This window comes from Kogia breviceps, chromosome 3, assembly GCF_026419965.1.
Source record: "Kogia breviceps isolate mKogBre1 chromosome 3, mKogBre1 haplotype 1, whole genome shotgun sequence".
NCBI lineage: Eukaryota > Metazoa > Chordata > Mammalia > Artiodactyla > Physeteridae > Kogia > Kogia breviceps.
Genome location: NC_081312.1, coordinates 48,837,362 through 49,091,196, shown reverse-complemented (window position 1 = coordinate 49,091,196; position 253,835 = coordinate 48,837,362). Strand labels below are relative to the sequence as shown.

The window sequence follows — 253,835 nt, the reverse complement described above, 5'->3', positions numbered from 1 at the left end:
CTGTCACTAGTAGTGATAGAGCAGAGTTTTCAACATAAATTCATCTCCAAAAGTTTTGCTTTTTCTACTACATACACCATGTTACCCAGTGTTCTCAGAGAAAGCTCAGTACCTAATAGGAAAGACAAACTACAATTTTGATACTGTGATAAATGGAGTTTATTAGTTCACACACTATTTGTTTTGGAGCACCCACTATCTGCCAGACACAAGGTGTAATCAGATGTTGCTTTGACATAGGCGGTGTAGACCTAGGATCTGGGAGTGGGAGGTGGCAAGATCAGAGAAGGTTTTATTCAGAAGAGCCTTGAATGGGGACTTCTGGCAGGATGGGTGAGGTACAAGCTGTCCAGGCAGGGGCTTAGAAGCTGGGGACAGCAGTGTTCATTCAGGACCTGCGAGGGACCCTTTGGTTCAAGTAATGATCCCCCCAGCCTACTCACGAGAGGCTTTGGATGCCCAGGTGAAGACACTGAGTGTCTGGACAGCAGGGAGCCATTGAAGAGGGTTATAAGAAGAAAGATGTGTTTGGAGTTTGAGAGAAGTAATGGGAACAGTGCAGGTAGGGGTGGGGAGGGAGCAGCAAGACTAGAGAGATGACGATTTGAACTAAGGATGTGGCAGCAGGGAGGAAATGGAAAAGATGCAAAAGCTATGTAGGAAGCAGAATAGCAGGATTGTCTCACAGACATACACACACACCGGAGAAACAGGCAATTTTGCCATACTTGGCAATAATCTTGAGAGAACTAAAGAGTTCATTACTGCTTTATATTATGAATTAAAATATACTCTGCATGAATACTTTGAAAATTGGCACAATGGCTTCAACTACTGTAGTCTCCAGCAGTGGTTCTGAACCTTGGCTGCACATTAGAATGACCTAGAGAACAATGCCTGGGGCCCAGACCAGAGCTGCTGATCTTGTTTTGTCTGCAGTGGGCATGGTGCTAGTAAAAGTTCTGCAAGTGATGCTTACATTCATCATGGTTATAACCTAGTGGTCTATAGGTGAGCCCAAGCAATATGGACCAACCAGTTATCTGCTCCTGAACTAGAGTGATCCACACATGGGATGGGTTTGGTCTCCAGAGTGTCCAGGTGCATTGCATTTTGTGAGAGTGGCATTGTTTTCTTTTCGCCAACATAGCTGTCAGTGAGGCACTGAACCCACTGTTTCAGAAAGTCTGAATGCACCCACATACTAGAGACCTGGGTGTTACATAAATATGACCAAGTCTGGCTAAGTATGAGGGTGGCGGTTATGTGAGTACCAGTAAAATATTTTAAAATCTCCTCCCTGTCGCTGTTTGATTTGCCTCATTATTTCTCTGATGCTTTATACAAGTTGATCCCCACACAGAGGTGTAATGAAAATAGTAAGCTAAATTCCACCCAACCCTTTGATTCTTAAGACATACATTTTGACTTAATGGAGGAGCCTGAGCTCTGAAAAGTCCTGCTTAGATGCTATGAGCCATTGTAGGTGATGGAGTCATATACTCTCAAGAGATTAATCGAAGGTCTATGAACATGGCACTGGTATAATTAACCAACTCATTACTTAGGATGGGTGTTTACCCATCTGGTGACAACTGTAGTTAGTTAAGGTCTCTTCAATTTATTACTGTCATTATGGCAAGAGGTGGATTTCTCCCAGCTTAGGAAGGAATTATGTTCCAAGTCTGCTCCTAAATCGGTTGTTTAATATTTAGAATACACATCCCAAACTTCCCTAACTAGCCCACAAATGCATGTTTATCCCAGAGAGATTATTGGAGATGACTTTTTTTTTCTGTGCATTAGTAATTATCTATCAAAGAAGAGGCCCAGTGTATAAATAAGGTAGGTGGAGTGACCCCACAAACACATGGAGATGATAGCGCCCCCCAGTAGACCAATAGTTCAGTCTTCAGGTTCTTCTCAAGAATACATTCATACCCAGCTATACATAAATGTGGAAACAAAGCTTCAGGAAAACCATGCCAAAATGAAGGAGCTCTAAGCCAGTTTCTATCTTGGGGTTCCATGAAGGGTGCTTCTAGTGTTTTCTCATGCACACCCCAGGCCCTAGTTCAGAGCTGCTCAACCCTGCTCTGCCATCATGAAAGAGTCAGCTGGAATGAAGCTAACACCTAAGATCAAGTCAGAGGCCCTCTCCTTCTGATCTACAGGGATGGGAGGAAGTGGATCGGTGTAAGAGCTTCCCGGCAAAGCAGAAGCCCCAGGGTCTTAGATTCTATCCCTGATTTGCTACAGGGTATAAATAAGTTGCTATAAGAGAGAATATAAGGAGCCTATACTGGGGCCTTTAAATGCAACATCAATATAAATGTGGAAGACCATAAAATCCACTGGAGAAATTAAAAGAAGGCCTAAATAAATATACCATGTTCCTAAAAGGAAAGGCTCAATAATGTGTCAATTTTTCCATCAGTTCCAACCAAAATCCCAAATGAAACATTTTAACCATGAGGGGGTAATCAGAACCAGTTTTACCCTCTCACCTTAAACAGCTAAAACCCAAAAATATGCATGAAAATGTTTTTTATACATTCAACAACAGGTAATGCAGTAGTGTAAGCCTCAAAAGGAGAGAAATAGATGAGCCTTATCACTGCCCCAGCTTACTGCCTGGAGAGCGTTTCCAAGCCAAAAGGAGGGAGGAGTGGTCTCCCTGAGAGGCAGAGTGGAGAATTTGGGGTTGCCAAGGTAACTAGAGTTCAAGGGACAGAGTACCAGAGAAGAGAGAGCTGCACAGAGCAGGGGGCAGGGAGAAGGAAAGAGCATTCTCTGGAGATCTGCAGAAGGTTCCCCTCAAATTTTCAGCTGAGCACTTAATCAGCATGTACATCTGACGAAAGCGCCTGGGGTTGGGAAGAGAACCACGAGAAAGGGGTGAAACCATCCCCGGAGCTTACATAGGGCCAGAAATAGTTTGTGTTCCCACCAGTGAGAGTGAAAAAACCTTGTGATACATGGGGCATCTCGTAAAGTACTCAGAAGGGTATTTTCCAAGACTAAAGGTTGTTCTGGTCCTGCCTAACAAAGTGTAAAAAGTAAACCTTTTTCAATTTTGAAAGAAAAGTATTGTCAAGTTAGAATTCTGTACCCAGCAAAAGTCTCTTTCAAAAACAAAGATGAAATTAAAATTTTTTCAGGCTTACAGAAACTGAAAGAATTCAACACCAGCAGATCTGCACAAGAAATGTTAACAGAAGTCTTTCAGGTGCTGAAGTGCCCCCAAAATGGTAAATATATGGGTAAATATAAAACACAATTTTTTTTCATATTTTAGATCTAAAAAGATAATTGAAAATAATTGCTAATTGAAAATTTTAAAAAATAATTGACCATTTAAGGCAAAACTAAAAACAATGTGTTTTGAGGTTTATAACATATGTAAAAGGTAAATTGTATGACCATAATAGCAAAAAGACCAGGAAAGAAGAATGAAAGTATACTGTTGTAAGTTTCTTATACTATATTTGAAATGGTATAATATTATTTAAAGATGGATTATGATAGCCTAAAGGCATATCCTATAAACTCTAAAGCAACCACTAAAATAAAAGCATGAGGGATAAAATAGAATAATAAAAATTACTAAACCCAAAAGAAGGCAGACAAATAGGAAAAAAGGGACAAAGAAGTACTAGGACAAGTAAAAAACAAATAGAAAGCTGGTACATTTAAACCCAACCATATCAAAAATCAATTAAATGTAAAATTCACCCAAAGACATTTACAAGGAATAGTGAAGAGTTTTTTGAAATATAGACCCAGCAAGAACATATTTACTTTTCCAGCTGCAAAACACACTATAGAAGTCCTGTTATTGATAATGCTGATGTAAGGATTGGCAACTTTTTTCTGTAAAGAGCCAAATAAATACTTTAGGCTTTGTGGGCCATATGGTCTGTGTTGCAACTTCTCAACTCTGCCATTGTAGCGAGAAAGCAGCCACGGACAATATGTAAACAAATGACCATGGCTGTGTTCCAGTAAAACTTTATTTACAAAACAGGCCAGGCTGGATTTAGCCCACAGGCTGTGGTTTGCCAGTCCTGATCTAGAACAGTATAATAGACAAAGAGGCCAGAAGTGGACCAACATATAAAAAGGAACATAGTATATGAAATAGGTAGCATTTCAAATCACAGGGGGAAGAGTGGATTATTCAGCAGTTAGTGCAAGAAAAATTAGCTTGTTTCTTTTGAAAAATAAAATTAGAATCAACTTTGTATCATTCACAAAAATAAGTTAATTAAAGAGCTAAACATTAAAAAATTTAACTATAAACGTAGAGGGCAGTGGAGAAAAATGTATTTATAAACTTGGGGTCGGGGGAAGCATTTCCTAAAGTAAACACTATAGTCACAAGTCACAAAAAAAAGTTGATAAATTTGAGTACAAAAAATTTTTTTAAACTTTCCTGTATACTGTCTAAAAGTAGATGTCACCTAAAGGTAGGAGACACAAAGGGAGAAAATATCTGCAACTTTTAAAACAAACAAATAATTGGTATCTATAGTATATAAGAGCTTTATAAATCAATAAGAAAAATACAAACAACACAGTAGAAATATGGGGGAAAATATTATTGGGCAATTCACAGAAGGAGAAATTTTTAAAAAGCAGATAATAAGTACATGAAAAGCTGTTCAACTTCACCAGTAACAAAGTAAACCAACATTAATATACCATTAAGATTTTTTTTTTTTTTGCCTATTGGCAAATTGGCCAACCAAATCGGCAAAAAATAAAACAATTGATAATATCCAGTGTTTGTACAACTGTGAAGAGATAGATTCATAATTTTTTACAGGAGTATAAACTAGCATTAGAGGACAATTTTGAATAAAGCTGACTTACAACCCAGCCCTTTGTTTCTAGATGCTTATCCTACAGAAATAAAAACATATTTTAAAATAAGACTTGGGCTTCCCTGGTGGCGCAGTTGTTGAGAGTCCACCTGCCAATGCAGGGGACATGGGTTCGTGCCCCAGTCCGGGAAGATCCCACATGCCGTGGAGCGGCTGGGCCCGTGAGCCATGGCCACTGGGCCTGCACGTCCAGAGCCTCTGCTCCGCAACGGGAGAGACCACAACAGTGAGAGGCCTGCGTACCACAAAAAAAACCAAAAAACAAAAAAACAAAATAAGACTTGAGTATTGATTTGAAAAGAGAAACATGTAATATGATCTAAATGTCAAGTAAATACTGGCACAGTCTTATTTTGACATAGTATGCAGCAGGTTAAAATAATAAGTTGTTTAGATGTACAGACATTAAAAGATCTTCAGCATATGCTGTTAAGTATGAAAACAAAGGCACAATGGAGCACATTAGTTTAGCACAAAAAAAGCAAGGTATGTAATTATATGTGTATGTTTAAATCTAAGTAAGTGTATGAAAAATGACCTTGAAGGACATCTAACAAACTAAACTATGGGTAACTCTGAAGAGGAGAGTGATTAAAGGCAAGGTAGGAAAGGGGACTTACCTTCTTTTGTTTGTTTGTTTTAAGTCCATATTCTTCTTAGAAAAAACAAACAGAGATATAGCAGGGAGTAAAAAAAAAAAACTTTGGAAAAAACAACCTATTGTTAATATTCTCAGAGAGATAGAAAATAGTGCACTCAGACAGTTGGAGAAGACTGCTATATGGATTGAGATGTAGAGAGTTACAAGAGCTCTTCAAAATATGGTAGCCAAAATAAATGTTCCAGTGGGGAAGTTGGAAGTTAAAGTAAATTTCTCAGAATGCAGAACAAAAACAGCAACGGTAGATGTTAACATACATGCATACATACCAATAGATAGCTTATGTACATACATGAAATGAAGGGAAAATCTTATAAGTAAAATTTTCAGAACTGAAAAATATGCATTTCCAAACTGGAAAAAATGGAAAGAATGCCCATAAAATAAGTAATAAAGACCAATCCAGGAACATATCATCATAACATTTTGAAAACTAGGGATAAAGAAAAGATCCTAAAAGAGTCCATATATTCCCTCCCTAACCCCTGGTTGAGTTTTTTTAAGACTTTATTGGGAGTGGGGAGGGGCAGTTTTAGGTTAACAGAAAAATTACAGGGAAGGTACAGAGATTTCCCATATACCCTCTGCCCCCACACATTATAGATTTTTTTAGAAAAAGGACGGAAAGAAAGATGGATGGAAGGAAGGAAGGGAGGGAGGGAGAAAGGGGGAAGGAGAGAACAAGAGAGGGAAAAAGAAAATAGTCATATATAAGAATCAGGGCACAGAATGGAATTAGTGTTTTCAACAGTAACAGAAAACTGGAAGACAATGAACAATACTTTAAAAATTGAGGGAAATGTTATTCAACCTAGAATTGTAGAGTAAATTAATCAAGTATGAAAGTACAATAAAGACATTAAAGTATTTTAAAGATTATCTCCCATATCTTCATACTCGGAAAGCTACTGAAGGATGTGCTCCCACAGGATGTGGGAGTGAGTCAATTAAGAGGAAGATAGATGTGAGATCCAGGAAACATGGGACCCAACACAGGAGAGAAGCAAAGGGAAGGCATAGGTTGCAGCCATACAGCAGACTCAGGGAGCAGCCAGTCCATGTAGAAACAGGAAAATGGAGGGTTCTAGGAGAGGCGTCTCCAGAGGGAAAATAAAACTGATGGCTCGCTCAATGTATTTGACCAAGTAGAACAAGATACTGAGAGGGGCTTCATAGTTCTGTGAGGAATGTGGGAAAATTTGATACACATATAGAATAACTGAGCAAACAAAAAGAGGAAATTAACTCTGAGAAAAAAATATTGAAGAAAAATATATCATCATAATATTCTACAACTGGCTTAACAATTAACACTTGCATAAGCATAAAGTAAACATTGTATAATATTGATTTAACCAAAAATGTGACATAACTATTGGGAGGAGAGGGAGATTCTAGGTGGGGTGGTGGGACAGAGTGAATGTGTGTAAAAGTGCTTTCTCCTATCTTCCATGATAGGAAGTTGACAGATAATATGCCCAATTGGAAAAGCAGCATACATGTATTATAAGAATGTTACTTAGAAATATGAAGGTAAATATTTTTCTTCTAAAACCACCTCAAGAGTTGAAAGTATTAGCATTTAGGGAGCGAAGGAGGGGCTGTTTTTTTGTTAGAGGCTTTATAGTACATTGGACTGTCAAATTATGTAAATGTATTACTTTAAAATTCCTTTTTAATTCTTTTTAAGGAGATAAAACTAATTTCAGTCACTAGCATAGAACCCTGGGTTCCCAGAGACCCTAAGGAGTACAGGACTGGCAAATGGACACCAGTGGGGTGGAGGTCAATCTTTGTTTTGAGGACTGGGCTATAAGTTTGTCTGGAGTGAACAGAGACCCGGGTGCCAAGCCCAGGAGGCGGAATGGGAGAGGGGACCGTTGTTCTCAGACATGGGTTCTTCCTGACAACGCATGCAGGCTATTCCTGGAGGTGTTGAGATGTAAATGAAAATGGCTTGGGGGAGTCACATGGGAGCTGTTTGTAGTGAAGGCACCAGAAGGTGGGTGGGTCTCCCTTCCTCCTTGCAGACTGGGAGGCGTGGAGTTGATGCTCAGTGAAAGTGATCTGGCTCCCCTTTCCTTAGTGAGAACAGCCAGCAGATGGGTGTCTGGTAACCCAAAGCCTCTACTGAACAGGCCCAAGTCAATTGCTCCCCCTGGCTGGGGGCTAGGGCTGACTCAGGTTTCAGCCACAGGCCCCTGGGGGCTAATGTCCGAAAGCGGGGCAGAAGATTGAACCTGAGGCCTGGTTTTGAGGGAGGCGGGGAGACACAGAGGATATCAGGATGAGAGGAGAGCTAATGAGGAGACTGTTGATCTGTCTGTTCCCTAGTTCAAGGGTTCACGAACCTCAGTGATACTCAGAAAGACTCAAAGAGGCATTTTTGAAAGATATATTTCCAGGCCTCACATCACACCTGCTGAACAGAACCTCCAGGGGTAAGGCCCAGGATTTTGATGCACACATGCATTCTTCTCCCCACCCCTGGGAGCCCACGTGCAAGCTGGTTCCAGACCACTCCTGCCCATGACTCCAAGGCAGTCCTCCCTCTATTTGAGCTGTTTCTCTTCTTTCTTCTTTACTAGCTGTTCAGATGCAAAAGAAACTCTCCCAAACCCAGGGGGGTGGGGGGAAATCTGCTTTTTGCAGGGGTTTGACAGCATCTGTCAGTTATGAATTTGTGCTGTAGGAGAAGCAGGTGCTTCCTGGGAGGCGCAGGAGCAAACCTCTCCTTTAGACCGTTGCCATTTTTATTCCAATCATTCATCTTCAGTGAGAACCTCTGAAAGGCAACTAAGAGGTTCCAAGACAAATATTTCTTTCCCCTTTGACAGCCTCCAAGGTCTGATTAGTGCTCGGCACCAAGAGGGGGAAACAAAGATGGTACCTGAATGGGCTAAATTCAGTTCTGGAAGATGTGAGCTCTGCTTTTGGAACCCGTGTCTTCTCCTCACCCAGATCACACAGTCCTGGGATAATATGAGGAGAACACTGAGAGCAAAGAGCCAAAACTGGGAATGGTGGCTGGATTTATTTTTTTATCTGAGCCACCAGATGCTGTGTTCAGGCTCTTGAATCCCCATTGGATTCTAGTGTTTGTGATCATAAAGCCCTCCCCATCAAGGCCATCCTAATCCAAAATCTAAAACAGATTTTCTATGATGAAGAAGATAAATGGTAAATGTAGAAATTCAGGGTCAGCTGAACCTTATCTTTATAAACTGCACCAAGTTATAAACTTCTTGAGGGTGGAAACCACGTCTTTCTTGCTCACAACTGCAGCCTGAGGGACCAGCATCACCTGGCATAGAAAAGGTGCTTGAGAAATGCCAAGTTCAGCAATGAGTGGAAGGTCTGCAGCCACGGGCCAGGATGCCAGGTGGGCTTGGTAGAACCACATGAAAGTCCCCTCCACCTGGAAAGGTCTTCCTCTGGTCTTTCTCTTCATTCCAACCTCAGCTCCATGACCCCTCCTCAGAAATGGTCCCTGAACACCCTATCTGAAGTTGGCCTTTCCATTACATCTCTACCCCATGACCCTATTTAGTTCTCTAATAACAAACGTCACGATCTCCAACTCTCTGATTCCCTAACTCGTTTATTATTCCTATTTGATTACCTGCTTCCTATACCATGATATCAGCAGGGCTGAACTCTCCACCCACAGCACCTGGAACACGTTCTTGGCCCAGTAGGCAGGCACTCCATGAATTCGTGTCAAATGAACAAAGCAGATTAGATTATGAGAACAAGAGAGACACTTTTCTCCATTCTACGACACACGTTTTATCGATTCTGGCCCTGCACTGCATCTTACAACCGATGTACGTATGTGATGTTGCCGTTTTCTCCCATTCTCCCTGAAAAGCTGTTAGCACATCAGGGTGCTCATGTTATAAACCGTGTCTTAGCATCAATGAAGGACACCAAGCATTATCCTGACCTCTCTAGCTTAGCTGCCTCTAAATCCAGGATGCTTTTGCTGAGCAATGAGGAAGGAGGCACATCAAAGGGCATAAAATAAGGAAACCAGTGCAGAGAAATAGCTGGAAGGAATGAGGGCATCAGGAGAGGGCAGGGTGGGCTGGCAGTGGTCTTCCTCGGGCGCTGGACAGTATGAGCTGTCCTTTCTCTCCTGCCGCCTTCATCCCACCTTGGGTGTTTATTAATGTGCCAGGAGTAGCTGTGTCGCCTCAGGTGGGCCAGAGACCATACATGTGATGGCCTACAGCACTGGGGTGGCAAGGCACGTGGGCAGTCCTCTGCTGCTGGAGTCCTGGGCATGGCACAAAGGTTAAGGCTCCGCTTTGGGACTTCTTGGGTTGGAACAATGGCTTCAAGCATCCTGCCAAAGTGTGGCTTGGCAGCATCTGTGTCAGAACCAAAGAGTTTGTGTAATAGGCAGATGCTCGGGAGGCAACCCCTCCACCCCAGAATGGGCCTCCAGAAGCAGCCCCCAGAATCTGCTTTTTCATAAGCTCCCTGCAACATGATTCTTTAGGTGAGTGGTTCTCAAACTTAACAAATGCAAATGAGGGAATGATCTGATTCACTTGGGGACCTATCCCAGCTCCAGGCAGCTTCTATTACAAATGGGAACGGAATCCCACAGGCCACTGCTGGATGCACTCTGGTGAGCTCCTAGGCGGGCAGGCAGGGCAGGGCCTGGGGGGAACTGAACGGAGCTCGGAGCTCAGCTCTGGGGTGTTTGCTGCCTGTTCCTGGCTGCAGCCTGACCCCTGGTGGTCAGAGCGAGGGGTTTGGTAGGAGGGACCTGTAGCATTTGGCTATTTGCAATGCCAGGAAAAGTTATAACAAACTCCACCTCTGCTTGCAAGAGGTGGGATTGCCAAGACTGGAATGATTTGAGAAGAGGTGATGCGCAGGATATGGATTTTCTAAATTCCTTGTTTTGCCTCCATCGTTGACTCGTCTTGTCAGTGTCCCTCCCCAGACATCTCTAGGTGGCATTTTAGCTGCATTTCTGCATCTCCTTGGAGGGAGGAGAGGGGGAGAGAGAAGGACAAGAAGTTGGGTGTTTTCACAATACATTCTTCTTTTTAAGGTTGGGGGCGTGGCCAAGGTTAGCAAACTGACCACCAGACACAGGTGTGGCCGTGGCTGCTGTTAATGCGTGCCGCTGCCTTTTCCTCATTAGCGCAGGCCCCACTCTGCCTCTCACCTGGCCGGAGCACCTGAACCCACTGAGGATGGAGCGAGACGGCAAAATGGCTGCACCGCTGCGGCAGCCCTTCCTCTGTCCCTCGGGGTCTAGGAGTGGCTCACTCAGTGTCCGGACACCGATCCCTTCAACTTGCTGAAGCTCAGGCCCTCCCAGGATGCAAGTGGTCACAAAAAGAGGTAATTTAAAGAAGTCTCTCCAGTGATATATTGCCCTCTCCTTTTCCTTTTTTATTCTTGGGCATTTATAACCAACAGAAAGAGATCACCTGACTTTAGTGATGAATAATAATGTGCTTTGCGTTTCCAGAACAGAAATATAGAGCCCAGATCAGGAAGCTATGAATCTTTCGGCCAGTGACCGCAAAGCAAGATGAGTTGGGCTTCCCTGGTGGCGCAGTGGTTGAGAATCCGCCTGCCGATGCGGGAGACACGGGTTCGTGCCCTGGTCCGGGAAGATCCCACATGCCGCGGAGCGACTGAGCCCGTGAGCCATGGCCGCTGGGCCTGCGCGTCCGGAGCCTGTGCCCCGCAACGGGAGAGGCCACAACAGTGAGAGGCCCGCATACCGCAAAAAAAAAAAAAAAAACAACAACAACAACAAAAAAAAAAGCAAGATGAGTTAGTGTAACAAGGGGAGCAAAAGCAGAGAGGAGAAATTTCGACCGAGAGAGTCAGTGGAAGGGAAGTGGCCTGAGAGGCAGCACCCTGAGCTGCTGCGGGGCTGACCACATGCAGTCCAGTTATCCAGGTGTTTAATACACATGACTGAGAGCCCTCTATGAGGAAAGCACTGAGCTGGATGCTAGGAAGACAGAAAAAAGTAAGACATCTGGCTCCTACCCTCAAGTTATTTTCAGTCTTGCAGGAGGCAGTGGAAAGACGCATAAGCCAAAACTGATCCAACTATTTGGACTATGAATTTATCTGGCATGTTTAGCTCTTTGATTCACTACGTGATCATCATTGCTGTCAGTCTCATTCACCGAGCGCATAGAATTTTGTTTAATTCTCACCATAATCCTACCCGTATTTATTATTATCCCCATTTTGTAAATGAGGAAACTGAGTCCTTAGATTAGATAACGTGCCCAAGGTCAAATAGCTGGAAACTGTGGGAGCTGGCATCAGCCTGACTCCAGAACCCGTTGTCACCCAGCAGGTGACAGTGTCCTCCCGGGCCTCCACCTCTAATCGTGTTCTGCTGCTCTCTCGCTAGAGTCCACTTCTCACATCTCACACTTACCTCTCCGCACTCACCCACCCTAACATCCCTTCCTCCCATCCGAGGATAAGGCACGCAGCTGTCGAAGCTCATTCATCACTCTACCCCTTCTCCTCCAGCCCTTAGGACTCTGTCCACTCATCTCCTTTGTCCTGCACCCTCAATTCATCATCTCTGCTCGTTCCTTCCCCTCAGCCCATGAACGTGTCAAAGGCTCTCCTTCACTAAACAAACCCACAAACAAATAAAACACACCACAGCAAAAGCTTCCTATATCATACACCTATTAGAATAGCTCAGATACAACATAGTGACAATACCAAATGCTGGTGAAAATATGGAAAAACTGGATCTCTTGTAAATTGCTGTTGGAAATGCAAAATGGTACAGTCTTCTGGAAAATAGTTTGGTAGTTTCTTATAAAATGAAACATACGCTTACCAGGTGATATAGCAGTTGCATTCCTAGGCATATATGCCAGAGAAATGTGAACTCATGTCACAAAAATGTCTACATGATGTTCATTGAAGCTTTATTTCTAATAGCTCCAAACTGGAAACAACTCTAATGTGTTTCAGGGAGTGAATGGCTAAACTAACTGTGGTATATCCATATGATGGAATATTCCTCAGTAATAAAGAGAAACAAGCTCTTGATACTTCCAGCAATGCTGATGTCGTGGGGAAAAAAATTGAAAAAAAGCCAGGCTTAAATGTTACACACTATATGGTACCATTTGTATAATGTTTTCAAGATGACAGAATTACAGGAATGGTGAACAGATGCATGTCGCCAAGGGTTGGGGCATGAGGGAGCTCTTTCTGGTGATAGAACAGTTTTATTTTATTTTTTCTTTTGTGGTATGCGGGCCTCTCACTGCTGTGGCCTCTCCCGTTGCGGAGCACAGGCTCCGGACACGCAGGCCCAGCGGCCATGGCTCACGGGCCCAGCCGCTCCGCGACATGTGGGATCTTCCCGGACCGGGGCATGAACCTGTGTCCCCTGCATTGGCAGGCGGGCTCTCAACCACTGCGCCACCAGGGAAGCCTGATGGAACAGTTTTGTATTTAACTGTGGTGGTGGTTACACAGATCCATGCAGATGATAAAGTTGTGGAGAACTATTCATACTCACACGTATGAGTGCATGCAAAAACTGTTGAAATTTGAATAAGGTCTGTAGCTTGTAGCAATGTCAATGTCCTGGCTTTGAAAATATATACTACAGAAATGTAAGACGTTACTACTGGGGGAAGCTGGGTGATGGATACATGGGACCTCTCTGTACTGTTTTTGCAACTTTCTTTAAATCTACAAAAACTTTTTTAAAGTACATGTACTTAAAAAACAAACAAACAAAATCCCAAAGCTTCCTTTACCCTAATATCCAGTTCAGCCCTGCTGGGTCCCCAGCCCATGGGCCATTATCCCATCTCTTTCCTCCTCTTCTCACCCAGGACCATCCAGAAGGTAACCTGCCCTCACCGTCTCCACATCCTCACCTTCCATTCACTCTCCAGTCCCCTGCCATGTGACTTCTGCAACCTCCCCATTGCCAGATACTGTGGAGAGTTTGCAGTCTTTATCCTTGGGCCTTTCTGCTGCTTCTGAAACCATTGTATCCTCCCTCCTTGGGGGCGGGGGGTGGTCTCTAATCTTTTGGTGTCTATGGCAATGCATTTTTCTGCTCCTTCTTATGCCTCTCTGACCAATATTACTTCTCTGTCTCCTTTGTGGACTTCTCTTTCCAGTAGCTTGTCTTCTACTTCTTATCCCTTAAATATTGATGTTAAGGGATTGACATTGACCCACTCCTGACCCGCTGCTTTTCTTCCTTTTCACTCTATTCCAGAACAGTCTCATCCACTCTCTTGGTTTTAACTGCAGTTACCTGTTGCTGTCTCCCAAATCAGTATCTCTAGCCTAGGCCCTCCCTCAAGCTTTGGCTACATCTATCCACCAGCCTGCAGTCATCTCACCCAAATGTCCTCTGGGCACTTCAGAATCAATGTGCACAAAACCTTTATCACCTCCCTTCTAGATCAGCTCTTCCTCCTATAAGCTAGAAACTTAGGAATCACCCTTGATCACACACATTCAGTGGGTTGATGGGATCCTCTTGAGTGGGCCTAAATGCTCATCTCTATACCTTTTACCACCGTCCTGGTTCAGGGAACCATAATTTCCTGCCTAAATTACTGCCATAGCATCTGAACTGGTTTCCCTCCACACAGGGAAATCCTTCCTAAATCTGTCCTCCACCTTAAGGGTGGAGCAATCTATTTAAAATATGAACCGCCTTCATCAAACTCTGTAGTGGTTCAGTCCATCCCTTAGAGGCAGAACCCCAGCCTTTTAACATGGCACACAGGCCCCTCTATCTAGCAACTGCCTATTGCAGGGGCTGTTTTTCAATGCATTTCACTCTCCAGCATGCCAGGACCGCCTGTGGGTGTTGCTTGCGCTTTGCTGTTCCTCCCTCCCGCCCGTCAGGCAGTGCCGTCCGAGGAGAGTGTCTTTCCTCATCCAAGCCCGACTCCTCCACCTATCTAGACTTAGCTACTCCTGGGTCTTTGAGAACCATCTCTCACCTACCCTCTCCACCCCTCCTGTTTACATTGCAATTATTTGTCTATGTGCCTATAGCACGTTTCCTCAAAATTTAATAGGAGGGATGATACCAGATTTAAGTTCAGGTCTTTGAATTACTTTACGCAATCAAAATACTCTCTTGCTTGCTAAGTGAGATTTATGAGCTACTGAGGAGGTAGGACAATGCTTTAGGTTCCATACGTGCCTTTCACAAGCTGTGAGAGGAGGAAGGACGTGGAAAGAAGATGATCGCCCTACCAGCAGAGGGCAACATAGAGCCGTGGCTTGGAGGATAGGAGGGACCACTGCAGCCGAGGCCAGGTGTATCCAAGGTGAGCTGGAGATTAAAATCGGCTCCCATAACCCTGTATCGGCATAACACCGACGATGCACAATGTCTGAAGTGAAAGGTATGCAGCAGCAGAGAACATGGGGGCAAATGTGAAAAACATGCCCTTGTCATTATGGGAAAAACAATAAACACATTTGCATCTTCGTATGAGTAGAAGAGGAATCCAGGATTTTTAAAGTCTAGTCAAGGCTCAAATAGACCCTCGATCAAGGATGGAGACCCCAAGTATAGCCCATTTTGGAGTTATGAGCTCGACAAGAATATGGGCAAAAAGGCAGGTGACAAGACCAAGTACAGACACCAAGAAGGCTTAGTCTTTCAGCTTCTAAGCAACCCTCCTGGGTCTCCCACTGCAGTCTCTCCTTCTCCCATCATCTTTCATGCCTTATCAGAACTCCCTTCATGCTCTTTGGTTTGTCCTTACCATTTAAAGAGTGAGGGAGGCAACTTTTAAAAATGAATGCATTTTCACCTGATTTGAAATATGCCTGGTTTCAGACTTCCACTGCTTTGCTAGCCTTTCGCTTCTGAAAGAAGAGAGTTGTGTGCCATCTTGTGGTAGAGGGCTGCCACAGCAACAACAATGCACCCACAGCATCCTGCCCAGTCGGGCACCGGGGTTACCAGATGTACGGCTCTGGAAAGGGTTCTGGGTCAGGGCCCATAACAGTCAGAGAATGTACCCGTGGAGAGATGCTGGGAGCTGAGCTGGTCATGAATAGCGTTGGAGTAGGGTCCAAAGAGATTTTTCCTGATCTTCCAATCAATATGATTTTATCTTTTGGTACCATTTTCCCTCATTGATAAATGAATTCTGATCCGTGATGAGGCTGAGCTAAGCCCCCTGGTGTCTAATCGCCCCCCCATCACAGGCCAGCCAGGCGAGCTAGCAACAGAGAATGGTGAAAAGGGAATGGAATAAGGGCCAGGAGCTTCCTACTTAAGCGCTACCACAATCCAATGTGTTACCCTGGGGAAACTGTTGTACTGAGCACCTCCCCTGTGTCAAGTGCTGCCAAGGTGCTTTTTCTATTTCTTCCTCATGGTCGTCCTATGGGATAGTGGGTCTACACGTGAGGAAAGTGAGGTGTTCAGCAAGAGGGAGTCACAGACCCAGGGAATGATGAGTCAGGTGTGACTCCAAAGCATATGGTCTTTACATTTTATTTTAAATGTATTTTCTTTTTATAATTTTTGTTATGTGAATGTGAGGTGGGGTTGGAGGGTCACACGTAGGCCCGATAGCTTGAATATATTGTGTCCCTTGAAAACAGGGCAAGCCCAGTTTCCACCTGAGTGTTCAACAAAGCTACAGATGCTGGGCTGTTACTTTTTTTTTTTTTTTTTTTGCGATATGCGGGCCTCTCACTGTTGTGGCCTCTCCCGTTGCGGAGCACAGGCTCCGGACGCGCAGGCTCAGCGGCCATGGGTCACGGGCCCAGCCGCTCCGCGGCATGTGGGATCTTCCCGGACCGGGGCACGAACCCGTGTCTCCTGCATCGGCAGGCGGATTCTCAACCGCTGCGCTACCAGGGAAGCCCTGGGCTGTTACTTTTTAATCCCCCGTGTATTCTCACTTCTCCCCATCTGACTTTGTTTCTAAAGGCGTTTTAAGAGATTGAGCCATTTTAGCTTCAAAAAGCATATCCTTTGATTACTGAAGATAAAAGATACGACCTCAAGAGAGAACACTGTCTGAGGGATTAATAGGAAAATGAAGTTTTCTATGGAGGGGACAAGATGCTCTCCCTGCCTGATGTACTTACTGCTTCTCTAAGGGCTGTCACTACAGGGTCTCACCTGATTCAACTCCCTGTGGTTGCAAGGGGCGTGTTGTCAGAGTCTCCATTTGACCCCTGAGGGAATTTGGGTTCAGAGAGATTAAGAAATGTGTTTGATACTATATATAAAATAGATAAATAACAAGGACCTGCTGTATAGCACAGAGAACTCTAATCAATATCCTATAATCTATAATGGAAAAAAATCTGGAAGAGAGTATATATATGTATAACTGAATCACTTTGCAATACGTCTGAAACTAAACTAGTTCATTCTTTTTTATTGTTGAAGAATAGTCCCTTATATGGATATACCACAATCTATTTATTCCCTTGGTGATGGAAATTTGGATTATTTCTATTTGGGGGCTATTATGAATAAAGCCGCTAAGAACATTGACGTGCTAGTCCTTGTAGTGGACATAGGCTTTCATTTCTTTTAGGTAAATACCCAGAAATGGAATATCTGGGTTCTGTGATAGGTGTATGTTTAAGTTTTTAAGAAGCAGGGAAACTGTTTCCCAGAGTGGTTGTACATTTTACAGATCAGCAGCATATGAGAGTTCCAGTTTCTCCACATCCTTGACAACACTTGGTATGGTCAGTCTCTCACATTTTATACATTCTGTTAAGTATGTAGTAATATCTCATTGTGGTTTTAACTTGCATTTCCTTGATGACTAATGATGATAAATACCTTTTCATGTGCTTACTAGCCATTCATATATCTTCTTTAGTGAGGTGTCTATTCAAATCTTTTGCCCATTTTAAAAATTGGGTTGTTTGTCTCTCAAGTGTCACAGCCCTTTGTTTCCTAATGCTCATATTTTGAAAACCACTGGGGTTTTTTCCCCTAGTTTTTTGGTTGCTTTAGGCAGGAATTGTAAATCTAGTCTCTGTTATTTTCATCTTGACTGGAAATGGCAGACTAACTAACCAAGGTCTTTGACCCCCAAAGCTGTGCTCTTTGAAGCCTGATGTAAGAGAGAGTGGGTAAAATATCACCTTTTAAAAAAAGATTTCGTGAAAAATTGTTTCAATAAATGCTTAAAACCCCATCCCTCACTCCCTGTTGAGTGGTTCCTATACATCAAATTTTAAATTCCCAAGTTTTGATTCTCATACATTAAATGTATTACTTTGGTTCAGTTCTTTATTATGGAAAGTCACAAAAATTAATCTCATGCCAAGTTTACTCATTTGGAGGTGATGGAAGAGGTACTGTTTCCTCTGTAGCTCTGATATTTCATTGATTTCCTAATATAGAGGACATTAGCCATTTAGTGTGAAAAGTACAAATTTTTCTGATAAATCTTATCTTGTCCCCAAACAGAAAGTAGAATCCAGGACTGTGGGATATTGGTGGCTCTAAACAGAAACACTAACAATTTACCACATATACTTAGCTTGACTTCATTAACTTTTTGGAAATGAATGTGTTGGGAAAGCTAATCTAATGTCATCCATTAAATAAGAAAAATGGAAATTAGATCATTAAAGTGAACGTGGCTGGTACCAAGGCAAACACAATGAAAAATGCTTTATTATTCTTTCTTATTTCAAAGCAGCCCTTTAATTAAGATTTCTTCCACCAGCAAAACTAATTTCACAAGTTTATACAGCCAGCATATTTCAATTTACACTTCTCGAAAGTGGTCCTTTTGCATTATAGGGATTTTTTTTCTTTTTAAAAAATAAATTTATTTATTTGGCTGCATTGGGTCTGTTGCTGCATGCTGGCAGCAACTCTTCATTGCAGTGCGTGGGCTTCTCATTGCGGTGGTTTCTCTTGTTGCAGAGCATGGGCTCTAGGAGCACGGGCTTCAGTAGTTGTGGCACGTGGGCTCAGTAGTTGTGGCGCACGGGTTTAGTTGCTCTGTGGCATGTGGGATCTTCCCGGACCAGGGCTCAAACCTGTGTCCCCTGAATTGGCAGGCAGATTCTTAACCACTGTGCCACCAGGGAAGTCCCCATTATAGGGATTTTTTTAAAAAACATCTTTATTGGAGTATAATTGCTTTGTAATGGTGTGTTAGTTTCTGCTTTATAACAAAGTGAATCAGCTATACATATACATATATCCCCATATCTCCTCCCTCTTGTGTCTCCCTCCCTATCCCACCCCTCTAGGTGGTCAAAAGCACTGAGCTGATCTCCCTGTGCTATGTGGCTGCTTCCCACTAGCTATCTATTTTACATTTGGTAGTGTATATATGTCCATGCCACTCTCACTTCATCCCAGCTTACCCTTCCCCCTCCCCATGTCCTCAAGTCCATTCTCTATGCCTGTGTCTTTATTCCTGCCCTGCCTCTAGGTTCTTCATAACCTTTTTTTAAGATTCCATATATATATGTTAGCATACGGTATTTGCTTTTCTCTTTCTGACTTACTTCACTCTGTATGACAGACTCTAGGTCCATCCACCTCACTACAAATAACTCAGTTTTGTTCCTTTTTATGGCTGAGTAATATTCCATTGTATACATGTGCCACATCTTCTTTATCCATTCATCTGTCATTGAACACTTAGGTTGCTTCCATGTCCTGGCTATTGTAAATAGAGCTTCCATTGAAGCTCTATTTCATTGTGGTACATGACTCTTTTTGAATTATGGTTTTCTCAGGGTATATGCCCAGTAGTGGGATTGCTGGGTCATACAGTAGTTCTATTTTTAGTTTTTAAGGAACCTCCATATTGTTCTCCATAGTGTCTGTATCAATTTACATTCCCACCAACAGTGCAACAGTGTTCCCTTTTCTCCACACCCTCTCTAGCATTTATTGTTTCTAGATTTTTTGATGATGGCCATTCTGACTGGTGTGAGGTGATACCTCTTTGTAGTTTGGATTTGGATTTCTCTAATGATTAGTGATGTTGAGCATTCTTTCATGTGTTTGTTGGCAATCTGTATATCTTCTTTGGAGAAATGTCTATTTAGGTCTCATTATAGGGATTTTATGTTTATTATCCAGGGAGGAAATGAGGCCTAAAGGCAAGGGAGACAGCTCAGCATGGTGAGATGACAATCGTCCTGCTCAGCTCGGGCAGACATAGTGAATGGTAACATTTTCAGTTCCTTGGACCCAATTTAGTATTATCTATTTTTCACATCAGCAGCAACTTTAAGAAATATTATTGGCAGTATCAGGCTGGCTCTGGATTTTATCCCTCCTTGAATGTGTTGATGAAAGTAGAAACCTGTGTACCAGTAACATTTCCAGTTGCTGGCTTCTGTGAAGATGGGGCTGCCGAAATTCGATAACTGTTCAGAATATTAATTTAAGCTTCAACCTGACAGCCAGTGATCACTAGAACATATAGTACTGACCCAGCTGCTCAGCTTTCCTAGAAATGACTTGATTACACAGTTAGAACAGCTGCTGGAGCTAGCCAAAGACACAGCGGGAATAAAAAACAGTTAAAGGAAAAATAAGGCAGGATTAATTTGTGGTCTAACTCATTAAGACCTTCTGCTGTCATCCTTTGCCAAGCCACTGAGCCTTCACTTTTTAGAAAATGATCACATGCCTCCAGCTACTGTTATTAGTTTCCATGATTTTGCAGAAATCATAACACCCACCCCTAGGAATCATTAAAAGCTCTGGAGCATGTGATTTGTTCAAGGTGGGAAAAGCCTTCCCAAGGAGCCCAGGGATGGTCCACAGGGCTTTGGCCCTTCTCTCTCTCTGGTGGTGGTAAACCAACTGTACAAGTGACTACATATGCCCAGCATACTGGTCACATTTCTGCCATCCTCACCTCCCCCTTCTTCTTTTCTCATCTTCTTTCTTCTCTCCTCTTTCCATCTTTCCTTCTCCTTTTCCTTGTCACCCTCTGGATGCTGGAGTGTGGTTGAAGATGAGGCATCAGGGACATAGTCAGATCTGAAGCTACTGACAACGCACTTGAGTCATCTGTATCCATCACTCATTTAATCCTTACAAGAACCTTAAGAGGAGGCATATCTCCCCATTACATAGGTAGAGGAATTGTGGCTTAAAGAAGTTATGTCATTTCTTTAAAACCATTAAACTCGTGATTATGCAATTTCTTTCTGTTTCAAAACCTCTCTTCTCTGCTCTGTTCTATGATGCTGAGGCTAGGACTCTGCAAATCACATTTCTGCTTTGTCTGTGGCTCTTTCTTGGCATGTGAGAAGGACAGTCTAAGGCTAGATGAGGAAGAAGGGACTTTCTTCTCCCTGCTTGCTTCCTGGTACTGTCCGCATCACCCCAGTAATGATTTTTCACCTCAGCAGCAGTAATTTTCCACATTCCTAAAACCAGTCCCTCAGAAATACCAACATCAGTTAACTGGCACCCCCTTCCCAGAGGTCTGGGTTCCAGTTATAAAGACCACTACTCTGAGCTTCTGGGTTCTAATAACCTTATCCTCTTCCCTTTGTGCCACTAGCCTTGGGGGCAGGAACTGCTTCCTAAAGGTACTATCTTTCTGGTGCCCCAATATATCCTTTTACCTTTTCAGGTCTCTGACACCCTTTTTAAAAAAAATTTTTTTAACGTCTTTATTGAAATATAATTGCTTTGCATTGTTGTGTTAGTTTCTGCTGTATAACAAAGTGAATCCGTTGTATGCATACGTATATCCCCATATCCCCTCCCTCTTGCGTCTCCCTCCCACCCTCCCTATCCCACCCCTCTAGGTGGTCACAATCTGACACCCTTTTAACCAATTCCCACTATTAAATTCTTTTCTGTTAAAATTATTAGTTTGGTTTCTGACTACTACACCTAGGAGCAATAAGATTCAGAAACAAGTATGTCTGACTCCAAATGCAGGCCCTTGATTTTTGTTCTGTGCTCTTCTCCTCCATGTCCACCCCCATTTGCAAGCTGGTGACAAAGATTCTTTGCTTGACCAAACTTTATTCAAGCTCCTGAAACTTCTCCTAGGCCATCAGTGCGCTGCCTAGTTTTACCAAGAACCCTGCTAAGTTAGTTTAACCAGATTCCTCTACTCCCCTTGATATCTGATCACCCTGGATATCTGATCAGTTCAGTGATGTCCCGCCCAGTGATGTCTGATTACCCTGGCTTGCTTTCAGCAAGAATCCTGTTAGGTCAGTTTAGCCAGAACCCCCTTGCTTCCTCTTAGGGATCATACAGGATGTACTCCTCTGTGTCTAGTTTCTGCCACCCAACATTATACTTGTGAATTCATTCACATTGTTGCTTGTTAGCTGATAGATCCCTCACTCTCGGTGCTGTACGAACATACCACACTATCCGTCCCACTGCTGAACATCTGTGCAGTTTCCACTTGGGGGCTACTTCAAATAGTGCTGTTGTAAACATTTTTTTGGTTGTTGTTATAAACATTTTTGTAAATGTCTTTTGGCGAACATGTGTAACACATGTATGCATTGCTGTTGGCTCCTAGGAATGGAATTTCTGTGTCATAAATAAGCATATGGTTCACTTCAGTATATAATGCCAAACAGGTTTCCAAAGCAGTCGTGCCAACTTACACACCCCTCATTAATGTCAAAGGGTTCCATTTGCTCCCTATTATCACCAACACTTGATATTTTCCATCTTTTTCTTTTTAGCCATCATGGTGGGGTTATCGTGGTATTCCCACATGGTTTCGATTTGTATTTTCCTTATGATGAATGCAACTGGACATTTTTTCATACAGTGTTTGGCCATTTAGATATCATCTTTTGTAAGATGTCAATTCCCTATCTTTTATTTTAAAAATCTTATGGTGTTTTCTCCTTCATTCTTTTTTATTTTCCTTGCTGTATAAAGACTTCCTCTTTCCTCCTGCTCTGACCCCTAGGGAGTCTTTATAACATCTGAATTTTTAGGGTAACATTCTTTCATTTTATTTTTGAGCCTGTACTAATTCACCCTTGGTTCCTTTTTTTTTTTTTTAATGAGGAGTATTTTATTTTAATGATCAGTTGTTAGGGCACTAAAGATAAGATAAAGGACTTCTTTTTTTTCTTCAGAAACTTAAAATGTAGAAGTATAACCTACTAGGCAAAGCAAATCCTGCTCACAAGGTTTTCTTTTTGGCAGATAGATTAATTTGAAATGTGATCAAATGCATATAAAGATTTTTAGTGAGTGCATACAAGATTACGGAATACAAGGCTACTTTCTTACTCAGAAAGCTTACATAGAATGATAGACTCATAGAACAGATTAGTAGTGCTAGAGGTGTGGGGTAGGGAGGAGAAATAGATGAAAGGGGTCAAAAGGTACAAACCTCCAGTTAAAAGACAAATTCTTCTGGAAATAAAGTACAAACATGGTGACTATAGTTAAAAACACTGAATTGTATATAGTATTTGAAAGTTGCTGAGGAAGTAGCCCTTTTTGTAAATTTTTTTTTTGCGTTACTAGGGCCTCTCACTGTTGTGGCCTCTCCCGTTGTGGAGCACAGGCTCCGGATTCGCAGGCTCAGTGGCCATGGCTCACGGGCCCAGCTGCTCCCCGGCATGTGGGATCTTCTCGAACTGGGTCACGAACCCGTATCCCCTGCATCGGCAGGCAGACTCTCAACCTCTGCGCCACCAGGGAAGCCCAAAAAGTAGATCTTAAAAGTCCTCATCACAAGAAAAAAACAAGTTGTAACTGTGTGTGGTGATGGATGTTAATTAAACTTGTCTGTTTTAAACTAATACAATGTTATATGTCAATTACATCTGGGCTTAAAAAGAAAGAAAAGAAAATCTCTCAACTGAAATATGACAGATTTTTAAATTGTTAGAATACTTGTTTTTACTGACTTTTAATTTTTAAGTCAATAAAAGCTTCAAAATTACTTAGTGAATACATTCATTTAAAAAGGGAAACAGGGCTTCCCTGGTGGCGCAGTGGTTGAGAATCCGCCTGCCGATGCAGGAGACGCGGGTTCGTGCCCTGGTCCGGGAGGGTCCCACATGCCGCAGAGCAACTAAGCCCGTGAGCCATGGCCGCTGAGCCTGTGCGTCCGGAGCCTGTGCTCCGCGGCGGGAGAGGCCGCAACAGTGAGAGGCCCGCATACTGCAAAAAAAAAAAAAAAAAAAAAAAAAAAAAAAAAAGGGAAACAAACTGTTATTCTTCCCCTGCCCACATTATAGCCCATCAGGAAAAAGCACTGAGTTCAGGCCAAAATCATAAAAACTTTCCATTAAACTAATAATTGCTGGCATGTTTCCGTTTAAATTTCCTTGCCTCATTATCTCTGATTGCTTTTCACACCTTAGGTCACTAAAGCCTGCTTTTGAGACAAAAACTATTCCTTCCCCAAAAGTCAGGGGAACAATGAATGATAAGGATGTAAGTTAATTAACACAATCAGTTTGGCTTAATTATTTAAAGTCCAGTTTTATTCCTCCAGCACACCTGTCCCCTAGCTTTCAGAACCATACTGAGATCTGTAATTTTTCATTGATGAATTTATAGCTTTCACATACACAAAGAGAAGAAATAGAATCTTAAAGGCAATGCACACAAAAATTATTGTGTCAACACATACATGCCAACTTTTACACACACACACCCCTACATATTTTTAAAAGATGTCTTCTTTAATATTAACAATGGGATTTTTGTTTCCAACTAAGCAATTTTAATTCTTTTGAGACATCTTTGCTAATCATTTTTTTAACTTTATACTCTTTGAATACTGTAATGTTGTTTTTACCATTTTAACCATTTAACTCAGTGACATTAAATACATTCACACTGCTGTGTGACCATTACCACCATCCATCTCCAGAATTTTTTCATCTTCCTAAACTAAAACTCTGTTCCCATTAAACAGTGACTCCCTAATACCTCCTTCTCCCACCATTCTATTCTACCTTCTGTCTCTATGTGTTTGGCTACTCTAGGTACCTCATATAAGTGGAATCATACAGTATTTGTCCTTTTGTAGCTGGCTTAATTAACTGAGCATAATGTCTTCAAGTTTCATCCCTGTTGTAGCATGTGTCAGAATTTCCTTCCTTTTTTAAGCTAATGTTCCATTGGATGTATATACCACATTTTTTAATCCATTCATCTGTTGATGGACATTTAGATTGCCTCTACCTTTTGGCTATTGTGAATAATGTTGCTATGCACATGGATGTACAAATATCTGTTTGAATCCCCACTTTCATTTCTTTTGAAAGAAGTGAAAAGAATCTCAGAAGTGGAATTGCTGAATCCTATGGTAATACTACGTTTAATTTTTTTGAGGAACTGCCATGGTGTTTTCCACAGGGGCTAAACATTTTACCTTCCCACCAGTAATACACAAGGTAAACACTGTATTTTATTTGTATTTTGAATCTATGAACTCTGAATACCTTTTGTACACATCCCATGACCCCAAGACCAGCATTTGTCTGTCTGTCTGTCTGTTGATCTATCTACATAGATATTTAGAATGGAAACATTAATTTGCAACTGGTGGAAGCACCCTGAGTCAAGAGACGCAGTTTTGATTGGTGTACCTAACTGGGCCCTCTCTTGCTGGGGGTCTCTTATTCTTCTGGGTATCTGAGGGAGGTTGGGATGGACAGATAGATCCCCCTACCCAGCTCTGTAGCCAGAGGGGCAAGTCCTGGTGACACACTTAATTGCCCTGGGTGACAGAAATCTGGTCTCTCCCAGAGAGCTTTTCTATGGGTTTATAACAGTAGTCTAGAGGTGGTCTCCAAACAGCACTGCCCGGAATGGCTCTTTATTTGCAATTTACTTCATCTTTGACAGTCTAGTTGAAATCTCCTGTGTTTCCCCCTGTTTAGTCTTCTAATTAATTTAATCATTTGTCTTTTAGTATTTTTGCCAATACTTGTCTGGGAACTTGCCCACTGGGTTTCCTTATACCCAGACCTTTTACACCCTAGGCAGGAAGCTGCTTTCTGAAAAACTTCCAGAAGGTGACCTGCATTTTGATGAGTATTTGTTAGTTATAATTGTTGTGCCCATGGGAATGGCAAGAGGGTTTTTTATACCTGAAATATCTGGGCAGATAGACTTGCTTATGTTTGGTGTGTAGAACTGACTTTTGTCACTTGTGGTTGGGGAGAGGTGCAGATAGCACCGGGGTTTATCTCACTGGAGGGAGTGGTTCTCTGGAGTCGAGCCCTCGTATTTTTTTTTGAACTGTTACAGCCTGAGGATTCTCCTGTGGATGTTTCTCTAGCTTCCCTATATCTTCTGAGAAGACCTTCTTCCAAATAGGACTGTGGCTTCTGTGAGGGATCCCCATCTTCACAGCCTCTAAATGGTTGGGGTCCCCTCGCACTCTTAGACCTCTTCTCCGGTCTATTTACATTCATTCCCTAGGCGATTTCTACCAGGCCCGTGCATTAAATAAATCTGTAGGCTAATAACTTCCAGATATATATCTCCAGTCTTGCCCTTTCCCCAAAACTCTAAATTTGTTTATCCAACTGCCTATATAGCATCTCAGATTGGTTGTCTGAGAAGAATGTTGCATTGAACATACCTAAAACCGAACTCTTTATTTTTTCCACCCAAGTAAATGTTCACCTTCTTTCTTTTCTAGTTCAGTAAATGGTTCCATCTTTTATCCCGTAGCTCAGGCCAAAAGTCTTGTTGTAATCTTTCACTCCTCACTCTCAACTGTCAGGTCGAATTCAATCTGCAAATCCTGCCACTTTTACTTTCAAAATACATCCTAAAGCCTACCACTTCCCCTTCTTGCCACCTTCACTGCTCACAACCTTGCCCTGTGGCCATCGGCTCCTTCCTGGATTCCTGCAATGGCCTTCTAACTGGTCACTCTACTTCCATGCTTGCCCCTCTATAGGCTAATCTCCATAGGGTTCCCCAAGATGGATCTTTAAAAAATAGTATTCAGGGCTTCCCTGGTGGCGCAGTGGTTGAGAGTCCGCCTGCCGATGCAGGGGACACAGGTTCGTGCCCTGGTCCGGGAAGATCCCACAAGCCGCGGAGCGGCTGGGCCCGTGAGCCGTGGCCTCTGAGCCTGCGCGTCCGGAGCCTGTGCTCCACGGCGGGAGGGGCCACAACAGTGAGAGGCCCGCGTGCCGCAAAAAAAAAAAAAAAAAAAAAAGTAGTATTCAGATCATACCACCTCTGCTCTCATACTTCTAAGGGCTTCTCATTTTATTCCCAGAATACAACTCAAAGTCTTTGTCACGACCTGTAGGTCATGTAAGACCCTATGTGAATTGTCTCTGTCTCTGGCTGCCTCTGACATCTTACCTCTTATTGTTCTTTGCCTCCACACCTCTATTGGATCCACACTGGGCCTCTGGATGTTCCTGACACAGACCCAGCATGCCTCAAAATCTTGTAACTTGCTTTTTCCTTATAACTTCCCTTATAACCTCAAAATCTTGTAATTTGCTTTTCCCTTATAACTTTCTGGAACACTCTTCCCACGGTTTTTACATGGCTCGTTCCCTCACTGTGTCCGGGTTTCTACTCATATGTCAGCTTCTCTGAGAGGCCTTTTCTCACAACCTTATGTAGAATCTCACCCTCCCAACAGCACTACAGATGGCACTATATGAAACTGCCCTTCTTGTAGGTCAGATATCGTAGAATATTGTCAATTTCAATAGTTTCAGTGCACACATATAACATTATTGTACTTACCTGTCATCCTTTATATATTTACAGGTTTGTTGTTTATTTATTGGCTTGTTTATTTATTACACTTCCTCCTCAGAAGTGTAAGTATATGGAAGGCAGTGACTTGGGTTGCTCCCCTCTAGATAGTACCTGAAACAAAGAGGCATTCACAGATCATCAGCTGTACACTTCTTCCATCTTTTGCCCTTTGATATGTTAAGCTCATCAAACTGCTCTCTGTGCAGGCACACTGGTGTTTTTGGAGGCCAATCCCTTTCACTCCTCATCAAGAGCCACACTCTTATATCCTTAGAATTTTATTTTTGAGATCCTGTCATCCTCTTATACAGTTTTCTCTTTCTGATTGTCTGGTTATGGGACTAGACTACACTTTCCTCTGAGCTTCTGAGAGCTGTATACTGACATTTAGGATTCATGTCAGAGCCTCTCCAGAATTGCTTTTCTTTAGCATTTTAATCCCCCATGTGAAAGACACTCCCTGATTCCAAGCCCTCTAGTTTCCTGTATTCCTGCTTCAATAACCAGTTCTTCCTGGGAGGTCAGAATTAAATCTAGGAGGAAAGTTCTTTTTGTTTCTTCCTCTTCCTCTGCAAAATGCAATTATCACCAAGACAAGGTCAAAAATATATCATATGTTCTGCTTTTATAGAAATGAGATTTCCAGTCAAAAGTCAGAGCTGGTAAATTCCCATTATTGCTATGACTTGCAATGTGTCAATTCTGTGATCTTTTTAGGAACATATTAATCAGTGCTCCATCTTACTTAGCTGAGGCTATCATATTCACTTATGGTAGGGCAGGTGCTTTCCAAACCATTTAACAGTGAGTGGAATCTTCAATAATCAATACAGTTATGTTTAGGACTTTCCCCAAAAAATGTACCGAAAGACTGTAACTTGAGTTCCTAGTTACACTTGATTCAAACTGATTTTCGAGTGTCAATGTTAATGAAAATAATATTTAATGACACTTGTTAAAGATGGTAAGGTAGACTTTATTCAGGACCATCGTGAGGGTATGGGACCATGGCAATGGGATTTTACAGTGGGAAAGAGAGACTGGGCTCAAGGCAAGTGGGATGTGTAGACAAGGAGCAGGAAGCGGGGGTCAGTGGATGGAAAATTAATTGCATTTATTGAAACTATAAAAATTGGTAAAACTTATCTATGCTGTTAGAAGTTACTAGACTCTTGCTTTGGGGTTGTGGGGTAGAGACTGAAAGGGAATGCAAGGGGATTTCTGCTTATTAGTCATGGTCTCAGTCTAGGTGCTAGCTGCATAGATGTAATCAGGTTTTTAAAGTTCATCGAGTTACACACTTATGAGCACTCTCCTGTATGTATAGTATATTTCAAAAAATGTTTGAAAAATAAGGAGGGAATGAAAAAATAGCACTATTAACAGGAAAATATAAAAATGGGTTCCATAACAGGGGCTCTTCTTGTCATTCTAGGGCTGCCAGCCCTAAAGATTACCGTGGTGCTCTGGGAGGGTGGGCGGTAGAGGTTGGGTTTTGTTTTCCTTTTCTGACAGCTGGTGCTACTCCTGGATAGTACCAACCAGTAGATCATAGACTCTGCACTCTTTGGATTTAATTTCTGGACATCTGAACTGAGGGTCAAGAAGGAAGGGTGAAAGAGGGAAAAAGAAAAGCACGACCCCCACACTTTCCCATGAAGTTTCCACTATGTATTCTGCTTGTAAATCATATTAGTCACCCTAAAACCTAAAATGAAGCCATCAGCACTGTAATTCAAATATAGGATTTGGTGTGATACCATGTAACATAAAATGTCAAATTTGATAGGAATATATACAAATCATGTATATGTACGTATAAGTATATACAAAAGGGTTGGAAAGTTACCTGTGTATGTAACAAAATATTATAAAAACAAAGGGAAGGAACAAGATCAGGTACATTGAAAGCATCAACATGAGCTAATGCTCTAGGCAAACTTTCTCAGCCTCAACGCTATTGACATTAGGAGCCAGATAATTCTCTGTGGAGGTGGCTGTTCTCTGTATTGGAGGATATTTGGCAGCATCCCTGGCCTCTATGCATTAGACGCCAGTAGTAAACACCCCAAGTGCCAGTCAAGTCATGACAAGTATAAATGTCCCTGGATAAAAGCCTCCTGGGGGAAAAATTCACCCACGTTGAGAACCATGCTGTATGGTATGTTGCTGCTTTGGTGCTGTCACTCCTGCAGCCAAAGTCGAAGTCACATCCAGAGTGCAGCATTGACTGCACCTTCTGACCCATCTCATTTTTTTCCACTAAAAGGAGCCAGAGTTCCTTGGAGGATGTTGGAACCTGTCTAAGAAGGAAAGCAAGATAGGCTGAAAACATTTTGAAACTATCAGAAAGCAAGAATACTTTTGGAAAGCTCTAGATTAGTGTTTGAAAAGATAAAAGAGAGGATTCCCACTGTTAAGGTAGAAAAAAGCAACAAATTTATAATAATAGTTAATAGTAATAATTGTAGTGGTAGAGTCAGCTGGAATAAGTTATGTCTGTCAAAAGCATTATGATACAAAAATGGGCAGGTAATATAAAGTGTATATAAGGAAGTTTGTGGTATACACGAGTTTCCAATATTGTTACCACCCTCCAAAAACTGTTTACTAATTCATTTAAACTAGTAAAATTTTTGCTCTCGTTTTAGACAATATCTATTATACCAGCCACAAATTGTAAATAGAAATAGGAAGGAAACCATTTTTAGGATTGCTTATACAAATCTTCCAATTTTAGAGTTGTTCGTGAGTCTTTTTTTTTTTAACATCTTTATTTGAGTATAACTGTTTTACAATAGTGTGTTAGTTTCTCCTTTACAACAAAGTGAATCAGTTATACATATACATATGTTCCCATATCTCTTCCCTCTTGCATCACCCTCCCTCCCACCCTCCCTATCCCACCCCTCTAGGTAGTCGCAAAGCACAGAGGTGAACTCCCTGTTCGTGAGTCTTAAGTGGGGGATTACGAGGATATATGTTGACCATTCAGAATAGAAGTGAAGTTCTGAGGCCAAAAACTGCTGTAGCCATTTTGCTGCCATGAAGGGAATGGGCATGATGATAAAGAAAAAGCCAAAATGTGTGAAAAACCAAGACTGGGAGTTTGAGTCTCTGGATCTTCCTGTACCTGAAGCCAGGGCTAAATTTGGACTATTCAGTTATACACAGCAATTCTCTCCAAGTTTTCTTTTTAAAATTTAAGCCAGTATGCAAAGAATTTTTGACCACTTGCAATATAAATGGTCCTAACAAATACAGTATGTTCAGAAAAATTTTAAATGATATGCACAAAACATGAAACTCAACAATACAGTTGCCTCTATGGAGAATAACTGGGAGTCTAAGTTAGGAAAGAAAGACCTACTTTCCATTGTCTATATAAATGAACTGTTTTTACTTTTTGTTTGCTTTTTACTTTTTCAATTGGAAAAAAATGGTTGCTAAAATTTTTAATAAACATGTCTTAAATCTGTGGTTTCCTAACTTAAGGCTAATTGCATCCAAATCACCTCCAGGAACTAGTTAAAATCATAGGTTCTCCTTTGGAAAATCTGATTCAGTAGGTCTGGGGTAAGACCCAAGAACCTACACCTTTTAAATTTCTCCAGCTGATTCTGAAATCCAGCCACCTTAGGACATCATTCTAGTGTGAGGTTCTCAGCCCTGGCTGAACATTGGAATAAGCTGGTAGAACTTCCAAAAGTACCAGTGCATGAGTCCTGTCCCAGAAGAATCACACAAGGCTCTCTGGGGATGGTACCTTATAATGATCCCTAAGCTATAATTTTTTAAATTGGATAATACCAACTGCTGGAGAAGACATAGAGCAACTGGAACTCTAATACACTGCTGGTAGGAATATAAATTAATATAGCCATCTTGGAAAATGTTGGACAGTATCTACTAAAGCTAAATATATACTTTCCTTATGACCCAGCAATTCTACTCTTAGGTATGTGCCCAAGAGAATTTGGCACCAAAAGACAGGTACAAGGTTATTCTCAGAAGCTTTTTTCATAATAGACAAAAACTGGAAGCAATCCAAGTGTCCGTCAATAGTTGAATGAATTTCCAGAGTCAAGACACAAGAAACACTTAAATTTTTTTTAGTTTTTTTTTTTTTTTTTTTTAAGTATACTTGACTTACAATGTTGTGTTAGCTTCTGGTGTACAGCAAAGTGATACAGGTATAGATATTCTTTTTCATATTCTTTTCCATTATGGTTTATTACAGGATATTTAATATAGTTCCCTGGGCTATACAATAGGACCTTGTTGTTTATCCATTCTATATATAATAATTTGCATCTGCTACTCCCAAACTCCTGATCCAACCCTCCCCCACTCCCCTTTCCCCTTGGCAACCACAAGTCTGTTCTCTCTGTCTGTGAGTCTGTGTCTGTTTCATAGATAAATCCATTTGTGTCATATTTTAGATTTCACATATAAGCGATATCATATGGTGTTTGTCTTTCTCTTTCTAACTTTCTTTGTTTAGTATGATAATCTCTGGGTCCTTCCATGTAGTGGCAAATGACATTCTTTAATTCTTTTGTATGGCTGAGTAATATTCCATTGTATACATATACCACATCTTCTTTATCCATTCATCTGTCTATGGACATTTAGGTTGTTTCCATGTCTTGGCTATTGTAAATAGTGCTGCTGTGAACACAGGGGTACATGTATCTTTTTGAACTATAGTTTTCTCTAGATATATGCCCAGGAGTGGGATTGCTGGATGATCTGGCAACTCTATTTTTAGTTTTTTGAGGAACCTCCGTACTGTTCTTCATAGTGACTACACCAATTTACATTCTCACCAATAGTGTAGGAGGGTTCCCTTTTCTCCACACCTTCTCCAGCATTTGTTATTTGTAGACTTCTTAATGATGGCCATTCTGACCTGTGTGAGGTAGCACCTCATTATAGTTTTGATTTGCATTTCTCTAATAATTTGTGACGTTGAGCATCTTTTCATTTGCCTATTGGCCATCTCTATGTCTTCTTTGGAGAAATGTCTATCTAGGTCTTATGCCCAATTTTTGATTGGGTTGTTTGTTTTGGGGTTTTTTTGTTGTTGTTGTTATTGAGTTGTATGCACTGTCTGTATATTTTGGAAATTAAACCTTTGTCGGTCTCATCATTTCCAAATATCTTCTCCCAGTCCATAGGTTGTCTTTTTGTCTTGTTTATGGTTTCCTTTGCTGTACAAAAGCTTTATAAGTTTGATTAGGTCCCATTTGTTTATTTTTGCTTTTATTTCTATTGCCTTAGTAGACTGCTCTAAGAAAACATTGGTATGATTTATGTCAGAGAATGTTTTGCCTATGTTCTCTTCTAGGAGTTTTATGGTATCATGTTTTATATTTCAGTAAGAAAGACTTAATTTAATTTTATTTTTTTGTTATTTTTTAAAATATTTATTTAGTTATTTATTCATTTATTTATTTATTTTTGGTTGCGTTGGGTCTTTGTTGCTGCATTCAAGCTTTCTCTAGTTGAGGCGAGCGGGGGCTACTCTTCGTTGTGGTGCGCAGGCTTCTTATTATGGTAGCTTTTCTTGCTGTGGAGCGTGGGTTCTGAGTGCATGGGCTTCAGTAGTTGTGGCATGTGGGCTCAGTAGTTGTGACTCACGGCTCTAGTATGCAGGCTCAGTAGTTGTGGCTCATGGGCTTAGTTGCTCTGCAGCATGTGGGATCTTGCCGGACCAGGGCTCAAACCTGTGTCCCCTGCATTGGCAGGTGGACCCTTAAACACTGTGCCACCAAAGAAGTCCTGAAGAGCTTAATTTTAAATAAATGTTTAATTTATATGTATTATATATAGCAAATACATTGTACAAAATCAAGATCTACAAAGAGTTGTATGTAGACAGTGAATTTCTGTCTCATTCTTGCCCTGTAGTCACTCAGTTTCCCTTCCCAGAGGAACTGTTAAATTTTTTCCAGAGATATTCCATGCATGTATAAACAGATCCATTTGCTTTACCCTGAAAAGAAGTCAAATAGTAGAATAAACTGTGATATATTCATATATTAGAACACTAAACAGCATATATAATATACATACAACATATAAGTATACATACCATTGATGAATCACATAGACAGTATATTCAGTAAAAAAAAAGTGCATAAGAATGTATATTGCATGATCTTATTTATATGAAGTTTGAGAATGGGCAAAATTTGTCCATGGTGATAGAAGTCAGGAGAGTGATTACCCCTAGGGAGGCTTCTAGGGTGCTAGAAATGTTCTATATCCTACCTGATGGTGTACACAGGTAGGTGCCCTTGTAAAAATTCATTAAGCTTTCCACTTAAGATTAGTACACTTCATGGAACATATGTCATATTTCAATAAAAAGTAAAAATAAAAACAAACAGGAAAAAAAAATGACTCTACTGTACAGCCAGGATTGAAAACCGCTGTTTCATAGCCTCCAGCCTCAAAATAGCATTTAATAAATAAGTCACACTCTGCTTTGTTTATGGTATTTACCTTGTACCTCTTATTTCTCTGAAATCTTTTCAATTGACCTCACTGAAACTTGCCTTCTCGTGTATTAATCCCCACTGGCCTGGGGCTTAGTGGGAAGGAGTGAATTAAATGCTGTAAATATCCAACTACTTCTCTAAACTTCTATTCTGAATTATAAGAATTTCTTATACAGTGATACCACTGGAAGAGATAACTGAAAACCAAAATTATCTGGATAACTTCCTCTCCTGTGATTATTTTCTAAACTGCAATATGGATGATGAGTTTCCTTTTAAATGTTGTACAGTGAAGAGGTTTCTTAGCATCATTGGCTGAAAGAGCAATTGATCTTAAAATATCTGTTCCTGCCTTCAAATTATGCTCACAGCTATCTGACAAGGATGCAAATTTCATTCATAGCATTACAGCCCCAGCTCCAACACATTATTGATAAAGTGCTGTATTTCAGGAGGGAACCAGCATGGTGATGTTGTTCCGTGCCCAAGGCTAGCCAAGGCTTTTCTCTCTGATGCCAGTATCTGACATGAAAACAAGTGGTCACATTTTACCTTCAAATTGAAGATGCCCTTCCAGTTCCTGGAATGAACAGAAATCTTGTTCAAGATCGGGATTATGAAATTCTTAAAACCTCCACTATTTAAGGTTGGAATCCTTTTTTCAAGTAGTGGGCTTATCACACACCCTAGAAAATACCCTTTCCTTATTTCAGCAATACTTATAGCAGCTATTCTGTTTAAAGCACTGTAGTCAGAATACAAAGCAAGTAAGGCCCAGCCTTAACCCTCATGGGGTTCATCAGGGTCGTGTGACATGTGCAAAAGTAAACACACTATGGTACAGACTAGGCACGGGTTAAAACACAAAAAAAGTGGTTCAGAAAAAGTGCCCCGAGGGTTCAGATGTGGCTGGATCACTTCAGGTTAGGAGGAAATGACCAGAAGTCCCTCTTGCCAGTCTCTGTCTCATGGTACATCTAAACAAAGAGCAGTCAGAGGGCAAAAGTTGCTGAAAAGCCATGCAATCCCTATGCAACCTCTTGAAAAATGTCAAAGAGAATACACAAGATTGACTAGAGTAAATCCCGTGTCCCCTCCATTTCTGTTTCCCACACTCTCAGACTCTAAGAGTCAAGCAAGCGAAAGGATGGAGAGTGAGAGAGGCCGTGCCAACATTGTGCTAATTACTCTTGTCCTATAGTAGATGGCTTATGTCATCCTCTACCATGAGACTGACATTATTGCACCTCCTTCTCTTTAAAAAAAATACTAATAACCAGCACCTGCATGATACTAATGATATGGTTAGTCTCAGTATTTTATCTTCATTTAATTTTCACAACCACCCTGTGAAGTAGATGTAACTCATGTCCATTTTATGGATGAAGAAACCAAAACACAGAGGAGCCAAATAGCTTGGCCAGATTCACACGGCTGGTATGTGGGAAAGGCAGACCCTGAATCCAGACTCTGAGTTCATGCTCTTCAACCTCTAGATTAATAATCTAGAGGTTGAAGGGCATGGTGCTGCTCCTTGAGAAAGTCTCCCATGACCACAGGAGCTCATGCTTACAATCCATATTCAGTTAGTCTTAAAGTATCTCTTTATGTTAATCTCTTGCCTTAAACCAAAGCAATCCTGAGCAGGAAGAACAAAGCTGGAGGCATCCTATGCCCTGGTTTCAAAACATACTACAAAGCTATAGTAATCAAAACAGTATGGTACAGGCATAACAGCAGATATTTAGACCCCTGAAACAGAATAGGGAGCACAGAAATAAATCCATGTATATACAGTTGACTGATTTTTGACAAAGATGCCAAGAATACACAATTGGGAAAGGATGATCTCTTCAACTAATGGTGTTGGGAAAACTGGATATCCACATAGAGAAGAATGAAACTGTACCCTTATCTTACACCATATGCAAAAGTCAACTCAAAATGGATTAAAGATCTAAACACAAGACCTAAAACTACTAGGAGAAAACATAGGGAAAAAACTTCTTGACATTGGTCTGGCCAATTATTTTTTTGGTTATTATCCCAAAAGCAAAGGCAACAAAAGCAAAAATAGACAAATTGGAAGGCATCAAACTAAAAAGCTTCTACACAGCAAAGGAAATAATCAACAGAATGAAGAGAAAACCTACGAAATGGGAGAAAATATTTGCAAACTGTACCTGCTGAGGAGTTAATATCCAAAATATATAAGGAACTCAACTCAAAGCAAGAAAATAGATAACCTGATTTAAAAATGGTTAAACGACCTGGATAGACATTTCTCAAAAGAAGTCATGCAAATGGACAACAGGTACATGAAAACTACTCAACATAGCTAATCAACAGGGATATGCAAATTAAAATTATGAGATATCACCTCACACGTTAGGATAGCTATTATCAAAAAGGCAAAAGATAAGTATTGAGGATGTTGAGAAAAGGGAACCTTTGTGCACTGCTGGTAGGAATGTACATTTGTACAGCCATTATGGAAAACAGTATGGAGGTTCCTCAAAAAGTTAAAAATAGAACTGCCATAGATTCGGCAATTTCACTTCTGGGTATATATCCAAAGGAAATGAAATCAGTATTTTGAAGAGATATCTGCACTTCCATTTCATTGTATTATTCAGTATGCCAAGATATGGGAACAGCCTACGTAACTATCAATGGAAGAATGGATAAAGAAAATGTTGTGTGTGTGTATATATATGCTCTAATATTATTCAGCCTTTAAAAAGAAGGAACACTTGTCATTTGTCACAACATGGACGAACCTGGTGGACATTATGCTAAGTGAAATAGGCCAGACACAGAAAGACAAATACTGTATGATGTCACTTATATGTAGAATCTAAAGAAGTCAAACTCTTAGAAGCAGAGTAGAATGATGGTTTCCAGGGACTGAGGGATGGAGAATATGGGAAAATGTTGGTCAAAGGATAGAAAGTTTCAGATATGCAGGATGAAAGAGTTATAGAAAGCTAATGTACAGCATCATGACTATAATTAACAATAGTGTATTGTATACTGGAAATTTGCTGAGAGTAGATTTTAATCATTCTTACCAAAAAAAAACCAGTAACTATGAAGTGATGGATATGTCAATTAGCTTGTTTGTAGTAAACATTTCAAAATGTATACATATGTCAAAACATCATGTTGTAGACCTTAAATACATACAGTTTTTCATTTGTTAATTATGTTTCTATAAAGCTGGAAAGAAATACGAGTAACATGAATATGTTACCATTCATGTGTGTGCATGCCATCTCCACTTCTACATTATAAGCTATTGAGGACAGCCTATGATTTCCAGGGCCCATTAGAAATCCAATATTGTCAGGGTGCCTGATCAGAGTTATGGACTCAATAAACAACTAATTATCTTTTCCTGTATCCCACCCCTCCCAGTGCCTAGCACAGTGCTATATAGACACTTCATGCTTCAAAAATATAGCTTGAAGACAATAAGGACGCAAAATAAATTTATTTCAGAATTTTAGGCCTAAGCTCTATATACGATTTTCATCTCTCAGACTACACTTTGCATATTTTGTGCTATAAAACAAATAATAATGGCAGGAAGGCTTATTACAGAACTTTCAGATGAATTACGGCAGACTAATAGCAATCTTGTCCTGAAATAACATCTGAACTAATGCATTAGTATGATTACCCTCAGCCTCTGAGTGTTTAAATCATTTTCCCCCCCTCCTCTCTCTCTTAGTAAGAGCAATGATTAACCTGTTTGCGAAAGAATGGGAATGGAAAAATAAGACTCACAGGCACAGAATACGACTGATGGTCAGAGAGAGGGGCTAGCAATGCCCACAGAGGTCTGCCCTGGGTTCCCAGTTCCCTCCCCTAGCTCTACCCCACCCCCCTCGCCACATGGTCTGTGTGCTTTGGGCTCTGTGTTCTGTCACGTGTAGTGGGAGCTGCTAGATTTCCTGCCCAGACTCTGCTGCTATAAATCATGGCTACTCAGGGCTGAGTGTGCTGTGTGCCAAGATCGGAATTGCCAGTATCCCGAATCCTGCAGACAAGCTTCTGCTGTAGGCTGCTCCTTTGGATCTGAAAAGTGCCCTTGTGAAAAACAAGGTATTTAAGTACTGGGGGTGTCCAAAGTTTGCTAGGATGAAGTTGAAGCACTATTAAACCAGGAAAGCTGAACTTTAGATGATTTTGAGGTTACTTTTTAGGGCATTAGATGTGTGATTCAGCTTTACAGACATAGGGGTTCTAAGGGGAACACTTTCAGAAGCTGAGAAAGAAGCACATAGACACCCTCCTCTGCCTAAAATACTCCTCACATAATCAACTAAGTCAAGGCATTTTGATGCAAGGATGGTGCCTCAGGGATTATATATATCCCTTCCTCTAGCACCCTCTGCCCTGGAGCCTAAAGCCCAGGCCCAGCCTGACCCCTTTGTGTTCTGCACCAACTAAGAAAAACTAGATCAACCAACTACTAGCAATAGATAACATTTATGAAGCACTTACCAAAGCCAGGCACTGTTCTAGCACTTTGTATTCACTCATTTAATTCTCACAACAGCCCTAAATGTAGGATTTATATCCACACCCAACCCTACCTCCCAAATTTATGGTTGAACAAATTAGGCACAGAGAGGTGTGGTAACTTGCTCAAGCTCACAGAGTAGGTAGGTGGTAGAGTTGGGATTCAAACATAGGCAAGTCCAGCCCTGGGGCCCACTCCTGAAACACCGTAATGTGGCTGTGCTGAGAAGGAATACTTGGTAGAGGTGGGGAGGATGTGGGGAGGATAAGGGGAGGAGGTATGTAGAAGGAATGAGGCTGCACAGTGAATTAAAGATAGCCGCAGATTCTTTGCCACTCTTCCCTTCAGGAGATGGAGTCCATCTGGGCTGCCCCATGACTTGCTTTGACCAATAGAATATAGCAGAAGTGACATTGTGTAGGATACAGGCCTAAGTTTGGAAAGGTCCAGTAGTTTCTGCCTTTCTCCAGTTGGAAGCCAGATATAAGGAAGTCCAGATTATCCTGTTGTAGAGGCCACATAGAGGAGCCTGGAGGATGAGACATCTCTTGGATGGGGACCACATGGAGAAGCCTGGAGGTGCCCTAGCTGACAGCACACAGCCCCTAGTCATGTGAGAGAGGCCTTAAGGAACTTCCAGTCCAACTTCACTGCCAGCCAAATGGAGTCATGTGAGTGAACACAAGTGAGACCAACAGAAGAGCCACACGGTCAACTCACAGAATGGTGAGAAATAAGAAATCATTGTTTTAAGGCACTAAGTTTTAGGTTTGTTACACAGCAATAGTTAGCTGATGCAGATGGCCATTGAATTACCTGACCTTAAAGTTCCTTTTTCCCATGAAAGTTTGTGAATTGGTAAAGTGAGATAGGCAAATGTGGCTGGAGCAGAGTGCCTATGTAGGAGGAGTATGGTTAGGACTAGATGAGGAATTTGAACTTTGGCTGGTACATTTTGAAGGTGGAAGTGAAAGGAGGTGACATGAGAAGGTCCTTTTTTAGGGAGACTAACATAGTGGCAGCATATAGAACAGACATGGGAACATATAGAACACATGTGAAAAAGAAGCAGCCAGGGGGATGGGATAGGTGAGCCAAAAATATGCAGTTAAAAACCACTGAGGAACAAGTCACCAAATGCAGAATCAATCATTCAGTTTTTAAAGCACAGACATTTTCTGCTTTAACTATAGACTCTATCAACTTCATTTTTTCCAACTCTAAAAGTTCTTGCTTTTATTTTAATTTAATTTTTTTTGTGGTACGCGGGCCTCTCACTGTTGTGGCCTCTCCAATTGCGGAGCACAGGCTCTGGACGCACAGGCTCAGTGGCCATGGCTCATGGGCCCAGCCGCTCTGCGGCATGTGAGATCTTCCCGGACCGGGGCATGAACCCGTGTCCCCTGCATCGGCAGGTGGATTCTCAACCACTGCGCCACCAGGGAAGCCCTGTTCTTACTTTTAGAAATCCATGGGAAAATATATGGTATGTGATTGAGAGCCTGGGTTTTGTTTAACAAAAACTTGGTTTGAAGCCTATTCTCTGCCACCTTCTAGCTATGTGACTATGTCTTAGCTTTCTCATATGTAAAATGGGCATAGTGATACTTGCCTCACTTGGGTATTATGAAGATAAGAAAAGATGATGTCTGATTTTGGTAAATAACTAAAATGCCTACATAATGCAAAGACTCTGATGACTGTGTCTCTTTCACGGAACAGTCCCTGTTGGGAGTGTCAGGTGGGTGGGTGGCTCTTCCTATCTCCATGTAGGAACTCTTGGTAAGAGCCATCTTCAACACATGCCTTCCAAGGTTATTCTGGGCATGACCTTTCCAACCAGAGGGAGGAGGATGAGTATGGAGGGGCACATCTAGGAAGTTGTATGGTGCCGGCCCAGAAGGGACACATGCTTCTGCTCACATTCCATTGGCAAGAAGACAGGCATGTGGCTACCCAGGCTACAAAGAGGGATGGCAAGTCCCATCTACAATTCTATTCAATGGAAGAGAGAGGGGAGAGAGAGCTGAGTTAACCTGACCAAGCTACCCAACCAGCCTGACAATATCTACCACCAGACTGCACCCAGGACAATTAAGTCAGCATCTTTTGGGGTGCAGCCTGGGCATCAGGATTTTTATATCTCCTCAAGTGACTCTAATGTGCAACAAAGTCTGAGAACCACTGGCTTAAGCCACCACTGCTTGGGCTTGCTATTACTTGCAGCCAAAAGCATTTCTAAATTACAGGTTCTCAGGGGCTATGCTTCTCAACTTTGTGTGCATGCTAGACTCACCTGGGGAGCTTTAAAAAATTTCAGTGTCCAGACTGTACTCCAGACCAATCACATCAGAATTTCTGGGAGTGGGACTCAGGCACCAGTAGTGTTTAAAGCTCTCCAGGTGATTTCAACATGCAGGAAAGTTTGAGAACCACCACACTCAGAAGAGGAAAATTATTGGAGATATATCTTTGTACACCTCTATGTCTCATGGTTTAAGACCACACTTCTCAAGCTTCCACGAGCATAGGAGTCACTTGGAGTCCTTGTTAAAATGTAGACTCTGGGACTTCTCTGGTGGTGCAGTGGTTAAGAATCTGCCTGACAATTCAGGGGACACGGGTTCGAGCCCTGGTCTGGGAAGATCCCGCATGCCGTGGAGCAACCAAGCCTGTGTGCCACAACTACTGAGCCTGAGCTCTAGAGCCCGCGAGCCACAACTACTGAGCCTATGTGCCACAACTACTGAAGCCCGTGCACCTAGAGCCCGTGCTCTGTAACAAGAGAAGCCACCAGCTTCCGCTCACCGCAACTAGAGAAAGCCTGTGTACAGCAACGAAGACCCAACGCAGCCAAAAGTAGAAAGATAAATAAATTTATTTTAAAAAACATGCAGACTCTAATTCAGCAGGTTGGAGGTGGAGCCTGAGATTCTGTGTTTCTAACAAACTCCCAGGCAAGGCTGACCTACTGATTCATGGACCACACTTCAAGTAGCAAGGGGTAAAGCAACCATACCGAGTTCTGCAACACTATGTTACAATTTAGTAGTTCCATGGGTAAAGATTTTTGATAATCTATACTGATATACTTTCTTGTTCTTTCCTTCAAGGGAACCATCTCCCCATAAAAACACAACAAACAGTTCCATATCTTAAACTTGCTAGAGGGCTGTTTCAAATTATGCCATGAGACATCCCCCAAAGAGGAATATTTAGCTGCTATCCTCTTTTTGAGAAAAAATGATTTGACCTTTTGTCCAAGGAAGTTAGAAAACTGTGGGAAAAGAAAGTTCGTGTCATCATTTTTTTATTTTAAAACAAAGTTTCTCACTTTAATAAATTTATATCTTTAAAGTAATAAGAAAGTACAGACAATAACTTTTGGAAGAAAATCTAGGAATGCTTTCTTAAAAAGGACACAAAATAAGTACAAACAGCAAAGGAAATGGGTAAGTTTGACTGAACGGGAATTAAAACTTCTGTGCTTCAAAGCCCATTAAAACTGTAAAAACACAAGCCACGTCCATTTCCTCTTCTCCCATTCTTTCTTGAACTTTATTCAGGCTTCCCCTACTCCTATTCTTCCAAACCGACACTTACCAATGTCTGATAACCTGCACTTTGAGGAACCCACTATTCAATGCTTGGGCCTCAGCTAACCTGATTTTACTATTCTCAAGAAATTTTGTTCACTTGATCTACAGAATACTTATCTCGTTCTTTTTTAAATTAGCTTTTTAAAAGAGATAAATTAGGAGTTTGGGATTAACATATACACACTACTATATATAAAATAGATAAACAACTAGGACCTACTGTATAGCACAGGGAACCATATTCAATATCTTGTAACAACCTCTAATGGAAAAGGATCTGAAAAAGAATATATATCTACTAATATATATATAACGTATATATATATATAAGCTCTTAAAGGCTTATAAATAAAACACTAAGGCCCATTGCCCCATTCTTCACCTCTCCTGATTCCTGTTTCTCAGTGGCAACCACTTTTAACTCTTTAACTCTTTCTTCCAGTATTTAAGTGAATAATATTCTTTTTTTTTAACATCTTTATTTGAGTATAACTGTTTTACAATAGTGTGTTAGTTTCTCCTTTACAACAAAGTGAATCAGTTATACATATACATATGTTCCCATAACTCTTCCCTCTTGTGTCACCTTCCCTCCCACCCTCCCTATCCCACCCCTCTAGGTGGTCACAAAGCACAGAGGTGAACTCCCTGTGCTATGCTGCAGCTTCCCACTAGCTATCTAATTTACATTTGGTAGTGTGTATATGTCCCTGCCACTCTCTCACATCGTCACAGCTTACCCTTCCCCCTCCCCATATCCTCAAGTCCATGCTCTAGTAGGTCTGTGTTTTATTCCCATCCTACCACTAATCTCTTCGTGACATTTTTTTTTTTTTTAGATTCCATATATATGTGTTAGCATACGGTATTTGTTTTTATCCTTCTGACTTACTTCACTCTGTATGACAGACTCCAGGTCTATCCACCTCATTACAAATAACTCAGTTTCATTTCTTTTTATGGCTGAGTAATATTCTTAAATTGCTATTCTTTGATTTATCAATTTTAAATTGATATTAAATTAATATTATCTCCTGACTTTTCAGCAGAATAGAGTAGATGAAAACTTGGCTCATGTCCCTGTCTCCCCTACACCAAATGCTCACGCACAAGCACATACACACATGCATTTTCACTTCCCTAATTAAATCTGATCAAGTGTATCTGATAACTGTCAATTCCATTTTCCCCTATGGAAAACAGCTTTCTCCCAGAGATTTCCATCTTCTCCCTTCACTGTTATCTTAGGAACTTCCTCTGCTTCTCTCCTGTGATGAATCTCCTTTTCCTGGGTTTCCTATTGTCCTCTTTCATGGTTAACTCCCTTGCAAATTGTCCAATAGCTTCCTGAGAAAGAGTGGAAGGCAAATCTTTGAGGATTTATCTATCCTCAAATTTGATGCATAAATTAACTAGAGGGAGAATTCCAGTTTGAAAATCATTTTCCTAAGACATGTTCAGGTACTGGTCCCTTGTCTTTTACTTCAGAATACTCCTCTTCCTTCTCTTCCTGCTTCACTGGCTTTTCCTTTATTTATTTTTTTTTTATTTGCCAATTTCTCTTCTTCCTAATGACCTCTAGTGTTGGCATATCTCAGGGCTGAGTTTCTAGACATCTTTTCCTCTTTACCTCACCCACTGCTTAGCTGATCTCAATCAGTTCCAAGGTGTTCAATAATATCACTATGTTGATGACTTGCATTCACCTCATTCCAATATTCACAAAAGTCTCAACCGATTAAATCATCAGTTCAAGACCAAAATCTCATCAAAATTTTATCAGCTCAGAAGTCCTATATCTCATCATCTAAATCATCTAAAGGGACGGGAGAGACTCTGGGACCATCATTCCTGGCACAAAATTCCTTTCCATGTAGACTGATGAAACAAGAATAGTTAACTGGTTCCAAAATCCAGCGGTGGGACAGGCATATGGTAGTGGTTATAGACATTTACTACAAAAGGGAGAAAACAGAAGGTAGAAAGGAATCACATGTCCTAAGCAATAAAAAAATCCAGGGAAGCACATTCCATTAGCTTTCAAGGCCTGGGAATAATCATCTGTGGCTCAACTTGGGCCTGTGGCTCTGGCCCTGGGGTCAAGATTATTACACCAGCCTACCTAAACTAGCACTCCTAGTCCGTTTCTGTCTTACCCTGCCTTCTCTTCCTTGGTAATAATTGTAACCACCTGACAGACATATTTATTTGTTTATTGTCTGTCTTCCTCCTCCCTGAACTACTGCTCTTTTTTGTTTTTTTAACATCTTTATTGGAGTATAATTGCTTTGCAATGGTCTGTTAGGTTTCTGCTGTATAACAAAGTGAATCAGCTATACATATACATATATCCCCATATCTCCTAGCTCTTGCGTCTCCCTCCCACCCTCCCTATCCCACCCCTCTAGGTGGTCACAAAGCACGGAGCTGATCTCCCTGTGCCATGCGGCTGCTTCCCACTAACTATTTTACCTTTAGTAGTGTATGTATGTCCATGTCACTCTCTCACTTCATCACACCTTACTGTTCCCCATCCCTGTGTCCTCAAGTCCATTCTCTACGTCTGCATCTTTATTCCTGTCCCGCCCCTAGGTTCTTCAGAACCATTTTTTTCTTTTAGATTCCATATATATGTGTTAGCATATGGTATTTGTTTTTCTCTTTCTGACTTAGTTCACTCTGTATGACAGACTCTAGGTCCATCCACCTCATTACAAATAACTCAATTTTGTTTCTTTTTATGGTTGAGTAATATTCCATTTTATATGTGCCACATCTTCTTTATCCATTCATCTGTCAATGGACACTTAGGTTGCTTCCATGTCCTGGCTATTGTAAATAGTGCTGCAGTGAACATAATGGTACATGACTCCTTTTGAATTATGGTTTTCTCTGGGTATATGTCCAGTAGTGGGATTGCTGGGTCATATGGTAGTTTGGTTTTTAGTTTTTTAAGGAACCTCCATACTGTTCTCCATAGTGGCTGTATCAATTTACATTCCCACCTACAGTGCATGAGGGTTCCCTTTTTTCTACACCCTCTCCAGCATTTATTCTTTGTAGATTTTTGATGATGGACATTCTGACTGGTGTGAGGTGATACCTCATTGTAGTTTGGATTTGGATTTCTCTAATGATTAGTGATGTTGAGCATCCATTCATGTGTTTGTTGGCAATCTGTATATCTTCTTTGGAGAAATGTCTGCCAGAATGGGAGAAAATATTTGCAAATGAAGCAACTGACAAAGGATTAATCTCCAAAATATACAAGCAGCTCATGCATCTCAATATCAAAAAAAACAAACAACCCAATCCAAAAATGGGCAGGAGACCTAAATGGACATTTCTCCAAAGAAGATGAACTGCCACTCTTAAAACATAAGCTCATTGAAGGCTGTGTTTTGTTTGCTGCTCTATCTTCAGTACCTGTGATAGTATCTGGTATATAGTAGGGACTCAATAAAAGCTTGTTGAATGAATAAATACATGAAAGAATGAATGATGGAAAAGAAATAGGAGATGAAAATTAGCTTTCTCTAGAGAACTCTTTGGCAATATCCAGTAAGTTTGAAGATGTACATAATTTTCATCCAGCAATGCAACTCTTAGGAATATATGTTAGAGAAACTCTTACACAAATGCCTAAGAACATATGTACAAGAATTATTATTGCTACCTTATTTTATAATAGTGAGAAATTGGAAACAACTGAATATCCACGAATATACTTATTGAGTGCTATTTATGTACTGTGTACCATCCCAAATATTGGTAATATAATGGTTGATATATCAAAAGTGGTTGCTGAAAAGTTAAATTTAGGAATTAAGATTATTGACACCTCAAGGAACTTACATTCTAATGGGAAGAGAGAGACAGTAAGCAAATAAGTATATAATACGGCAGGTGAGGTTAATGCTGTGAAGAAAAATAAAGGGTCAGATTGTGACTTGGGGCATTTATGTGATGCTTTTTAAATCTAACTGGTTAGAAATTGTACAGGTAGGAGATTTTATTGGGGAACTTAATTTAAGTCCAAAGAAATTCTCAGTTTCATTCAACATTTTCATTGATTGATTTATATAGTATACTAAAATGTAACATCTGTGAAATCCCTGGGGCTACTATCATTGTGTTTCTTCTAATCGTCCTATCTGAGCATCGAACCCTTACTAAGTGAGGAGCTCTTCTTAACTTAGAGTCACATTGAGGAACACAGTTAATGATTCTGGTAGAACTGACCCAAAAGGGACTTTACCAAAGACAAGCAGAGTCTTTAGTATATTTAAGGAGTAAATTTCAAACAAATACAAAAGTCAAAGTAATATTACATTCAGTACCTGCATATCTTTCTAGTTTCAGTAATTGTAATATTTTGCCATATTTTCTGTCTTATTTTCTCTCTCAGCCTCCCCCGCCCCGCCCCACATACAAACACACATATATCTGTTGTAGCACTTGAAGGTAAGTGCAGACATCATGATACTTAATGTTAAATACTTCAGCAGTGTCTCCTAAGACTAAGGACATTTTTCTACCTAACCAAAACACCATGATCATGTCTGAGAAATTATTACTAACTTTCTTATATTTTCTAATATCCTGTTCATATTCAAATTTCCCAGTTGTCCCCAGAATGTCTTTTATATCCATTTAAAAAATCGTGATCAAATCTAAGTTCATGCATTACTATATTTGGTCACTTTTAAGAGTAATCCACCTTAAGTGCGCATTGCTAAGTAAAATAAATCAATCTGAAAAAGCTACATACTGTATGATTCCAACTCTATGACATTCTGGAAAAGGCAAAACAATGGAGGCAGTAAAAGCATCAGTGGTTGCCATGGGTTTAGGGAGTAGATGGAAGGATGAATAAGTGGAGAACAGAGGATTTGGGGGGGGCAGTGAAACTATTCTGTATGATTCTGTAATGGTGGATACATGTTATACACTTGTCAAAACCCATAGAATGTACAATGCAAATATGAAAATATTGAACCCTAATGTAAACTATAGCCTTTAGTTAATAATAACGTATTAGTATGGGTTGGGTTCATCAATTGTAACAAATATAAAATTAATGCAAGATGTTAATAATAGGAGAAATTACAGGGATTGGAAGAGGGTATATGGGAATTCTGTGCTTTCTGTTCACATTTTCTGCAAACCTAAAACTTCTCTATAAAATAAAGTATACTAAATTAAAAAAAGAATACTTCTGCTCTTTTTATTACTTTGACTTTTTGAAGAATCTGAGAAAATTAATTACCTTATAGAGTATATTGCATTCTGAATTTGTCTTATTGTTTGCTCATGATGTTACTAACTTCCCTTTCTCCTCAATTCCCTGTGATCTAGACAAAGCTAGGTCTCAAGGCTTGATTGGATTCAGGTTAAATATTTTTGACAAGAATACTTCAGAGATGTTGTGAACTTCATGTTGCATCGTATCAGGAGAACATGCTGTCAGACTGCCACACTCTTACTGATGTTAAGTTTGATTACTTGGCTAAGGTAAGATCTGCCAAATGTCTCGTTAAAGGAACATCTTTTTTCTTTGCAATAAATACTCTGTCTGTACAATGATATTATCTAGTGTCTCAGCAACCTTTCACCTGATAGTTTTATCATCCATTGATTGTTCTTGCTTTAATCAAATATTACATTAGGAGTTGCAAAATGGTTAGGTTTCTAACTGTCACTATATCAACATTTCTTATCCAGCATGTCTTCTTTCCTTTTTTTCCTCTATCATAGTCATTTAGTGTGTTGCCATTAGGAACACCCATTATTATTTTTGATACTCTCATTGTTCTAAATTTAGCCAGTGGGAGCCCTCTGAGCCAGTTCCTCGAACCTTCTGACACAATCCCATTAGTCTTTGAGCGTTTCCTTACTTTCTGAAACAACAATATGTCAAGGCTCACCTTGTACTTTTCCTGCCTTAGACATGGGCTCAGCCATTTCCCCCAAAGAATCTTAGTTCTTTTTACTGGAGAGCGATTTTTTGTTGTTTTCTGGTTATAAAAGCACTACATGCTCATTGTAGAAAAATTAGAAAATAAAAGAAAGTATAAAAAAAGAAAATGAAAACCACATATTACTCTACCATTTAGAACTAACCACTCTTAACATTTACTGTACTTATTTCCATGGTTTTAAAATTATGTATCTAAAGTGGATATTTTAAATTTAAATTATGGCTTGATACTGTATATTTTGTACTGTACTTTTTAAAAAATCAACTATATCCATGGCATTAGATAGTCTTCAAAATCATGATTTTAATCTTTTTGTAACAGAAACTATGTCTTAAAGTGTTTGAATCTTTCCCAGGGCATCACACCTACCTATTGTGATAAAACTAAAACCATTTCACGGCTGTTAAGCTGCATCATAAAGCTTCACTGAGGAATTAGGGCATTAGTTGAGTATGACAAAAGTAATAATGCCATGAAATGAAGACATCCCTTGAAAACAGAAATTTCCAAAAGGCAATATATTCATGTGAGTTTTTCTCTACTAGTTACTGTGAGTGGATAAATTTCCTTGAATCTAGGTACTTTTCACGTCTTTAAGATGACCACCTGATAAATGAAACACCAAGGGATCTATTTTAAGTGCCCCCAAATTGGAATCAATTTTTTAAAAATATGATTGACCAACAAATAAAAAGAATTTTAGGAATTAAAATTCTTTTTATTTGTTAAAATAAAAAGGAAGGAAATTAAAATTTCCTTCTATTTATTTCTTGTTATATGATGGTGGGAATGTTATTTAATTGCTTTGTGACTTAGTTTTCTTGTCTATAGATTAATAGTAGTTCCTCCTACACAGCACTATTGTAGCAAGTAATAATTAAAGTGTTTAGCACAGGATCTGGCATATAGTAAGGGCTCAATAAATGCCAACTCTTAAAATTATCACTGCAAGCCAGAATGGTGAATCGGATTTGAGCTAACATTAATGCAAGAGCAGGATTTAGGCCGATGGTGGTGGGATTAAGGGACATTCTGGGAGCAAGACAAAATGCTAGCACAAAATTCAGAACACACAAGTTCTACTGAGCAAAGCTGCTGAGCTGTTGAGTATTTCTGTGTGAAGATTAAACAAGCTTGCTCTCATGATAGCACTGTAGTGCAGGGGAAGCAGTTCCTTCCGTCCTTCTTCTTTGTCATACACATATCTATCATTTATATTGACTTGGGTCAAAGCATTAGAGGTATTTTTAATAGGGAAAGAGTTGAAAACTTCTCATTGGAAAGTGGACAAAATGTTAGCCAAACCCATGCTCATGTGGATTTCAATAGTGCCTAAAGAGATTTTTTACAGCTTTGAAGTCTTCTCAGTGTCTACCTGATTCCAAGTTTCCTCTACTCTCATTTCTTCTTTCAGATCTGATAAGGGTCTTAGAGTTACCCTAACAGTTGACCCCTGGTCACCCTAACAGGGTTATAAAGAAGTCAAGTGCATGCATAGACCACTTCTAGCTGCATGACCAGAGGAAAATTACTTAATCCTCTGGGTCCTAAATTTCCTCATCTTTAGAACAGGAATTACAACAATAATATTTACTATGTAAGGTCATTGTAAGAATGAAATGCAATGCCATATATGTAGCACCTAATACCATGCCAGCAATTCAAGCATGTAGAATAGACAACAAATAGCAGTATTTATATTTATGATCATATATTGAAGATAAAACACCCTCCCAGTTTCAGCTTTCAGATCCTCCCTTGCATTGCATTTTTTAAATCAAATTTGTAAGTTAGAATCTCTGTCAGATACATTGCCTTAAGTGTGAGGTAGTTATGTATTATGAGTTATGTATTAGGAGTTATGTATTATGAGTTATGTATTAGGAGTCTCCTATGTCTACTCCCACTCTAGTTATGCATACAATTTATTCATTAATTTCACAAACATGTATTGAGCACTTTATTATGCTTCACTGTGCTGGATCCTGGGCATCCACAGAAGGTGAACATATCTGAGAAAAGGAGAAAGTATTCAAGTGCCCCGTGATGATGTTCAGGGTTAAGAGTGGGAATACATGTCTGGAAATGCTGCTTATTAAGCAAGTGTCAAATTAGAATAAGTGAAATATTTAAGCCCTTTAAGAAGACACATCTTGCAGAGAGCCTCAAAGGCAAGGTGGGCATTTGATAGCTTTATCTGGGACCACACTCTCCAGACTATCTCACCACGAGTAGGAGGGACATGGCTATGTTCCTGAAATGTTTCCAGTTCCTTTTGGAAGGATTTGTCAGGGCAAAGGTGAGAGACTCATGCAGTCGTCTCTGAGAGCATGACAGAATTAGAGGCTAGAGCCACCATTGTGTGTTTAAATTCTGGGTCCCAAAGCAATAGCTCTAGCTCACAGCTTCTAAAAATGTCCTCGGCTTAAAGTTTTGGCTCAGGGGTTGAGGCGTTATACTGCAGAATGTTTCTGGAATAATTCAGTGACCTCAGACAGGCTACTCCAAGTCTCCCTAAACCACCTGCATTGTTCGACTATATTTAGCAATGAACATTTAAACAAAGAGAAGACAATGTATTGGATTAACAGGTGGGGGAGAGGAGGATATAGAAATGGTACCACTTGCCTGGCCTCCCTCACTCATACAATAAACACACAGTCTTGAGTGCCTTTTGTGTGCCAGGCACTGGCAGGTTTCAAGGCATTCCTCTCCTTGGGATGAAATGGCTCTGAGGTCCAGAATTAATTATTAGTATTAATTGATTAGTATTCATTGTACCAACCACAGATCATTCGCAGGGGTCCCCGTGTTTATGGTCCCAGAGGGAACTGGGAGAGGATTGGGGATCAGGGAAATACCAACTGCAGCAGTCCCAGCTCCTATGAGGAACGAATCACTGTTCTCTCTTCCTCGAGTCTCAACAGAAGTGAGCATGTTATTTCTCATTGGCTCATTGTTCCCTAAAGCTCCACCAGTGAGAAGACAATCTATTATTATTGGCTCAATTTCTCTACCTTCCTTAGGGACACACGTTTAATAAATCCGAGCATACTTCTGGCTGGGTCGGGTTGACCAGGATAAAATTAACATTTGCTTCAGGATACATTTTGATCTAAACCATCCTCTGTATCTAAACCTTTAAGATGGAAGAAATATCATCATATTCAACATTGCAAAAATGCTAAATACACAGGCTGATGCTTCATCTACCTTTTCTTATAAAAAGCTTGAGTTAGATAATCACAAACAAAACTTTAAAAAATACCCTCATTATCTGTAAAGATGCTTTCAGGAGTCAGTAACAAAACCCCCAATTCAAACTGCATTGAAGAATAAAGAATTACACTGTGGCAGCACAGGAAGTGCAAGGGTCAGGCGGCCTTCAAGGCCGGTTGATTCAGCAGAGCGACAATGTCCATGAGGATCCAGGTTATTTTTGTCTCTTCACTCACCATCTTCTGTGTTGGCATCATCCTCAGGGGAGAGGCAAGGTGATTACAACAGTTCAGGTACAAAACCTGGACATAGCAACAGCAATATTCACAAGAAGGAGAGAGAGACAGATCTTCTTGCTGCTGTATCATGGGAGCCTTTCCCCAGAAGCCCCGACAGACTTCAGCCCCCTTGTCTCATTGGCTCTTTAACTCAACACTGGCCAGGGAAATGGGATTACACTTGGCCAGTGAATGCCACCCCTGGAACTGGAGATGGAATCAGCCTCACCCGGGGCACCTAGCCGTGTGGAGGGAGGATGGATATCTGAACAAAGTTGGAGGTCTCTGAGTGAGAAAGTGGGGGAATGGATGCTGGGTAAATTACATTTAGTTTCAGAAAACCTAACTTATAAGGGATTTAGGCCAAAAAATTATTTTTCTTTCATAACTTAAAGGACTGCATTAGCTGTCTGCTGGCATTGATTCAGCAGCTTGGTGATGTCATGGATAGAAACTGGGTGATGCTCTTTTTTTTTTTTTTTTTTTTTTTTTGTGGTACACGGGCCTCTCACCGTTGTGGCCTCTCCCGTCGCAGAGCACAGGCTCCAGACGTGCAGGCTCAGCGGCCATGGCTCACCGGCCCAGCTGCTCCGCAGAATGTGGGATCCTCCCGGACCGGGGCATGAACCCGTGTCCCCTGCATTGGCAGGCGGACTCTCAACCACTGCGCCACAAGGGAAGCCCCTGGGTGATGCTCTTGACCTTTTCCTCACCCATGTTTGTAACTTTTTGACCCCAAGATGGCCACTCAAGTTCCATACATCAAGTCTGGATGCAATACAGGGAGAAAGGGGGAAAGAGTATGGGCTGTAAGAAGTACTGCGTCCTGGAATTTATGAAAAAGTAGATTTAATGGCCCCGTCTTACAAGGGTCTACAATTTACACATGGAGACAAAACACACCTTAGGAACCACAACACAATGTCAGTACCAAGAGAAGGATGCAAATAACTCCTCAGGAGCAACTGAATGGGCATCAGGGCTGCCTGCCCCACCCCCGACATCTGGTTGCCCCTGTCGCAGTCCTGCTGTGTTACTGGCCTTGCTTCAGCTCCAGGCAAGCTTCCAGAAATCATGGCCTGCACACCTGAAGTGAGCAGATCTCTGTCTACTTGTCCTTTAAATGGACACTGCTTTTTCTGTTGGGAAGACAGATAAATGTATCGGAGGCTCTTGGATGACAATATTGTCCTGGCAGGGGTCCAGGGTGGCTGGGAAGAGAGAACATTTAATGGGTCTGGCAGCAGAGCAGTCGAGGTGTGGCTGAATGTAGCAGGGGACGAGGACCTCTTTGGCAATGACATTATCTGAGCTTGGGTGGGCTCTCAGCTCAAGTTTCAGATGGCCAGGCACCTCTGGCTGGTGGCCAGCCAGTTGACAGATTACATTCTGTAACCATGAGGTAAGTTTGGAAGAAGGTTAAGAAAAGCAGTTATTCTTTAGTCAGTCACTTGGATGTTGCCTGTGTCCCCATAACATCTTAAATTCGGGAAGCACAGGGAATCTATGTCTTGCTTGCCTTTGTGCCATTACCCTAACCTCTGGCACATGTGGGCTTCCTCTTGCCTTTAGGAACACACTCCAGGATCTTACAATGCCCTAATGTCACCACTACCCCCTCACCCACCCCAAATTTCATCTTCTTCCCCATCTCCAGCTTCTCTTCCTGCCTTGCTTCCCCTTCATACACAGATTGGATAGAAGTTCTGACTCCTGAATGGCCCTTCAGATCTTATTCTCCAGCCCTTTCCACAGCACTCAGCACCATGAACTGCAGCTCTCTCTCCCTTGGCTTCTGGAACTTATTCTCTCCTGGGCTTGGTTCCTTGAGCAATTCTTCTCAGGCGACTCTTTAAATGTCTGTTTCCCTCCAAGCCCTGTCCATGGCTCTCTGCTTTATTTCTTACTCTCCATGTCCTGCCTGGGTCCTTCATCCAAATTTACAACTACAACCTCTGCCTCTGTCTCCAGCCCAGCTCTCTCTCCCATATTCTACATATTATATAACTCCACCAGCCCAGCCCACAGGTACACTGAACTCAATGGGGCCAAGACTGGGGACAAGCTCCAAATGGGATTCCTCTCTTTCTAAAGAACACCAGCATCTATAAGCCAGAAACCTGCAAGTCATCCTAGAATCCTCTGGGTATACATCTTATGTGACAATCACCATTATTAAGATGTTGCCATCTGAATATGTGACATACTTAACCCTTTCTTCAAACCTTCCATCACAGTGTGTCATTGTTTGGTACCCCTCATGTGAAAGACGCCCTGCTGCCTCTTCCCCTCCATGCCAGCCTGAATGAGTTGCCCTGCCTCTGGGACCCAATAGCACCAATAGCCCTCAGCCCCTTCTTCTACTGTAGAACTTATGAATAAATATTTTAATCATGTGTTTCCTTCTTCCTCTCCTATACTAGGCTGTGATTTCCTCCAGGACTACTCTGTCATAACAGTTTTGAAATCTCCAACAAACAGCATACATAGGGCCTGGCACACAGTAGTAGCAAAATCAGTGTTTGTTGCATGAATTATTCAACAAAAGGCTGACAAAACTATAGTATAGTTTTATACTATAAAAGTTCATTGATACATTTTGGTCCACAAAGAAAAGGAGAGAAAAAAAACCACTGACAGTCCCATTACCCAACTGAACTATAGTCACATTTGGGTATATTTTCTTATCTTTACTTCTGTGGGTAAGATTATTTTTACCTAAGTATAATCATACTGCACTTGTAATTCTGAATCCTGCTTTTCTACTACAAATATATATTTTTCATATTGTTGAATATTTTTTCCGGCTTTATTGAGATATAACTGACATATGACATTGTGTAAATTTAAGGTATACAACATGATGATTTAATATACATATGTATTGTGAAACGATTACCACGATAATAGTTAACACCTCTGTCACCTTATAATTATCTTTTTGTGTGTGTGGTGAGAATATTTAAGATGCTCTTAGCAACTTCCAAGTGTATAATACAGTATTATTAACTAAAGTCACTTCCAAGTGTACAATACAGTATTATTAACTAAAGTCTTTGTACATTATATCTCCAGAACTTACTCATATTCTAACTGTAAGTTTGTACCCTTTGACCAACATCTCGCCACTTCCCCTACTCCCCCAGCCCCTGGCAATCACCATTCTACTTTGTTTTTATGAGTTTGGCTCTTTCAGATTCTACATATAGATGAGATCATAATGGTATTTGTCTTTCTCTGTCTGACTTATTTCACTAAGTATAATGCCCTGAAGATCCATCTATGTTGTTGCAAATGGCAGGATGTTTCTTTTTTATGGCTGAATAATATTCCATTATATATATATATATATATAGCATATTGTTTACTCTTTGATTTTATTAATAATTTTACTTATATATATAGATTTTGCTATGTAGTCAATCCACTATTTTCCTTTATGATTTTTTCAACTGATTACAACCTTAGAAAGGGCTTTCCTATCCATAATTCAGACAAATATTTAGCCATCTTTCCTCCTAGGATTTTTATGTTTTGGTGGACTGTTATGTCTAATGCTTTTATCCACTTAAATTTATTTTGGCATGTCATGTAAAATAAAGGTCTAACTTGCTCTTTTTCTCCTCACGTTAAGCAGTTGGGTAAGCATAATTTTTAATAAGATTATATTTTGCATTGTATTGCATTTCAGGACAAGATTGCTAAAAGGAAGTCTGGATAATGTTTCTGATGAAACAAACCTCGTCATATAATTTGGAAAATGAGTTAAGTGTATGACATTCCAGGAGGTAGGGGCAGGGTAAGGCCAAGTATGAGTTAGGTCTTGGAAACAAGGAAGACTCCCATTTCTGGGGGTATCTTTTAGACTGGTGCATGTGCAAATAGAAGAAGCAGGAATATGCTCATGGACCCCTTAACCTCAGGAGCATTCACATGCACAAAGGACTGGTTTAGTAATGCCTAGGTATGATGTTGCCGCTTCCATTTCTATAGAGGTCTATGAATACAATAAGATGGGAGGAAGAGAGAGCAGATGAAGAAGATATTATTTTTAATTTGCATTGCTTCATACAAACCTCAGTCCTGACTCTGTGTTAAACAATGACTCATATCTCCACAAGTTGCCAAGTATTTTAAAGACCATAGGAACACTATATAAGCTGAATGCAAATTGGTCTGCAGAAACCTAGGCTGCCGTCATTAATGTGTACAAGTCATATATTTATTCAAAAGTCAGGGTGACTTTCCAATAAGAAATGAATCATGCATGAAGCCATTCCTTCCACCACAGTGTGGATCAAGAGGGTCAGTACACGTGATAGTGGTCTGCCTTCAGTTTATAGATTCGGGTTTTGGTTAGAAACTCAAGTTCAGCACCTAGCACCAAGGGCCTCTGGTTGATTTAGTAGGGCAAGGTAAGCTAATGTGCCCATGCACAGTACTGGAAATTTGCCTTGTGCCCCTTTTTGTCATCATAACAGAAAGACCTTATAATATCAACATTGTCATTTTGCAGAAACTGAGTGCATCAGCCAAAAAGAGAGAGAAAGAAAATTTTGCAGCTGCACACACACACACACACACACACACACACACACACACACACATTTGGCTCAGCTTTAGTGATGAGATCTTGGCTTGGAAATGAAACAATTTTGTCATTCACACAATTTAAAAACAGACCCCAAACCATCATTAAATAAGTAGTTGTCACAGAAGCACAGCAACTCCTTAAGTCACCCAGCCACAGCCTATATACCAGCTATCCAGATTTTTCTCTAAAAAAGTGGTCGAATGTTCAAGTTGGAACAAGGAAGGAGTGCAACTTCCTTGTCTTACATTTTGAGGTTTTCAACTTGGTTTTACAATATTCTCTTTATCATTTACTAATTGTTAACTATTTCTTAGCTCTCTTTCCCAGCCAGCTTCCAGATTCTTTGAGTGCAGGGGCTGCACTTTGTTGTGTGGCTCGCCGGTGTCTTGTGCATGAAGGATGCTCAGGGAATGTGGAAGATGGACCTGGTGCTTCACCTACACCTTTCGGTACAATCCCAGACAAGAAAATACCTCTGGTACATCAAGCTCATGTTGTTTGATGGCCTTTAAGGATGAACAAGACAAGCTTTAACCATAGTTAATGTATGATGATGGCAAAAATAACTGGCATCTGGCAAAAAATGAGTTAGCTACCTTATTATTCAAGAATGATGATCCAAGCTGTGGATTGTCTGGGCCTCTGGCTCTCCTCTCCTTTGTAAGGGGAAGTGAGCACAGAGGAATGCAGTCTGGGTGTAGATGCCAGTTGCTCATATCAGTTTGGTCAAATGCAGCTCTTGGAAGCCTTTTCTCTGTGTGTAGTAAATGACAATCAAGGGTTGGGGGAAGGGGTGATTGTTTCTTATACCATCTTTGAAAGTCTTTACTCATGTTTTATTTCTAGGAATTAAAAATAAAAATTTGGTTCACTGGTAATTTAAAGAATTATATATTGTTAACTTTTTTGAAAGTTAGCTTTATCAAGGTATAATTAAAATAATCTAGTTTTTGAGCACTTCTATCACCTCAAAAAGTTTCCCCATGCCCATTTACAGGCATCACAGCTCCCAACTCTAGCCCTAGGCAACCACAGAGCTGTTTCTGTTTCTATAAATTTGCCTTTTCTAAACACTTCATATAAATGGAATCAGACATACAATATACAGTCTTCTGTGTCTGGCCTCTATCACTTAGAATAATGTTTTCGAGGTTCATCCATGTTGTAGCATGAATCAGTAGTTCTTTCATTTTAATTGTTGAATATTATTCCATTTTATGATTTACCATATTTTGTTCATGAATATTTACCATAGTCACCAGTTGACGGATATTTTAAGTTTCCCATTTGGGTGGTTATGAATAATGCTCCTATGAACATTCACATCTGTGTCTTTATGTGGACACATGTTTTCATTTCTCTTGTAAAGCTTCCAAGGAGTGGATTGCTAGATTGTATGGCAAGTTTATGTTTAACTTTTTAAGGAACTGCCAAACTGTTTTCCAAAGTGGCTGTATCATTTTACATTCCAACCAGCAATGCATAAAAGTTTCAATTTCTCCACATCCATACTAACACATGGTATTGTCTGTCTTTTTGATTCTAGTCATTCTAGTGGGTTTGTAATTGTATCTCTTTCTGGCTTAAATTTGCCTTACCCTTGTGATCAATGATGTTGAACATCTTTTCATGTTCTGATTTCCATTCATTCATCTTCTTTGATAAAATGTCTATTTAAATCTTTTGCCCATTAAAGAAATTGGATTATGTTCTTATCATTGAATTATAAGAGTTCTTTACATATTCTGGTTACAAGTCCTTTACAGATCTATGATTTGTAAATATATTTTCCCAGTCCATGGCCTATCTTTTCATTTTCTAAATGGTGTCTTTTGAAGCACAAAAGTGTTTAATTTTGATAAGGTCTAATTTAGCAATTTTTTTCTTTAAGTATCATACTTTTGATGTCAACCATTTTTATATTATGTTAAAGTTAAAATTTTTATATAAATATATTTAACATTATATGCAAAATATGTAATTTTATGTAAATATAATGTTTAACGTTATTTCAAATATATGTTAAGAGGGAAAGTAGTACCAAAGATTTCTCTGTTTTCCCTCCTGACCTGCTTTGTATTTAGAATAGAAGCAACAATAGTACTCTGTTATAAATTAGTGTTAAGGTTTTTCACAACCACAGTGAGAGATATTCACTGTGTATCACCCAGCCCTGGATCCCCAATCTGTCACCTGGGCCACAGTACCAATGCAAGAACACTTCCTAAACCCAGCTTGACTTAACTGTAATAGTCGAGCAAACAAAACATACAGATACTCTTCTGTTGCCTTGTTGATTTCCTGGACTGTGCTTCCTTTGTGTGTTTTTGTCATTTTCCTTCATTTTCTGCCCCCTGCCTCTGCTGGAGTTGTCACCAAGTGAATTGGTTTCCCAAAGGGTTGCTGGGTTTGTTTCTTCCTTGTGCTAACAGGAGCTATGTGCCTGCCTTTTGTTGAACATTAAATACATGCTGGAAGCAAAAGTATCATTAATATAATGCTTTATGCTTCTGAGGCAGCTTTCTCATCGGTGTCTAGCATACTGAACAAAGAAGTTAAGTTACAGAAATAAGGAGAAGTGTGGTGTTGACTGTGCAAGCAGAGTCCCCTTTGCACATGGCAAGGCAGGAGGAAAAAGAGAAAAATAAAGAATTCTGAATACCAAATTCAAAACCCTTTACAGGAGGCATCTGGAAGAATTTACTACTCGTCCTGAGTCTGCCATTACTGGGCAGCAAGAGCTGCTGAATGGGAGCTGGGATTGTGTTTGAGAGAGCAGCAAAGAAAAGAGGGAGAGTCAGAGCCTGAAGAGAGAAAGAGTTGAAGCAGAGGGTCCAGAGCCAGCAGAGAAGGGGATGGTTGAAGGTGTATGGAAAGAGCACCTTGTTAATCATGCGAAATACCAGCAAAATGTGGCGATTTGTGTGGGAGGGTGGAGGCATTGACCTTGAACTGGAGTAGGAATGCATCATCCTCTGAGATGAAGGGATAAAAAGAAAATGGTTACAGATAAATGTGTCATTTGGGTGGAGTATACAATGGAAAGAGAGTGTGCCTGATGAAAGCAATTTTACTTGATGACGTAGGAGATGAAGTCATCTGAAGTGTTCAAGTCGGGGCATTAGCACGTGAAATTTGGGGATTATCAGGTGAGGGAGATGGAGACTAGAGAGAACCCAGGTTAAGGTAAAAGATCAAGGAATGAGGACAGTTAGGATAAGCCAGAGAACGTTCTCCAGCCACACATGATGGCTGGTATTTAGGAGGAGCGGGAAAATGGACTGACACACGTTTGAGGTTCCTCGGGGGAGAAGGCTGACACAAGGCTACAGAGGGAATATCCAGGTGGGAAGTGTAGTTTGGATGATTAACCATATCTTCCAGGATGGGTAGGAGTGGTAGGGAGGCTAGAAGATGTTGATACCAGTGATTTCCAAACTTATCTGTACCTAGAATCACCTGAGGGTCTCTTAGAAATTCCAAAGCCACATTCTAGGTGAATTACACCACAATCCTGGGGCGTGGGATGCAAGCACAGACATCCATACTTTTTGAAGCTCCCCGAGGTAATTCTAACATGAAGATAATTTGGGAACCACTGGGCATATACGTTAGCACAGTGGTTCTCAAAGCGTGGTCCCCAAACCGGCAATATCAGCTTCACCCTGGTACTTGTTAGAGAAGCAGATTCCTGAGCCCTACCCCATTCCCACCGAATCAGAAAATCTGGGGTTGGAGTTCAGCAGGCGGTGGCTTAACAAGCCTCCCAGGTGATTCTGATGCTTGTTAAAACTTAACAAACACTGAATTAGCAGAAAAGGAAGGAATCTTGGTCTTGGTTGTCTCTTGAAGAGCAGGCATAGTGAGGGAGCTTGAAGGTCTGGTATCCTTTGATGTTAAACTAGCTCAGCTTTGAGACTTGAAAAGTTCAAGGAACTAAACACTACTCTGTTGGATGGTCGTCCACAGATAGGTTTAAACATCTCAGAATTATGTCAGGATTTGGCATGGTGAGAAAACTTACGATCTACCACACACGTCTAGATCTTCAGTGTTTACAGAGGATAGAAAATGGTAACCTCAAGTGGCATAAGCTTTGAGGGGGTTTATGCAGGATGGAAAAGCAGCACCAGGGAGACGGTGAATCCTGACCCCAACCCCGGCCTCCTGTCTCAGGGTGTGTGGGAGAAACGGCAGCCTCCCCTGGAGATGGAAGCAAGGAAATGCGCACCTTTGGGAGAAGGTAGGCTTCAGTTGGTGGTGGTGGAAGAACGCTGTAGAGAAGAAAATATTGAAACACTTACTGTCTGAAATGGTGGCTTCAGAGGGCATGATGGAAATGGGTGAAGGGTTTGGAGAGAGGGACTGAGAGTGGGAGGGGCAGAAGGGAGCATAAAGCTGCCAAAGGTAAATACAAGTTTGATGTTTGGGCATAAAATGCTGGGGAGGAGGGCAGGTACCACTTGCCTTTGGGGCAGTGGCCGTGGATCATTGGTATAAAAGTACTTGGGAGAAATGACTGGCTTTCTCAACGTGAATTATTTGGTGCCTTTGTGGTTGATGGCCCCAGGCAGTCCTATCCCCATCTCTCAGGGAGCTCAGCCGCCTTGTGAAAGCCGCAGTCTTTCACAAGGCCGCTCTGTGTCAGGCGGAGCAGCCAAAGGCCTGGAGAAGCCGCCTCAAGGTGGATGGGGGTAGAGGGCCCTGGTATGGGATGAGCTCTTTCACCTGGGCAACCTTCCTCCTCTCCAGAGCTCTGGATGTTCACGCCAGCAGGATAGGCCTGCCTGAAAATGGTTCCAGGGCCCAATTGTCATCATAAAGGAAAGCAGGACCAGGAGAACCTTGAAAACTTTTATATTGTACTTATCCTGGCTCTGACTGATAAGGGAGGCAGGAGGAGAAAAGGAGGAAGGACTCAATCAAGGAGATGTTAACAAAAGCAGAAGAAAACAGGTCCTTTTTGCTGGGCTAAGTAGTTTGGTGTATGATTTCTGTCTGACTCAGCCACACTGGGGATTCTGGAATGAATTATATCCAGGTATGAATCAGGCATTGTAACGGCCACAAGATGTAGCTTAGTTTACAGATCAATACAATTGCTTGGGCTGGTCCAAGGCTAGATTGTGAAGCTGGCGTCATTCGTTTCTGATTGTACTCCATTTGGGGGCCGTTTTTCCTTCTCTGGAAATCTTTCTCAGATTTTTCTCTCCCTGTAGTCCTGTGCTCACCCTTCAGGAACATCCCCAGGGGCTCAGGGCTAGGGGCAGCATGGAAGTTCAGCCTCCTCCTTCTACCTAATGTTTTTTTGGTTTTTTTTTTTTGCGGTATGCGGGCCTCTCACTGTTGTGGCCTCTCCCGTTGCGGAGCGCAGGCTCAGCGGCCATGGCTCACGGGCCCAGCCGCTCAGCGTTATGTGGGATCTTCCCGGACCGGGGCACGAACCCGCGTCCCCTGCAACAGCAGGCAGACTCTCAACCACTGCGCCACCAGGGAAGCCCCTACCTAATGTTTTGATGGGCAGTCATTTCAGACCCTCCCTCCCCGGAGACTCATAGCCCACTGTTGCACTCCCCAAATACCCCTGTCCGGTTCTTGGGAATATCACAGCCCCCAGGCAATTCCTTGCACACAGGACTAATACTCAAAATATGTAACAACTCACAGGGCAAAGGCACTTATTGATGAGTCGGAATAGACACCAGCTGTAAATACCTCAGTAAAGCAGCAAGGTACATGCTGGCCCCGGAGCTGCATCCTGCCCGCCCAGCCTCTCAGCCCGGCAGTGGCGTTGGCCTCTCCCGGTTCAGCTGTCCATCCCGTGTGTATATCCTGGGCTGGTCTTTACCATCAACAATGACCCCTTCTCCTCTCCTACTCAATCATTCTCTGCTAACCTTTCAGCTTATCACCCCTAATCCAAAAACAATTTAATTCCAACAGCTTTTTGACACACTTACATGCTGTTGATCCAACCATTTTTCTCTATCCTTCCAACCCTCTATTTCTCCCTCCCTCTTATCTAGCTCAGATTCCATAGCTCGTCATTATTATTACTCCCTCACATTCTCATCCCCCTTGCCTCTCTCTTACTCCAGTGTACTCATGGGGCCTCCTAGTTAAATCCAGCTCATCGCATACTGCACACTCATGTTTGCATAGCCGCTGTTTCCTACCATCTTAAAAACAAAACCCTACCTTGATGCCACACCACCTTCTAGCTGCTGACCCATTCCTCTCCTTCCCTTTATAGTAAAATCCCTTGAAAGAGCTGTCTATCTTCAGTGTCTCCAATCTCTCCTCCCATTCTCTGTTAAACTCACACCTATCAGGATTTCCCCTCCACCATTCCAACAACTCTGCTCTCGTCAGGACCACCAGAGATATCCACTGTAAAATCCAGCGGTCAGTTCTCAGCGTTCATCTTACTGGATGGATAGGTAGCATTTCATAGCTGATCACTCCCTTCTTCTTGAAGCATTTTCTTCTTTTGACTTCCAGGATTTCACACTTTCCTGGTTTCCCTCCTCTGTCATGAGCCATTCCTTCTCAGATTCCTTTCCTGGTTCTTTTTCATCTTACTGACTTCTAAATAGTGAGATACTTCAGGGCACAGTGGTTGGACCTCTTCTCTTCTCCATCTACGCTCACTCCCTGACTGAGCTCATCTCTTCTCATGGCTTTAAATACCACCTTTGCCTCGATGATTCCCAATTTTATATTTCTAGAAAAGACCTCTCACCTGTATTCCACTCTCATATGCCAACTGCCTATTGGAAATCTACACTTGATAGATAATAGGCATCTCATATTTAACATGTTCATAATGGAACTCCTGTTTTTACCTTCCAATGGTTCCTCCTACAGTTCTTCCAGCTCAGTAAATAGCAACTCTATCCTTCCAGTTACTCAAGACACAAATCATAGAGCCATCTCTATGTCTTCCTTTCACTCTCAGACTATGTCTAATCCATCAGCAAACTTCAATATATATCTAGAAGCTAACCACTTCTCATCACTCCAGTTACTTCTACTATGGTACAAGCTGACAATGTTTCTTACCTGAATTATTGCAATAGCTTCTTAATTGGTTTCCCTGCTTTCATTTTTGCCCTTCCTCCAGTCGTTTCAATATAGCAGTGATTCTTTTCAAACATTAGATGGCAAAGCTCCCTTCTAAAAAACTTTCCCAAAGTATCCATTTCATTAAGAGCAAAAACTAAAAATTTTAATGCTGGCAAGGCTCCACAACACCATATGTTTCTCTGCCCCTTTTCTCCTCTGACCCATGTCTTACTACTCTCCCATATATTCATGCCACACAGTGGCCTCCTTGCTAGTCCCCAAATGTGCCAGGCATGTTCCAGCCTCCAGGCCTTTGCACTTGCTATTTTCTCTGCCTGGAATGCTCTTCCTCTGCTTTGCTAGTTCCCCAACTCCAAAAATTGTTTCACTCCAACAGTTTTAATATCACATTCCCAGGAACCACTGTACTTAATATCTCAACTTACCCCCTCATCCTCTTTTCTGGCACTTCCCATCCCTCTTTGCTTTGAAATTTTTTTTCCCCAGTAGCTAATCACCATCCAACATACTGTATTTATTTATTTATTTATTGCATGTGTTCCCCAATATAATATAATCTCCATAAGGACAGGATAGGAATTGTTACCTGTTTAGATTGCTATGTTGTCCTTAGAACAGTCTCTAACACATATTATGTGCCTAATAAATATGCTCTGAGTGAATGGATGAATATGGATGATAAGGACAGCAAGGGCAGCCTTGATCCATAAAACATAGATTATCAGTATCAGAAACCACAATCCACGGGGAGAAGTATTGCAGTAAAAAGGGTCACAAAAGAGTAATATGTTGCATGAACAAATAATCCTAAGAGAAGGAAAGGAGAAACTAATTTCCTTCTAGCAGTCAGATATTACCTGGTGCTTTTTCCTTCTTATCTCATGGTCTGTAGGGAGGTGGATGTCAAACATTACCCTAAACTCAGATTTAACAAAATCTGGAGAAGCCTTAATATAATCGAATTACCTCATGGCCAAAGCCAACATAGTGCTACATACATAAGAAATCACAATCTAACATCCAAAAAGTAATTAATTTTTTTCTTCCAGTTTTGGTGAGATATAATTGACATACAACACTGTGTAAGGTGTACAGCATAATGGTTTGACATATGTGTACATTGCAAAATGATCACCACAATAAGATCAGTTAACATCCATCACCTCATATAGTTCCAAAAATTTTTTTTTCTTTGTGATGAGAACTTTTAGGATCTACTTTCTTAGTAACTTTCTAATATACCATACAATGGTATTAACTAGTCAGCATGTTGTACATTACACCCCCAGTATTTATTTATCTTATTACTGGAAGTTTGTCCCTTTTGACCACTTTCATACAATTCACCCTCCCCCCACCCCGCTTCTGGTAACCACAAATCTGTTCTCCATGTCTGTGAGTTTGTTTTTTCTTAAGATTCCACATATAAGTGAGATCATACAGTATTTGTCTTTCTCTGACATTTTACTTAGCATAATGTCCTCAAGATCTATTCATGTTGTACAAATGGCAAGATTTCCTTTGTGTGTGTGTGTGTGTGTGTGTGTGTGTGTGTGTGTGTGTACATACTGCATTTTCCTTATCCTTTGATGGACACTTTGGTTGTTTCCATGTGTTGGTTATTATAAATAATGCTGCGATGAACTCAGGGGTGAAGATATCGCTTTGACATAGTGATTTAATTTCCTTTGGAGATATACCCAGAAGTGGGATTGCTGGATCATATTTTTAATCATCTATTTTTAATTTTTTGAAGAACCTCCTTACTGTTTTCCATAATGGCTGCACCAATTTACATTTCCACCAACAGTGTACAAAAGTTCCCTTTCTCCACACCCTCAACACTTACTTTTGCCTTGCTGATAATAGCCATCCTAACAGGTGTGCAGTAAAGCTCATTGTGGTTTTGATTTGCATTTCCCTGATGACAGTGATGTTCAGCACTGTTTCATGTACCTGTTGACCATTTGAATATCTTCTTTGGAAAAAATCTATGCAGATTCTTTGTTTTTAAAATTGGGTTGTTTGGTGTTTTGCTATGGAGTTGTATGAGTTTTTTAAAATATATTTTGTATATTAACCCCTTATCAAATATATGATTGTAAATATTTTCTCCCTTTCCATAGGTTGCCTTTTCATTTTGTTGATCATTTCTTTGGCTGTGCAGAAGCTTTTTAATTTATTGTAGTCCCACTTGTTTATTTTTTATTTGTTGCTTGTGATTAGGTGGCAAATTTTAAAAATCATTCACCAATGTGAAGGAGCTTACCCCCTATGTTTTCTTCTAGGAGTTTTATGGTCTCAGGTCTTATATTTAAGTTTTTAATATATTTTGAGTTAATTTTTGTTAATGGTGTAAGACAGGGGTCTAGTTTCATCCTTTTAAATGTTAGCATCTAATTTTCAAGCACCATTTACTGAAGAGACTGCCTTTTCTTAACTGAGTATTCTTGGTTCCCTTATCAAATATTAGGTGACCATTTAAGCATGGGTTTATTTCTGGGCTCTTGATTTTGTTCCACTGGTCTACGTATCTGGCTTTATGCTGGTACCATACTGTTTTGGTTACTATAGCTTTGTAATATAGTTTGAAATCCAGACGTGTGATGCCTCCAGCTTTGTTCCTCTATCTGAGGCTTGCTTTGGCTATTTGGGGTCTTCTTTGGTTCTATATGAATTGTAGAACTGTTTCTCCAAAAAGTAATTTAAATCTTTTACTGAAGTCTCACAAAGAGATATCAAAGTGGAATGCATTATACAACAGGTGGCATAATTCCTAAAGAGTCTCTTCAATGTCAAAAGTATTATTTTCAAATTTAAATAAAAACACAATTCTTATAAAAATACATAGTGATTGTGGGTCAAAATTTTTATTTTAACTCATTAAAATGATGATGAAGCCAGTTCAAGGATGATAAGAGAATATAATGTATATATAGTTAGTGAAAGCAAAAACGAATGTAAGAATAAGACTATTAGGTACAAAACTAATTTATTTACCATAGGGCAATAAACCATTATCTCTGAGGTTCTCTTTTCTACTTTCAGAAATAATTTGCATTTCTACAGGTCAAAAATCATTCTCTATAGGTGCCTTAGTCGGCTCAGGCTGCCATAACAATATACCATAGACTAGGTAGCTTAAACAACAGAAGTTTATTCTCTCACAGTTCTGGAGTCCACGCTCACCATGTCAACGTGGTTAGTTTCCAGTGTGAGATCTCTCTTCCTGGCCTGAGGAGGCCCACTTTCTCCTTACATCCTCACATGGCAGAGAGAGAGAAAGTGAACTCTCTGGTGTCTCTTCTTATAAAGACACTAATCCCATAATGAGGGCCCCACCCTCATGACCTCATCTAAATATAATAACCACCCAATTGTTCCATCTCCAAATATGATCATATTGGAGGTTAGAGTTTCAACATATGAATTGGTGGCGGGGTGGGGGGAGGTGGGTGGTGGAGACAATTCATTCTGTAGCAGTAGGCAAAAATATTTGCATTAGCAGTTTTCTGCAGTTTAAAGGCTGCCCTTACAAAATTGTAAAATGTTCTAATAAATAATTGGAATTAGTAAGTCAAACAACTTTCCAGCCTTCTGAATTCAGATGACCCTTAGGAAGGCTTATTAGATAGGATCCTGGCATGACAAGGAAGGAATTTGCCTTTCTTTCAAGATTTGGGAAATTTTTCTTAACATCACTCATTTACTTCTCTGTAGACCCACTCAAAGTTCAGATTTATGAGTTCTGAAGCTTGCACAGTTTGAGGGGGAAGGGATGCTCTGTATGTAGAAGAATATAAAATGGGCATGTAAATACAGTACTTGGGTCCCAGGGACTTAGGATGAGCCTTTGCTAATGAAAACTTCATGGAAAATACATGTCTGGCGCTCTTCATAGCAATTTCCACAATTTCTCTCTAAATCTCTCTTTTCCTCTACACATTTCCTGAAAATCATCATCTTTCACTGCTGCTTCTTTCCCCACTCAAAACTCTTCTCCAGCTCTTCTTGGTCCATGAATTTCTTCTAATGTCTTTCTAATATAAATCATTTTAACCTCTCCAGGTGTCTTCTAATTCTTGATACCTACGATCTCTATAGCAAGAGGCAGAAAGAGTCCTTCTTAGAATCAAGAGTAGGGTAAGATTGTGAACATAAATACAGTAAGGTTTACTCCCTCAAAACCTACTTTTTAGGGCAAGGCTTTTGCTTCTTTCCACTAAGGTGGAGATGACTGAGGAAGCCTAATGTGTACCTCCCTCAGGAATTTTTAGCAACAGTCGGGAAGCCTTATATCAAAAAAATGAAAACCATTATTTGTGGAATTTCAGGCAGAGGGGACAAGGTCTGTGATACTTGAGAGGCATAAAGAATGGCAATACTGATTTTTAGAAAAGCTCCCAGGAACACACATTCTACAGAATATCACTCACCTGTCACCATAACCAGTTCATCACAGCTTCCTTCCTGTGTGCCCTTTGCTGGGATGAGGAAATTGCCATCGCATCAGTACTGCCACTACTTCCCCGCCATTGTTTCCCTTTTCAGTAATGATATTGGTGGCCGTGTGGGTAGTATGGGATACACTGTTTCAGTGGCTTACAGTAGCTGGCTTGAGTCTCACTCAACATCAGTGTCAGAATGCCTTTAAGATCCCCTCATCATGCAATACCAACTGAGTTAGAAACATGGCCTTGCTCTCTGGACAATTATTGGAAGAGACCAAAAAAAATTGTCAGATACAAAGATCTGTAGAATGCTGACTTCATTCAGAAAGTGTATTAAATAAATAACACACTGAGGCTTTTGGAGAAGGTAGAAGAAAGGTGTTTTTAGGGCTGACAGGAGAAAGGAAAGCAGGAATTACCTCAGAGGATTCTTGTCTTGCTATTAGCTGGAAGGATGCAAATATGTATTTTTCTATATATAGAAAATCCTCCAGAGCCTGCCCGGCATCAGCATATAGATTTTGCACAACAGTGCAGGACTGCCAGCAATGCAATGGTCTCCATCCCAGGGCTTGCCTGGCTTCTGCCTGCCCTGGGCTCCCTGCTGAGGTCACAGCCATGTGGAAGCCAGACCTTCCCTGGTGACTGACAACAGAGCTTGTCAACCAGCTGGGAGACAAGAGTCAATTGCTGGGGAAAGGTGGCAGATGAAAGGCTGGCTTGGTGCTAATGAGACTCCCTCCAGAGGGTAGCAAGTCAGAAGAAAGCTTTCCCTGCCTTGTGCAGAAGGCTTTGTGCTCGTGTGCTGCGTAGATGCCAGTGCCGTTGGGTGGTGCATAAGGAAAAACACATGCTGCTCAACACTGATGTTGCTAAAGCCACTTTAATTTTCTGGGAGCATCCTTTTCATGGCAAAGAAGAAAAGCATAAGGGATGTCACCTAAGTGGGTTCTGGGAACACAGCTAGGACTGTAATGAATGCAGTTATTGGGTACATGGCCTGAAGTGTTCATTAATAGAATGTAAATGTTCTGGAAATAGATTTTCTTTTTCATTCCCTTTAGGGCATTCCATTTATTTCTGCTATGTCCAAAGAGAACCATTTTCCTGTGTGCTCTGAGTATACAACCCTTTTGTACAACTCTTTATTATATGCCTGGTTTAAAGATACCCTAAATGCCCACCCAGCTACTGTATATAAGCAGGGAAGGATACATTCCATGCTAGAAAGAGCTGGGAACTCTGATAGTGGGCAGGGTCTTCAGCAAAGTAGTGGAATGCAAATTAACAGGTCAACGCTGTAGAATTAGGCTTTCACTCCTGGAATTATTAGCAAGGCTCAGCTTTTTTTTTTTTTTTAATGCCCTCTCTGAGGAAGGAGCAAAAGAGACAAGAGAAAGCTTCTAGGCTAACCTGATGTTTATTAATGGCCCTGGGGCTCAGTTGAAGGGAAGAGTTGAGGCCGAGATTCAGTAATTACTTATGGGAAGCAGGAAGGAACACTGAACTAATATATCAGATAAGAGCTGTAAAGCCCCAGAAAATATGAAGTAAAGACCAGACATTCAGGTTTTTTATTCTCTCCAAACCTAACTTCTGACCTCATTTCTTTTATCTTGAGAAGGGGGAAAATTACTTTTATATTCAGACCTCCGTATCTCCTGGCTCTCTTTATGTGTAATATTTCAGAGGTCCAAGGCTATATAGGTAAACGAGAGGGGTTTTTATACTGTACTCTTCCCTGCCCACAGCTCTGGAGCATCACCCACCACTGGTTTGAGATAGTATGATTCAGGCCTATCAACCCAGTCATCTTCCCCAGGCTCCATGCTTCTCTGCAAACACTTAAACAGAGGTACCTAAACAAAAACATTTTGGAGAATGGGCTGGGGTGGGGGGAATATTTTCAGGCAAACAAATAGGATCATCCACTCCTGCTCCTTACCTGCAACTTCCCAATAAGGGAAAGACCCAAATTTATGACGCTCCCAAAGTCTCTTCCTTTCAGAATTGGAAATAAATGTAAATGCTTACCAAAGTAGAAAATCTTAGCTAGAATACTGTATTTTTCTTTTTCCTACCACTTTGTAACTATTCGTCTTGCTGCCGATGGGTGCTTAAAGGAAAAATTAATGTCCAGCCTTGAAATTTTCCGGATGAGATGCTGGACTGGGAAAATCATGTTAAAATAATTTTGATAGGTAAGTCGCCCAGGAACATGGAAGACGGTGCTGAGTCTGAGAGCATGCCACGTTGTTTTCAGCTTGACCTGACTCCAGACTTCCTTTATCTTTTATTATTTTATCATTAAGAAACTTCAAGTTCCTGTACTGTGTGTTGGCATCTTTCCACCAGTCATGTCCCCTATGACACCTATAAATGTGCCACACAAAATCTGCCTTCAACACGAAGTCTGCCTTTAACAATAAGTCTACCTTCAACACTAAATCTACCTCCATCAGTAGCTCCTTGAGCCTGTTCAGTGGCCCGTCCTTACTGGACACAGTCTCGGTTCCCTACTCTGGATGCAGCCTCTGGAGCTGCCCAGTTCCCAGCCTCTTGAGGGACTTTTCCCCTCCGTGGATGCCCCTCTTCTGTCCTCCCCCTTCCACTTGCGTCCCAATCTCTTGAAACACTCTGCATCTTTAGTTTTGTTCCTCAGCCTTGTTCCTGCGTTGTCACGTATTCCGTGAGTTTTCCTGGATAGAGCTTTGGATCCAGTGAGTAGATGCAGAGAGGAGAAAGCCGTGTTAGCCCTTCTGCCCCAGGTCAAGCATCCAGGAGAACAGTCTGATTTTTCACACCACTATAAACGACTGCCTTTTAGCACAACTCCTATGCTTATAGCTAGAAGTGAGACCTCCTTTTCGTCTATAGAAGTTACATTATATAAACAAGTCCCTGAGGATTTTCCCACGCTGCAGTATTTGGAGCCCCGAGACCAGGTTCAGTCACACACGTGTATGACTCCTAGAACATACCACCTCCCACCGCAGCAAATGTAGATTAATTGGAGCCCTCATGTATCATTTTTTTCCCCCTAGAGGTCACAGACAGACCGGGAGGAGGAATCACAAATGTATAATATGAAACCAGTTTAAGAAGTAAGAAGATGGGTGGTTCTCTAGAGCGGCGGTCCCCAACCTTTCTGGCACCAGGGACCGGTTTTGTGGAAGACAATTTTTCCACAGACCGGGGATGGTTTCGGGATGATCCAAGCACATTGCCTTTATTGCGCACTTTATTTCTATTATTATTACATTGTAATATATAATGAAATAATTATACAACTCACCATAATGCAGAATCAGTGGGAGCCCTGAGCTTGTTGTCACTTGCCACTCCCTGATAGGGCTTTGATATGAGTCTGCAAGCAATTGATTTATTATGGTCTCTGTGCAGTCAAACCTCTCTGCTAATGATGATCTGTATTTGCAGCCGCTCTCCAGCTCTCGCATCACCACCTCAGCTTCATCTCAGATCATCAGGCATTAGATTCTCATAACGAGTGCACAACCTAGGTCCCTCACATGCGCAGTTCACAGTAGGGTTCACACTCCTATGAGAACCTAATGCCACTGCTGATCTGACAGGACGCGGAGCTCAGGCGGTAACGCAAGCGATGGGAGAGGCTGTAAGTATGGATGAAGCTTCGCTCACTCACCGCCGCTCAGCTCCTGCTGTGCGGCCCGGTTCCTAACAGGCCATAGACTGGTACCGGTCCGTGGCCCAGGGGTTGGGGACCCCTACTCTAGAGGGTCACCACTGGTGGGCAAATCAACCAAACTCTACAAAATCGGAGATGTTCCATGGGAGACAGTATGAGATGGGGGACGTTCAAGAGAAAAGGAGGGAAGGACCAGGACAGCACCGCAGGAGCCAAAATTGTAATTAAGTAGTGGTTCTTAAATGTCAGCGTATGAATCAGCTGCAGCAGGCCCCTCTCCAGACGGACTAAACTGGAATCAGCGGCAATGGGCCCAGGAATCTATACTTTAAACTATTTCCCCAGGGAATTCTGACATTTGCCCAGGTCTGGGAACCCCATGTTAAGAGGCTCCACCAGGAAAGCCCCTCAAAATTCTATACTAATTCATATAATTCTCACAACGTTCCTATAAGGAAGGCACTATTATTATCCCTATTTTACAGATGAGAACACTGAGGCACTGCTCATAAGCGGTGGAGCCTGGATTTGAACCTGGGTAATCTGGCTTCAGAGACCATGATAATATTTCAACAGAACTATTCAAAGGAAATACAAGGAGCAAACAAAACATTAAGGCCCATGGAAGGAAAAGAATAGGAAGAAGTGAGAGGCAAATGAGAAAGTCATTCTATAGGAATTAGGAAATGATTGTGAAAAACACACACACCTTCCCTCATGCAGAGCTAGGGACAAATTTGGTGAAATGCTTTTCTTCAGGGCAATACAAGGACAATGGTCTCAATGACAGCGCCCCGATCATTCAAATTCTGTCACGAGAAAATGAATAGATTATTTCTAGTAGACTATACATGAAATAGCGACAAATATATTTAAGAATGATGTTGAACATGAATTAACTCTTCACACGTAGCACCCAGAAGCTCCCATCAAGGGAAACGTGTTGATTTCTGAACATTCTGCTTAAGGAAATTTTTATTCCACTGTATGTTATTTTCCCATTGCCTAAAAGCCCTCCTTTTTTGTCTAATCTATGATGTCATGCTTATTTGCCCTCTTCTGACCTAAACAGTAATGAAATTGAGGTCCCTGTAAAAGAAAAAAAAAAAACCTCTCCTCTTCAGAGCCAGGACACTAAAAGCTCATTCAGATATGAGACAGTTGTATTGATAATATCTAGTCTAGACATAGGGGCTCACGAAAGAAGGTACAATTACAGTTTTTAATCTGGAGTTGAAGTCTTCAGGTTATTTAAAAATCTGATTTTCATATGCGTTATTTTTGTAGAGATGGTAAGAGAGCAAACAAATTGCTCAGTCTTCACCAGGGCAGTTGTGTTTCTTCTCTCTACATCCTCTAGCGCCGTCAAAGTCAGTAACTGACCCTGTGATTGACGGGCAGGTTCCCCCCCCCCCCCCCCCCCGGCAGCGACCCCTGGGGCACTGCGCACCTAAACAAAATGCTGAGAGACCGGCTTCTCACCATCCCAGCACAGGAGTGGTGTTTCCTGAGTTCCCACCAGAAGAGTCATGGACCTGTTCAGGGTCCAAAATTAATTTAACAAGATGGCAGTTTGGCCTGTGTTGCCAGAGGCGTGGCCCACGTGTGACCCTTTTTCACAGAGCACACGTATTTGCCAGAATTGAAGATAGAAAAAAGAAAATTCCTCTTCCTCTGGAGATCTCTGCTGCTAATCTTTGTGCCACTGAAGTAGCAAACTGAGATGTTATAGTAAAAGTAAAATAACCCATGTTGTTATAAAACAGAAGAGGGCAACAACCCAAGTAAGTTATAATTAGCTGAACTATATCAGGTGCTGTTAATCAACACAATTCTTTCCGCAGATCATAGGGAAGGTCTTCAGGGCAAAGAGAGAGAAGAGATGTTGCTTTTATATAAATGCAAACAAATAATTGTTGAACGGATAGATGAAGGCCCATCCATCTACTCTGGTTGTTTACCCCTGAGAGTACTTGGGAGTTCTCCCCACTTCCTCTTTCTTGCCCTTCTCTCCCTCTTATCTCCTCCCAGACGTTACTAGACACTTGACCATTTAGTGCTGTAGAAACCACTCAAACGTGTTGTGTGTCTACTCTAGCCTTCCACGCTACCCCTTTTCAAAGCCTGCCCCGCAATGTCACAGGATGGTTTTACCCAAATTCTAACCTGATCATATCAGTCCTCTGACCAGACTCTTCTGTGCTTCCTCCTTTTCCCAGAGTGGTTGAAATGTCTTGGGTGTACTTCCCAAACCGACCCCAGCCCACTGCTGCAATCCACAGTGGACTTCACCAGCACCCCCCGGCCATCTGCTCCCAGATACCAAACTCTCATGGCTCTGTCCCACCCTCACGCCTCTGAACAGGCAGGTACCTCAGCCCTCAGCACCGTCTCCATTGCTACATCTGTTCTAAAGACTCTCCTGGAAACCCAGGCAAAAGAAATCCGACTCCTCCCTATGCTTCCTCTTTCGGGGTTCCCCATCAGTGTTCCAACAGTGTTTACAAGGCTGTCCCAGCTACTCAGCCAGTCTGAAGACACTCAAGTTGGTGAGGTACGAACATGGATCTGTTTTATCTCTCAGATGGCTTCTACACCTACTTTGTTGCAGCCGGCTCTCCTTTCCTCTGGGCAGCAAGCTCCCTTAATGATACTTCATTCTATCCTATAATCCTTCAGTCACTTCTCCATCTCCCCTGGGCAGGCTGGACCAGGGCAGGGAGCGCATCTGCTCTCTGACACAGTCCCCCTTTTACATAAAGTATCAGAGTGAGGGAAAGCAGGAAAAGGTTCCCTTTGTCACTTAGCTTCCGTGGTGAGGTTGCGGGCAACTCTTGTTTCTCACAGCTGGTGGGTGGGAATCATTGTATAAAGAGTCAGTGTGGTCAGATGGAAGCCCCCAAATCCCACTGAAGACGTCTGGGTCCCCAAAAGGTACCCTAAGCATTGGCAGTTCCTTCCCAGGTGAATCAACAGCAGCTTCCAGCTGACCCCGCTGTCCCCCCCATCCCCCCCTCCACTCCCTATCCCTAGAGGTATCACTCACATCGCTCTGAGGTCCATTCCTCTTTGTCTTTTGACACAAATTTAGTGAAACAATTGGGAGCTCTTGTGGGGTTTATTGTTAGAGAATTTCACCTGTTAGACCTGTGGAAGCTACCATAAAATCTTGAAAAGGAAAATATGTGCTCTTGTGCTCAAGTTTAAAGTAAATATTCTGAAGGTCACCTAATTTATTGTAGATCCTTTTTCAATTCTTTTGTTTTCCTTTTTCTTTCTCTTTGCTCTTTAGGAATCTGGCTACAGGCTACATTAGATAATCATATGGATCCAATCACTTTTTAAAATCTTGTAATTTTAAATCCTAAAAATCCATATATCCTTAAATTACAATTAGAGAAGTTAGGCCCAGAATTTCTCAAAGTATGCTCTGAAGAACTCAGAGATGTTCTGTGAAGACATGGCTCAGTGGTCAAATACATTTGGGAAACATCATATTCTCTAGAGCCCCCTCCTATTCTATTCTATATTCTATATTCGATATTCTATTTATTTTCTCCAGAGTCACCATCAGTATTGGCATATCAAAAGCTCTGAGAAGTTCTGCAATAAATGAACCTGTTTAACATTACTGAACCTAAGATTTTACAAAATTATTTGTGCTCTGAATTTCCTGCCCCAACTTTTTAACCTGTGTGACACCTATTGACCCAGTTTGGAACATACTGGCTTTTGTGATGAGGCAGAGTTGAATGCCAGAAAGAGTATTAAGAAATGGCAGTTACCAGGCTTGGATCCATCTGCTTTGTACCCCGGAACCCCCTAGGTGTTACTTCTCTGGCATCTGTAAAACATGGCATGCTTCAGCTCATTGCAGCTCTAATCTTCGGAAAGATAGGCATTCAGAAATGATTTTGTGCTTTTTTATGGCTAAAAATAGAAAAAAAAATGATTTCAATGATTCAGCTGCCGAAAACTAATAGTAAAGCACCAGTAGCTCTCTGTGTGTGTTCAGCAAACCCATGAAAATTCTGCCTGATTAGGTTTTTAAAACCTTTATATGAAGCATTTGTCAAAAGCAGAAAAACATTTTCTTTAAAAAGAACAATAGATTAATTTTTAAACCATTTGAATCTAAGATATGATAAAAGTCAAGGAAGTAAGTTATGAACAATTTTAGTTTTGTAGACAATTTTAGTTTTTGTATAAAATATATTTTATGTGTTTTTTAATATGCTAGTGCTCTTTATAGATATTACTAAACACAGATAACACCCAGGCTATGAAAACCATAGAAATCTGGATTAATCAATTTTTGGAATGTGGTTTTATCAGGGTGTTACAAATTTAAAAAGAGAGAAAAAAATAACTGTATTTTGTATTTCTCCAAAGTTGTTAGATAGAAATAAAAATTGATCCAGCAAATATTATAAATTAGAGCATTTAGAATCTTAATTTTAAAATTATGAAACTATACAAATAAGAGTAGTTCCAAAAAAATGTCCATGAAACCTGTTTTTTCTGTTTTGTTTTCAATCTAACTTAATTCTTCCTCCCCAGTTAAATATTTCAGATTTCCTCGCAGTGGGATTCAGGCTGATTACTGAAGGGTTCTAGCACCTGAGAATGGCATCTGTCTTCCTGTCACCGTGCCAACTCCTTGGGCGACAAATGAGGGATTTCCCCCTTTTTTTTTTTTTTCCGGTCTTCCCTCCAATGAGGGAGAGACACGCTCCTACCTCAGGAAGAGCACCATTTCTCATTACAATTGGTTCCTTTCCTCTACTTTGTGTGAAAGGCTTGAGATGAAATCCTTTGTCTTTTTAGATATGATTTTTGTTTTCTCACTATTCTTACTGACGTCTTTGTGTGGTGCAGTGGCTGGGATCCCATTGCATTTACATGGCAACCAGGAAATCAGTCATTCACAGTTGCCATGGTAACCAGAGGGGGGCAGGGAGGAGAAGTGCATTTGATCACAGTCGGCTGTGTCCCTTCCTGGAAGCCTACAGAATTTTTAGAGAGAGGTCATTATGAACACAACAACAACAAAAAAATACTTTTTGGCATCAAGACAGCTGTGTCCTGGCATCACAAAACATCCTGATAGGAGGGTGTGGGTGAGCGTGAGGCAGACATCACAAGGAGGCCAAGGACGTTGCCTTCTCCCCTCAGAGCTCAGGGTGCTGACCTGGTCTCCTAGTAAATCTGTAGAGGGAGGTCTGTGAGCACCAGCTCCACACTGAATTGCCCAAGCTTCTCTAAAGCTTCAGGTCTGCAAAGTAAAAGCAGGTAACCAATGTTGTGCAGCACAGTGAGTATCTCGGTGTGGGTGGGAAACACAGCTCTGCTTTTATGGTAAAAGGAGCCCCAAACTGAGGAAGTGGGACAGGAGGTGTTGTCCCAAGAAAAACGGAAGTGTCTGTTAAGTCGTTTCCTGCCACATCTGCTTCTGGAGCTGAAGGTCGTCATATTTCAAATTTTTTAAAAAAAATCATGTGAGGTTAACCAATAAGGTTATCTTTTACAAGCGTGATAATTAGAATCCTTAATCGATAGGCAGATTATGTTTTATAATAGACAACAGGGACCCTGGAGTCCAGGAACAGACTTGGTTCCTGTATTTATCTAGTCTGGTCTTTGGGAGCCAGAAATGACCTATAACCAATCACATTTATAACTAAAGTTGAGAATGCACTACTTGATCTTAAAAGTCTTCTAAGGGCAATATCCTAATAGGCCAGGAGATAAGAATGTTACTCTATGAATGTAGATCCTTTTCTTTGCAAGGTGAGGAAGAAAATCTCTCATTTTCCTTTTTTTTTTTAACAGCAGAATGTTACTGTTTTCCTCTTTTGAAGATGAAATGAGCAAACTCTTGATTTCCACCCCTCCTTCCTCCAAATTGCCCCTCCCACACTACACACACACACACACACACACACACACTCACACTCTCACACTCACTCTCCCTTGTGTTCATCTCAATAAATAGCTCCAGCCTTCATCATTCACTTTAGAGTCTTCCTTACTCTTCCTTCTCCCACATTCAATTTAGCAGCAAATTCTTACAGGTCTGGTTTCAAAATATATCCTGAATTCAATCTCTTCTCACAACCTTTATTCATCATACCCAAGCCTCCTTATCTTTGTAAATTCGAAAAGAGTCTCCTGACTGGTCTCTGAGTTTCTATTATATTTACCTACATCCTGGTCTCATAATGCAAGTCAGATCATGCCACACCCCTGTTCAGACCACTCTCCACCCACCCACAGCTGTACCTAACACTCAGAACACAACCATGACCCACAGAATGCTGCCTGACATGGCCCCTGACTGCCTCTCCCCTTCACTTTCCTGTTCATGCATTCTACTGTACCCATACTGACCTCCTTGCTGTTCTTTGAATACATCAAGCATTCCCTCATCCCAGGGTCTTTGCACTTGTGGGAATGTTCTTCCTGACATCACTTCCTTCAAGTCTCCAAATGTTGGCTCCTACAGGGAGGTCTTTGTATCAGCCCAAGTCTTGGTAGGAAATAGAAGACACACATTTCTTACAAGAATGAAGGGACTTGTTACAGAGGTGTGTGCACGGTTGAGGAAACCAACAGCAAGATTTGATGCCACGTCTAGGCTTGAAGGGGTAAAAGGAAGAAGTAGCGTTGCAGAGGCGCTAAGAAAGCTGCTGTCCTGGAGACCCATGGGGCTGCCCAGAGGGAACTGTGGTAACTGCGGGGAGGAAACCAGGGCCAGAGCAGAATGTGTAGGAATAAACACACTGACCTCACTTTTGGTGTGTTGGCCAAACACAGCTGGAAACCCGAGTCCAAGGCAGTTGAGTACTGTACACGTTCTCTATTGTTGCATCACAAGTTACCCCAAAACACAGCGGCTTGAAACAATAAACATTTATTATCTCTTACAGTTTCTGTGGGTCAGGAATTCGGAAGCAGCTTATCTTGATGTTTCCGGCCCCAGGTTTCACATGAGATAGCAGTCAAGATGTCAGTTTTTCGAAGGGGTGGAAGATTCATTTCCAAGGTGGCTCACTTAACATGGTTGGCAAGCTGTTGCTGGTTTTTGGTAGGAGGCCTAAAATCCTGCCCCCAGGTGGGCCCCCACAGGGCTACGTGAGTGTCCATACAACATGGTACCCAGCTTCCCCCCAGAGTGAGTGATCCAAGAGCCCAGGTGGAAGCTATAGAGTCTTACGAACCAGCTTTGGAAATCACACACTGTCACCTCGGCTGCATTCTACTAGTCATATAGATCCATCTAGGGGATGAGACCACACAAGCTGTGAATAGCAGGGGCCAAGAATAATTGGAGGCCATCTTGGAGATACCATCAGGCCCAGAGCAAACCAAAGAGGGTGGAAAATTAATTGAAAAGAGTGGGCAAAAGGTGGAAATCAGGGAGTAACCAGTAGCCTTCCTGACCATCCTACTTAAAATATTGTATGCCACTCTGTTCCCCTTTATTTTTCTTCTCAAGACTTAGTACTACTTAACATAACAAGTATCTATTTGTTAACTATTTTATTTTTGATTCCCCTACCATCATATAAACTCCTTCAGATAAGAGACTTCAACTATTTTGTTTTCTGCTGGCACCTAATAAGCTTCCAATAAATAATTGTGTAGCTGAATGTATAAATTATACCCAATTTTAGATAAAAAGTAAATGCTTTTAAATGACCAATTCCAGTGACATCCCCACTTTTTTAAACTGAAAGTTTATTTTGCCCCCAAAAGAATACTACAATTCAGCGAATTAGAATTTGCCTCTGGGAGTTTTACAAGCAACACAGTTGCCTCTTGGTCTTTTCTTCCTCTTCATCTGGTGGTGGTGGTATTTTTCCCTTCCCTTTTAAGGTCAAGTTCTCATTTTTATCCTCTTAAAATAAAGTAAGTTACATTGCCTCTTGTTTATTTGGCTCTCAGTTGTGTTCCGTTTTCAGAGGTCTTATTTTTTATAAATTTATTTATTTAATTTATTTATTTTGGGCTGTGTTGGGTCTTTGCCGCTGTGCACGGGCTTTCTCTAGTTGCGGTGAGCGGGGGCTACGCTTTGCTGCAGTGCGCAGCTTCTCACTATGGTGGCCTCTTGTTGCGGAGCACAGGCTCTAGGCATGCGGGCTCAGTAGTTGTGGCTCGCGGGTTGTAGAGCGCAGGCTCAGTAGTTCTGGCACGTGGGCTTAGTTGCTCTGCGGCATGTGGGACCTTCCCCGACCAGGGCTTGAACCTGCATTGGCAGGCGGATTCTTAACCACTGTACCACCAGGGAAGTCCCCAGAGGTCTTATTTAACAAAATGGCTCTCATGAGAAAAATGAACCCTTCCCTCTTAATCTTCCCCCTTATTTCCTCTCTTCCGTTTTTTCCTAAAACCTGCGAAGGGCACCTGTGGGGACTTCTGTGGCACCTGTGAGGCTAAAGAGATTGCTGACCTCTGGCTACTGAGGGTCGGAAGAGAACAGATTGCAAGCAGAGAACATTGCTCGTGGAGTCCACGTTCATGATGTTCTCCCTATTGAGTGACCATGAGAAGAAGAAGCCAGCCCCAGGAACATCTACCCAAATCTAGAGTGGGTGGAGGTTGCTTTTTCTCCTCCAGCAGCCCTAGAGGGTGCATCATTAACACCTTTCCAGATACAAAGTGGGAGAAACTGATCCCTTATGTTATGAAGCAGCTTCCCTCGGAGTGGAGGAGACAAGCTGGTTGTCAAAGTAGTGAGATGACATGACTTGATGCCCCGTGTGCATACCTATCATTCCACACAACATCTGCACAGAAGCGTTCATTGTAACTGCTTTTTGTAATGTGGTACACCTAGTTTCACTATCCATACCAGAGCCAGCAGCTTTTATCTTTTGTTAATACTAACCTAATCCTGGCCATCAGCTCAGTTGGTTAGAATGTGGTGCTACTTCATAACCGTCATCATTTACATGTCTTATAAATGTGAATAATGAGTAATTCTTGTAAAGTTCATTCATTCATTTAACAAAGATTTAGTGAGTCCTTACTATGTATCAGGCACCACCAAGACCCTGGCTAATCAAGATAAGCACACAGTTATCTTCCTAGAAATTTAGGGGTAGAAAGGTGTTTTTATTTTCCCATCTGATGATTGTTGTAAGTGGCGGGTCTTTGAAGAATTTCCCTAGACTATTATTCCAGAATAAAATGGGAGTCTGTCTCGCTAACGATTAAGCAAATCCAGTCATTCTGAACACTTTAGTTTCTTCCTTAAAATCTTATTTTTCTCTAGTGGTGTCCTCTCAGTTATGGGCAAGTACAACTTTTTTCCCTCTTGACTGCATTATTTGAGGTTATTGTTGCCACCTTCTTCAGGTATAAAACCATTGATGTATGTAATCCTTAAGTAAGGATTCAGGTCATGTAGTTTCCCATGCTTATATCAGAGCACCAAGTGTGTTTAAAGGGATTTTTTTTTTTTTAGTCATATTTATGCTGTCAGTTTTCAGCTAGTGTAACTCTACTTTATAGATGCAAAAATTTGGTGGTGGGGAGTTAGGGGGAATATCTGTTAATATTTAATAGCAAATAAATGGCTTGTCTGTGGTCTGGGTGAATTTCAGTATTTTGAGCTGGGAAAGAATCAGTGACAATCACTGGTCTTGAGCAAGTAACCCACTCTTTTCATTTGAAAACAAAGCCATTAATGAAAACGTATAACTAATGACAGACTTGCTTCCTAACGTGATACTGTAGGAGGTAATTTTTTAAAATTATAAATAAATCTACAGATGTTTGGCTTATAATCTTCCTCCTAAAATTAATCTCTGTACCTCACTTGAAATGCTTTTGCTTTCATTCATATATGCAAAAAATATTTATTGCACACCTACTATGTGCTGTGCACTGCATATTGTACCAGAGATACAGCATTGAGCAGGACATGACCTATGTGTTCTAGAATTCCACAGGTGGTAGAGGATGGAGAAAGGGAAACACACAAGGACAATACGGTGTGATAAGAGCTATAATCAGGATAAGCAATAGGTGATTTGTGGAGGAGCAGGGGTAACAACTAACCCAGCCATTTCCTTTGAGAAAACTGTACAAGTAAAAGTAGTAATTTGCTAAGAAATCTTATTTATTGACGACGTTTGCCAAATCAGTCATTTGAGATTTCCACGTTCGCCAAATCAGTCATTTGAGATTTTCACATTTACTATACACCAGCAAATCTTCTCTGCTGAAATTATCCTGTGTAATCATACAAGTAATACTTAAGGAATGTTGAATAACTTCTTACAAAAGTAACTTGAATCATTTTTGTAACATTTCATGGGAAGTTATAGCAGATGTTTCCCATTACTGAAAATGCACTTTCCAAGTTTACAGATTGTGAGGCGAGCCATCAACTGACAAACCTTCACAAGAGCTTTCTACATATACTGGGCCTTCATTACCATCTAAGTAAATAACAGATTTTGCCTCTCGGTTTAATATTCTTACTTGGTTGGCATTTCAGGGTCTTTCCTGTTTCAACATCAATAGCACATTTTCCTTCTCTTCTCATTTTCTGATTCCTAAAACATTTTGGGTCATATTTTAAGCAGCCTTGGTGGTTTGTTTGCTCCTTCTCTTAAAATTTTGTAAAATGTATGCTCTTGTATCCTCAAAGTGGTCAGTAGTACTCATAACTTTCTTCCACGGGACCTAATGGTTCAGATTCCCCTAAAGTTAACAAACATGTACTGAGCACACACAGCATATAGAGACCAGAGACACAGCCCTGCCCTCCTCAGACAGCACTCAGTCTAGTTAGACTCCAGCAGACTTGGGAGTAGAGACAGATTCACCACCCAACACTCAACATCACAATTCCCTCTCCAGCTCCTATGGTTCTGTTTCTGAAATTCTATCACAGGAAAATCCAAAGTGAGAAACTTAAGACTTATGAGAAAACTGGAGCTGGAGAGATCAAGGTCATAAGCAAACCTACGAATATTCTTTACAGTAGGGAAATCACCAAAGACACGGTGACAGAAGGTCCCCAAACATCTTTTATTGCCCAGCCTTTTGCCACCTCATTTACCATCAAAATAGATCATCCTTTCTGGCAACGTATTTGGCAGAGAAAATCAAATCTTGCCTTTCTGCCTTGCCTGCAAATTACTGGAGTTATTATCATAGAGCTTTTCTTTCAAGACACTTCAAAATGATTTACTCCTGTGATGTTAATCTCACTGATTCGTATCCTTTAATTCTGACATTCTTTTCAAAGGATTGTTTTTCCCAGGCTTTGCTTGTGTACAATGTTCTCTAACCTCTGCCAAACTTCATTGCTGACTCCCTCTTCTTGATCTTGTTTCTTGTTTCCTGTTGTCCCTGCTTTTCTGTATTCATCTTCAGAGACTTTTTAGAGGGGACAAGTTGTATTTTGCAGAATTGCTCTTTGTTTTTATGGTAAGAATGCACTTGGTTTAAACTCTTTCATTACCCTAGTGGACAGTCCTGCCCTACCTTCCACTGGTGGAGGGTTTGAAACATTTTCTGGGAAGACCAGAACTTCAGACATGAAGCAGGCAGTGTCCACTCAGGGAGTGTCTGGCCTTTGTCCCTACTTAAGCTGGGCAAACCCTCCCTGGTTACAGCTGTTTGGATCCACAGCCAGGCCTCTATGGCTCTTTCTTGCCTGTCTCCAGCTCTGATTCGACTGCCTTCCCCAGCTCCTGTGTGCGTCCTTTCTGTGTCCCTCCATACCCGGTGTCTCTTCGGCAAGACCTCCTGCTTCATGATTAGCCCTCCTCCAGCACCCCTCGGCTTCCATCAACCCTTTGTCTCTGAGCCCACACCCTCCCTCCTTCCCTTCCCATCAACTCTTGTATTTGTTAGGAAAACAAATTTCTTGAACTCATTGATCATTGGCAACCTCCCCAGGGCTTTATGTATGTAATACAAACATATATACACTTGGGTTAACAACCCAAATGAGTTCAATCGTGGTGACATTTCAGGCAATGTGAGGGAAGAATCTGGGGAACTTCCCACTATCCAGTTAGCCCCCTAGTTAGCCATGCCCAGGGCAAAGGGAAAGGAGAACTCATGCTTCTCTGGAAGAAGAGGTGGCCATGGCTTGGCAAACCCCTTGTCCTATTAACTTTTGTGCTGGGCTATGCAGCAGAGACTGACATTTCCCATTTGTGAGGGTCAGCGGTGCGCTCTCTCTCTCTCTCTCTCTCTCTCTCTCTCTCTCTCAAGAAAGATTAGTTCTACCCACCCTGACCCCTGACTCTCTTTAAACCAAATATGATTCAGTCTCCTTGGCTCCCTAACAGCTGGGGGTAGGCTCAGATGTCTCGGGGGAGGTAATGATCGTGCTGACACAGAGATCAGATCATGACTATGCCTCTTTTTCAAAAGAAGTCTTTAGAGAGACTTCCATTCCTTTTAGTTGATCCAAGAAATGCCTGGAATTCTGGATTTTCTGTGATAAGATAACAGCTCAATGATTCATTTATTTATTCCTTTATTTTTAAATTTATTAAATTTATTTTATTTTTGGCTGTGTTGCGTCTTTGTTACTGCACGGGCTTTCTCTAGTTGCGGTGAGTGGGGGCTGTTCTTCGTTGCGGTGCATGGGCTTTTCACTGCGGTGGCTTCTCTTGTTGCAGAGCATGGGCTCTAGGCACGTGGGCTTCAGTAGTCGTGGCATGCAGGCTCTAGAGCACAGGCTCAGTAGTTGTGGCACACGGGCTCAGTAGTTGTGGCTCGCAGGCTCTAGAGCGCAGGCTCGGTAGTTGTGGCGCACGGGCTTAGTTGCTCCGCGGCATGTGGGATCTTCCCGGACCAGGGCTCGAACCCATGTCCCCTACATTGGCAGGTGGATTCTTAACCCCTGTGCCACTAGGAAAGCCTCCATTTATTTATTCTTGATGACTATTTGGCACAACAATTAAGCAAGCCATTAAATGTTTCATTCATGCATATGAATGGACAGGATTTATTAATATACGAATTCACCTTCTTATTCTCATTTCACCATTCCGTCTCCAGCGCAGCCCACAGATGCCCTCAAGGAGCCGCAGTGCTGGTTGGTTGCTGGCTCCTTCCGGAGACGGTAGAATAAGGAAGGGGGGAGAGAGAGACCCATACTCCATACTGAGACGTGGGCGGAAAAGCAGGGAGGACTTAGCCAGAGAAGGCAAGTCAATCAGAACAGTAAAGAAATAGCTGAGCAAGGCAAGCGGGGAGGACAGAGGAAGGAACAGTATTTAACAAGATTAGAGGAAGAGTCCGGGGATTTGGCATGAGAGGATCTGGGACAGCTGTGAGGTGGCAAAACCCCGAGAATTCAGGAGGGAATGTGAAAAGGGTTTCTGGCTTATTAATTAGTCTCTGGCTTATAAATTAGTTTCTGGCTTATAAATTAGTGTACTTTTTTTTTTTTTTTCGGTGATTAGAAATTATTTATTTATTTATTTATTTTTTAACATCTTTGAGTATAACTGTTTTACAATAGTGTGTTAGTTTCTCCTTTACAACAAAGTGAATCAGTTATACATATACGTATGTTCCCATAACTCTTCCCTCTTGTGTCACCCTCCCTCCCACCCTCCCTATCCCACCCCTCTAGGTGGTCACAAAGCACAGAGGTGAACTCCCTGTGCTATGCGGCAGCTTCCCACTAGCTATCTAATTTACATTTGGTAGTGTGTATATGTCCCTGCCACTCTCTCACATCGTCACAGTGTACTTTTAAGTCTCCTTGCATCTGGAAACGCAAGTAAAGAATAGCTTTCTTCCCTTTTTTTTTTTTTTTCTGTTTCTTTTAAAAATTTATTTTCTAAATAACTTTTTGTTGCCAGACTGTGCTTCTTTATAAGCAATTCAGTGCAGAAATGAAACCAGGAGTTGCCCCAGGATTGTTTAGGGTTACCTAGAGAACAAATATTCAGAATTTGGTATGTATGTACCATGGCTTTCTGCAGACGATTTGAAAAAAAAAATAGAGGGATCATTGTTCCTTACCCCATGACCAACTTCTCATATCAGAAACTTCCTTTTTTTCCCTTCCCCAGGCACCCAAAGGAAAACAACAGCAGTTTGGGAATTTCTGCCAATGACGCTTTTTTATTACACAAACTTCTGTTAAGCGCCTGCTATGTGACAAGTAAAGATGAATGGAACCTGGCCCTCGGCTTAAGGGCTGATACTGATAAGTGAGGTGGACATATTAACAACTTGTTAAAACACTGCAGTTAGTGCCTCTATGGAGACAGAGGCAAGGCGCTGTGCACTCATGGGACAAGGAAGACCTGCCTCTGTTTGCACGGTCAGGGGAGGTTTTTGAGAGAAGCTGAGTCTGAAGGTAAAGTGGGGGTCACCAGCAGAAAAATGGAGGAAAGAATAAGGGCGTTTCTGGCAAAAGGAAGAGCATATGCCAAGATGCAGAGGAGAAAAGAGCATGGCCCCAGGAGAAACCATGAAGGTGGGTATAGAACGGGTGGATGTAGGGTTGCAACAGGTTAGCTAAGAAGTTTAGGATGTAGGTGGGTGGTGTTACAGAAGGCCTTGTATGCCATGCAAAGGAATTAAGACTTGAATCCTGCAAGCAATGAGGAAGGGAGATTCTGAAAAATTATAGCAGGGCAGTGACTTGCTCACCTCTTCATTTTAGAGATGGATTTCTAGTGGGCATGGCTTAGAAGAGAGACTGAGGTAGGAGGACAAAGTAGAAAGTATTACAGTGATCTAGGGAAAACAAAAGTATTGTTGGAATGAGACCATGGCCCCAGTAATAGAGAGGAAGAGTTTGGTGGAAGAGATAATTTCATGGTGGGTATGAAGGATGAGGAACATTAAATCAGACATGGGGTAACAAAGACAGATGATTCTGATATTATTCTTATATTCCTGCTCTAGGCAACTGGTTTGTTGTATTCCTCACTCAGTAAAATGGAGAATACAGAAAGGAGAACAAGCTTTGGATAAGTCAATATGTGTAGTTTGGGGACTGTTGATATCAAAGAACTCCAAAGAACATCCAGCTAGAATGCTCAGTAATGCAGGAGAGATAACAGACCAAAATCATGGCCTCTCTACTACCATCGACCTCCTCTGCCAGGTAGATATAAGAAGTACAGGTATCAATGCCTACAAACAGGGCCACTGATGACTGTTGAAGCATTTTACAGGCTTCTGTTGTATGTATAGGCTCATGTTTAGTTACTGATGGCATGAATGGTTCATGGTGAGATGTGATTATATCTCCTAAGAAATGGACACTTAAAAAAAAAAAAGAACTGGACACTTTGTAGTCTCAGTATGCACATTTACCATGCTTGTGTTAAGAGCTCTGAACTGGATTAATCTTCTCTCTTGGCCAGTCTACACATCCACATTTTTCTTTTCTCTCCGGAAAAAGAAGCTATTAGAATCAGTTGAAAGCAATGAGGTTAATGACAAGAAGAGAAAGATCTTACGATCTAGCTTTTGGCTTTGAAGAGAGGTTGGTTGACACTTCTCAGCAATGGGCAGGTTAACCTACTGAGAGTTTTATAAGGGCCAGAGATGGAAGAACAGATCAGAAGGCAACAGGCCAAATTCCTAGAGCTTTTAGTGTCTGAAAGAGATTTCCCTATGTAGACATAAAGATAAGTACCAGCCACTCTGATGATTGAGGGAGAGAGAAGGGAGGGAGAGAGGATTTAAACAAAGAAAGGACCCGTTTGAATCCAGAGTTCATGCCAGAATCTGCCACTAGTTTAAAATTAACCGAAGATTTGTTTCCAAAATCTTTCCAACAATTCATAATTGTGCTTCTCATTTTTCTTAGACTCGATATCATATATATTTAAATTTTCATTTAAAAGCTTCCAGTAACCTTTGGCACCAAGATTCCTGATTTGGAGGTATCCATGTCTGATCTTCATTGGATTGTAGGAGGTTGTAGGAATGTTATCCAATCCTCTTTCATGACTACAATTCTATTTACTGGTGGTTCACAAGTAGTTCCTCATTTTATTTTTATTTATTTATTTATTTTTTTTGTGGTACGCGGGCCTCTCACTGTTGTGGCCTCTCCCGTTGCGGAGCACAGGCTCCGGACGCACAGGCTCAGCGGCCATGGCTCACGGGCCCAGCCGCTCCGCAGCATGTGGGATCTTCCCGGACCGGGGCACGAACCCGTGACCCCTGCATCGGCAGGCGGATTCTCAACCACTGCGCCACCAGGGAAGCCCAAGTTCCTCATTTTAAATCTTGAATCAATCCACTTTGTAATTTTTTGATGTTAGTGAGTTAACATCGGGGTCCTTTCTTTTTAAAAAATTATTTTATGTATTTATTTTTGTCTGCATTGGATCTTCTCTGCTGCACGTGGGCTTTCTCTAGTTGTGGCGAGCGGGGGTTACTCTTGGTTACAGTGCACAGGCTTCTCATTGTGGTGGCTTCTCGTGTTGTGGAGCACAGGCTCTAGGTGCGCAGGCTTCGGTAGTTGTGGCACGCGGGCTCAGTAGTTGTGGCTCGTGGGCTCTAGAGCGCAGACTCAGTAGTTGTGGCTCGCGGGCTTAGTTGCTCCCCGGCATGTGGGATCTTCCCGGGCCAGGGCTTGAACCCATGTCCCCTGCATTGGCAGGCGGATTCTTAACCACTGCGCCACCAGGGAAGCCCCCAGGGTCCTTTTAGATAAAAGATTTATAGGAAGAAATAAGCAAACTCTGTGTATGGAACATCAAATCGAAACAAAGAGTATCCTGGGGACTGTCTCAGAACATGTCATAGAAATTAAATTCTGTACCTTCCAGGCTAATGTGATGTAGTCCTCAAGGTGGGTTAGGAAGGCTCACCTGGTGACTTCCCTGATGATAGAGTTATCCTGCATCCACCTTAGATTTCCAACATTTCTTGTTAGCTTACTTGCTGGAGGCGTAAGGCAAGGCTGGATTAAAAAATAGAGCTGAGAATTAACTGTTGCCCAGGAAGATTAGCTTTCCAGGCACTGATTCTTGAGGAGAGGTTTCTTAACGGTGTTGCCTGGACTAGGAGGATTCCCCCAAGCCCCACCCTCAGCCTGGGCTTAATCTGTAGCTTCCCCAAAGCACCTTGTGTTCATAGTGGGGAAGAATGACTCACAGGCTGAATAAGTGCAGAGTCCCAAGAGCACTGAGGTTTAGTGCTGAAAATCCTGCTGTGAGGAATCGGGAAACCAAGTACTGGTCCTGGTTTGGCTGCTGACTGCCAAAGTCACTCACCGTCTCTGAGCGTCCATGTCCTCTAAAAATAATAGGAGCTAATATGTATTCAACGAATCCTGTGTTTCAGGAATAATTATTATCATTTTGTGCACCATTTCGTTTAATCCTCAGATTTCTGCTATGGGGTATGACTATAATCACCTCTATATTGCAGATGAGGAAATCGAGGCATGTAGAAGTTAACTTGCCCAAGTTCATAAATCAGTAATGACTGCTTGGGCTCACGTACTGGTGGGCAGATTGGCCTGCAGTCTCTACCCTTATTCCTAACACTGCACCACCTCCTAAAGTGAAGGGAAAGGACAAGAGGATGACGAGGGTTCTTTTAGCCCTGCTAGCGTGGGGTGGAGGGGAAGGGGGCTCCGTTTTTGGGGTGAGAAGATCCAGTGTTCAGCTCTACCTTGCTCCTCTCCACCACTGAGAATCTTTCAGGGAATACGTCTTCACTATTAGGCCACGGGTAGCATTGCAGGACTTGGTTTAGCTCCTATGCCCCACAAGAATTCTTATCAGGGACATTCTTTTCTGAGCACGTGGGTTAAGCAAGATCTCAGTGGTAGTGGAACCTTGGAGAAATGAAGCATTGGGAATGTTGGCCACAGAGAAAAATGCTGCAGCAAGAAGCTGCAAGCTCCCAGCTCGCTGCCTTGACAGGGACCACAGTAAATCAGGAGGTGCCATGGAGGCTGGCGCTGGATCTCAGGGGCAGAACCTGGCCAGGGGCTGTGGACCCCCCAAAACAACAGCAGCAGCAGCAACAACAGACCAAGTTCAGGCTGAGAAAGCAGACTCTGTGGGGAAGGGGGCCGAGAGAATGAGGGAATAAAAGGAAGGAGGGAACAGACGGCCCCAAAGGGTCTAGGAACAAAGGGGAAAAGGGGATTGTAGTCAGGCTGGTGTCGGTAGCCCAAGAGAAGAGGAAAGGGCTCCCGTGAGCCCTGAAATGGAAGGAGAGGGAAAGAAGTAAGCAGCTCACAGCTAGCAAGAGGAGGAAGTGGGAGATGCGCTGCTTCCTGTAGAAAGACCGATGACTGAAGACAAAGCTGGGTGGGGACTAGTCCCTGGGCTGCAGGAGCCGCTGCTACACATACACACAGCGGCTGCCGCGCCGTGGGCAGCTCCTACTACTGCGGGGCTGGGCTGGGCGGGCTGCGCCGGAGCTCGCCTGCACACAGCGGCTCAGAGGGAGGAGGAAAGCCACTCGTCTCGGACCAGCCTCGGGAGCCAAGGTAAAGGAAACACTTTTCGTGTTGCTCCTCGCTAAGTGAGAAAAATGACCCTCGCCTGCGGTTGTAAGGGCAGATTTCGAGGGGGAAGAAAGACACATTGTTCCGGGGAAGGGGGGAAATGGTCAGGATGGGTTGTGTTTAGCAGGGATTTTGAGAAGGACCAAATTCGTGACACCTTGATTTGAAAAAAATAATCCTCATTAGTGCTTAGCTTCGGTGACTCATCAGGAAAACACGCTAAATGTTAAGAAGCTGTTTGCATAGTTCTCTTGGAAGGAAAGCAGAGCCCAGTTGAAATCAATTGGGGCTGTGAAGCTGTGGGCTGATCATCTGAACGTTGCAGTCTTGTTTGAGGGGTGTAAAATGTTAATTGCATTATCTTTCTTACACATTGCGCTGGGGTAGCTTCTATCTGGCAGCATAGGGACTGTGATTTGGCTTTTTGTTAGTTTGCTTGTTTGGGGGGGGGGGTTAAATCCTTTTGTACTCGGAATTTGCCAACAAAGGCTGGAACTGCGTATGTGAGGGGCAGTATTTACCATTAAAAAAAAAAAGGTGTCTTCCTCCCTGTGCTCTGTGCAGCTGCTTTTCAGGATAACCTCAGAAACAGCTATCATTTGCCAGTGGGTCTTATCCTAAAGTTGCATTCTTTCTCAAAAGAGTGCGGCGGGTTTAACTTGTCTAGACTAGGATACCAGTGTATATATGGATTTTATGTTTATATAGATTTTATTCATCTATAGGTCAAGGTGCATATTAGCCTCAGTGACGGACAACATGTAAAAGTGTTGCCAGGTTGTTTCCTTACCTGCCTATGCTGTGGATGGACGAAATAGTGAAATCAGAACTTGATTTTTATTCTTTGATTTCCTTGAGCAATGGGTCCTCTTATTAGAGTCTATGGTCATGGCTTGTTCATATTTGTGAATGATACATACAAGTGCAGTAAATAGGTCTAACGGATTAGAAATGAGATTGTGAAATTTCTTTGGCAGGATATGTAAGAGGGTTTAATATCCTAGCATAGCCTGATTTAAAAAATTAAGCTGTGTCTCCAACAGAAAATGCGGTTAAGCAATAAGTGATCGTTGATAAAAGGTTTTGTCTTGCATTTTTACAATGAAAGGAGATAATTTTCAAAAGAAAGAACTGCTTATAGAGGAGTAAAAATAATAAAAAGGTCATATTTAGACACTCATTCTTAAAGTGTAGGTTTTAAACACTAAATATGCCATGGGAAGTGCATATGCTTCCTCATTTATCATTATTCTCAATTGTGAAGAGCTCTAGTTTTGTGGGTTTTTTAATGTCACCTTATGAAATTGATTTGTCTTCTCAAAATTTGTGGGGTAGCAGCACATTTTCAGAGATAAGAATCTTTAGGTACTAAAGAAAAAAAGGTCAAATTTTCTGAGCATACTTAGGAAACTAAACCTGTGTGATGACTAAGAGGCAAAATAGTGCTGGTATTGAAACCATGGAGCTCCCCTGACAAATCCATTGAATTTAATCAAACCTGTGGGCAAAACAAGTCACGCCACATATTCCATGGTTCCAGTTCCCGTATGTCTAGGAGACATACGGGAACTGGAACCATAGGTAAAGATCATCTTCCCAGAGAGGAGATCTCGGGTGCATCTTGGATCCCGAATGCCCCTAACTGGAGCTCTGTGATCAAGCTGCCTGTCATTAAATGAAATGGAAAGTTGGGTGTCCGGGCTGTGTGAATGAGGATGGGGCTCAAGCTGTGGTACTTACTCAGCTATGGGCTGGATTCACTAGATAATGCCAACACCCTGCTTTGTGTGAGGATGTGTAGACAATCTGCTTTACTCCTCACTGTGTGTTCCACAAAAGAGTCCGAAAATGAAACCTTGGCTCATAGGCACAAGGGAGTCCAGAGGCCCCCTGCTCTCTTTCAGAAAACATCAAACAAGAGATGCCTATTTTCTGCACAGCCCCAAACATTCCCTTAATTATTAAATTCCAGCTTGAAGCACAACGTGAATGAGTAACGGCAGATCAGTAACTACGATGGAGGGAGGTTTAGGAAAAAGATGAAAAAGCTCCTGTGCTGTGAAATGGGACTATTTCCTCTTCTTCTGGCCATATGGAATATTAAAAGACATACTACTTTTTCCAGAGTGTTCAGAGGCTTTTGAGGGAGTCAACCAACACTGAAATTTTAATTGTGTGTGTGTGTGGTTTTTTTTTCTGCCATATGGCCAACGGCAGAGTGGAAACACGACTCCTGGTTGGTCCTGGGCCTCATGGTGGGCTCGTAGTGAATGCATTTGGTTGACTGACTTTTTTAGCCTGCCTCAGAAGGCAGGCTCAACTTTTAAGTATAAAAGCTCTATAGTCAAAGCACAAAGCCTCTTCAGAGACAACTGTGGGTAGCAGAAAACAGCATGGTGGAGTGAAAAGAATGCAGGCTTCAAGAGTCAGGCCGATCTGCCCTTGAAGCCTACCACTGGTTCTTACTCCTTCAGCTGGTGTGTTAAGTTACGAACCTTGCTTTCTTCACTGCAAAGAAGGGTTAATAGTACATAATCAGGGTATTTGTTGTTGTTTGTTTGTTTGTTGTGTTTTATTTGGTTTTTGCTTTTGTGTGTGATTTGTGAGTGCCTGCCTGGTACATAGTAGGTACTCAGATGTCATATTTTCTTCTGCATCGGGAAAAGTTAGCATATTCTTGATCGTTGCCACTATCTCAAAGATTCAGGAGACATTATTTTTTAACTGTAGTGAAATATATATAACATAAAATTTCCCATTTTAACTATTTGTAAGTGTGCCCTTCTGTGGCATTAAGTATACTGACATTGTTGTGCAACTGTCACTACCATCCATTCTCCAGAGCTTTTTCATCTTCTCAAACTGAAAATCTGTTCCCATTAAATAGTAACTCCTCATTCCCTCCTCTCCCCAGCCCCTGGCACCACCATTCCATCTTCTGTCTATGACTACTCTAGGTACCTCATGTAAGTGGAATCATACAGTATTTGTCTTTTTGTGACTGGCTTATTTTACTTATCATAACATCTTCAAGGTTCATCCATGTTATGGCATATGTTGGAATTTCCTTCCTTTTATGGGCTGAATAATATTCCATTGTATGTACATACTATAGTTTTTTATCCATTAATCTGTTGATGGACACTTGGGTCACTTCCACGTTTTAGCTATTGTGAATAGATCATGGGTGTACAAATATCCCTGCTTTCACTTCTTTGGGGGTACCCAGAACTGTAATTGCTGTATTATATGGTAACTGTGTTTAATTTTTTGAAGAATGGCCATACTGTTTTCCATAGCCGCTACACCATTTTATAATCCCACAGCAGTACATAGGGGTCCCAATTTCTCCACATCCTCACCAACATTTGTTATTTCCTGGGGTTTTTTGTTTGTTTTTGACAGTAACTATCCCAGTGGGTGTGAATTGGTATCTCTTTGTGGTTTCAATTTGCATTTCCCTGAGGATTAGTGATGTTGAATGTCTTTTCAGGTGCCTGTTGGCGATTTGTATGTCTCCTTTAGAGAAATGTCTATTCAAGTCCTTTACCCATTTTTTAATTGGATTGTTTTCGAGGAGATGTTTTGAAATGGTGGTATCTCTTAACATAGTGTGTCAGAAAGATCATGATTATAATATTTGTATTCAGTCTCTTGCATACACCAGTATTATTCCAGCCCAAGTGAAATACATCTCTCAAAAGTAACTTTTAAACGCAAGAGGAGAAAGAAAATCTGCATAGATCCTGATAATTAGTGATATCAAGAACCTGATAGTGAAATTCAAAGCCTAATTGTAGACCAGTGATCCTGCTGGTCAGGTGCAGGCCAGGCACTCATGAGGGGGCCATCACTTCAGTGACTTTCTAGTCTCTACTCATTAGCTGCAGGAGAAAAAGTGCCCAATAGGTAGCAAGTTCAGAAAAAGGGAGGAGAAACTACATACTAAATTGTTCTCAAACTCTTTATAATGGAGAGGATTAACCTTGGAAAGGGGCTATAGTAGTTAAACAACAACAATAGATTCTGAGAGAAGTTTCTACTAACGCAATGTGATTCTAATCTAAATTTCACTTTTGAAAATAAGAATCCTGTGTTTCATTTTCCACCACAGATTTCACTCTCCATTCCACCAGTGAGGCAGGGTATGGATGGGGTTGAGGCGATCTGGGCAGAAAGATTAGGGAAGACTCTGTTAAACAGCAGCGATACCTGAGGTTTATGGTGTGGGTGCAGATGTTGACCTTGAATGGTTTGAAGAGCTCCTGAAAGACTGTATGTTAATTTTTTTGTAATGCACTCTGTGTGTGTACTAGGAGGTTGGATAATGACCTCCAACTTTTTAAAATTTGCAAATCTGTTGATTCTGTGGTTACTGGGAGGACTCATGACTGGCTTTACTAGACCCAGGTGGGAGAGAGGAATTACAGAGTTGGGTTAAGACTTTGTACCAGCCTATGACATCGTAGAATTGCAGAGCTAAAAATGACCTGGGAACAAACCTAGCCTGTATCAACCCCTCCATGACGGATAATAAAATAGGCCCAGAATTTGTTACCTTTCTAGAGCTGCACAGTTGATTAATACCTCACCTCCAAATTCAATTTGCATTTTACTTCCCTCCACAGTAAGGCAGATGGATAGAGAAAGTCATTATACTTTGTCACTTTAAAAATTGTTTGGAAGACCATATTCTTTTGTTTAAAAAGAAGAGGGTAATGTTTAAAGTTAATATGCTATGTTTCTGTGTTCAAATTTGTTCCAAGGTAAAGATGCCAATGTGGAATTGAGATTCAGATTTTCAGGTAAGAGCGTTAGAGATATATGTGGTTCCTTAAAACTCTTATGTTAAAGAAAATCAATTATATTTAATGGGAGTCAATGTTCAGACAATGTTCAGAATCTCTAGAGGACTTCCTTAAACATTAGAAAAGAGGGAGCTCAATTCTCAAACTCTAGAGATAACATGTTTCTTAGAAGTGAAGATATAAGACAGGGTCAGCCCTTTCATCTCTTGTTAAACAGTCAAGCTCTTAATGGAAAGACTTAGTAAAACGAGTCACTTGACCCTTCCTCCCTATTTCTTTGGCCTTCCCTTGTCCCCCTGCCAGTCTGGTTGTCAGGGTCAGACCTTCCCATGATCCTCTGCCCCAGGCACCCGGCAATAGAGCTGAAGGAAAGGGTCTGGAAACTGGAGTGATGGGCTCTACTACAGATTCCTTGCAACATCAGCAGGGCCATTGCTGTTCTTAGGAAATCCTTTTTTCTTTTTTTTTTAATTAAATTTCACTTTTTACTATCCCCTCTGCATTTTCAATGAAAACCATTAAACCCAAGCCCCCACCCCCTTTATTCATTACAGGTGACCTCACCTCCTGTAATTTGGAGAAGGTATATATTATGGAATTCCTCGACCTCATTCTTTACCACCTCACAATTTCTCATGTCTTCATTCATTTTCTTCTCCTCCCTTCCTAGGTCAAATTAGCACAGCTTTTCTTTCAAGCCTGGACTTGGACTCTCATTTCCTTTTACTTTCTAGGGGACTATGTTCTGACAATAATTCTATCTCCTTCTTACACATTTGGTTTCTTCTTTTTATTGGCCCTTTCCTCTTTGCCTGCAAACATGCTTAGTTTACACATATAAATTTAAACAAACCGGTTGCCAACAAAGCTTCCCCTTGACTTTGGTAACCTCTACTAACTTTGTTTTCTTCCTACATGTAGCAGAGGAAAAATAGTTTTCCCTCCACCTTTCTCAGTTCTGAGAAGCCTGTAGCAAAAGACAGATTGATAAGAGAAAAACAAATGGACATTTATTAACTTGTATACCTCATGTGTACATGGGAGATACCAGGGAAAAATGAGGAGCTCTCAGAAGTGGTTTAGAACTCAGGCTTAAATACCATCTTGAGCTAAAGACAAAATTGAGGAGGAGTGGAGGAGGGCAGCTATGGGGAGGTGGCCAGGAAAAGTGTGGTAAATAAGAGTAAGATTTGATATACATATTTAAGTTGGTTCCACTCCTTTTCCTGGAACAGAGAGGGAGGCACCCTTACAAATCGAGATTTCCTTTATAATGTAAATTTCCCTTACAAAAATGTAACTTCTAGTATGTTTTCATAATTTCTCCAGTGTCTCCTGTTTCCCATGATAATCTGCCTGAAATAATCCTTATGCCAAAGAGGCATATTTTGGAGTGGCATATTCCGCCATCCTTCATGCCTCTCTGAAGGCTCCCAACTTCTCCATTAACTCCAAGTTCTGCTCCCCAAATATGAGTGTTCTCAAGATTTGATTCTTCTGCCACTAAATTTCTCCCTCTTCCTTTATCAAACCCTTTTCTATGATTTCTGTCATTGTCACGGGGGTGGGGGGCAGTTCAAAATCTGATTCTCCATCCTGATCTCTCACCTACTCTAAACTTGCACATCGAGCACCCTGCAAACTTGCCAGAACATCCAACCCACTGAAACTGAGGCTCCAAATCAGTGCTTGCCATTGCCTTTCCCTACTCAAAACCAGCTCCTCACCTGATTCCATAACTGTTAATGACACCCCATTCTCTCAGTCCCTCAGTTAGGAAAACCCAATTTCATTATTTTCCTCACCAAACAACCAAGTTGGAGTCAGTTGCTCAGACCTTTGCATTGTCATTGGAAACATATCTTGACACCACCTAATCTTTCCCATGTTGATAGACAGTGTCTTTGTTCTAGCCCTCCTGACCTTCAGCTGGGCTGATTTGTTGTTTGTGTTCTTGCCACTCCCTGGAAGAACTTTCCTGCTTCTCCTTCCACACTTCACCCCTATAATCTTGCTTCTCTGCATAGCCAAATTCCATTCATCCTGTAAGGCTCAGTTCAAAGGCTGTCTCTTCCATGAAGTCTTCCTTGGTTTCTTCCTTTCCCAATAAAAAGCAATCTTTACTTCCCTTGAAGCCTTTTGTTCTTTCATCACAGCAATTAGTGCATTCTCATGCGTATAATAGCAATCTGCTTTTTTTTTTTTCTTTTGCAAGCTCTTTGAGGACAGCAGCCACACCCAGTTTCATCTTTGTCTTCCTTACAGCACACAAATATAGGTTGGGTTTTTGTTTCTTTTTAAATTTCAGTTTTATTGAAGTATAATTGGCAAATAAAATTATTAGATATTTAAAGCATTCATCATGGTGATTGGATATACATATATACTGTGAAAGGATTCCTCCCATCTAGTTAATTAACACATACATCACCTCACATATATTTGTGGGATTTTTGTTTTTGTTTTTTTGTTTGTTTTTGGTGAGAACATTTGGGTTCACAAATGCAGTTTGTTTATCATTCGTTTAATGAACTTTCTTGAGTCACTTATTTTCTTATGCAGAATGGACTAGATATTCTAGGAGCTCATAAACTACTGGGAAAACAGACAAATGCTGACAGAATTACAATACAGTCAGTCTGTCCACAAGTCTTAATGGAATGTCTGCAATGTGCCATGTGTCCTTCGAGGGGCCAGGGACACTTGGATGAACAAAACAAGCCAGTTCTTTGTTTTCTTGGAAATTACATTCTATTGGGAGAGACCTGGTAAACACATAAACCAATGGTTTACAGATCTAGCTGCACATTAGAAATCACTGAGGGGTACTTTGAAAAAATACCTATGGCCCAGCCTCAACCCAGAAATAATTAGATCAGAATCAGCCAGGATTGGACCCCATTGACAGAAACAAATTACAATACAAGAAAATATCAGGTAGTGATAAGTGCTGAGGTGGATTAAATTAGAAACAGATTGAATGATAGAGATTGTGTGTATGATGGTGTGGTCATAGGGATTTTACCTTTGTTGGGTAATCCCTGAAGGTCTCTCTGAGATGACATTCACAACTCATGTGCCTTCCCTATTAGTAGTGAGGCAGACAGAGCTGCTGTGATTGGCTAGTTCAAGTGTCTTGTGAGGCCAAGGCGCAGCCCCGCCTCTCTGAAGAACATGGTCACCAGACTCCAGAAAAAAAGGTCTAGCGCTATTAGCAAGGAAGAAGGGGTGAATGGTTATTGGGTGTTCAACAGAGTCTGCCACTGTTATTGTTTCCATCCTATACATGAATATATCAAGGCCCAAAAGGTTAAAAAAACTTATCAAGATCATACAGCTTTGAGATGAACAGTGTTTCCATACATTCTCCCTTCAGAAAAACAAACATACACAAATATACACAAATGAAAAGCTTGCTTTAGTTGATGGTGATGATCTAGGTAGACTGGAGAAAGAGTCCTGGAAGAAAATACAAAATGGCTCCTTGTGAGATGAAGCAAAGAATCTCCTTCTAAACAATGATTCCAGAAGAAATTACATCAGGTCCTAGTAAGTGATAAGAATAGCATCTAATTTAGACAACTAGCCCTGCATTTCTGCATTGTAAAATACATATATATATATATATATATATAATTAAATTGAGTCTTCCTGACTTGTCATTTAAATCAATTTGATCTAAATAAAATCCACCCTTGGCCAAGAAATTAGCAAGAGAGGCCAAGGGTTCTGTGTATGATGTCTATCAGACTTAAAGGAAAACACTGTTTTCTCTAGAGAGGTATACATTTTGTTGATTACAGCACATGTAAGAGAAGCAAGAATACTCTGAAATTTCTGATTATGAGTTATTTTGAAAATAGTTTTCCACTTTCCAACTGCAGAGGCAACATGCAGTTCTATTATTGTTGCATTGTCTTCATGGTTCCTACTTTTCATTCTGATATTTCATTTCAGAGGCAAGGTTTGTGAGGCAGCAGTAGTGAAAAAGGGAAGTTGCAGTGAAGCTGCTGTCATTACAGTGTTTTGACTGCTTGTCTGTAGGTGTATTTCTGTGCATTCTCATCGTAACAGATTAAGTGTTAATGGTAGGAATACCTTCTCTGTAATAAATGATCGAATGCTTCCTACTCTTATATTTGCATTTTTAAGCAGGAAAGTAAAAGTTCATTTCTAATTTTTGCCAACAGAGCTGTGTTTAAGAAGGGTATTTATATGATCTGCACAGAACCATATGAGAAAAATTGTGAAAAAATTTACACAGAAAAAAAATTAACAGTCATTTTAGTCTTTCTTTGGAGAATTGAATGGATCCTTTGCCATTATTTTTTAAACTTCATGAATGATGGTTGTGTTTAGAGAACATTACTGTATATAGGCATTAAAGTAATTTCGCTAACAGTTTTATTATTTTTTTTCCATTGGGGGAAAAGAAAACTTGATATCAAACAGTCCCCAAATTTTTTAAAACTAAACTAATAAAAAACTTACATTAAAAAAGTGAAAATTTCTAAGCAAAAAAAAATTGATTTTTTTATTATGTTTTAAAATAATCTGAAAATATTACAGTATAGAAAAATAATATTCTAAGGCTTAATACACAGGAGAGCACATAGTAGTTAAAGAACATTGGTTTGGAATCAAAATGTCCTGGACAAGTTGCTTAAACTATCTGTGCCTCTGTTTCCTTATCTATAGATTGGGATATAATGACAATACAATACCTACTTCACAAAATTGTCAGGGGAAAATTATATAATGTATGTAAAATGTTTATTTAACATAGTGCCTGACAAATAGTAACTAACTATTCAGAATTGTAGCTGTTATTAGTGTAATTATTATTACCACAAAGATGGAGTAGAGGATCTTTAGTTCTAGCCATGGAGTTCTTAGAGAGTTTTAGCAGAAATGATTATGGCCCAACATGAACCACAGGTGCTGAGAACTTGGAGTAAGGAATCACCTGAGGAAGCCTGCTTCCTTGGCATAGTCAGACATCAGTGTTCTGACTTATTTAAGGGCCAGTGCTTGCACTATTTGTTCACCAATACATGTGCTTAGGCATAAATATTTCTGGTTTTCCTTCCCAACTCATGATAGGCTTAAAGGTCCCCGTCTGCTTTAGTTAGATGTAGCCATGTGTCTTGCATTGACCAGTGAAGTGAAAGCAGAAGTGATGTTTGTCACCTCTAGGAGGAAGCTTATAATGACCAGAATGTGAGTGCATTCCTTGGCAATTGACAGTGGTGGAAACACAGGAACAGTGGCTGAGCTCTTAAGCCTGGGTCTTAGAATAAAGACAACACAGAGATGGTCTCTCCACTGACTTGCAATGGACACATAGTGAGAGTGAAAAATGAGTTTTTCTGTCTTAAAAGATTTGGGGGTTATTTCCACAGTATAACCATAGCCTATCCTGACTCTGGTTATCCCTTCAAACTCTAGAGAAAAAAATATTATTGGTAACAATACATAAAATATGTAGCAATTTAGAGATAGTCATTTAAAAAAATTTTTTTAAAATTTTATTTATTTTTTTATACAGCAGATTCTTATTAGTCATCAATTTTATACACATCAGTGTATACATGTCAATCCCAATCACCCAATTCATCACACCACCACTACCACCACCTCCCTGCCACTTTCCCCCCTTGGTGTCCATATGTTTGTTCTCTACATCTGTGTCTCAATTTCTGCCCTGCAAACCAGTTCATCTATACCACTTTTCTAGGTTCCACATATATGTGTTAATATACAATATTTGATTTTCTCTTTCTGACTTACTTCACTCTGTATGACAGTCTCTAGATCCATCCACGTCTCAACAAATGATGCAATTTCGTTCCTTTTTATGGCTGAGTAATATTCCATTCTATATATGTACCACATCTTCTTTATCCATTTGTCTGTTGATGGGCATTTAGGTTGCTTCCATGACCTGGCTATTGTAAACAGTGCTGCAATGAACATTGGGGTGTATGTGTCTTTTTGAATTATGGTTTTCTCTGGGTATATGCCCAATAGTGGGATTGCTGGATCATATGGTAATTCTATTTTTAATTTTCAAAGGAACCTCCATACTGTTCTCCACAGTGGCTGTATCAATTTAGATTCCCACCAACAGTGCAAGAGGGTTTGCTTTTCTCCACTCCCTCTCCAGCATTTGTTGTTTATAGATTTTCTGATGATTCCCATTCTAACTGGTGAGAGGTGATACCTCATAGTAGTTTTGATGTGCATTTCTCTAATAATTAGGGATGTTGAGTGGCTTTTCGTGTGCTTCTGGGCCATCTGTAAGTCTTCTTTGGAGAAATGTCTATTTAGGTCTCCTGCCCATTTTGGATTGGGTTGTTTGTTTTTTTAATATTGAGCTGCATGAGCTGTTTATATATTTTGGAGATTCATCCTTTGTCCATTGATTCATTTGCAAATATTTTCTCCCATTCTGAGGGCTGTCTTTTTGTCTTGTTTATGGTTTCCTTTGCTGTGTAAAAGCTTTGAAGTTTCATTAGGTCCCATTTGTTTATTTTTGTTTTTATTTCCATTACTCTAGGAGGTCTAGAGTAGGTCTCTAATCCATTTTGAGTTTATTTTTGTGAATGGTGTTAGGGAGTATTCCAACTTCATTCTTTTACATGTAGCTGTCCAGTTTTCCCAGCACCACTTATTGAAGAGACTGTCTTTTCTCCATTGTATATCCTTGCCTCCTTTGTCATAGATTAGTTGACCATAGGTGCATGGGTTTATCTCTGGGTTTTCTATCTTGTTCCATTGATCTATGTTTCTGTTTTTGCACCAGTACCATATTGTCTTGATTACTGTAGCTTTGCAGTATAGTTTGAAGTCAGGGAGTCTGATTCCTCCAGCTCCATTTTGTTCCCTCAAGACTGCTTTGGCTATTCGGGGTCTTTTGTGTCTCCATACAAATTTTAAGATTTTTTGTTCTAGTTCTGTAAAAAATGCCATTGGTAATTTGGTGGGGATTGCATTGACTCTGTAGATTGCTTTGGGTAATATAGTCATTTTCACAATATTGATTCTTCCAATCCAAGAACATGGTATATCTCTCCATCTGTTGGTATCATCTTTAATTTCTTTCATCAGTGTCTTATAGTTTTCTGCATACAGGTCTTTGGTCTCCCTAGGTAGGTTTATTCCTAGGTATTTTATTCTTTTGGTTGCAGTGGTTAATGGGAGTGTTTCCTTAATTTCTCTTTCAGATTTTTCATCATTAGTGTATAGGAATGCAAGAGACTTCTGTGCATTAATTTTGTATCCTGCTACTTTACCAAATTCATTGATTAGCTCTAATAGTTTTCTGGTGGCATCTTTAGGATTCTCTATGTATAGTATCATGTCATCTGCAAACAGTGACAGCTTTACTTCTTCTTATCCAATTTGGATTCCTTTTATTTCTTTTTCTTCTCTGATTGCCCTGGCCAGGACTTCCAAAACTATGTTGAATAATAGTGGTGAGAGTGGACATCCTTGTCTTGTTCCTGATCTTAGTGGAAATGCTTTCAGTTTTTCACCATTGAGAATGATGTTTGCTGTGAGTTGGTCATATATGGCCTTTATAATGTTGAGGTAGTTTCCCTCTGTGCCCACTTTCTGGAGAGTTTTTATCATAAACAAGTGTTGAATTTTGTCAAAAGCTTTTTCTGCATCTATTGAGATGATCATATTGTTTTGTTGTTTGTTTGTTTTTTTTTTTTTTTGCAGTACGTGAGCCTCTCACCGCTGTGGCCTCTCCCATTGTGGAGCACAGGCTCCGGAGGTGCAGGCTCAGCGGCCATGGCCCACGGGCCCAGCCACTCCATGGCACATGGGATGCTCCCGGACTGGGGCACAAACCCACGTCCCCTGCATCGGCAGGCGGACCCCCAACCACTGCGCCACCAGGGAAGCCCAATCATATGGCTTTTATTCTTCAATTTATTAATATGGTGTATCACATTGATTGACTTGCATATATTGAAGAATCCTTGCATCCCTGGGATAAATCCCACTTGATCATTGTGTATGATCCTTTTAATGTGTTGTTGGATTCTGTTTGCTAGTATTTTGTTGAGGATTTTTGCATCTATATTCATCAGTGATATTGGTCTGTAATTTTCTTTTTTTGTAGTATCTTTGGTTTTGGTATCAGGGTGACGGTGGCCTCATAGAATGAGTTTGGGAGTGTTCCTTCCTCTGCAATTTTTTGGAAGAGTTTGAGAAGGATGGGTGTTAGCTCTTCTCTAAATGTTTGATAGAATTCACCTGTGAAGCCATCTGGTCCTGGACTTTTGTTTGTTGGAAGATTTTTAATCGCAGTCTCAATTTCATTACTTGTGATTGGCCTGTTCGTATTTTCTATTTTTTTCCTGGTTCAGTCTTGGAAGGTTATACCTTTCTAAGAATTTGTCCATTTCTTCCAGGTTGTCCATTTTATTGGCATAGAGTTACTTGTAGTAGTCTCTTAGGATGCTTTGTATTTCTGTGGTGTCTGTTGTAACTTCTCCTTTTTCATTTCTAATTGTATTGATTTGAGTTCTCTCCCTCTCTTTTTTGATAAGTCTGGTTAATGGTTTATCAATTTTGTTTATCTTCTCAAAGAACCAACTTTTAGTTTTATTTATCTTTGCTGTTGTTTTCTTTGTTTCTATTTCATTTATTTCTTCTCTGGTCTTTATGATTTCTTTCCTTCTGCTAACTTTGTGTTTTGTTTGTTCTTCTTTCTCTAGTTCCTTTAGGTGTAAGTTTAGATTGTTTATTTGAGATTTTTCTTGTTTCTTGAGATATGCTTGTATAGCTATAAAATTCCCTCTTAGAACTGCTTTTGCTGTATCCCATAGGTTTTGGATCATCCTGTTTTCATTGTCTTTTGTCTCTAGGTGTTTTTTGATTTCCTCTTTGACTTCTTCAGTGATCTCTTGGTTGTTTAGTAACATATTGTTTAGCCTCCATGTGTTGGTGTTTTTTACTTTTTTTCCCCCTGTAATTGATTTCTAGTCTCATAGCATTGTGGTCAGAAAAGATGCTTGATATGATTTCAGTTTTCTTAAATTTACTAAGGCTTGATTTGTGACCCAAGATGTGATCTATCCTGGAGAATGTTCCCTGCACACTTGAGAAGAAAGTGTAATCTGCTGTTTTTGGATGGAATGTCCTATAAATATGAATTAAATCTATCTGGTCTATAGTGTCATTTAAAGCTTCTGTTTCCTTATTTATTTTCATTTTGGATGATCTGTCCATTGGAGTAAGTGAGGTGTTAAAGTCCCCCATTATTATTGTGTTACTGTCGATTTCCTGTTTTATAGGTGTTAGCAGTTGCCTTACATATTGAGGTGCTCCTATGTTGAGTGCATATATATTTATAATTGTTATATCTTCTTCTTGGATTGATCCCTTGATCATTATGAGGTGTCCTTCCTTGTCTCTTGTAACATTCTTTACTTTAAAGTCTATTTTATCTGATATGAGTATTTCTACTCCAACTTTCTGTTGATTTCCATTTGCATGGAATATCTTTTTCCATCCCCTCACTTTCAGTCTGTATGTGTCCCTAGGTCTGAAGTGGGTCTCTTGTAGACAGCATATACATGGGTCTTGTTTTGTATCCATTCAGGAAGCCTGGTTCTTTTGGTTGGAGCATTTAATCCATTCATGTTTAAGGTAATTATCCATATGTATGTTCCTATTACCATTTTCTTAATTGTTTGGGGTTTGTTTTTGTAGGTCCTTTTCTTCTCTTCTGTTTCCCACTTAGAGAAGTTCCTTTAGCATTTGTTGTAGAGCTGGTTTTGTGGTGCTGAATTCTCTTTGCTTTTGCTTGTGTGTAAAGCTTTTGATTTCTCCATCGAATCTGAATGAGATCCTTGCCAGGTAGAGTAATCTTGGTTGTACATTCTTTGCTGTCATCACTTTAAGTGTATCATGCCACTCCTTTGTGGCTTGTAGAGTTTCTGCTGAGAAATCAGCTGTTAACCTTATGGGAGTTCCCTTGTATATTATTTGTTGTTTTTCTCTTGCTGCTTTCAATAATTTTTCTTTGTCTTTAATTTTTGCCAGTTTGATTGCTATGTGTCTTGACGTGTTTCTCCTTGGGTTTATCCTGTATGGGACTCACTGCGCTTCTTGGACTTGGGTGGCTACTTCCTATGTTAGGGAAGTTTTCAATTATCATCTCTTCAAATATTTCCTCTGGTCCTTTCTCTCTTTCTTCTCCTTCCGGGACCGCTATGATGCAAATGTTTTTGCGCTTAATGTTGTCCCAGAGGTCTCTTAGGCTGTCCTCTGTTCTTTTCATTCTTTTTTCTTTGTTCTGTTCCACAGCAGTGAATTCCACCATTCTGTCTTCCAGGTTTACTTATCTTTTCTTCTGTCTCAGTAATTCTGCTATTGATTCCTTCTAGTATAGTTTTCATTTCAGTTATTGTACTGGTCATCTCTGTTTGTTTGTTCTTTAATTCTTCTAGGTCTTTGTTAAATATTTCTTGCATCTTCTTGATCTTTGCCTCCATTCTTTTTCTGACGTCCTGGATCATCATCACTATCATTATTCTGAATTCTTTTTCTGGAAGGTTGCCTATCTCCACTTCATTTAGTTGTTTTCCTGGGGTTTTATCTTGTTCCTTCATCTGGTACATAGCCCTCTGCCTTTTCATCTTGTCTTTCTTTCTGTGGATGTGTTTTTTGTTCCACAGGCTGAAGGATTGTAATTCTTCTTGCTTCTGCTATCTGCCCTCAGCCCTGCTAGTGTTGGAGGGTCTCCTGCAGAGGCGGGGGGTGGCTGTGTCTCACCGTGAGGACAAGGACACTGGCAGCAGAAGTTCTGGGAAGTACTTCTTGGCATGAGTCCTCCCAGAGTCCTGGAGATAGTCATTTTTAATGAATTTTGTATGTGTGTGTGTCTACTTATCATATGTTGTACCATAAGTACACATCAGAATACTTCTCATTTTAATTTATATAGGTTTATATAAAATTTTTCATTTAAATTTCTATTTTTTCTTTTTTTTCTTTTTTTTTTTTTGCGGTACGCAGGCCTCTCACTGTTGTAGCCTCTCCCATTGCAGAGCGCAGGCTCCAGATGCACAGGCTCAGCGGCCTTGGCTCACAGGCCCAGCCGCTCCACGGCATGTGGGATCTTCCCGGACCTGGGCACGAACCTGTGTCCCCTGCATTGGCAGGTGGACTCTTAACCACTGCTCCACCAGGGAAGCCCCTAAATTTCTTTTAAAATAGGGTTTTTTTCCATTTTGTACAGAGGAAAATCAATATATAGAAATTACCAACATCTATTTTTTTGGGAGAGAGCCACCCATGTTGCCCAAGTCAGGACTCTGAATTCTAGGCCTGATGTGAACATTGGGTCATGGTCCCTCTCACTTAAAGCTCGTCCAGAGTGGTGCCTTGTGACACAAAGGATCTTCTGAGAGAAGATGAGGGACTAAGCCATGCCCATGACCTTTGTCTCCAGTAAGAAAATAGTCTTCCCTAAGTCCTGTTACAATGTTCAGTTATGAACAGTGGTGCTTAGTACATAGAGGGTCTTAAATAATACATATTGATAAATAGGTGGAAGTAGTCCACAGTTCTTCCAAATGTCTGGACTCTTTCATGTTTGCTTTTTAAAAATAAATCTCTTTATTTTAGACTTTAGTTTAAAAACATCTCGACATTAAGACTTACATTTACCCTAGAATCAAGTTATATTGTTACGATCAGACAGTGTTAAGGAAAAGAAAATGCATTTTTAATTTTAAAAAAAGGACTTACATTTATTCTTTTAAAACACTTTACATGTGATCGCCCATGTTTTGCACTGATGTAGGCTGTTTTATTTGATAATTTTTACTGCTGATTTTATTTCACCTGATAATTTCATTTGGGTCCCTAAAACTACATTATGAACTACCTTAATTATTTAAATTAGAAACAGATTAATTTTCTCCAGTGTACAAACTCAAATTAATTTCATTATTAACCCAAGTTTTAAATTGATTAATCTTGGAGTGTTTAAGGAACCAAGTGGGGTTTTTTCATCCTTAAGGAGATGGGCATATTGATTTGATGACTCTCTCGCCATCACATCAGTTGTGCTACGAAGAACAAGGCATTTGCAGGAAAACTTTGGATAGATTTTATAAACCAGCCAGAAACCTGTGTGTCTGGGGCTTCTGGGGGAACAATCTGTGAGTCACTTTAAAAAACAAACACACTCATAATCACGGTGCATGGTGTTACCATGGTAATTAGGCCTGTGGAGTTGGGTTGCTTATGTTCCTGTAAAGGGAAGAGGGGGAGAAAAACTGAGAATTCAGAGCGTTGACTATCAGCTTCAATTTGACTATCACAAGAGAGAGTGTAGGGTTTCTTGAGAACGTACTGGCACAGTTGTCCTGAGAGGGAAGTGAAGAAACTCTGGCATCCTCCCTTTGTTACTGAATATAAGTTAGCCATTTTAGTGTTGGGTGTTGTGATTCACAGGAGAGAAAAGGGCCATTTGGCATTCTCTCAGGAAGAAGGGGGGAAAATTTGTCCTTTATATGCTATATAATTACATATAAGTCTCTCAGATCTACCCGGTAAGTGTCTGGTGTGCAGGTACACAGGGCTTTAGTGAGCCTCTAAAAGGTGCCAAAATGCCACTGGCATAATATTATTACAGATTTAAATGCTCCTCAGTGCATTATTCTAATACAGTTAGAGATGGGTTTTAGTGAGGCCATTGTTTCAGATCTGATCCCCAAGTAGACCAGGTCTCTTTTCTCTATTTTATGGATTAGATATGACTCCTTTATCTTGGACAGTCATCTTATAATATAGGCCCCTGGGTCACAGAGGAGACCAAGGAGGTTATGTGAGCTCTGCCAAATCTGTCATCACTCCAGGGGAAAGTAAAATCAACATACATGCTTCTTTTTTCCCCCCCATTTATTTATTTATTTTTTGGCTGCGTTGGGTCTTCGTTGCTGCACGCAGGCTTTCTCTAGTTGCAGTGAACAGGGGCTACTCTTCATTGCTATGCGCAGGCCTCTCATTGCAGTCGCTTCTCTTGTAGTGGAGTATGGGCTCCAGGTGCGCAGGCTTCAGTAGTTGTGATGCTCAGGCTCAGCAGTTGTGGCTCATGGGCTCTAGAGCACAGGCTCAGTAGCGTATGGGCTACTGTGGCATAGTGGCGTACGGGCTTAGTTGCTCCGCAGCATGTGGGATCTTCCTGGACCAGGGCTCAAACCTGTGTCCCCTGCATTGGCAGACAGATTCTTAACTACTGCACCACCAGAGAAATCCCAACATACATGCTTTTCTGATGGACAGTCAACAAAGTGGGATTACTGAGCAGTGATTCATTATGATTCGTACGGAGAACAAACAACACCCTTAAATTAAAGGTATGAGTTAGTGCACCTACAAACCTGGGTTTTGTTTTTGTTTTTTTTTTTTTTTTTTTTGTGGTACGCGGGCCTCTCACTGCTGTGGCCTCTCCCGTTGCGGAGCACAGGCTCCGGACGCACAGGCTCAGCGGCCATGGCTCACGGGCTTAGTTGCTCCGCGGCATGTGGGATCTTCCCAGACCAGGGCACGAACCCGTGTCTCCTGCATCGGCAGGCGGACTCTCAACCACTGCGCCACCAGGGAAGCCCAAACCTGGTTTTTAAGAATGATTTAAGATTTACTTTAAGAAGCCTAGGTATCCTCTTAAATGGATAAGTATAATACATTGACTAGAGGATTTTCTAGAGTATTCCTCATGCAGATTTTATTTCTACAACTTTTCCTTATTAAAACTATTTTCAAAAGGCTTGAAATAGGGCTTCCCTGGTGGCGCAGTGGTTGAGAGTCCGCCTGCCGATGCAGGGGACACGGGTTCGTGCCCCGGTCCGGGAAGATCCCACATGCCACAGAGCAGCTGGGCCTGTGAGCCACGGCAGCTGACCCTGTGTGTCCGGAGCCTGTGTTCCGCAACGGGAGAGGCCACAACAGTGAGAGGCCAGCATACTGCAAAAAAAAAAACCAAGAAAAGGGCTTGAAATAAAGTGCCGTGGAGTTTGATATGGTGTAAAAACTATTTCTCAAAACTGTGGATTTCATTTTTCCTCTCATATGTGGGAAGAAGGCACATGTTACCCAAACTTCATTCTATTCTGTCTTAATCTTTTTAAGATTAGTAAACAATGCTTAACTTAAATTTTTTTTTTCTGATGGTGAAAGTAATTCATGGTGATCATTGAAAATTTGGAAAATACTTAAAGTGTAAAAAAAAATTAAGACTGACCCCTTCCATTAATTAGGTTTTTGGTTGAACCACATATAACAGAGACCTGATTTCACAATGACTTACAGAAATTAGAAGTTATTTCTCTTTCACATAGCAATCGAGAGGTGTGTGGTCCAGGGCTGGTAAGGTAACTCTCCTCCACAAGATCATCCAGGTATCCAGCCTCCTTCTATCATACTGTTACATCATTCCAAGCATATTTTCCTTGCTTTATGGTCTAAAGTGGCTTCCTACCATAAGGACCTCACTATAACCAGTAGGAGGGAGAAAGTTGCAAAGGGGAGGGCATGACCCAGAAGTTGCACCCATCACTGCTGCAGAAATCCCCTTGAACTTCATCACATGGCCACACACCTAGCAACAAGGGAGGTTGGGAAAAGCAGTTATTCTTGACATGTTTGTGCCTAGCTTAGATTCTATCACAAGCATGGAAGGAGAGGAAAGCAGATACTGGGGCATATCTAGCAATTTCTGGTACTTCCATTTTCTATACAAAAGGGATTATACACTGTTAACATTTTGACATACCTTCTTCCAATCTTTTTTCTAGAAAAATATGTATCAGAAAGGCATCTATAATATTTGCTAGAAACTATTGTATGTGATATATTAGAATATTAAATATGAAAATGTATTCAAAAATGCATATATATAATATATAGATATTAGAAAATTAGCTGAGGTCATACTCTCTATATAATTTTGTATACTCTTTGCATAACTTTATTCCATGTGTATTTTTCCTCATCATTTAAATTTTTTGTATTTATTGTTTCCAAGTTCCATCATGTGGAATTTTTCTGTTTTACCTAATAGGTTATGTTATTAATATTTAGGCTATTTCTAACACCTTAGTAATACTTCTTTGTCTATACTTTGCATTTTTTGGATCAAGTCAAGGAGTGACATCACCAAGACAATGGGTGAGAACATATTTGGGATCTTGATAAATATTGCCCAACTGCTTTCCAGAGAGATTGTGTTGATTTATGCTCTCCCAAGAATGTATGAGAGTGCTGGACTCAGAGCTCCCTTCAGGCTTATTTTGCAAGTCCCACTAATCATTGTTATCCCTAGGGTTTATTCTCTGAAAATAGGTTGTTTTCTGCCCTTGGCTTATTTTTGTTTCCTTTGCTGTCATTAATCATGAGATAATGGTTTTCTAATAATGTTGGCTCATTTAAAAACATATGGTCCCTTATAGTCATCTGGCAATATAATCAGTTGGGCTGAGATTTTAGCACACGTGCCAGTCTTAAGCAATGGGAGATCTCTAGAGACACTGATGTTCATTTGGTCTCAGGACCCAACGTGAATTTGATTTCCACTCTCAGTCATACAGAATGCTCTAGATGCTAAGTAACTCTTAGTTCTGAGACACAGCAAAATATGAATGGTAAAGCATCCCCTGAGGCTTAGGCAGTTCCCTTTGAGCTGGCTGCTGGATATGTTTTCAGAAGTAAAGACAGGAACTTTCTTAGATATGAACCACACTCACACTAGGTGGAATTAGGCCAACTCTTCCCAGCATCCTAAAGGTCATTAGTAGCTAAGGGTATAGATGTTTCTACTTCTAAACAGCCTTCAGCTTTGGATGCTAACGATATTTTTTAACCATTAACTTGTCCAATCTACCCTCTTAAAGGGTTAGATATACACGAATGGAGCCCCACCTCTGTCCCTAACACCTGGAGAAAGAGTGTATCTGCCACTTTGGTCCTGCTGGGAGCTAATCAAGTTAGGTCAGGAGGAAAGCTTGTTCTTTTTCATCTCACCGGTACACAGCCTCTGGCACCAAGAACTGTGCTTGCCCTAGGTTCCCAAGCCGACTTGGTATTTTCATGTTTTCTTGCAGGTTAGGGAAGTTCACAAAGAAAGGGACTCCTATTTTCACAAATCTGTTTCTTCAAAGAAAAAGAGTTAACAAAATGTTTGTTTCTTGGCTCAGAAAGGTAAACCTGTGAGCCCCTCTGCCCTTTGAGCTATTCAGCCATCACCACCAAACCCTATTTACAGAAACATTTATTTGCTTGTTCAGCTTTTATGTATCATGTTATTTCTCCTTTTTTAAAACAACAACAACAACAATACATTCTTCTCTCTGCTTTCTCAACAGCCAGATCTGCCAGTGAGCCTCAGGCTTTGGGAACTGAAGAGGTAAGAATTCTGAAATATTTTCTTCTAGGATCTTAAATCTAATCAGAACTTCAAGAGTTAAAGAAAAATCTTAAGCCTAGAGATGAAAGCATTTAACATGTGATGTTGATCAAAAACAAACATTCATAGTCTTTAGCAATATTGACGTGACTTTAGGATTTAAAGGAAAAAAAATGGCTCTCCTTAATGATAGTTAAAAATCAGATTTCTCAGATTTCACCCATTTTCTTCTGAAAACCTGAGTTTGGAAGCCTTTGAGGTCACTGCCTTAACAAAATGTGTCTCTATGGCACCGAACATGATTAATTGGTGGCAGCCATTGAGGATAGTGAAAGACAGATGTCAGAGTAGATTAGACCAAAGAAGTGTAAACCCTGTTCTTAACAGATTGGTTGTAGACATTATAAGGGCTTTTTCAGCAGCAACAACAGTCACAATGAAAGGTCAATTTAATACTGGTGGGGCTTCTTCTTGAAGAAACTGACTTGGCTTTTGAAACTGAGTAAAGCCATTTGAATCTAGCTGTAGACTTGAAAAGTCACCATATTGCTGAGACAGGTGATAATGTGTTTTCTCTCCCCAACCGAGATGCAGTTTCCTTTAGTCCTGATGTGGACTTCCCCCATGTTATTTTATTTTATTTTATTTATTTATTTATAAATTTATGTATTTATTTTTTGGCTGCATTGGGTCTTCGTTGCTGCACATGAGCTTTCTCTAGTTGGGGCGAGTGGGAGCTACTCTTCGTTGTGGTGCATGGGCTTCTCATTGGGGTGGCTTCTCTTGTTGTGGAGCACGGGCTCTAGGCATGTGGGCTTCAGGAGTTGTGGCACGAGGGCTCAGTAGTTGTGGCTCGCGGGCTCTAGAGCACAGGCTCAGTGATTGTGGTGCATGGGCTTAGTTGCTCCACGGCGTGTGGGATCTTCCCAGACCAGGGCTTGAACCCATGTCCCCTGCATTGGCAGGTGGTTTCTTAACCCCTGTGCCACCAGGGAAGTCCTCCCCCCCATTTTAAAAATTAACTTCATTCTGATAAATTTCAAGCATATACCAAATAGAGAGGATAATATAATGAACTTCTATATTCCTATCACTCAATTTTAACAATTATAACTCATGACCAGTATTGTTTCATTTATACCTCCACCCTTTCTCTTCTTTTCCCACTGGAATGTTGGATTATATGATGATGGCTTGAATTTGGCTGTTGGATTTTTAATTGTTTATACAACTATTTAGTGGCTACAGCAAAATGCAAATAAAAAATAAAACCTGCTTTTAACCTAACTTACTTTGCTGAAGCTAGCCATTTATCCATGTACTCATTCAGCCAATATTTATTATTTACTAGTATCAAAACCTTCTTAGGAGAAAAAGTAGAGAAAAACTAATGGAAGGGAGACCAGTAGATGTCTTGGATTTGCAAGTGATGGGCTGGATATGGGAAAACTGATGAAATTGCTGATTGAAGGTGAAGGAGAGGAAGACATTTAGAAAAACTCCCCAGTTTCTCCTTTGGGAAATTCAGTGGGTGATGATAACTGGGCTACAGATACAGGAAGAGAGGAACAGATTCAAATCTGTGCAGTGGCCACATCCAGACGGATATGTCCAATAGCCTGCTCATGGATGGTACAGAGCAGTGATTCTCAGCCCTGGGTGCACATCAGAATCTCCAGGGAAGTGTTTGAAAGCACTGATATGTAAACCCTACCCAGACCACTTGAGTCAGAATCCCTCGGGGAGGGGTCTGAACATCTGTAGTTTATGAGTTCCCCAGGTGATTACAATGTGTAGTCACGATTGAGAATCTCTGGTCTAGAGCTTCCTAGAAGGAAGGCCTGTATGTATGTGTGCTTTTAATGCCATGTATAGCTTTTGCGACCCCATAACGAGATTCTTTTGGAGTTAAGTACTTAGTATCTTTCAGGTGAGGGCTAAGCCATCCCTACACTCTACCAAATATTATTAATAATGAAGGCTTTTAAAACAAGTTTTTCATGTTCTCTGTCTGATGTTAATCACTGTACTTAAATGTTTCAAATCAATCCAAGCAGAGTTTCTCAGTGCGGGTTGCAGACACGTTGAATGGGGCAATTCTTCCTTGTATTCTTTGGTATCCCTGTCCTTGGCTCACAAAAGGCCAGTGGCATCTTCCAGCTATTGTGGTATCCAGAGCACCCTAAGGAGACATTGAGAACTACTGTGTCGTTACACACCTTTAAAGAGGTTGTTTGTCATTTTACTCTTACCTACAAGCATTTTTGCTTCATGCAAAATTACTGGTTTCAGTTATGCAAAGTAGTTCCTTATGTAAGTGGTCTCTGTGCTAACAAACTAAAGAAAGAAACTAAACAAAATAGACATGTAAGAGGAAATATTGTTTTCCACTGTTGGAGGGATTTTGAGCATATTTGTTCTAGTACCAAATCTATTTTTTATGTCTGTACAGAGAAGCAAATTAAACACTAGGCAAGATATGGTCAAATATTGAGATTTAAAGCAAAATACTACTAAGGCATTATGCAAATTGAACAGCAGTGATGAAGGATATATTCGTTTCTTGTTTGCTGCTGTAACAAATTGTAACAAACTTGGTGGATTAAAACAAATCCACCAGGGCTTCCCTGGTGGCGCAGTGGTTGAGAGTCCGCCTGCCGATGCAGGGGACACGGGTTCGTGCCCTAGTCTGGGAAGATCCCACACGCTGCGGAGCGGCTGGACCCGTGAGCCATGGCCGCTGAGCCTGTGTGTCCCAAGCCTGTGCTCCGCAATGGGAGAGGCCACAACAGTGAGAGGCCTGTGTATCACAAAAAAACAAACAAACAAACAGAAAAAACCAAATACAAATATGTTATCTTACAGTTCTGCAAGTTAGGTTCTGTAGAGATCTCACTGGTCTAAAGGCAAAGTATTGACAGAGCTGTGTTCCTTTCTGGAGGCTCTAGGGAAGAATTCTAGTGTCCCCTTTCCTCCATTTTCAAAGCCAACAGCCTTGCATCTCCATATGTCTTTCTACCATATTCATTCCTCTGAACTGAGCCAGGAAATGTTCTTTGACCTTAAGGACCCATGTGATAAGATTTGGCACACCTAGATAATACAAGATACTCTCCCCATCCCAAGGTCCTTAATTTAATCATATCTTCAAAGTCCCTTTTTCCACGTAAGTTTATATATTCACAGATTCCAGGGTTTAGCGCATGGACCTATTTGGGGGCTATTATTCTGCCTACTACAAAGTAATGAAATTACTTTGTAGTAATTTCAAGTAAAAGAGATTAATTGTTCAGAGAGGTAGAAATGCCTCAGGTAGCAGAGATAGGATTATCTTACGTTTCATTGTATAGGGTTGAGAAGGTTTAGGGTTCCCAAGTTGATGAACTTGACTCTGCAAAACCTGTTTGTAAATACAGGCACTGAAGGCTTTTAGTTTTCTTGGAGTATTTGGCATTGGATCAAGTGGACAGGTTGAAGTCCAATGGCTCCTTCCTTGGCCAGACTTTCTGGTACTATGGGTGTGGCCTCTGGAGACAGTGCTGCTTTTGGCATTTCTCCAACTCTGGAGAGTTTTCCTACAGTGTGTAGGTTCCAAGGTCTTTGAATGGTACCAAAGAAATGTGAGATTTTTATTTTATGCTGTTATGTCTGCCTGTCACATTGTGCTTTATTTATTAAGCTCTAACATGTGGAAGTTGGAGGGAAAAGTAACATAATATTTTAGGACCTTACTGTAGTGCTATTTATTATAGGTAATTTCTAAGTATGGTTTAATTTTCACTCTACATTAGGTAAGTCATCCCCATAAAGTAAGAAACTATTGCTCACCTCGTGAATGAAATGGATCACTGGGTTATTTTTTAAAAACCATCTCTAGGGTAGAATATAGCCAGAATTTTTTTAAAAATTATTTATATTTTATTTATTCATTTTTGGCTGCGTTGGGTCTTCATTGCTGCCTGCGGGCTTTCTCTAGTTGAGGCGAGCAGGGGCTACTCTTTGCTGCGGTGCGCGGGCTTCTCATTGCGTGTGGCTTCTCTTGTGGTGGCACATGGGCTCAGTAGTTGTAGCACGTGGTCTCAGTAGTTGTGGCTCGTGGGCTCTAGAATGCAGGCTCAGTAGTTGTGGCGCACAGGCTTAGTTGCTCCACGGCATGTGGGATCTTCCCAGACCAGGGCTCGAGCCTGTGTCCCCTGCATTGGCAGGCGGATTCTCAACCACTGTACCACCAGGGAGGTCCCTAGCCAGAAATTTTTGATGGAAATTTTAAATGTTGCAGCTATTTTTGTAGCGAGTCCCCTTTTTATCCACTTTAAGACAGGTCAGCAATACAGATCTGAAGGCCAAACTTAGGACTAGCTGTAGAGAAACGAACCATCCTGATTTGTCCAAAGACTGGGGGGTTACCTGGGACTTGGGAGCTTCAGTGCTAAAATTCCTGGAGTTTTGGGTAATTTGGGACAGTTGGACACCCAGATGTCTAAAACCAGCTCTAGTGGAGAGTGACTGTCATGCCGATGAATTGTGAAAATAGAAAATCTGATGGAATGAAATAATGATAGTAACCTGCAGGGTTTGGGCTGAGGATAAGGGTGAATCTAACTCTGGAAAAATCTGTATCCACATATACGTGGTTGCCCGAAACCGACTCAGAAGAACCAGCAACATTTATAAAGTGTTATTAGACTTCATGGCCCACTCTTTTAATTCCTCAGTGTCACTGGCGTCTCTGACGATCACAGCTTTGATAGCTTTCTTACTGAGGTGACCACAGAACCTCATTGAATCTTTTTCAGCATGTCAGCATGTATGGAAATTACAAGTTTGCCAAAGCAGCATGGTGGTCTCTTAGTTTGAATCCTGCCTTTTGTATAACAAAATTGAACATTTCCCCCCTAAGAGCACAGAATGTTCAAGAATAGATAAGTATTAGAAGACTATCTTGATGCCCAAGGGGAGGGGTTTGGAGAGGATCATGTCTTGGGGTCTTATCCAGCTCTAAGAGATTGGTGCTCTCTGACTCCCAGGGGTAGAGCATGAGCTACTTACCCTGATGTAAGTTAAGTGGCTGCATCTGGGTGAAGATTCTTACTCAGCCCTTCCTCCATGCTTCCATAAGGCTCTGCCCTGCCCTCACCCACAGCAAAGCCAGACTAGGAAAACAGGAATACAGAAGGAGTCTCATTTCTTATATTTCTGTGCCTTCATTTGGAGATTTTTATTCTCTAAGCCACTGGGACAAAGAGATTGTAAGTGTACTTGGAAGGGCAATACATTAGCTTCCCTAGAATAGGCTTTGACTTTTAGGAGCTGGCTTTATATATATATACATATTTAATGTTTGTTTACTATCTTCTAAACTGTTCTAGTTGGTAAGTACAAGGAATTCTCTTTCAATTCTTTTTTTTTTCTTCCAAAAAAAGATTGAACATTATCAGTCTTGGAGGTAAGATCTGGGTTTCTGATGAGAATAGGGCTTGGATAGATAGTGAGTTATTCTGATCTTGTCAATCCCTTTTGGGGGTTCCTTCCTTCTAAGACTCTCAATCCTGGTTTCATTTTGTTAAGACTAGCCTCCTTTCATCTTTGAACCTCAGCTGGTTTTTTTTGTGAATCAAACAAGCTCCAGAAGAAATGAAAGGAGATGAAATCCTTATGCTGCTGTTTAAACTCAGATTCTTTTATTCCTTTCCAAATAGAAATTACAGAGTAAATGTAAATAGGAGATCCAAAATGATCCAAGCTACTCTGGTGCAGGGTTTCTTTGGGGGTAATAGAAATGTCTTGGAACTAAATAGGGATGATGGCTACGTGACATCATAAATGTACTAAATGCTGTTGAATTGTACACTTTAAAGTGGTTAATGATTAATTTCATGTTTTGTGAATTTTACCTCAAAAAAATGTTGAACTTCAAGAGGAAGAAAAGAAAAGACTGTTTCTCCCTATCTTCAAATTCTGGAGGAAGTCTCATCCATTTTAATACACTCATGTTTTTAAATTTCTAGGCCAAAATTGTTGTTCATCCTGTCCCATTACTGGGAGAAGATATTTGGACTTAAAAGTGTCTGCCAGGCAGAACCAATCAGGAAATTCACAGAGTTAAGACACTAGTTGTTAGTATTAAGATGCATAGTTTTTGTTACTGGATTATAAACTGGCCTATAATTTGCATAGCTGATTGCAATAAAAAATTTTTTTTTAAGTTTAACAATTTAAAACACTGGACTCTTTTCCACCTCTCATGGGATAGAAGTTATATCAACTAGGTTGGAAAATTTTTTAATATCCTATAGTAGTAGACTGCAATTGGGTATGACAAAACAGGAAGAGTCCAGATGTGGTAACTTTAATGACATGTGAGTATGGTAAAAAATTTCATATATAGAAATGTCTTTTATTAAAATATCTCCTTGGACATTCCCAAGGGCTACCACCTGATCAAAGTCTGGCGGGCACTTATTTTAAGGGATGACTGCATAGGGTTTCACACATAATCATTGGTTTAATGGTGAAACTTTAAGGTTTTTAATTACTTCTAGATTTAGAGACAACTTTTTTGGCCTTTTGCAGAGATGTAACTAGGCAACCAGTATAGCACTTAACTGGTGCACAGCATCCAAATTTCATAGCCATTGCATCATTTTTTAAATGCTGTTTAAATCTGTCTTTTAGCTTTGGCATATGCTGCCATGTAACCTTTAAATTCTTAGAAAATATCATGCAAAGCCCCAGCTGTAAGATAGAATGGTTCCTAGAACCCCAGCATGCTCTGTCTGATGTTAATCAATGTGCTTACAAGAACAGCGGTAATAGAGTTGAGAGGTAGCCAAATATACTGTGTTTTATAATTGGGCATTAAGAAGGTAGATTTCAGTTTTGGTGTGTGAAGGTGTAAGAATTTAAAACCATATCCTCAGCAGGTGGTAATGAGCATTTCTCACAATGTGATTAATGGAAAATGTACATTCACAGAGATGAGAGGTGGCCTATATTCTAGTGAAGTTGATTTTACTTTGCTGGATAGGTGGTAACTAGAAATACCTAGTTTGATTAATAAGCCAGAATGTATTGAAAGCTTTTTAAGTGCCAGACACTATTCTAGGTATACACTATATTCCTTTTCTGTGATAACTAAGCTTTTAATTTTTTAATTAGTTTTTTTTTAATTATGAAAGGAATGTATATGTGAGAGTTTTAAAAATTCAAGTAGTAGATACAGGAATATATGAAAAAGAAAAGTTTCTTTCCAAACATCAACTCCTAGCCCACTACCTAGAGATAACCACTGTCAATAGTATCTTGTGTGCCCTCCAGAAATTTTCCATCTCTTGGTTAATCTGTACTGAAATGTGAGTATGATAAGTGCCATTAAACCGTCTGTTCGTAAATTTCTCTTCTGGACCATATCTCTTCATTTTGAGACACCATTTGATGCTTTTTTTGAAATGAGCTTTTTTAAAACTGAAAGAGTAAAAATGTCAGAACCAAAGTGATGCCAACAGAGGGCTGGTGGTAGGGCGGGTGACAACTGAAGACTGTTACTGTGAAATCTAGCCTCTGTAAGATTTACATACAGAATGTAAGTAATAAACCTTAAGGTAGTTCTTCATCATTTTCAAAGTTATCTGGAGTTCGTTATCTCCCTTCATCCTGTTGATGACCCTGTGACACAGAAATTGTTTATTTTACAAAGGAGGAAGCTCTGGTTCCCAGAGGTTAGGTAACTTGCCCACGAACACAGCTGACGAGGGACAGGATCGGCACGAGCATCAAGTCTTTTCCAAGCTTTAGCCTTGAACCAGACCACACTGGCAACCACGAGGAAGGGAGGGGCTCAGTAACACCATTGTGGTCCCTGTAATGGGAGGCTGGAAGTGAAGGGGAAGCTTGCGGTCTGAAGATCCAGTTAGAAGTTGTTCTGATTCTGCGCCTTGGGCAAGTTGTTTAATGCAGTCTGTATGCCCTCCTCACAGTTTCCTCACTGGCTACGTCTATTCCTGTTCTGTTTGTTTGGGTGGTACTGCCCAGAGGGATGGGGACTTGTCTCAAGCTGTGGACGCCATAGTATTTCATCCCCATGCTACAGGAGTTGGTTTGAAGGGTGGGCATGCAACCCAGCAAGGGCCAATAGATTCTTTCTCTGGAATTTTCCAGCTCAAGTTGAGGGAGGAGAGGTCCCATCCTTTCCAGTCTCAAGGTAGTAAGAATCATGTAAGGCCACGTTTCAGTCTGTTGAGAGAGTAAAGTCTGACGCACAAAGGGAAAGAGAAAGAGAGACAGAGCGATAAAGGGAAGGAAAGAGGTAACCCAGTGAGAATTGGGTCCATCAATCCAGTTGATGTGAGCCAATATATTCCCATTTTTTACCTAACCTAAGTCAAGTTGCTACTAAAGGAATCCTGTGTGATATCTTCGGGCCTTAGTTTCCTCATCTGTAAAATGGGGGTTTTAATATTTTCCCTGAAGTACTGTATATCTGAACTACTGTAAAGATGAGTTGAGATAATAAATAAGAAAGTACTTTGTACATTGTAAAATGCTGTACAAATGCAAGATGGTATTATTCATTAATATGTTGCATTGAACTAGGAAAAGTTGAAAGAATGAAATTACCACTCATTTGGAAAATAGGAAGTGAGAGCTTTGTAAGAGCCATCTGGTATTGTGCCGAAGTAAATGAAAGCTGCCAGAGTTCCCAGATTTTCTTTGGGTATCCCCTTTCATATACTCTTAAGTTCTTATAGATACCCATCATAAATACAGGGATAGATCTTACCTCACTGGCTCAGGTTAATTCAGTGTATTCCTTTTGTCTATCTCCTGTCCTAATCTATGGTAAACATACACACAATAACACAAACCAAACAAAAATAAACACATCATATTAATATTTCAACATTTTAGCTTCTTCACTTAAAAGAACTTTACAGATTTATAAATGACATTTTGGCATCATCAAAGAAAATCAACCTTAAAGGGGCTATTCTATTTTTAGTACTTCATTTGGGAATGATATAGTTGAGGCGATTCTTGGGATGGGAGGTTATTTTGGGCTTAGATAGGATCAAAATCCATCTTTTACCTTAAGGGACTTACATCTTTGATATATAAACTCTAAGTAATCAAAATCCACTTGAAATTACATCTTTTGCATGACACAGGAAGCATCACTTCACTTCTACAGCATTTTTCACTATATATGATAATATCTCTTAGTGAGAGAAAACAGATGGCACAGAACAGAAATGTGTTCTCTTTCTTAGATTTGCCATTTAGGCAGTTTTTATTGTAGCAAACATATCTTTATATTTGATCATTAAAACCAAGAAAAAAAAAGTGGTTTAAAGTCTCAATCTAAGTAGAATAGCATGTGCAAAAAGGTGAAAGTCACCATGGAAACATGATCTGTAAGCATAAAGAAGCATGATATAGCAACCTGAATGTCTTGCATCTCTCGCATTTTAAAATCTGAGAAATATATCCACCACTTTCACTGTTCTTGCAAATCTAAACCTTTGCCTTACAAAATCACGGAGGCAGGAAGGTTGAATCAGTGCTCTTTACCACCCCACTCCACACCTCACCTAGCCATTGTTTATCTTTGTCTGGGCTTGATATCAACCCCATGAATGTCAGTGTTTTCCTATAAATTGAGGACTTGGAATAAGTTCATTTTCTGAATAAGCATGCTCTTAACCCTCAGAAAATGTCAACTGTACTGAAAACAGTTGGCATCCTCAAATCAATTAATTTTAGGAGAGCTTAATAAAGAGAATATTTACAAGGACACGTGCAGAGTATAGGGAAACTGCAAGGGAGAGTGTATTTTTTCAGGGCTCCTTTACCACCCGTAGACTGGAAGGGATGAGTGCTGAGAGGAGAGAACCCTCCTGAGTGGAGCTGTGACCTCCAGGAAAGGGCTGTAGCCAGCTTATAATGACCCTGCAGGCAGGGATGCCAGGAAACAAAGACCCTGAAATGCTTCTCCTCTTTCCTTCTATCTGCTTATGCTCCCCATTGACCAAACCTAACTGGAAGACAAAAAGGAAGCCTGCCTCTGAGTCTGTAGTTCAGTCTCCTAGGGTGTAGAGCCGGGTAGAACAAGATGGAGAATGGGTTTGGAGGGGCAAATGAAAGGTATCGGCACAGTTAACCTTCATTGTGAAAGTCTTGCATGAAAGAAATAGTACCCCTTTCTCTCCCAAATCTAGCTGTCTTATCAAAAAAAAAAAAATTGTTTTAACCAACTTTCACTTTTTCATTAATTGTATTTAATCAAATTCATGGTCCATATTCAAATGGACCCAAATGCGATTGGTAGCATTTGGAGAACATTCCCTTGTTTGTGTGATGAAGCACGCTCTGGAGGAGGGACAGAGGTGACGAAATCACCCTAGTGCTTGTCCTGCTCAGACTTGGATGGCAACCTCGACTTGAAGTTCAAGTTTAGGGGAAGGGGTGGTAAAAAGTAATTAGATACCTCAGAGCAACTCTGAATAGTCCACATTTGTGGGCCTCCCATAATCAAAGGAGTGACTATTGTCCCAGAGAAGTACAATGTCCACTTCTGGTGGGTTGAGTAGCCAGTTTTTGGTTTTGTCCAGCTTGCTTTTAATCTCAGATGAATTATTTTCACTCCTTTGACCTAGGGACCAGGATTACTTGCCTTGATCTAATCCAGATTAACTACTCTGGTCCACTGAGAATGAATCAATCAACTGAATTGGATAAAGCCCCATAATTAGAGAGGTATATGTGGCAACACAAAATGATAGGCAAAAGAAAACAAACTTGGAATACCACCCTAAAACATAAACTTCTGTGGACCAGAAAATTCCCTGACTTGGGAAATGCTGGGACCCAAGGATTCCAGAACAAAGAATTGCGTCTATAACAGAAACAGTGAGAGGCAGTGTGGTGTAGTGAAAAGGGCGTGGACTTTGAGAGCTCAGCCTGGTACTGACTGTGACCATCTTGGCAAATTTCTGTGCTTTCTTTTTTTTTTTTTTTTTTTTTTTTGTGATATGCGGGCCTCTCACTGTTGTGGCCTCTCCCGTTGCGAAGCACAGGCTCCAGACGCGCAGGCTCAGCGGCCATGGCTCACGGGCCCAGCCGCCCCGCGGCATGTGGGATCTTCCCGGACCGGGGCACGAACCCGTGTCCCCTGCAGCGGCAGGCGGATTCTCAACCACTGCGCCACCAGGGAAGCCCAAATTTCTGTGCTTTCTCAATCTCAAATTTCCTTGTGTGTAAAATGAGAGTAATTTAACTTGTTACAAAATTAATTGAAATCATCTATGCAAAATAAAGGCAGTGTTTTCCACATATTCAAATACTTTTCGGGGGGAGGTATACTTACTTTTTAAAAAACAGTGTTTCTTTACAGCTCTATTGAGATATAATTGACATAAAATATAATGGGCATACAATAAATGATATGTATATGAAGTTGATGAATATTGGCTGCATACATCCATGAAAGCATAGCCACAATCAAAATAATGAACAAACCCATCCAAAAGTTTCCTCATGCCCAATAACAATCTCTTCTTCCCCTTTCCTTTCTTCAGGCAACCACTGATCTGCTTTCTGTCACTCTAGAAGAGTTTGCATTTTCTAGGGTTTTATGTAAATGCAGTTATATATTATGGATTCACTTTTGTCTGGCCTCTTTTGCTCAGCAGAATTACATGGAGATGCATCCATGTTGTATGTATCAATATGTTATTCCTTTTATTACTGAGTAGTATTCTAGAATATTGGTATGCCACAATTTGTTTATCTGCTCACCTATCGAAGGATATTACTCAATTATGTTTTAATTCTGTTTCCCTTCTTCTTCCCTCACTAATAGTATAAGAAAAAAATTTCTTATCCGTGTTACCACAGCCGATATTTCTAGTAACAATCTCTAGGAATAGCGTGGTTTACAAGAATGGGGTATAAATGCAGGTATCACTGTAATTGTCTCTTAGTCCGGGGCTTAGGTTGAGTTTCTGAGCTGAAGGCCATTTCCTTCTGCTTTCTAGACTTTCTTTTGTTCTTTATCATTAATTAGCAAGCCAAATGCCCATCGACTGATGAATGGGTAAAATTATGGTATATCTGTACAATGGAATATTATTTGTCATAAAAAGGAAGTACTGATTCAATACTACAATATGGATGAAGCTTGAAAACATTATGCTAAGTGAAAGAAACCAGGCACAACAGGCTATGTGATATATGGTTCCATTTATTGAAATGTCCAGAACAGGAAAATCCATAGAAACAGTGAGTAGATTTATGGTTGCAGGAGCTGGGCGGAGTGGGGAGGGGAAAATGGGGAGTGACTACTAGAAACTATGGATTTTCTTTTTGGGGTGATGAAAATGCTCTGGAATTCAATAATAGTGATGTATACACAATTTTGAATTTTCTAAATATCACTGAATTGTGTATACTTTAAAAGGGTAAATTTTTATGTGCCTTATATTTCAATAAAGCTCATATTTTTAAAAAGCAATCTGTGCAACTTTGCTTAGGGAAAAGCATTCAAGAACAGCAATTAATTTAATTTCCCATTTTTCATTTACTAAAGAGGAAACTTAGAGCTGTTTACCTCATTGATTATGCTGCACCTGCATTTCCAGGTCATGAGCACAAAATGGAACTTTCTAGCATGAGGAAATACAAATGTTGCATCTGTAAATAAGTCATATTTGGGGAGGTAGTTTGGCATCATATTGTTTTGGTTTACTTGAGAGGATGAAGGGCCTGTAGTCACTTTGACTTTTTTGTCTTTTCCTTTCCTTTTAAAAATAATGTGCATTCACATTGTCTAATCACTCTTTCCTCTAGCCTTAGTTAACCAGATACAGGATATCCTGTCAGTAAAGCATCTTAGCTAAATCAGATTATTTACCAAACTCCTAACAGCAGTAGACAGAACAGAGTGAGTAAAGCAGACATCCAAATATTCAAAATAATCCTTGGGAAAGGAAAGAAGCCAGTAGCTTAGAATTAGTAGTGATTCAATTAGAGGAACAACTTTGGTTTCCAACAGCTGTGGAGGATGAGAGTACAGACTTCCTCCCTTTCTAATTGTCTTCCTTCACCTGGTGAAACACCGCCTTATATAGAAGGCTGTTAGCTGCTCCACTGCAGTGAATCAGGACCAACATTGTAATATCTGGAAACAGAGCTCCATCTTGTCTACTCCCAATAAATCAGTATTTCCTAGATACTCACAATTTGTAGCTGAGAAAAAGCATTTCTTCCCCCTGCTTTTGAAAATCTTACCAGCCAAGGTTTGAGTTTTGGTGTCATTTAGTTTAAATCATAAAGTGGATGAAAAGGATAACCCAGGGTGAAAGTAAAACCCATGTAACTCTACCCAGAAATGTTTGTTTTGTGCTGCAACTTAACAAATAGTTTTCCCAAGGTGACTTGAAAAATTTTATGTCAGTGTGTGTGTTCATCTTGGATTTTTCTGTTATACTCTCTCTGGCTTCTGGTACACTACAAAAAAATTGCATGGGAGAAATTTCCACTTTACCCCGGCCCTGGAAGAACATGGCTTCCAGGGTTGTTCCTTTGAGTATTACTCTAAAATATATCCATTCATTTATGTATTAAGCACTTACAGTGCAAAGCATACCTGCAAGATGGTTAAGTGACTTCTCCAGTACTAGGATAGGCTTTGTAGGCATGAGCAGGCATTGCCCTAGATTCTTTCTGTGTGTGCACACGTGTGCATGAGTGAAACATACCATACATCCAAAGAATACATGCATGTATACACACATATACACATTAAAGACTGTTAGTGAAACAAACATACATACATTCCCTGTCTTTTTCCCCTCTAGCTTTATTGATGAGTACCACTTTTTAAAATATTTATTTTATTTATTTATTAATTTTAAAAAATTTTAATTTTTGGCCGCGACGGGCCTAAGTTCTGGCACTCTGGATCTTCGTTGCGGCGCGCGGATTTCTCTCTAGTTGTGGCATGCTGGCTTTCTCTCTCTAGTTGAGGTGCACGGGCTTAGGTGCCCAGCAGCATGTGGAATCTTAGTTCCCCGACCAGGGATCGAACCTGCATCCCCTGCACTGGAAGGCGGGTGGATTCCTTACCACTGGACCATGGAGGAAGCCCCTTGATGAGTACCACTTTTAAAGATTCCTGTTTGCTTCTCCCAGACCCCTTCCTCCTTTCTGCCTCTTCTTAGAAAGCTGTAATCTGGACTTTTTAGTTGTCATTTCTCTGCTTTTTCTTAAATTGTCTAGTGTCACCTCTTTTGGAAAGGGAATCATCCTTTATCTCTGGCTTAGATTTTTACCCAACATTTTATTTTGAGATTATCTAGGTGGATGTGTGCAGCTAAAGTTCACTCATTTTCACTGCTGTCTAGTATTAACTAGTACATCAGTATTCTTCTTCCTCTGTGTGAAATATACCATACTTTATTTATCCATTCTACCCATTTGGGGCATTTGGGTTGCTTCGAGCTTTTTGCTCTCATGAAAATGCTGCACAGTATACTCTGTACATGTGTCCTAGTCCTCATCCAGGAGTTTTTCTAGGACATATACTTTGGCATTCAGTTGTTAGGTCATAGAATATGCAATGCTCAACTTTATTAGGTAATGCCAAGTTGTTTGAAAGCGATTACATCAATTTACTCTTCATTAGCAGTGTAATAGTGGTCCTCTTGCTCCACCTGTCAATAATGTTCTCTGAATTTTTGTTTTTCCTAGTCTTACTGCAAATTCTGAAATTTGTTTTAGGTAACACATAATTGGTTGGGTTTTTATTTTGAACCATCTTGTTGAAAGAGACAAGGAAATAAATTGGTTTTTGTTCACTATCTTCGATAAAGTTAAATGGACCATTGCTATAGATGCTGCCCCTAGATATATTTTCAGGTAATAGCCAGCCTGAGAGTCTTGTTTCTTTTCTATTTTTCCTTTACATTTTTATTTATTAGATATGTTTAATTTGCAAAATTGTTAACAAGTAAAACAGTGCAAAGATGTATGAAGAAGTTGTTCTTTTCTCCTTTCCTCCCTTACCACCCCCAGCAGGTTACCAGTGTTAATTCTTGGGGTGTATCATTCTACATTTTTTTCATGCTCATAAATATGTAAAATGTATGTTATATTGTGATTTATGAGACTGCCATTTTATTAGATCAAAAAGAGTTGAATATCAGCAATTTTGTACAGTTCAATCACACATATCCTATCTTTGAGGATTTTTCAAATGTAAGCGTTCCCATGCAGCTATGTTTTCATGATAAATGTCACAGACCTTCACCCAGCTCATAGGTGTGGCTCTAACTCACTCACTCATGTTAATGATTGCATTGTGTTCACTCCACTGACCCCTGTGGAGAGAAATTAACATGGTCTCCCTTGGTTGTGCTTGTGTTTCCAGTAACTAACCTTATATACCAGTGCTTCACTCTGGTTGAATCCCAAAAGTGGGGAAGGGGAGGGGGCAGGGGGTTGAGTCAAAGGACACATGCATCTCAAATTTTAAAGTATGTTGCCAGATTCCTTTCCAAAAACGTACCAGTTCAGGCTTCTATTAGCAAGTGTGAGACTGCTTGTTTTCTATGTTGTAGTCATCATTGAGTATTGTTACTCTACTAGGTGAAAAATGGTATATGCTATTTTCATTTATATTCCCTTGAATTTTGGTGAGGTTGAGCATATTTTCAAGTTTTATTGTTCTTTTGCATTTCTTCTGTGAATTGTTTTCATATCCTTTGCTCATGCCTCTTGAAGGTGATTTGACACCTCAATTTGTAGGGAGCTCTTAGTTTATTAGTGATAGTAATATTTTGCTTGTTCTACATGATGCAGTTATATATTTCCCAGTCTACTATTTGTCTTTGATTTTGTTTATATTCTCTTTTGCCATACAAACTTTTTTTTAATATTGGGCTGGCCCAAAAGTTCATTCGGGTTTTTCCGCAAGGTATGAACTTTTGGGCCAGCCCAATATTTAGTCACATATATCTATCTTTTCCTTTATGGTTTCTATCTTAGGAAGGCTTCATCTATCCAAGCAAGTATCCTTCTAACTCTTCTTCTAATACTTTGATTGATTTATTTTAAAAATACATATATTAAATTCATCTAGAATATGTTTTGTATATGGTGTGAGATATGAATGTAACTTTATGTTCTTTCAAATGTATAACCAGTTTGATGACACCATTTACTTTATCTGTGAATTGAGATGCTGCCTTAGTCATATATTTTTCCACATATACTTCTATCAATTTCTATACCTTGTATTATATTTCCTGAGTCTATTTTCTATTCCTGTATCAATATGATACTATCTTGATTATAGTAGTTATAGTTTAGGTTTTAGTATATAGAAAGGCAACTGAGTCCCATTTTACTCTTCTTTTAAAATATTTCTTGGTGTTATTTGGCATTTTTCCCCAATAAATTTTAGACTCATTTTGTTACAATCTAAAATCTCAGTGGAGATTCTGATTAACACTGCATTAAAATTATATATTAATTTGGAAAGGATCAACTTTTTTTACATTCAGTTTTTTTCCATCCAGGAAGTCTCTCTGTTCAAGTCTTGTTTTATATCTTTTAAAAACACTTTATAATGGTTTTCAAATAAATACTGAGCTTTCTTTAAAAATGTATTCCTCAGTATATAAGAGTTTTTGTTTTCTTTCGGAATTGGATATTTGGGTAAATGGCTAGATACAAGGTAAATATAAATAGCTTTCCTTCTCTTAAGGGTAAAACTTGTTCTCAGGCTAAAATACAGAAGAGTCCCTAGGTCCCGTCCCCTAGGACAGATGTGATAAGCTGACTTAAAGACTGTTAAAGAAGAGCCTTGTGGGGTTTCCCTGATGGCGCAGTGGTTAAGAGTCCGCCTGCCAATGCAGGGGACACGGGTTCAATCCCTGGCCCAGGAAGATCCCCTATACTGCGCAGCAACTAAGCCCGTGCGCCACAACGACTGAGCCTGTGCTCTAGAGCCCACGAGCCACAACTACTGAGCCCATGTGCCACAACTACTGAACCACGCACCTAGAGCCCATGCTCTGCAACAAGAGAACCCATGACAATGGGAAGCCCGTGCACCGCAACGAAGAATAGCCCCTGCTTGCTGCAGCTAGATAAAGACTGCACATAGCCACGAAGACCCAACACGGCCAAAAATAAAAAAAAGCTCTGTGCTACTTGACCTCATTCCAACTTTGCTAATGTGGGGCAGGCGAAGGCTGCGCTCTGAGCTTTGTGTCGTTAGGCATGTCATTTCTTCTCTTAGTTCTGGATTAGACATGACTTATTTAAAGGTGGGATCTTAGAAGATACTAGTTACTATATTTACATTTCAGTTTTCTTTGAAGCATAATTTTATCTGTTTGTATAGAGGCTTATTTGGAGATAAAACTTCAAGATATGAAATAGATGAGGAATATTACTTGTTGGATAATGATTTATCATCCGTTTAAAAAATATCTACGGTACTCCGGTATTTACTTTTTAAGACTAGAATTTACAAGAAGAAATATTTTTACCTCTTGGAAACCAATAGTCTAAGTAGCAGTGTAGACAGCCTTCTTCATATTAAACCCGTTAAAATGCCAATGAAAATGTCTCAAAGAAACATCTTCAATAGCATAACCTCAATATTCAAAAAGCAAATCAAAGAAGAATTTTCAAAATAACCCAACTAAATTTTAAATGTTGCAATTCCAAAGAACAAAATTACAAAAGAACAATAAACTTTAAAATTATCTGATACAGAGCAACCAAAAAGTCTCAGTCAGAGTTCAAAAAATTTCTCAAATAGGGACTTCCCTGGTGACGCAGTGGTTAAGAATCCACCTGCCAATGCAGGGGACACGGGTTCGAGCCCTGGTCCGGGAAGATCCCACATGCCGCAGAACAACGAAGCCCGTGCCCCACAACTACTGAGCCTGCGCTCTAGAGCACGTGAGCCACAGCTACTGAGCCCATGTGCCACTACTGAAGCTTGCGCGCCTGGAGCCCGTGCTCCGCAGCAAGAGAAGCCACCGCAATGAGAAGCCCGCGCACTGCAATGAAGAGTAGCCCCAGCTTACCACAACTAGAGAAAGCCCACGTGCAGCAACAAAGGCCCAACGCAGCCAAAAACAAAAAAATAAATAAGTAAATTTTTAAAAAAATTTGTAAAAGAAAAAAAGATGACTCAAATATACTCTAAATGATAAGAAAGAAGATATAAGGCCATGAAGCAAAAGCCATGTAGTGAAATTGTAATACCATAAATAAGGACATTTCTAGAAGTAGTGAAGAGTTTACATTGATAACTGCTAAATAGTTAATTAGGGTAGTATGCTTATTAACTACTGAATGAAATCCAAAATTAGATGGCTTAAGTAAACGTATATAAATAGTGGTGGATCAAAATGACTCATTTTCTAGACAATTGAGCATAGTATTATAACTTAGAAAAATAGAGTAAGTACTTGAGCCAATAAAATAAATAAGTTTTGAAGAATCAACAATTTAAGGTAAAAGTGTTTTCAGAATTGATTAAAGACTTGGCCTATAAATGGAAATGAACACCCAGAGAAAGATATCAAGACATTTACTACTTATAACATCTTCAGTCTTTAGTGAGGAAGAAGTTTTGAAACATCTGGAAAGAAAGTCCAGATAATATTCAGATAATGACTTCAGATGCAGCCACAATTGAGATCATGAACTCCCCAAGGAAATGAAACAACATCTGTAGCTCTTTTTAAGAAAAAAAAAAAAAAAAAAAAAGACCCAGGCAAGATGTCATTCATTTGGGAAAGTGTAAAGAAAGATTTTCACATATCCCACCAACCCCAAATTGTCACTGACAGTTTGGATCCAAAACAAGAATTTCTTCATATTGTGGCTGCCTTAACTCAAGATGGGAGACTAAAAACATTAACTAGGAGGAAAGGAAGAGAGGAAGCGAACTAATATTTAGGGAGAAATTGCTGTGTATCAAGTTCTTTACTATACATTGTTTCATTTAATCTTCAAAAAACCCTAGTGGTATGATCCCCTGGTTTCAGATGAAAAAACAGTCTCAGAGAAGTTAAGGAACTCCCTTTGGTAAGTAGTAGAGTTAGAATTTGAATTCATGTCTTTCTGAACCCCCAAGAAAAGTAGAAGTTTCAGAATAACAGCCCCAAAACTAAGAATGAGATAAGATAGGGAAGAGCTGAAGCCAATAACTCATATTTTTTTTTACTCATATAAAAAAAGAAAAAGCCTAAGGATATGATGTTTATTATAATGGCTATAACTAGAAAACAACAGAAAAATGGATTTGATGATTGTTGACATGGTTGTGTGTGTGTTGGTATACAGATTTAAGTGAGAATAGTTTTACTTGATGTTTTCTTCCAAACAAAAGAAAGGAGAAAGGAGTATATATACAGCGTTTAATTAATACCAATGGCATGTATTAAGCATAAATAAGAAATAGCAAAAATGAGATGAAATAAAGAATGATAACTGATGGTCCACATATAACAATCATAACAGATATAAATTTAATTATGCCACATAAAACAGATGTACTGGGCTTCCCTGGTGGCGCAGTGGTTGAGAATCTGCCTGCTAATGCAGGGGACAAGGGTTCGAGCCCTGGTCTGGGAAGATCCCACATGCCGCGGAGCAACTAAGCCCGTGAGCCACGATTACTGAGCCTGCGCATCTGGAGCTTGTGCTCCGTAACAAGAGAGGCCGCGATAGTGAGAGGCCCGCGCACCGCGATGAAGAGTGGCCCCCGCATGCCACAACTAGAGAAAGCCCTCGCAAAGAAACGAAGACCCAACACAGCAAAAATAAATAAATAAATAATTTTAAAATGTCAGATGTTGTGTTAGAAGCTATTAAAAAAAAAAAAAAAAAAACAGATGTACTTAAAACAAAAGGTCGTATATTAAAATACAAGTCAGGACCCTGATACATTAATTAAACAAATTATAAGGAAAGTGAGAATAATAATATCTGAGAATATGACAACAAAATGGATAAAGGGGGAAACCGTTAGAAACAAAAGGAACAAGCTAATAATCATAAAATGTACAAGTGGTGATATTAGAGTGAGGTTTGTCCTTGGGGGGGCATCATTCCAAGAGGTTGACATCATAGGGTATATTCCAGGAGCCCTCAGGGCCAGGGAAAAGCTTTGGCCTTTTGAAATTTGGGAGTAAGTGTTGTATACCTCCTGGTTGACTAACACTGAGTAGAGTTGGACCATCCGGCCTTATCTGGAGTGGATATAGTTGAGTCAAACCATTCATTCACTTATAGTTAGGAAATGTGTAAGTTTCCTTGGCTTGATCGTCTTGGGGAGGAAAGAGACTTCCTGAGGCCATGCAGCTGATGGCTCCTATAGCTAACAAGAATGAGGTTAGATGTGGCAGGGTTATGTCACTCACAACTCCAGGGAGAGTTGTGAGCATGAAGCTATGATGTAAAAAGGGATAATATTAGAATTGAGAGGTATCAGTTGAGCAGGTTATACAGATGGAACCAAGTTTGCAATTGAATCAGAACTCTAGTGGTCACTTCAAGAAGGAGAGATGGATTGAGAAGTTTGATGAAAAATTTATTGGGTGGGGGAATCAGTGATCAAATTTGCTTTCCAGGGACATAAGCCTGTCAGTAATATGGTCTGTATTTCCCTGAGGAGATTACCAAATAGTCTGGGGCCCTGCTCATCTTATCTGGTTTTGGGAGGGCAGGGAACTCCTTTGGTGAAAGGCTAGGTGGAGCTGACTGGGGCCAGGTAGACAGAACATGTCCTTAGCCCTGCCATGTTTGAGGCCAGGGTCCCATAGGGTTATAACAGCCACATGTCCTACAATGTATTGAAGGAATAATGTTTTAAAGGAAGACCTTGGGAAATATCTGCATAATAGTAATAGTCTTTCCAAGTCCTGCCTTAAAATGAGGTTGTTGGGAGGCAGGTCAGTATGAAAGGGGCTCAATCCTTTGACTGTGGATTCAACACTCTGAGTGTTCTCTAGAAGGTTCTTGCTCTCAGGGTATTGTTTTCCATTTATTTTATTTTCCCTCCAAGGCCCTGGTTTCTCAAGTGAATTGTTTCTGAACTGTGGTTACCTATGTTAGAGACCACAGATTCTCATTTATACATCTCATATTCTGAAAAATTTGGAGTGGTATTATTCCAACCTTTGAGGCTAATATTATTGCTTACAAATGATTGTGCAATATTTAAATTATACAGGAAAGGACAGAGAATTTCTTCCTTTCTTAGTGGTTCTTTTGAATGACTTGCATGAACAATTTTAAGGGTAGAAAGAGCCCCTGCATTTAGGTTTTTCTGGGTCTGATGTAGACGTGTGTTGGGAATAGGAAGGAACACCACAGACCTGGCCAGGAGTAATGATTGTCCTCAGAGTTCTTTCCTTGCTTCCTCATTCCTGTTTAATAAAAGTGAAAAATACAAGAAAGTAACATGAAACAAAGCTAAAAAGATCACTCATTAAAAAAAGAAAGAGGGGACTACCCTGGTGGTCCAGTGGTTAGGACTGCGTGCTTCCACTGCAGGGGACATGGGTTCAATCCCTGGTCAGGGAACTAAGATCCCATATGCTGCGTGGCATGGCCAAAAAACAAAGAAAGAAAAAAAAGTGAAAATAATAGCTCTAAAAAAAGCCCAATGGAACAAACAAAATAGCCACAAAGGACCAGGGAAAGTTCTTTGTATGAATTAAAAATAACGACAACCAAAAAATGGTAGGAGGTGCATTGAATACAAATGTTCGTTTCATTGCAGAGTCCTTCAGCTCTGTAACTTTGCAGTCCCTGCCACTACAGGGAAGCACTTCCCAGACAAGTGTGGCTAGGGCCAAGTCACTGTCCCTTGCTTTCTTTTCTTTCTATTTAAATTGAGATATAATTAATATATAACACACTAGTTTCGCGTGTACAACGTACAACATAATGATTCAATATGTGTATATATTACAAAATTGTCTCCATGATAAGTTTACATCCATCACCACACAGTTACAAATTTATTTTTCTTGGGATGAGAACTTTTAAGATCTACTCTTTAGCAATGTCAAATAGGAACTTCCCTGGTGGCGCAGGAATCTGCCTGCCAATGCAGGGGACACTATTTCAAGCCCTGGTCCAGGAGGACCATTTTCACCCATTTCACACAGTGTGCCCCCACCCCACTGCCTCTGGCAATCACCAGTCTGTTCCATCTATGAATTTGGTGGTGGGGGGGAGTTGTTTTGTCTTAAGATTCCACATATAAGCCAGAGCATGTGGTATTTGTCTTCTCTGTCTGACTTGTTTCACTTATGCCCTTGGGGTCCATTCATGATGGCATAAATAGCAAGATATCCTTCTTTATGGCTGAGTAATATTCCATTGTACACACGTGCCTGTGTGTGTGTGTGTGTGTGTGTGTATCACATTTTCTTTATGTCTTCATTGATGGTCATTTAGGTTGTTTGAACATCTTTGGTATTGTGAGTAATGCTGCTATGACGATGGGGGTGCAGATATCTTTTCAAGTTGGTATTTTGTTTCCTTCAGGTAAATATCCACAAGTGGAATTGCTGGAGCGTATGGTACTTCTATTTTTAATTTTTTGAGGATCCTTCTCCTACCTTCTTTGGTAGTCCACTACAGCACTTAGACATTGTCAACTCTGCCTTCTAGGTTCTAGCCGCGATATCATGAGGATTTGGTGAAAATAAAATAAGTTAGGGTGATCCAGACTACTAATTAAGAAAGACCTTAAGATTCTTCAGCAGCTGTGAGGAAAGATGGAAAAGGAAGAGGAGGAAGGGTAGCTGTGATTAAAATCTCCATCTCTGTCAGTGCCTTGTCAGCTTTTTGGAAACCTGTCTCTACTCTAGAATTGATCTTCAAGGACTAGGTTGTTTATGAAACTTTCCTCTGTCTTGTAGCATACATCTGACCCTGACACCTTGCTGACAAATAAGAGTTTGCTTCTAGGCTCTTTGGGGGGAACTCACTGTTTCTCCCTCTCCCAGAACGTTTCTGCCTGTCAGCTCTTGCTTGGCCTTGCCTCAGCCAAGGTCCAGCCATCCTCTGGCTGAACCCACGGACTCTGAACCAGCCCCTTCCCTGGGGCTCAGGCCATGCTCAGCCCAGGCCTCAGCTGGAAGGGAAGCAAGAATGGTACCAACAATAAGGCAGAATTATTATGATTTATGACAAAATTAAGGGTAGAGAAAGGAAAATACACATCTTGGGGTTTTTTTGAGGTTTCTTGTTCAGAAATTGTGGTAAAATACACATAACATAAAATTTACCATCTTAACCATTTTTAAATGTACAATTCAGTGATATTAAGCACATTCTCATTGTGCAATCATCACCACCATCCACCTCCAGAACTCTTTCCATCTTGCAAAACTGAAGCTCTGTACCCATTAAACAGTAATGTTCCATGCCTCCCTGCCTCCAGCCCCTGGCAACCACCATTCTACTTTCTTTCTCTATGAACTTGACTCTCCTAGGTACCTCATATAAGAATTTATATACAGTGTATTTATATACAGTATTTGTCTTTTTGTGACTGCCTTATTTCACTTAGCATAATGTCCTCAAAGTTTATCCATGTTGTAGCATGTCAGAATTTCTTTTTAAGTCTGAATAATAGTCCATTGTGTATGTGTGTGTGTGTGTGTGTATCACAATTTGTTTATCCATTCATATACTGACGGACACTTGGTTTGCTTCCACCTCTTGACTATTGTAAATATGGCTGATATGAGCATGGGTGTACAAATATCTCTTCAAGACTCTACTTTCAATTCTTTTGGGTATATAGTTAGAAGTGGAATTGCTATATCATATGGTATATCTATTTAACATTTTTTGTGAAACAGCCATACTGTTTTCCACGTGGCTGTACCATTTTATATTTTCAGTAAAAGTACACAAGCAAAAGCAAATATTAGTGACACTGAACATCTTTTCATGTACTTGTTGACCATTTCTATATCTTCTTTGGAGAAAGGTATATTAAGTCATTTGCCCATTTCTTAGTTGGGTTGTTAGTTATTATTGAGTTATAGGAGTTCTTTATGTATTCTGGATATTAACCCCTTATATGATTTGCAAATGTCTTCTTCCATTTTAGGTGTTGCCTATTTGCTCTGTTGATTGTGTCCTTTGCTGCACAGAAGTTTTAAATTTTGATGTAATCCAATTTATCTATTTTTATTTTTGTTGGCAGTGGAAAATACATATTTTTTCTCTCAGATATACAGGGAGTTATAAAAATGTATTATTTACTTGAACACATAGAAACTTTCAATAAGAACAAAAAATTAGAAATTATATGTCATACTTTATGACCATAGTACAACTCACCCAAAAATATTTGTAGTAAAAATACTCTGTATAAAATAATTAGGTCATAGACAGGCAATACAAAGGGAGAAATCTGTCACTTTCAGGCTTGTTTATTCTTTGTTTCTTTCTTCTGTGGAATAAAGAAAACTGTTAATCGGATAGGAGAAGGGGGCTACCATATTTGAGAATAGGAAGAAGGGAAAAGGCAGTGACATTCTGGAGCATCTGCAAATTGGCAGGTGATTTGCATATGTTGTTTTATTAATTTCTTATAGCAGACTTTGAGGGAGGCATTGCTGTTGCCATTTCATAGGCTAAGGCTCAGTATCTTGCCTAAAGCTGCAGAGTTACAGAGCTGAGATGGGAACCCAAAGGCTGTTTTTTTCTAACCCATCACCACGTGAACTAATAGTTAACTACTAGTTAACCAAGTTAACACTTTCAGTTGAAATGTTGACAGGACACTTTATAGACTATAACAAAATTATTTTAAAACTAATTGGTGAGAATTAATTTTCAAACTATCAAAGAAAAATAGTCAAGGATGATTTAAAACATACTATAATATCTCACAATTCAAAATGGTGTGATATAGAATTAAAAATGGAAACGTAGATTATTGTGACAGGAAAGACCTCAAGAACAAGGCTTCATATATGTAGGATTTACTATCGAATACTCTGAGTGTAAACAGTTATTGGGAAAAAGCAACTCATCATTTTATCAAGGCTGAGATTACTATAAATCCACATGTAGAAAAGGTAATAGACAGGGGTCTGACACTTACCAGTAGAAGTTTCGTTTGACCAGGGCCGGGTGTGTGTGTGTGTGTGTGTGTGTGTGTGTGTGTGTGTGTGTGTGTGTGTGTGTGTGTGTGTGTGTGTGTGTGTGTGTGTGTGTGTGTGTGTGTGTGTGTGTGTGTGTGTGTGTGTGTGTGTGTGTGTCTGGGTTTGAATGCTTCTATGTGGGACATCGGGGCTACAGTTTGCCAGAGACTCTACATTTCCTTATAATCCTCATCTTGTCAAAATTTCATTTTTGTCCCTGCCTGGCCGCTTTGCCATTTAGGCTTGTGATTCTGATGTGTACTCATTCTAGGTGAGTGAGTCTCGTAAAAATGAGCAGGCATCACAGTCACCTCAGGTCTTGTTAAAACACAGATGGCTGGGCACCACCCCAGAGTTTTTGCTTCAGCAAATCTGGGATGAGGCCCAAGAATTTGCATTTCTAACAAATTCCCAAATGAAGTAAAATCCCTGGACCTGAGATAAGTACATAAATTGAGAAACTTTTCTACTTTTAAGAGGAACTTTTATATTGAAGAGTAATTTGGATTTTATTGAACCTAGTGATTAAAAATAAAAAAAAATTGGGCCTTCATTTTCTATGGCTTTTTAAAAATTTCATCTTCCTGGTAATGTATTTTTATTAAATTTTATAAAAGTATTGGTCCACAGGGATTGGAAATCAAAAAGAAACAAACGAACGAGAAACATCTCCAGAACCACAGATAGTTTGAGAAGCACTGTCACCAGAGTTCTGACCAACTGGCATTTCCCTTGGTGGGATCACGTGGTCTGGGGTAGGCCACAGCTTGCAGGCCTAGAAACTCGATCCAGTTGATGAACCAGAGTTGACTGAAGTCACAACACAGATACACACTGTCAGGTTCCACAAAGAACTGGAATCTAAAACCACATGCCAATGACAATTTATTAATTTACAGTGAAAAATGAAACTACAGTCTGGCTGGGTTACTCATGCTGGCCTGACCAGTGAGTCATTTCCCTGCTTGAGAAACCATCCTATAAGAGGTTACTCAGTGAGCATGAAAATGGAAAGAAGGGAGCTTGATATATGGTTTGTATGTTAGTGGCATCAGGCTGGTTACCTACTGAAGACATAGGGATGTACCTGCCAAGTGGCCCACATTCCCTTGGGCAGTGCTTAGATGGGTGGACATTTACTTACGAAGCTTCCACTGCTGGTCCACCCATTTCCCCTTCCTAACTGACAGGTGATGAAATTAATTCAGTCGAGTCACTGCCGTCAATCTGGTCAGTTCTGTCTGGAAGTACATAATTCTGTCTCTTTGATGATGTCTGCAAATCTCCATTGTAACCCATTAAGTTATGATTGTCAAAGTCAATTTTGAAAAAGTTAAAAACATGAGTCTCATCCAAATACATAGTGATCACATGTCAAAGATTTAATTAACTCATTAAAGGAAATAGCAAAGGAAAACCTGATTAAAGAAGTATATATAGTCAATGAGAGAAAGAATGCTGAAATAATGTTACCAAGTTATATATGAAACTGGTTAATGTCCTATAGGGCAATAAAAAAATAACCTTTGGGGTTATTTTTTCAATCAACTAATTTGCATGTCTACCAGAAAAAAATCCTCTGTAATTTATCAAGCTTCTACACATGAATGTCTAGCTTTACAGAGTCAGGCCCTAATCAATAGTGAGTCAAAAAACTGTCCTTCTCCTGCAGTGTCAGATGAAGCTGGATGAGCTTGTTAGTGCTCTTGTGTGACATTGAAGGGTACACAGTAATCATTCTGCCTTATTTCTGAGTTTTAGAAGGTTTTTCTTAACAGACTTAATAGTTTTAGTCTCAGAGAGCAATCCTGTTTCCTTCTTTCCAGGTTCTCTGGAAGAGGGTGGAGATCGTCTAGGGGAGAACAGAGAGAAACTTCTCAGTCACTTAACTTTCACTGTTCTAAGTTCTTCCCAGCCAGAGGGACTTGGCCTTAAAGAGATTTGGACCTATTGGTTGTCTGAATGCCAGAAAGAGGAACTCAGTATTCACAGTTGAATAAAAGTGATGGTGTAAATGTACCTCCTGACGTTTAAATGCTCTTGTCAGCTGACTTTGGGTTTGGTTCATTTGGGTTAGATAGTCAGCCAGTGCATGCAGAGTTCAAATGTGGAGCATTTAAGGACGATTCCAATGTGTTCCTATATCCTGCCAAGTTGACCGTCTAGAGTATTTGGGAACGTTTAGGATCTGTCATCTAAGCAGGTGTCAGATCTGCAGGAATTATATTTCTGAATAATAATTTCATGTAAAACATTTCTTATGGGGTAGCCAGGGCTAACCATCAGCTGGTACATTGTGGTAGAGCTGCATTGAGTGTTAAAATACTACAGTGTTTTCATATCAGTAAAGAGAAATTATCTCTTGATTGAGATTATAAGTTATCTAATGATGTCACCCACCAGTGGCCATGGAGGTGGTAATGGACCTGGGAGGAGTGCCAGCTAGAGGCTGGTGGCTCCAGAAGCCACTGAATGGTCTGGAAGGCAATAGTGGAGGTGTGCACGGTGTCCTCCCTCTGGGCCAGGGCTGCCTAGAGTTGCAGGGGTGGCAGAGCTGGCACAGGCCCTCTGGGAGGCATTGGCATCCTGGTCTATGCCTGTTGTGAAGGGCCTGCAGTATGTTCCGCTGCAACAAAGATACCAGAGGTTGCGTGACTGTCAGTATCATGGTGAAGTCATTGATGTGGTTCTTCTATGGTTTGAACAGGGACATCACTTATCTAGGTGACAGCTACATCAACTTAAGTTCACCACAACAATTTGTAAAAATCAACAATTGATATTGAAATGTCTAGAATATTTTGGTGAATCATTTCTCTATAGCATATCATCTATGAATAATTTAGGATGTAGTTAATTCAGCAACTAAAAGGAATGTTAAATATGTTTTGGTTAAATATTTTTGAGTTATTATGTTATGTATTAATATTTTATCTTGCCAGTTGTTAAATATTTTGAATATGACTCAGTTCTGGCTATTTAAAAATTAAAATTATTCAACTCAACCGTCAAAACTAAGGAAAAAATTAATTGAGAGAATATTGACATTATAATAGGTAAAGATTTATTGTCTGAATTTAAATAAGTAAAGTGTTTTTTCAAAGCTTAAAAGATGACACAGCCTCCAATAGCCAGATGGCTGAATTTTAATAGGAAGTTTGTATAAAAGTAAAGACAGGCAGAGGGGAGGTTCCTCAGGTGCAGGGATAGTATCTGACATAAGCCTTGTGTCTGGTAGGATTTGATAAATGTTAATTGACTAAGTGAATAACTGAATCAGTATATGAAAAAGCTCTTCATCCTCACCAGTGATTAAGTAAATTCAAACTAAAACAATCATGAGATACAATTTCACAGCAATTAATTTAGCAAATTAAAGGAATAAAACCAATACGGAAGAACCATTGGGGAAACAGGAAAGCTTGTCACCACTCTCTGAAAGGACTTAGTTCATTTATAGCTACTAGTAATCAGGGGTGCTCACTTTCTTCACCCATTTTAGGGAGCTATCCTCAGAAAACAATGTTTTTTAAAAAATGAAAACTTTTCTTTAAAAATGTTTACTGTAGAGCTGTTTAAAATAGCAAAACTTGGAAACAATCAAAACGTCCGACAGCTCAGTGGAATGTTGTGCACTCATTTGAAATGATACACGTGAATATTACATATAGAAGTTTAGAAGAAATGTTAACTAATATGCATATTCTGTTTGCAGCCATGTTTAAAAACAAAACAACATCTATTGAATGAAAATTTGAGGGTCAGTGGAGAGCATCTAGATGGAAAGCTGTTGGGTTGTAATTTTTTTTTTTTTCTTTTTTTTTACGGTACGCGGGCCTCTCACTGTTGTGGCCTCTCCCGTTGCGGAGCACAGGCTCCGGACGCGCAGGCTCAGCGGCCATGGCTCACGGGCCCAGCCGCTCTGCGGCACGTGGGATCCTCCCGGACCGCGGCACGAGCCCGTGTCCCCTGCATCGGCAGGGGGACTCTCAACCACTGCGCCACCAGGGAAGCCCTGTTGTAATTTTTATTAAGCTGCTTTGCTAATGAACAAGACATTTTAAAGAACCATTTACCTCCCTTATAGATTGCTAATGTAGAAATCACTACAGATCGTTCTTAGCACATTAAAGTTTAGCCCCAAATTAATTTTCTCAAAACTGAAGATTGTTTTCTCTTTGCAATTTATATTGTTCCTCACAGATTCATGGCAGATAAATTCAAAAGGATGGTGTGTAATAACAGTGTTCAAAAGCAGTTTCATGGTATGCAGGAATATTTCTGTGAACGAAGTATACAGTTGTTCCTCTATTTGCAAATTCCATATTTGTGAATTGTCCTACTTACTAAAATTTATTTGTAACCCCCCCAATCGAAACTCAATGGCACTTTCACAGTCATTCACAGACATAAGCAGAGGAGGGGAAAATTTGAGTTGCTCAGTGTGTATGTATGTTCCCAGCTTAGGCCCAACCAAAGCGACACTCTGCCTTTTTGTTTCAGCTCTCATACTTTAAACAAAGTGTTCTTTTCATGGTCTATTTAGTGCCATGTTTTTCACATTATTGTGCCCTTTTTTTTCTTGGTGGTGATTATACTATTTAAAATGTTCCCCAAAGCATAGTGCTGACGTGCTGTCTGGCATTCCTAAGCAGAAGAGGTCTGTGATGTGCCTTATGGAGAAAATACATGCGTTAGATAAGCTTCCTTCAGTCATGAATTGTAGTGTTGTTGCCCCTGAGTTCAATGTTAATGAATCAACAGTATATATTAGATAAGCCATCTTAAAAAACAGAAACACACATAAAACAAGGTTATGTGTTGATCGATTGACCACTAGTTGTGACCAGAGGCTCCCAGGAACCTAACCCTATATTTCCCCTGGATGCAGTGCTTCAGTGTTTGCTCATTTATTGTTTGTGGCAACTTAGAGAACACACTGCCATGAATAATAAGAATTGACTGTATGTGGTTCTAGTGGGAGCATAGACTTACATGTTCACATCTGGTCAGATGTCATCAGTGATATTCAAAATCTTGGGCAAGATGGAAAAAGACATCTGTTTTTAGGTTATTGTAATTTTTGCTCCCCCATGGCAGTGGGCACACACCTTTCCAGACCTCCATGGCTTTTAGTCGTTTGTAGTTTTTCTTTTTCTTTTCTTTTGTTTAAAAGGAGCTTAACACCACCAACGTTTATGGGGTTTTTTTGGTTTGTTTTGAATTTATTTATTTTATTTATTTATTTTTGGCTGTGTTGGGTCTTCGCTGCTGCTCACGGACTTTCTCTAGTTGTGGAGAGCGTAGGCTACTCTTCGTTGAGGTGTGCGGGCTTCTCATTGCGGTGGCCTCTCTTGCCGCGGAGCATGGGCTCTAGGGTGCGCGGGCTCCAGTAGTTGCAGCACACGGGCTCAGTAGTTGTGGCTCACGGGCTCTAGAGCACAGGCTCAGTAGTTGTGGTGCATGGGCTTAGCTGCTCCACAGCATGTGGGATCTTCCCGGCCCAGGGCTTGAACCCGTGTCCCCTGAGTTGGCAGGTGGATTCTCAACCACTATGCCACCAGGGAAGCCCTGTAGAGTTTTTCTTATTCCCTTTTTTTCCCTCTAAGATCAACAAGAATATTTTTATTTGAGTAGCATAGGCCTGCACAATAAATCCTAATTAGATGGCAAGAACCTTAGAAGATGTATCCAATATTTTTCTTTATGTCCCCATGAGATCAGAAACTGACAACTACAACCAATTCTATGGTTGGGAGGAACTCGGATAGTGACCTGGTGGCTGTGACCTGACTCCTAATCAGATGGCCCATGCTGGATATAAAGAAGACTCAGAGCTCAGAGAACTGTGTTCTGTTCCCACCTCTATCCACTGTCTGGTCCACAGCTCTATTCCAGCATGATCCATGTGGGTGCCTGGGCTGCCGGACTGATGCAACTGCTCTGTGTACACCTCCCTTTCACTCTACTATTAGGAGAGAGAGGGGGATTTAAAAAAATCACTTTTAAAGAACAACCAAACAAACCTCAAGCCTTTTGACTCATGCCTATTCCCAAATGATGCCCAAAATCCAGGCTCTAAAAGGCTCTACCTCTGCATCCACTGTGAGATTCAAATATGATTTTCAGGGTCATATTTGTGTCTTGGCAAGTTTTTGATCAGCTTTATTTCTTTAAAAAGTTATTCTTCAGAAGGCACTTTGTGCCCATTGATAACAGAAGACATCTTCAGACAGTTTCTACATCTGCCTGATTGCCCAGATAGCTGGGGACACACAGAACACCATGGTTTGGATAGACCTTGCCAGCAAATACATCTGCATCTATATGTTTTTCTTTTGCCATCTTATTTACTATCTTTCACTATAAATTCCTTGTTACATGAGTGTGAAGGGGTGCAGGGGTAGGCAGGCTGTGCTCTCTGTGATTTCTGGCACTCCATCATCCAGGGACTGGAAGTAGTTGGTCCAAAATAATTATTTACCTTTTGCTGTGGCCCCATCTTTAGGAAACTCTGATATTGTTTTCTAGAGATTTGAGATTCAATAATATTTCATTTTAAAGAGTTTTCTTGGCAGAACAATTTTTAACTATTTTGAATTTTTACTAACACAGCTGTGGTTGTCATTTCTGGGTATTTACCATATAATTGAAAACAATAGTGGGTAGGTAGCTCGAAAATAAAAATGGTAGTTATCTGGGTTAAAATTGCAATCAAATTTTCACCCTAAATTCCTCGTCTACATGGTTTAGCTGAGTTTTTCTGAACACACCTTTAGATTAAAAGTATAAAATAAAAATAAATTTAGAGAAATTGGATTCACTTAAATTACTTTTTCACTTTGAACCATAGACAAGCTCAGAAAGAATGGAAGCCGAACTTGCCATGGAAATGGGTCACCTATAACTACAGAGGGGGTGCCATCAAATATGACAGAGACCTGATACAGACACATTTTCCTTCACCTTCTAAGCCAGTACACACAAAGGGATTATTGCTCTCACTGGTCCACTGAAGTTTCTAGAATCTTCCATATGAGGCAGAAGTTTCTACTCCCTGCCTTTCCTACACCTGGCCCTCAAAGGCCTTGCTCTGTTTCTTCTTTCCTCCTCTTTCCTTCTTTATTTTACGATTTCATACAAAGTTTTTTTACCCAGTAGGAATCATGACATTATGATGGTACATTTTATATACCATCCTTTATAATGAAACTGCTCTTCTTCTTTTCTAAAATGTGTATTCTGTAAATGTAAATTTATGCATGGAGCATGATTTGCTTCAATCAGTGTACCAGATTTTCACATTCAGGCAGTGGGTGAAACAATCAGAATGCAGTTACATTTCAGTGGAGAATAAGAATTTTTTTTATCTCCCTGTTGCATTTCTAGAACAATGATTCTCAATATGTCAATTGGAAAAGTCTTCTTTTAAATAAAATTTTACAAATCTCAGTATATTATATAAGAGAAGGTATACTTTTAATGTCCGTTAAGAAAGCTCTTAATTGAAGCGTGCTTTTAAATGAATTTGCATTTGATGTATCACACTGTCATCTACGTATATTTGTGAAAACGGAAGAACACATATGTGTAGAATATATTTTACGTGCAGCCTGTCAGAGAAACCCTTGCAGGACACCATGACTTTGTTACTAAGCCACACTAGAGGCATAGGCATGACAGTTCCTGGATTGTACTCAGGCTGGCGTCCACTGCCAAGTCTCCTTGGCCCAAGCTGGCAGCGAATTGATGGTGCCTTGGGAGAGATTGGTTCTCCCTGAACATGCTGGCCATGCTTCCCAACCTCTCATTGATTTTTTTTTTTTTTTTGCGGTACACGGGCCTCTCACTGTTGTGGCCTCTCCTGTTGCGGAGCACAGGCTCCGGACGCACAGGCTCAGCGGCCATGGCTCACGGGCCTAGCCGCTCCGCGGCATGTGGGATCTTCCCAGACCCGGGCACGAACCGGTGTCCCCTGCATCGGCAGGCGGACTCTCAACCACTGCGCCACCAGGGAAGCCCTCTCACTGATTTTTGAGGTGGTGGTTCATAAACATGTTTTTTTTACAGTTATGCAGAAATACACAATACAAATGCAAACCATTTAAAAACAGAAAATAAAAGCCATTCCTAGAACAACTCAAAGAGATGCTTATGACTGGATTAAAAACCATTGAAAATAAGGGTCTTGAGTGGAAACACACCAACAGTAAAAGCAGAAGAGACTACAGCAGTGAAAGCTCATTTCCTTCACTGCACTGGATATTGAGCAGATTAAACCCACGTATGAAAGGAGTTCACTTCTTTCATCAGAGACCCTCGCTTACAAGGAAATAATGGACAGCTCTTTCAGCTGTTCTGTCCTTTTCTCTTTGTTGGGAGTGTCTTGTGACATTTCATTTGAGTTACTGCCTGAGTCAATAAAGTAATGGTTTGAAAAGGCAGAAATCTTTTTAAAAGCACAGGATTTTAACTTGAAATTTTGAGACCAAGTCAGTCCCAGGCTCCGGTGACCTCTCTTGGATTCAGTTCCCCTCCCTTCATCATTGTGGAGACCTCCCAAGGACAGAGCAAAATGCCCGGTACTGACTTTAGTTGCCAGCCGTTACCAATTTGAGGTTGATGCAAAGTGGGAACCAATGTGAGACTAAGTTTAGAGCAGAAAGATGGTAATTCAGAAGGCTATATGTGTAGATTGAGAAACAGGCACTAAAAATTACATAGTTGGTCAGGTCCTGTATTAGTTATCTATGACTACGTAACAAATTAACCCAAACACAGTGTCTTCAAACAACAAATGTTTATTGTCTAACAGTTTCTGTGAGTCAGGCATCCGGGAGTGGCTTAGCTGGGTGTATGTGGCTCAGGTGCTCTCAGGAAGCTGCAATTAAGGTGTCAGCTGGGGCTGCAGTCATCTGAGGCTTGACTGGACGGGAGCATCTGGTTCCAGGATCATTCATGTGGCTGTTGGCAGGAAGCCTCAGTTCCTCACCCCAGGGGCCTCTCTGTACAATTGCTCAAGACATGGTTTCCCCTGGAGCAAGAGATCTGGGAGAAAGAAAGCCCAAGACTTAAGCTATAGTCTTTTAGAACCTGATTTTAGAAGCAACATATCATTTCTGCCACACTCAGTTGGTCTCACAAGGGTGTGAATACCAGGAGGCAGGAATTATTGCAGGCAGGTCCTCATGGAGGCTGGCTACCACAGGTCCAAATGACCAGCTTTTTTAGAAACCGTGATTGGATAGCTGCATTCTTTGTAAGTCTAAGGAAAGCTGCTTGATTAAGTTAATAATAATGATCTGTCATATTTTGAAAAGAAATTTTATATCTAGGCTTAAAATGTAAACTTGATTTTTATTATAGTTAAGTAAAATATGGTTATAAAGCCTGTAAATAATAGATAATAGTATACAATATACAAGTTTAAAGTTTCATGTAAACTCCTTATAACCACAGTTAATCATATATATTTATATATCACTATAAAAATATATTTATTCTAAAAACTACAGTTAACAATATATATTTATACAACACTCTAAACCACAGCTAATAAAATACATTTAAATATCACTATAAAAATTATTTAAACTTTTTTCGCTAAATAGTATATTGTAGATCTCTTTCAATGTCAGGATATAAATTCGTTCTTTTTACTAGCTGCATAATATTCTGTGTGTGTGTGTGTGTGTGTGTGTGTGTGTGTGTGTGTGTGTGTGTGTGTGTGTGTGTGTGTGTGGTATACGGGCCTCTCACTGTTGTGGCCTCTCTCATTGCAGAGCACAGTCTCCAGACGCGTAGGCCCAGCGGCCATGGCTCACAGGCCCAGCGGCACCATGGCATGTGGGATCCTCCCGGACCGGGGCACGAACCCATGTCCCCTGCATTGGCAGGAAGATTCTCAACCACTGTGCCACCCGGGAAGCCCCTGCATAATATTCTATTGAATGATTGTACCAAATAGGATAACTGTATCAGGATTATCTAACCAGTTTCTACTGTCGGACAGTTGAGTTTTTCCCCATTTTTTGACAAAATAAGAATCGTGTTTGTAGACATATTTGTACACAGCATACATGCATGCTGTTTGAGAATTCTTCAGGTAAATTTTCAAAGTGAATTCTTGAGTAAAAAAGGTATGCACATTAAAAATTTACTAGGGCTTCCCTGGTGGTGCAGTGGTTGAGAGTCCACCTGCCGATGCAGGGGACACAGGTTCGTGCCCCGGTCCATGAAGATCCCACATGCCATGGAGTGGCTGGGCCCATGAGGCGTGGCCGCTGAGCCTGCTTGTCCGGAGCCTGTGCTCCGCAACGGGAGAGGCCACAACAGTGAGAGGCCCGCGTACCGCAAAAAAAAAAAAAAAAAAAAAAAACTTACTAGTTATCACTGAGTTGTCTGCTAAAAATTGTGTGCTTACACTCTTTCCAGTGGTGACAAAAGCACTGAAAACACCTGCCTTCTAATGTCAGCATTATTTCCCTTTGCTACAGCTTGCTGTGATTTTGAGGAAGGCATATGGTGTTGCACTTGGCAGAGGAACCTGACAAAAAGAAGGGGAGAAAAGGTCTGTGGTGAGATCAGGGCAACCATCAGGGAGTGTGAAAAGAAGCCCATGAGTGGCTGGTCCCCAGGTAGCAGAAGCCCTTCTGCACATAGATCCAGAGCCCAAATTTGGCTTCTCCACTTTGAGTATGAACACTAGGGATGTGTATCCCTTAACGAGATAACTCTGATGTCTTCAGGTGTCTGTCCGTGCATCCGTGAGGGCAGTGATAGAATAGACGAGAAGATAAGGGGATTGTAGAAAGCAGCTTCCCCAGTTCTCCCCGACAGCCTGGCACCATTCCTGCTGAAAACCTCACTGTTCCTTTGCCTGACACCTTGGACTCCAGATCCTTTAAACAGCATGCAAACTGTCTGAGAAAAGTAATGTATTGATATCAGCCACTAATGTGTAAGCTGAGGTTAATATTTCACATTAGTTGAAGAGGCCATTCATTCACTCGTTCATGGATTCATTCAACAAATACCAATTGGGTACCCACTGAGGGCCAGATGCTATCATAGGCCCTGGGTATATAATCGTGACTCAAAACAGGCATCAACTTGGAGTCGTCAGTCTAGTGGAGGAGATGGACAGTGATCAAATAATTCCCAATATAGTTACAAACTGTAATTCTGTCTAGGAATGAGCCAGGACACTAGAGATCTAAAGGATGAGTTGAGATCAGTAGGGGAGACTCCGCTAGGCAGCAAACAAAGCAACAAATAGCATTCTTGCAAAGGCTTTGAGGTGGGAAGGCATTGGGCTATTCTGAGAAACTAAAAAGCCAGTGTGGCCAGCAGAAGGCCTAGTCAGGGGGATGAGTGGAGAAGGGGCCCAGGGCCAGGTAATACAGGGCCTACATATCTGGAAATGTTCAAAGGGGCAGATAGGGAGGGGAGGGGGAAATGATGGCCATTGGGCTGGAAGGGAGAGATGTCGGCTGGGTAAGAAGGCCCCAGCAGCTCCCTTAACCACGTCTGTCCTTCCCCTCATTGTCCGCCTGGGTTTCATGGGCAGAGCACTGTCGGGTTGGGACATGCTCTACATTTGGCACTCACTCTAGGGGTGGAGCAGCCTTGCCAGGGCCCACCTTCCTACCCTCGTGGACTTAAAAGTCTGTGCCCCACTTTGCCTTTCAGCCTCCTGGGAGGATTCCAACAAAAGTCCATCTCTGATTCAATTAATTGAATTACAGAGGAAAGGCCCTAGTGCATTCAGCAAACGTTAATCCAACTCCACGTTACCTTAGAACATTCCATGTTTTAAAAAGCCCAGTGCAGCATGCCTCTAAAGCGGCACTTAATTGACATAATATGGGTCACCTGTCTGCATGGAATTAGCTGGCAGAGCTTCCAGAACAACCTACTTTCCCTCCCTTTGGCCTCTAGTTTTTGAACTTCTGAAATGCGTTGCTGCCGCTGAAGTCAGCTCTGAGTCATTATTTAACAAAGAGACGTAGGGTTGAGAGCTCCTAGCTTCAGGGTTGGTCCAGCGGTGCGGTTGAGGGGTGAGAAGGGAATGTGGTCGGGCGCTTGGGAACTGGGCCAGGGGCCTGTCAGTGCTGCTTACCAAGCTGCTCAGCTTCAGCTTTTGCAACCATTGCAAAACAAAAAGTATCCTATGGCTTGGTGTGCTGCTTTCATGGTGTCATGCCTTTAATGTCAGGCTTTCTAAAAACTGTGCATGTGTGTGTATTGGGGATGGGGACAGTGAATGAGAAAATTCTGTTATGGGGCAGGGAAGGGAGTGCTCCCCAGCCCTGGAGAATGGAATAGTCCCTGAGCATTACCTTGGTGTCCCTGTGTCCTGACTTGGGAAGCCACAGAGCTGAAAGGCTAAGAAAGTGGCCTGGGAGAGATCCACCATCTGAGCTCAGATCCTGGCAGCACTGCTCAGGGTCCAAGCTCTTAACCGCTTTCCTACACTGCGTCTCAGCCATGTATAAATGTTAGCTTTCGTTATTATTGGGAAAGAGGGAAGAATGGATGGGGGAAATATGATAGAAATGGCCATGAGAGGAAGACGAGAGTGCTGAATTCCCTGTACCTTGGGTAGGACTGTGAACCTCTCTCTGCCCTCCACCCCCTCACCTCCTGCCCTTTTCACCCTCTACCCCCCAGTCCCTTAATTCCAGTGAGCCAGACTAAATACAGAGTGTGACCTGAGAGTGTTACACCCTCACTGAAACCTCCTGAGCCCGCTTAGGTGAGGGAGAGACTGTCACTTCCTGCTGTTGCTACAGCTGCCCAGGTTAGTGAAGGCTACCAAGGGTCTGTTCAGGGGTAGCTGCAACCATGGCCAGGGCAGAGCCCCTCTTGTGGGTTGAGTCCTGTCCACTTTCATTACTGATGGGCTTCTTCAGACCAGAAGTTCCCCGGGGGTGAAATTCTCAGAACAGAATCGTATGATTGACCAAATCTGACATTCTAGAGAAGAATTATTCCCTGCAGGGTTACCAGCCTAGATTCTTTCTTCTAATATGTCAATAATTCTAATATAAGACCAAAGTCACCACATCATATGAGCAGTCCTTTCTAAAATCCTTACTCCAGATATTATGCTGCAATCCGTATCTCAGTTGCCTGGCTTGGTTTCGTTTCATTTCCTTGAGGTGGGAGATTGCCTAGGAAAGGCTAAAATAAATATTTAGGTAAAACTGCTAAAGTTCATTAACTCTGCTGGGAGTTAGCTTAACCTGTAATCTTATAGTTTTGCTTTCAAAGGGATGCTACTGCTGAAATGTTCAGACATGGAGCCTACTGATATCTGCTATCTAGTTTTGAACCGTGGGTGGGGACACAGAGAAAGCAGAAGGGACAGTTGTTAAATCCAGGTGGATGGTATATGGTTTTATTCTTGCAACTTTTCTGTATGTTTCCAATTTTTAAAAGTAAGTTGAGGATATGATATGATATTGCTTATATGTGGAATCTTAAAAATAAATGATACAAATGCACTTACACACAAAACAGAAATAGACTCACAGACATAGAAAACAAACTTATGGTTACCAAAGGGGAAAGGGGGGTAGGGATAAATAGGAGTTTGGGATTAACATACGGTATGCACACTTCCATATATAAAACAGGTAACGAACAAGAACCTGCTGTATAGCAAAGGGAACTATACTCAATATTTTTTAATAATCTATAAGGGAAAAGAATCTGGAAAAAAAGATATAACTGAATCACTCTGCTGTATACCTGAAACTAACACAAAATTGTAAAGCAACTATACTTCAATTTAAAAACAATAAGTTGGGGAAAAATAAACATATTTTAAAAAATAAGGTTTATGGGGAAGAGTTAAAAAACACCGTTGCTGTTGGTGGGGTCTGTACAATGGAAGGGTTGGTGGCCTTTTCTCCCATGTCATCATCCACAGGACCAGCAGAGACCTGGAGAGGTTGTGTGTGGCAGGGGCAACAGAAGGAAAAGGGGTGCTCCAGATAAAGAAATAAATCCCATGGCTGTTAATACTGCTTCAGAACTCTAAGTTACTGTGGGAGTGAAGTTTACAACCTTTAAGTTATATTTTTAACTCTAATGTTAAGATCACGGTCCTCCCTATTTTCCCTTGAAACTGATCCAGCAACATCAATAAAAATGTTGCAAATATATATGAAATATTTTTTCCTTGATGTGTTTCATATGTATGAAAAATAATGAAAAGAACCTCATTATAATTTATCTCTACATGGTGGGATTACAGATGCTTTTTATATTTTTCATATTACCTCTCTGACTTTTCCAGATTTTTTTCAAGTGGCACATAATATTTTATAATCAGGAAAAAGTCAGTATTATACAAAAAATAAATGTCATATAGGTAGTATCTCTATGTGACTTGTTTTCTATACTTATCACTATTAACTACCACATTGAATGGGATGTATTTCTTTTATTTAGAAATTAAAGTGAGAAATTTCCAGAGTCTGCCCTATATCTTAACAGGAGTTAATAAATAAACGTTTGATGACTTTCTTCATACTTTTGACATTATGAGTCTTGACACCTTAATAATTTGCCCAATTCTGAGGAGTTTTTCACATTTACTGATTTTTAACAGTGCTTTAGCCAGTACCTCCACAATTTCACCCTTACTTTCTTTAAAACTCTTGAGCAAAAACATCTTGGCCTGGTGACTTCTCTAGGTGGCAGTTAGTCTGGTCGAGAATGTTATGTGCATTGACCACTGTTTGACTTAATTGCTCAGACATTTCTCTTTCCCAAGATTATTTTCAGATCAGAATCTCCCCAGTGGTTTCCTCAATAAAGACCAATGCCAATAATTCATTTAGTTTCTTTTTTTAATGGAAATGCATTTCTTTTATTTATTTTATCTTACTTTTGGCTGTGTTGGGTCTTCGTTTCTGTGCGAGGGCTTTTCTCTAGTTGCAGCAAGCGGGGGCCACTCTTCATCGCGGTGCACGGGCCGCTCACTATCGCGGCATCTCTTGTTGCGGAGCACAGGCTCCAGACGCGCAGGCTCAGTAGTTGTGGCTCACGGGCCTAGTTGCTCCGCGGCATGTGGGATCTTCCCAGACCAGGGCTCGAACCCGTGTCCCCTGCATTAGCAGGCAGATTCTCAACCACTATGCCACCAGGGAAGCCCTCATTTAGTTTCTTGACAAACATATTTTCATCCGTAGGCCCATATTATGTCTACAAATAACCAATGATTTTTTCAAATTTGCATGAATGAATTTTATAAAGGACTCACAAAATTCTTTCAGGCCTAATTTCAAATTTTTACCCAATTTGCCATATTTAGTAGGTCTATTTGAACCATGTTTAGGTAGGAATTTCCAAATACGTGCTTAATCCTGGAAGTCACTGTATCGAGTATAAAATTCAAGGTTTTTTGTTTGCTTGCTTGTTGGCTTTTTTATATATTTTTGCAGAAAGTACTTAAGTTGTGATCATCTTCTGTTCCTTGAGGATGTAGTGGTTCCATTTTTGCTCTTCTTTGTGTCTGTCTCCACTTTTATTCCAGCTAGAGGCTGCCAGACATGGCAGCATCATTGCATAGGGGTCACTGGGCAACAAGAAATAGATATCAGGCCAAGGTAAAACGGAAGAGGACTGCCATCTTGGGCAACTTTGGTAGACCCAAAGAAACACTGACCACAGTGACCATTAACTCCTGCTTAATCCTTTCTCCCTGAATCTTCTTGAAAAATCCTTCCTGCTAAGGGTGCAGAGTGAAGAAGAAATTAGAATAAATGGAAACTGTTTTGACAGGAAGTTTGGTAAATCATCTTGGGTGCTAAGCCCCATGTCACACTATCTGAGAGTAATGAGATGGCCTCAGTTTTTAATCTAGTTAAAGCTTTAAAGAGACCATGTGCATAATGTACTTCGGGTGCTTATCACTAATTCATTCATTCATTTGTAAGTGAAATACCTAACTGAAGGAGTTTAAGGGAGCTCCTTTGCAGCCATGATCTGGTGGGTCCAGTAACAGAGAGAGATGTTACTCTTGGCAGATGAAACTTGTTGGACAGATTCCCATGGGCTAGTTAGCTTGATCACACTTTATTCGAACAATGTGTTGTGTTTTGTTTTGTTTTTAAAGCGTAGTACAGGTTCGAATTGGTCTTTAATATTGACCTGAGTCACTCACATATTCATAGTCTTGGAAGAAACCTGAAGTTAATATGATTGGGAGCTCTTTCAGTAAGACGGGAAATGGAGAAAAGATACACATGGCTTCCTGTTGTGGCTTACTGCCTTGCCCTCTGCCATCAAGAAGGGCCAAAGAGCCTGCCATTTCATGATTCCCCCCTTGGGTTTAACTTCAGGGGCATTTCTTTCTCCTTGTGAGTTTGCTTTGCTTTTACCTTGTCAGAAAATTATGTAACCCAAAGTACTCGCCGTCGTGTCTCTCCTATTCAGAAACTTTGGCCATGTTTAGAAATTGAGTATATTAATCAGTTCAATTATCTGTTCCCTATGCTTCCTTTCATCTTTGTTCTTTTCTTAGAATAAGGGCATCATCCTTACAGGAAAAGAGCCCTATCAAGGCCATTAACTAGCTTATGGATAAGAATGGCAAATTTTGGTTGAGAAATTTATGTTTTATCTTAATGTGCCTTTGTTCCATTAATGAGAGAAAGGGAAGTGTTTGAGTATAATCATTATGACTGAGTTATAATATAATGTGTTTTGTTCCTTGTAAACTGTTACTGCCTCAAATAAAATGAAAAGAACAAAGAGCATAAATTAATTCATGAAAAGACACCTAAGCTGCTCTCAGGATATGGGAGGATTTAGAGAAGCAGCAGGAAAATAAATTAAACTTGGGATAAATGGAAAATTAGGGGGAAATGGGTAAATATGATATATTAACAGCTGCTTGTTCTCTTCTGTAGTAGACTTGTCAGTACGTGGTGGGGCTCACACCACCCTTCAAGCAAACCCCAATCCTTGCCAACACCTTCCCCCAGTCAGATTAAAGTGACCTTCTATTGGGAAAAAAAAAAAACAACTTCTTCTATGAATGTTAGGCCCCTAAAATAATTTCTCCTGAACAAAAAAAATGATGTTTTTCTAAAATGTTTTGTGACAAAATGCTATTTTTTAAAAAGTAGCATTGCTCTGAATTAGTTCTTTGAAAGGTGCACGTACTTAGCATGGAATAATCATTTTTGCCTACATATGTAAATTAAAGGTCATGTGCTTAGAACTTTGGAAATAAATAGTATACCCTTTTCTCAGGTAGAAACACACTGCAGAATACCACCTTTGGGCTTTTTCATTCTCCTGGGAGTGTGACAGTAGGTGACAAGTGACAACATTATTTATTGTAAGAATAATACGAATAACCTGTAATTACTGTCATTTTTCAGAGAGGGAGGCATTAGAAATACAAAGGATACAGTGAGACTGTTATAAAAGTCAACCTCAAAGATAAATTCCTTGAGAACAGGACCTCTTCTTGTTTCTTTGTTCCCTACTTTACAACATACTACATAGAGTAGGCACCAAATGAGTAAAGAATGATTGATTCAATTAACAAAATCAGGCATCGTTCTATCTACATAATCATTTTATTTGTGTATGAAAGTTCCTTGTGTTGAGTGGTAGCTGATAGTGTCTAACCAAGGGCTAATTTTAGATAGAAAGCCATGTTTTAGATCTAGTGTTATTTTAGCCAGAAGAAAATACAGAGATTGAGTGGGTGCTGGAACATCTCCGTTAATTGCCCCCTGAAGATATATGGAGTAGTTGAAAACAGTGCACCGATGGCAGAACGTGGTGGGAAAATTTGCACATTGGCTTCCCACAAGGACCTATTTTGTGCTGTTATTTCATATTTCAGTCTCTAGGATACCAATGTTATAACATCTTAAAGTACTTAAATTTGCCACCAAAATAATTCTGAAAAAAAAAAGAAATGGAAATTAATGAAATTAAACACATTCTCCCGGGAGAACAGAATTTGTAGCTGGTGCAGCGTCAGCGGTCGTCAGTAAGAGGGGAGGAAGCCAGGAGCAGAAAGAGTGCAACCCAGCTGCCTGCAGTGCAGTGGGGACAACACAGGGTGCCTGGGATCACACTTGGGTTGGTGTAGGTATCCCAGGAGCCGTGTGATGGACAGAGGATGTCACGTAGTGTCAGGTAGTGAAGAGAGTCAGGGTTTCATCTGCCAGCTTCGATGCTGCCTTCTAATAGCATTTATTAAGATTCAGGAAGGAGCTTCCCTGGTGGCGCAGTGGTTGAGAGTCCGCCTGCCGATGCAGGGGACACGGGTTCGTGCCCCGGTCCGGGAAGATCCCACATGCCGCGGAGCAGCTGGGCCCGTGAGCCATGGCCGCTGAGCCTGCGCTCCGCAACGGGAGAGGCCACAGCAGTGCGAGGCCCGCGTACCGGAAAAAAAAAAAAAAAAGATTCAGGAAGGAAAGTCTGGCCATCGGGGGTTGAGGCCTGGCAGAATGCCCAACTAAATGGGCAGGATGCCGGGAATATTACCTGGATGCCCAGGTGTTCCCCAGTTCCCTGGCCATAAGCCTCAAGAAGCAAAATCTATTTCAGACCTTACCCATTGCTGGAGATCTGATTGTACATACACTGCTAGGTTTGTCCAGGGCTGCTTGGGTACCAGGTGGGCAGAGTCTGCCGAAAGTAAGGCAGATTTTTAAAATATCTATCCATCCCAACTTATACAAAGGTATTTTCTAAAAATCAAAAAGCAGCTGGTAGCTGGAAAGGAGGAGGGACGGGCTAGGGAAGACTTGGCCTAACGGACTTGCCCTAAACCTTTGGTAGTCCTTAGGCATGTGAGTGCAACTTCAGCTGATTCCTCTCCCATTCAAAATGATATCGCCTTTCTGAAATTTCTTCCATCCAAAGTGAAAACAGTCCTGGGGCTTTCCTGGCGGTCCAGTGCTTAAGACTGCAGGGGCCACGGGTTTGACCCCTGGTAGGGGGACTAAGATCCCGCATGCCGTGAGGCGTGGTGAAAAGGAAAAAAAAAAGTGAAAACAGTCCCCAAATGCTCTGGAGTCAAAATACCAGCAGTAACAACACTTCTCAGCAAAACCCAGCCTCTGCCAGGAAGAGTGACAGAGAAGGGGTGATTTTTTCCATAGATGTACTTGCTAAGCCCCAGGAGGAAAACACAAGAAAATTGCATCCCATTTGTCGGACGGCAATGATGTGATTGGTTTCCTTCGTACTGCAATCTCCTCTGGAATCTTCCTGCAGGATTCAACATCCTCTAGGGGGTTAGATCCAGAAACCTAACCTGGTGCCGAGTTTATTAGAACCATGTCTTTTTATTACTTAATATCCGGCAAATGGTATAAATCCTGCACATACTGATGTCCTCTAATTAAAGGTAGCTAGCATTCATCAAGGGTGTTTTCTTGTTCCCTGAAAGTAAAAATCAGGCTTTAAAACAAAAATGAAAACCATACCATTGAGCTATTTATCCATGTTTATTTCAATCACAAAAGTAAATCTCTTTGATTATTTATTTATTTATTTTTAACATCTTTATTGGAGTATAATTGCAGAGTTTTCAGTTTCACCTGGATGACATGAGGCTATGGGTTGAATCTAAATTTTTAAAACATCTATCCATCCCAACTTACTGAAAGGTATTTTTTCTTAATTTTTAAAATTTTTTTAAATTAATTTTTATTGGAGTATAGTTGCTTTACAATGTTGTGTTAGTTTCTGCTGCATAACAAAGTGAATCAGCTATATGTAAACATATATCCCTATATCCCCTCCCTCTTGCGTCTCCCTCCCACCCTCACTATCCCACCCCTCTAGGTGGTCACAAAGCACCGAGCTCATCTCCCTGTGCTATGCAGCTGCTTCCCACTAGCTATCTACTTTACATTTGGTAATGTATATATGTCAGTGCTACTCTCTCACTTCGTCCCAGCTTCCCCTTCCCCCTCCCCGTGTCCTCAAGTCCATTCTCTACATCTGCGTCTTTATTCCTGTCCTGCCCCTAGGTTCATCAGAATCTTTTTTTTTTTTTTTTTAGATTCCACATATATGTGTTAGCATATGGTATATCTGTTTTTCTCTTTCTGACTTACTTCACTCTGTATGACAGACTCTAGGTCCATCCACCTCACTACGAATAACTCAGTTTCGTTTCTTTTTATGGCTCAGTAATATTTCCATTGTATATATGTGCAACATCTTCTTTATCCATTCATCTATCGATGGGCACTTAGGTTGCTTCCATATCCTGGCTATTGTAGATAGTGGTGCAATTAACATTGTGGGGGCGCCACTGGGGAATGAGGGTGCCCCACCCCTCTGCACGGCTTCCATCTTCCTATCCCCTGCTTTTTCTCCCCTTGCGCTCCCTCTACCTGTTCCTCAAGCCCTCTCCTTTTTCATCCATTGGGAGGGGAAAATGGGGCGTGGTGGTAGGAACTGAAACAGAGGAGGAGGTCTAAAGGGTAAACAGGAGCTGAGGAATCTGAAGGGTAGGATCTGGTAGAGTAGGGAGAGTAGAGGAGATTGGAGAGGGAGAGAATCCTGAGCTGAAGCGCGAAGGGGAAACTGAGGGGGCGAAGGGGGTGACCGAGGAATAGGAAGGCTGAGGAGAAAAGGAAGACTGAGGGAGAGAAAGGGAGGGGTGCTCTGAGGAGAAGACGGGAGAGACTGAAAAGGAATGGCGTGTATGAGGAGGGCAAATGGGCAGAAGCGGGGAGCTCCGGGCACGGAGAGAGACTTTTCTTTTCAGACCTCACTATCCAGACTGAATAAGAGACGGAAATTTCCTCTTCAGACAACGGTTCTGAAAAGGGGGAGACTTGGAGGAGCAAACACGTAGAGAAAAGCGCAGCAGAGAGGGGAGAGGGGCGCAGGAAAGAACTAGAAGGTAATAGCAAGAAAAGAGAGAGGGAGAAGGATGGGAAACTAATACAGAAGAACTAATACAGAAGAACTAAGTTTGGTTTTTATTTGGGGGCGTGAGAAAAGGCTAATCCCTAGAGAAATAAAAAAAAAAAAACATTGTGGTACAAATGCTGGAGAGAGAAAAGGGAACCCTCTTTGATCATTTATTAATCATCAGACACGCTATATTATGTTAAAAATGAACAAACAAGCCCCACTTTTCTCTACAGAAAAGGGAAAAAGACTGAAGCTACAGGGTAATGAACCAGAAGCAATGGGGGAAAACAGCAGGAGACAGTGGGACAGGAGCGATCCCCAAAGCTTATTTATTTGACAGCGTCAAAGGCAGCTGCCAAGGTTGAGACCTAATAACATTTAGCCACATCATCGAGATGTAGTCATGCACGTTGGTAAAGAGCTGCACTATCTCTGCACGGCACAGAGCAGTTTTCGGCCAGTTCTACTGCTTAATGGTTCTTATGTAGACATTAGTCCCGAGAGAGCACTTTTAAAAATACAAAGTTGACGTTTATCTTCATTTGAAAAAGAGAGCAGATTTTTCAGTTTCACCTGGATGAGATAAGGCTAAGTGTTGAATCTAAATTTTTAAAATAACTAATCCCAATTTACTGAAAGGTTTTTTTTTTAATTTTTAAATTTTTAAAAAATTAATTTTTATTGGAGTACAGTTGCTTTACAATGCTGTGTTAGTTTCTGCTGTACAGCAAATCAGAGGTATTTTCTAAAAATAAAAGCAACTCTTCATCTTTGGCAGGGTCACCATGAGAGAGCACTTCACCTTGTGTTTTGCAGGCTCTCTTTCCAATAATTTATGCTTTTCAAAATAAGTAAGTAATTAAATAAATGCACTAACATATATAGCACAAAAATAAGACAGCTCTTACTTGGACTCAGCTATAGAATAGAAACTAAAGCAGTTTAGTTACTTAGGCACAAAATTAATGCTACTGGTTTGAATCTGTTTTCTTCATTTTGAAAGTGTTAAAAGACAAGGTGTTATTTTTTGGAGACATTTTTATATATCATCATTAAGAAAATGGAAGTTAGAAAACTTTTTATGATTCAGCTAGAGTAAAAGCTTTGTTAATTTAAATTCTGTTAATTCCCAGTTTGTTTTGTTTCAGGTAGTGACTGGATTGACATTTATTTTACTTAGCAAACCTCTTCTTTGTGGATAATAATGCAAGTGATTATAATGCAGTAATGTGTAAACAAGATTGTAAGAGTAATGTTTAAAATATTAAAAGAATAATTTTTTTTTGAAGATCCCTAAGGTCTTTTGAAATAGCTCTTTACTTATAAAGAATGAACATACCAAACAAATTATTTTATGTGGTCTTTTAAGCAGGTCTTCAGAGAAGTATCTAGCAGAAAACTCTGCTCACGTACTTTAAGTTACCCTGGAACTTAAAAGTAATACAGTTGACCCTTGAACAATGCGGGCTGAAACTGCATGGGTCCACTTATAAGCAGATTTTTTTCGATAGTAAATAATACAGTACTACATGATCCGTAGTTGGTTGAATCCTCGGATTCGGAGCAGCGGATACCATGTATATGGAGGGGTGACTATAACTTATACTTGGATTTTTCAACTGCGAGGAGGGGTGGTGCCCCCACCCCTGAGTTGTTCAAGGCTCAGCTGTACATTTCCTCCCAATATATCCCATAATTTAGATGTTTTAGACTGGTTTTTCTTTCTACTTATTTTGATAATTGAGGTTTAACAGTATAGCCAGCCCCACTCAGTGGGTTCCTGGACCCTGAATGAAAGGTAGATTTGTAAGCCAACTAGGCTTCTGCTGCTTGAGACTTTGGCTGTTAGAACGTGTTCTGCCCTGGTAATGGATATGGTCCATTGACTGTGTAAAGGTAATGGGCACTGTAGCATAGATGTCCATTAGGCAAAATATGGAGCAGCCTAAGAATATCTTTTAACACTGTGTTGTTGAGTTTTTGATGTGAGTTCATTTAACAAATATTAATTGAGCACCTATTATGTACCAGGTTCTAGATATTTATAGGCAAATAAAAAAGATATGGCCCCTGTCCTCATGGAGCTTACAGTCTAGCTAGGGAGACAGGAAGTAAACACACAACTATATATATATGTATATATATATATATATATATGTATGTATTTACAAATTATGATACAGAAGTATTCAGAAGGATAGGAACAGGCTGCCATGAGATACAATAGGAAGATTTACTTTGGATAGAACTTATGAATGGAAGGATCCAGGTGAACATTAGAGATTTTGAGCTCTTAAAATAGCCTCCATTGAATGGTTCTTAGTCTTTCCTTCCCTTTCATCCTTTTTAGACAATGGAAGATAACAAGAATGCCCCAACCATGAATTTTTCCTGTATTACTGCCAATATTGATCTTTCTTAACCAAGATATAATGAATTTATAGAGGCCTGATAAATTGCAATCGTTGGGGTCATGGAAACATGGAAGGCAATGTGGAATCTTGAAAAGGGTACCGATCTCCTTAGGAAGATCTGAATTCTTCTAAGGGTCGTGGAGGGAGGTGTGGAGAGAAGAGGACAATATTTACATATTTCATTAGGATTAGAGTGATGTGGGTTCTGCTCTGGACTTTGCCAGGAACTTGCTGTATGTCCCAGGATGAGTCTTCTAACTTCATTGAATCTCATTCTTTCTTCTATAAAATAAGAGAATTGAAATGAGATAATTTCTGAAGTACTTTTAGATCCAAAGTCCTGAAGGACTGTATAGTATAGTGATAAAAAGTACAGACTCTGAAACCAGATTGTAAGCTCTGTCACCTACTGGCTGCATGACCTAGAGTAAGCTTCTTAACTTCTCTGTGCATTCATTTCCAAAAATGTAAAATGGAGGATAATATTAGTACTCACCTCATAGTGTGAGAATTCAGTGAATTAAAGAACTTAAAACACTGCCTGCCTCATAGTAAGTACTTAAGTGTTACTATTATTAATATCCTCTGAAAGGAAGTTACCTCCTTAAACGATGGGACTCCAATAGAGGCAGAATGCTCAAGACACTGGAGTGAACATATAAACAGAACAGTGTGTAGGAACCAAGATTTACATTTCCACAATTCCTATCACACTTCCCTTTGTTTCAGCATGGTTTAAAGGGGTAACTTCTTATTGCTGGAAGAGGAGCTACAACCATAGAATGCTCTATTGTATACCCACAGAGACTCTCCTCTTCCTTAGGACACAGGCAAGTAATTAAGCCTCTGGGTATGAGGTGTGTACAGGATATTGAACTAGTGCTTACTTCATAATGCTCTCACACCTGCAGCCAGGACCACAAAGCAACAGAGATAAATGCCGTGACCAAAGGTGCTGAGATGTGGATTCTCTTAAGGCAATGAGTTTTTGGTTTTTTTAAGCAACATAATGAGACCTCATAAATTAAACTTGGGAAGGAGTTTTCAAAACATGAAAAAATTTATTAAAATATTATAAGCATTAACTTCTGTCTATTGCAGAGACTCTGTTTTAATGAAGCTAGTGAAGAATTGTAATAAGCAGCATCATTTTCTCTTCATTTCTTCTTGCATCCAAATCTCTAAAACCCTATCATTTTTTCTTTGTAGTAGTTTCCTTAGCACTTTCTTCATAAATGGTACTCCCTGGATTCAGTTGGTACCTGAATTTTTATTAAATGTTTAATTAATAAAGAATAAATTGAGACTTTACTATATATCTTCTTTTTTTTTTTCCTGTGTGCTTGTGTGTATAATCATGTAACAGCCAAATAAGTCAAACTGTAAAACTCTAGCCTCTTCCTACATACTCCTTAGATTGGGGGATATCTGAAATAGTTTAGAAGTTTATGCTTCTTTAGTAAAAGAGAGACAAACTAGGAGAGTAGGATGGGAAGAAAATTGTTTGTGAATCTTGCAAAATATAAAATGTAGCTTTTTAGACACTTCCGGGGAGGTCCAGTGGTTAAGATTGCACACTTCCACTGTAGGGGGCACAGGTTCCATCCCTAGTTGGGAACTGAGATGGCACATGCTGCATGACACGGCAAGAAAAAAATATATATAGCTTTTTAGATAAAAAGAAAAGGTGAAAAAAGAGAAAAGAAATTAAGTCTACTTGGAGAAAACATAATTCCCTGACATTTTTCTGGAGGCCAGAGCACTAGGATTCCTTCTAAATGGTCCTTGCGTAGATCGATCCCTTTCTGGGGGAGAAGACCCCAAGTGGTTGTGAGAGCCAACACCTCTCAGCCCTGACCACACAGCCAGACCCCACTCCCAATCATCCACCAAACCCGGGACCCTTTACTCAGAAAAGTCTCTGCTACTTTCTACTGCTCCTCTGTCGTCCTCAGTCGTGTAGCATCTCCGTTGAGCCTCCTCCCCATCTTTGGTGTCTCCTCCCTCTCCAAAGACTGTTCAGAAGGAGCTCAGTTTTTCCTAAAGAGTAAGAAACAAACATGTCTTTATGTGGGAGTCTGCTTAAGAAATAACGGACTCCTGTTTATAAAGGCCCCTTTCATTCTGTTTGCTGGTCTGTGCTTCCTGAGCAGCCGCGGGTGGGACGGCTCAATGGAGCCCAGTCACAGGCTGCAACTGCTGATTTCCATCCAAGGCTGCGCGGGGGAGGAGAGGGGGAGGGGGAGGGGGAGGAAAGGGTGCTCGTGGCCCTGCAGACGCTCTCCCAGGTCACCCAGAGCCACCAGCTCTGCCTTTAAACAGACCAAAGCACATTTCCGGAGCAGGGCGGTCCTTTCTACCAAATAACTTTCTTTATGGTTTGCCATGTACAGGGTGGTTTTATTTTTCACAAAATGCCCTTACTTAAAAATAACAACTGAGCAGAGAAAATAATAGGCATTAAGTAGAAGATAGTTGGAACCTAAGGTTTCTTTCTGTGGCAGGCCTGCAAAGTGGTACCCTGGTAAGCCAGCCTGCAGCGTTTCCTGTTGCAACCATCAGGGTGGTGCCCACAGAGAGGCTGAGCTATTCTGAGAGTTCCCTCTCGGTCTCCAGTCTTAGGTTAGAATTACATAGAGGTCATCACACAGTCCACACCTTGAATCAGAACTGTGGAGGTAAAGAGAGGGTCGGTTTAGTGATGCACAACTTTTTTTTGAAGCTGTGAAATCAAATGGTTAGTTTCACTTTTCCCCATGCATATACAGTACATATGTATACACATTTTCATTTTTCCATTCTGCATTGGTAAATATATATTTTTGTATATATATTTAAACTATATAAATATATTTTATATTTTTATACAAATTTTATAATATATAAATATGCAAATATTTAAAATATATATTTATATATTATGTATATATGATTTAGATTTAAATGAAAAGACTTTTGTATGTGGGACTCTAAATGAATTTCATAGCATCTTTATAAATGGAGAATGCACCATGTACCAGGATTAATATGGTAAAAGTTTCACTCTTTCTTATTTGTAAAACTTTTACGTTAAACGTGGAATAGAATGCAAAATGGATATGGATCTAAGACAAAAATGGAATATAACCCTTGCTTGTGGAAGGAAAGGCTCAGATTCCCTAGGGACACAGATTTCCTCTCCTCTCTCAGCCTCAGCAGATACCCTGAGACACTGGGCAGAAAAATTTAAAAGATTCTCCGATCAAAGATAGTTAAATCCCCCGCCCCACCTTCATTCTGTAATTGTAAATTCAGTAGCCTTTTCAGGTCTCTCTTTTTAAAAGCATATGTCTCTTGATTTACGCTGTGGATCCTTCACATCTTAGTTTTACTAAGTTGAATTACTTTAAACAGCTGGCTTTCTATTCTGATCAGCTTCATAGACCAAATCAGAAGCCAGGAGTTCCTAAAGTATGGTCACTTAACAATTTTGTGGACTACAGCAAATCAGTTCATTCACTTGAGCCCCAGTTTCCTAAATGAATATAGGCATGATAGCACCTGCTTTGCCATCAGAGAACAGCTATGGAGTCAAAATGATATAATGTACATGGACGACCTCTAGTAAATGATAGTAAATATGTCATCCCTCTGAATAATTTTAGTTGCAATTAGTGGCACGTTATCATGCTTAGTAATGCATTTTACTAATGTATTAGTCAACAGATGAAGAAGAATGGTGTCAGGAGAGGTAATTTTGAAATATTGGGTTGGCCAAAAAGTTAGTTCGGGTTTTTCCTGTAACGGGAAAAAACAGAACAAATTTTTTGGCCCTCCCAATAGACATCTAGGAAGATCAGACCGACAGCGTTACTTCAGTGAAGGATTTCAGTATTTGAAAGTATCACAGGTCAGGGGAGAGAAGGAAGAAGAAAGAGGTGAGTAAATGCCAGAACAACGTTCTGCTGTGTGGTTCAGCACAGGGAGCTTGAGGTCAGAACAGCCCCTGATGACCCAAGTTGCTATAAAGGAAAAAGTGCATAGATGACATTTATCTTCAGTTGTTAGGCAACCCCCAAGACACAGACCGTGGAGTTCTAAGTATAGTATTTCTCAAAGCGAGGATCTGCCCAAAATGCAAATATTTGAAGGTCAACACTGGTCCCACTTAGCTTTCAAAATAAGCAATGCTCTTGTCTGGTGCAGCCTGTGTCTCCTCCCTGGTGGTCATCGTCCTCATAACAGCCAGCAGTTTCTAAGCATGTACTATGTATGGGGCACTATTTCAGCACTGTGCATACATGACTCGTCTTATTTTAGCCTCACAGCAACCCGAAGAACTGGATACTTTAATATTACTATTTTACAGTTGACAAAACTGAGGCTGAGTGTTTAAGAAACTTGACCAGTTCGTATAGGGCAGAAGGTCCCACCGAAAGGCGGTAGTGTGACTATAGAACTGGATAGATTCTGTGTCTCCCTGTACTTCCTCCCAACCGATGGCATAGCCATTGCAGACCAAGCGCAGAAGACAGGAAGCGCTCGCAGTCTGCTCCTCTGAAAACCAGAGGACGTGCCCTTCTTGGGGGTCTGCCGCTCAAGTTCTCTTCTGCAAGACTTGACATTGAAGCCTTAAATATACTTGGAGAGGTGAGGACAGAGTAGAGCCAGAAAGGGAAAGCCGCCAAGGAAGTGACCAGTTGTGCTTCTGTTTTCAAAGTTGAATAAGGATTTGAGAAGAACAGAGATTTAGGGAATGAAAATTTCTTTTTTTTTTTTTTTTTTTTTTTGGTGGTACACGGGCCTCTCACTGTTGTGGCCTCTCACCGTTGCGGAGCACAGGCTCCAGACGCACAGGCTCAGCGGCCATGGCTCACGGGCCCAGCCGCTCCGCGGCATGTGGGATCCTCCCGGACCAGGGCACGAACCCTTGTCCCCTGTATCAGCAGGCGGATTCTCAACCACTGCGCCACGAGAGAAGCCCGAAAATGTCCATTTTTTAAAAAGTGATCTGTTAGTATTTAGTGAGCTTTCAAATCTGCTCTTGGCACTGGCTTGTTTTGCTGTCTTCCAAATCTTCTGAAATCTTCAATTTGACACTATGTTTGCTTCTAACTCCCTGCTTCACCGAGACGCGTTTAAGTTTATTTAGAGAAAAGTCATGAAGAACAAAGCAAAATAGTGGATTTTAGATCTTAACTTTTAACAATATTCCATCTGTCCCCTTCTAAACAAATCATAGAAATTATAGGCAAGAGTAGATCCTTAATGTTAGGAAAACAACAGAGGGTTTATATTTGACTCTAGAGTGAGCTTTGGACTAGGTTGGGGGAGGGGGATGCAGTGGGCAGAAATGTAGGTCAAAGTTTCATGTTCTAGCACATGGCCGACCCCAAATGACCATTGACACAGGAGCATGGTGGCTCCAATGCTGCTCCCTGTCAGAGATTTCTAATTTTTTGAAAGATTACTTTTGTTATCCTTCACCAACTGTTATTTTTTTAAGTCAATAAAAAAGAGACTAACATTTATAATAGTCTAGGTATTAAACTCACCAAAAGACAGTAATCAGTTTGAGAAAACACTTGGAAATAGGTGCCAGATGTTTATATTTCTCTATTTTCAGGCTCATTCATTTCACTCATGGCCCAATCAATAACTCAATGTGTGGGCACCTTTCCGAAGCTCTTCTCCAATCAGAAAGAGGCAGCCAGTTGGGACAGACAATGGCTGTCTGAATTGGGGCAGGTTGTCAAACGTACTTCAGTGATTCCTTTTCTTGGGCTTTTAACGAAGAGAAGAGTCTTCCCTCCTGCCTGGGCTGTGCTGGCCTTCTCATTTTTGTCCCCCCTGACCATTAGCGGTTCCATTTGGTAAGATAATTCTATCTGAGTGAGTACTCAGTCCAGCAACATGGGAAATAATTTTGTCTGGGATCAAATGTCTATTGCTTATCTGGAGCTGAGGTCATGTTGAATTATAATCACCACTCTTCTTTCCTCTGATCCCTTTCCCCAATTTAATAGCATTAAAATTCCTCATATTCAGATTTTCTTTCATAAGTCAGGGTCTCTAGTTCAATTAAGACCCAGCTGCCATTGGATGAATAACAGTGAACAGTATCAGGCCTCTGAAGTCAGGCGGTTCGGATTCTTTGTGTCATGGGCTCAAATTGCAATTCCACTGGTTCGGTTTGTCTTGATCATGTATGTGGTCAAGGATAAAATATCAATTCATGTCCAAAGCTGGAGAAGACTGTTGGCATCTTTCCTTTCTGCTTCTGTTGTCAGTCTCTGTCACATATTTAAATTAAGTTCCTTGCCTTTCTCACTGTCACTTGGACCGTTTCGTTTACCTTTAAGTATATGACTTGGACCAGTCATATACTTCTGTACTGAGCATGCCCTCAAGTGCTTTGCATTTATTAGCCAGAGAAAAATTATTATTTTTTGTACTTCAATATTTTCTTATTCAAGATTGAATCATAATGTTCCTTACACAGGTATTACAAAACAAGTTTATATTAGTACTTATTTTGTTTCCAGGGGGACCCTTTATGTATCAGAGTCTCATTTTTTTCCAGCTTTATTGAGATATAATTAGCATGTAACATTGTATAAGTTCAAGATGTGCGATGCAATATATTTAGAAGTAATTACCACAATAATGTTAGTTAACATATCCATTGCCTCACATAGTTACCTTTTTTTTGTGTGTGTATGCACTAAGAACATATAAGTTCTGCTCTCTTATCAACTTTCAAGTATATAATACAGTATTGTTAACTATAGAACTATATTCACCATGCTGTACATTAGATTCCCAGAACTTATTCATCTTGTAGCTGGACGTTTGTACCCTTTGACTGACATCTCCCCATATCCCTCACTCCCAACCCCAGGCAAACACCATCTTACTACTTAGAGAGAAATTCTTACTTAACACATCACTCTATTTCACAGTAGTACTGTAAACTCTAATTTTTTTTCTTTCTCTCTCTGGAAAAGAAATGGGTTAGGTACCCTTCCTAGGTGCTTCCATTATACCCTGGGCTTTCTCCTAGATTAGCACACAAGACACCATTTTGAAACTACCTATTTATGGGTCTGTTTTACCTATAGAGTTTGGGCTTCTTGGAAACTTGGGTTGCGTCTGGTTCTCTGTTCTACCCCTTGCTCTCAGTACTGCCTGACACGTTAAGTAGGCAAGCTCGAAATCTCTTGATTATACTGAGATTTGAAAGGAAAGTAGTGCCAGAAGGTTGGCAAGATTTCTGTTTAGTTGCCCAGTTACGTTAAATAAGGCCACCCAGATGTTGAGAAAGAATGATCTGTTACTTAAAGGAAGACAGTGTTTTTGAAACTACACCTTCCGGCGTTCTTAGCAAATAATGAACCGATCCCCTTGTGTAACTGGATTCATAAGGTTTTGTCATGACACCAAAACACTTCATGGAAATACCAAGTCTCCTCTGAAGTCCCTGCTGAGTGTTTGGCTTTTGCCAGCCTTTGTACCATCACAGTAAACAGTAGGAACTGAACCACAGTCTCATATAATCTATGTACTCTCTTTGTTCTTACCAGACCTTAACTTTAGTCACTTTTACAGACTTTTATTTACAATAGGAAGCATTTTACAAGCAAGTGGGATTACTGATATTATGGTTTTCTGGACCAAATCCCAGGAATTTCAAATGAATCTGTAATGCCAGAGTATTAATTAGACCTCTGTAAAATGAATTGGGCTCATTTGCCTAATCAGGGGTCACCTGAATGACGGCCCAGCAAGCAAACTGGCGTAGATACAGGGCTAGTTGTTGTTTCTTTTCCAGCTATTTGAAATAGCTGCTCTAATGGGGCTGTTGACCACTTCTGTTCATCCCATTCCTGTCTGCTCCCCAATGGTGGATGCAGCACACACCTGCAGGACCCATTTAACATTTGCCGAAGACGTGAAAAGGTGTGAGGACGCTAAGAATCCAGAGTCACTCACTAAGCAGCCTTTCAGGACACACAGGCTTTCTGAAAATGAGTATCCATAAACCACAGAATTCTCTAGGAGCTCTGGCAGAATTTGTTTCTCCAAGAAAGACATAAGGTAAAGAAAGAATACACAGGCATTAGTCATAAATATAAGCCTTGTGTGCTACAGCCCAAAGTAATTGAGTGTGGGTGAGGTTAATGAACATCCACATGTTGCAACTAAAAGTACGTCTACCTCTCTTTTCTCTCAGTTTTGGTGTGATTTTCATGGAAATATTCTTTAGGATGAGAGAAGACCAAATCCCTTGATCTTTCTATGCTTGGTAGGGTGGAAAACACAAGTAGGAGGTGAGGCTGGTTTTTCTTGTTTGTTTGTTTATTAACATCTTTATTGGAGTATAATTGCTTTACATGGGGTGTTAGTTTCTGCTGTATAACAAAGTGAACCAGTTATACATATACATATGTTCCCATATCTCTTCCCTCTTGCATCTCCCTCCCTCCCACCCTCCCTATCCCACCCCTCTAGGTGGTCACAAAACACCGAGCTGATCTCCCTGTGCTATGCGGCTGCTTCCCACTAGCTATCTGTTTTACTTTTGGTAGTGTATATATGTCCATGCCACTCTCTCACTTTGTCCCAGCTTACCCTTCCCCCTCCCCGTATCCTCAAGTCCATTCTCTAGTAGGTCTGTGTCTTTATTCCCATCTTACCCCTAGGTTCTTCATGACCTTTTTTTTTTTTTTTTCTTAGATTCCATATATATGAGGCTGGTTTTGAGAGATGAGGCTCACAGTAGTAATTGAAGTAGGTTGCTCTGATGCCAGTTTGACAGATAAATGAAAGTTTTCATAGCAGATTTTCAGTGCCTCTGGAAAACTATTTGCTAAGATGATATTATCTGTTCTCTCCAGCCAGAAGTAAATGTGTCATCCTAGTTTTAAACTCGCCAGTAATGAAAGCGTTTATCTCGAGAAATTCCAGAATATGTTTCTATACAGATGACTAATCACCACCCCTGTCTGTGAAGTGGCCCATTTATCTTAGCTTCAACCTGCATGACAGTGTAAATAACCCTCAGCCAAGCGAATAATGCTGTAACTGGGCATGCATTGCTCTTCTGACTCTTCTGTGCATACTTCCTTTGATGTGTTTGGTTAGCACACTGTACAAATACGGTCTGAACACTTTCATTCCTCTGCAGCAGAATCAGCTTTCCTTTATTTCAGGACCACAAACTGCTTGATCAGCCCTGTCCTGTCTGTTCCTTGGTGATGGGGGACACAGTAGCCATGAGTGAGACTGACCCATCCATCACCAACATAAGCAAAATGTTCTGGATGGGGCTTCCCTGCTGGCGCAGTGGTTGAGAGTCCGCCTGCCGATGCAGGGGACACGGGTTCGTGCCCCGGTCCGGGAAGATCCCGCATGCCGCGGAGCGGCTGGGCCCGTGAGCCATGGCCGCTGAGCCTGCGCGTCCGGAGCCTGTGCTCCGCAACGGGAGAGGCCACAGCAGTGAGAGGCCCGCATACCGAAAAAAAAAAAAAAAAAAAAAAGTTCTGGATGTGAGCTCCATCCTTGGCCCTGCTTCATGGAAGAAACTAGTCATTTTCATAGGAAAGACCTAGTAACAAAAGGGATTCTGTTTTCTGGGGTTTTCTAGTGAAAGTATTAGTTCTCAGAGACATAAGAATTGGCTTGTCGTCACCATCTGTGACCTTCCTCAGGTCACCTGATCTCTTTATTTTTTCATCTGCAAATCTGGTTCTGGTTTGCCTCAGAGGTGTTTCCCCAAAACAGTGGAAAATACAATATGAGTTCTTGAAGGTAAGCTTCCACTATTGTACTTAGCATTCTATATTGATGTCCTAAAATTAAATGGAACAAATAAGCCTCAGGAATATCACCTAGAAGTTAGTATCAAATCCCCTAACCTTCAGGTAAGGGCAACGTTTAGAGTGTCCATCAGGAAACCTGCTTTAAAGCTCACTTCCTATAATTTTTTTTTTAAGTTCCAAAATACCAAAGCTCTCAAAGCCCATCTATAAATGATCAGTAAAAGCAAACCCCCTTCTGGGAAATGACTCTTTTGGACAAAGATATTATAGGTGCCTCATTCATTCTACAAATAGTTATTTAAAGCCTGCTGTGATCCAGGCACTGTTCTAGGCACCAGTGATTCAGCAATGATCAAAACAGATGAATTCCCTGTGCTCAAGGAGCTTATATTTTAGTAGGCAATACAAGCCATAGAAATAAATAAAGATAAAATATGTCAGATGGTGATAAGTGCTAAGAAAGAACATAAAACTGGGTAAGGAGGGTGAGAGGTGTAAGAAGGAAGGGTGATTTTTTAGACAGGAAGGCCAGGGAAGGCCTCTGATAAGTTGGTATTTGAGCAGACAGCTGAATAAAGTGAGGAGGTGAACTATAAGAAGAGCATTCCACAGGGGTTGGGAGGTGCAAAGGCCCTGGGACAGGAGTCGGCTCGCCATGTTCAAGAAACAGCAAGGAGACACTGTAGCTGTATTAGAGTGAAAAGATGAAAGGTGAAATCAGAGAGATGCCCATGGAGCTTATTATTCAGCTCTTGTAGACCATGTAAAGGACTGAGCTTTTTTACTCTGAGTGAGGTGGGAAGCCATTGGAGAGTTACAGGCAGAGGACTGACATCATTCTGACATACCTTTTATTAACAAACACTCTGGTTGCTATGTGAAGAGAAGACTGAAAGGAGTAAGGGCAAAATCAGGGAAGACAGGGATATTGAAATGTTCAAGCAGGAAATAAAGGTGGCTAAGCAAGTATGGCAGAAGTGGAAGGGAGGAGAGAGGGGTGATTCTGGATATATTTTGAAGGAACAGTTCAGGGATTTGCTGGGAGATTGGAGGTCAGATGTGAAACAAAGAAACAACAAGAATGTCCTCGAAGGTTTTAATCTGAGCAACCAGAAGAGTGGAACTGCCATTGACTGCATGAGGAACACTGTGGAAGGAGCAGGTCTTAGGGGAGAAAAATTAAGAATTTGGTTTGGGACATATCAAGTCTGAGATGCCCATTCAAGTAGAGAGATTGAGTAGGTAGTTGGATATATGAGTCTATACTTCAGGAGCAAAACTAGTAATTGAGATACAGATTTGAGAGGGGTAAGCAAAACAGTGATACTTACAGCCATGGGTCTGAATGAGATTTGCAAGGCAGGGTGGTGATGGCTATTGAATGTAAACATAGGAAGTGCAAACATACTGAGACCTGGGGATTGAGGCGGTGAATAAAACCAAGAAGGGAGACTGAGATGGAACTGACAGTAAAGTAAAATAAGAATCAAGAAAGACAGAAAATGGGACTTTCCTGGTGGTCCAGTGGTTAAGACTTCGTCTTCCAATGCAGGGGATGTGGGTTTGATCCCTGGTCTGGGAGCTAAGATCCCACATGCCTTGCAGCCAAAACACCAAAAAAAAAAAAACCAGCATAAAACAGAAGCAATATTATAAAAAATTCAAAAATGACTTTAAAATTTTAAAAAAAAAAGGAAGACAAAATAACAAGTGTTGGCAAGGAGGTGGAGAAATTGAAACCCTTGTGCACTGCACTGGTGGTGGGAATGTAAAATAGTACATCTTCTATGGAAAACAGTATGGAGAAGCAGCCGCATAGCACAGGGAGATCAGCTCTGTGCTTTGTGACCATCTAGAGGGGTAGGATAGGGAGGGTGGGAGGGAGGGAGACGCAAGAGGGAAGAGATATGGGGACATATGTATATGTATAACTGATTCACTTTGTTATAAAGTAGAAACTAGCACACCATTGTAAAGCAATTATACTCCAATAAAGATGTTTAAAAATAAATAAATAAATAAATAAAAATTTAAAAATAAAGTATTGTCCCTTAAAAAAATTTTAAAAAATAGGATTAACATATGATCCAGCAGTCCCACTTCTCAGCATATTGAAAGCAGGATCTTGAAGAGATATTTGTATTTCCATGTCCATAATGGCATTATTCACAATAGCCAAGAGGTGGAAGCAACCCCAGTATTCATCAGTGGATGAATGGATAAACAAAATGTGATATAAACATACAATGATATATTACTTAGCCTTAAAACAGGTGGAAATCCCACGACATGCTGCAATATAGATGAACCTTGAGGACATTATGCTAAATGAAATAAGCTGGTCACAAAAGGACAAATACTGTATGATTTCACTTACATGGGGTGTCTAAAGTAGTCAAACTCATAGAAACAGAAAGTAAAATTGTGGTTGCCAGGGGATAGTGGGCAGGGGAAATGAGTTCAGTGGGCATAGAGCTGCAGTTTTGCACAATGAAAAAGTTCTAGGGATCTGTTGTGCAACGATGTGAATATAGTTAACACTACTAAACTATACACTTAAAGATGCTTACAATGGTAGATTTTATGTGCCTTTTACCACCATTCTGAATGAATCAATCAAGAAAGAAAGGGCAGCATCCCTGAAGTCAAATGAAGAAAGTGTTTAGGAAGCAAAGCACTGTGTTAAACGCTGCTAGAAGGTTATAGTTACTAAATAATGGCCCCCAAAGATATCAAGTCCTAATCCCTGGAATCTGCAAATATTACCTTATAAGGGTAAAGAGTCTCTGCAGATGTGATTAAGTTAAGGTTCTTGACATGAAGTCATCATCCTAGATTATCCTGGCAGGTCCTAAATTCAATGATAAGTATCTTTACAAGAGAGAGGCAGAGAGAGGTGACTCACAGAAGAGGAGGAGGCATTGCGACCACAGAGGCAGACACGGGTGATTTGACCACAAGTCAAGGAATGCCAGCAGCCACTAGAAGCTGAAAGAGGCAAGAAAGGGATTCTTTCCTGGAAAGTTCAGGGTAAATCATGGCCCTGATTTCTACTTAGTAGCACTGATTTTTGAACTTCTATCTTCCAGAACTGAGAGAGAGTAAATTTCTGCTGTTTTAAGCCATGACGTTGGTAGTAATTTGTTACAGCAACCATAGCAAACTAAGACCAAGGTCAAGTAAGATGAGGACTGAAAAATGCCCATTGGACTCGGCAAGCTGGGAGCTGGACCTGCTGGTGACCAAGACAAATGTCGTTTCTATAGAGTGGTGGGGGAGAGGCTATTTGGAGTGATCACAGGAAGGAACTGCAGGAAGAGAAATGGATACAGCGAGGCCAGACAAGCTTTCCAGGCCATCTGTAAGGGAAAGCCGAGAAATGGGTTTCTTGCTGGGGAGGGCGTGCAGAGTCAAGGGACAGGTTTTGTTGTTGTTGTTTTTCTTAAGATGGGAGATATTTTAGCATGTTTGTATGCTGATGGGATTGTTCCAATAAAGAGGAGAGGAAAATTGGTGATGCAGAAGAAAATGAGAAAAAAAGGGCAAGGATCAAGTCCTTTAATAGATAAGAAAATACGGGATCCCAGGCTGAAGTGAAGGGACTCCTCACCAAGACAGAGAAAACAACAGGGCACAAGCAGTTCATCATCACAAGAGAAGAGAAGGCAGAGTTTATGAGCATAGAAGTGCACATGCACATAGGTTGGTGGGATTGGTCACGGTAGAATATGGGCGTTCTCTTCTGCATGCTGCTAACTTTTCAGTGAAATTAAAAGTAAGGTCACCAGCTAAGAATGACGGTGGAGAGAGAGAGGAGGTATTAGAGGCTCAAGGAGAAAGGAGAGGATGTAAGAAAAGTCAGTGGAAGTTGACTAAGGAAATGTGGAAGAAAAGCTGGACAGCAGTAAGGACCCACTTGAAGTTAATATCTGTGAATTTGTGCTTTTATGTTTACTCAACACTCTTAGCTGCTCAAAGGTAGATTGCAAGTTGGATTCAACCAGGGTTGGGGATTTTAGCAGCTGGTGTGATCCAGGGAGAAAGAGGCAAAGTTGCTGTTTGTTTAAAGGGAGTGGCCACATGATGGACTGTGGGAAATAAGCCAGGTAAGGTGGCACATGAGGACATGAGGGTCTTGAGAGACAGTGAAAAGGCAGCAGACTCAATGGCTTGGTGTCCTGAATTCTTAGAATCAGGGTGCAGTGGGAGTAATCTGGAAAGACAGGAAATGAACATGAGAGAATGGGAAGCTTGAAACCCTTCTCTCAACCAGCTGGTGTCCACTTGGTCACGTGGCTTTTCTTCATATTTATCTGCTTCCCTTGGACATTTAATTTTGGAATTTGGGCTGAAACTTAACTACATTGAGAGAGTCCCAGAGCTGTGGGATTTAATGATAGAGTGACAAGAGTGAAATTACATTATTATCTCTTGAGCAACAAGCAAAAAGAACTAGAAAGGAATCAAGCAGTCATCCATCTCAATCATCTCATTTTACAGAAAAGGAAACTGAGGCCCAGAGGGGTGAAAGGACTTGTTCATGATTACTCAGCCAAGTTGAAACTCGAATCCAGACCGCCAGCCTCAGAACTGACAGCTCTCTTTAATACCCTTCACTGATTCTCACATTTTCTTCATGAACATCAGTTCAGTACCTTGGAGAGCTATGACTGACAGCTCATTAAGCATCCCTGTGGCTCTGCTACCTCCATGCCCCTTTGTCTTTCCCTTCACATTTTCATCAAAAGACATCACACATTTACTAAAACAAGACAGCTTCTAAAAAATTCCTTGGAAATCTACACAATTATCTCTTTCTCCTTCCACATAACATTAAACCTATTTTATTAAAATGTAGAGATCTGCTTAGCAAATACTATTCACTCACTAATCAAGGAACCCTTGTATCACATTTGCTGGCTATTTACGTTCTTTGCAAAAACAGTACAAAAAATAACTAAGGTGGAAAAATCAAGCCCAGTTCCTCTAGCCTAAATAAATTAAAATGTCTCACTGCTGGGTAGTGATCACCATAGGGTATTGAGGGGTCAGGAGAGAGAGTAGAATATTATTTTTATTTCACTGACCCCTCCCACATTCTCCTAATAGGGTTTCTCTAATGGTGACCACACATGGGAGGGTATGTGGAGTGGGTGGGGAATTTAGTAAGAAATCTGAACCTTAATAATGCTTCCAGTTTAGGGGGTACCAAAATATTAGAAATACTCAAGAAACAGTGAAAAGTGCATCTAATCAGGTATCTTAAACCCAGATTCAAGTCCTTGATTCTGACACTGGGTTATAGCTACCTTTTCTAAGGCAATTCATTTAATCACTCTAGCCCTTAAGTTTTATTTTGTTTTGTTTTGTTTTTATCTGTGAAGTTAGGGTCTTGGCTTAGAGGGTTTCAAATGTCTCATATTTAGCTTGTCTTTAAGGGTTAGTGGCACGGATTTGCAGAGGAGCCATTTTCTAACTTGCTCATTCCTAGAAAACTCCTCAACCCTAATTCTGAAGAAGCCTTCCTTTTTATGAGTCCCCAGGGGCTTCCAAAGCTGGACCAAACTTGTTAAATAAAACATAGGGCCACTCGGGTTCCACATGTTTATAGATATTTTCTTAACATGTGTCACCAGTGATTAAAGTGTATTAATTCAGTGGTTATAAAACAGATTTCTGTTTTGGGTAGAGGGTTCTGCAAGGTAGCTTCTGGGTCCTGGTAAACTCTGAGATTTAATAAAGCCATGAACTCCATGGTATATTAAGTAAGGCCAGTTAAGTTCACAGCCTTTCCTTTCTCAGAACTGGTCTTAGTCCCTGGGGACTGGTCTCAAAAGTGTTCATTCTGAGGGCAGGCTAGAAAAGGAATAAAGTGAGAGGCCAAGGTAGTTAAATAGCTCCTAAAAATAGTATCTACAGTTGAAGTGGTTTCAGGACTATATATACACAATTGTCAAACTCTTTTATCAGCACATGAAAAAAGGGTGAATTTTAATGTGTATAAATTATGCTTTGATAAATCTGACTTTAAAAAATAGTATCTATAAGATGACTGGTTCACAAGTCAACATTTCAGACAGTTCCTTTCACCCTTTGGAGATGGCAAATAAATAGCTGTCCTGGAGAGAAGAGTCCCTTTCTTGATTCTACTCCCCACCAGTCCAGGGTATTTCTGAACCAGTGTGGGCAATAGTTGTCCTTACTTCATGACAAAGTAAAAGAAAACTTGTCCCTTTCTCTTTAATGTCTTACATTTTTTTCTATTCACTCCATATAATCAAAGGGATATTGGTATGGCAATTTATTTTATGCACCTAGGGCAGTAGTTCTAAAAACAATATTGATTAAAAGAAGAAAAAATGACTCTGTACTATGTATCAGAGCTGTGTAATAGCCTTAAAAGATGTGATATAAAATTTGACACTTGAGTAATGGGGAAACATTAAAATAACTTCATTTTCTTAAAAGTGTTGGGGGGCAGAGTGAAAGGAGAAATCTTGCAGAATGGATAAGGAGAAAACATCTCAGAAGGTCAGCATTTATGCAGGACCCAGCCAATGATTATGTATGTTAGTTAATATTATCTTCCCAGCATAATATTACACACTAAAAATAAACACTTCAAGTGGGAGAAAGGCACTTGAAAATTACTGTGAAGGTGAACTTGGTTGTCTTTCGGTGGTAGGATTATAGGAAATTTTTGTTTTCTGAATCTCTGTTTTTTTCAGCTTTCCAATAATGGCTATGTATTTCTTTTATAAGAAAAAAATGCATTTAATAAAGTGAATGACTCCCTGCTGTCCCTGAAACTCCACCAATAAAAAGGAGATGAGCCCTTCTGGTTTATGTTCTCAGGACTGTGGGATTCTATCTGAGATGAGTGGTCAAGGGGCCAGTGCTACAAAGGAGTGCTCAGTATCAGACTGATGTTTATGCTTTCAGACTGTGTTTGTGTGTAACTTTGCACCTGGGAAAAGTGATTGCTTTAGCTGTTGCCCAAAACAACCAAAAAATGGTGAGAGGGAAGGACGTGCACCGTCTCAAGCTTCTTTTTTGGTCCAAGAATGTGGGGATACTTGAAGATCAGATGAGATATAGCTAAGAGTCTGGGAGGCGCCCTTTCAGGGAACATGCTTTGTAAGCCCATTCGCTACCAGACGAAAGCCAGTGTCTGTATCCAGGGGCATCTGTTTGCTGGGGCTGTGGTGAGGGGCATGGATGATGCTGTGTGCCAGATACTCATCCTCAGAAGCAGCAAACGTTTACTGAGGATCTAGGGGGTGCTGGGGGTGCTATGGAGGACTTTCATTCTTTTAAGAGTTATTTGTTGAGTTCCTATTATGAACACGACAGACGAGGTCTTTGCTCTGAGCTTACATCTAGAGGAGGAGAGAGGCTGATCATGAATAACTTAATTCGATAATTCCAGATTATTATAATACATTGAAAAAATAAACAGGATGATGTGCAGGAGAATGACAGGGGCTGGACAGGGATCCTTTAGATAGTGTGATCAAGAGGAGACTTGGTGTTTGAATATAGGCCAGAAGGAGAAAGTACCAACTATGGGTCTCACCACCCGGGGGCCTTGCAGCATTGCAAACAGGCGAGACAGCAAGTACAAGGGCCCCTTGATGAAACCTAACTGAGTCTGTTTAACCAGTAAAGACAGATTTAGAGCAATTTTGGAGCTAGAATAGCAGGTTTAATAAATATTTATGAGAACAATGGCTGGATACAATAAAGATAATTAATAACACCAGTCAGCATGCTGTACTTTCTCAAGCCAGAGAAATGGCTTGCATTATTATAGCACAGGCTGTTAGGCTGGTGTGGCCTTGAGGGGCTGAGGAGGGTACTGTAGTCTGCCGAGGAACATTCCTTGGCAGAAAAGAGGCTTGAGCTGGGCTATACAATATAGATGTGTGTGAGGGATGAGAGAGATGGCAAAGCCATAGCTGCTGAGGGATGAGCTGTGTTTGGAGAACAGAGAACAGGCTGATTTGGCTGAAGATTAGGGCTGGTGATGTAGAGCAGCAGCAGGCAGTGGAGATTTTGCTGGAAATTGTTGCTACGTGTGCACGGACACCTGCTGGCTTTGCATACAGGAAATTAAATCAGCCTGAGGCAGAGGCAGAAGCCCGTAGGCCTCAGATACTAGGCTTGCAAGTTTAATCCTGTGACCACAGAGAACCATTCAAACACTATATGTGGATGTGAGCCTTTCCCTCCAGAAGATCCCAATGAAACAAAGTGCCGTCCTAGAATTATCGAGGTGGCCCACAGCGTGCTAACTCGTGCCCAGTGGCCGGTTTCCTTAGAAACTTACTATGTGTAACAAGCGCACGTGCTTCTGGGCCACACACACTAAACGTTCAATAACTCCTTGTTAACTAATTTTGTATCACAGCTGATTTTCAAAAAATCAAATCTCTTTAAGGTTGTCAACACAAATTGGAAATTTCAAAATTGGATGTAAAGATGGGTAAAGATTACCCATCCTCCCTCCTCCAAAAAAAAAAAAAGGTTCCCCCGCTCTTTGGATTGTTTATTGAGTTTTTGCTTATTATTAAGGTCTTGATTAATAGTCACAGTTAGTCATGATCATAGATTTTCCCCTTTGCCTTTCTTAGTCCCTGATTCCCTTTCCATGTTCCTTCCAGGTTGCAGTGCTTAGTAGTTGCTCAATAAATGGTGGTGGTCATTCTCTCTATTCATGCCTGCTCCTTGTATACAATTTACAAAACACTGTCACAAATGTTAGACACACATGTGCAGTCTGGGAGTTGTCATCCCCACTCGACAGCTGAGCCACTGAGTCCCACAACGATTAAATGATTTCCTTGCTGTAAGCAGCCGGGCGTATCAGCCTGGACTAGAATCCAGGTCTTTTCCAAGTACCTGTTTTTCCACTTTTGTGCTATCTCTCAGTTGCATCACTAGGAATATCCCCAGACAGCACAGTGATTAAAAACTAACCTGAGGGCTTCCCTGGTGGCGCAGTGGTTGAGAGCCCGCCTGCCGATGCAGGGGACACGGGTTCGTGCCCCGGTCCGGGAAGATCCCACATGCCGCGGAGCGGCTGGGCCCGTGAGCCGTGGCCGCTGAGCCTGCGTGTCCGGAGCCTGTGCTCCGCAACTGGAGAGGCCACAGCAGTGAGAGGCCCACATACCACAAAAGAAAAAAAAAAAAAAACTAACCTGAATGGAGGAGGTCCGATTCTAATTGGGGGGAATGTATTGGGGAGCTCAGCCAAGGGACTTCCGGTGTTACCATTTTGTAAACCTAAGGAGCCATCTGAGCAGTGGCGAGGCAGCTGGGGCAGGTGAGTCTTCCTGGACTCCAGGGGCTGCCTAAGGCTTGAGATCCACCAAGGATTTAGGATTAAAGCTGTGGGGGTTTTTTTTAAGAAATTAATTAACCGATAGGTAATTTCCTACAGAGAGGCAGAGGACTGCTGCCTGTCAGATCTGCCTTGCCTCTTGTGGTGTATTAGACATCAGTAGGTTCACAGAGCCATTTCTGTGGAAACAGGCTCATTATTTTTCTTTTGTTGGAACCCTACTGATTCGTGGTCTGGGCTTCCATATTTAAAAAAAGAAAAGAAAAGAAAACCCAACATATGGCATATAAAATAATAATCTTGTGTCCTTGTGTCCATCTAACATCTAAAAATGCCAGCTCCCATTTGTGGACACAAGCCATTTCCTTGTCCAAGGCTCAGATAAGAACTAAAAGCTTACATGTCATTTCTTAAGCTGCAACGTGGCCTATTCACTCTTGTGGCATTTTACAAAATCCGTGAAATCCATGACTTTGAGTCAACATTTTTCCAGGGTTATGTGTTTGTCAAGGTCTTTAAAAGCGGCTAACTGATGATCGTCCTTCCAAGAGGAAGCTGTATCTGTGGAGATGTGTTGTTTTGAAAACAACGGTTTGCTGGAAAGAGGAGAGCTGTCATTTCAATGACTGGTTTCTGGCGGCAAGTGAGACAGGGAAGCTTGTTGTGTCTTACTCTCCACCTACACAGCCTAGACGGCTTGCATGCTGATTTGAGGAAGTCAGACATCATCTTGTCTTTCTCCCATTTGGTAAGGGGCACCATCCCAGCAAACCACATGGAAATAGCACAGAATGGATTGATTGCGCCGTTGTTTCATTCTGTTCCCTCTTGGCCCCGGAGCACTTTTGGTTGGTACAGCTTCCACATCAGCCCTCGTTCGCCTTAGCTCTCCCTGTAGCTACACAGACTGTAAAAATTGCTATTATGTTTGTGAAAATGGCCAACCTATACCAAGTCTCCAGGTTAAGATCAGTCTGCTGCCTCTAAAAACATGAATCGAGATGGGCTAAAGGAAAAAAGTCTTTCCCTGGGGACCTTGCTTTAGAAACAGCCTGCTCGCTCACATTCTGACTTAATCTAAGTCTCCTCCAACCAGGGATACGGTGCTTACTTCCCTAGAATTGTGAGGATTAAATAGGATAATTCTTTAAAGTGCTTGGCCCAGTTCCTGACACATGGCAAGCCCTTGATTTATAAGCTAATATTCATTTTTAGTCTGCGTTCCTGGTCCTCTGCTGAAAGAACAGAGCTTTAGGCCTGGAAAATTGAGTTCTGGGAAATGGGAAACACTCAAAGATGGGGAGGGGAGACAGGAGGAGGGGAAGGTCACTTGGAAGGCTCCTGTTTGGTTTTGTTTACAAATTCGTCACCTTAGCCAGCATGGTGGTGGTGTCTGGCTGTCTGAGTCCTCTCTGCCGGTGAGCTCCCTGAGGATCCCCGTGGAGGATACCTTCCCGTGCCTCCTTCCCTGCTCCCCTCCCTCTTTCTATGCTCACCAGTGCCTCCTGGACTCTGGGGTCATTCCACAGCCTCCATCCTATGCAAGCCCTTCCATTCCTAAGCCTACGTGCACATACCCGACAGTTAACAAAGACATTTTTCCAGGTGACTAATTGTAGAAACTCTGAAGAATTCTAAATTGGAATAGTTTGGAATTAGTCCTCTAATTTAAAAGCAACTAATAACCAATCACCTGTGCTAGGGCTAACTGACAAATGAGAATAATAAATATATCAAGTGACTGGGAGACTAAACCTCTAATTTGTTTTCTAGACCTAGAAATTGTTTTATTGCCAATGTAATCCTAACCTGGAAATACACAAAACAAATAAATCAAACCCCCTCAGCACCTACTGCAAAAATCAAAATGTAGTTCAGAGAAACACACAGTTGTAATTAAAATGAAAGGCCATAGGGAAACCTGCCTGGATCCACACTTTAAAAACACCATTAAAGTATGAAAAGAATGGAATCCTCCACAATTAACCTATAGTCTCTAAGGCAAAGATCCCTCAATCAAAACATTTCTTTAGGGCTTCCCTGGTGGCGCAGTGGTTGAGAATCTGCCTGCTAATGCAGGGGACACGGGTTCGAGCCCTGGTCTGGGAGGATCCCACATGCTGCAGAGCAACTAGGCCCGTGAGTCACAACTACCGAGCCTGCGCATCTGGAGCCTGTTCTCTGCAACAAGAGAGGCCGCAATAGTGAGAGGGCCGTGCACTGCGATGAAGAGTGGCCCCCGCTTGCCACAACTAGAGAAAGCCCTCGCACAGAAACAAAGACCCAACACAGCCAAAATAAATAATTAATAAACAACAATAAAAACATTTCTTTATCTTTGTGCCACAGAAATAAGGGGTTGTGTGTTGATTCCCAACACTAAATGACAAGAAAATGTATGGTTTCTTAACAGAAAAGTTCTTCCTGAAAGAAATGAAAATACCGATGTATTTTTAGAAAAAGAAAACTCATCTGATGGTTATAACAAGCCTGTCCTTCATTTTGGGGGATGGGGAACAAGTCTCACCAGTTGAAACGAATAAAATGTCTTCTGTTATTATTCATGGGTTGGAATTCAGGTGGGATAATTAGGACATTCTTCCATCAATCCCTAACACAAAAGCCCTGTAATTATTCTAGGGGTTTTTGTTGTTTGTAATTTTTGTTTCCTCACTGGCAGATGTAACTCAGCATAATCTCATTCCACCAGTGCATTGCAAGAAAGAAACTATGCTCTTTTTTTAAATGAACATGGAGTAAACCTCCATAAAGCGTAATAATGGTAATGAGAATTATGAGCACTTACACTTATTCATCACTGGGAAGGTAATAGGGATCGTAAGACATAAGTATAAAAGCCCAGTGAGTTGAACCTTTTCTTATGGAGTACTTTGAGCAGATTTTTCATTCATGGCTCTATGGCGATTTTTTCAGTGTCCTTTCTCATTGAGGGTACTGTGGACCTTTTGAGCAGCATGGTTCATTGTTGCCTGGCATTCTGCAGGGCATTAGAGTTCCTGCCTCAGCTCGCTAAATGTCAGTAGCCCCCTAGTTATTGTCATAACCCAGTCCACCCCCACACATTTCCACATGGCTCCTATTGGGTGATATCTCCCCTGGCTGAGAACTACTGCCCGTGGTTCTAGTGTGGGGCTTGGAGAATAAATTGAACCCCATTTGGAATTTCCAGAGAGTAGACTTTAGAATTTTAAAATGAGATATTGGTTGTAGGATTCTGAAAGAATTAATCTGCAGCATTATAGCTCCTGATTCAAATTCAGAGATGTATAACCACTCATAGTCTGTGCCATAACTTGGTTGCCAGTATGGGCCCACTGCAAAGGTAAACTCCAGTGCATCACAAAGCAGGCTAAAGACTAGGCTGATGGGGTGAGGGGGAGTGGTGTCCAGAAATTAATCACCCTTTCTTATTAACTAAAAGGGGGTTTTTTTGTTTGTTTATTTTTAAGAGGGTTGTATCTGTATGTGTGTGTATTTTAAAGCTTTGTCTACATGATCTTTTCAGGAGAATTTTACTTTTTCTTTTAGCTATTTCAGTTGTCAGTGTATTTAAACCATTTCCTTCCCTCTTAGAAAAATAATTTCAGCCCAGTTTGGGTTACATGTAAAATGAAACAGAAACATTAGCAAAGGGTATCTGTGCTTGCCTGTTGAAACAGCCTGTGCATCTAACAGGATTCTGTCAACACTTTATCTTGGCCCCATTATGTTCACAAGGTACAATGCCCTCTACTCAACAACACTTCTCATTGCATGCAATTACTCTCAACTCAGGCAACTCAGGTAGGGGTGGAAGGCAAAAGGTTTCCTCCTCCCCATTAAGAATCAGTGGTATAGCATTTCTATGCACTAATGATAAACAAGATGCAAAGGAAATTAAGAACACAATTCCATTTCCGATATCATGAAAAAGAATAAAATACTTAGGAATTAACTAAGGAGGTAAAAGAATTGTACAATAAAAACTTCAAAACATTGCTGAAAGAAATTGAAGAAGACATAAATAGACATCCCATGTTCATAGATTGGAAGAATTAATATTGTTAAAATATCAGTATTACTCAAAGCAATCTACAGATTCAATGTAATCTGTATTAAAATTCCAGCAATAATTTTTGCAGAAATAGAAAAATCCATCCTAAAATTTGTGTGGAAGGTCAAGGGCCCTGAATAGCCAAAAAGAGTGTTGAAAAAGAACAAGTTGGAGGACTCACACTTCATAATTTCAAAACTCACTACAAAGCTACAGTAATAAAAAATTATGATACAGGCATAAAGATAGACATAGACCAATGGAATAGAGTAGAGAGCCCAGAAATAAACCCTCACATATATAGTCAAATGATTCGCAATAACAGTGATGAGATCATTCAATAGAGAATGAACAATCTTTTCAACAAATGGTGCTGGGAAAACTAGATATCCACATGCAATAATAATAATAATAATAATAGAGTTGGACCCTTACCTCGCACCATACACAAAAACTAACTCAAAATGGATCAAAGACATAAACATAAGAGCTAAAACTATAAAACTCTTAGAAGAAAATGTAAGGGAGGAAAACTTTTTGCCATAATTACCTCCATTTCTAATAAAGATAACCACAATAAGACTAACTTGTTCACAAATTAAGTCTAATTTCAGTAAACTTGGCCTGATTATTTGGTGATTAACCATAGAGACTCTTTCAAAGTTTGCTTTGCTGGAACTTTTTATAAGAAATCTCAGATTAAACTCTTAAAAGCCTCTCTAGGCTAAGAAGGAAGCAGAGAATTTGCTGTCAGACTTCGCTTGCAGTACCTATAGATTTGGATGCATTTTTCTCTTTTTGAAATCAGCAAAATATCCTAAGGTTCCCAGACCTGCCAGGAGGTGACGTTCCTTACTGATCTGGTAAGGCTGCCAGGAACCCTGTAAACAGGGTTGGCTGATTTTACCAAGGTGCTTTATTGGCTCCATAAAGTCAGCTTTAGTTCCTTAAAGCTTTCTGGTCATATTTGAGCCTATGTATATCTCTCTCAAATACGTCATTCCAGTCAAAGCCTTGGACCAATGTTTCCAATTGTGTCCTGTTACAAGGAAAACAGATTCTTATTGAACTTATGCAAATAATTATATTGCCATGAAAATAAGAATACTCATTGAGAGTTTCTTAATTCCTGAGGGACAAAGTAGGGAGAAAAAGTAAATGTTTCATCTTTGTCCACAGAGGTATAATTTACCAAATTGCTCTAAGTCATGGGTAGCTTAAGAGAAAAGGGAAAATTTTTTCCTTAAATCTGGAAAAACAAAACATTAAAGAACCAGCAGTGGTTCAAATGAGAAGTCATAAAAATTATAATCATCCTCTTCAGTTCATTCAGTTCCATGTATAATAATTAATTCTTGTTGATCTTGGTCTTTCGTTAGCAGTTTTGTGAATCCAGTTTTCCTTAGAGTTCTATAAATCCTTACCCAGTTCAGTGGTATGATGTAAAAGTTATCAGAAGTCTGTATTCCACAGTACTTCTCAGATTCCTTTCCATGAATTTCTCCAAAGATGAAACACATTTGCAAAAGTCATCAAAGTAAAACAATAAGTATAAATGACAAAAGACTTTAAAATGTCCATGGTTAAAGATCTAATGAAAGCTCATTACAATGCTTTTAACAAGGAAATTTGGTTATTTCTGTGACATACATTCTAAGATAATAACGAGTGATAACATTATACCTGGACATTTCAGATTTCTAGGAATTTCATATAATTAATGGAACACATATACCTATACAAATATAACATAAAGCAGGCTTGTATTAACTTATAATTTGACAATGCTTCCCATGTAATTTAACATATCAAATAAGCCTAATTAGTCAAAAATCTCCCTTTTTTTTAATAAGTAGAGAGAATAAATCTTTTGAGATGTTCCAGGGAACCTCTGGAAAATCCCAAGTTACTTCCAGATCAAAAGACTTCATTTAGAATTTGATTTGGGGAAGTTTGTCAAAAATATCAAAGGGTTTGGACACTTGGCTAAATAAGGTCACAGATAATTATGAAACAATAATTATTTAATTAAAATGATAAAAGATTTTAGAGGCAAATACAGAAGGTTACATAGTTTTAAGCAAAACTTAGCTCTTATTATTAAAACTCGCTTAGGTAATCAAAGACCTGATAAAGATGACATGAAGCACAGAATATTATTTTAGTGAAACATAAAATCTTTGCTTCCTAGGCAGATTACTTATAAGGTAAAAAAAACCTTTCACAGTCTCTTATCAGGAGCAGACCAAAAGTTCAATAAAACATGCTCTTTAAGCAGAAAATTAAACTTTAGTTTTACATAAACACACTGTTGATACCAAAGCTTATTTTTAAACCCTTATATTAACAATTCATTTTAGCCAGCTCCATTACCAAGAAAAAATTCTCTCTTTCTCTTTCACTTCCCAACTTGCTATTTTCATTTAGTTTGTCCTTTGTTTCTCTTTTTCCCATTGTGAAATAACCAGCCTTACTTTAAGATAAAGTTACCTTCATTTCCCTTAAGAAAAATGCATCTTCATACCTCATACCTTTTTCTTTTAACATCTTTATTGGATTATAAGTGCTTTACAATGGCATGTTAGTTTCTGCTTTATAACAAAGTGAATCAGTTATACATGTACATATGTTCCCATATCTCTTCCCTCTTGTGTCTCCCTCCCTCCCAGCCTCCCTATCCCACCCCTCTAGGTGGTCACAAACCGCCTAGCTGATCTCACTGTGTTATGCAGCTACTTCCCACTAGCTATCTATTTTACATTTCGTAGTGTATATATGTCCATGCCACTCTCTCACTTTGTCACAGCTTACCCTTCCCCCTCCTCATATCCTGAAGTCCATGCTCTAGTAGGTCTGTGTCTTTATTTCCGTCTTACCCCTAGGTTCTTCATGACCTTTTTTTTTTTCCCTTAGATTCCACATATATGTGTTAGCATACAGTATTTGTTTTTCTCTTTCTGACTTACTTCACTCTCTATGACAGACTCTAGGTCCATCCACCTCACTACAGATAACTCAATTTCGTTTCTTTTTATGCCTGAGTAACATTGTATATAATGTGCCACATCTTCTTTATCCATTTATCTGTTGATGGATACTTAGGTTGCTTCCATGTCCTGGCTATTGTAAATACAGCTGCAATGAACATTTTGGTACATGACTCTTTTTGAATTATGGTTTTCTCTGGGTATATGCTCAGTAGTGGGATTCCTGGGTCATAAGGTAGTTTTATTTGTAGTTTTTTAAAGAACCTCCATACTGTTCTCCATAGTGGCTGTATCGATTTACATTCCCACCAACAGTGGAAGAGTGTTCCCTTTTCTTCACACCCTCTCCAGCATTTATTGTTTCTAGATTTTTTAATGATGGATCTGACCGGTGTGAGATGACATCTCATTGTAGTTTTGATTTGCCTTTTTCTGATGATTAATGATGCTGAGCATTGTTTCATGTATTTGTTGGCAATCTGTATATCTTCTTTGAAGAAATGTCTATTTAGGTCTTCTGCCCATTTTTGGATTGGGTTGTTTGGTTTTTTGTTATTGAGTTGCATGAGCTGCGTGTAATTTTGGAGATTAATCTTTTGTCAGTTGCTTCATTTGCAAATATTTTCTCCCATTCTGAGAGTTGTCTTTTTGTCTTGTTTATGGTTTCCTTTGCTGTGCAAAAGCTTTTAAGTTTCATTAGGTCCCACTTGTTTATTTTTGGGTTTTTTTTTCCATTTCTCTAGGAGGTGGGTCAAAAAAGATCTTGCTGTGATTTATGTCATAGAGTGTTCTGCCTATGTTTTCCTCTAAGAGTTTGATAGTGTCTGGCCTTACATTTAAGTCTTTAATCCATTTGGAGTTTATTTTGGTGTATGATGTTAGGGAGTGTTCTAATTTCATACTTTTACATGTACCTGTCCAGTTTGCCCAGCACCACTTATTGAAGAGGCCGTCTTTTCTCCATTGTATATTCTTGCCTCCTTACCTTATCCAAAGATAAGGTGACCATATGTGCGTGGGTTTATCTCTGGGCTTTCTATCCTGTTCCATTGATCTATATTTCTGTTTTTGTGCCAGTACCATACTCTCTTGATTACAGTAGCTTTGTAGTATAGTCTGAAGTCAGAGAGCCTGATTCCTCCAGCTCCATTTTTTGTTCTCAAGATTGCTTTGGCTATTCGGGGTCTTTTGTGTTTCCATAAAAATTGTGAAATTTTTTTTCTAGTTCTGTGAAAAATGCCAGTGGTAGTTTGATAGGGATTGCATTGAATCTGTAGATTGCTTTGGATAGTAGAGTCATTTTCACAATGTTGAATCTTCCAATCTAAGAACATCAAATATCTCTCCATCTATTTGTATCATCTTTAATTTCTTTCATCAGTGTCTTATAATTTTCTGCATACAGGTCTTTTTTCTCCTTAGGTAGGTTTATTCCTAGATATTTTATTCTTTTTGTTGCAGTGGTAAATGGGAGTGTTTCCTTAATTTCACTTTTAGATTTTTCATCACTAGTGTATAAGAATGCCAGAGATTTCTGTGCATTAATTTTGTATCCTGCTACTTTACCAAATTCATTGATTAGCTCTAGTAGTTTTCTGGTAGCATCTTTAGGATTCTCTATGTATAGTATCATGTCATCTGCAAACAGTGACAGCTTTACTTCTTCTTATCCAATTTGGATTCCTTTTATATCTTCTTCTTCTCTGATTGCTGTGGCTAGAACTTCCAAAACTAGGTTGAATAAGAGTGGTGAGAGTGGGGAACCTTGTCTTGTTCCTGATCTTAGTGGAAAAGGTTTCAGTGTTTCACCATTGAGGATGATGTTGGCTGTGGGTTTGTCATATATGGCCTTTATTATATTAAGGAAAGTTCCCTCTATGCCTACTTTCTGAAGGGTTTTTATCATAAATGGGTGTTGAATTTTGTCAAAAGCTTTCTCTGCATCTATTGAGATGATCATATGGTTTATCTCCTTCAATTTGTTAATATGGTGTATCACGTTGATTGATTTGCATATATTGAAGAATCCTTGTATTCCTGGAATAAACCCAACTTGATCATGGTGTATGATCCTTTTAATGTGCTGTTGGATTCTGTTTGCTAGTGTTTTGTTGAGGATTTTTGCATCTATGTTCATCAGTGATATTGGCCTGTAGTTTTCTTTTTGTGACATCTTTGTCTGGTTTTGGTATCAGGGTGATGGTGGCCTCATAGAATGAGTTTGGGAGTGTTCCTCCCTCTGCTATATTTTGGAAGAGTTTGAGCAGCATAGGTGTTAGCTCTTCTCTAAATGTTTGATAGAATTCGCCTGTGAAGCCATCTGGTCCTGGGCTTTTGTTTGTTGGAAGATTTTTAATCACAGTTCCAATTTCACTGCTTGTGATTGGTCTGTTCATATTTTCTATTTCTTCCTGGTTCAGTATCAGCAGCTTGTGCATTTCTAAGAATTTGTCCATTTCTTCCAGGTTGTCCATTTTATTGGCATACAGTTGCTTGTAGTAATCTATCATGATCCTTTGTATTTCTTCAGTGCCAATTGTTACTTCTCCTTTTTCATTTCTAATGCTATTGAGTCTTCTCCCTTTTTTTCTTGATGAGTCTGGCTAATGGTTTATCAATTTTGTTTATCTTCTCAAAGAACCAGCTTTTTTTTTTTTTTTTTTTTTTTTTTTTTTGTGGTACACGGGCCTCTCACTGTTGTGGCCTCTCCCGTTGCGGAGCACAGGCTCTGGGCGCGCAGGCCCAGTGGCCATGGCTCGTGGGCCCAGCCGCTCCGTGGCATGTGGGATCCTCCCAGACCAGGGCACGAACCCATGTCCCCTGCATCGGCAGGCGGACTCTCAACCACTGCGCCACCAGGGAAGCCCAAAGAACCAGATTTTAGTTTTATTGATCTTTGCTCTCATTTCCTTCACTTCTTTTTTATTTATTTCTGATCTGATCTTTATTATTTCTTTCCTTCTGCTAACTTTGGGGTTTTTTTTTCTTCTTTCTCTAATTGCTTTAGGTGCAAGTTTAGGTTGTTTATTCGAGATGTTTCCTGTTTCGTAAGGTAGGATTGTATTGCCATAAACTTCCCTGTTAGAACTGCTTTTGCTGCATCCCATAGGTTTTGGGTCATCGTGTCTCCATTGTCATTTGTTTCTAGGTATTTTTTGTTTTCCTCTTTGATTTCTTCAGTGATCACTTCATTATTAAGTAGTGTATTGTTTAGCCTCCATGTGTTTGTATTTTTTACAGATCTTTTCCTGTAATTGATATCTAGTCTCATAGCATTGTGGTCGGAAAAGATACTTGATACAATTTCAATTTTCTTAAATTTACCAAGGCTAGATTTGTGACCCAAGATATGATCTATCCTGGAGAATGTTCCATGAGCACTTGAGAAAAATGTGTATTCTGTTGTTTTTGGATGGAATGTTCTATAAATATCAATTAAGTCCATCTTGTGAAATGTATCATTTAAAGCTTGTGTTTCCTTATTTATTTTCATTTTGGATGATCTGTCCATTGGTGAAAGTGGGGTGTTAAAGTCCCGTACTATGATTGTGTTACTGTCGATTTCCCCTTTTATGGCTGTTAGTATTTGCATTATGTATTGAGGTGCTCCTATGTTGGGTGCATAAATATTTACAATTGTTGTATCTTCTTCTTGGATCGATCCCTTGATCATTATGTAGTGTCCTTCTTTGTCTCTTGTAATAGTCTTTATTTTAAAGTCTATTTTGTCTGATATGAGAATTGCTTCTCCATCTTTCTTCTGATTTCCATTTGCATGGAATATCATTTTCCATCCCCTCACTTTCAGTCTGTATGTGTCCCTAGGTCTGAAGTGGGTCTCTTGTAGACAGCATATATATGGGTCTTGTTTTTGTATCCATTCAGCCAGTCTGTGTCTTTTGCTGGGAGCATTTAATCCATTTACATTTAAGGTAATTATCTATGTGTATGTTCCTATTCCCATATTCTTAATTGTTTGGGGTTTGTTCTTGTAGGTCTTTTCCTCCTGTTGTGTTTCCTGCCTAGACAAGTTCCTTTAGCATTTGTTGTAAAGGTGGTTCGGTGGTGCTGAACTCTCTCAGCTTTTGCTTGTCTGTAAAGGTTTTAATTTCTCCATCAAATCTGAATCAGATCCTTGCTGGATAGAGTAATCTTGGTTGTAGGTTTTCCTCCTTCATCACTTCAAATATGTCTTGCCACTCCCTTCTGGCTTGAAGCGTTTCTGCTGAAAGATCAGCTGTTAACCTTATGGGGATTCCCTTGTGTGTTATTCGTTGTTTTTCCCTTGCTGCTTTTAATATGTTTTCTTTGTATTTAATTTTTGATAGTTTGATTATTATGTGTCTTGGTGTGTTTCTCCTTGGATTTATCCTTTATGGGACTCTCTGCACTTCCTGGACTTAATGATTTCCTTTCCCATATTAGGGAAGTTTTCGGCTATAATCTCTTCAAATATTTTCTCAGTCCCTTTCTTTTTCTCTTCTTCTTCTGGGGCCCCTATAATTCAAACATTGGTGCATTTAATGTTGTCCCAGAGGTCTCTGAGACTGTCCTTAGTTTTTTTCATTCTTTTTTCTTTATTCTGCTCTGCAGTAGTTATTTCCACTATTTTATTTTCCATGTCACTTATCCGTTCTTCTGTCTCAGTTATTCTGCTACTGATCCCTTCTAGAGTATTTTTAATTTCATTTATTGTGTTGTTCATCATTGCTTCTTTCCTCTTTAGTTCTTTTAAGTCCTTGTTAAATATTTCTTGCATTTTCTCTATTCTCTTTCCAAGATTTTGGATCATATTTACTATCATTATTCTGAATTCTTTTTCAGGTAGACTACCTATTTCCTCTTCATTTGTTAGGTCTGGTGGGTTTTTCCCTTGCTCCTTCATCTGCTGTGTGTTTTTCTGTCTTTTCATTTTGCTTATCTTACTGTGTTTGAGGTCTCCTTTTCGCAGGCTGCAGGTTCGTAGTTCCCGTTGTTTTTGGTGTCTGTCCCCAGCGGCTAAGGTTGGTTCAGTGGGTTGTGTAGGTTTCCTGGTGGAGGGGACTAGTGCCTGTGTTCTGGTGGATGAGGCTGGATCTTGTCTTTCTGGTGGGCAGGTCCACGTCTGGTGGTTTGTTTGGGGGTGTCTGTGGCCTTATTATGATTTTAGGCAGCCTCTCTGCTAATGGATGGGGCTGTGTTCCTGTCTTGCTTGTTGTTTGGCATAGGGTGTGCAGCACTGTCGCTTGCTGGTCATTGAGAGAAGCTGGGTGTTGGTGTTGACATGGAGATCTCTGGGAGATTTTCGCCGTTTGATATTACGTGGAGCTGGGAAGTCTCTTGTGGACCAGTGTCCTGAACTTGGCTCTCCTACCTCAGTGGCACAGCCCTGACGTCTGGCTGTAGCACTAAGAGCCTGTCCTCCACATGGCTCAGAATAAAAGGGAGAAAAAATAGAAAGAAAGAAAGAGAGAGAGAGAGAGAGAGAGAGAGAGAGAGAGAGAGAGAGAGAGCGAGCGAGCGAGCAGGAGGGAGGGAGGGAGGAAGGAAGAAAGAAAGAAGACAAAATAAAATAAAGTAAGGTAAAATAAAATAAAGCTAATAAAATAAAAATAAAAAATAATTATTATGAAAAAAAGTTTAAAATGTAAAAACCAACCAAACAAACTAAAACAAACAAAACAAACAACGGACGGATAGAACCCTAGGACAAATGGTGAAAGCAAAGCTATACAGACAAAATCTCACACAGAAGCATACACATACACACTCATAAAAAGAGGAAAAGGGGAAAAAATAATGTATCTTGCTCCCAATGTCCACCTCCTCAGTTTGGGATGATTCATTGTCTATTCAGGTATTCCACTGATGCAGGGTACATCAAGTTGATTGTGGAACTTTAATCTGCTGCTTCTGAGGCTGCTGGGAGAAATTTCCCTTTCTCTTCTTTGTTCACACAGTTCCCGAGGTTCAGCTTTGGATTTGGCCCCACCTCTGCATGTAGGTCGCCTGAGGGCATCTGTTCTTTGCTCAGACAGGACGGGGTTAAAGGAGCCGCTGATTCGGGGGCTCTGGCTCACTCAGGCTGGGGGGGGCGGGAGGGGTACGGATGCGGGGCGAGCCTGCCAGAGGCTGGCGTGACGTTGCACCAGCCTGAGGCGCACCTTGTGTTCTCCCGGGGAAGTTGTCCCTGGATCCTGGGACCCTGGCAGTGGCGGGCTGCACAGGCTCCCGGGAGTGGAGGTGGGATAGTGACCTGTGCTCGCACACAGGCTTCTTGGTGGCGGCAGCAGCAGCCTTAAGCATCTCATGCCCGTCTCTGGTGTCCGCGCTGATAGCCACGGCTCGCGCCGTCTTTGGAGCTCCTTTAAGTGGCGCTCTTAATCCCCTTTCCTCGCGCACCAGGAAACAAAGAGGCAAGAACAAGTCTCTTGCTTCTTAGGCAGCTCCAGACTTCTCCTGGACTCCCTCCCAGCTAGCCGTGGTGCACTAACCCCTTCAGGCTGTGTTCACGCCGCCAACCCCAGTCCTCTCCATAGGATCTGACCTCTGAAGCCTGAGCCTCAGCTCCCAGCCCCCAGCCTTCCCGGCGGGTGAGCAGACAAGGCTCTCAGGCTGGTGAGTGCTGGTCGGCACCAGTCCTCTGTGCGGGAATCTCTCCGCTTTGCCCTCTGAACCCCTGTTACTGTGCTCTTCTCCGCGGCTCCGAAGCTTACCCCTCCGCCACCTGCAGTCTCCGCCCGCGAAGGGGCTTCTAGTGTGTGGAAACCTTTCTTCCTTCACGGCTCCCTCCCACTGGTGCAGGCCCCGTCCCTATTCTTTTGCCTTTGTTTTTTCTTTTTTCTTTTGCCCTACCCAGGTACGTGGGGAGTTTCTTGCCTTTTGGGAGGTCTGAGGTCTTCTGCCAGCATTCAGTGGGTGTTCTATAGGAGCAGTTCCACGTGTAGATGTATTTCTGATGTATCTGTGGGGAGGAAGGTGATCTCCGCATCCTACTCTTCTGCCATCTTCTCCTGAATCCCCCTCATACATTTTTTAACCCTAAACACAATCTACTTTTCTTGCACAGAAATGTTTTTCTTATTATTTTAGGTAGTTCCAATTGCATTTATTAATTAGAATTTTTAATTTGTAGAAACCTTAATTTCTAGTAAAAACCACGAAGTAAGCAGTTGTGAATTGTACATTATACCAGCATTCTTGGGTTGGCCAATTTATGAATACATTTTATAATTTCTAAAAACATATGTTTCTTTGTATTGTAACCTTTCAATGTGGTACATAATATTTACTAATAGACCCAAATATCTTTAGTTTCTGTATAATCAGAAACCAAAAGTGGATAAACCCATGTTCAATAATTAATGTTTCTGTGTCTTATCTTATTTGGAAATTATCTAGATGTTCCATAAATTTCTATCATTTAATTTAACTTAGCAAATTCTAAGGGTATAAGTTACCAAAGGGATTTGGGAAACTATTTAAGTATACATCATAAAACATAATTATTATTGAAAAGTTCACTTAAAAATTTTTATCCCACTTACATTTATTTAATTCACTTGTTCCCAACAGTCATATCTAGATCACTCATGAAAATTTCCTAAGACATCAAAGTGGCCAGCCATCATTTTAAGTTATTTTTCTTGTTTACAAATTTTGCAGCAGAGATAACATGAGCTTACTTGACTAGTAAACCCAGGTAGAATAAAAGTTGCATGTCTGCATTATATTTAATGCTGATAACTCTGAAGACATGTCTATTTTAATTAAACCAACGAACTTAAACTAGCATTTATTTAGCAAAGAGTATCCCATATCACATGAACTTGAAAAACATTTGAGTTAGTTTCTATGTTTCTGAGTTTTAGGAATGCTTAATTCATAAGAGCTTAAGTTTAAGCCAGTTAAATAGAGCTCATTTACAAAATCATTTTGGCAATACCATACAGAGGTAAAAAAATATCACATATAGATAACATAGATTTATAGACATATGTAAACATGCAGACAGACACAGAGACTTTATAGCTTTTGTTCTAAAACTTTAGCCATGAATCAGGTACAATAAAATAACACTCACTAGTTTATAAATAACAGTTGAATTCAAATTATATCTCTGTAGGACAGAACAAGTTAAGCTTACTCTCTTAAATGGCTAAAGCTTTTTACTAATGTTTGTGCAGGAGACTTTTAAGATTTGTGTTTGTCCTTGACAAGTAATCTTATGAACGCTGCGGACTAGATTTAGGCAAGTGAGTTTATAGTAGTTTGTATTTTTAAAAGCCTCCCACCTCCTTTTTTTATCGTGTGTGTCAGGCAATTGTGAGAAGTGTTCTATTTACCTCGAGCTGTTTGCTTTATAAATACATGATAAGATTTACATCATCAAGGGACAGGGAAAGAATGTAGGAATTTGGGAGTATATTTATTATCAGAAGTCTAAGGTAATTTCTATTTAATTTTTTCCTTCTTTTTCTTAAGTCAGGACAATTGTACTTCCAATGTCTTGATTTTTAAATAATATCTGCAAATACCTGAAGGCAAATGGGAAAGGGTCTGAGTGGACTTTGAGCTGCTCTCAGAACTATGCTTTTGTTTTTCTGAAGATTCAAGTTGCAAATCAAATATTGTTGATTATAATTCCTTTTTTTCTCCTGCAATCTATGTTCAAAGAATTGGGTAGCTGCTTCCATCATAATGCTTAGAGGTTGACTAGTCCACCCAGGCACACTATTTTGAATTTGCCTTTTTAAATTTAGGAGAAAATTTCATATTAAGGAGAAAATTTAAAGATTTCTATATTCTGGAGCTTCAGGGCATAATGCAGTATGCCTTTGAAAAGCCTGTACAAAGCATTTTATAAAGGCCTTTGGATGTTCTCCTTTTTCTGAGTGTACAATTTAACCTTAGACCAATTCACCTTGGGTGGGAAAACCTCTACCTTTGCACATAATATATAATATTTATATATAATATAATGTAATATTTGCTAAACATCAGCCTCCAGCTGATCCATTTCCTGACCATTTTATAGGAGGGCCTGGGAGAAATTCTGGTCATCTGTTTCCTCGGTGAGAAGGATTATAAATGGCCAATAATCTTTTAAATACTTCTTTAAATTTGGTAGGATCTTCTGAAAGTGGAGGTAAAGGGCTTTGTAGTTTAAAAGATCTGTTGCTTTCCAGGGGATATGAATTCTTTGTGGTGTTGGGTGGAGGGGTCCAGGATACATCTACAAAGGACATTGTATAGAAAGACCTGAAGCTGGCAGAGCCTGATTATGGAGCCCTGGAAAGTAGGAGGAGTTGTAAGGAATAGCAAAGAAAGCCTTACTCTCCATCCTGGACATGCCTGTTTAATTTACTTCCCGGCTTTCAGCATTTGCATGAGTAACCTGTATAGTTGAGGCCTAGAGATCAGAGTGCTGTCTATAAATCTTTTAGGGAAAGGGAAGTTAAAACAGGCAGCTGGGTGTTTAAGGGGAAGGTGGAGGAGTTTGGGGAACTAAGGGAATTTACTGAGGAGATGGTGCCAGATTTTTTACAGGGGGAATTTTTGTTGGAAGTGGTCTTTAATTTTTTTTCTAAGTCTAATGTCTGTTCTTTCATCTTGTTAAGAGGGTCCCTAAGGCTAGACATTATATTCCTTTGGGTTCTCTTTTTAATTTGGTCTTTCCATAGGTACCAGTAAGACAGTCATTTAGAATGAGAGCGCTCTTAAAAAAATCTTTCTTTCAAATATTGCCAGTTCAAAGGATCCTTTGGCCACTGATGAGTAGGAACTTACATTAATCTCAATAGAGACTCAAACCAGTAAGTCTTTTTACAGTTTAACCTTGGATGCAAGAGGCATACCAAAGGACAGTACAAAAGACATAGTCCTCAGAAGATCCAGAAAGTTCATTCCAGATTTAGCCTAAGAAAGCAAAGACCGTTGTCGTCATAGGTAGTAAGAATGGTATAGTGCAAACAGTGTCTCTGGTCTCTCACAAGAGCATGAAAGCATCACAGGCCTACTAATCTATGACACCAGGCAGGCATTAATAGAATGAGACTTTTCCAGCACTAGCAAGACAACGAAGGCTGAGATGACAAAGACCCCTTATGACAAACTTCCCTGAAAGCTGGCACAGTTGGACAAAGAACATTGCTGGTGACTTCATGTCTTGGAACAGTCTATTCAACTGGCCACCAAGTGCAAGCTATTACTTGCATTCTCCGGCTAGCAGAAACCAGAGAATATTCTTACTGGCCATAGAGTTATGCTTTCAGGACATAGAACAATATGAAAGGAAAACTTCACCCAGTTTTTACATTAGAGGACCCAGTGCAAAGTTTGTCTAAATAGCTGCCAGTCTGATGAGAACCGTGAACTCACCAGTGTGTGAAGCCAGATCAGACAACAGGCTTCTAGAACCTATGCCTGTGTTCTGCCCTGTGGTTTTTCTCCTTATGAGAAATGACAAAAAAGGCAGAGAAAAAGGAAAACAATGACCATCTCTGGGAGAAAAGGAATAACTAGATAACAAGAGTACTCACAACAAATCTTTACAAGTCGCCATACCCAAGGAACTAATTCATAAAAATATTTTCTCCTACTAATCTGAATTTAGAAAAAGAAAAGGATTCTTACCACTCTCACTTCTACGAGAGCTTGCAGGCAGAGATCTGGGAGACTGATTTGGTATGAATTCTTTCCTTCTGCCAGCACCTACCAGAGGCCCCAAGGTCCCTCAGCTGCCTCAGCCTGAGAGTGAACCCCTGGGTCCAGGCAGGGCAGAGCCCTACTTTTGGCACCAAAACTGGAGAGGAGGAAAACTTTCCCCTTCTTCCATTCTTGATTCTTTGGCTAGTCTAATAATTAAATTGACCTAAGGTTAACAGTTGGCTGGTCTAATAATTAAATTGACATAAGATTAACAGGAGAAAAGCAAATTTAATTTTGTACATATACATGAGCCCATAAAGAAATGACACTCAAAGAAGTGACCAAAGCAGGCAGCTTTTATACCTTTTAGACAGGGAAACAATACGTTTGTGAAGAATCAACAAGACGAATGGACCTGGGCTTGGAATAGCAAATTACTGAAGAAGTAACAAGGTTTGTTGATACAGCCTTCTCGGCCCTGAATTTCCTGTCTCTGGCAATAAGGATTCCTTCTACCTTCCTGGTAGAGGGAGGGTGCCTTCACACAGGAGATTTATTTCCTGCTTTCGGAGGGACAAAGAGAGTGAGAGTATTCTTTTTGCACTGGCTATTTTCTTAACTAACTTCAATTGAAAATAACCAGTCTGCCATAGTGACATATCTTGGAGTGGCATGTTCTTTTCTCCTTCAAAATAATGGAGCATAATGGAGCCGGCAGTGATTTCCCGGCTCTAACACCAAAGGCATAGGCAACAAAAGAAAAAAATAGAAAAATTGGACTTCATTAAAATTTAAAACTTTTGTGCATCAAAATACACTATCAACAGAGTGAAAAGGCAATCCATGGAATGGGAGAAAATATTTGCAAACCATATATCTGATTAGAGATTGGTATCCAGAATATATACAAAATTCCTAAAACTCAACAACAACAAACCTGATTTTAAAATGGGCAAAAGGCTTGAATAGACATTTCTCCAAAAAAAGATATCCAAATGGCCAATGAACACGTGAAAATGTGCTCAACATCACTACTCATTTGGGAAATGCAAATCAAACTACAATGAGGTACCACCTCACACCCATTAGGAAGGCTACTATTTTTTAAAAAAAAGAAAAAAAAAAGAATGTGTTCATGAGGATGAGGAGAAACTGGAACCCTTGTGCACCTTTAGTGATAATGTAAAACGGTACAGCTACTACGGAAAACAGTATTGCTGTCCCTCAAAAAATTAAAAATAGACTTACCCTATATGATCCAACAACTCCATTTCTGGGTATATACTCAAAAGAACTGAAAGCAGAGTCTTGAAGAGATATGTGTACTCCCATATTCACAGCAGCGTTACTCACAGTAGCTAAAACGTGGAAGCATCCCAAGTGTCCGTCAACAGATGAATTGATAAAATATAGTGTATACGTAGAATGTAATATTATTCAGCCTTAAAAAGGAAGGAAATTCTGACACATGCTACAACATGAATGGACCTTGAGGACATTAAGCTAAGTGAAACAGGACAGTCATGTAAAGACAAATACTGTATGATTCTACTTCTGTGAGGTACCTAGAGTAATCAAAATCATAGAGACGGAAAGTAGAATGGTGGTTTCCCAGGCTGGGGGAGAAAGGAATGGGTGTTATTGTTTAATGGGTACAGAGTTTCAGATTTGTAAGATGAAAAGATGTGTGTGTGTGTGTGTGTGTCTGTGTGTGTGAGATGCATTATCCAAATGCTTCAAGCTTAGAAGATAAGCTAACTCTTTCTTATTTACCATAGTCACGTTTTAGGAAAATACATACTTCAGTAGGGCTCCAGGACCCAATTCCAGTGTGTGGAGGCGGGCAGTTCCCTTCACACCAAACAATCCTCTGACATCAGTTGAGTGTCCTACAATTTAACTTAATTATTTAATTCTGACACTGCCTACACAGGGATAGCAGGTTCCACAGGTTAAGGGTTGATCTTACAAGACTGCCTTCTCCTCCCCCTACCCACAAACACAATTCAGGCCCCCACCATTGCAAGCGCAGGTTGCTACCTGTACTTCTGACTGACTGGCTATAAATCAGAGATTCCCATGACCTCTTCCTTGGTTTTGATTAATTTACTATTACAGAACTCAGAGAAACATTTTTACATACTAGGTTACCAGTTTATTATAAAGGAATGTAACTCAGGAACAGCCAGATGGAAGAGGTGCAAAGGGCAAGGTATGGGGAAAGGGTGCAAATCTCCCATACCCTCTCTAGGTGGGCCACTCTTCCAGCATCTCCACGCGTTCACCAACCTGGAAGCTCTCCAAACCCTGTCCTTTTGGGTTTTTATGGAGCCTTCTTTACATAGTCGTGATTAATTAAATCATTGGCCACTGGCAATTGATTCAACCTTCAGCCCTTTTTTCCTTCCAGGAGGTTGGGGTTGGGGGTGAGTTCTGAAAGTTCCAACCCTCTAATCACATGGTTGGTTCTCCTGGCAAACAGCTCCCCCATCCTCAGGTTGCCTAAGGGCTTTCCAAAAATCACCTCATTAACATAACAAAAGACCTTTATTGGTCTTACCACAGGAGATTCCAAGGGTTTTAGGAGCTCTGTGCCAAGAATAGGTCAAAGACCAAATATATATTTCTTATAAATCTCAATACCACATACTTCTTTGGAACACTGGTCTAGGACTCTACAGTTCTTTCAGTTTTCAGGAGGGGGATTTCTTCATTGCTTTTACGGGAAAGCAGCCAGATGTGAAAAAGAGGAAAATGCACTAAGTGATTCTGAAAGTAGCCCTAGATTTTGTTGGGTCGTATGGTAAAAGAAAAACATACAGGATCTTCCTAAAGCTAGAACTACACACCAAAACCTTTGTCTACTTTTTTTTTTCTTAAGTCCATTTAGGTTTTATTTGTTCTCTCCCCAGCATTTCTAAACTTACGTCCTGCCCCATCCCTCTTCTTTCCCACCTCAACATCCCACCTTTCCACTTTCCTTCCCTACCTGCACAGAGGTCTCCTTCCATCATAGGTAGAATAAAGGTCCCCAAAGATGTCCCTGTTCCCATACCTGGAACCTGCAGATTGTTATGTTACATGGCAAAGGGAATTAAGGTTGCAAATGGAATTAAGGTTGCTAATCAGTTGACCTAAAGATACAGAGATGATCCTGTGTTATCAGAGTGGACCCAGTGTGGTTACAATGGTTGCTAAAAGTGGAAGAAGGAGGCAGAGAAGAGTCAGAGAGAGAGGTGACTACCGAAGAGGTTAGAGTGATGTAGAGTGAAAAGGAGTCAACTCACCTGTGTTGGTTTTGAAAATGAAGAAAAAAGCCAAGAGCCGAGGAATGCCAGCAACCTTTAGAAGCTATGTAAGGAAAGGAGACATTTTCCTTTAGACCTCCAGAAGGAATGAAGCCCTGCCGATATCTTGACTTTAGCCCAGTGGGATCTATTTCAGACTTCTAACCTCAAGAACTGTTAAGATACATTTATATTCTTTAAGCTACTAAATTTGTAGAAAGGTGTTACAGCAGCAATAGAAAACTCAAACACTTTCCATCTCAGCCTTCTCAGGACCGCTACAGCTTTTTCCAGGGAACATTAACAGGCATTAGGACATAGACTTTCCTGGATACTCAAATAAAAATAATGGGTTATTTAATCAGTTAATGGCAGATCTGTGAGCCAACAGTAGAGAAACCCTTAATAATAATGGTGTAAACAAGATAGGTGCTTATTTCTCTTCACATAGATGGCAGCCAGTTCACAGTTGGCATGGTGGCTCTACAGTATCAGTAAGGACCCAGATCCTTCCTGCTCCTCCTGGAGTGTAGCCCAGATGTTCAAGATGGAGCTCTGTGGTCAATATGACCACCTTCTAGGCTAGTAACAGGAAGAAGGGGAGGCAAAGGGCACATCCCTTCCCTTCAGGACACTTCTGCTTATGTCTTATTGGCCAAACTTAGTCATATCACCACACCAAGCAATTGTTATCTCTAACGAAGAAGAGGAAAAGGGGTATTGGAAACAAGCAGTGGTCTCTGCCACAGGTTACTATGTTATCTGGTTTAGATTCAAGGGCAGAAGAACAGCTGACCAGACTCTCAGAGCTCCCTCAGGCCCAATGAGGATTTGGAAATTCTGTGATAGTCTGTATTCTAGTGTGATAAATTCTAGTTTGGAGGAAACATGAACTTTACAGAACAGTGTCCAGGGGCCTGTAGACCATGGCTCCTTCCATTCTGGATCACTGGAAGAGTTAGGCTACTCTACTGGGTAAGTCAATACTCCATCTTGGCCCTGTGAAGTTTTGCAAGGCTGGTAGATGTCCATTTGATTTGGGGGCACATAATTTCCCTGTGGGGCTAAGATGATTAGGTCCCTAACCATGCTGATGAAATTGCAGTTGTTGTTAAAGCCTCCTTTTTTTGTTTGTTTTTGCATGCAGGATCCCTCCCTTGATCTTCAAGCATTTGAAAGTAGAGTTCAGAGATCTTTGTGGCTTCAAAATTCTTTCAGTCTTCCTTCCCATTTTATTGTCTCCAAACCCTTTGAAAATAAATTGAGGAAACAGTTTACTATCCTCCAATTTATACTATAAATGTTGTTGGGCTGGCTTTTGCAGTATTCTTTATAAAATAACGCTATCCATGAAGGGACCTCTTTGTTTACAGAGAGTTAAATGTCAAGAAATAAGAACCAAAGAAAATAATTTATAGACTTTTGCTTTTTTGGTAATTAAAATAAAAATTGTTTCTTGATTTTCATGGATATGTAAAAACCTATGTACTGAACTTATTATGGGTTATTTTTCTTTCTGTAGGTTTTCTATGTGTCCTCTTTCCTTTTTGAGATAGTAGCCTGATCCTACTTTATCTCTAGATAAAAATATTCCCCAAAGCTAGTAGAAGTCACGGTTCTTAATATAATATCTTCAAAACAAGATATGACTGGTGGTGACTGAAGCAGCGTTTAATGTTTCTCATTTCTTGGGTCGTGCACTCTAGTTAAATTTGCAGTTCTCAGACATTCCTTCACTATTGGGTGTCAGTGACCTCAAGGGTCAAATTTACATTGACGGTCCTGAAATAGTATATGGCACCTTGACATGGTGCAAGACCTGATGAGAATGTGGGGGAAGTGGGCACTGAAAATAAATAGGATACTTGCTGAGATGAACAAGAATAAAGTGAGATGGTGGGTCAAGAAATAATTAAAAGAGAAATGAAATTGGGATAGGACTTGAAGGGATTGGGGGACAAGGATGGGAGTGGGTCTGGTAGAGCCAGAGACAAAGAAATCATCTCACCCTCTACATAGGTACAGAACTCCACTCTCTAAACATTTATATTCCATTCCATATTCATAAAAGTATTAAGTCTGTTGTACTTAATTTAGAATACCATTGGTCTACTCATCGATGCAAGTAACAATTTAGACATAGCAACGCCTACCCCTTGACATTACAGATTGTTCCTGAAGAATTATGAGTAAAGTAATTGGTTGTGAATCAAGCCATATTTCAAATAGACTGGAGAGAAAGGACCATTTAAAATGGTGCTGGATAAACAGCACAAAAAAGCCACAAGTCCTATTGCAGTGTCTCTGCAGTATAATAGACTGAGGTGCTTACAGTTAACCAGAGAGTCAGCATTTGAGCCCATCAAGAGAACATTGTAAACATAGTGTTTTTAGTCCTTAGGGATTATATAATTTACCATTCCTGCCTCTGCTCACCTTTCATTCCTCATCCTCTGAGGGCACTTAACACAGTATCTAACAATAGCAGTATCCAATAAATAACAACAGTAATTATGCATACTGTCACCCTTACCAATTTGAACTTATTTCATAAATTGACATAAATTTAATAACTTGCTTTCTTAATGTGGCAGCATATCTTACCTGATTTGATGAACATTCTTCTTTCTTTTTTCCCCCAAAGAGGGATGGAAGGGCAGAGGTAGGGAGTTGGAAAAGCAAACCTCATCTTCTGGCCTGCCTGCCACTCAGACTCAGTGCTGGATTGGGGATGTAGGTGGCTGGAGGAGCCTGGCCTGACTATAGCCATTTTGGGGGGATCCCCCAGTTATGATGAATCTGCACATTTGCCAGCTGGAGAATTCTCTGATGCATTTTTCCTCCTTGTTTTTTTTCCCAGTGTGTCTGAAAAACCCACCCAGCATTCCAATGGCCAGCAACAACACCGCCAGCATAGCTCAAGCCAGGAAACTGGTAGAACAGCTGAAGATGGAAGCCAACATCGATAGGATAAAGGTGAGGATGATGTAACCCACACAGCTCAGCTAGCCTTGATTGTCAGGAGCATGACTTGCAGCCATGTGTCATTTGGCTACTTTTCTATGGAGAGTGATGCAACCAGTGATGGTGGAAGAGAAACTTAATGGTTAGGCAAAAGTTCATTTTTCTAATGTGTCTTTGCCTCCTCTGGATTTCTCCAGAATAAAATGGTAGTATAAATTAAAACTGGCTCTCTATGTGGATGTCAAAACAAAATTTAGGCTTATGGCTGAATTCTAGTCAAGGGATGGAAAACCCATAAAATGTAGAAATCTATCAGTTCACTTCTCTGACCTTGTAAAGACCCCATTCTCACTTGGGTTTAATTTTTTCTGTCCTTATGTCGGTTCTAATTTTTAGTGTCTATCTTCATGTCTAATCCTTCTATCCACCACTTCATGTTATTTTTTTTCTTCTTTATACCTTACTGGAGTTTTTTTCTTCAGAACACAAAAACCACATGTGGTCTCCCTGAGAAGTCAAACAGCATAGAGGTTTCATGGAACTTAATACTCCACTTCTTTCTTTCTCTCACTCCCCAGATCTAACCTGACAGCTTTGCCTTAAGTTGGACCTAACATATTAAGCCAGGACTTTAAATCCAAACCTTCTGTAGGCAGATTTTCAATGTAAATTAACCCACACAGATAGCTACTGCAGGGTAGTAAAGTAAATTTATGTCAACTATCAAAGCTTCACTTTTCCAGAAGACCTGAGCATTTTATGAAATGAAACTCAGCAACATATCTCATTTTACTAAAATTAGAACATTCAGATGCCTTTTTTAAACTGGAAGATTTGTCCATACCTGACTTAGCAATCTGAACAATCCAGCCATCCTTTGGAATGTGCTTCTAAAACAAGGGTCAATAAATTATGGCTCATGAGCCAAGTCCAGCCCACTGACTGTTTTTCTCAATAAAGCTTTATTAGAACACAGCCCCACCCATTCGTTTACATGCTGTCTGTGGCTACTTTCATACTACAACAGCAGGGTAGAGTAGTTGCAGCAGAGACCCTGTGGCCCACAAAGCCTAAAATTTTTACTCTGGCCTTTTAGAGAAAAACTTTGCTGACCACTGTTGTATAGCAGTGGTTCTCAGCCCACCTGTATATTCATATCACCCAGGGAATTTTATAAAAGGACCAATTCTAAGACCACACTGTAGACCAATTAAATTAGAATCTATTAGGGTATGATTCAGGCAGCAGTATTTCTTTTAATTATCAGTTAATTTCAATGTATAGTTAAGGTTGGGAACCATGGTCCTATAGGAAGGGGTTTGCTCCTTATAACTCCCATCAGGTCTGGGCTAGAGCATGAAGGGAGATCTGGTCTTCCTCCATAAGTAAACTGAGCAAATTTCCATCTATCCTGAATCTCCTTTGTAAAATTCAAGTCCTGGTAATGGACCACAAAATGTAAACAGCTTCTTCTTTCTTGCAATAACATTAATTCTTTATTTATGAATATGATAAAGGGTCTTCACCATCTGTCTTGTGCTTTTTTTACCTTCCTCTTCTCCTTTTTTGCCTCTTCTTTTTATTTCCTTTCTTAAAAAAAGTATAATATGTCAAGTGTGCCCAGTACCTGCTGAGAGAAGTGAGGTGGCCCAAAGATTGTGGCACCAAAAAGAGTCATTTGGTTCTTTTTTGCTTGGTTCTGCTCATGGACCTTCTGGAAAATGCCACCTTGCCTTTTGGCATGGCTGAATGAAGAAAAAAGTGTTTGAAAAGCACTATTGTGGTTGGCATTTTCTGTTACTACTCAGCATCCCCAGGCCCACATCCTGAAGGAGGGTGTGATGGTGTTGGTGGTGATGAAAAGCTGACAGTGGGAAGAACAGGACAAAAACAAACCGTTTCAGCCGTAGGTCAGACCTTCATCACCTCTCACCTGAATTACTGATTGAAAGGTGCTCTTAGCTGATCTTTGCAATCCCGTCTCAACCCCATCTCCATCCCTGCCATCGCTTACTCTCCATGTGGCCAAAGACAACTTTCTGCAAGAAAACCTCATTAGGTTCCTCTCTTATTGAAGAACTTTTCATGATTCCCATCACCTGGAAAATGAAATTCAAACTCTATAGCAAAGCATACAAGGTCCTTCTGGCCCCTGCCCCACTTTTCAGCTTCATCCCCTTCCTCTCACCCGCATGCTATATTGAACCATTTTTAATTCCCTTGATGGCAATTTCAAATGCCTTTAACATTCACTCTCCTCCTCTCTATATTTCTGCTTTACCAACTCCAGTGACTCCTTGAAGACTCAATCATTATATCCTTTAAGACACTTTCCCAAACCTTCATCATTAGGTTGGATTTTTGCTATTTTTTGGTTATTCATTTATTCCTTTATCCAATAAATATTTTATTGAGAGCTTTCTAAATTGCCAGGCCTTGTTAGATCTCTGTATCTCTATAGAGATATAGAGCTAGATGAAAAAGAAGGCATGATTCTTGCTCTCAAGGATCTCCTAGTCCGGTAAGAGGTTACCAAAAAATGAACAAGACCTATTATTAACACAAATAAGATATCCAAAAAGCATAATTACCAAATATCATGAGAAAGAAGTCAACACCACACCCTGATTCCCTTTGAATACTGCTTCTGAAGAGACCAAATAAATCACTATCTGTTTTAGAGCGACAAAGCATTAGCCTAATGAGCTGAACAATGAGTGACTGCCTACCTACAGGATCTTCACTTTCAAATCTCTGAATTCCTCTTGACGTCATTAGACCTGAAATTGTTGGAAATGCAGTGGCAGCCTGTATCTCAGCATTTGTTCTGCACATCAGAGCCAGGCAGGCATGCTATGGTGAAGTGTCAGATTATTTTTAGTTTAGGTCTTGGGTAAAACTGCGACTGTGTTGACACTGTTGGCAGCTATAGCTGGTTTAGGGCTTGGTTATCTGCCTTTTGGAGTCCCTTCCAGGCTTCTGAGTGGTCAGGCTTCTCCACCTACTTTTGGTACATGATCCCATCAGCAAGAAGGGGCTTCTCTCTGAAGATCTCAGGTTTGTGATTTTCCAATTAGAGTAGTGACCTCTTCAAGCTATAGAGGTGGCAGTGGCTTTACGTCCATCTGGCAGAGCCTAGTACAGCTGAGGCAATAAGGAACAAGGAAAAGGAGGGCCTTCCCTGGTAGTCCAGTGGATATGACTCTGTGCTCCCAATGCAGGGGGCCCAGGGTCTATCCCTGGTTGGGGAACTAGATCCTGCATGCATGACGCAACTAAGAGTCTGCATGCCACAACTAAGAAGTCCGCATCTAAAGATCCCATCTGCCACAAGTAAGACTCGGTACAGCCAAAATCAATCAATAAATTTTTTTTTTAAAACAAAAGAACAAGGAAAAGGGGACACAGCTGACACTGGAGCTGTCAAGGGTCCCTTAAGCAGGGGGTGGCCTTATCCTCCTGTGGCCTCCAGAATAACCTGGAGAGGCCCTACCTTGAGAGGGTCTGAATAGCATATTCATTTTTAAACCTTCTTGTTTCCTATCCCTTTGCATCACAGACCCTGAGAGATTTGGGCTAATGAACCCATTATCTGTTCATAAGCCACAGGCATATATAAATGATACTTCCAGCCTCTCTGTTTCTTTGTTAGCATTTCATTCAAGGAGAGAAAGGAAAGAGAAACCAAAGAAAGCTGGGAAGGGGGCTTCCCTGGTGGCGCAGTGGTTGAGAGTCCGCTTGCCAATGCAAGGGACACGGGTTCGTGCCCCGGTGAGGGAGGATCCCACATTCCACGGAGCGGCTGGGCCCGTGAGCCATGGCCGCTGAGCCTGCGCGTCCGGAGCCTGTGCTCTGCAACGGGAGAGGCCACAGCAGTGAGAGGCATGCGTACCGCAAAAAAAAAAAAAAAAAAAGAAAGCTTGCAAGGGCTCTGGGGAAAGAGGCAGAGAGAGGTTGTGGAAACTGTGACACTCAGATGTACAAAACAACAAGATACACTGCTGTTGAGCAAAGGCCAGTGAAAGAAAGCTTGTCCTGAGAGCACAAGTTGAGAGAGCATGTGTAAAAGCAAAGGACAGTAGGACTTCAGTTAAATCTATTTATTCATCACTATGTTAGGACTCTGGGTTTCTAATAATAGAAACCTAACCCAAGCTGACTTAAGCAGAAAGAAGGGTTCAATTATAAAAGATACAGGGCGTCTCATAATCTAAGAGCAGAAATGTAGCTGATTAAGCAGGGGTAGTGAGAGCTAGAAGGCCAGTGGGAGCTGCAAGTGCTCTGTGATATGCCTCTGTTTCTCCCTGTATATCTGCCTCTTTCTTTTCCTGGGAGGAATAGATTTCTCAGCTGCCTGTTCCATATGGCAGACACAAGGTGGCTGCCCATGGCTCTGAGGATCACATTTCATACTTTTAGCTCCATGAAGAAAGAGATAGATTCATGTCATCCCTTTTAGTCTCACTCCCATATTCCTAGAGTGGTATATTTGTTCTACCAAGGATGAGCCATGAAGCTTCAATTAACTGACACTAGAATTGAACCACATTGCACAAACATGGCTCCTAGGAACTAACCCACCCATATGGTTGGTAAGGGGACAGATAGCTAAGGAGGGGCGAGAATCATTGTAAGCTAGAAGGATGCCCTTTAACAGAGGGTGTTGTTGACATCATGAATAATGTAGATGTAAGTGCAAAAGAAAGCCAAGGCCAGGAGCCTGGGTGAAATGATTGCTTGTTATCTAGTTGGATGCTCTTTAAATTGCACATAAAAATGTCAAACTTATTTCTCATTTCTCCCAAATGGTTCCAATAGACCTTTCCAACTGGCTCTTCTCACTATCTCAAGAATATGCTATGCAGATTCCCATCTCTCTGGTTATTCTGAATCCCTCACTGAGAACACCCTTCCTCTTATTCTTTTCCTATGTCCTATAGACCTAATGTTTGTGTCCCTCCCAAAATTCATATGTTAAAATCCTAACACCCAATGTAATAATATTTGGAGGTGGGGCCTTTGGGAAGTGATTAGGTCATGAAGGCAGAGCACTCAGGAATGGAATTAGTGCCCTTATAAAGACTCAGAGAACTCCCTTGCCCCTTCTACCATGTGAGGTTATAGCAAGAACACAGGCATCTATGAACCAGGAAGCAAGACCCTCAACAGACACTAAATCTGCTGGCACCTTGATCTTATACTTTACATCCTCCAGAACTATAAGAAATCAATTTCTGTTGTTTACAATCCACCCATTTTTGATATTTTATTACAGCAGCCCAACTAGACTAGGGCATTATCCAAATCTTACTCCTCTCTTACAGGTCAGCTTAAATCCCCACTTGTTCATGAATCTCCTTTTCCATTCTGATCCTACTTACTAGTCAATTTACTAAATAATTTTACCTTCATCAGATAATTTTTCAAACTAGACTACACAGCCCTCAATGTCAAAGACCTTGTTGTCTACTTCTCGGTGATGAGATATGCAGGCAGTCAGAAAACATTTTTGTTAGTGGATAGCTTTAAGTTCATGGACTAAGAGTGTCATACAACAAGACATTAGGAACTATATTTTGCATGACATTTCCAATTACATTTATAGTTTGAGAAATTCCAAGCATGATGTCACTGGCCAAATAAAACTCATTGTAACAGGATAAAATTCAGTGAAATACCAAAAAGAAGGACATAAGTGATCATTTTAAGACAGGTAAATTGTTTCATGTCAAATGTGTGATTATAAGTAGCCAGCATTTATAGTATACCTTCTTTCGAAAACATTTCAACATAAAAAGAACAGACAGATTTTCATAACTGACAAGTATGTGTAATTATGGAACCACATATAAACGTTTCTAATAAGTAAATCATCTTTCTGACAATTGACTCATAATACATTGGAACTGAACTTCAGGGAAAGCTGTAGTGAGAAACAAGCCAGGTAGACATCATGCTTCATTCTAGAGAGTGGATAGACATCTTAGGTTTGGGACTTTTCAAATACTTTTCCAGCATTTGAATTGAAAGTTTTAACATCTCTTCCCTAAAATGCTTGCATTCAAGTTATTAGGAACAGTAAGATTCAACCTTCCTTATAGGCCAATTGAGAGTATTTTCAGGGTTAATAAAATAGGTATAGTATTTCTAGGACTTATAGAGGAAAAGGCTGTGTTCAAAGATATCCAGTCCTAATTCATTTGATCTGCTGAAAGTGGAGCAAATAATTTAATTTGAACCCAGGCATATATTAATAATTGAGCATAAAACTTCATTTTTATGAGGGTTGATATAGTTTCTAAAATTCAGTAGATATTTGTTAAGCACCAAGTATATTCTTAGCCTTGTGCATTATACCTAGGAGCTAGAGAAGCAGTACTGTTAAACCTTGATAATTCAAAATCCCTAGGAAATGTAGTTTTCTGAAAAGCCTAGTTTTCAGGCCAGATGAAGTTCTCCCTTCTTAAAAAAATGTAACTATTTTGGATGATAATTTTGAATGTCTTTTCTTTCTTTATTGAGATTTATCAATTAAATATCATGTACTTGATGCTTGTTTTGAAAATTATTTCTTCTATTTCCTTTTTTTAAAAAAATCCTATTGATGTGTATCATCAGTTTAATATCTCCTTGGAGGAGCAGGGAGAGCAAGATAATTTAGAATATTCACTTTATTTTACAAATTTAAAATAGTAGATATTTATCCATACAATTATACTTTCTCTATATCACAATCAAAGTTTGATCCTGGGTGCTTTTCACAATCATAGTGGAGAGATCCTTTAGTCTCACCTTTGGCCACCAGCAGTGATGCAGGCACCTGGTGACGTGGGACATCGTGGTGATATGGTGCTTTCCATTTCTGGCATTCCTAATCTTGCTGACCATTCCACCTGTTGTATTTTTAGTATAATTCCAAGGCATAGCAAAGAATATAGATGTTTCTTCTGCATTTACTGAGGATCAAACTAGATGTTTTAATTTTCCCTTGCTTGAATTATGTATTAATGATTCAAAGAAAAATAAAGACTTTAAAGTAGCCAGCAGCTTTTGACCTGAGTAAAAAGATCTTTCTAGACAAATATCAGGTCGATCTCTCCTAGTGTGAAAATCTTATGATCTCTTCCCAGAGGTGTGGCAGTTTCTTTTGCCTTCAGCTATCTTGCCAGGCTTGTGACAGGCAATGTTCGATGTTCACAATGACTTCTCATTCTAAGCCTCCATCCCAGCGTGATATTTCAAGTCCTTTTAAGCATCAATTTAAAGTTGTCAACCCTTGATGGCTCCATTAGTGCAGGCAACTCAACTGAAGGAGTGATTGAATGACTGATACCCTTAACACACAGGCAACTTCCCACGTGCATAGGCAGTGATGACCTATCAGTGCTTGTTGGCCTGGTAGCTTGCAAGCATTTTGCAACATTCATTTTAAGATGTGTTTCAAGTTCAGGATGTAATGAAGACGGAGCTATAGACTTACTCACCATTTAAATTCTGGGATCTGGTTTTTATCCTTACTGGCAACTGCTTCTTCTTAAAGCTGTCAGGACATTTGCCTAGAATGGGTTCCTATTTTTTCAGAGCCCAAAATCACAATCTGGTGGCTTTTATTGGGACTGCCTAGAGTCCCCCTCCCTTTACTCCCTGGTTCTCAGCCCCAGTCTAGTTTGGTGAGGTTGCTGGGTAGCTGGGTTTCAGCAGTTGTCAATCCAGGGAGATCCTTGCTCTTATCAAAAGTAAATTCCTTCACTGCACATCAGATCTCATCTCCCTCATCAGGAACGCGCTCCAGCAGTTCACCGCCCATTCTGAATCACCAGTTTTGGTTCTCTATTTCATCCTTTCCAACAACATTCAAACATAGTGTTATTTCTCCATCTTAAATAAAATTTAAATTTCTTCTCTTGAACCCCCCATTTCCTCCTACAGCAACTGCCTCCTTTGTTTGCTCTGCTTTGCAATGTGACTTCTTGAGAAAGTTGTCCATATTCACTGTTTCTAATATCTCTTTTCCCTTTCTTTAGAAAAATATTTTTACTACGGAAATAACCTCAAAGGTACAGAAAAGTTTCAAATACAAGGCAAAGAATTTTGTTTTTCCCTGAACTATTTGAGAAAAGTTGTCAACAGGTGTCCTATCACCTCTGGATACTTTAATATTTCCTACAAGTAAAAACATTCTTCTACATAATCATAATATAATCATCATGCATAATTAAAATTGATACATCACTACCTTCTACTCCTCAGACCCCATATAAGTATTGCAAATCATCCCAATAATGTCCCTTTGAGCAAAAGAACCCAGTTCAGAATCATGGGTTGCATTTAGCTGTCCTGTCAGGCACAGTTCCGTAGATTTCCTTGACTCTTATGACCTTGACATTTTTTAAGATTATAGGCCATTATTTTATAGAATGTCACTCAATTTAGGTTTGTCTGCTGTTTCTTTATGATTTAATTAAAGTAACAAAACATTAATAGCAGAGAACTGATGGGTGTCCATCTCACTGCATTCTATTAGTGGCACATGATTTCAAATTGTCACTGGTGATACTAACCTTAATTACTTGATTAAGGTGGTGTCTTCCAGGTTTCTCCATGTAAAGGTATTCTTTTTTCCTTTGTAGTTAATAAATATTTGGAGTTTGAGGGAAGGATCTTGAGGCTATATAACTATCCCATTCCTCATCAAAATTCTATTTTTTAAAATTTATTATGCACTTGTGGTTTCCTCTTTTATTGAATAATTTATAATCTGATACTGTCATCATTAATTTTTTTATGTTTAAATTGGCACAGGCTAACTCATTGGCTACTGTGTCCTTTGAAATGTCTCCCTCATTCTTTGAGTACTTCCTTAGTTTTCGGCACAAAAAGATTCTCTAGGGTCCTCTTGTTATTTCCCTGGCCCAGCCCTGGAATCATTCTTTTCTCCAAGAGCACTAGTTCCCTTGAGAATGGTATTTAGAAATCAAGATCTTGATGCTAAGTGTGCTCATTGCTGAAGAGTTGCTGCTCCTGGGTCCTCTCAGTGGACAGAGCTAGAGAATTCACACACGCATGCACACAAGGGCATGTGTGCACACACACACACTTTTACATCTATATTTCTTTATCTGTACATATGTGTATATGTAACCATGAGTTCACATCGACACCACCGGATCCTATCCTACACCACAGGGTTCATTCCAGCTTTCTACTTTCCATATTTGTAACTCCTCTCACTGTTGGTGAGAAACCTGGCTCCCCTTATCCTTATTTGATTAACTCCCATGTATGAAACCAAGCTCCCACTCCATAACCTCTCTCCGTGATGGCAGATACCTTCACATCCCACTTGGGCTCCCATACGTCTCAACAGGCTGCCCCCTGCACAGATGCTTTCCTCACATTGCTCCAGCTCTGACATCCCACCACAGGCCCCTGACCTACTGTGGAAACTATAATACCTTGCTTGTTCCTAACCTCAGCCTTTAAGATTGAATTGTTCATAAAGAAGAAGGAGGAGGAGGCCCCATTTGCTCTACACCCATTTTACTCCACCATTCCACTGAAGCTTCTCTTATCAAGGTCACCAATGACTTCAAATTGCTAAATCTAGTAGTCAGTTCTCATCTTACTTGACCTATTTTTTTTTTTTTTTTTTTTTTTGTGGTACACGGGCCTCTCACTGTTGTGGCCTCTCCTGTTGCAGAGCACAGGCTCCGGAGGCACAGGCTCAGCGGCCATGGCTCACAGGCCCAGCCACTCCATCTTCCCGGACCAGGACATGAATCTGTGTCCGCTGCATTGGCAGGCGGACTCTCAACCACTGCGCCACCAGGGAAGCCCTTACTTGACCTATTGATATGGTTGATGATTCCTTATGCCTTGAAGCACTTTCTTCATTTGGCTCTCAGTACTCTCCACTGTCACAAGCTACTCCTTTTAAATTTCCTTTGCTGTTCCTCTTAGGTTCCCCAACTTCTTACATTGAAGTTGTTCCAGGGTTCAATCCTTGTTCCTCTCTTTTCTATCAAAATGTACTCCTTTGGTGCTCTTGCTCATTCCCAAGGCTTTGTGTACCATTTATATGGCCTCAAGTCCCAAATTTATGTCTCTAGTCTAAATCTTGCTTCTAACTCCAGCATTGTATATCTCATTAACAGATGTTTCAATTTCAATGTTTCTAAAACTGAATTCCCAGTCTTCCTCCCCAAATCTTCTCTCCATGCAGCTGAAATGATGGCAACTCCATCTTTCCATTAGATCAGTCCAAAAACTTAGAGTTATCCTTAGTTCTTATTTTTTATTCACACACTATCTCTAATCCATCATAAAATCCTGTGATTCTAGATTCAAATTCTTTTTATCCAGAATTATACTACTCATCACCACCTCTGCTGCTATTTCTCTGTTCTGAACCACTGTCACCTCTCACTTAGATTACAGCAATAGTCTCCAGGAATCTCTGCTTCTACCCTTACTCCCATAGAGTCCTATTCTCAACACAGCATCCAGAATGCTTCTTTAAAATATGTCAGTGGCTCCCAATTTCTCTTACCATAATCTTTATTGTATAAGTTTTTATTCAAAGATTGATTACCTTCTCAATTAAGCCTAACTATTGCAACCTGTCTTCCATGCCCCCCCCACCCATATATACACTCTTAATCCCTTTTACCCTGCTCTACTTTTCATTTTCTTATAAAACTTACTACCATCTAACATTCTCTATAGCTGTTTATTATGTTTCATTTTCTTCTCTCCATCCTCCTACTCAAATACTATGTAAGCAATTTGATTATGCTGTGCATTGGTGTCATTTGATTCATATTTTTTCATTTGGATTTTCTTGAGTTACTTAAACCTGTGGGTTTGTAGTTTCTATCAAATTTGGAAATTTTCAGTTATTATGTCTTCAAATATTTTTTCTTTCCTCTCCTTCACACACCATCTTTCTCCTCTCCTCAGAGACTCCAATTGTATGTATATTAGGCCACTTGAAGTTGTCTCCTAGCTCAGTGTGTTCTGGGATTTTTTTGCTGGGGGGGTTGTTTTTTGTATTTGGGGGGTTTTTTGTTGTTGTTTTCAGTCTGTTTTCTCTCTGTGCTTCACTTTGGAGAGTTCCCATTATTGTCTTCAAGTTCTCTAATCTTTTCTTCTGCAATGTCTAATCAGGTGCTAATTCCAGTCAGTGTGTTTTTTATCTCTAGAAATTTGATTTTGGGTCTTTTTAATATCTTTCATGTCTCTTTTAATCCTGTTTTGCTTTCCTCTATTTTCTTGATTATATAGAAAATATTTATAATAGCTGTTTTAACAGCATCCTTATCTATTAATTTTATCAGCTAGGTCAGTTCTGCATCTTTTTCTCCTCATTATGAGATTAATCAATTTGGATTAATTTTTCTCCTCATTATGGGATAGATTTATTCCCCATACTTACCTGTATGTCTGAACTTTTTTTTTTTTTTTGATTCTAGACATTGTGAATTTTATTTTGTGGCATACTGAAATTTCTTGTTTCTTTAAATATTTGGGGGTTTTGTTCTGTGGTCCAATTAAGTTACTTGGAAACATTTTGATCTATTCTAAGCTTACTTTTAAACTTTGATAGGTGGGTCCACAACAGCCTTTAACCAAGGCCTACTTGGCACCACTACTGAACACACACTTTTTAAGACTCTACTTAATCCCCTATGTGTTATGAGATCTATGTACTCTAGCCAGTAGAAACACAAACTTTTCCAGCCCTGTGTGATCACCAGGGATTGTTTCACTTAATCCTTTCTGAAATTCTTTGCACGGCCTCAAGCAGTTTTCTCCCACATATGTGCTGATCAGTAATTAGCTAAAGACTCAAAAGGAATCCTCTGGAGGCCTCCAGATTGCACTCTCACTCTCTCTCTCTCTCTCTCTCTCTCTTTGTGTATGTGTGTAGCTCTTTCTTCTCTGTCACTCTCTCCTCAACTCAAGGAGGTTCATGAAATCTGTTTGGGTAGCCCCTCCCTGTGCTGTGGCCTAGAAACCATTTTCAAGCAGTACTGCTGAAACATTCTTGGGGCTTTTCTTGCCTCCCTTCTCTCAGGGATCACTGTGCTCTGCTGCCTGTTCTCTACTATTTAAAAAAACATTTGTTCACATATTTTTTTTTCAGTTTTTAAGTTAAAGCAGGAAGGTTTAATTGGTTGCTGTTCCTCCATCATCATCAGAATTGGAAGTCTAGAATACTGCATAAGTTCCACAAGGACAGGAAGCTTTGTTTATTTTGTTCCCTGATTATGCCAGTCCCCCAGAACTGTGACTGGCAATTAGGTACTCAGTAAATATTAGGTGAATGGAGTATTTGTTGATTAAGATTGTATTTGAGAACTTCCTCAGCAATTATTTGAGTGTTTCCTATGTGCCGGCACTGATGACACAGTCGTGAATAAAATAGATATGATTGCTGCCTTCATAGAGCAGAATGCCAAAAGGGAAACATCAAACACCAAATAAACAAACAATGGTTGTAATTATAAATGGTTGTAATAAATGTTTTTCTGTGAAGGAAAAGAATGAGGTGCTCTGAGAGAGACTAATGAGGAAAGTCATTATTGGATGAGGTAGTCAGTAAAGACTCTGCAAAGAATGGTATTTCACCCGTGAAGGAAGAGAAGGAGCCAGCCTGGTGAGGAGATGGGGAGAAGACCATTCCAGGAAATTGTATATGTGAAGTTCTGAGGCAGAAAAGAACTTGGAGCTTTCAGGAACTTAGAGGAGACCTGTGTGGGAGGAAAAAACTGCTACAACATGAATTTGGAGAGACGGCAGGCCCAAAGTAAGCAGGACCCACAGGCTGTTTTTATGATGCCTTCGCTTTCCACAAAGTACAATGGGAAGCTCTTGAAAGTTTTAAATAGGGGAGTGATATGAGCCAACTTATATTTTTAAAATATCTTTCTAGCTGTAATATGGAGAGTACTACTCCTGGCACAATTGTAAAAGTAGAGAAGTTATTTACAACTGAGATTCTTAAAATCTTTTGTGCCCCTAGACCTGTTTGGCTGTCTGCCAAAGGATATGGTCTCCTTCTCAGAATAATGTTTTTAAATTACAAAGGAAACTAATTATATTAAAATATAGTTTATCAGAAAACATTTGTGGTACAGCTAAATATATATATTTCTTTATTAACTGATTATATAGGATGTAATAGTGGGTCTATACTTATAAAGCAAAAGAACATAAATAAATGTTGAGATATCTGCAGTAACTGTAATGTGATGGAAAATATCTGATTTTTATTGGTGACTAAGTCACAGAAACTATTAATGCTAATTGTGTTGTCTACATCTATAATGGAAAGAAATGTTAGATAAAGATGTAATTTTTTGAAAATCATTGAACTTAACAGATCACACCCTGCATTCTATTCATGGATCCTGTCTTAGTCCATTTGAGCTACTATAATAGAATGCCATACACTAGGTGGCTTATGAACAACAGATATTTATTTCTCATAGTTCTGAGACTAGAAGTCCAAGTTCAAGGTGTCAGTAGATGTGGTGTCTAGTAAGGGCCTGCTTCCTGATTTGTAGAAGGTTACCTTCTCTCTGTGACCTCACATGGTTAAAGGGGCAAGGGAGCTCTCCGGCGTCTTTTATAAGAGCACTAATTCCATTCGTGAGGGCTCTACTCTCATGACCTAGTCACCCCACAAAGGCCCCAACTCCAAACACCATCACACTGGGGATTAGAGTTCAACATACGAATTGGGGGTGGGGGGGGACACAAACATTCAGTCTATAAAAGATCCCTTGGAATTTTTTATTTAAGATGTTATTTCAGTAATTGTGGGAAAAGAAGATGGAGGCTTGGACCAGGGTAGTTGCAAGAGAGGTGACAATAAGGGGACAAATTTGAGATATTTTTCTGGGAGCATCCCTATACAGTCTGCATGTACTCAATGGCTTTGGTAGGAGAGCTGGATTTGACGTGAACACAAGTCATGTCTTTCCTCAGGGTGTGCTGGCAGCTATCACCTTGGTAGGAGGTGGGGCTGGAGGTGGAGAGGCTAGGGCCAGGGCCAGGTGTGAGCCAGGGCTTCCTGTCTGCTCAGTGGCTATTACTGCCCTAATGGGGGTGCGGGCAGGTCCCAAGTTGCTGGAGCAGAATCTCTGAGGGTAAGGTTTGAGCTGGCTCTGTTCCCTTTAAGTGTGAACTCTCCCCTCTCCCAGCAGCAGCACCCTTGGGAGCAGTGCTGGAGCAAGAGGGGCCCACTTGGGCTCTCAGCATCTGACAGGGTACAAGCTGCAGTGGTCCAGCCACAGAGTTCCAGGCTGCTTCTGATGCACTGCCTGTGTGAGTGCCAGGAATGGCTTCCCCACCCTGCTCACACAGTGCTTCAGGTCTGAGCCACCTCTCTGTCTCTTAGCTGAGTTCTTTCTGTCATGGCAGCCCTCACTCCAGTGTGGAGCTACTACATGAAGTAAGCAGGGCTGGAGCGTTCACTCCTCAAGCTGGAGAACACCGGGCAGTCATGGGAAACCAGTCAGCCACCCATGCAGTTTCAGTCAGCCCTCTCCACTCTGCCTCAGGAGAAATCAAGCATGCTTGTGCATTCCTCACAAGTAGACAGAGTCCGGGCTTCCCACAGCCCTTGTGTTAGTCCCCCTAGCCCTCCAATCAGCCAAGGGGGCTTGTCTTCCCTGTGCCAGACCCCAGGATTGGAGCCTACAATATGTAGCTCGAACCATTCATTCCCCGGGAGGATCTCTACCCCTATAATCTCCCTTTTCTTCTGAGTCCCCTCCCTGGGCCACACAGGTCCTGACCTGATTTCTTCTCTTCCTTTCCTACCCAATTCCTTGTAGATCTTTCTTTCAGAATTGGTTGTTCAGGAGTTTTCTGCCAGTTTCCAGTTAGTTTTCAGTGAGAATTGTTCCACATTTAGGTGTTTTTTTGTTGTATTTGTGTGGGGAGGTAAGTTCCAGGTCCTCTTACTCTGCCATCTTGATCACCTCCCAAATTTGAGATATTTTTGTAGGAAGAATCAACAGGATGGAAAAGGGAGAGATTACCTAAAGTTACTGGTGAAATCTTCATGGAAGAACTAGGCCTAGGAATGTGAAATGTAAAAGAATCTGTATGCACAATGTTAGCAAGGAGAGTTAGAAAGCAAGAAGATTTGCCAAGCAGACTATTGCTGTGACTCACTGAAAAGTAAGGAAAAAGGATGAAGCTATGGGTTCGAAAGAAAGAGCATTCATAAAGATTAAGTCAAGAACACTGAGACTCATGACTCAGGTACTCACGAGCTGTGAGAACTAGGGCAAATGTTTACCTAATGAAGCCTCAACTTCACATATTAAAAATGAGGATAATAATAATAGCTTGTGACCCATAATGTTGTTGTAAGGATTAAATAAAATACTGTATGTAAAGTGGTTAGCACAGTTCTGGCATGTAGCAAGGGCAGATAAATATTAGCAATTGTTCTAATTACTGCTAGGATTCTGACATTGTATTGGACCATCACCCACAGGAGATTGCAATCTAGTTGAGGAAACATGATAAAACACATGATATATTTTTAGAAGGAAATTGTTCAGAGTCAAGTGTTCAAATACAAGATATGAGCAACTCTAAGCTATTAAATTTTGCCCAGTATAGTACTTTCTGTATCATAAAAAGATTTTGACAGTTCCTGCCACATATTTGTATGTGAGCATTGCAGATGAGTAGGGATACTGTTGGATCTCTTGTTAACAAGTAAGTTTTACATATTACTATTGTCCAGTCTCTGCTGCTTGCAGCTAAGCTCCCATTTGGCATAATAATGACTACAGCTCAATTAAAAAAACAAAATCAAAAAGAGGTAATTGAGATTCTGAAAGTCTGTTCTTTGCTTTCATTTACAGGAACTAAGACAAGAACAGGCTGTTTCCTTTCATTCGGTCATAATAGCATTTCATAAAGATGCACAAAGAATTTCAATCAACCTTTGGAACTACCCCTACATTTGAGTAGTTTGTATGTAGATGGCTGTAGCTTAATGGCAAAACATTAACATTCAAGTACTTCTGTGTACTTTGCTATATGACATTGAACCACTCATGCAATGTACTGAGCCTAAATTTTTCATCTATAAAAGGAGGATAATAGTTCCTACCTCAGGATTATTTTGTAGATCAATAAAGAAAACTTAATGTCTGGAACAAAATAGAAACACAATAAAAATATTTTTATAAGCAATGTAATACCTATTAAAGAGTGAGAATTTAAGTCAAAACTTGTAACAAGAGACAAAGAAAGTCATTATATAATGATAACTAGATTAATTTATTAAAAGGATACAATAATCATAAATATATACACACCCAAAATCAGAGTACCTATTTAGCAAATATTAACCATTAGTACCATTAAGCAAATATTAACAGACCTAAAGGGAGAAATAGACAATACAATCATAGCTGGGAACTTTAATACCTCACTTTCAACAATTGATAGATCATCCAGACAGAAAATCAATAAGGAAATGTTGAACTTGAACTATACTTTAGACCAAGTTAACCTAACAAACCTATACAGAACATCACATCCAACAGCCACAGAATATACATTCTTCTTAAATGCACAAGGAACATTCTCTAGGATAGGTCAAATGATAGGTTATAAAACAAGTCTTGGCAAATTTAAGAAGCTTGAAATCATAGCAAGAATCTTTTCCAATCACAATTGTATGAAACTAGAAATCAATAACAGGAGTAAAACTGAAAAGTTTACCATTGTGCAGAAATTAAACAACACACTTGTGAATAACCAGCAATAGATCAAAGAAGAAATACAAAAAAAAATTTTTTTTGAATCTTGAAACAAAAAGAGGAAACAAAACATACCAGAATGTATGGGATGCAGCAAAAGCAGTTCTAAGAGGGAAGTTTATAGTGATAAACACCTACATTAAGAAAAAACTAAAAATGATTTCAAATAAACAACCTAACTGTATACCTCAAGGAACTAGAAAAAAATAGCTTAAGCACAAATTACCAGAAGGAAGCAAACACAAAGAGCAGAAATAAATGAAATAGAGACCAGAAAAACAACAGAAAAAATCAGCAAACATAAGGGCTGTGTTTTTGAAAAGATGGAACAAAATTGACAAACCTTTAGCTAGACTAAGAAAAAAAGAAAAGATTCAAATAAGTAAAACTGGAAATGAAAGAAGAGACATTACAACTGATATCACAGAAATACAAAGGATCCTGAGACTACTTATGAACAATCACATGCAACAAACTGGATAACCTAAAAGACATGGATAAGTGTTTAGAAATACATAACCTACAAGGCTGAATCATTAAGAAATAGAAAATCTGGGGACTTCCCTGGTGGTGCAGTGGTTAAGAATCTGCCTGCTAATGCAGGAGACATGGGTTCAAGCCCTGATCTGGGAAGATCCCACATGCCACGGAGCAACTAATCCCGTGTGCCACAACTGCTGAGCCTGCTCTCTAGAGCCCATGAGCCACAACTATTGAAGCCCGCGTGCCTAGAGCCCATGCTCTGCAGCAAAGAGAAGCCACCACAGTGAGAAGTCCATGCACCACAATGAAGAGTAGCTCCCACTCTCTGCAACTAGAGGAAGCCCACGCACAGCAATGAAGACCCAATGCAGCCAAAAATAAAAAATAAATAACTAAAATTATTTTTTTAAAAAAAGAAAGAAATAGAAAATCTGAACAGACTAATTACTAGTAAGGAGATTGAATCAGTAATCAAAAATTTCCCAATAAAGAAAATCTCAGGACCAGATGGCTTTCCTGGTGAATTCTACCAAACATTTAAAAAATTAATGCCAGTTCTTCTCAAATTCTTCCAAAAAATTGAAGAGTAGGGAACACTTCCAAACTATTTTACAGGCCAGCATTACCCTGATACCAAAGCCAGATAAGGACATTACAAGAAAATAAAACTGTAAACCAATATCCCTGATGAATATGAATGCTAAAATTCTCAACAAAATATTAGCAAACCAAATTCAACAGCACATTAAAAGGATCATATACCACAAACGAGTGGGATTTATTCCTGTGATACAAGGATAGTGCAATGTATGGATGTCAATAAATGTGATACATCACATTAATAGAATGAAAGATAAAAATCATATGATTGGGGCTTCCTTGGTGGTGCAGTGGTTGAGAGTCAACCTGCTGATGCAGGGGACATGGGTTCATGCCCCAGTCCAGGAAGATCCCATATGCCACGGAGTGGCTGGGCCCATGAGCCATGGCCGTTGAGCCTGAGCCTCCGGAGCCTGTGCTCCGCGACGAGAGAGGCCACAACAGTGAGAGGCCCGTGTACCGCAAAAAAAAAAAAAAAAAAAAAAAAAAAAAAAAAAAAAAAAAAAAAAATTATCTCATTTAGATGCAGAAAGAAAATTTAACAAAATACAACACCCTTTCATGATAAAAACTCTCAACAAATTGGGTATAGAAGGAATGTACCTCAGCATAATAAAGTCCATATATATCAAGCCCACAGTTGACATCATACTCACTGGTAAAAGATTAAAAGCTTTTCCTGTAAGATCAGAAATAGGACAAGGTTACCCACTCTCATGACTGTATTTAACATAGTACTGGAAGTCCTAGCCAGAACAGTCAGGGAAGAAAAAATAAAAGATATTTAAATAGAACAAAAAAAGTAAAATTGTCTCTGTTTGTAGATGATGGTCTTATATAGAGAAAACCCTAAAAATTTCACCAAAAAACAACAAAAAAAACCTGTTAGAGCTAATCAATGAACTCAGTAAAGTAGCCGGATAAAAAAATCAACATACAAAAATCAATTGTGTTTCTGTACACTAACAATGAAATAACTGAAAAAGAAATAAAGAAAATCCCATTCACAATAGCTTCAAAAATAAAATACTTAGGAATAAATTTACTCAAGGAGTTGAAAGATCTGTAAACTAAAAATTATAAGACTCTGATGAAAGAAATTAAGACATAAATAAATGGAAAGATATCCTGTGTTCATGAGTCAGAAGAATTAATACATTTTTTTTAATTTTTGAATTTTATTTTATTTTTTTATACAGCAGGTTCTTATTAGTCATCAATTTTATACACATCAGTGTATACATGTCAGTCCCACTTGCCCAATTCATCACACCACCACCACCACCACCGCCACCCCGTGGCTTTCCCCCCTTGGTGTCCATACGTTTGTTCTCAACATCTGTAAAATGTCCATACTAACTCAAAGCCATCTGTAGATTCAATGCAATCTCTATCAAAATTCCAATGGAAATTTTCACAGAAAAAAAAAAATCATAAAATTCATATGGAACCACAAAAGACTCCAAATAGCCAAAGCAATTCTGAGAAAGAGGAACAAAGCTGGAGGCATTACACTCCCTGATTTCAAACTATATTACAAAGTTATAGTAATAAAAACAGTATGGCATAAAAAATAGACACATGAAACAATGGAACAGAATCAAGAACCCAGAAATAAACCCTAGCATATACCGTCAACTAATATTTGACAAAAGAACCAGAGTGCTTGATGGGAAAATGATAGTCTTTTCAATAAGTGGTATTGGGAAAAATGGATAATCACATGCAGCAAAGTGAAACTGGACTCCTGCCTTATTCTACTCACAAAAGTTAACTCAAAATGGATCAAAGACTTCAATATAAGATCTAAAACTGTAAAACTCCTAGAAGAAAACATAGAGGAAACAGGCATTGACATTGATCTTGGCAATGATTTCTTGGATATGACACCAAAAGTACATGCAAGAAAAGCAAAAATAAATAAGTGCAACTACATGAAACTAAAAAGCATCCACACATTAAAAGAAAGAGTCAACAAAATGAAAAAGCAAACTATGGAATGGGAGAAAAAAATGTCAAACCTTGTATCTGATAAAGGGTTAATGTAAAGAATTCATACAACTTAATAGCAAACAAACAATCTGATTTAAAAATGGGCAGAGGAACTGAATAGACATTATTCCAAAGAAGATGTAAGTGTCCAACAAGTGTGTGAAATGATGCTCAATACCACTAATCAGGGAAATGCAAATTAAAACCACAATGAGATATCACTTTATACCTGTTAGAATGGCTATTACCAAAAAAGACAATCAATAACAAGTGTTGGCAAGGATGTGGAGAAAAGGGAACCCTTGTGTACTATTGATGGGAGCATAAATTGGTACAGCCACTATGGAAAACAGTACAGAGTTTCCTCAAAAAATTAAAAATAGAACTATCATAGGCTCTAGCAATCCTACTTCTTATATATATATATATATATATATATAATATATCAAGATCTCAAAGAGGTATCTGCACTTGCATATTCATGGCAGCCCTATTCACAATAGCCAAGACATGGAAACAACCTAAGTCCATCTGCGGATGAATGAAGAAAGAAGGTGTATTGTGTATTATATATTTACAGTGGAGTATTATTCAGCCATGAGAAAGAAGGATATTCTGCCATTTGGGTGGACTCAGAGGGCATCATGTTAGTGAGACACGTCAGACAGAGAAAGATGAATACCGTCACTTATATGTGGAATCTAAAAAACCTGAACTCAGAGAAACAGAGTAGAATGGTGGTTGTCAGGCTGGGGATGGTAAGGGATATGGGGAGATGTCAGTCAAAGGATACAAACTTCCAGTTATAAGAAGAATAAGTTCTGGAGAGCTAATGTACAATGTGGTTACTGTAGTTAACAAGTCATACTTGTTAACTATATACTTGAATTTGCTAAGAAAGTAACTCTTAAATGTTCTCACCACAATTAAAGAAAAAGGTAATTATGTAAGGTGTTAGGGATGTTAACTAACCATACTGTGGTAATCATTTCACAATATAGAAGTGTATCAAATGATTACACTGTATACCTTAAACTCACACAACATTATATGTGAATTACATCTCAGTGGAGCTGGAATAAAGATAAATAACTGACTTTTACACAAATATGCTATACTGGGTTGAAGAGCATCCCCTAAAATTGATGCCCACCTAGAACCTTAGAATGTGATCTTATTTGGAAGTAGGGTGTTTGTAGATGTAATCAAGTTAAGTTGAGGTCATACTGGATTAGGGTGGGCCTAATCTGATGACTGGTGGGTAGGATATTTGGACGTAGGCAAAGAGGAGAATGCCATGTGAGGACAGAGACACACAGGAGAGAATACCATGTGAAGGTGGAGACAGAAAGTAGAATGATGCATCTACAAGCCAAGGTACACCAAGTGCCAGCGACCACCAGACACTGATTGAGAAGCATGGAACAGATGCTTCTCCATCAGAGCCTCCAGTAGGGCCCAACCCTGCTGACACTTTGATCTCAACCTTCTAGCCTCTAGTACTGACTGAGGGAATAAATTACTGTTATTTTAAGCCACCTAGATTGGGTTTTGTTTAGCCAGAAAGAGGAAACTAACACACATATCAGTACCTATACCTCTTTATATCAGTCAGCATAGACTCGGTTTTGTTGCAGTAACAAAAGTCTGTCTCCTCCGATTCTTAGAGGCTACAATAGCAAAGATATACTTTTTGTTCTTCTTCTCACCCACATGTCATCACAGATAGCTGCCACTCCACACCATGTTACCTTCAAGCAACCTCTACTTGGAATATTGCCTCTATCTGGTCTGAGATAAACGGAAGATAGAGTCCAAACGTTCAGAGATTTATGGGATTAGAAGATGAAATTGATTCTCATTTCCAACCTGTAAACTATAATATTGAAAAGCCTTTTAGTGACAAAGTTCTAATCAACTCAATCCTGGGACAAGGAACAAATCAAGAGTATGGCCACCATGTTTTACTGAAACCTCTGAATCAATTAAGGTGGTTTACAGTAAATTATTTCAGTTAGACAAAATGCCAGAGGCAAACTATGCATTGGTTCTTGAAGCTTCTGCCCCGAAGTGACTCACATCACTTCTACTCATGTCTCATTGGCCAGAGCAAGTCTGATGCCATTGTATGGGTATGTATAACCCACATATAGGAGGGGCAGTGAATCTTTTCAGAAATACTACAATTTCCCCACTCTTACTGAGGATTATCCTTTCAGTAGTCACTTTGAGAGGCTATTTTAGTAGTACAGTGATGTGGAAAATGTTTGGAGTGATTTCCAGAGCAATCGTATGAGGTCACATAAGAAATTGACTCTTGACTTTATGGGTTTTGACCCGCCAGATGCATCATCATCCACCTAGTCCCCAGATGTGGTTACAAATAACTTTTAGTTTACTACCCCAAATTAAATCCCCTCTCAAGTAGTGAAAATTTGCCACTGTCAAAGCTGATCAAAGGAAGGTACTCCAGAAGACTGCCAACAAGGAGCTACAGAAGTGTTGTGAGAAGTGTTATGAAACAACAGCATCACTGAGATCACTGACCAGCCTCCCCGTGGGACTCCCTAAAGGTTGCAATGCTTGATTAAAGGAATATATATAATGTGTAATAAATTATAACATACTAATATATTATCATACATAATATACATAAAATATAAGAATGCATAACATATAAGGTTATGTGTGTATGTATAAGTATATAATATCTCTGATGTGTTTGTTAAAAAAGGAAATCAACATGGCTTTAGGCATCCCTAGCACAACTTCTGAAGCAGAGAGACACAACTACAGAATGATAATGATGGCCAGCCTGTGTGGAAATCTTCCTCTGTTCCAGGCACTAAATGATTTATGTGAATTACCTCACTTAATCCTTGCAGCCAGGGCTGGGACTAGGACGAGGGAAGCAACCTACCTGAGGCACAGAATTTAAGGAGACACCCACTCTCAGGGCTGGACAAATACAAGGTTGATATTTGCATGACCCTGAACGCCCCCCTTCAGTGTCGTACCCTCAGAGCCTCACCTCACCCTAATCCCGGACCTGCTTGTAGCAATCCTGTAAGGTCAAGATCATCAGCTCCTTTCTTCGCAGATGAGGAAACAAGAGGCTTATGGGGGATGAGTATCTTGCTTCACTTGAACCCAGGCAGTTTGGACACCCAGGCCTGAGCCTTGACTCGTTGCGCCTGCATCAATGCCTTCGTCGACGCCCCATCTCAAGTTTTGGTTGTTTTTGTCGTCTTTTCCAGGTGTCCAAGGCAGCTGCAGACTTGATGGCCTACTGTGAAGCGCATGCCAAGGAAGATCCCCTCCTGACGCCTGTTCCGGCTTCAGAGAACCCATTTAGGGAGAAGAAGTTTTTCTGTGCTATCCTTTAAGTCTTCAAGAGGAGCCTAAGGAGCCTCGGGGCTCCAGGGACACTGATGTAGAGTTTTTAGCAAAGTGGGCGCCTTTCTAGTCCACAGCATTTAAAGAGAGGGAGGAGAACCATCCTGGAGACTCCAGGCTATGCATGTTTAAAGAACTGGTCCCCTTTATGAGAATGAGAGCTGATGTCTACAGAATTGTCTGGAGGAGGGGAGTATGTAAACATAAAATCGGTGTCACTTCTGTCCTGCTATCCCTCCCAAACCTTATGTTTCTGCTTCATATTTAAAAAATAAAACAGACAGCTGTACTGAGCTCAGATATGTATGACCTTCTTGGAATGAATATTGCCTTTAGAATACCCTTTGACGAGCTGAGTCGTCCAGTGTAGGCGTGGTTCGGTTTAATGGCATTGATGTTTCGTCTTTGTGCCTTTCTTTTTCTTTTTCCCTTCTCCCCTACCCCTCCTTCCACCCCTCCCCATTAGAGTAGTAAAGAGATAAGGCTGGATTTGTCTGTAAGATTGAATTCAAAGGATGAGCACCCAAAGGGTCTAAGGAGATGTTCCCCGTGGTTTATCCTCATGGTAATAACAACAACAACAACAAATGCCGGTTGTCTGTATTCTTTTATCACTGTTCCTAACATTTGTACATAATAGCTTTGATTCTGCAAGTAAAAGTAAATCATGTGTTGTGACTGGTGCTTTCATATATTTGTGACAATTTTTGAGTAATACTGCATGAAAATGTCCCCATGTTACATCCATTCAGTTTTACTATAAAGAAAAAGTTTTACTATAAAGTTTAGAAAAAGAACGAAAGAGAAAGGAAGCTGGGGAAGAAATAACTCAGTATCTTGAAAATTGAGATTACTTCAGAGCCTTAGCCATGCCTAAAATACCTCCTAGTTAACAGTGGCGTCAACACCTCTTCAACCTATTTTCCAGAATCCAAAGCATTTTGGTTTGATCCAAGACCCAGGGCATCACAGGGAGTGCCAAGTGACAAAGGAAAGGATTCACCCTGAGTTGGGAAGTGCTTTTATTGAAGAGTCAGAGCAAATTCCCTTTTTCCCTGAATCACGGAAATTCTAGATTGAAAGATGCCTTTCTGTGCTGTTCTTAACAAGAAAAAACGTGGCCCTTGTTTGTTTAAGTATCAGGAGAAATAAACCCACAACTCCAGACCAGCCTCACTCTCAGAATCTGGCTGCTCATGGGCTAGGGAGAAGGGGGCAGCTGCTGCCCCCAGCAGCTCCACCAGAAAGGGTTCTGGCACTTTTTGCCCCTGAAATGACCTTTGTTTTTTACCCACCAAAATTTTCAATCGAATCTTTTCTTTGTTTTTGTTCTCTGCTTTGTTTGTTAGAGTCTTATTTACAAACTTCCTTGCAGCTTGAGCTCTCTCTTCCCAAGAAATGATATTGAAAGTGATTTTTCTTTGTGGCTCCAGCCTCCACCAGTAATGGGAGGTCTGGAAGTCTGTCTTACTTTTTTCTGTGTCATTCCCAGGCAGGTGTGGGCTCTTTTACAATTCCTTGTTTGCTTTGAAATCCCGAAAGACCATTTCTGAATTAATTTTATTCTCTTTCCATTCTCTTTCTCCCACTAAAAAAAAAAAAAAGATGGAAAGGAAGGAAAAACAGAAGATAAAAAGATGTAATATGCCAAGGACACATCTTGAAACAGACTTGATAAACATTCTCCTTAGCTCCTTATATGGGCATGATGGTAAAATAATAAATACATCCAATTAAAACTCATGCCTGGGGAGGGGGAAGAGAATATTAAGACATTGTGAAAAGTATGAATGCACTCCTATAAGCAGATACTTCTGTTCAAACCTTGGGATTTTGCTACAGTCAGTGGGACACTGAAGAAGATTTAGCAGGGAAAATCCCTAGCAGAGTATTTATTAAACTACAATATTGTACCATTGGCTTAGCAATACTGTGGCATCAGCTAAAACCCAACCACATTTTTAAAATGAGTGGAAATATGAATTGAATATGTGGTCACATAAAAACAACTGTGAATAAAGTACTCTTTGGTGGTGATTAAGGCATCATTATAAGACCCTGATGCATTTCATAATCCACACCATTTACTTTTCTCAGAAGGACTCTATATTTTCATGTAAAGCTAGGTCTTTGGAGCAATTAAAATGGCATTAAAACTTTTAGGAATACAGGTCTGGTAATTAAATTTAAGGAAGTTCCAAACTGCATGTGACCTTGTTTATCAAAGGAGAAAGAAGGCAGAAAATACACAGCCCATCTGAAATTAAATTTAAGAAAAATGTTTGACTTTTTCATAATTTCATGTGCTACAGAAGGGAATTATAATCCCAGAGTTTTTCTATGAGTTTTGATTTATTGGTAGTTTTACTTGTTAAAGGGGAAATAATCTTTTGATTACTTATGCCTCTAAAGAGTTTTAATTCTTTTAGAAATTTAACAATCATTTTCACCAGCATAATTTTATCTTAAGGGGTAACTAATAGGAAAACTTACCTTAATTATTCAAGGCCCTAATTTACATATATAATATATTGGGTAGTAATGAAAATCTGTCATGGAATTCTTTAAACAGTAATAATAACACTCATATTTAGAATGCAAACTCTATTAAGAAAAAACCAATCTTGCCTCATCCTCAATATTAAATCTGTTTTCTTTTTTATTTCTTTCCATTTTAAACCAAGTGCTATTTAAATCAGAATGTGTGAATAAGTACTTTGAACTGAGGCTAATTTTGCTAATAATATTTGAAAGAGATTGCTCACCAAGGAAAAGTTTTACACCATTTCTCCATATACTCATATTTACAAAAGGAATTTTGAGAAGCATGCTGTCTTAAGGGATTTTTGTACTTTTTTTTTTTTTTTTAAATATTTGCTTCTAGCTGCTCCTGGCAATGGTGAATTGTTACATATACATTAATGTTTTCCCAGCCCTAGAATTGTTCACATTTTTCCTATATAAGATCTGTGGAGTGTATCTTTCAGAGAGGGAAATACAGAAATGTTAAAGCAGAAAAACCTGAATGTGATGTGTACATTTTCATCCCCCATGGACAATGTATTTGTTTTAATAAATGGAATTTTCAGATTCATTTCATATGCAGTCGATTTTATTGTGAAAGCCCATGGACCACCTCGCCCATTGATTCTATGGTTAATTTGAGAAGGATGATGACACATAACAAGATGGAAGAGGAAATAGGAATTCATTAATTTTCTTTAGGGGTTTGTTAATAGAGGCACCTAAGGAGGGAAAAACTCACATGAGGCTCTTTAAAAGCCTTTCTCCCTGGGTACAGTGCCTGGGGACAGAGAAAGGTGATGGGTAAGAGTCCAGGCTCTTGCAGGCTGGACCGTGAAGATACATGAGATGCATTTACACTTGAACATGTTATGAGTATGCCACATGGGGATTTCTCCTTTACCAAAAAAAAAAAAAAAAAAATTAAACAGAAAACATGCTGTTCTCCATAAGCTGCTCATGATTTAAAAGGAGTACTAGAGAAGATAAAGGCTTAGAACTCTAGATTCACAGCTTCTTGGAGATTTCTCAGTCAAGATACCCTTCTGTATGTCCTTCAAATTATGCCAGTGAGTAGCAGAGCCTGTTAGTAAGGAGATGCTGGATCTCCCAGGATTCGTGCCTGTGACAAAAGCAACTTTAAACTTCCAGTGAAGGGGCCACTTGGAGTTTGTGCATTTGTCCACTTACATCATTGTTTCTCAGACTGTGATCCCTGGATCACCTGTTTCAGAATCACCTGGAATGCCGATGAAAAAGGCAGACATTGGGCCCCGCACTAACTCAGAATTGCTAGCAATGGTGCTTAAGACCGTGCACTCCGTTGCATGCTATTGAGGACCACTAATTTAAGTGCTTATGTCAGCTGGCGTTTCATCACGCCTCGCGAAAGGCTCAAACTAATTGTCAACGTGCTGGCTCTTATTCCCACAGCTGCAGGAAGTGGCTGCCCTGGAGGGAACACGTGACCCGCGACTGAGAATCTCGGCAGCTCCCAGACGTGAGACGCAGAGAGGAGGAAGCTGGTGGGTTTTAACTCTGCTCCTGTTCTGTTGAGCCCCCGGGGGAGGATTGCTTCCAGCTCTGGTTCTTTAATAAGCTGCTCACATTTTACACAGCACAATGACGTGGGAATTGGAGCTGGGTCAGCTCCAATCCACAAATTGCAAATAATTTGCCAAGGGAACTCCCTTTCCCTTCGGTTCTGCCCCAAATCTACATTCTCTTCTATTTAGAACCAGGAGACTCAGGCAGAATTTATTTTTAATGAAGGGGGTCACGGGCTCGCGGGCCTTCCTCAGTAAGAACACCTACTGCTTCTCCATGTCCATAATACAAGAAGCCTAGAGGCGGGGTGTACCTCCACACCCAGGTGATAGAAAGATGGTGCCTGGTGGGTGACCTCAGTTCATACTGTAGGCAAGCAAGAGCCCAGCCAGCATGAGCTGGAGAACAGGAACGAGGCCCCAGAGTTCCATGTGACCTTGGCCAAGTCCTTTAACCTCTCCATGCTATAAAATGGGGACAGTGTACCTGATTCACTTGCCTCACACAGTTGTCTAAGCCAAATGAAAGAGAGTAGGTAAAGGGCATCGTGAAAGTAGAGGTGATAAAGAATCCCTAGACCCTGCTTGCACAACTTTCGAAGAGAGGAAAAGTCTAGATCGTTCCTTCTTGCCTTTTGACTCACTGCCTTTTCTCTCTACCCCAGGGCTCTCTGTGGTTCAGACCCTCAATGCCTCATGTCCACCCACTGGTGTAGCCACTCTCTCATCTCCTCCCACTCTATGTCATGCCACTTACCCCTGAGCCTTCATTAATCAGGAGTCCTCTGGATGCAAGTGGCAGAAATCTAGCTGAAACTGGCTAATAACCAAAGAGCTCAGAACAGATCCCAGTTCAGCCTCAGCTGGATCCAGGTCCTCAGATGATGTCATCAGATGTCTCTCTCATTTCCTTGGCTCTGCTTTCTTTTGTGCTGGTTTAATTCTCGACAGACTCTTCCCCTGCAGCAGCAGGATGGTACCTGCAGCTCCAGGCTTACATCCCACCAATTTAGCCATCACAGAAGAAAGATGATGGCAGCTCCAGCAAAAGTCCCTGGCTGTATCCCCAAAACACTTCCTAAGACTCTTATTGGCTAGATCTGGTTCATGTGTCCACCCATCCCTGCACCTGGGAATAGAGATCACTGTGCCACACAGGCAGAACAGTGGTTCCAAGGAAATTGAAGTACTTGTACTAGAGGATCAGAGATTGAAGGTTAAAGGCAAAAATAACTGGTGCCAGCCACATCTTGCCTGACTCATTGATGTAACTCAGACCTCCCCACATGCAGCCACCCAGAGTCATCTGGCTCACGCAGCTCTTATCAATCCATCAGGTCCACACGCAGCTGCCTGGCTGGCAAAGCCCTGGGGAGTCAAATCCACCTGACTATTCCTACTTTGTTTTCTAAACTCTCCTCTGATTCATCCTGTCTCCTGTAAATGTAAGATCTTCAACCCTACCTCCATGCCTTTGCCTATGATGTTACCCCCTCAGGAATGCCATTACTCAGCTCCTCCAGTAAACAAATCTCGCTGGGTTTCAAGCCCAGTCTGAATTCCACGCTGTCTGTGAATGACTTCAGAGAATACTCATCTCTTTCCTCGCTCAACTGCTGTTGCCCTTGTCATCGGCACCAAAAAGTCTAGTATTTGACTGAGTCTGAGGCATTGTGCTAAGGTAGACACCATGGGCCCTGCCTTTGTGGAGCTCCTGGTTTAGTGGAGGAAGTATGCAAGTAAACAGTAATTATCAGTCACAGTGAGAAGTTCTAGGACACGGGAAGCCGAGGGGAGGAGGGCAGAGGTGGATCACCAGCCAGAGGAGGTGACGTTGGAGTTAATGGCTTCTTATATGAGAATCTTGTCTCCCAGGGTAAACTGTCATTGTCTAGGGAGCAGAGAACACCAGCTGAGCAGGCCTCTCTTTAATCCTCCTCGGTGTGTAGCACGGCACTTGAGGACACAGGAGGTACTCAGCAATGATCACGGATGGATTGAGCACAGGGCAAATGCCTGCAGAGAAATGGCACAAAGAAGAGGCATAACTATAAAAGCCTTGCGAGCATGAGAATGAAGCTCCACCCCCAACTGCCCCCCACCCCCGACGGTCAGCAGTTGGCTCTATGCACAGAATGATGGACCAAGTCACAGGGTGCCTGTGGCCTCTCCTCTCTAACTGGTGCCAGCTCCATGTCCCCACGACTTTATTCTCTTTAGCTAGCAGCCCCTTGGTCTAGAAGATACCACCACTTTCCAACCTGGAAGTGAAATTTGGGGGCCCCTGTGGGCCCAGGGGCCAGAGGAAACGCTGCTAACTGTATCGCCTTAATTTTAGCCCCAGGGAGGGGTCCATTCCACTCTGCACTGAGAACACTTTCTCTAATTGCCCTCCACTGTGTCTACATGTGGCTTTTTTAAAAAATTGAAGTATAGTTGATTTACAATGTTGTGTTAGTTTCAAATGTAGAGCAAAGTGATTTGGTTATACATACACACACACACACACACACACACACATATATATATATATATATATATATATTCTTTTTCAGTTTCTTTTCCATTGTAGGTTATTACAAGATACTGAGTATGGTTCCCTGTGATACACAGTAGGTCCTTGTTTCCATGTGGCTTTTAAAATTTAGATTCAAATTAACTAGCATTGAATAAAATTAAAACTTCAGTTCCTCTGCCACACTAACTATAGTTCAAGTGTCCAGTAGCCACGTGCAGCTAGTGACTAGTGTATTGGACGGCAGAGACATAGGACATTCCCATCATTCAGGAAGTTCTATTGGCAAATGCTGCTCCAGAGCAATGGTTAGCAACTTTTTTCCACCCCATGCAACTGACAGGATATGCCTCCTCCTTGTACCCAAATTTTGACAACACACACACACAAAAGGAGAAAGTAAAAATACTGTAATAATCCACAATAATCATAACAATTGGCCATAGGTCATGGTAAATCATGGTATGAAAGAGATAGGCTGTAGATTTTGATCATTCCTAGAGTCCTCTAAACCATAAACTTCCCCCGTCTCTCTCATTCAAGAAAGTGCAGTGATAATAATCATGATGATGATGATGATGATGATAATAACAGCAGCAACAGTAAAGTGAACACTTATTAAGCACTTAACTATGTGCCAAGCATGATGCTAAACATTGCATAGACGTCATTGCATTTAATTCTCACAATAACTCTATGACATGGATATTACTGCTCTCGCGTAGCAAGCATCTTTGTTGCCTCATGTCACATCTGGTGACCCACTTCTGATTTCAGCCATAGCTGCAAAGGAGACTCATTCTTGCCCAGAGGGGGGCGGGGGGGAGGGGAGAATGAATACCCTCAGGGACAATCCTCAACCAATGCGGGATGAGGCGCCCACCTTGCAGAGTCTAATTTAGGGGTGCCTTTTGTAGGATTTCTCGGATGGTCTCTGGCAGGCCTGAGTCTTAATTGACCAGAATAGAAACCAGGCCTATAACACAACATATTGGTTTTTTCCTCCTTATCTGTTTCATTTTCTTTCCTCCTACATTTCTGCTTTCTGAGATCACTCTCACCACCAGCCCCAATGAATTACCTGCATCCAAATCCTTGATTCAGGCTCTGCATTAGGGGACTCAAACGAATTCACCCCCGTTTTATAGACGAGGAACTTGAAACTTAGAACGGCTGACATTTCGCCAAGTTCCCACTGCTATTAAGTGGGAAATCGAGGACATGAACCTAAATCTGCCTTGATTCTAAAAACTTAACTCTCAATTACTATCTTATAATATAAATAGAATGCAAGTGCATCAGAGGGAGGTGATTTAAAAAATTATGAATCTGCTCTTATCTATAGAATAAGCAGATTGTTTGTAAACTTCAAGCCTCTGAATCACTTCTCTGGAATGAAGAAATCAGTGAATTCTTTCTTGTCAATACTTAGCTTTTCTTCACTGTAGTCATTTGGTACCTAGAAAGTATCCACCTGGCACAGAAAATATATCCTGGTATCGAGAAGCCTGTGCGAGGAAAACCAAGAAGGGTGATTTTAACAGGAGGGTCGGAATCTTTCTTTTCCTTCAGGACTTTTGGGAGGGGAAAATCCCTTCCCTTTCTAGCAACTGCTCCCCTGTGATCTCAGAGCCCAGAAACACTCCAAGGGTCAGAAGCAGGGTCTGAGTGGTAGAGGAGGCTTCCAGGGGTTTCACTGGAGAAAAGGAGCAGGGAAGAAGCCCAGGAAAAAGGCTCTTGCAAATGTAGATTCAAGGTCTCACCCAGTCCATCTTTGGGAAAGGATGAGAATGGTGCTCATTTCCTTCCCCCACCCCCAACCCATTTCCTGTCCCTACTCCAAGAATATGCAGTATCCCACTCAAGCTCCGAATGCAGAATCCCAGCACAGATCAACAGATGTTGCTGCACTGGCATCCGCACGCACACGGGAGGAAAAGCTTACTGCTCCAGAACGCCTGCAAAAGCAAACTGGCACCCTAAGAAAGGGGTCAGCATGAGGTACTGGTACATCCCATCACCAAAAAAATCGCTACTCCCACCTGCAGGTTATCTCCATTTACTTTACAACAGCAGGTCCCAAAGAGTGTTCCGGGAATTCCTAAGGGTCCCTGAGATCCTTTCAGGGGGTTTACTAGGTCAAAATTATTTTTATAATAATACTAGGATGTTAGTTGCCTCTTCCACTTTCATTCATGAGTGTGTAGAGTGGAGATTTGAGAGGCTACAATGATATCGATGTCACAACAGATTGAATGCAAACACACATGAGAATTCAGCAGTCTTCTATTAAGCTGATCACTAAAAAGATTTGCAAAATTGTAAAAGAAAGCCACTCTTCTCATTATATACATTTTTTGTTTTGGACAACATAGTTATGTATGTTAACATGTAATGGGTTTGTTATTGTTATTTTCAATGAATTAATAGATGCACATGTTAAGAAAATTTTTCAGCTTTAATTCCTAATATGGTAAATAGAATGGATACAATCCACCTAAACCAAAGTCTTCATAATTCAAGGAGGTTATCAATAATTTTTAAAAGTGGAAAGGAGTCCTTAGACCATAAAGTTTGAGAAATGCTGCCTTATCAATCGTTTTCTAGTCCAACCCCTTCTTTGGCAGGTGGGAAAATTTAAGCAGCATTTAAAATCATGCAGCTATTTTGTGGCAGAGTCGTGAGTAGAATTTGAGGAGAGAAGATGATTTGATTCAAAAGGGGGAGATAGAAGTGTTTTAGGTTGTCCCCTTGGATACTGTTCAAATGTCTTCTAGGAAGACATTCCTGAATTCAATTTCACAATTAAACAGCGTGTTAGGAGATAATTTTCCACCAAAGGAAAAAAAAAGGTAGAATCATGACTCTCACACAGGTGTAAAATAAACACGTGTCAAAGATTTGATTTAACTCATTGTTGATAAGGAAACCAGGCAAGTGTTACAATAGGTACAAAGCAAAAGTCAAACAGCAGAGACGTTTACAGATCAGGAATACTGAAGTGGATTTGCAAATGGATGTAAAACTAGCCCCTTTCACAAAGAGGGAGAGAAGCGATTGAACCTTCACTAGACAGAACGTAGTTGCTTGTTTAACCAAGAGCTATTTCACAGTGATGTCAGTTATCTACAACTCACAGAGTCATACAGTAGCTCAAAGGCAAGGAAAGGGACAGAGCCCCCAGAAACCAGAAATGAATAACTCAGAGGAGTGTACTTTCCCCTGAATCACAGGTTTTTCCCTACAACTGAGATCCCCTTAGATGCCAAGCTCTGAGCTAAGCTGAGTAAGAAAAAGATGAACTTGGTGTGTACACTGCTCTCAAAAGGCTCTTACAATTCATTTCACACCAGAAAAAGTAGTGGTGACCCTTGAGAATCATGTGTTTTTAATAACTTCTAAATTTTCAACAGCTCTTTGCTCAGTAATAGACATAGCAGGACCTCAAAGAGATGTTTGGTTCCTTCATCTTTCTTGGAGGCTGAATATTTCTAGATGGTCCCAGGGAGAAAAAATTTACAAGGATATTCTCTCAAAGAGATATAGAAATTACAGATGGAGTTAAAAGTTTGTGTCGCGAGATGGCTTAGAGTGGGAGTTAGCAAACCGCAGTCCATGGGATAAACCCGGCTGGGTTTTGTATGGCTTATAAGCTAAAAATAATTTTTGCATTTTCAAATGGTTGAAAAAAACAAAAGAAAAATTGTGACCTGTGAAAATTATATAAAATCCAAATTTCAGGGTCCCTAAATTAGGTTTCATTAGAATACAGCCACGCCGACTCGTTTTGTATTTTCTGTACCGGCTTTTGAGCTACAACAGCAGATTTGAGAAGTTGTGACAGAAACTATATGGCCTACAAAAGTGAAAATGCCTCTTAGTACCAGAAAAAGTTTGCCAACTCTTGGCTCAGAGTGACTTTCTGCTTGAATATTGAGAATAATTTCTCAGGAACCCAGAGTAAGTAGTTCCGAAGGACTTCAGCGTGGCATGACCTAAATGTGGCAGGTTTCAGAATTACTTGGGAGGAAATCCTGTTATTGCAGGAATCTTTAAGAAGGCAAAACCCTACTGGAGGCTTCAAATTCTCATCTGATACCACTTTGGGTAGGTTCTTCTGCTGGGTTTCCCGCTTTGGGCACCTCTATCACTCCGTGGCTGTTCTGGTTTAGGTCCTGAGGAAGCTCTGCTTGCATTCACCGTGAATTACAATAATTAAAATTAAGTGGTGCCTCCTGTGTGGGAATTTTCCAGTCCCTGACAGGAAGGAGCTTCCAAAGGATTCTTCTTTCTCAAGAGCACCCTCTGCTGGTCAGTTCTCAGAAGGCACCTTATCATCACGTTTACAGCTGCAGGTGGGTTTTGATGCCAGGAAGAAGCCAGAGGAGGGTTTTGATCTAGAGACAAAAGCATTTAGGTTACTGTCTCCATGCCTGGCCAAGTTTTTCACAGTACATGGGCATTAGCATCTGAAGATATAGAACTTATTCATCGTTGAACTTGGTGAGGGAACAAAACTCTCGTTGAATGCAAACTAACAATCCCTAGTTAGGCAGGATAGTACGCACAGCCTTGTTGAATGAATGCTGGCTTTCAAACCACCCGTTACTATGGCAAAGCTGTGTTCATTGTTTGCCACCCTAAGGAAGGCTTATAGTGTCTTGATAAGGGAAGGGCAAGGTCTGATTTATTAAGACTTTGAGGTCTAGTTTAAGGCAGATCAGAGAGGCCTGATTAGGACTGGGAGAAGATTGTGGTATAACAAATTAGGATTGGCGGATACAACAGGGTAAGGTGAGTCGAGGAATGCAAACTGTCTACTGATGACTTGAGACCTGCCAGAAATTTCTACAATGAAACAAAGATTTGCAACCTGCTTTTCCAAGGTAAGAGTCTCTGGACTAGTAACGTTATGCTAATTAAAGTGACATAATGTAGATAGGAAGCTGTGGAGGTTAGGAGGGACACTAGTTTGGGTTCTAAGTTCTGTCGACTGAAAAAAATGCATAACCTAAAAGTTGAGAATTATGTTTTATTTGGCGGACAAAACTGAGGACTTAAGCCCGGGACGCAGCCTCTCAGATAGCTCTGAGGGACTGCTCCAAAGAGGTAAGGGAGAAGCCAGGATAATTTTTTGCAACAAAGACCAGGCAGTTGGAACTTCAAAAGATTGCTGTTAATACAAAAACAACCAGATATCGCAAGTTAATTAATTTAGCACTTTTCTATGTATGAGAACATGTGAGAGTCTGGGCTTATTAAAATCATTCCTTTGATATGCACCTTAGCTATGTAGGGCCACTATCCTGTTCTTTCCCATCCTGAGTCCCCTCAGGGATCACTTTTGAGGTGGCTATATTGGCTTGATGGCTGCAACATCCTTCATTTACTGATATGGCGGGTGGCATTTTTCATTCACACTTCTTAAGATGGTCAGAGTTGTCTAAGAGGTCTAGTGTGGATGGGAGGTGGGCATGCTTGCTTAGTGCCTTGGTGACTTCAGACAAAATGTTGGGCCTGCTCTGGACTTCCAGATTTGTTTGGGGTGAATGGAACTGTGTTAATAACCCTTTGTGTTTGGATGTGGGCACTCTGCAGCTATAGGGGATCTGGTGAGAGAAACCAGACTATGTCACCCCAAAATATGCCTCTCTGACATAAAAATTATTTTGAGCTGAAGGCAATTAAGAAGCAGCAAACCCAGGAAAAGCTCTCCCTTTTTTTGCCTAAAGGCAGGAAATAAATTCTCCTCTGACTGGAGATAGACTCTTATCAGCCCAGAGATAGCACCAGAGGAATCTGTAAACAAACCTCCTTAAACTAACGCTTATCCTTGTTAAGAAAGATAAGGGTTAAGAAAGATAAGGACTACCTTGGCCTAGTTGAACCATCCCTAGCCCAAATTCCTTTGTCTTGTCAATTCTTCACAAATGTATTGTTTCTTTGTCTAAGAAATAGAAAATCTTCCTGCTCTGGTCACTTCTTTGAGTCTTCATTCTCTTGTGAGGAAGCTCTCGTACATGTAAAAAAATTTTTTTTAATTCATATGCTTTTCTCCTGTTAATCTGCCTTTGTCAGTTTAATTTTTAGGCCCATTCAGGGACCCTAAGAGGGTCAAGGAAAGCTTTCTCCTTCCCAGCCCCTGTCAGGAAGAGGGTTGATCTCTGTAGGCTGCTGAGTGCTGGTTTCACAGAAGTGTGTGCATTGGGCCCTGCGGGGGGCCAGGGTGAGTGAGAGACCACCCCTCTGCAGAAGCCCTGCCCTCACTGAACAGATCCTGATGGTGTTGAGGACAGGGCCCAGGCTTGGCTGGATGCAGGGAAAAGTCAAGGAACCTGCACAGGGTTGACATGAGAGCTGGGATTCCAGGGATGGTGGGAAAGGAGAGGCTTCGGGAAGGTCTCCTAGACCAGGAGGCCAGAAAGCTCCCAGCGTGTCCAGTGTGCTTTGGGATCAAGGCAGGAAAAGAAGTCTGGGGCTGGGTGATTGAGGGCCTTATTTGCAAAGGTGTTGAACTTGATCCTGGAGGTGGTACGGAGCCCCTGAGAAAGGTTTAGCGGCAAAGTGCTAAATGTGCTAATGATTTTACTTGTTATTTAGAATTCCACTCCAGCCTGGAAGCTGTAATAACAATAACAGATTGAGGGCCTTCACTAAGAAAGTGGCTTCAGGATGGAGAGGAGGAAAGATTCAGGATGAAGAGGTAGAATCACCATGCCTTGAAGACCCCTTACCTGTTGGAGTGAGGAAGAGAGGTTTTCTAGCTTGGATGATACAGTAGACTTTGGTTCCACAAGCTGAGATGGGAAATGCAAGAGAACAGGTGCATTCATCACAGACAGTGCCCCTTTGGTGTAAGGATTATTTTGAGCTGATTGTTTTTTTAAAACAGCAGACAGCAGATATGCTCTGAAAGTAGAGTACAAGTTACCCTTTCGTATGGGAAATTTATATTTATAAAGGAACTCACCCTTTGTAAGGGTGTCTCTCTCTCTGTACCAGGAAGGGAAGGGTGACCCTAAATCACAAGACACTCTTATCCATGGAGAAGGCAGGGACTTAAACCTGAGTAACAAACCACCGTGATTTCCCTGGTCATTGCCGCCATGACTAGCCTTCCCCACACCGTTTTTTGTTTTTAGCGAAGACGGTATTTCAGCCTGAATTCTAAGCCACCTCTTGGAGAGTTACTCATTTTTTTCCTGGGTGTCTCCCATATACGTATACACGAGGTATACCTGTGAATAAACTTGTTTGTGTTTCTCTCATTAATCAATCTCTTTTGTAAAGGGGCCCCAGCTGAGAATTTAGAAGGCTAGAGGGGAGGCTAGAGGTTTTCTCCTTCACCACAAAGGTGATATGTTCAGCTTTGCAGTTGCTGGCTATGAGGTACAGAGGATGGGTCTAGCCTGGGAAATGCAGAATTAGAGCTTCTCTGAGAGGTGGGGACTGGACAGACAGGTTTAGGCTTCACAGCTGAGGCTATAAAATAGCTGAAGTCAGCAAAGAAGAGAGTGCAAGTGGAGAACAGAAGTGAAAAAACCCTGAAGGAAACAGTGGTACCTCTGCTGTAGTGTCAGGAGCTGAGCAAAGCCAGATCCTTACAAGGTCCTATGCTTCTCCCTCCAGGGACGGAGGCTCTTGTCAAAGGACAAGAAAGTGTCTTAGAGCATCTGTGGACATCTGTAGGCCTCCTGCCACCTGCCCAGTTGGTGAGAAGGCCACATGGAGGACCAAGCTGGGTCAAAGAGGAGCAAGGACTCCCACATCTCACAGGACAGAACAAGGAGGACAGAGAAGGTAATTCATTTTTATGGAACAGAGGATTTGACCTATTTCTTCCTCTGAAGTTGATCAACTCAATGCTTGAAAGGTTGGGAAACAATAGAAGTAGGAAGGAAATTGTACCAAAAGAAGCTGCCTCTGTGGTGATCCAGCTGTGTGAGCTGCAGGAAAAGCAGGTGCATGCTCTCCTGGTTGTTCCAGTCTCAGTGGTTGAACAAGGACAGATGAATAGCCCTGAAGGAGACAAGGCTGAGCCAAGGCTTAGGAAAGGGTCTGAGTTAGGGACCCCTGTGTAGAAGCTGTCCGCTCATGACAGCCCAGAAAGGTCTCCAACAGCGGTTCTCAACCTTGAGCACATCACCTGGAGGGCTTGTCAAAACACAGATTGCTAGCCTCACCCTCAGAGACTTGGATTCAGTACGTCTGGGGTGGGGCTGGAGAATGTGCATTTCTAATGAGTTCCCGGGGGATGCTGATGTTACTGGTCCAGGGATCACTCTCTGAGAACCACTGGTCTATGAGATCCCCCAAAGGGTGGTGTGTATACCTTTACCCAAGATGATGGTAGACACTATATAGGAGAATGTTACACACTGAAACAGTTGTGTATATATTTTTGTGTGTATTTAAACAGTACTACATGCCTATAAAATTTCATAATTTTAAGAATATTCTGGTTTAGAACAAGGCTAAAGTGGATATAAGCAAAAAGTGACTCAGATTTAAATAAAAATACTGAGCCAAAAAAGTAGTGTAGGTAAAATGAGAATACAGGGTAAATCAGAAAGTGGTATGCAAATGACTAATATTTAGGAGATACGAACATCGAAAGGAAGTGACCATACATTTATACTTACTATGTAGTTAGGGGTCAGGGTGGATATTCAAAAGTTAACAAATAGAAAGGCATGGACACTGCACAGTCAGAAGAGACATGGTCAAAGGCAGTCAGTTCTGCCGTAGAAGGGAATGCAGATAAATATCAACCCAGTCAGGGCAGTTGACTGGGTCTCTGTTTTATAGATGAGAGAACTGAAGTTTCAAGAATTTGTTTCCCAAGATCACAGTCAAATTAGGAGCATAGCTACAACCAGAACATATAGAGTATTGCAGAGGTAAGAACAGCAGAATGGGCCCAGGATAAGTGGGCCCAGGATATTCACATACAAAGTTGGACATACTCCTCTGTTAACGCTGTTCCTTCCACACAACCTCCACCCCCAGAAATAGAGGGGCTTCTTCCTTCGTGCCATGGCCCTACACTGGACCCTCCCTCCTCTCCCATAGATGACCCAGGACCTCCACAGTGGTCACTGGCCCATGTGTACATATGTATATACAAGTCCTGCCTATAAGTCATTTTGATTGTTTACACTTTTCAACAAATATTTCTAGAGCAATGCTGGAGCCAGGACACTGTGCTAGATGCAGGATACAAAACAATGAAACACAAACCCTACCCTCAAGGAGCTCACAGTGACTGATGGCAGCAGACTAGAAATGATTACGCGGAGTCATGATGCACTGAGGGAAGTTGCACACCACCAGGTGGAAAGAGGGTGGTCCAAGGCACCCCAAGGTGGTGACCTGACCTGGGTCCTGAAGGCCAGGAGGACTTCCCCAAGTAGAGGGAGGATACGAGGCTATTCCAGGCTGAGAGGGGAGCAAGTGCAAAGGGGCAGAGAAGAGAGGTCATGGTGCACTGTGGAACCAACATTGGTTCAGTGTGGTTCGAGCACTGGGTGTGGGAGGCCGTGATAGGAAAATAGCACAGCGTGTGCTATGTGCCAGGCACTGCTGCAAGCACTGTGTACACACACACACACTCTTTGCATATCAATTCATGTATACACATACATGCATAAATGAATTAATATACATGTATACATATTATTAACAATGCACATATCATACACATATATGCAATATACATGCATTATATGTTGATACATAGAAATTCAAAAAGACATGTGTATATGTGTATCATATATGTAATATGTTGATGAATAAAGATAATTTTAATCTTCACAGCCTACCAGGTAAGTACTATTACTAATCCCATTTAAAGGACCGGAATACTGGGACTTCCCTGGTGGCGCAGTGGTTAAGAACCCACCTGCCAATGCAGGGGACACGGGTTCGAGCCCTGGTCCGGGAAGATCCCACATGCCGCAGAGCAACTCAGCCCACGCGCCACAACTAGTGAGCATGCACTCTAGAGCCTACGAGCTATAGCTACTGAGCTCTTGTGCCACAACTACTGAAGCCCGTGTGCCTAGAGACTGTGCTCTGCAATAAGAGAAGCCACTGCAATGAGAAGCCCATGCAACACACCAAAGAGTAGACCTTGCTCACTGCAATTAGAGAAAGCCCGCACACAGCAACAAAGAACCAACACAGCCAAAAATAAATAAATAAATTTAAATGAATAAATTAATCATTTAAAAAAGACAGGAGACTGAGGCACAGAAAGCTTTAATAATTTTCCCAGGGAAAATTATTAGTAAGTAGAAAAAATATTAGTAGTAAAATTATTAGTAATATTCCAAGGAAAATTATTAGTAAGTGGCACATCTGGGATCCCTGAACCCAGGCCATCAGATTATAAAACTTGAACTCTTACCCACTAGACTATACAGGACCAATAGAATGAGGGTGGGAAGGAATGTAGACAGGCTTCGGACATATAGGGCCTCAGACCCCACGCTGAATGGATAGGACTTTAAGACTGCCAGCTTGAAGGGTTTTAAGCAGAGGAGAGACAGGATTCATTTATTCAGTCAGTCGGTCAATACATAATTATTAAGTGCCTACAGCATTCCGGGTACCATATACCAGACTCTGGCAATAGAGCAGCGAACAAGGTAGAAACAATCCATACAGTCAGGGGGCTTATCTGCTAGCAGTGGGAACAGTCATAAAAATAAAAAGTCCACAAATTAACTTCTGACCATGGTGGTAAGTAAACAAAATAGCAGGTCAGTTGGATGAAAGTGTGTGGCCAGGGGCCCAGCCTGTTCCAAGGAGTTAGCGGCAGCTTTCCGGAGTAAGGGAAATGCCATCTTTGGTCTGCGTAGGCAGGAACTGGGCAAAGGGAAATGGCGGGGAAAGGTGAGAGGGAGTTCCAGGCTGGGTCTTGTCATGGTCACCTGGATTTGGAGCACAGAATCAGAGACTGGGGAATACAAAAGGAAAAGGAAGAGAGAATGGGCTTTATTTTTGGAAACATTGAGTTTGAGTTGTCAAGAGGGATGGAAATGTCCAGTGGGCATTGGGTACAAAGACTGGATACAAGGATCTGGGCTTCAGGAGAGAAGCCAGACCTGAGGGTATAGATCTGACAGTTGGCAAACATGGCAATTCGAACCCTAAGAATGAATGAGATTGTCAGGGAATGTTTGAATAGAGAGAGAAAATGGCTGCAAATGGTTCCCAAGGTAGAACGGGAGGCAAATATCTGAACTCTTTGGGGCAGAAAGGAGGGGAAATCAGCCATAAACCATCAGAAGTGGGTCTTCCTACCACCAACCTCAACGCCCATCCCCGGGCTCATACTCACAAACAGCCTCACATACAGACTTTGAGCTAAATTTCCACATGAAGCTACATATGCAGTCTTCTTATCTGTGAGAGAGAGAGAGAGAGAGAGAGAGAGAGAGAGAGAGAGTGTATGTGTGTATGTGTGTGTGTGTGTACGCACACACGTGTACAAAAAGTGTTAATTTGCTGTACATTAAACATTTAATGTATACCACAATTTTTACAAGGTTTTGTGGTCCTTGATTTTAAAAACATACCTAAAACCTCAAAAACTAGAAATAGTCTGACCTCCCTCAACTTCAAAGAGGCCCTGAAAGGGTAGGCAGGGTTTTCCACGTCCTCACTGTCTCTCCCAAGCTGCCTGGTTCTTTCATTGTTCCAGCTCTCCAGGGTGTTCTTTTCCAACAACAGTCTCTCTGAGGCTGGATGAACTCCTTCCAGCAGCCCCCTTAGTAATATCCCTTTTGGATTTCTCATTCCTCTGGAGTCCCTCCCCTGCCCCCTTTTTTAAGCTGGAAAGAGAATCAGGAATGACCAAATCTTGGGTGAACGTGAACCAAGGTCAAAGAACATGTGGATTCTAATTCCAGGGCCTTTTCACGTGCTTCCTCAAGGTGACTGAGCCTTCGTTCAAATTCAGTAAGACATTCAGATTGTCAAATTTCATTTGGCAATAATAAATAGACCTATGGTTTTCTTCTGTTAATCAGATTTTTCTGTGATGCTCTATAATAGAGATCTCAAGTTTTAAGGCTATAGTTTTGAGAATTCTTGAGAATGAAACTAAGAGCCTGAGTTTTGTTCCCACCTCTGCCACTAATGCTATGTGAGCAACCCAGTGGCATCTTTGTTTTTTGGGTTGTCATCTTTTGTTTTTTAATTATTTTATTTTATTTTATTTATTTTTGGCTGCATTGGGTCTTTGTTGCTGCGCGTGGGCTTTCTCTAGTTGCAGTGAGCGGGGGCTACTCTTCGTTGCAGTGCGCGGGCTTCTCATTGCGGTGGCTTCTCTTGTTGCGGAGCATGGGCTGTAGGTGCACAAGCTCAGTAGTTGTGGCTCACAGGCTCTAGAGCACAGGCTCAGTAGTTGTGGCACATGGGCTTAGTTGCTCCACGGCATGTGGGATCTTCCCGGACCAGGGATCGAACCCATGTCCCCCACTTTAGCAGGCAGATTTTTAACCACTGAGCCACCAGGGAAGTCCTGGTATCTTTATTTTTTTAACTGAAGTATCAAATCAGCAAGTATGTGTTGACAGCTTACTAGATAAAAGGCTCTGTGTTAGTACCATGGGAAAGAAAGTCCTCAAGCTCAGGAAGTGGAATATCAGGTGAGGGTATAATGACACCAGTACACCGTGATCATAGTACAATGCCCAAAGGATGACAGTCAATCTGTGTTCCATGGAGGCTCAAAGAGCAGGAAAGATGCCTCCTAGCAGAGGTGGCATTTGAAAGGACCTTGTAAGATCAGGAGGTCTTGAGAAGATGAGCATGGTACTGAAGGCCAGGGAAGGCAGGGAGGGTGGACAGCAATGGGCACAGCATTCAAGGTGGAGGAACAGCATTCAAAGCAAAGACACAGAAGCAGAGAAATCTGGGAGTTGTTTAGGGCCATGCTTACAACTGCTACTGATGCACAATGAGTTAAGTAGAGAAACTGAGAGTAAGCATTTTAAAAATTTATATAGTAATTTGAAGGAGTAATTTTCTGTTCAAACTAATACTTTTTAAAAAATTGAGCTTGTGTTTATGTCCTTTTATTTCATTTTTCATTTACTGTTAAACTCTTTTGGTTTTTACTATTGCAATCCATTGGAAATTTTAAAATTGGTCCTTCACCACAAATAGTTTAAGAAGCACTGGGGTTCAGGGAATGTCAAGTCTCTAGCTCCATACAGTGTCGAATGTGAAGCAGAACTGGAAAAAGTAAGCTTGAAGTGGTATTTTGAGGCATATTGCAGGGGATGGCTTTTTAAAGGTGATATAAGTCTATTGATGGGCTCAGAGAAGGCAAGGAGACAAGAAAGGATGCGAGAAGGATCTGAAATATGTGAAATCTCCTGACTTCTAAGTGTTGGATGTAATTTTAATTTTTTAGTAGTTCAGATGAAACAAAACATATCTGAGGACCACGTGTGGGCCACTGGTTTGCAGTCTGACATAGGCAGATGGGGCTGAGTTACTCAGTTAAACAGGCAACAGCAGAGGATCAGCGCTGCAGTCCCCTGGGTCCCAGAGGCCATGGAAGTGGAGTTCTGTCACTTAGATGGTGCAAGAGCAGTGAGATGTTCCAGAACAACTGAGGGCAGTACAGCACAGAGAACCTAGAGACTTGGCTGTGGGCATGAAGGGGGCCAGCAGTGACTTGTGCACCAACAACCAAAGACTGGGCAGAAATGAGAACATCCTGGGGTACCGGGGGTGGAGGCGGTGGTCTGTGAGGACACTGATCCACCACCCACTCCTTGGCATTTCTGAACATCCCCCGAATTCAGGCATAACCCTTGGAAACGAGATCATAATGGACTCATCATATCGTAAGTTGACTGTGATTGAGCTTCTACCACAAGTGGAAAGGAGGTTCAAGCAGAAATTCGGTTCACATTTGTGAACTGTTTTATTTCACTTTCTCCAGCAATGCTTGGATTGGACAGGCTGGCATCTACTTTATTTTCCATGAGTGCTATCAAAGACGCCCATTGTCAGAAGCAGATCTGTACTTAAAAAAAAAAAAAAAATTCCAGGGCTTCTCTGGTGGCGCACTGGTTAAGAATCCGCCTGCCAATGCAGGCGACACAGGTTCAGGCCCTGGTCCAGGAAGATCCCACATGCCGCGGAGCAGCTAAGCCCATGCACCACAACTACTGAGCCTGCACTCTAGAGCCCGTGCTCTGCAACAAGAGAAGCCACCCACCGCAATGAGAAGCCCGCGCACCGCAACCAAGAGTAGCCCCCGTTCACCGCAACTAGAGAAAGCCTGTGCACAGCAACAAAGACCCAACGGAGCCAAAAATAAATAAATAAAATTTATAAAAACAAACAAAAATTCCAAATACTTCCTGACTGTGAGGAAAGAGTGTGGAAAAGGCAGCACTTTTAAAGACACACACTCTGCTGAACTCTGAAGACTAGGGCTGCCAGAAAGTTGGGTTCATTGGGGAAATAGCTCAAACCCTCATTAACAATCTAAATTATTTATTCCTGCATAGTCATTAGTGGGACCAGTGAGGTCAGATGTCAGGTTCTAATACCACCGTTGGGGAGATTTCGTGATGACAGCTGGAAAGGATGAGAGAGAATGCCGGTCCCAGAGGCTAACACCTGTGCCCAGCATGGGATGTTAGGTGCTGAACATGGAATTCCCAGGAGGCTGCTGCCACTGCTAAGTTGGCCAAAGCTAAGTAAGAATGATGCAACAAACAAGAAAAATAAAGAGAAACAATGTTCAAGTGGGGATGAGAGTGAAGAGCAAAATTTTTCCTCTTTATTATTAAACCCCAGTGTGGTAGCAGATTTACCATATTTTCCAGGGAGCTTTTTAAAAGAAAAAGCTTTTCCTGAGCCGAGGAGAGGAATTGGGGCCTGCATCTCACTGGAAAATAGGAAAATCTGTTTGAATTAAGAGTCGAAATGGGAGAGCTCAGAAATATGTATTGACTGACAGGGGCTGCATTTCTCCTTTTCTACCTAATGTGCTCTTGCTTTTTAGAATGTATTTTACTATAATGGAAAAATTATCCAAATGGCCCTCCAGCTCTTCCAGCAACACTGAGTAATAAACAGGAGGTATGAGGGTGAATAGTTTATAGGGATGACACTCCATCATCCATAAACATGGCTGTAAAGAGGGGAAAGGGTAATTTGCAATAGCTAATCCCCTCTCATATACATGAAAATATACCAGACAGCCTGCTCTGAAATTCACCCCTGCTCCATAATCACTGCAGCAGCCTCCTAACTGGCCTCCCAGTTTCTCACACTTTACCAGCTACATTCTGTTCTCCACCCACCCAGCAGCCAGGAGGATCATAAAGCCCAAGTCGAAGCTTGTCACCCTCTGTTTAATACCATCAATGGCTTTCTTTTGCACTTAGAAGAAAATCCAGATTTCTTGGCCTCCAAGGCCCTGCTGACCTGTGTCAAAGATAAACAAAGCCAGAAGCTAGTTAAAGTGGTAAGGACAGATTTGAATCAGCAATACATTTTGCAACAAGAAAGAGGCCGCCATGAACGGAACTCAACCTGGATTTGCCAAGGAAGTGCAAGATTACAAAGCGCTAGTCAGTATAAGTGCAATTAGACTAGCTGCATCTGCTGGCTGGCCGCTATGGAATTTAGGATACTATCTTCCAAAAGAGACTGAGAGACAGGCCTTATCCTCAGGTCATGGCCAGAACAGACAGCAAATTTTTTGACAGCCTTGAGTTTTCTTAGGTAGGTGGTACTTTAAGGGGGGAGCTAGGGTTATCTTAGGGATGTGGCCTTGAGCTGTTAGAAAATATGTTAGTGTTTGTTCAAGTCTTTATAGATCAAGCTTAAGACCTAGTCGAGGAGAGGGCTCCAAGGAGCCTGGCTCAAGGTAGGCTGAGAAGAGAATCTTTATCACCTGCCCTTTTCCTACCATCACTCCCTCCCCACTTAACACAAACATACCCACCACCCACCTTGCTCATGCCCTCCTCCACCCTGCTCTGTGTTTGGTTCCACAGTATCATGTCCTTCCTGCCAAAGGGATTTTTGGCTCTTGCTATTTTCTCTGCTTTTTTCTCATTTGGACATCCAGTAATAGCTCATACTTTATGACTCAGCCCGAAGGTCACCACCTTCAGAGAGGCCTCTTCTGACTACCCTGTCTAAATCAGAGACCTTTCTGTTTGTCTCTATCTCCTTTGCCTTGTTGCTGTTTTCTGTCTCCCTGTTGGGGTATAAGTTCCATGAAGATAAAGATCAGATCTATCTTTATCATCAGTATATCTCAAGTATCTAGCATGGTACAGAACAGATGCTCAATAAATATCTGCTGAATGAATGAATGAATGAATGCTCTCCACCCTCACCCAGGTCTGACTTCCTCCTAGATTGACCCACTGTGAGTTACTTGGGGTTTACATGTCATTTGAGCACAGAATAGTTCTGTGAGACTTTGAAGTACAAGGTAGAGAATCTTGTGTTCCTGCATCAAAATAAAATTTTACATAAAATGTCCTCATATCTGAGAGCCAGTGTAGGATTAGGGCAAGTCTGGAGGAGTTCCCCATCTCCTCCCTTCTTTACAGCCTGCAGGCTGAGCTCCACTGCTGTGGTTTGCAGAGAGGAACCCTGGGAAGTCTGGCTCCAACGTGAAGCCTGCATTTGGAGCCCACTTGTCAGGACAATGCCCTTTACAAGATGATCAAAGGGCCTTTGAGAAACCTGACTTCCCAACACTACAGGGAGCCCTGTAGTAGCAGCCCCTGCCCAACTCCTAGTATCTTGGAAAAAGACCAGTTCTCAGAAATTTGAAAACAAGGAGGATTTAGCCAGTACTATGCTTAGTGAAATAAGTCAGACAGAGAAAGACAAATATTGTATGATATCACTTAGATGTGGAATCTAAAAAAATAAAACAAACTAGTGAATAAAACAAAATAGAAACAGACTCATGGAGAACAAACCAGTGGTTACCAGTGGGGAGAGGGAGGAAGGGAAAGGCAAGATAGGGGTAGGGGATTAAAAGGTACGAACTACTATGTGTAAAATAAATAAACTACAAGGATATAGTGTACATCACAGAGAATATAGCCTATATTAAGTAATAACTATAAATGGAGTATAATCTTTAAAAATTGTGAATCACTATGTTGTACATCTGAAACATATAATATTGTAGTTCAACTATACCTCAATAAAATAATAATAATTAAAAATATTAGAAAAAAGGGAAATGATTAAGCCTTTGTGGGTGATTCAGAGAGTTAGCAAATCTACCTGAGGTTTCACTGAGCTGTCGAGGAGAGGAAAGAGGGAATAACAGTATCCACAGGAGATGTGGAAAGCAGATTATTTAAATTCATATGTTAATATATGATATCATAAGCTCTGCCTTATTCATTACCTGCTTTCAAACATTCAGAATTGGCTCTTCTATAATGTTTCGGGGAAGCTTCGTCAAAATTCTGTCACGCAAATGTTTATCTCCATTGCCCTGCTCCAAACCCTGCCTCTCCAAACCCTTTCCTCGCTGCCTTTTGGGACGTGGCATATTCCTGGTTTTCTTTCTCCTTCCAACCATTTTTCTCATGAAAGTCACTTTTCCATGACATTTCCTATTACTCCCACTTAACTATGAATACCGGGTTTTCCTAGGATGCAGCACCCTCTTTTCTTTCCATGGTTTCTCAGGGAGCCCATCCTCATGGTTCAACTGCAGCTTTATACTGACGGCTCCTCAGCTGACATGTCTAGCCTGGACCATTCACTCAAGCTCACTCCTGAATCTCAGGAGTGTTCACGGGTGTAGGCGAAGAAACATCATAATTCTCCCTCTACCCTCTGAGTTCTTGGCTGAAACCCCTGTAACAACAACAACAACAAAAACAGATTAACCAGAGAAAACCAATCCAGTTATTAACACATGCAGCACGCATCATGCAGGAGAACCTAAACCAAAAGTAACTCAAAATGGCAGCTTAGAATTCCAGCTTACAGAGCATTTTCAACAGAGAACAGTACATTTGTAGAGAAATAACAGGACAGAGCAGTTTCAGTCTTCCAAGGGCGGCCAACTAAGGAGGGAAGATAAATACATGGGAGGAAACTAATGGAGGAAGATTTGTTTGTAGATTTCTCTGTTGCATCTCTGGGCTGATGAGATTCTATCTCTAGTAAAAGGAGAATTTATAACCTGCCTTTAGGCAAAAAAAGGGGAGCTTTTTCTGGGTTTGCTGCTTCTCAATTGCCTTCAGCTCAAAATAATTTTTATGTCAGAGAGGTACACCTATTTTGCGGTGACATGTTCTGGTTTCCTTCACATTTACATCAACCATCACCTCAAACTCAGTAGGTCCTGAACTTGATTCCTCATGTTCCCCAGCTGGGTCATTTGTACCAGTGCTCCTGTTTCTATGCCTGCATCCACCATTCTTCAATTCTCTGATGTGTGACATTCCTGAGGTCACCTTTAAGCCATCCCTGGCTTATCCCATGCTGAGTCCCACCAGCTCTGGATTGTTTCTTTTAACTCTCTCTGGCCTCTGTCCTCATGTTAAGACTATTTCAATCATAGGTGACAAAACCCTAACCCCACCTGGATCAAGCACCCAAAGGAATTTATGGGCTCACATATCTGAAAAGCAAGACATTTTCAGGAATTGTCTTTTTCTATCTCTTGGCTCTGTCTTCTTTGTGTTGCTTTCATTGTCAGGCAAGCTTTTCTCCTGAGTATCGAGTATGGAAGGTGAATGCTTCATGCTCCCTGTAGAGGACTAAGGAAATTCCTATTCATCCCTATTCCATTTCTACCATTAAAATTGAGCTCCAGGGCTTCCCTGGTGTCGCAGTGGTTGAGAGTGCGTCTGCCGATGCAGGGGACATGGGTTCGTGCCCTGGTCCGGGAAGATCCCACATGCCACAGAGCGGCTAGGCCCGTGAGCCATGGCTGCTGAGCCTGCGCATCCGGAGCCTGTGCTCCACAACAGGAGAGGTCAAGACAGTAAGAGGCCCGCGTACTGCAAAAAAAAAAAAAAAAGAAAAAAAATTGAGTTTCACTGGCCTGCTTTTTGCTTTTAATGTTAAATCATGAAATTCCACGGCCTGACCTAAAAAAAAAAAAAGCGCAAGTCTTCATAATTAACAGAAGCGTCTCAGAAAGAGATGAAGGAGATGTTCTCTCCCAAGGAAGAATAAAGACCTCTCTGCATTGACAACTTGTTAAAAAAGATCTGATTTAATGGGGCATTAAATTGATAGCATTCATTAGAATATCAAACTTGTCTTTCTACGCGATAGAGACTTCTGTAGATAATACTATGTGTTACCAACTTGTTCTGTTCATTGTCTTCAGAAGAATAATTTGAACAAAGGGGTCTAGTAAAAACTGCTAAGACTTAAAAAAAATGTTGCAAGTTGTGAAAATAACCTCAAAGAGCAACCTGTATCTCTGATTTGTTGTCTGACTTGATAATGCGTTGGCCTGGTAATAATGGTGACATTGCCACCTCTGCATTTCTGAAACCATATGAACTCTTGCAAATATTCTAGGCTCTGTGAGCCATGTGTCTCTATCATAACCATTCAGCTCTACGCTTATAGCACCAGAACTGCCAGTAAGCAAATTTATATGAAATTCAAATTTTGTGTCCTGAAATATTCTTCTTTTGATTTTTCAATTATTTTAAAATATATAGGGCTTCCCTGGTGGCGCAGTGGTTGAGAATCCGCCTGCTGATGCAGAGGACACGGGTTCGTGCCCCGGTCCAGGAGGATCCCACGTGCCACGGAGCAGCTGGGCCCGTGAGCCATATGGCCGCTGAGCCTGTGCTCCGCAACGGGAGAGGCCACAACAGTGAGAGGCCCACGTACCACACACACACACAAAAATATATATATATATATATATATATATATATATATATATATATATATATATATAAACCTTCTCTATCTCTCATTTGCACTGAGTACTCTACTAGAACTGTCTTCCCCCATTTATTCATGTGGCTAACTCCCTTACCTCCTTACATCTCTACATTTACCTTCTCAATGAGGCCTAACCTGACCATCCTGTTGAAAACTGCAAGCTGCATCGTTTCCTACTGCCTCCGCTGTCCCCACCTCCCCTCCTATTCCTCTTATCTTATGACTTTCCCACAGGACTTACTGCCTTCTAAAATATGAAATAATTTACTTGTTTATAATTATATTGCTTATCTTCCCTTGCCAGATGGAAAGCTCTCCAAGGGCAGAGGTTTCTGTGTAAAAGTTCACAGGTGCATCCAAAATGCCTAGAAGACTGCCTGGCACACAGGCAATATTGAACAACTTTGTTGAATAATTAAACAGATGGATTAATGACCTATCAACCCACTGGTCAACTATTAGATTGGAGTCCAGGTCATTTGATAATAAAAGTCGACTCCCCCTTCTTGACGTAAATACATAGAGGGCTCAGTCTTCAGTAATGGAATTGTCTAAGATTCACTTCTTGTTGGACACTTCATTCAAGATAGGCCAAAGGACTCCTTCAAATGCAGGAAAAACAGACAAAATGGTTTGTAAATAAAAAAGAAGTCGAATGCTTATAATCTGCTATACGTCTTTTCCAAAATTAGCTTAAACCCTTGCTCGAGTCTGGTGGTCCCTGCAGCCTTCTATGTGTCTGGATCCTCTTCCAAACTTCTCACACCCGGCGGTGATGACCAGAGTTTCAAGTGGCTGGTAACTTTGGGCCTGAAATAGAGACACATGGTTAGGAGCAAACAATTTAGTTTTTTGCACTAAAGAGTCAATTCCAGAAAATAAAATTGAAAAGCTGCTTTCCCCCACTTTTTACGTTAGCTGGCATGAAAGGTCTTTCTTGATCAGGTCCTTGCCTCTGTCCAAGTCTCATCACCTGTCAGTCTCTCCTACCCTCCAGCTTCCATAAGCTCTAGCCCCTCTGGGCCATGCTGCTGCTCACTCCTTGCCTTTGTGCAGCCTCTTCCCTCCAAACAAGTTACCCTTTTGACTGCATGGTGAATTCCTCACCATCTTCAAGCCATAGTTCATACTTGTGTGTCTGTTTATTGCTTGTTTTCCCTCAAGGGCCTTTTAAACTTCATGAAAGTAGAAGCTTGGTCTGTCTTGCTCACTGTTGTCTCTCCAGTGTCTGAAAGCAGATGGGACTGGATCCGAATGGGTGTTAAATAAAAGTTTTGATCATTACTAGAAGGCAATGAGGACCCACTAAAAGATACTAAGCATTAAACTGTTATGGACAGGTTTTGGTTTTAGAAAATCAGTATCATTGCTGTGTGGGGGAATGGATTGGAGAAGGCAAGACTGGACCTAAGAAATCAGACAATTAGAGTAAGCAAAAATGATGAGGGCCTGATTTGAGGCAGCATCAGTGGGGTTGGGAGAAGATGAGGGATTTGAGAGAGACATGAGAGAGAACAGCAG

The 253,835-nt window shown here is 40.7% G+C and overlaps 1 protein-coding gene across 1 annotated transcript; it reads left to right on the top strand.

Moving 5' to 3' along the window:
• The first annotated feature begins 89,519 nt into the window (after positions 1–89,519).
• On the top strand, positions 89,520–228,884 carry GNG2 (G protein subunit gamma 2). Its single transcript, XM_059057194.2, has 4 exons — positions 89,520–89,661; positions 110,879–110,919; positions 202,415–202,530; positions 225,647–228,884. The coding sequence occupies exons 3-4, from the start codon at positions 202,444–202,446 to the stop codon at positions 225,773–225,775; spliced, it is 216 nt and encodes a 71-aa protein (XP_058913177.1). The 5' UTR covers positions 89,520–89,661; positions 110,879–110,919; positions 202,415–202,443; the 3' UTR covers positions 225,776–228,884.
• The last annotated feature ends 24,951 nt before the right edge of the window (positions 228,885–253,835 follow it).

Coding starts and splice junctions, on each gene's coding strand:
- GNG2 (XM_059057194.2), top strand. CDS start 202,444: ATGGCCAGCAACAACACCGCCAGCATAGCTCAAGCCAGGAAACTGGTA. Junction 202,531..225,646: donor CCAACATCGATAGGATAAAG/GTGAGGATGATG, acceptor CGTCTTTTCCAG/GTGTCCAAGGCAGCTGCAGA.